The following is a 278,859-nucleotide window of genomic DNA, read 5'->3' on the forward strand; positions in this document are numbered from 1 at the left end:
TTTATAGTTTTTTTTTTTTTTTTTTTCCTCTTATATATAAAATGTTCTTACAACTGGCAGAAAACAGCTTCAACAATCAGAGCTGTGAACTGGTCAACACCAAGCATAAAATATGGTAAGTTTGCCTCATCTGTGTGTGTGGAAACCATGAGAGTATTAAGAAGCGAGAAACGTGCACTACACTAGAGGAAGGAGCTGCATGAAGACATTTTGTGTGAAGCCACACGGGATTTATAGATACGGGCGAAAGAATGAAGAGGCGATGTCAGCCACTCTTTACTATGATATGACACACCTTATCACAGTGGCCCCCAACATCCTTCTGCTGGTATTTGTGCTTTGAAATCATTTGGGTTTTTTCCACTTAGACTGGGTGACTACGGCACAGAATCGGAGGCCGGATCGCGTTTACAGTCTCAATGAATTGGAGTTCTTGCAACACTTGGGGTTGGGGGGTAGGGCTGCAATCCTGCAGGAGTCGTCCTCCACGGGATACAGTTCACAGAGCATAGAAAACATTAAAACCTCAAATCCGATCGCTGCTGCAGGGTAGTACAGTCAGATCCTACTATCCCAATCGTACAAAATGACTTTGAATAGGAAAATTACTAGATCATTGTCAACTTCTCTTGCTTTCGTGCACAATGGCTGTCAGCAAGTGGAAACCAGAGAAATCGGTGCGTCTTTCACTCGTCGCATGACAGACTCGCATGGGGAACACTGCTGGTTAGAGGACACTGAGCAGAGCCTGACTCATTGTTTGGGTGTACAGTCCCAAAGTGTACATGGTAATTGGGACACAGTGATGTCACCAGAAATGAATAAATTAAACAGACGGTGGAACTGCTTTGTATTCAGAGGGAAAAAAAAAAATATTTTTAGAATCCACATTTCTGTAGTTGTCAAAACAATGCCCTAAGGATGCAAAACTATTTCATATTCATGTTGAAAATGAATGCTTTGAGTGAAAGCTGTTTGTATTGAATAAAATGATATTTGGACTAAGGTTGTATAATGAGAACAAAATCATAAACATTTTCACATGCCTTTGGGCAAATACTGCTTCTTGATCTACCTTCCCTCTCTTTGGCTGAACAATAGAGACCAAGAGGTGTCAACAGTGCTGAACGCCATGTGATAGAAAATAATCACCTTTTGTCATCAAGAAGGCTAAAGGCACCGATCGACCACAGCCAGTGTGTCAGGTCTTCCACCGCTGTCGTAATGCGACCAAAGAGCTGCGAGAACACTTCCGCCTAATAGTCATTGCAGACTGGTTTGTCACTATCCATTCCAGGTGGTAGTTCTATGGGTCAGTGCAGGGGAAAAACAAAAAAGTAACAGAATTCAGGACTGTACAGTAAGGTCTTTCACAAGAGGCATTTCAGGACAACTGACTGAGGATATTCCAAAAAAAACCCAAACAGCACTAGCGTCTCACTGAAGTCTGTCATGAGGACAATATTCAATGTTTGTTTTCTTGGAAAACCTTCATCCTGGACATCATGGCTATGTCTTCATATGTGAAGCAAAAAAACACAAGAACAAAAAAAAAAAAAAAAAAAAAGCAGCACAGTCAGTCAGACATGAAGAAAACCTTGGTGCCTTTCTATAGGGAGACTCAAGCTCGCCACAAGGAAAAGCCCTGGTGTGCAGCAACAGGCTATATACCTCTGCACCATCATGTGTGTCCACAAAGGGGTGCTACAGATTGCTGTGTTTGCACCCTTTCTGAGTGAAGCTCAGGGTTTTGCCCCTCCCCCGTCCCATCACGTCACAGAACCCCAGTCTCTCCAATCTAGCTCAAGGTTAAAGAAGAGACCTGCAAAACACTGAGCTGGACCACCAATCTGCTACTTCCTTCCGCCGGCAGCTACAATGAGCTCTTCGCCCTCACAGAGATGAGAAAAACATTAGTGCTCCCAGCGACCATTCCATTCATTCGTCCTGCATTTTGGGTACTTGGAACATGTAAGCGATAACAATGAAACAGAGCTGGCGTAAAGCAATGAATTCCGAGAACAACATTATTTGGTGCAGTCTGACTTTGTGGAGGTTGCTGACCTACGCCGAGACACCGGACGTGTAACCGGGAACGTACAGGAGAGCATGAGGAAGAAAGAGTGTATCGCCCGCGACCGAGCCGCTCCGTTCTCTCCTTACACTCGAAGAATGGGCCTCGCAGCATCGTCTGTGTGCGCGCGTCGGCCACGATTCCACTGTGAGACACACCACCCCGAGCTCTGCACTTACCCCTCCTCTTAAGGCACTCTGCCCCACCTCTCGTCGGCCATTCGCCCTCCCCCCTCCCCCCACCCACACCCTGGCTGGACGATTCCCACCACAGTGGCTTGGCTCATGAACTACAGCAAAAACTGAGACCTAATCACTCAACAAGCAGAATCTGGACAATATGAAGAGAAGTCCGCTTGTGTCCAGTTGTTCCTCCTTCCAGCGCGTCCTCGCAAGGCCGTCCCACTGTGGTCTGAGAGACGGTGGAAAGACCGGTCCATTCAGCACCACGCTCCATCACTCATCTCCTCTGGCTTGAGCAGTGTCTCAGAAAGCGCTAGTACGCTCATCTGCTTACACTCTGAAATGATCTTATTTACATGGTTTTTTCATATATTTATATATCTATATCTATACATCTAGAGTACTCATTATTAGAGATATCTTAGTGCTATCGCAACAGTTTTGTTTAAGGCAGAGTTCTGTTGATGGACAAGCTCCTTCGCGTACTGTATGCTCGTTGATTTCATTACTGCACTTCAGTGATGCAGATGCAGATGTCACGCAAACCCGCTTTCACACTCTGCCTCTTCGGACAAAGATCCTTCATGTAAGCAACCCGAGTGCAAACAAGAGTCGGCAGAATGCCAGCGGTGACCGTCCGAAAGAACGACCCATTCCCAGGGAACTGTCCCACTGAGCTGTCATGTGACAATATTCTGTTTGGATGTAGCACTTCAGCACTAAGACCCCATCATGCTGCAAACATTCAGTTTTTTTTTTTTTTTTAATTTAATTTTTTTTAAAATAGATGTTTCCAGTTTTTAAGGTGGTGGGTGTAATATCGCAAAATAATTTAAAATACAATATAAATTAAAAATTCTCAAAAATGTGGAATAATTCCTCTTGCATCTGGCATCAAGTGGCAGAGTGTGGAGCAGGTCTGTGGAGCCTTGGCCAGGTCTAGCCTGCTTTGGAGCGCTCTGGTCTCATTCCACCCAGTTTGGTCTGGCCTGTCCTGCCCTGTCTTGTTCTGTCCTGCTGAGTGTTAATGGCGTTATCTGCTCACAGTGGATGTCCCGGACCGCAGTGTGCTCGGCAGCTTGTCCGATCCGGGGATCTTCCAGGGCCCTGGTGACACGGTGGCCTTCCTGCCTGCTGCGGTGCCACCACTGTCGGTGCCCTTTGATGTACGGCAGGGATGGCCCTTGCCGGGGACTCTGTCCATGTCCCTGGGGCCGGGCTTCTCTTGCACCGGCTGGTTTGTGCTCCCCCCATTGCTCTGGTTGCCCCCATTCACATTGGAATTTGTGTCCAAGAGCACAGTGTTTTTCAGGGACTGTGGCGATCTCTTCTCCTCTCTGGAGATGGCACCACTCTCTGCTCCTTTCTTCTCTTTGGACCTTCCCCTGGATCCTCTGATAGGTTGGGGCTCCTGAGCCTGCTCACCATGACCTGTCAGGCCCTCGGTGATGCCCTGTTCAGCTGCACCCCTGTGCCGGCACGTGGACCTGCTGCCCTCCTTCTGCTTGCCCCTGGAGCTGGTGCTGGTGCTGTGTCCGGCTAGCCCCCTCCCCAACCCTGCCTGCTCAGTGCTGAGCGGGTCCGCTATGCCGGGGCTCAGTGAGCACTCCGTCTTGCTCTCGCGCGCCGACTCCCGGCCCACCTCCAAGGGGAGCAGGCGATGGGGGTCAGCGGGCGGGGCCGAAAGTGATGAAGGTGATGGCATGGTCAGGGCATCAGGGGGAGGGGCTACTTCCGACAGACTTGGGGAGGCTGCAGGCCGAGCATCCCAGGAGGTGGGACTGTCTACTGGGGAACAAGAGTACGTGATTAGCGGCAGCCAGAAAAATACTAACACAGATACACAAACATGCTGATGGGACGGGGCAGAAAGGAGGGGTAATATGATTCTGGAGCCCAAGGGTGAAACAACAACGGGTCCAATACACCAAATGGTTCATTCTGGGCCACCACATGGTTAGGAAGACCACTGCAGCGTGTCAACCAGGACAATAAATCTGCCGAATTCACGTGTACATTGACTAACCTGTCAACTGCAGGCTACTCTCCATTCCATCTCAGAGCGAGATGTGATCTTATGAAAATGCAACCGTTTCCACCAGCACAGAGACATGCGCTCGTCTTGCATCGCACACGACGGCTCAGTCACACTGCATCCTACAGCTCCTCTCTACCATTCACCATCCCATCTCACAAACACACAGGGTTCCCTTCTACCCATCAACTCCTGCTGCATGTCCCAAAGTGACATGTAGTCATCAGGCATGGACACCGCACCCAGCTGGACCGGCCCTCCAGAGGGCAGTGGTAATCCCTGCTGTGACCACGGCCACTCGTTCAACAGGGACGCCGCACTTGTGCTGGGCGATTCCTCTAATCACAGTGTACAGCTGATGACATCAGCATGGGGTTCTGGGACGCATTGTTTGACCTGATTTGACCCCACCATGGGGGGGCCCTTCACTGCCATGTACAGTTTGGCAAGTCATAATAAAATTAGTTCATTACCACTTTCTTAAACAAAGGGTAGCTAATTAAAATTAACCTACGGTTACCTTTAATACTTCTCTTTCAAAAGGAGAGAACTGTAATGAGCTCAGGAGGGATGTCACCTCATCACGTTTGGACCAATTTCGTTCTCATTTTTTAGTGCTATCAGGGAATCTGCCGCGGTCTGTCAGACTGTGAAAAATCTCGGCGTGTCACCGAAGTGAAGTGTCGGCTCATGAAGACCGAGTGATTTCGCCAGCGAAAGACATCAGTCGTCTGAAGTATTCATTTGCTGCCGAAGCAATCATAGACAACGGTGGAAGGAAAGATTGAAAAACTGATCTGATGACATTTCATCAGTTATTAATTGACGGCAGCGCTTAGGAAGTCCTGATTCTGTCTGCACTACTGGGTCCGATGCTGTCAGCAAGACCCTATCTTGATCCTCGCACACTCATGTTCATCCCAAATAGATGGTCCGCAGCGGTTTGTGTAAACGGCTCGGATGGGCTTATCTGGGCTCAGAGAAATATGAGCGCTCTTGCTGGAACTTTCTCATATTTCACAGGGCTCTCCACTGGACTCAGGCCGCAGAGGCAGAAATCCCCACAAGATCAAATTCATCCTTTTGAAAAATGCCTGCGAATCGTGTAAGAGGCAAAGAGTAAGCTAGAGAAACAGAGAGAAAATGGGCTGCAGGAAGCATTGCGGTTAAGGGCATGCACGGGTTCACAAGCAGCGCCCTGCTGTTTTACATTTGAACAAGGGATTTAAACTGAACGGTGGAAAAACAATATGTGGCTACACCAATAGCTTAGGTACAAAACGATAAATGAGACAATGGCGTACTGCAATAAGGACAGAAAGCATGTCTGTGAAGTTTCGTGTCATTATGGTAACCACAGGAAGCTCTCTGAACACTGCACTCAATGAGGTTTATGAGCTCTAGGTCGGGCATTAACACCTCCTCCTGCCTGTGACCGGAGGGAGTGCCGCTGGCCTACGAGAACAGAATTGCAACCCCAGTCTGCAGCGGGTGCCTTATCGATCATAGGGGGACACAGCTGGTCGATATCCTCCCAGAAACCTAAGGGCTTACAGTTCTGTGATAGGACCAGTGAATAAACTGTTTACTTTCATACTTACCGACAATTCTTTTTTGACACCTCTGAGTTCAGATGCAGTGTCTTTGTCCTCATACGTTTGGCCACAAAATTTAGAAAAAAGAGTTGGGATGTGAATAACTGTAGAAATCCCTTTGTCTTTGCATGGAAAATACACTGGCATGGCAAAGGGTCTTTCGCCCAACTATATGAGCAACTCTGCATTGTGAGGCCCACCCATGAAACCGCCATCCTAGGAGAGTATAAACAAGGGACTTCGGTGCTGTCAACACACGTAACCTGATTGACTTTGTAACCACAAGATCTCAACAGGGCTGTGGAAAGCAATGCAGCCAGAACCCACACAAAACAAAACACACACATCCAAGTAACACACCAGACAAAACAATCGTGTTGGTACCAAGGTGACCAGAGTTATTGTGGAAAGAAGAATGCATGCGGTGTTTTACAAACCGTGTCTTTAGAGTGGCCCATTAGGAAGAAATAGGGGGAGCCATGCTTGTCACCTTTCATGCACATGGAGAGGCTGGGAGGTACCATTCCTAAAGGAAGGGGAGGAACAGCCTAGACCAGTCATTAGAGTTAAACAGGAGGCACAGAGCATTAACTGGTTAGTCAAGAAAAGAGTTACTCTAAATAGTACCAACTAATGACAGGGCACATGTTGTCAGAAAAGGTTAAGACATCTTGTCAATATAATAGGCATGCTACTTTGTTTAATACAGGGGCGTTAGAGAGCACTGTACTATTGATTACTGGAACAGTGTGATTCGGAGCAGAGGAAGACTCACCTGAGGTGCCATAGAGGCAGACTGGCATTAAAATTTTAGACATATGAGCAGAAGGATCACACTGTCATTACAACACATTTCATTCACATCACGCCACACACTCAGCATTCATTTTGTTTAAGTACCATACTAAACAACGTCAGTTCAACACGACTAGCTCCGAATATGTGATCTGACTAGTCTTAAATAAAGTCCATACTGCCCTTATAGCACAGGTTGGAGGTGAGGATCTATACCATATAGCAAGGGGTCAGGTATTAGATCTGTGTCGCTGGCATCTGGATTCATGACCTTGGAACTTTGATTCATGATAAAGCACATCCATTTGATCCCCTCTCATTTAACATAACTAAAACAAAATAAAATACAGTTCACTGGGTTCTCAATTTACAAAAATAATAAATATAGGGCCTGAGATAGAGAATAGTGTGGACGGGATGCTAGTGCATGGCAGGAAATTTATTATCTTCTCCTAACTTGAAACAATCCGTGCAACATTTGTCAGCATCTGGTCACTTTCAGTGTGCTCCATCTATTTAATCAACAAGAGTGCAATAACAGAGACGTAGCTCGTTACATTGGCTGGGTACGTTCTGATATAGTCATAATACAAAATAAGATGTAGTATTACGTTTTCTTTTTTAAATTAACTTGCTTCACTAAAATTATTTTAAAATGACTGAAAATAAAAATAAATTGTCTCCATAAATTCCTATTTCATGCAAAATGTTCACTGATTTATCCCCTAATGGTGCATCCTTTGTGATCTTATTATTGATCACAGAAACTCAAACACATTGTGGAAGAGTTAATAAGTCAATTAGACACTTCTGCTGTGTTTCTATTGTTTGGGTGCTCTTTACGGCCAATAGGATGCGGGAACGCTGGTGGCATTTGCTCCTCAACAAATTTTTGAAAATAAATGATAAAAATGCAATTAAAAATAGATAAACTGAAAAAATGTTCTTATCATCAAACAATCTTAACTTTAATGTGCTTAATGAGGGCCAGGTGTATAATAAAGACACAAAATAATTACAGTTGTGACAAACTTATTTTGCAGAGATTTGTAGAGGTCTTGATCCTATCAGCTACATCAGTTAATAGGTGAAATATAAGCTAAAGTGGCAGGATAGGAATTAAATCATTATTTAGTCTGAAACTTTGCACTCTATGGAAGAAAAAGAGCGTACGCAGGAAGACCCTGAAAGCACCCACCATACTCCGGGACTTGGCCCGTGCCCCTCTTTAGTAGCAGCCGCACTCTGCGCCCACCCGACTTGATAAGCTCAATGGCACGGGTGTGGGTCATGTCCCTGGTGGTCTCACCGTTGATCTCTATAATCTGGTCCCCCACCTGCATAAAATGAAGAAAAGTAAGTTCTGACTCTGGCAGGTCAGTTCCAGCTCCTGCAAAATGTACTCCATTGTTAATACATTTTAAATACAGTACACCGATGCTGAGGTGGGCCAATTTATGATCCTGAACTTTTTTATACTGTTTTTCTGTAAAGACAGGCTTGTCTTTGTGTTAACTGCATGTCAATGATAAATTGTCCTGACACCACACATGCCCCCCCCCCCCAGGCGCACATTTGTGACAAGAAACGACAAAACTGTGCCTTCTCAAGTGCTGCTGTTTGTACACTGTGATCAATGCACCATTTACCATGTAACATAATAACAGCTGATCAGTCAATGAAATTTCCACTTCAGTATAATTGGGATCTGGTCCCTTGAAACAGCGTGATCTCACAATGACTTTGCAAAATCGCCCAGTGGATCGATTGTTCCAGAGGAAATTGCTTCATCTCTCCAGGACTCCCTTACTGATTACATAAACATACAGTTTCACCCATTTGCTGTTTAATACATGACAATAGGATCTCCATTCATTTGGAGGTCACACTATGATCACTCTTCATACTTTTTACCTTTCATATGATCACAAGTCCTAATGAACTATCATTAATGGTATTGATCTATTATACCCAAAAAAGTTATTCAAGTCATAATTAATCTCCATAATTACTATCTATATAGCCATAATTATTAATAGGTTATTATTCTGAGTGCAAAATACTTTGAATAGCTAAAAACGTATTATGTTTAATATAACCTTCAACAATTTTTCATGCCTGTCTCAACAACTCTTAGCACTGATTAAAAGATAATCGTTCCCAAGAGTGTGTCGCTGCAACTTCTGTTTCATGTCATTTTTATGCAGCTGCAGCTGTCGGCTCGCCTAGTCAAGATGAAGAGCAAGCCTTCCTGGGCTCTTTCTACGAAACTTGCTGCTGCTCACTTGCAGCAAGACCAGTCTGAACAACACGGCCTAACGACATCAGCACTTTCGTTGTGCCTTAAGTGGGAATTGAGGGGCTGTTGACTGAAGGGGGATTTTGTGCTATTTTCCAAGCTCTCCAAATGACCTCATTGCTCAATTGAAACAGACAAAATAAATCAATGGCTGCAAAGTTTAAGAAACAAAGACGAAAATACCACGGTGTGACACAAAACATTATCTCTGCAGTGCAAGACTGTAAAAAAGAGTGAAGAAAGCATTCCACTAAGGGTGAGTAAATGGAGGTGCAAGAAATGTGCTACCGGGACTGGTAGGTGCAACTGAAAATTGTTTTAAGTGTGTAACATGACCCCTTAATGGCTGATGAAGTTAGGAGGTGGTGGTGGCAGGAAACGGGGGGAGTTCAGGATCCCGTTACAGGCTGATTTCACTAATGTGTAAAAGACCTGCCATGTGCAAGAGTCAGAAGGAGCCAATTACAATAATAAATGGAACAGCCCCCCCACTAATGGTAGAAGTCATCTCACAGTAAGACTGGTTCTGAGAGTGATGAGAGGTAAGTCATTAAGAGCCTTTGTGATTTCGGCTGAGGTGGGACATTGTGCCCATTAAACCAAAAGCGCTCACAAGAATCATTCAACTTGCCAAGCTTCTACCCCTCAAATGAGTTGTACATCTTGGAGCTATGGCAAAAAAATTTTGGTTCTGTCAACTCGCAAAATATATACAAATGCATTATTTTTGCACTATCACACTGACATAAAATGCCAAATTATCAGCACAAGCCATTTGTACAAGATTTTGTACTTCTGGTTACTGCTTCCACTGACAGTGATGCAACAAACGCACTGAATAAGCAACAACAATCGCTCAGATTAGCTACCACAAAAGCAATCTAATCACATGGAGCCCACAAGGTCATCATCAGATGATTAGCATGCTCTCATAGCAGAGGAAAACATGAATTTGGCTCCTGACTTTAAATGCAAGAGGCAACTCTTTTTGGCAGGCTTTGGGGAACTGATTACAGAGATTATAAATCATTTTAGATACACTGCCGTTGAGAGAGAAGATGAAATTCCACCAAATCTTCATCTTTCTTCTGCTGGCTCTGGTAACCGGCTTGTGGATGTGTATTTACTTCACTGTAGAGGCTGGAGAATAATGTCCCTCAAGGGTATTTACAGGCATTATCTATGACAGGTTCATTACAGATAAAAAATGTCCTGTTCTCCGCCACCATCAAAGAGAAGGGTGACTGGAAGCAATGACTAGAGTAGACCAGCAATGATATGGCCTCTCATACATCCAGAATTCTTGTGTCAGAAAACATTTAAACATCCAGTATTAGCTAGGCAAAAAAAACCAGAGAGCAGTGCACTTAATGGAAAATGCAGAGGTATTTAGACCTTTGGGTTTAATACTGTGACAAGAATGGAATGCTAAGCCCATTTAGTAAATTTTCAGAGGTAATGCCTTGATTCTCAGAGCAAAATAAATCTGTTATTAAATTAGAGGTTGCGCTAAATCCATTTATTTCTTTGTACAGGAGAAAAAAAAAAGGTTTGAGAATCCAAAGTTAACAAGACCGCTTTATCTATCTCGAAAGCACCACCCAAAATAAAGGTCTGTGCTGGGTCAATTCAGATGACTGGCTGCTAACCAAGCTGCAACGGCAGAGAAATAAAGAGTACCTGGGGGGAAATGCATCGACGTGTGGGACTTGGCAGGACACGAGTGCACTAGGGAGTGGGGGGGGGCTCACCCTCATCCTGCCACTGCGGACTGCAGGCCCGTCGTCAGCCAGCCGCAGCACAAACAGGTCCATCTTGTACTCCCTTCCACCACGAATGCTGAAGCCAAAGCCCTTCATACTCTTCTCCAGCTCCACAGTGAAGAAGTCAAAGTCCTGAAACAACATTACCATCGTGTCTCCCAGTCGCTATCGAACTCTGTTTGCATTGTTTATGGACCAAGGCTGAAAAAGTCCTTTTCCTAACACTTGAAAACATGGTACTACTTACCCTGAGCAACTGCAGTGAAATTTGCAACTATATAAACTGATTAAATCTACAAATGCAAAGTTAGCCACTTTCTGGAGGAAAGGATCAGCTAAACATCTGAAATATTTTTCAGTGTGATTATTGATCATCATAAAGAATGAAGTTGACTTTGAGACATGCTGTTAATTTATCTCTACCAAACATATGCAGTATAACCTGTCACTTCTGTACACTGGCAGAGTTAACTGTGACTCCCTCTAAAATGGGATCTAAAACAGTCCTCTTACTAATATATATATAAAATATTAAAGTGTCATGTATGCAGTGGACTAATGGAAAAACTCATTAATGAGGACCAATGTGTCATTTAAATGAATGAAAGAAATGCAGACAATCAAATTTTTACGTTTTTGCTAGGGTGCCTGAGATAGTTTAGGCAATTTTTTAAGCCATTTTGAATGAACAAACAGGAAATACACAAAATTATGCACTGCTGAAAGTATGGATTTACAAACATCTAAAACAATCTGTATACTACAAGAAAATATATGCTCTGTGAAGATGGACATCCTACAATAACAGTCCAAAAATCATTTAATCAGCTACATCTCATTTAATGTGCTCTTATTTATAATCATAACAGCACAGAATATCTTTCCATCCTTAATCTTCTTTTTTTTTTTCCATTTAACAATAAGTTACATTTACTGTAGTGGAGTAAATGTGTTTAGAATGCTTTGTGTACATTATGACAGCACAGTGAATTGTAGCAGCACAAGGCAACAACAAAAAATGTATCACTATAAATGATATGTACCTGTCAACCTCAACAAAGCAACCTTTTCTTTTTTCTTTTGAAAAGTGAGGGCTTTATATTTTCAAGGGTTCTTGCTAGTTCGTTATTAAATTGAATATTGAGGCAGCAAAGAAAAAGCAGAGGTCTATCATTCAGCTGGATCCCCAAAATGGATTGTTGTTCTAACTTTCGAAGTTATGTTCTTATGTATTTTATTGTGTTAAATACCCTGTTTCCTCTCAGTGTTGTACTAGGTTGGGGGTACTTTAATGATGATTTAAAAAACTTCAGGCGCACACTTGAATGTAATGTACGTATGCTGCCATTTCTTTTAGTTGCATGGATTGAGTGGTTCTCTCTCCCATGTATCTGATGAGTCTTTGTCAAAGCTGTGATAATGTTGTGCTTTAACAGTGAGTGCCTATATTTTAGTCTCTCAGTCACTACACTAAGGGTGTACTGTCACTAAGTGAGTCATGCTCTCTCACTCTCCGTGGGTGGGAATCATGTCTACTAATTAGGTTACCTATACAGTATTTCTTCCGGAGCATTTAAAGAGCTATTTCTGTGGTTCACAGGCTGTGATCTCACCTGTGGCTGTCTGTAATCTGGGATTGGGAACTGCCGGGCATCAGGGGAATGTTGCCTGTAGTCCAGCAGGGGCGGATGTCTGTAGTCCAGCGTAGGAGGTTGTCTGTAGTCCACCACAGGAGGGTGTCGGTAATCCACTGGCGGCTGTCGGTAGTCAGTGAACGGGGGCTGCCGGATGTCGGGTTTCACGTCCTGCCTTGCCTTCACCTCTGACCTGTAGCTGCCAACCCACGGTAGTTAACGGCAGACCACACAGAAACCTTTTAGAAGACTGTGAAGGCTAAAATAAAGAAGGGCCACACCTTTCAATAAGAAGGTACGGGTGTTTTGCCACCTGCTTTAAACCCTGGCTGGTGTAATAAAGCACCTGGACTGACTTTTTATGGTGCAGAGCCAGCTTAATTTTCTGCAAGTTAGTTGGATAATAGCACTGGGTACAACAAATTATCTTTCCCTGTCAACAGAGAATAAATAGAAAGCAAAAATACGGCTATTCAAAACGCATAAATTTAAACAGCTGGAAACTCTAAAGGCAAAAATTTTCATATTGCATTAAACATTCCCCCCCAAGCTGAGGCTCATAAATGATTTAATGCCTGCTCATAGGCGTGAAAGAAGTAAATAATTTAGCACTTGGTAAGAGGTAAGATATGTAGCTAACACAACAGAACTGGACAGGACCCTAGATTACTGCACCTTTATCTTAGGTCTGTCAGGTCTTGAATTTACCCAGAAAAAATAAGGGAAAACAATGAACAGGCAAGGCAGCGGTGTGAACTACACCAAAGATTAGTCTTACAATCTACTCTTTCCACTGACACGAACACAGTAGGCTGGTTCAACTGACACTTGTGGAGCAGTGCACCAGAAGCGTGATGGGCAAGCAGGGCTGTCTGGTCTTACCTGCTTTCATGACTGTAGAGCTGGGGTGGAGGGGCAGGCACCTGGGTAACAGGGCTCTGCTGAGCCACAGGACTGGCCTGAGTGGCAGGGCTGGTTTGGGGAGCAGGACTAGGTTGGGGAGCAGGACTGGGCTGGGGAGCAGGACTAGGTTGGGGAGCAGGACTCTGCTGCTGGGCTACAGGACTCTGCTGCTGGGCCATAGGACTTTGCTTCTCCGAGCTGTGTGCCGATGGGGGGCTGTTCATCTCTGAGGCATGCAGGGTGACAAAGTGCAACCATTACACTCCACACCAGACAGAGTGGATATGCCACAGCCCAGAACAAAACTATAATCAAGTGACAATGTACATCCCACAATGGGACCACAAACAATGTACACTTCCACACAGTATCAAAAGGCCGATGTTTTATTCTGTTAACACTGAGACACAGCTGAGGAAAGGCACTACCAATCAGCCTGCCGAAGAAAGTGACACAGTAACTCATTCTGGACAGAGTAGGACAGAGATGCACTGACCTTCCTGTGGCACAATTCGAAGCGTAACACTAAGTCCTGCGTCCTTGATGAGTTTAACGATGTCAGCATGTGGCATATTGATGATGGACTGGTTGTTAACGGCCAGGATGCGGTCGCCCACCTTAAGCTTTCCGCAACGGTCGGCTGGGCTGGCCTCAATGATGCGACCGATCTTGTGGGGCACAGCTGCAGAAACACACAGAGCAAACAAAGTGGAACGTTACATGAAAATACACTACCAAAGACTGAGAATATGTGAGAGCTGTGGAGGAATATATATTATTGAACAGTGCCAAGTAAGAGAAGGAAAAGTATATTTTTTTTAAAAGTAAAAATATCTCACAGCAGTCAGCTTTTAAGTTCATTCCTCTCCCTCTTGAAGTTGGGTAATTCTGACTTTTTCAAAGTGCAAGTTCTATAAAGATGCGTTTGGGAGAAAATGTATGGAAGTACTATGGCATGGTGGTGCAGCGGGTAGCACTGCTGTCTCGCAGTGCCTGGACTACTCGGGTGCAAGTGTGAATCCAACTCAGCCTTTGTGAATTTTGCATGTTCTCCCAAGATCTATGTGGGTTTCCTCTGGGAGGACACTGATCTCAGGTTGACTGGTAACTCTGCCCACAGTGTATGCACATGTGAGAAGACAGAGTGTGTGTGTGATTTTCCTGTGATGGACTGGCATTCCATCCAGGTTAACGATTCTGAACTGACTGGATGGAGGATATGGAAAGAAAGGTTCACAAAGAGTCAAGAAGCATCATTTAACTGGTCAAGTACATCATGGTTTTGAAGCCAGTCCTTTTCAAAGGTTTTTTTCCAGAAAAACTGATGGCTTACTGTAAAGTAACTTGAGGATATAGAGACCGTAGCTCTTGAGGTTTGCACTTTGAAGAAAGGGCCACAAGGAATTCTCAACAGACTGCCAAGTAATGGGGATACTCACTGATAGTCACGCTGGACTCTGGGCGGTTCAGCGAACTGATGATGACAAACCCAAAGCCCTCATTCTCTTTGCGGTGGATAACAACGTCGCTGGTCTGCATGCCCTGGGGTGGGGTAACCTCTGGGGGGTTGGGGCCAGCGCCTGCGGCTGGGGGAGGAGCTGGGCTGCCTCCGCTGCCGCCACCACCGCAGTTGCTGGGAAATGAGCCCGAAGCAAAATCACTCCTTGGAGAGCTGTGCTGTGTCGACACAGAGCCTGGGCTCCGGCCGTTCTCAGGACATGGCTCGCCTGTGGGTGGCGCTGGGGAATCAAAGCCAAACAGAGTGTGGATCAGCGGTCAGGCTGATGTATGGGCGAACCAAGGAGTTTAAATCCCTGTTAGTTACTGTGATTGGTACTCCATGCCATATAAAAATAAAAATGTGAAAATATAATAAAAATCATTCATAAAAACCTACATAACATTTAAATATAAGGGACAACAATATATAAGAGAGATCAGCAAATTATAAGTCTCTGTTTTCCAGAGCTTATTGTAACTGGTATCGATTCTATTGGTAACAAAACGGAGTGACACCACCGAGCACAGGTTTTCCTGATTTCCCAAAACATCTCTTTCAATGAACCAACCAGCAGAGAATCAGGGCATCACAGGGATACAGAGGGGATGAGTCATGTTGGATGACCTCACCTTTGATAAGAGCCAACTTCCATAACAGGAATATCAGGGGCATCAAAGACAGACAGCTGGGGAGCTGACAGGCACTAATGAAGAGACCTGAGAGGGGGTGTGTGTGATAATCTCTTTACGAGGTGAGTTGGCATTCCCACAGCCCTGTGTTTGAGGGAAATAACCTGTTGGGGAGGAGGAAAAGCAGTAGGGGCATGGGGGTGCTGAGAGGAGTGTTCTGGGAGGGCTGAAAAGGACGTGCTGTTTCACAGGATGGTGTTCATTGCTCATTTGCTAGATCCAGCAGTGTTATCAGCAGTGTTCACACGTCACCTCCGCTGGTGAACCGGACAATAAATCTGGAGAAAGCCAGAAGACCATAAAGAACACCTTTGCTGGTGTTTCCGGGGAATTCTTTGCAGTGACGATCTGATCGAGGAAGTCTGAGGATAAACTAGAAAGTTCCAGAAAACAGAATATGTCCAGTGCTCTGAACAAATGTCGAGATGTGATATCTTAGCAGCAGTTGACCTGGGCCTTACAGACATCTTGAGGGACAGGACTGCGACGGCAAACTGCTGAAGAAGGGGGAACAGCAGCTGGAGACATGATATCCAGCAAGGGCCCTTTAAACTATGAAAAGCTGGAAATTAAAACAAACTTCTGAGCGCAAACTGCTCTCACCTGCTCCCTGAACTCTCCTCCGCACGGTCAGGTTGACTTGACCATTACGGGCAGCCCCATGCATCAGGTCAATGACATGTCGGTGTGTCTTCCCTGCCACTGGGATCCCATCTACAAACAGCAGCTCGTCCCCTGGACGAAGCCGCCCATCTCGGTCCGCTGGACTCTTCTCAATGATTGCTCCAATCAGGATCTGTTTACAAGAACCACAAGCAGCATGAGAATCCTAGAAATGTTAAGTATCAAGTCAAAGGTAAAGAATGAAGAATATCTATGCGGATCAGGGAGAAGGAGGTGAAAACAATGGTGTTTACAGTAAACCGAGTAAAGAACAAATGTGAAAATTAAAAGGAAAATATACTGGACATGGAAAGAACTGAATGAAGTACAAGTACCATAGATTAGTGGTTAGTTCATCACACCACTAACTTCTTTGTTAGCTTACACAACACTAATGAAGTAACTGGATGCAGATGCTACCTCCTCCTGTCTCTCAGAAAATCATGCTTCTGGTGCTACCTACTGTTTCCAGGGTGGGGTGGATTAGTCAACAAAAGCGACAGGGTTTTAAGCCCGTCTCATACGAGCCTTGTCACGGGTCTCCGGACTCACAGGCTGTCCTGCCTCATCTCCCCCAAGGATCCGGAACCCGAACCCAGACTTCTGCCGGCGCAGGTGGACATCTATGTCCTGGTAATCTGGCCCTGGTGGATCCGCAGAGCACAGCGGCAGCACTTTCACAAAAAAGCTCACACTACTCATCTCCTTTTGTGTCTCAATGAAAAGGTTTTGCAACTTTGGACAATACAAAGAAGAGTGGGACAGTAGCTGGAGACTTAGGTGCTGGGAGTGACAGACAGCAGGTGTAATTGGTCTGTAGGTTTAACTGATATCTAGGTGTACACGATGCACAGGTGTATGAGGCCTGCAGGTACTTGCCAGCGGAATCCACTCGGAAGGCTGTCCGTGGCAGGCCGGGCTCTGCATCGAGAAAGGGAGGAAACAACCGTTAAAAAGAACAGTTGAACAAGGGATGAAAGTGCTCACACCATAAACTGCACACACAGTCACATCAGGAAGCACTATTTGCTCTTTGGAAGTTTAACAAACACCTGAAATAGAAACTCCATTCACCTCTAATAACTTCTAATGTTAGAATTTCAACACAGGAAGATTCACCGCATATGCAGAAACTTGTTCAGAGAAAGAAAACCAGATTTTATGCTATAAAGAACAAGTGAGGGATTGCACTACAGACATTAGGTAAAGAGAACATGGATATGTGGTTTTTAACAGTCAGCCCATTTATCTTGACTTAAAAGAAAAGGTTCTGCAAGAATTGGTTCAACTTCCAGAATTCATTTGACCAAAGTCAAAGTGTGTAATTCATTTTCATACTTCTCAAGGTTTTGGGATTTTTCTGTTTTTCACTCAAATCATTAATAAACCTTCAAGATTCAGCAAAAAATAATAAGGGCATTTTTTTTTAACCTGCTAGGGACAACATTTACACAGATGGGTGTTCTCACAAAAAAACACCTGATGTTTTACCACAGTACCCACATACAGCACACCACAGCCCCAGTTAACATAGAGAGTCCATTTCCTAAGTGTGACACACACACACATGTCCTTTGTGGTAGGAAGCAGACAGTATGACATCGCTGGCAGGGCACTAACCCAGACCAGCCTGCGCCCGCAGCCAAGGCCCAGCTGAGGCCATTGTGCCACAAAGGACACCCTTAATTGAACACCTGCTTCCCTGAAAGTCAGTTTCTCATCTCTGTCCTCAAAAAGGCAAATGTCAGCTGCATTATAATGACCAACACAGTGTCATGCAGGTGTACTGCACTGCCATTACCCGCTTAATACCAGGGTAAGGAGAATAGCTGCCTGTAGATTACCGCAGTACTAACAGGGGCACCAGCAATGTGAAGTGCGTAACTAGAGCCTTGGACTGCACTGAGCGACATAAATTTTTGTCTTCAACTTGAAATGACATGTCCTACTTATTTCTTTCTTTTTACACAACGTTCTGAGCATGGAGATCTGCTGAAGTGAGATGAAAACATTGCATAAGAAATGGTAAGGAAAAAAAGACTTTCTCTGCTTTGTCAGAGTTCAAGGCAGGCCACGTTACGGCAGAACTGAAGTGCAGCCTGTTGTTCATTACTATGGTAGGAAAGGAGTATTCCTGCACAGCAATGGCAAAACCACTCAGACCATTCCTAAATCCAGTCATGCTGACCTAGGGCTGACCCTGATCCTATCAGAAAGCACCATTTAACACGTTAGGCTGCTGGCTGCAGTAAAGACCGGGACACTAGGAGATGTGTTTGAACGCTGGTGGGGGTGCCGTGGGGGGGACGAGGGCTGCAAATTGCCTGAACCAGAACGCTCCCGACAGACCTGTCGTCCTTCATAAAGGTCACCTTATGTAACAAAGAGGTCCACTCGTCTTGAGCCAGCCTGCCAGTAGAGAACTAGTTTCTTGGAGTTTGTCAGTTGCACGTCTGTCATCCCCCACCAAAACAACACATAGAACAAAGTTGTGGAAAAACCTGAAACAGCAGCAGGAAGTTGGAAAGACGACGGCCTTACATAAAGAACTATAAAGAGAAACACTGATTTGAGATTTAAGGGGGGTGGGGAAATATTCATATTTTGTGGGTGCAAAACATGTAACAGATCTGATAGAAGCCAGTGATGAAAAGGCAACTGCTAGTCTCTAAGTCCAAAAGTCACTGGCTTTAATTTCCAGGTCGGAGAGCGTGAAGAAAGCTGAAGGGACAACCCTGCTGCCTCAGATCCACTCCGAGAAAGGTTTGTACAAACTTTTGGAGAATCAGAAGAGAAAGCAGAGTTTCCAAAGATGGCCTCCACCCATGCGACATCTCAACTGAGGTTTGGAGGCCTTCTTGAGTGCTTGCTTTGTACGCGATACCATTTAGATGCCACAGTATCAGTGGGTAGATGACCGAAATGAGTAAGGGCAGAACCTTGGTGGTATAGGCAACACCTCCACAGCTCCAAGTCTTACAAACAAGAACTCTAAAGAAAGGAGACTGAGGTGACAACACAGTACTGCAAAACTTACTGGCTGAAGGAATTAAGCATTGAGCGATGTGACTGAACAATTACCGACAATGGAAGAGGACTACTGTAAACAAAGCACATTTTTGGACCTTAACACCACCTTTAGACACATTCAACATTTTTCTCTGCCTTCTCTCCATTACTAGGCAACAAATATGAATGCAGATGCACAGAAAACACTGTGCCCTGTTCACAGTGAGGGGGAGTAGAAAAAACTTCAACATAAATGTGAAGTGGTGGGATGGTTGGTTACTTACGCCTACTCTCATAGATAGCCCTGGACTTCTCATAGAGGTCATAGGGGTCAGGCTTGTTCAGGTCAAAGCCCTCGGTAGAGTCAGGGATGGAGGCCCTGTGCAGGTGGTGTGTTGGAAAGGGGACGCTGTGAGGGACCACAGGGGCAGACAGACTGGTCTGCGGGCTGCTCTGGAGGTCCCACTGCTCCAGCACCTGTGAACACATCGGCATTCGTTCAGTGACCATCTTGCATGGTTGCACCCCTGGTCCCAGAGGGGGGCCTCTGCATAGGGTGAGCAGCTGGGAACCTTTACTTGGAATCCTACAGCAGACAGAGAAGGATGTGGGGATGCTTCTACTTAAGCTTAATGCTTTGTGTGCATCATCTCCAGTCTTCATGTCTTCAGAGCAGATCTGTGATGAGTCACCGACCTTCCATGCCCTGTCTGTGTTGACAGCACCAGTTGAAAACATGACTCGTGGCCTGGGCAACGCAAATTCAAAATCCCACCACAACTCAGTTTCCCACAGTTTGGGGCTGCCTTGTGATTCCAGAAAAGTCTTTGTTCCTCTTCCACCAAGGGTCTCTTCGAGAAGCAGGGGTCCTGCTACTTGAGTCGAGAGATCAATGGGTGATGTAAAGGCAAATAAGCTGGCTTGGGCACGATGACTAAAGCCTTCTCCCTGCTGAGAGGAGACCCCAAACGCTGGCTAAAATGGGCTTGTGATTAACAGTCAGGGCAAAAATACAAACCCTAACAACTTGCTGGATTACTGGTGGTCTTGGCAGAGCAATCACATTCAGTACCACAGGAAAACATGAGCACTGCAATAGTTACAGGCAAAAATAGAGATGAAGTAAGAATGGAAAAAGTTTTGAAAGTCCCTCCAGTTTAGTGCGTTAGTGTAGCAAACACAGAAACACTCCATACGCAACTACCTTCTGGTCTTACTGCAAATCCACTTTCTGAAGACCCATTTTTTCACTCATAACCTTGAAAGTATCCAGCATCTACTGTTCTCTGTCACTTTATCATAATTTTCATCATATCTTGCTGTGATCTTAGCTGTATTTTGAAAAGTGTGATTTTGCTACTTTGGCCCAGGCAACTGTGCCCATCTAACCCTCATCTGACCTTGTGTTAACTATGGTACTAGTACTTCATCCTCAATTTGATCTTTATTTTTTCTACCTTTTTCACACTTTTGAACTGTAAAAACAGCATTGTAAGTTGACTCAGACAAAGGTGTCAAATAAATATAATAGTAAGGAGCAAGTCAAACTACAGCATAATGGCAGAAATGGAAAATTTTGGCCCTGCGGATATGTACCCTTGTTTGTTTCCAGTTCCCAGAGGTCTGCTCTGGTGTTCTCTGTGATTGATGTCTTTGTTCAGTTCACTTCTGGACGTTTCTGCCTCTCAGCTCACTGCAGTGATGCGAGCTGTACTCACAGCAGGAGGGAAAACTACCCCAATATGATGGAAGTCTGAAAATCTCTGAAAATACCATGCTATAGCTCAGGCTTGAGCCAAGGGGGAAGGGGGGGAAAAAAAAAAAAAAAAAAACACCTACATCCTTTTTCAACCATGCTTCAGCTTCTACATTAAATTCTCTGGACAGAAGGTCACCCTTTGGGGCAAGGATTTATTCTCAGAGATGCTGATTCCCACTCAGTGGGGCTCCAGACAAAGACTGCAGTCACCTCTGGCCACAGAGAGGAAAAACTGTTCAATGGTCAGATTGTACTGGAATCAACTAGAACAAGATGTGAAGAGAGAAATCAAGGTATTAAGGCTGCATTCAGTCTGACCCATAAACTAGTGGTAACAAAGACCTAACACTAATGGGATGGTGGATACTGGGGTGGATGTGAAATTCAAAAGCCACATGAAAACAAAAGCAGGGGCCAAAATTGGTGTGGTGTGACGGCTTCTCACTGGAAACTTCCGGCAGCGAATGTGGGTTTGCTGGTTGGCATGGGGCATAACACACATCTCGTCCATCCAGCCCCAACTCCTGTTTGGTCCCTAAAGCATAGGAACAGCAGCCTTTCCTAGCAGCTCCCTCTCGATGCAGCTTTGAGGAACTGTGTCGTAGCTCCTCCTTGCCCCCCAGGCTAACTTGCTGCAAAAGACAGAGGATGAAGGAGCATCGGTGACAGGAGGTCCTGGCGGGCCATTGGGCGGCTGCACTTGGGCTCTGTGCTCCAGGCTCCACTTCCTGCCGTCTCAGAAGAGGGGGCTTTGAAATGCTCTGCTTTACATCCTTGCAAACATGCGATTTCCGGCTGCTCCCATTCTGGTTTCACAATGGTTCTTTTTTACTTATTTATAAATAAAAATCAAGGTTGGTATGGAAAGAGGGTCTTGGCTAGGAAAGTGAACCCCAAAAAACCTGCAAAAGTCTCCTGTTCCTCACAGCATCCTCCACAACAGCAAAGGCAGACTGGCATCATTTTCTTATATTTGACAGATGTACATTTTACATCTAGGCTCTGGGGCCTGGCAAACTCATTCAGGGCTTCAATCAAGTTCTAACACACAGTTGAAACAAAGACCTTGGATCTAAACAAAAGTTTGTTATTGAAACCATGTAATAAGAACAAGCAATAGATCAAATCAAAACCCAAAAATGAAATACAAGAAGGCACAAACACACACAGCACTTGCTCAGGTACTCAGGTTTACTCTCAGTATGGTTGAAAGGAGAGAGATTTCAAGAGCACTCCAGTCTGAATGAGCTCCCAGTTCCCTTGGGAACAGAAACGGATGGACTGCTCCAAGCATGCCAAGTAAGCATTGGGTCCATAGATGCAGAATCGCTAGATTGGTTGAAGCAGTCTAGGATGGACAATGTGCAGCACTTCAAACATTCAGTGTATTAACCTACCCCTATAAGCTGCCTTGGACAAAGGCATCAGAGAGACAAATAAAAATAACAGAAGTAATAAAACAAAAAGTTATTGTGTACCTGACATGTAAGGTGTGGAATGAAAATTTGATTCTACAGCTTTGGTATGTCTATATGTTTATGCATTACAACATCTGTCTAATGAAACGGCCTATGCAAGAAAGCGCCACATTCCAGGCAGCAGTCTGGTGCCAGCTTGTCCCTTTCTGTGTCAGCTTGTTCCCATAGGATATCGGGAGGAATACAGAATTCCGTAGTTCCTGTGAGACTGTGCGTATTGAGAGTGATAACACTGGCGACTGTTGGGAGTGTTTTTGTGAAAGGACGGGAGATTGGGGGGCACCTTGACCTGTTTTGGATGATGAAACAAAACATGTATCTCACCCAACCTTGCGAAGAGCCGCCCTAGAATGTGTATAAATATTTGCTTGCTTAACTGCTGGGGTGTGACTCTCTCCAAGAGGCTCACCCATGTGCACGTGAATAAATGAACTTTTCTGCAATCTGAGTGTCTGACCGTCCCGAGTCTTTCTTCCTACCACAAAAGTGAGCAAAATGTGCTGCAACTAAAACAGTCTTCCCTTGCATAATGAGCATTCATATGAGTAAAATTTACACTTACGAGCGAATAATTTAAACCCTACACATTGCATAATGAGCCATCAACGCACGTTTATGAGAAACGCCTAACCAGAAAAGACACTTCAATTCAAACGATGAGTCTTCGTAATGCTGAGCACCACACAGAGTGAACAGCATCCCCCATACGGGGTGTGGCTTCTGTCACACATCTCAGATGTCTTTTGGCAGTGTGCCTGCTGGCAAGCATCTCTCACAGCTCTGACTTTTTTTCATAGCGTAAAACCATTTCATGACATAATAATGAGCCCTAAAGCAAAAAATTTTTAAGAAAACACTAAAAGCTTCACCATCCACTATCAATAACCACTGCACAACACAGGGTCACAGTGGTCTAGAGTCTATTCCAGAAGTACAGGGTGTGAGACTGGCTACCACCTGAACAAAATGCCATGCCATGCCATCACTGGGCAACCCCACACACACACACACACACACACACACACACACTATGGGCAATTTAGAGTTACCAAATCATTTTAAAACACTTGTCTTCTATAGGAGGAAACCGGAGCACCTGAGGAAATCCCATGCAAACACGGCAACAACATGCAAACTATGCACAAAAATTCACGCATATCCAAACTCACGAGCTGTAACGCACCAGTGCTACCCTTTGCACCACCATGCAAGCCTTACCAATCAGTTTAAAACTAAAATTAGTGTCAAAGGCCAAATCTTTAACTTGTGATTGGATTTACTTTTAATTTATTGTAAATTATATGTTATGAACAGCGAGCAGAGAGGGATTAGAGGTGTTACAATTAAAACAATTATTGGAATTATCTTAAGTAGCATTCTGATATTCTGAACACTGCCGTAAATTAGATTTTCTGCTTATTTGGCAGTTATAAAAGGCAGGATTTCTGCATGTTTTGTGGGAAAAATGGTGAAGGTTTTGTGGCTCAGGAATGAATATTTTTTTCCCCCATTTAAATCAATGGTAATTAAGAGTTAATATTTACAACAATTCTCTGCACAAACAGATGAGCTCGTTATACGAGGGAAGCCTGTACTTCTGAACAGACAATTTTGAAGCACTGCAATATAAGAGCACAGAAGTTTTATGAGGTTTACCACAGCCTTCACTGCTTGGGACCAATCTAGAAACGCTGTATCTATTGCCAGGCCATGACCAAGATTCTTGTCCCTTCCCTCCATTGCTAAAAGGGAGAAGGGAACCCAACGACCCACAAAAAATAGGTACTTACAGCAGCTAAAGTGCACCAGTACACTGCAGCTATGGTTAATGTATGAGTCATTGAGGAGTCACAACCACCAATACACTGCAGCTATGGTTAATGCATGAGTCAAAGAGGAGTCAGAAAATGCAGCTAAACACAACCAGCAGCACACTGCAGCTATGGTTAATATATGAGCTGGAGTGAAGTCATACAGAGCAGGAGGACGTGCTCAGGTTTGGAAGACAAGGGTTTTGTTTTATTATTATTTTTTTTTTTTATTTATTTATTTTTATTTATTTATTTTTTTTTTTTTTTTTTACCTGTTTAGGGGTCTTCCAGGGTGAAAAGTGACCTGCAATAGTGAGAAAACAAAAGAATTTAGCCTGCAAAACATTGGACCTATTACAGTACATGGAAAAGTGTCTATCAGCCTTATTGCATTGTACCCAAGATAAGAAGCCCTCCCTATCCTTGGTGGGTGGGCATGTCTAAGTCTACAGAACGCAGTGTAACAGAGGTGGAGGTCATCTGTTTTAAACCTGCTTCGGTGAGAGTCTGCAGCTGACAGCAGCTCCACAAGGTGTGTAGTGACTGAATTGGGGAATGTCAGCATGTGCACCACGGTTCCCAAAGACCAGTAAGCCTCTACGCTAGATGCTCTTCCACCTCCTACTCCCACCCTCATAAAAGATTTCCTTAAAATATGACTTCTGCATTGTTACAGGTTGTCGATTGCTAAGGGAGAAAAGTAGATCAAAGCTAAAAAGCACTTCCAAGCCATGCTAGTAGTCTTAACCGTAGTCTATCCTTCCCATCAAAGCAGAAACTTCTGGGCAAAAATGCTAATGTTACTGACCTCCCATTCTGGAATTAAAATCCCAAAAAATGTTTGGAACTTTTTTTTTTTTTCCCCAACAGTCCAGGTATTTCATCTTCTGTTTGCATTTCGATGGACCTCAATTTGTTCATCCATTGCGACTGTTTTCAACATAATTACATCATTTGCTGCAGGCTCATGGCACATCTTTAACTGAACAGTGTACAGATTTGTCCATGCACAACAAACACAGGCCCTGGTTCACAATCCCAACATCAACAGCCTCAGTAAGCTCAACAGTAAACATTCAAACGCAGTAATGCCCCAAGAAGGCAACGCTATAAATCATTATGTTTATTATTACCATTTCACTACATGGACGATACACACACGTTGTCCGAAATAACTTGTCCCAACAGTTCTATTTAAAATTACAATTTTACACATCTATTCATTTGGATACTTCAGAAAAGAAATTGATTTTAATAATCTTTTTTAGGTGTACAATACCAAGTCAGTTTCCTTAACCAGTAATATGCACTGGCTTTTATGTTCTGTTAGGAAATGACCAAAAAATTTATGGGATTAACGATATGATGTCCATGGAGCACCTTAGAACATTTTATCCGTTTTCCCTGTGGTAACTGAACTGTGGCACAAAAAGTTACTTTTTACAAAAACTACATTTTGGAAAAGAATTGTTTCACTTCACAAAGGACAAAGCTGAACAGCATTACTCGCTCTATGCAAAATAGCAAATCTGGTTCAGAATAACAGTGATGCCAATCTCAAAGACTACCACAATCCCCAGAAACTGTGGAGCTCTAACAAATGTCTCTAAATGCTAAGAAGGAAACTACCCCTAGTGTCTGACTTCAATGGAATGAATCAATTTATGCCAGAGAACTTCAATATCAGTGTTACAAAAAAAAAAAAAAAAAAATCTATTTTTTTCATTTCACTTCCTTCCCCATCTTTCATGCGCTGGCACAAATGCCCTTCGGCACCAAACAAGCGTATGCAAATCAGGGGGGCTGCATTAACAGGAAACTGCATGCGTCATATCCCACTCTTTCGCTGACATGTTCTTAAAGCGTCGATTACACTGCACAATTCTTTCAGTCAACAATGGGTGGGAGGACACAACACTGGTAATAAAAAGAACAATCAGGAACGCATGAAACACACAGTAGCTTTTAGAGTATCTTACCAATTCCAAACAGTGCAGTTCATCACATTTGCAGTGGACAGACTGCACACACTCATGCATGCTTTTGGCAAAAGGCCACCACACAAGGCATAACAAGTGTGAAAAGTGAAAAGAAGAACCCAAATGGTCAAGCTCATCATTCTTACCAAATTAAATCCCAAAGAAGCCACTGACTATAATAGAGTCCATTAGAGTTGTTTTTTAAAAAAAATACACAAATAAAAACAGAATGTAAACACTTCAACAAAGAAACTAGTTATCTGTGACCCTGCTGAAGGTCTGACGACCAAAATTACACAAATGTATTCAGATTTTGTATAATTCTATGAACAGGTTTGCTGTTTCAGGAACAGAAAAAATTGTTGCTTCTTTTGTAAATTTTGTCATGGTGCCTCATGAGCTGTTATGGTACATTTATATTCACATTTATTCATTTAGCAGATGCTTTTCTCCAAAGTGACGTACATCTCCGAGAATACAATTTGTGCAATACATAAGGAGAAAGAGACACATAGTTGCAGATGTGTGATTAAGATAATTTGTTTCTTTCTATTACATGCACCAATGTTCATTGCATGAGTAGCTGCATAAAACTCAATAGACGATTCCTGATTACCTTCTGAAATTTTTTTTTTTTTTTGAGATACACAAACATTTACGAACAATATAGGAGCAGCAGCTGTGTAAAGGCTTATCCGGGCATGATCACAAAGTTATGGTGCATGAACATTTACACCTTTGGTATTGCGATATGTGCCACAGACTGAACCTCTCCATGGTATTGACAGACCACTGCAGCCACAAAGTGTGTGGTAGCAGTAATGATGGTGGCTCTCCATGGTACTAGAGAACCTTGGGAGCCAGTGTGTTGGTGTGCGCTATCCATGGTGCTGGAGGACCACTTGCACTGCAGTGTGAGACAATGACAGCATGTGTTCAAGATACTAGAGAGGTACAACCAGGGACATATTTTGTTCTCTGTATTTATTCAACATAGAAATCCAACAAAGACACCTAACTGACTTCATACCTTTAGAAAATAAAAATAGGAATACGAATACACTACTTAATTTAACATGGTAAAACTAATCCTCGTATGGTGTCCCACCAGCTCCCTCCCCTAATAAGATTTTAATTTTTTTGGCGTTATCAAATCATATTCACTTTAAAGCTGAACCCTGGATGACTGAGGACCGAGGACCTAGAGATACATTACAATATGTATTCTTATCCATACCGAGGTCAGCAGTAGTAACAGAAATGGCATATCTTTCACTCAACCTCGAAAAGCGAACCCTGAAGTGAGTGAAGATCAGGGTATTTCAAAGTCAATCTGCAAAGCTGGGGATGAGAAGATGGTTTATTTAAACATGAATCTGGGTTTGATATTGCTGCTGCTTCCCAGAGAGAGATGACCTATCCATGAGGCTTATGATGAGTAAAATGACAGACCTGCACACAGCTTGAAAATACAGCTCCCTGAATGAGAAGTGATTATTCTGTCCTGTGTTGTATCTGAGAAGAATGAATGTTCAGCTATAAAATGCTACAACATATTTAAACACATCACGACACATTAATTTGTAATATTTGCTTTGTCACTCATATACCAAATCAGCTACAGAGAACAGTTCAGACATAAAGCCAGCAATATCCCGCATCTGTTTTTAGACAAAAAACTATGGTTACAGAAAAACAAGTGATACATCTCACAAACTTTTTCCCATGCTTCTCTTTAGTGTTGGACTTCAAGATGAACTTGGAAAACTGCACAATGGCAGCAGAATCAAGGACTGAGACTTTAGTTTTTAGTATCTGACACAGTTCAGCTAGCAATACTCTGATTCCACTGTACTTAGTCTGTGGAACTCTAAACTGAGAAACTATATCACAGAACTTAAAAGCTGGTGGAAACTAACCCATAACCCCTGTCAAACTGAGGCTGCTACACACCTGCTGAGCTCTGCTGTGGCCTCAGTGGGTGCTGCTTTTGACAACAAAAAGCATTGCGGATGTTGGAAAGAGCTGTGGACCCTAGCACTGTAGGTGGTGCCGAAACAGCCTGCCGCCATCACCAATCTGTTCCCAAATGCCTCGTCACACTTTTGGTCCCAGGTGAAGGACACTGCTTTCTGTGGAGAGGGGCAGGCACACCAGCAGGGCATCACCCTCCAAAACCAATCAAGAGTGCAGAAGTGGTAATGAAAACGTCTTATCATTGCTACTGCAGCAGGACTTAAATAAGAACAGGATGGAGAAATGCAAAAAAGTAAAAAAAAAAAAAAAAAAAAAAAAAGAAGCTGCTCTTCCTAATGTTGTAGAAGTTTACTCTGAAAATGCCTCAACCTGTACATTTCTGTGACACTGAGGGCATACTACGGAAAATAATTGACTACTTTTCACTCTCAGAATGTTGTCAAAACATAAGCACAAATTTTGTATTACGTAACTGTATTGTTCACATAAATGTGATACTATGCACACATTACATTGTGCACTAATGATTGCTAATGCATCAGCAGAGAAGCACAACCATAAAAAATGGGATGTGTTCATGCATCTTCTCTGTTCACCAACAGAAATACATAAGGAGAGATTAGGAAATGGAGAATCTTGCTTCAAATCAAAATTTCCCAGCAGCCTAAGCACTGTGAAATTGCACACTGTCTATTAATGTCTGCTAGTCGCGTTCTCGTCCAGGTCGTCTCATTATTCCGTCTGCCAAGGTTCTCCAGCTCCACCTCCCATAGCACCGGCTAATCGAATCGTCCAGGGTTCCCAACATTCACACCGATGCATTAATCATACACAGGTCGACAACGGACTGCCTGAGCACAGCTGCTCAGCTGTTCCCTTTGCAAGCCAGTGGTCTCTGAAGCAACCCTCTCTCCTGAAGCTGCTCTGCCCGTTGACACAATTTCCTCCTCAGTCACAGAACTCAAAATTCCATTTTTAACATGCATGCCATATGCCAAATGTCAATCAGCAAAAAGAGTTTCTTCCCAGAGTGGACTGAGTGGCAATAAGCGAATCGTACAGCTTGACTTAAACTGTTCCAGTTTCTATACTGTATGTGACTCTTGGTATATGTGCATCTGTGCTTCTTTCACTTTACATGGATGTTAAATGAGAAGTGTTTTATCCCACACAGCTGCGGTCTAAATGTTGATTCAACTCCCAAGATGATGCAATGATACTGTATCGCTGACCAAGGCTCTTAACCACACAGATTTGTAAAAGGCAGAATGCATCAGCTGAAAAAAACTGCATCTCCCCTAGAAAGTGAGCAAATATTGATGCACTCTGTTCCATAGTTAGTGGCAGGCTGCCCTGTGACCATGACAGCTGAGGTAGCTTGGGGATTCCGCTTCTCCTGTTAGCAGTGATGCTAAAGCAATGACATCCATTTAAATCCACTCAGTCCACTAGCGCATGAAATTCCTAGCAAGTGGGAAATGAGATATCGTGACCTATTGAGTAGAGCACCAACGTTCAGTATTTCAAAGTGATTTGAGTAATATAGAGAATTAATGGGAGGACGTAACTCTTATATCCTGTGAATATAGGCTGTGAGCGAAGGCTGCCTGGTTTTGAAGAAATCCAACTGCTGCATAATCATTTCAAACCTCCGCTGCAGCAGCATTAATTCACAGACGATCACTTCCAATACTCATTCATACTTAGTGGCTATAAGAGTAATTCTTAAAAGCTGTGTAATGACTGCATTAGAACTGAGCCCACTGATATGCCCCACATTATGCTTCTGAGTATTACAATGCCCATCAATATGCTCAGGCAGCTCACAGGAAATGTTTATTACAAGTACTACCCATTTACACAGCTGGAATTTCAATTTACTCTTCCAGGGTTAAGCACCACTTCAGGCTTGTGGTGACATTACCTCCACCACAGGGTGCCCCTGCATCCTCCTTACAAAACTTCCACTGTAACCATGGCTACATCATCCTTAGACATACATAGAGAGCCTCACAAACAGCAGACCCTTCATTACCCTCTGCATCCATGCATCACTGACTCAGTGCATTGTGAGGCATCCAGTCCATTCCTAGGTACCTGCCTCCCTGCTTTGGTGTTGCGCAGAGTGCCCAAACACCTCCTAGTTCCGAGCCTCCCTGCCTCAGTGTGATGCAAGTTACGCAGCCCTCTGCTGGCTCCAGCATACAGAACTCCGTTTAGTGGTGCCTCATTCGTGGTTCTGCCAGGAATGGCGGGTATGCAGCGGCAGACTGGAGCAATGCCCGTTCCTGTAAGCGTCGCTCCTAGCCCATGAATGTCGGCCCCTGTCTCGCGCTGCAGTGACTAATCCTCACATTCGCTCCGGCAGTTTGCTGGTTCCAGCACCCGCTCTGTCTCTCCAGGATAATCATCTGTAGTCCTGTCCTCATGAAAGGCACAGTGCCAAAAATCCATGCAGGCTGGAACAAGTGATGCGAGGCCAGGTCCAGCTTGCAATAAAACTGCACTGCACACCATCATCTTACCATAAGACAAATCATTCTCACTGAGAGAAACTGCATCGGTGTGGAAATACAATGAAGCTCACATGCATACAAAAGCATGCATGTTGCAATGATGCTGTCAAAGCTTCTGTATCATATAGAACCAATTACTGCCAAAGAACTCATCGGTCCACAATTATCAGGCAGAAAGTTAATGGTTCAGATATATCTGCTAAGTGTGCACTAATTAGCCCTGACGAGAAATGGAACTGCTGTTTGTCTGGAGGAATAACCTAGGAGTCATCCATATACTTGAGGGATGGAAAATATTATACCCTTGTTGTAATTGTTGTCTCAAAGTGATCACAAATAATTCACCGCTTGTTTTGGTAATGGACGACTTCCCTTCCTAATCTCCGTTTACCACAGTGCCTCAGCTGCCTACTTGAGTTCCTGTCTGGATAAGAGTGTGCTGGGACACATGTGGGTTCCACTGGGGGGGCGCACAGGCCCACACATCACGGACTGCATCAAATGGAACACAGTATCCCTCTGGCAATATTGGCTGAAGAACTGGACCATCCCAATATTACATAAAGAAAGTAAACTCAATCTGCTGGTGGGAGGCAAGTCTCTTGAATACAGACGCAAACCCAAAGAAGCAAGACTTAAACTGGATTCGACGGAGACTGTTTGAGGTTTGCAACATGATCTCGTAGTGTTGAGATGGTCCACTGTATCACCTGTCTAAAGGATCACGTGTGAAATAGGAAGGCGCAACTGTGACAACAAATCTGAGTCACTGGACCCTGATGAGAGTGGTGACGCAGAAATAAACCAGAGGGAACTAGCATGGGGGAAGGAGAGGAAGCTCAGAGATGAAGCTTAAGGAAGAATAGGACGTAGAAATAAAAGCCCCTTGCATTCACACCTGACAATGGCTCCCCGAGATAAGACTTTCCGCTCACATTTAATGATGCACTTGGCTAGGACGGAGACTATCACGGCTTGGCAGCACAGCCTGCGATAATCTGTCATCTCCGGCACTGACTATCAGGGATGGTTGTCATGGAAACATGCAATAGAAGAGCCATGAAAGTGCCGCGAGGCCAGGGAGGATGGGGCTTTAATAAGCCGTCAAACTTCTTTCAGACAAGGGGACTCCACGTCACTACACATGCCCACCCAGTAGCGTCCAGTGGGATTTACCATGAATAAAAAGTGATAGAGCGGTCTAGAGGGTTCTACAAATGATTACCTCAGCTGTTTAGCACCACAGAATCTGAATAATGAGCCTAAATGTGAAGCTTCATTTGCTTGTCTCACACTACATGACAACCAGCAGGTAAGTGACAGGTAAGAGACAATATTACATTATTTAACTCCTCTGCAGACACTCGTGTACAACGCCACGAAGAGAGCGCACATGGTTTGTCAGCTTTGAATTTTAACACTTTACAGTTATCTGACAGTATAATTTGCTGTAACTAACTGATGAATAAGGTACACAAGCACTTTTCTCTCACTCACAAGAAAAGGGCCACTGGCCAGGTTAAACCTACAGCCTTTCTCTGCAAGTCCACCCTCCTCAATCACAATGTGACACAAGTTGTTCTCTAAGGTGAAAAGAATACTCATTAAGAGCAACAGGAAGTTGAATTTCTACTGAATTACAGTTATTGCACAATGGCAACAGAGCGTAGGTCAGGGTGACAGTCACTGTGTGCGGCAGACAAAGGCTGCGGCTCCAACGAAGAGCCGGAGTCGCTCACTTCCTATCTCCAAGAGTCCCACCATGCTGCGCTGCACGCCCTAACAATACGACCGAAAGACAGGTGCCAAGTGTGTCCCCTGGGCATAAATATTGAGACCAGTGCTTTCGTAGGACACATGAGGAGTTGTACAAATGGCACATTTCTAAACGAAAGGGTCCAATGATGATGATTCCTTGTTATTGCAGATCAACTTGCTATTATGGCCATCTAGATGATGATGATACCTTGTCGGCAGAGCAGGGCTCACTACACATCTGCTTTCAGCCTGCAGCACGCTTGAAATAGGTTTAATTGTGTTACGTTCTGACTTTGCATCTAGGTTTGTCAGCTGAGGCAGAAATGCACACTATCCAGATTCTCTGGGAGCAACGGTAGAGCCGATTGCAGCACAATTTGAGCTAATACGACTCAATTGAAAGCAGCTTGCTGCTCGCAAGGCTGTGACGGTATTTGTCTCTCAAGTGCCAGGCCTTAGCCCACATCCTGACAGTTCTCCTCTGGTGGACACCCCTTAACACGTGAGTGGAGGTTGTGCACACCCCCTGCTTCTCAGCCTGGCCGGGAGCCAATTCCTTGTCCTTTTTCTGATTCCATATTAACACCTTGTCACGGAGTCATCTTGTGTACTTTTTTGGGATTTCCTCCATGGCACCTTGAAGGAGCTCAAATCTGTTCTGCGTACACCAAGGGACTCGATCACATTCCATTCCGTCAAACAGCTCCCGTTTCATGCACAAGTGTCCACTGGTCCCTTCACGATTACGTTTCACTAATTTTGACAAATTTGAGAAAATTGGCTCTTCAGTTGGTTTAACACCTCTGCTTCCACATGCTTTTATGCTGGTGACACATTGTACTGACTGCGGTGCAGGATACAGTGAGTAACCGTGATAACACTTTTGACTAATGTGCAGTAAAGGCTGTTAATCTTTTTTGCTATTTACTTTTCTCTAGTTTAGTTGAACAGAAAGCGCATGACCTGCTACGCCCGAGCGTTCTCCAATTCATTATAATGTAACAAGCAGAGTTATTACATCATTTCTGAGAGCCAGACATTGCTAGCTCATGTCACATAGCGTGTGCATATATATATGATCTTAGAGTTTGGCTCTGACCGTTTCAAGGGTGTGTGGTTGAAGGGATCATATCAACCCTCTTTGACAGACAGGTCTACCAGTTTCGTTGAGAGAAGAATATATGCCATCCTTTCGAAGATAAGTTATTTAGCCCCACAGACTGAAACACTATACACTAACACCAGCTTATACTGCACTACTGTCACGACAGCAGGATTAAATTTCACCCCTTAACTGCAGGAAGCTCAGCGAGTGTTTGTGCCATGTCATTAACCTTTACACCTCAGACAGATGTATCCACACTGATGTGTGTGCAGTTAAGTGAATGGGTTTGCACTGCTAAACAATGTCAGACCCTGCAGAGGTGAAGTCTTCTGCCTGGTCGCAAAAAAACAAAAAAAAACCCCCTTACTTTTACAGTAAAAAAATGCCATGGACCTCACATGCATACTTCCAGCTACAACCATTACAAATCAGTACCGAGATCAAAAAGAACAGATATTCCGCTCGAGTTATAACGTACACAACAAAACACACAATATGTACTTCAGTGCAGAACTATGGACAGCCCACACTACATGAAGCTGGCTGCAGAGGTGCTGTGCAATGAAGTCTTTTGATGACAGAAATGCAATGGAATCAGGTGAACGGTGTTTTGTCACCTGCCAGAGCGCAGCATCTATACATGATGATGTATAATAAGCACATCATTCAAGGAGCAATTATATGTGAGAGAATGGGCCTCTGTGACATCACTGGATTTTATCCTCACGAGCACTGGAATGCTTAAGATGCAAAACTATTGTCTTCATAAGCACTAATGCTTACTTATCATTAATATGTATTTTATCTCATTTACTCATTTAGATGACGCTTTTCTCCAAAGCAACTTACAATGTTAAGCTATTTTACAATTGGTTACCCATGTATGCAGCTGGGTAATTTTACTGGAGTAATTTAGGGTAACTTGCTCAAAGGAACTACATTCGGAGGTGGGAATCGAACCTGTAACCTTTGGCTCCAAAGGCAGCAGCTCTAAGCACTATGCTACCAGCTGTCGATCTCACTGAAAGAACTAAAGCAGCTCTTCTGAGTGGCAATCTAAATCCTTGCAACTATTTATAGAACAAGATGAAAAGCAAACTTTCCATAAGAATCAGCAATATCAAGTCCAGAATTTGTACGTTTTGCAGGTGAAACCAGTAGAAACCGACCAAATGTACACAACCTGGAGCTCTTTGGAAAGTGTCAGACTCCATCAGTGTTTCTTTGCTATTACAAACACCGGGTTGCCACAGGAAAAGGCAAAGTTACGCTAATACTTAAGAAAATATCCGACTGCCAGAATAAGCCCTCACTTTCATCAGAGGCAAGGCAATACAGGTCAGGAGAACTCATCAGTCAATCATCATGTTCCTCAGAACCCTTCAGCAAGAACCCCCAGCTCTGAATCAACACACACTAAGTTCCAAATGGGCTTTCTATTAAGTGACCTGAGCACTTTATGCAATGGACATACTCTGGGTAACTGTGTCCAACTTAAACTCAGTGAATGTACTGGGCTGGGACTGTATGATGGGTCGCTGTGGTTACTGGGTCTCAAGATGGAGACAAACCTTCACAGGTACTTGGAATGGACTCACCTGGGCCAGCAGGACATATGTCATGTAACCAGCAAAGGGGAACTGCTTACCTGTTCCTCCACGCTGTATGAAAAGGGTGGCCTCGGCCCCCACAGGACACTCTTTGAGCAGCTCCACAACCTGGGTGTGGCTGAGGCCCTGGGCAGACTGCTGGTTGATCTCCACAATGAGGTCCCCTTCCTGGAGCCCTGGGCAGCCCTGAGGCTCCAATACTTGTTTGACGCGCTGCCCAGTGCTGCTATCCGCAATGGTGAACCCAAACCCATCAGCCCCCTTCACCATGGTGATGGTGAGCAGCTCAGGTGGGGCAGCACCTGATGATGCCATGGAGATGTTATCCTCAAGAGGGGCATCCAGGTGGGTGTCGCCAGGATGTGCCTGTGGAGGATGCTGCTGTTGCAGAGAAGACAGTTGGTCAGGGTGCTCCTGCATGAAGCGTGCCGTCCGCGAGATGTACTCCATGTAGCTGTCATAGCTGCTTCTTCCATTCACCATCAAAGGGCGTTCCATGAGTCCCATGGGGGAGAGCACGCTGCTAGCAGGGTCCTCAGGGTCATAGGGCAAGGGGTACCCGCGGCACAGCACAAGTGTAACACTCTGGCCAATGGGTACTGATTGGAACAGCTTGACCACATCAGCATGGGTGGTTCCCAACACGCAGACATCATTGATGTAAACAATCACGTCACCTGGAGCAAAAACCACAGGAGATTTATCACAGCCGTGAACATGAACTGATTGTTGTGTTACGGAAGAAAGACAGTTGAGGGACAATGTTGTAAGGAAGTGGAACACGAGAAATTAAAACATACAGAAATTCGTGAGTGTCAGCGACTGGCACACTAGAATGTATCCATCATAATCAGTCTTATTTTCCCTCAACAGAACATAATAGCCTAAAAATAAAACCTTAGTCAGGATTAAGTGAAAATAAGCCCTTTCCCTCTATGAAAAGTACATTTCTTTCCAATCTAATTGCATACGGTACATTACTTCTTCCCTCCAGCTAAATTAGGTAGACTGAGAAGGATGCAGTAGGCTAAAAACCCATTAGAGTATTTCTAAACATCCCAAAAGTTTAACAGATAGTAGCCAGACTTTGGCTATTTCAGTGAATAAAGTGTCTGGAGAAAGTTCTCTCAACAAGCAAATGGAATGTAAGCAATCATTCTGACAGCAGTGAGCTGCACAGTGTTCCTCCAAAGGCCTACGTACATCATAGGCAGAGAAGTAATTTTCTCCACAACTTCCATTTAAACCATAAAACAGACTTTGGGGAGAATTTTACTGGTGGTGTTGCAGGTCTAGTACAGGAACAAAATGAGAGCAGCATTAATGTAAATTCAGCCCCGCAAAGTTCTTTGCTGATCGAGATAAAGCAATGGGATTGCAAATGCACTAATGAAAGTACCCCTGTACAGAAAACAAGCAGTAGGCCAAAACTGACAGGAGCAACACAGTTTTTATTGCTGGTTTAGTGCTTAGGAACATTGATTAATCTCTATAAATACTGTAGACAATTGCCTTCAGCCTTCGTGTCCAGATCAATACCCCTCACGCACTCTCAGAAAACAACGATCGCTCTAACTTCTCAATGGCTCTACTGAAGCAGAGTGGTTGTCTAACATCTCTTTGGGGACCCCCAGCTCTTCAGTTTATTTGTAGTATGTCACTACCAGCACACTGGATAAAGCTAACAACGTAATCATCAAGATAAACTGAGACAAACATATAAACAGAGGCAAAAGGGTATAAAGCTAGAGTGAGTGGACAGCCATCCACCGTGCCCACTCAGCTTTCCAATGTAAGAGGAAAATCTCTTGCTTAGTCTTACTATAAGTAAATGAAAAGTCATACACATTGCTCCTGCAGGGTCACTCCTCACTGAAAGGCCAGGCTCTTCAGGAAACTGGAGACACTAAAAGCTTGGGGGAGGGGTGGACTTTAAAGTCCAGAAAATTAAATGTTCTGTCATGACTAAGTCCTTCCTAAAATTATTAATATTGAATATATGCTGCATCTTGAAGAAGTTTAAAATGCAGGCTGTACTTAGCTCTACCTGACATCCAATGATCTAAAACAAAAGCTCTTTCACTCAAGGTTGTCAAGGATGAAACAGCCCAGCATGCTGGTGTGGCCTCAGTGGAAACCACCTTGCCTTTGGTTCAAGCAACAGAAGCTGTGAGACCAGGATGTGTGCACTTCTGTGAATATAGTACAAGCAACGTTTTGTTTTGTCGAATAGGTCTCTTGGTGCACTCCTTGCTGAATGTTTCAGAATTTCTGCCTGCGTCAGTGATGCAACGCCCTGGCCCCTTTTCCCTGAATGCCCAATCGGGCATCATCATGCTCACTGACTAGCACAGTGGTAAATGTGTGAATACAGCCTTGCAGATGACACCAGAACACGAGAAGATAGACACACAAACACATACTCAAGTATGTGCGTGCTGGGCCCAGAGTGACCTTGGCAAGCACATCAAAATACGGAGACAGGCCAAGAGCCACTCCAATTGGGAAGCGTTTACAGAGTGATTGCCCCGAGGAGAAATGGTGTTAATCACTGCAACAACAGCACAGACTGCGTGGCCTGCAAGAGACACCAAAGTGCTGCAGGTGTTACTTGTAACCTTGACGTCTTGAAAGAACTCAACATGTCATTTTCAAGCTGGGCTTCAACATCCCAAGAATAATTACTTAAATCATTCAACCTCCAACACCATTTTGTATCTGGAATTGACAAACTGAGCAAGGACATCAACACAAATGTTGGCAAGAAGCTGCCTAGAGTTATGTGTAACTACCTGGGCCAATGTTGCCTGTGTTTACCTAGTGCAGTGTTAACTGTGCCCACCTGACACAGCATTCATTACCTGTGTCCATCTTTCCATCCTGCGCAGCTGGGCCATCTGGAATGACACTCTTCACCTGCAGGAATTCGTCTGGCTCGTCCCCCCCGATAATGGTGAAGCCAAAGCCCATGTTGCTCTTCTGCAGGGTGGTGGACAGGAAGGTACCCTTCAGCTGGGTGGGGTCTCGCGTGAACAGGGGCTTCTCTGTGAGGGAAGGTGCACACACAAGTGGTTAGTGGGCTCCAGAAGGAAGGAAGCTAGTCAGAGCGTGTGGGGCGGAAGCAGCTTTAATTCAACTGAAAAGGAGCGTTGTTGTCTCAGATGGCAGGATGGAGCCGCAGCTACAGAGGCATCACAGCAAAGCTCCAAAAAAGTCTCTCAATCAAATGAGACAGAAAACATAAGAGAAAAGTCAAACACTTAGACACAGGAAGGGCAGGGAGGTGGTGCATGTGGTTTTTTTTTTTTTTTTTTTTGCTTTAGTCCCAGGTTTACCCAAACCTTTTTTCTGAAACCACATCTTAAAAAAAATGTTCTCCGCTGATTTCTGTTTGTTCCAACTGAGCACACCTGAGGCAGAAGCAAAAAAAAAAAAAAAAAATCAATTATAAATTAGCATACATAACAGCAGCGTGGCATTTGAGTTCACCCAGGGTGAAAAAGCAGGCGTGATATCTAACACTCCGCAGCTGTGTGTCCCATTGGAGAGGCAACTCTGAACTCACTCAGGGTAGACTTTACTACAGTTAAGACCATTTCAAAAAGAAAGGGCGCTTTGCTTGTAATTCGACTTCGGAATCAAACTAGAAATTGAAATTTATCAGCTGTCAACTGACCTTTGGACAGATAGGATTCTCATCTGAGCAATGTTGTCCATCTCTCAATCCCTGTCTGTTTCAGCCCTTTGGTTATCAGTCCAGTACCGATGGCACTGAACAACTCATCTGTTATATCTGTAGCTTTTTCATTTGAGGTGCGCAGCGTCGAAGACGGTCAGATATCGGTAAAGGTGCATTTGCGACAGAAACAATTTCTGCTACACGTGAGCATGCGTAACTGAAACAGCAGGCAAAGGAACAACCCTCTGCTGACAGAAAGAAAATGACAACATACAGGCTGAGTGGGTAGGGGAGGCATGTCAAGGAATCTAATGCTATGAGTACTTATCCCTCCACTCCACTGGGGGGGGCTTGTGTCTCGTGGAGGACGTACCATGCAAGCCGAAAACTCCTGCCCTGCCGTCAGGAAACTCGGACAGGTCGGTGAGGCTGCGGGAACGTTCGGGGGCGGGGCCCAACTGAGCCAGTTTGGGCCTAGGTAATGTTGATGAGGAGGAGCCCTCCTCGACTGTCACAAAGGAGAGAAACCCTCACTGACGGGCTTGCAGCAGTGTCAAAAAGGAGAGAGATCCTTGCTCACTGGCTAACGGCAATGGTCCATGTGTTAGTTAAGCAAAGTGAGGACTGGAACAAACATGCGGTCTTTCTTTCACTCCCCACACGCTCCCTGGGTTTCACTCCAAAGCCCCCCTCTCACTGCCTGATACCATTAGAAACGGAGAACCTGTGTACTGTGACCGAAGTTTCCACATCCAGCACCTATTACCTGGGTGCTGTGTGCGGTATGCAAGCCTCACATATTTAGTCGATTTGGCACAAGCATGCACAGACACGCGCACACACTTCCGAAGATGAGAACGGTATTATAAACTCTAGGAGTCATAGATAGGTGTGAAAGGTTGGAGAGGCTGCATATGAAAGTGAAGGTGGGTAAAGTTCTCGTGCCTCAACATTCCAACCCGGTGCAGGTGCATTTGGTGCGGCCTGGGGACGAAGGTACCTCGGTAGACGGCCGGGAGAGGCAGTGAAGACAGGCCTTGGTTTTGCATCTGCTGCTGCTGGAGCCGTCGCTTCGCCTCCAGGACAGGGTTCTCGAACTGTGTCCTTCGGTTTATGTGGCTGTGATTGGACGTAACAGGGAGGTTGGAAGGGATTGCTGGGCAGCGGAACACGCCACACCGTTTCTGAGTGCCATGATCAAACACAGGTGTCACGACAAAGACCTCTGAAATCTCACAACGTGAACCCAGACAGGAACAGAACTAGCAGCACGAGTCCATGGTCTCAGCCAAGCTCAATGGAATGACTCCATACTTCAGAAACTCTCCATTCAGCTAACCAGCAGTATAATTAATTGTGCACCGACTTTCACAGATGGTTTTTTTTTTTAAAAAAAAAAAAAGATCCTTGAGCTACTGCTTAAACACAGTTCTTGAGTTACTGCTTAAATATCAGTGGTCAGTTATTTAATTTAATTTGGATTTGCAGCAGCCAATAATTACAGATGATTTATGAGTGTGAAATAGGAGGGCATCCACCAGATATGCTTTTAATGAGAAAATAATTCAACAGCAGCCCTGGACGAGCCTATGCCTGTTTATGCAAACCCTACACATTCAAATTTCTATACAGTAAGATAAGACTTGCTCCAGGATGTGAATGGGGGGGCAAGAGGGGCACAACGTACGCTGGTGGAATAATGGGGTTAGGCATTGCAAGGACAAGGGGCCAGTACTCTACAACTGGAGCAAAGCCAAACTGTGTCGCATCCTGGGCTGCGGCTGGCCGGCAATATTCCCCAGCTTCGCTAAAAATAGGCACACCTCTCTGAAATCATTGCATTAGTGAAGAAAGATGGCTACACAAGAAAGAGGCACACTTTTTATTCCCTCGGCAAGAGTGATGGCGCTCCCTCCCCTCCAACAGAAAATAAAAATAGACACGGCATCTACTGGCCCACCGAACAGCAAACCAGAAGAGATGCTGCGATTAATAGCGATAAACTGGGAGAGAAACGGCTATTTATACAAGAGTGCAAAACTTACTCAACATAGTAGCTGCCATATATGGGGTCATCAATCTTCTCCCAGCCGTATGGAAGCTCTGAAAACAATGACAACAACAAATTCATTACTCAGCCACACAGAAAAAGAGAAAAATCAATTCTAAAACAAATCACTTCACAGAAATCAATGGAATTTAATTATTGCCAGATCCATCCTAATATTAGTAGTAATGGCTAAAATCCCTCATTAATCAATAAGACAACAATTCATAATAGTCATCCTATCATTTCTGTACTCCTTGTATGATATTATCATTGCTACAGGTCGTTATCGTGCTTGCGGTACTGGTCTGCTGCATACTTCTCTGTCAGTCTCAGTCTCCTTTGCATTATAATATGTGCTTTTCTGCTATCTATTGTTAGCTAAAGGCTGCCCCTGTCTCTCAAACTCACACACACACTCATCTAAATCAGTTCTCACTCAGTTAATGGTTGTCAGCCATCGTTGGGCAATGGCTATTTGATAACCACAAGTGACACATCAGTGCACAGTAGAGACAGCTATGCATACAGTGGCTGGTCAAGATGACCCTCCCCATATCGATGTAAGTCCTGCCCCTTCCTGGCAAAGTCACAGTAACAGAGCTCTGCTGCTAAAGAATTTTGGCTCAAAACCGGCGAATAACAAGCTCCGAGAAACAGGCCCATGATGCAAGCTACAGGGCACAGCTCTAGTGCCATTATCAATGCAGGGTCTCCTTCGTAGAACTCATGGGCTCAGCACTTTATCGTCATGTTGGACAAGCTTGGTGAATCTGGAATGTAATTCTTGCAAACCCTGCACTTGAGATCCAAACAAAGACATGTGCAAGGATTTCACGAGCTAAAAACAGTTACACTTCTGGCTGGCAGTACCATTCCGCTGCTGTCCCCACACACCCGCAGCGCATAAGCTACGTGCAGGAAACACCGACAGAATTCCCAAAGAGACATGACGGAGCAAGAGCCGCCATGTTAAGCTCTAAACAGCCCTTAGGGCATTGCAGCTGGGCAAAACGCAAATGTCATTTTATCTATTCAGTATCTATTCTACTTTTATTCTCTATTAGTTATTTCCTTTCTATTTTGTTCAACAAAAGTTTTTTTTATTAAAAAAAAAATTCACAGAAACTAACAATTTAGCCAAGCGCCTTCAACCGGTGTAATTCAGATTAAAGGCTTTCCCAGTCACTTGTTTCATCTCACAGTCAGTCTGAGATGAGCTTCTCAGCACCAGCAGACATCAACATCATGACTTGCCATGTAATAGAACCATGGAGGTCCATCCACATCATCACTTTTGTCTAAGGTCCAAGGGTAAGACCAGCAGAATCAGAGAACTAGTTACAAACTTTCCTCTTTAAACCTGTTTTGAGCAAATGCCACACTGAAATCAGAGAATAAGTGACAGTGGCATGCAAAAATAACTAAAATCTACTTAACACTGACTGCACCGTTGCTTTTTTCTTTAAAAAAAAAAAAAATTTCCTTCATGTGTTATTTGACAAGTCAGTGCAGAAATATTTACACTTCCCATTTGAATCTTTATGATGAGATATCCTGAACAATTAAAATAAATGATACTTCATCCAAAGGGCACCTATGACTCCTGAGCATGAATGTCATGAATATGTGAGCCACTTCATAAACCATTAAAGTCACTCTGTTTAGCCATAGTGTAGATGTGTACGGTAAGACTTATCAATAAGTCAATGACACGCAAACTTCAGAGTGAAACAAAGAGAAACAGCTACAGAAGCGTTTCATTCAAAGCCCAGCAAAGCTAACTTAGGATTATGACAAGGGCAAAAGATGCACCATCGATCGTGTCAGGTTTGCAGTGTACTCTCTCCCAGCGGGACACCGGACAGAGTACAAGGTCTGTGCTGGACTGAAGCTCGCTCCCAGAATCCCGTGGGTCTCCTCTGTAACACATTTGAAGGTCTGTGGCGGGACTTGGTGGGAATTCATCAGTTTCTCTCATTTCTTTTATCTGCGCACACAGCCTCCGTGCTGCTCAGCATGTGGGACACCTGCAAAATTCGTTCACCCAGTTTCTTAATTACACCAACCGTGTAATTCTGCTTCGGTGTGGATGTATTCTGTACAGCCCAGCTGGACATGGAAGTGGGTCACAGCACTTTGAAAGTTAGTCATTTCTCTCCCTGACACTTCCAAGTTTGAGCAGCCTGGCTCACTGGGTACTGATGAGCCAGCTGCCATGCAGTTGTCAAACTGTCTGCAGAAGTGGGCTGTAGTGCTGGAAGGAGGTGCGGGTGCTTTGGCACGGTCCATATCTCACTTACTCAGGGTAGCCCCCCTACCCCGCTGCAGGAGTTAGCAACACAACACTGCATGCATCATCAACTCCTTTCTTCCCCTTTGACATGAGCAGAGCGTCAATATGGACTGTGAGTTTGCAGCTCCGGTTTGCTCCTTCAGACTGAAGAAATCATTGTCACGCTTAAACCTGAGAGCTTCGCTGAAAATAGAACATTAAGTCACCACAGTCAAAAGCTCCAGACAGATAAACACTTCACAAAAAGCTAAGGAAAAAAATACTGCCTAGAATGTTCATGCAGTATTAGTGAGAGTTTGCTCTGGATGTAAACCTCTGCCCAGCTGCTCTCTGATCAAGGAGGCTCAGACAGAAAGCAAGGAACTTCTCCAAGCTTTCCATATTTGCTTGGGAACAGCTGTCTTCCACCCTGGTGACCATCTCCGAGTTGCTCCTTTGATCATTATGCGGCGCGCATCTGGCGAGCAGCTTACCTGGTGCCGTGACCCGACGATCCCACTGCATACAGAGGGAGCATGGGCAAAAAGACTACTGAAAAAAGACTGACATGAACAGTACCTCAAACACACACAAGTAGGCGCTCATATGCACACACAAGGAGAGGCGTACTCACACAAATACAGGAGCTTCCAGGCGTGCACAAGTGTCACAAAGCGTGCGAGCAACACGGGCTCAAAGGACTAAGGACATTCGTCTCATGACACATGATGCGGTACCTTTGATTGCCCCCTGCTATTTACTAAAAGCTCACGTCACCTCCGTAAATACGGCAGCGTGTCACGTTCGCACCGCATCACGCAGCAGTTCAGCAAAGCACTGCCATGTGTCTTTGTGTATTGCTCTGCCTGACCAAAACCTACGTCTGCAGGAGCACAAGTGAGGGTACACAAACCCCTCCTCCGTCCTAACGCAACACTAACCAGGGTGCCAGGAGGGGTATGTGCATTTTCTCTTTTCCTATGCCTTGAAGGGAGATTTTTGAAACAGTCATCATGATGTTGCCCCACAAAAACAAAATGCCTTTTTAAACATTAATCGACTTTTTACATAAGGAAAAGTGCAAAAGCTTTCTTTTTCACGTTTCACTGCAGTTAGGAACCATTTATTTCAATAAAGTGGAAAACAATGTGAAGTCAACAAAAGAAAACAGGCAGATGTGTTTTTGTGCCCCACAGCGGTGCCAACACACTTCCCACACAACAGGGGAATGGGGCAGGCAGTCCAGTAGCCACCTTGCTTCTAGCATACACTTGCATGCAGAAAACCCCCAAAAACACACACACACACACACACACAGGCTATGTATACGTAAAAGACAGCTGGTAGCGTTAGAGCTGCTGCCTTTGGACCCAAAGGCCACAGGTTCTCAGAGTCTCACCTCCTGTTGTAGTACCCTTGAGCAAGGTATTTACCCTGAATTGCTCCAGTAAAATTACCGTTGTATAAGTGGGTAACATGGCTTAACATTGTAAGTGGTTTTGAAGAAAAGCACCAGTCACAGTTTCACTCTTGTCCTGAATTAATATAGCCCTTAACGTCCTAATGCATTAATAGGATGTCCACTGCAGGTGAACTCAGTGCTACTACTCCTGTCCCACATTGTTTCAAGCCACCACAGTAAAAAGAACCCATATGAAAAAAAACAGTGGCAGTGACAGCCTGCACTGGTAAGAACAGCTACTGTAAATTGTATGAATGCAATATTTTTGATCAAGTGTTTTATTTGAGGGCCAGCAGGGGGCCTCTCTGCCCCCCCCCCCCCCCCCCCCTCGGTATCCACGTATCTGATTCCCTTCTAACTCTTTCATGCATTTCTCCTTTCCCAGAAGTCCATTTTCCAAGTAGAAATAAAAACACTTCAGTATGCACACTTAAGAACGGGACCTTTTGAAATAAGTTTTAAGCTCAAATCTTCATCAATATTTTAGTCATCTATTTCTAATTTTATCTGGAAAACCACAGTTGGGGGCTGCAGTGGCAGGCCAGTAAAAGGGATTTTCTCAGGTCTCTTTTCCTGTAGAACTCAGCAGGACTGTGTAAAAGTACCCAGGTGGACCACGACAAATTAGGGTGTGTCTTCCCATAGAGTACATCTGGGGTACTTCTGTCCTATAATCAGGGATTGGGCTTTAAGTTAATATTCCTTTCAGAAAGCTCTGAAACAGGGTGCCAGCAGGACAGGGGGTGGGGCTCAGGAGTAGGGCTTCGGTTTCTCACCGAGTTATGGTAGCGTATGGCTGCCAGGCAGAACAGAAATCGATTTACCTCCCAGTGTCTCTCCCTTAAGAGCTATGACCAGGGGCACACGTGCCAACGATACAAGCAATCACAACCTCTCAGCTCTGCTCTCCTCCCATTTTGGGCAGAGCATAAAAAGAGTGGCACCATTAATGTAGCAGAGCAGAATCTTCATCTGTCAGGGGACAAGGCAGATCTTACAGGTTACAGCTCTCTACACAGATGAGTTTTTTTTTTTTTTAAAAAAAGCACAAGGCACCTTAAAACTCTGCAATTTATGCAGCACCACCTTAAATCACGATACCTCCTCTGGTTGCAAAGGGAGACAGTTTCCATGGCAACCTCAGGAGGAAGCCTTTTTGTCTGAACTGAAGGCTCTTTCACATCTCTATATTTCCGCTTGCTAATTGCAAGAAGTTATGCGCTCTCCCTAGATACATATTATGAACCTGAGCCTAAGCAGAATACCAATCTAGTTTATCTGAAATTAGCAGCAGTACTCGTTTTATTAATGCACATGCAATGCAATCTCTGCACAAAGCACACCTTAAGAGTAATATTTAATACAAAATCCATGTTTACTTGGTTACATTTAATTTCACATCCAGCAAAAAAGCCACGAAGACAACGTATCAATAATGATTTTAGTAAAGTGGCTACTGATCACCATGGTGATCTGTTATTGATCTGTGTGACCTGAATGACAGTGACTGACACACAACAGACAATATTTTGCATATTTTTGAACCATATCACATCACAAATTTGGCATCACTATCCATTTCATTTTCAGAAGCAGCACAGGATAGAAAGCACAAGTTGATTATCAAAGTGAGATTGAAGGGTTTCTCTGAACTCAGTAAATGGGGGGAAAAGTAAGTACATTTTAGAGGAGAAACACACGGCGTCATCAATCTTTAACAGCCCCTTGAACGACCCGCGACGTGACTCGGATACCGAAATTCACTCTAGTCCAACGGAGAATGAAACTCTCCACCTTCAAAACCCCAAGCTGCCAGCAGCTGAATGCCAGCCTCCATTCACACTCTTGTCGTCACCTTGCTGCCTGACTGCTCCCCACACATTGCTTCTGCTCCTCCACCTCCAGTTGGGCCCACAGACCACAGTGCTCAAACACGCAGCTCCCTCACAACACAGCCTCCATTTATGGTGTTCATTCCTGAGAGCTTCTTTCTGTCAAAAACACCTACTAATCATTCAGGTGCAAACACAAGCTCCTCCCACCTATTACAGAAATACACACCTCACTGTGGTCAAGGAGGTGGTCAAAGACTTGTCTACTAGTTCACACTTTGGACAGAATTCAGGTCAAATTTCATATCACCAAGTGAAAACCCAAACCACATTAACAGTGTGGTTATGACTAGAGACAACAGCTCTGAGAAACAAAGAAGCAGGTTGTCACTCTTTCCATTTTCCCGTTTGGGAAGCTGCCTTCCTTCGTAAATGCAAACTGGGAGAAACAGAAGGTTGTATGTCAGAGACTGAAATACTTGGCTATGGTAGCAGTAGAAAACCTGGATAAGTAAGTCTGGCACACAGCCTGCGGTGGTGCACTCGCCCCGCAGCAGCAGTTACGGCCAATCACGAGGCAGCAAGCAGTGACAAACAGGGTGGGGAGACTGCTGCCTGGACCTTGTGACACTCGCACTGCCATCCCACAACTTGCTGCTTGTGAGTCTGCGTAGGTGGTGTTTTAAAACCACATGGGGGATATTCATATCAAATATCCCAATACATCTATATTTACTAATGGCACTGATTTAGCAGTAGCAAAATTTGACTTGGATACGGGACTCTGGTAAATTGGAAGGCAGAATGAAGTGCGACACAAATGGCCGATGCAGACAGATGTGTTTTTCCTCAAGCAGAACTGCAGGGTTCTATGTTACCAGATGAGCTTACAAAACATGGAGGCGAGGAAAAAAAATCCTGAAACGGAGCAGTAATCCTCCTTTGGCAAGGCCAAAATGGTAAATATGTGGAAATGGGAAGCGTGCTGGGCTTTGAAAATGAATAAGACGGACGGGAAAGTAATACTTCGCTTAGACTGGGAGACTCTCCCATTGTTTCCCCATCCATCCCGAATGAAAGGTGGCGGCGCAAAACATTATGCAAAAGCGAGAGCGCTCTGGTTGCAGCAAGAACTTGGCGAATTGGTGCTGTTGTGCTTTTGACTGTGAGACTAGCATTCATTCTCTCACACACACACACACACACACACACACACACAGAAGCATGTAAGGAAACTCACAAAAAAAACGCAAGCACAAACACATGGATGCTGACAAAAGGACACGCATATAAACACATACAGAAAGGGGAGGGAAATAGACAATGATCATACAAATAGTAAACAGAGATATTCATAGTCCCTACATGCTCTCTGCCTTCCAGCTGCCAGGTTTGAAGTTGCTGGGAAACGAGACAGACTCCGAGTCTGTTCAGTTGGTCGTCAACAACAACACAGTTGTAACAGATGCTGAGGGATGACACTGTCGAGATGGAAACAAAGCCTTTCTGGCTGCCCAAATGCAATACACAAATATATGTTGTGGTGTGACGCCCTGCGTGTCAGCTTGATCATCTGCGACAGCACCTGCACACTGTGTTTCCCCAACAGGAGCGGTGTTTTCATAGATGCTCATTCAGCTCCCAGATGAAGGTATACCAGGAACAAGCACGCAGCATCAGTCTAGTGGTTGTAAATAAACTAAACTGACTTAGTCAATGTACTGGACAAAACACAACTATATGTTTAATTCTCTTATTTTTCAAACACAATTAATTGTCTCCTAAGTCTCACTTGGACAGTTATTAGTGTATTTCACTGGATGTCATAGCCAAGTGTGATGCTAGATGTGGGTACCCGAGTGTGTGCTCGTGTCTTGTGTATATGGTCCTGTAGCCAGCGTCCATATCCCTTCTCTGAGCCAAGGAACAGACACCACATGCTGAGCAATCCTGTTAGAAGCCATGAAGGCTAAAGCGAAGGCGAAGCCCCAGCTCCAGAGCGCGGACTGGACCCCTTCATTTAGTACTGCCGAGCCAAGCAAATAATGCAGCGCTAAGGGGAACTTAAATTACCAGCGCAGCTGTCCACCAATCCCAGTCAGCCCAGACAGAAACCTGTCAGCAGCAAGCAGGAAGTGAGGTGTGACACTGACTGCTTCTCCTTCGCTTCTGCTCATGTGTAACGATGTTCAGAATGAACAGTTTCACCAGTAATGTCATGATCAAATTTCAAGTGGTGGGCCACCAAAGCTTCCAGCCGCTCATAATTCAAAGTATACATTTATTTGAGCAATTCCCTCCACTCAGGGAACGCACCGTTAAAGAACACGGCACAACAAAGCACGTACATCTTCCCAGAAACGTACTGTTGTTCAGCTTTGACAAGTCAATGAGGATGGTGAACGGCACAGGGCACACAGACCATGCAGAGTGCAGGGGGGGTGAGCTGGATAAAGATGGGTCTGTTCTAGAGAAGCAGCCTCCCACTAATGATTGACGGGGCAACCAGCGAACCCGGCAAAGAACAAACACGGAGAGCCAATCCTAAAAAGAGCAGCTGTGCGAGATCTAGGTGAGCTTCAATGTTTCTGAACTGCTACTAAATCTAAAGCTATTAGACAGCACCTTCACCTGTTTTCTTGCCACTTACCTCAAAAACTAATCTATCAAAGTTGCAACATGTTGACATGAAGATAAAAGAAAACAAAGAGGAAGAAACATTAGCATCAATGGTGCAAGTGTTTCAGAGTGGACCACCGGTAAGTAGCAGACTCACCGTCCTCGCTGCATTCTTCGGGGGGCTTAGCCTTCTTTGCAAGCCGAGGGTCCAGCCACGATGTGGTCTTGGTGTTGTGGCTGAAGGGAGAGAGGGGGGGGGGAGGGAGAGGGAGAGGGAGAGAGAGAGAGAGAGAGAGAGAGAGAGAGAGAGAGATGAGCAGGGTTTCTTAGCAGCATGCACAAAACATTGTTCAACAGGAAGCGGAACAGACCTATCCACATGCCCCACCTATAAGCAGGAAAAAAAAAATTGTTTAACAAAACTGCAAAGGAGACATTTAATTTGCTTACTGCTTCTAATTAGCCCAGGAGAGGTGCATGAGTGACGGAACCCAACAGCTGTGCACTTGGCACATTCCGACTCAGCTACAACTCAGGCAGAAACTGGATCGAGATCAGATAGGAGATGCTGCCAAGAAAACTTCAATGAATCTGTTGAGCTCATCTAAAGCCACAATGCTTTCCCTTCAAGACGATGACAGGGCAGACAGGGTTGGGGGGAGGAGGAGGTGAGGCATTGCTCTACCTTTTCCCTAGAGTGAATTTATGTAAATGGGGCACAACGTATTGCAGTATTCCACAGGAAGTAGACAGCGCATACTTAGAGGCAATACAAACAACACTCCTGCTCTTTGTGAAACTTAAAAACTTCAGCTACACAACAAACCTTGATCAAAACATAAGCAAAACGATCAGTACAATTACTTTAGCAAGAGAAAGCCTCTTTGTTTGCATAAAACCATATGGAGCAGTCTTCAACAGGGAATTCCAGCTCTTTCTCTGTGGAAAAAGACGCAAACTATGCTTGACTGGATCTTGACAAGTACATCTAAATCTCAGTCCCTTTCCACTCTTTGCTGTGGTTGGCTTTGCCAGGAGTACAGTACACAACCTACAGCAAAGTTTTTTTTTTTTTTTTAAAGCATTTCACAAAATCGTACAAATTTTGCACATAAGCCACAAGTGGCTCAATGTCCTCAGTCAGAGAACCTCAGTGTTCTGAAATGAACTGCTAAAAATCCACCGTAACCTCAGCTGTTTGAGAAGAACAGGCATGCTCACAATGCATGAAAGATCTTTCAGTGGCACAAGTGCCACGATGGACACTCCTCGACTAATAGCAGGAATGTAGAAAAGGTCAACCTATGGTACAGAAGTCACTGCATTTAAATTTATCCTGAGCAACCGCCATCAATAATACCTGGCTATCTGTCACAGTGCAGATAATGAGTTAGAGCAGCATCAAAAAAACTAACAAATATGCCATTATATGTTTTATTATCATAAATGTCAAAAACATAAGTCCAACTAAACATGAAATACTCACTCTATGAAATAGACCTCTCCCTTTTCCGTGTATGCCATCTCCCAGTTTTCCGGCAAAGGCCCCAGGTCATCATTCTCCTCTGGCTTGGGCAGCGATTTTGGGGTGTCACCCTGCTCCTTTGGTGTCTCCGAAGAGGTGAAAGTTGCAGGTTCGGCTGAGCAAGGCTGGGGAGCACTGTCTCCAGAGCCATCGGTACTTTTGTCCTCGTGCTCGCTTGATTCTGTGGGGCAGAACGGCAAGTCGAATCAGCCCCGAACTTCCTCACTTGCTCATTTAGCCACCCAAAGCGGGAGAAAGGAACAGGGAAAACAAGGCAGAGAGAGGGAGAGCACGCTCAGAGAGGAACATGGAAAACAGCATTAGATGTGCTTAGAAAATTGTAAGGGCACGAATATTTTAACTACACAACTACACAGACCGCAATTAAATAGAAGTTTGCGGAAATTCGTTTTATTTCCAGTCATTTTAGTTTTCAGGTTAATACAGAATGAAGGTAAGACGTTAAAATTTTAGAGTATTTTTATAACTCTATTCAAGACTTTTACAGAACCTACCTAGTGAATAAATCAAGGTACATATTGATTGAAGCATCTATTGATTGTGTAGGTATTGAAGAAAGTGTAAAACGGAAAGTTGCTGCCAAGCCTTCCAAGTGTTAATGGAATGAATTAGTCAATGAGAGAGAGAGACACCAGTGCTCAATATAGCTGTGCTCATGACCTACAGACAGAGTGATGACAGCAGTAGAGATCTAGGAACCAGAGATATCTGTTAAGATTGTTGTCGACGGCTATCGATCCCACCTGGACACATTGTGCAGAAAACACAAAACACTGGACACAATGACTTGTTTTAAGATTTACAAGCTGATAAATAAATAAATAAAAATACATAAATGAAAGCAGTGGATCACTACAGGCTACCGGCCCACGTGCAAACGATTCATGTACTTCAACTACCTCATCAACTGATCTCTGGTCCACTCAGTGTTCTGCCACCCCAGGCAAAGTGGACACATTCCAAGATTGCCATTCTTCAAACTTTAATTCCTCTGTTCTATGGATTGTCATACCTTCCCTGTTTTTCATTCTGAAGTTCACAACACAACATCAATAGACTGAGCCTTAATTACTTTGACAGACTGACACAGCATTTTCCGATGTGAGCCATCATTTTCTCCCCTCCACTGTCAGATCAGAGAAACCCAACAGGCACTAATTTAGAAAAATGTGTGTAATCTCCATGAAGGATGACGAAATTCCTTTATGATTTAACAATTGATCATGTAAAACAGGACAGTTACTCAAACTAGCATTAGCTCTGTGAAAAGTTCAGATTTTGTACATGCACATTAGGAAAGAGTCTTCCTCACTGTGAAGAGAGTTGAGAGCCACAAAAAGGCAGTAAACCCTGTTTTCTATGTCATACACAGAGATGAATAGAAAAATCAAAACAATTTTCAATTAAAAAAACAAAAATGTATCATCACAAAAAAACCCACAAGAATCAAGCTACTTTGATTTAAATTAGACTTAACACTCTTAACCACCACACACATACGCACGTTGACTGAACCGCTTGCTCCGAGAGGGGTCGTAGCAAGCTGGAGCATAACCCGGCAACACAGGGCGCAGGGCTGGAGGGGGAGGGGACGCACCCCAAGCTGTGCCACCGCACCCCCCATCTTAACCATGAGTAATGTTAAAATCTTCAATATACAGTCTTACCTTATGGAAAAGATTTGAGACATCATACATTTAATTTTAAAAAAAAAAAACAGAATCTGTCACGTTAGCCTAACCAAAAAAGTACAAAATTAAAGTGGACAGTCTGCCAGATATTATTAACCATTATTTATGTAACACCTTTGCACAAGGCAACTTGCAATGTTAGAATTGTATACTAAGCTGCTTCCAATTATTTCTCCATTTATATAGCTGGGTAATTTTTACTGGAGCAGTTCACGATAATTACCTTGATTGGGGTACTACAACAGGGGCAGGACTCAAACTTGTGTCCTTTGAGTGAAAGGCAAAATATTGATGTTTTAATATGGTAACTGCTACACTGTCTGCTGCCCTGGTTATATACTTCAATTGCCATTCAGTTGATACCTGTGAAGTGTAGGTGGATGTGTCGGCAACACACCTTTTGACTTTGAAGGGCTGAACAGTCATTACAGGTCGACTCTACCCGCAACAACCCAGACTTCCGATTGTCATCCCATTAACCTCATTATATTATTTTTGAGTTCTAGTATTTTGTAGTAACATCTAGCGGTGCGTATCCAGTATGCTGTACTATATCTGTGGATCGCAACTCTCCAGCAGCAGTTATAAGCAAACCAAAATTGTTCAAATACTACATTGTGTGGTTAAAAAAACTGTCATACATTTTTCAAGTTCTTTTCAAACCTTTAATTTACTTTTAGCATGTTAGGAACGTTAACATAGTCCATATATAAAAAATTAATACAAGAGGAGCAACTCTAATTACTGAGCTCAACAACAACTGACACACTTAAATCTTAATAAAATTCAGATCTCAAAATATGAAAAAATATTAACATGTTGCAATCAAAGGAGGATGAAACCGGATTGTCAAAGGTGTGACAAAACTCAACACTAGCCTCTGACTGGTCATCACTAAACTAACTGCTCCCACTGAACAGAGAAATGTAAAAACAATCGCATTAAAGTGCCCATGTACTACATTATAGGGACGCATAGGCGATTTATTCCAGTAATATGCGATTGCTAAAGATTCACAGTGAAGCTGACAATGGCCTATGAAATCCACAAAAAGATGTCTGCTGACACTGAGGTATCACCAATATTTATAAGGTGACTTCTAATTTAAGGAGAGAAAGTTAAAATACTAGATGTGAAAAATTCAACAGTGGTGGGAATAGGGTCACAGAAATATAATGGAGCAAAAATAATTGTTTTTTCTTTACAAATGTACTCGTGTATAAGTGAAGAGCGCTTTCCTATTGGCTGTTCTGCCCTTGGGATGTTGTTCTGATGCTGCCCAGAGAGCTGATGTCAAACTGTTGGTCTGTCAGCTCCAATGGTGCTCTCCTGACAGAAGATGTATGGTTCACCACTGCCTTAATTACATGGTTATTTTGTGGTTTTGCTTGGCTTTTGCCGGTGAAGCTTTGGCGGGGATCTGACCTGGGGTTATGGCAACACTGTTGCCGTTGACGACAGGCCTCTCCTCCTCCTCTTCCTCAGGGGGCTCAATTCCAGTCTTCTCCATATTACTGACGGACTTGTTGCGCTTGCGCTTCCCCTGTGAACTGGGTCGGGCGCCCGGCAAGATCTGGTCCGTTACATTCAGGAGCAGGGGTGCGGGTTCGGCTGGGGGCTTGGGAGTGCCGTAATAGTTATCTGCACCAAAACAAATAACAACATAGTGTTTCAAGAATAAGTTCAAAGACCAAAGAGAAACACAGGCCGATTAATATGAGTAGTCAAAATCAATATCAATAAAAGGCCTTCAGATCAGAGCCATTTGTAAATTTGCTATTTCTACACAGACTATTTTTCAAAATATTGCCCTGTATTTTGTTTTACAGAACAATGACTTCTGAATCAAAAATGCAATTTTTCATCTAAATTTGAAGCTGAACACAGATAACACCCCCTGATGAAGACCACAAGAAAACCATCTACAACCCCCACTGAGTGCAATCCATCCTCCTACTCAACAACCTGTCTTACCCTGTGCACAGCCTGCCACTGATCCATCATGCAGTCACCATGTTGAGGAGCATTCAGGAAAGGCCTGTGCTAAGCTGTCTGGGTAAATGCTGAGCAGCCAGCAGTTCTCTGGACACATCGGAGAGTCAGTGCAATCGGAGCGGTCGGCCTGGGGCCTGCTGGCTGACCACCTCATGCTTACACGCCACCCCACCGAAGGACCCTGCAGGCTGTTTCATACCTCACCCCAACCTAAACCCTAAACATCCACAGGCAGGCAGGCAACCACGGCCATAACGCACCCAGCTCAAATCGTAATCGCTGGACACTTAAAACACTCATGGGACAGACCTGTCAGTCATTTTACATCCTTGAGGAGGACTTGGAAAAGGGAACCAGATTACACTTTGGTGGAAACAAAAACGCTCATGTCGAAGTGGAGCATTGAGTGTCGGTGCTTAGGAGGTGGTTCACACCGCGACAGGGTAGAGGTGGTCCCAAGAAGGGTGTGTCATAGTGCATCTTGCTGGCAGAGATGGTGGTGACAGACATCCTCTCCATAAGTGGGTGATCACCACGCAACGGGTTTTCTCCCCTGTGAAAAGCGCTTCCTGATGCCGCAGACAAGGAGATGACTTCAATACTGAGTCTCAGCATGGAAATCTGATCTGTGTCGCTGCGGCACCACAGAAAGCAGTTTGCTCCGACGGCTGGTTTCAGTGAGATCCCACCACACCTACAGCCAACACTGCTGCCCACCTGCAGTGACTGTAGACACTGGAGCTGACTGGCAGGTGGACTTTACAGAAACAACAGGTGGGATGTGAGTGCAAACTTGCCCCACCGGAGAAAGAGTGAGGACCAAATATAAACTATCCCATCACACCTGCTTCAACACACCACACAGCTGAAGCAGACAGTTTATCTGCTTCTAACAGGCCTGTCACAAAAAAGGATCAGGTCTTATTGGTGTGCGGGGGGCCTGCAGAAGGAGGAGTAGAGGCCCGTTGTGTCTCTGCAACAGTTTTTTTTTTTTTTTTTTTTTTTTTTTTAAAAAAAAGAATAGTAGAAGTGAGCTGTCAAAGCTGGCTTTGAGTGCAAGACAAGTCCAGAGATTTGCACAGTTCACAGGCAACATTTCAGAGGCTCTGAAGGTTTGCCGGCTTGTTGACAGACACTGTTGATTCAGGGGGCACCTTCACCCTCCCTATACATCGATCGTTCCACAGATCTCCTCTCTTCTTTATCTCTTCTGATCTGCATCGCAAATTAAATGGGCAAATGATTGGTGAACGGCTAAGGGGAAAGTGGAGCCACGCTCCTCAGGAATCTGTCCGAAGCCGTTGACGCCCAGAGCGAATCGAAGGAAAATCTAACAGCATCTCAGCCAGCCAACCGTTAAATTGACCGTCTGCAATTTACTTTTCAGAAAATGACAGGCGAATGCAGCGCAGGACCCCGCAGGCCAGAGGCATCATTTACATCCTCCCTTTTCTCCCCTCTCTTTGCTTGCTTGTTTTAACCAAGCACAAGTGGATGACAATATGTATGGCAGTGCATTAGAAAAATAATGGGAAAAGCTAAATGGAGGTGGATGAGCCATTAGCTTTGCAGTCTGTTTGCTGTAGAAAGGCATAGAGACCATTGCACCTCAGCAGGGGGAGTCTGGGCAAGAGGTTTACTGCTACCATTACAGCCCTTTGGCTCCATGGAACACATCTCTTTTGAGTTTCCTTCATCCAAAGATGGAGGCTCTCTGAGCCAGGGAGGGCTGTGCTGCTCACTTTGTCCAAGAGCTCTGCAGCCCGGAGGAGGGACAGCAGGCCCCGTTATCAGCATGCTTCAATCCACTTGAGTGTGATCACCAGAAGCACCGCAGCAGAAATTACAGACAGAAGAAAGCAGACGGGTGAATGCAGTTGGTCTTCTAACTTTCATTGCAGTTTTACTGTTGCGCTAGTCAACGCTCAGTGACGTACAGATGTACCAAAACGGTGGCAAACAAGACAAGAAAAAAGCAAAACACAAAGTCTTAAGCTCACCTTCATACGTTCCACTCTCCAGCAAAGCCCCACTTTTCTCCAGTTCCATGAACCGGTCAACGGACACAAAGTTGTAGTCCACCCCCGGGACCTCCCCTTCCTTAGGCTGCCTTGTCGTACCTGATAAACAGGAGTTAATGATAAACAGGAGTTAGTGTCACACATCAGATGACTAGAGTCTTGGATCAAATGGTCAACCAATCCAAATCCAAAATGGGTATCAACTGGGGACAAAATGTGAAATAGATCCCTCCTTTAAAATGACATGAGGCCCACTGCAAAACTGATGAATTTCAGCTACAGTTTAGAAGTCTAAACAAACATCTGCAGTTTTCTTTGGAAAACTGGACATCTTCTGGAGTTGTGCAGGAGATAATGCCACACGTCTTTTGTTTAAAAAAAGACAGCACTCAGTTCAGATTCTGACATACCACAGAAACTGGTTAATTTCAGGTTAATTTCAGGGAATTATCTTTTTGGCTATTCATGTGACAATGTGAGCATCTTTCAGCTTGCACAGTGATGAAGGACACACTGTCCCCCACCCCAAGATGATGCAATCACATAAAGGAGAAAGAAATACATGGGATTCCCAAGGGTTGCAAATGCTCAAGGACAGCAGAACCTCACTCGCTCAGTACTTTTACAGCAGCTCCACTGAATGTAACCTGCACAGTACATGGACGCCTTATTCATGAGTTAATCAAGTACAGCCTGCATCTGTGCTGCAGCAGCTGTTGGCCCACATTTGACGCACTCATCTAAAATGTGTCACGCCGCACCAAAAATTTTTGAAAATTAAAAAATTGAGTCAAAATTTACATAAGTTCGAATTGACCTTACCTTCCCCACAAACTCACACCTCACGGGTTATGTAAACATTTTTAGACGGTAGGGCACGTTTAAAATGTTCCTTATATTAGTCTCTTTCATATGCAACCATGCATTCCATAATTACAATATTAACAGTATACACAACACACATTGTCTGAACTGCTCGTCCCATACGGTATACAGTAGCGCACATTTTTAAATTCAGAATTGTCATTTTAAAATTCAAAATTTAATTTACAGTAACATCAATCTATTACAAGTAAATAAGCACTGAAGCATAGATAAAAAGACGGTACATAAATCCATTTATTTAGCAGACACTTTTATCCAAAGTGATGTACATCTCAGAGAAAACAGAAGTGCATTTCACCAACAGACGGAGAGATACAGATGCAGACATGCAATTCTTTAAACGCAGTAAGCTTGTCTGATGTTACCATTTAAACCAGCACACATCACACAGATGGCTGCATACAGAAATGGTATACATACAGAATTTAATGCATCAATAAATGTTGATTCCTTACAAATCCCCCCCAAGTGAAAATTCACTCAAGCTACAGCTGCAACAGTGCCAAACATTCATGTTTGGGAGGAAAACCACACGAACACGGGGAGAACATGGGCTGAACGGGCAAATTCTGCAAGAAGAGAGCAAAAACTCAAATCATCATGTACAGCGGTTCTACCAACTGACGTTAGTAAAGCAGAGATGGCTGAAGCTGAGGTGTTAACTAGCTTCATAAAGAACTGGGTACACAGCCTATCATCTTCCGAAGGGCCATGTTCTACACATCATTTCACTGCTGAGGTTAGGAGGTACTGGTGGTCCTGTTGATTCAAACCGTAGGACTATAAAGTTCGTATCAGTGGCGCAGCAGGTAGTATAGGTGCCACACAGCGCCTGGCCTGTACGATCCAGTGTAGGTTCTAAAGTACAGAGTTCTTCTGGTGTTCGCATGGCTTCTCTGTGGGTACCGAATTCTCTTAAATGAATAAGTACATAAAACGCTGTCACCTGACTGCTTATTTCATGTCATCATACATGCTACAAGGAGTCAATGGATGCACAGGCTAGTCACGTGTGACTAACACTGCACTGTTTTGCTTGCTGACTGAGGAACGAGCCCTCAATGCGCTGGAGTCAGACCAAGCGCACTTTGTTCGGCCATTCATACTTCTAAGATGACAATGTGTTGAGCAGTTGCTTTTCGCTCAGTGTTGTGACATCAGTGACGGTGAAGCTGGAGAGTAACCAGGTGTACAAGGGCCAGCCCCAAACATCTGTCACGTGCTCCCATAAAGTCACAGCAATGAGGACTCGGTTGTTGATGGCAAAATTAAATCCCTCCACTCGATTCTGCCAAGCATTGTATTTGATGCTCCACACACTTTATGCTGAGCTTTTTTTGGCCACTGTGCCCTTATCTCTGCCTGCCGCTGGCTGTCCAACCATGAAATAATGTAATGAAAAGAAAATGAATCCACTACAACCATTAAATTGCTTGGCAACATTGCCTTAAAGCCCCATTTGTTGATTAATAAGTTCTTAAATGGGAAAAGCAAATTGCTTCACAGAACCTGATCCCCTCGCTGATCTTTGTGTGAGGAACATTTCTGTGCCAAAAGCCACTTTTTGTTGCAGAATTAAACATTATTAGATAGTGTCAATCATTTGAGTCATCGGGGATCAAGTTATCACTTGCTTATGAAAATCCACGCATTCAGCTTTTCAAAGTCCCTCATTTTCCTTGGGCTTTATCGCTACTGAATTTGAGCAAAACCCAAATAAGCAGAACAGAAAATACTGGGTGCCGGACCTGCACTCTGCCTCCCACCTGCCTGCCCCACACATAAACGTTAACCAAGTGGTGGGGGTAAACGAAAAAAGAAAAAGGTTTTGTGAAAAATTTGCGTTTATAAGATGAGACGAAGAGGAGACCTAACGAAGGCCCTGAACGTCCCCTATTCCTACGAGGAAAGGGAATGGAAACTGGAGTTCACAGTTTTAGCCAAAGACCCCACGTCGGATCCCCCATCGCCTAAAAGAGCACATTTCCACACGTGCAGCCTAAAGACTGTGATGCTATATGTGATAAATAGGTCTGAGCGGTGAGATGTGACACAGGAAAAGGATGCAACCAAACATCATCCAGTATTCAGGTGAGCATTCCCTCACCGCATATGTTTGCAGTCTACACTTTAGTGCCAGGATTACATGCTCTGGCAGCACAACATGAATCACGCAAGAGCGCAAAGCTGCTGTCAATGGAGGCATTCCACAATGCTGTGCTATAGTTACTAGCAAGATCCTGTGCTATCTCCTCTGACAGTGACCATGTGCAGCTCTAGAGAAGTATGGTCATATTTAAGACTAATTCCTCTCGGCTTGATTTGCAATTACAATTCAACAAATCTGCCCTATGGAATGGTCTACCATTCATACTTATTACCATACCCATGGCTGATTTACACATTTATTATACAGTTACTGTGCAATTTCAGAGCCAGACTGTTAATTCACACATACTGGCATGTCATTTTTACAACAGCGGTGCAAGACATTTAAACTACACTAAAGGGAAAAACAGCTACTTGTTACATAAAAAAAATGAATTAAGGTTGTACTTCAAAAGACAAACAATTTATCAAAAAGTAGAAATATATACAAGTGTAAAAAGTAGTTCATACATCTCAGGAAGTTAAAGAGAAAAGCTAAAAATATTTCAAGTCCCACTGCCCTCAAATAGCCTCTTGGTTGACATATTGTCAACACTTCGAATGTTCTGTGAAATACCTCAAATGCTCAACAACGTCCTGTTGATTGCTCTTGTTGGTCAAGAAAAACATAAAAACAGAACAATCTGAGGAGGCAGAGTTAGCACATTTACAAGCAAAAGGGGAAGGGAAGAAGGTGGAAAACAATCTGATCCAATACTGGGTGATTTCACAATGTTGATTCCTCCTCCTTACTACAGAGAACAGCAACGACAGAACGTGGTACAAGTGTTCAGCGGACTGGACGTTTCTTGAAAGCTTCCCACCGGTTGGAATTTCACAATAAGACACAATGAACAGCACCCGCACCTGAGCCGCACCCCACCACAAATGGCAGCAGAGATTTCATACTACAAAAAATGTCTACTTACAGTTATTTATTTTGCAGATACTTCTCAAGAGAAGTTTCCAGTGGTAAGCTACTTAGAATGACTCACCCATGTAAACAGCTGGGTAATTCCGGCTGCAGAAATTCAGAGTAAGTAACTTGCTAAAGGGTAAAACTACGAGGACGTGGACAGGAACCTGGGTTTCTCGAGTGGAAGTCAGCAGTTCTAAACACTACGTTTCTTTAACGAAGGTAAACACACCTAACATTTGGGTGTTTGAGTGCGCCAAGATTTTGGTACACAGTGCACATCAAACTACGCTCCATCCACAAAATTAAAAACTGTGCCCGAGTTCACCTCAAGCACAACGAAGTCCACTTTCACCTTTGGGTTTTAGAAATGCAAGGCTGTGTGCTACTTGAAATCTGCATTTATACACAGGTATGAGTTTATGTAGAGGGGAAAGTGCCTCTCAAGGCTGATCCAGAGACACTTTCAGCACCGTTCTTATACTCTCATGTTTCATAGTGTTCTGAATAGAAGTTAGCTGGTGACAGATGCTAAAGAATTACGTCACTGTCCATTCGACATTCTTGTTGAGTCACGTTCTGAACGGGGGTGCTGGGAGTAGGACCAATCACACGCCCAGCTCGTGTATGCGTGATCCCACGTAATCCCACGTTACAACCTCTTCCAGAACAGGTTTGGAGCGATGCCGACATTCTGCCAAAGGACCTCCTAACCCAAGCACAGCACTGAGATTATAAATAAAGACTGCAGGCTACATTTGGCCTTGTGTGCATCTCACTTAACATGCATATGCTTGCCTTCAACTGGCAGCACAGAGACAAACACACCAAAGAGGTGATCTTGTACCAGCCTTAGGCTTACTGTTTCAAATAAAAAATTACACTTCTTGATTACAGTGGTGCTGCTTCAAGTTACAGAAGAACTTTAGAATGGCACAGTCATTAATTGCCTTGTATCCAACTGAAGCCAACATGTGCTGCTTAAAAAAAATACTTTAACTTGAATTCTTTGAGCTCTGAAAATGTGTTATATAATCAGAACTGAAATGTACCTTATCCCTAGATCCACCTTTAGTGAGTATCATGAATGTTCTTAACCTGCATTACTTTATAGAAATATCTGACTGGTTGAAAGGGTTAAATGACTATGGATAACATACTGTGTATATATATCTATATCCATGCATGCAAGCAGTTGGGCAGTTTCCATGAGTGTGAAACATTTTTAAAACCGAACAAATCTAGATGTTAACAAAAGGTCCCCCGCATGGTAGATATTTAGAGGCAATCCCTTACTGCAGTAATCAGAACCAACATGGCCTGGTCGTGTTCTGGACGACATTGTGTGTGTGTGGAGTGTATTTTGTACAACACTAAGCCCCAGTACATCCCCTATGCACCCAGCTGCATGCAAGCTTTCAATCCCATTGTTTACACAAGGGCACACGGCAGCATGGCATCAGCAAGGTACATTTTGCTGATGCTAAGCTAACTCTCAGCCAGTGAGGCCACCACAGTACCCCCTTACACTAGCGTCATACAGCTGGATTAGGACTCCATTCTTTGATGGGGAAGGGTGATATAGGAGGTGGTGTGTGTGTCTGTCTGTTCGTTCATTCAGTAAACTAGTCTGCTGCAGACAAAAACCTGCTTCCATGGCACATTCTGCTCTGGAAACAAAACAAGGCTGCGAATCTGCTAATCTCTTCTTTTTACTGCCATGGACATTTTGTAATAAAAATGTTAATCTGGGTGAGAAAAGGTAGAAAACCTGTAAATCCTCAGAGTTTAAACTCATATTACAATCCACACTCTGTTTCCCAGTCAACTGGGCAACAGTCCCAAATAAATGAAACAAACCACAGATGGAGGGAAAAGAAAAGAAGTGATGTGATGAGGGGTTTGAACTGACCTTTATTCGCCCAAGAATTAGATGTTACACTTTTAACTGATCAGTAAAGCAACAAAACACTTCTTAGGTGCAAAACTGCCAATATCCCGCTGTTCAGTTTTAGCGGCCACCACACAGAGAGTGCTGCAGTGAGTTGCAGTAAGTCAAGTACACGCTCCCCCTCAGCAAACTACAACTGTGATGCAGAACCTGTTTTGGACCGGTGAATTGACTGAGTAATGTCCTGCTGGCATAGCAGTGAGCTTCCCTCGCCCTTCCCAGAATTCATTGCTGTGTACATCAATGCGCACGTGATTAGGCTGCTATATGAAATGCTAGAGCTTCACAGAAGATTACGGGGACAAGTACTGGTGGTCCTGGGGTGTCCACATGCAGAACGCACCCGAATCACGGTGAATAATGCTGACGATCTGCACTGCTAGTGGGATCCAGGGTACAAACTCACCACGCTGAATTCCCCGCCTCAATCTGAGCTAAAGCCATATTGCAGCTAATGACTGTGGAAAATCACTTTGGTAAAATCCTTTCGCTCATGTCTTGCAATATCTAAAAAGCTGTGGTCTCTAACACACACAACCAAAACAAAACACACATTCTTAAGACTACTCTGGTGTGGTTCACCCAACAAAAATTTCAACACAGAAGGGGGGGAAAAAGCCACTACACTGTCTTCAAGCTCGAGGCGTTAAAAACAGAATAACCGAAAAACCAAGCTAAAAATAACAAGCCTTAAATGAGTTTTATTTCAATAGTTTGTTTCCAGAACATGTCTCCATGCACTCAAGGTGCTTTGAGTCTTCATGATGCAGCCCTCGCATGACACAGAGACAATGATGATGTGATCTGTCGCGAGATCCCCTTTGACAGCTCTTTAATTGGCTGCAAAGAAAAGAGGCAATCATCTAAATCCAGCCTTATCCACTGGGGAAAACTCATCAGTCAGAAGTAACCCCCCACAGAAGGACAAAAAAAAAAAAAAAGAGGGGGGGGACTTCTGGCAGATAGCAATCTTATCCAGTGATAGTCTAAAAAAAAAAAAGAGCAGAAGCATCAAAGTTGAGTAATTTCCTTCCGTCTTTTGCACTTGAAACCACGCACCTGGAAGTCGATGACTGGGACATACCTGACAGCTCAGCCAGGACCTCAGTTTGGAATTTCATGTTTCAGTGAAGAAAAGTGTTTACTATTTGAATGGTGGTAGCATAGGCATACGAATAAAACGTGTAAACCAATTTAATCTTCCATATTTTTCCATTAAAATCTTACAAAATATTGAATTCTGCCCATGTCTGTGAAAACAAAAGAGGCCAACTACGTAGCTTTTCTACATCCTTGCAAAAACGATACAAAACCTTAATTAGTAAGGGAAAGCTTATATAGTTCTTAGAAATACTGAGATCAACCAAGGGCTAATTGGCTTGAGTCAGATGAAGGTTTTTTTTTTTTTTGCTTGCTATCTGCAGATTTGGGGAAGTCCTACTTCTAAGGATTCATAACCACAATTCCATTTCATATGAGAAAATTCCTGCAGTAATATAATAGATTTGCAGTGTGCTCCTGAACTGTCATTATCCCCCAGAAAGCCATTTGCAAAACACAGGGTCATCTGTAAGACCACCCTCACAGTGGCAGAGCAGGACATGAGCATACAGACATGACTCCAGCGCGTACGTACCCTTAAACAGGAAACTGATCATGTTTGAAGTCCCGCTATGATAAGCGTCTCGTCTCCCCTCTCCCCTCCAGCTTCGTTAGTTCTCTGTGTCTCTTCTTACTCAATTCAAAAAGTCTCTTTGGTCCTGTTCAAAATCGGAACCATACAAGTATCAAAGTAGTTGGTCATGAAGACGCAAGCCAGGTTTGTAGTCTGTAGAACCCTTGACAGCATGTTCAGAGAGGCATCCCCGCAAGCTGCAATCAAGAGCACGGCCGTCTTTAATCTCACGGATCCTGCAGCGCACCGATGGTCTCTCTTATGGTTCCCGTCTCATCTCACGAGGATGAGGAGCACAGGAGGCCATTCTGCACCCGGCACAGCGAAAGAGAGAGAGAGAGAGAGACAGACACACACGGGCAACAACAGCAGGCTGATGTCATTGGTGTTGATAGCGCAGTTCCGTGGTCCTCAGCTTTGTACGATGTGTCTGCACTGCTTTCAGATATGCGGATGGTGCGAGTGGTTTTGGATGTGCTGTTGTCAGCCTAATCTCCCCCCATTACCACCCGATGACACCATCTGTTGCCTGGAGAGCACCCTTGCTTCACTTATTTACAGCCCCCAGTAAGAGGTAGCTGGCTTAAAACTTTGCAGAGCAGCACTTGCGGTAATTTAAAGCATAGGCACAAACACCATTCGAGCTGCGACCGATTTAGCCACACGTGAGTCTTATCCAAGGGAGTTTCACCGCTTGCGCATAACAGTCTTAACTGTGAGAAACCCAGATCGACAGGCCACCATCATTTCACATTGCTCAAATCACAAGAGACGTTTAGCTATTTTAGAGCCCAAGCAAATCGATTACCATATTTACTAAAAAGAAATTATACAGATTAAGAATTGAACTTCTGTATGGCTTGATACATTAGTGAAGTAATTCCTTTAAAAAAATGCCCATTTCCTTTACCATGCCACCACCTGTTTAATGTCCAGCAAATGACCCACAAGCTGCAGCTTCGCCACCTCCTGTAACTGCTCTCCGTTGCCAACCCATGTGCCTTGACTGACGCATCGATGGAAGCGCTGCGGTCCCGCAGGCCACCGACGCTGATGAAACAAACAGGGAATTCCCACACCTCTTGCAAAGTACCTCATAGCTTGTAAATCAGATCTCATTCTACATGCCATTTTTTTTGTGTAGAGAGCATCCCACCCACCAAAAATACATGCACACTCACATAGGAACATACAAGGCATTCCATCATTCGCTTAACTGGCATTCCCAGCAGAGCCCCAAAACACCAGAGAGACACAAAGAATATGGAGCGGCTCATTCAAAACAGGCGCTCATTAGCTTACAATTGGAAAGCAGGTTGTCTTTTTCTTGCAGAATGTGGCCTCTGCTGCACATCTGTAGTGTTTCTCACTGGCTGCCAAACTGGTACGGCAGTGCGTGTCGTACGTTTGAGATCCAGGTCGCAAAAATAATTGAAGTTATTATTGGTCGTTTGGTCCAAACACTCCCGCAGTGACTGAGAAGTGCAACGGTTAAGAAACTGGGTACAGAAGCACAAGAGCTCTAACACCACAGCCTTGAATGAAATGTGTTACTTGAGTTGCTGTAGCAGAACAGTGAGCTGCATACAGTACATGTCAGGTCTGTTGAGTTATATTATTTACTTGCTTAGTAGACATTTTAATTCTAAACGTTTAAAAAATACATTGAAAAAGATGCGATTCAGGTCATGTAACAGCAGCATGGTTCGTCCCAGTGCTTCAAGCATGGGGGTACCTACCGCCCCGGTCACTCGCATACTATAGCATTTTCTATGGAAGCACATCTCAGACCTTCGGGCTTCACTTTGCTGGCCGACTCTAGACATTGTGCGTCCTAACTCCTCATCTTCAGCTGCCAATAGCCCAACAATGCCCTCCCTTCAATATTACAGGTTAAATCCCAGAATTCAGGGTTCCACGTTATATTCCGTGTGTACATATTAATAAAAAAGCATCAATAATATAGAGACATCTGATAAATTATTCATGTATATATTCTGTCCTCCAAGTTCTTGCTTTCAACTCCTTGCTCTAGGCAAAAAATGTGTTCTTGTAAACCAACTCACTGTGTGGAGTAAATAATTATTTGAGAAAAAAATGTTTATATAAATAGTAATGAGGCAAATGTATTCACGCATTTAGAAAAGAAACTTGGGGATGAGGTAAGGCAGGGAGACCAAAAAGAGATCAGTACATACCCAGGAGGAGAGGTGTCACAGGCTGAGACAACACTGCAGTGGTGTGACGAGTACCACACCCTGCTCCAGTGCCCAAAGAAGCGTTAAATGAGAATGAAAACAAACATTTTGACCTAAGAGATAATATTTCTCCAGAAAGACTTCCGTGATGGATCTTACTGCTTTAACTATTTTGATTCAAATCATAATGTGCACTGATCATATCTATACAACAGAGAAAAAAACTGCAGAAGTGTAAGAATACCCAAAACTACATTTTTATAGGATGCTTCCAATATAATCAGCTCTAACTGCAATGCTTTAGGCTTGTACATGAGTGAAAAGGGCAGAAAGTAGCTGGTTGAGGAGTGCAACGGCAGTTCGGCTCGGGGATTTGTACCAGCAAACATGTGCTTTGCTGACAGGATGCAGAGCAACTGCGGACCCTGGTTGTGAGTTGCTATTCACCACCAGACTCCAGTCCAGCTAACACCCACTCCTTCTTACCCCAGAAAGAACACCACGTACTGCTCATCACATATGCATTACACCCTCTTGAAGACCACTGTCCATGGTGCTGCAACTATTTATGCCACAAATAATCCCAACCCTAACCAGGAAGCCAGCTTGGCAGAAACCATAATTGGATCTTTTAAAGTTGCACACCATGACCACTTCTACCTATGTAATTATTTTTTTTTTAAAATGACTGGGGGGCCCAGGCAGACTGGAAGTGCTCAAAGTCTTCCTCTGAAAGCTAGACCCTTCAGTTTTACACCATGGGTAATCCAATTTCACCCACAAAGAAATCATGAAGTGCTATATATACACTTTTTTTTTCCAGTGGACTCCTTTTATGTAGGACTATAAAATCCGTTCAGTGGCATTCAATATCTAGCCTCATTGATTTCTCTGTTAAAAAAAATAAATAAATAAAAAAGTACATCAGGCAAAATTATACACCAAACGCACTCCGAAGAAACGTAGCCTTTCTGTCATATATGTTTATTGTCTTTAAATTACCCTAGAACTTCTCAGAAAAATGCTAATAAATATTTGTCCAATGACTCATTATGGCCCGTCACAGGAAATGTCAATGGAAAGCCAATCAGGTGACTGACATGTGTATCACCTGTTAAAACGTACAGCACGCGTGGAGTTTGAAGTGGTCAAGGTATCCGTAAACAATGAAATGTCTGTAGATAACAGCAACATGACTCGGCACCAGGCAGCGACATGTGAAAGCAGCATATCCACCTGGTTCCCTATTAGTGACTTGCCGCCACTGGAAATGAAGTTCCTTATGCTCATCATCCTGGAAGCACACTACCGGAGAACATTCCAGGGTTCCCACTCTGCTCAACACTATGCTTGCTACACTCATGCCATGGTGCACTATGGTGTACAGGCAGTGTGCTGTGAATAACAATTGGCCAGAAGCAGTTTCTCAAAGCCACATTGTTGCACCCACCCTGTGAGACCCTTTAAACACTTTCACATGTTTATACTTCAGGGCCAGTGAATTTCACAGCAGTTAGTACTGGAGACATTTTACTTTTATGACTGTGTTACCGATCCCAAAATGCACAGTGAGAGGTGTTGTGCTGTTACGGCTATGCAATAAATCCTACAGTGCACACCACGCAACTACTGCCAGTTCAGAGGATTTATCACATGGCTGAACATGAGTCTCCAACATCTCTAAATTTGCTGACGTTAAATTACTGCGTATGTGTCAAGTCAGAAATCAATAGAACACAAAGCACTAAAACACTCAACTTTTCCTCTACTGAAAAGTTAAACACCCTCAAACGCAATTAGAAATTTGTGTATACTGCTGCAGCAACGTATTCAACATTGTACATCTTAAAAGCAGAAAGAATGGGCACAGAGAAATGTAAATACGCAACTGCATGATACTTGTCTTCTGTCTCTTCATATCTCGGCAGTTTTACTAAAACTCGAAGCTTCGGATACAGACCCTTCACCAGTATTGCAGACAAAAGCTTTTCTAGCTGACTTGTTGAAGCCAAAGTTATTTTAGACAAAAAGGCTAAAAGACAACAAGCATCAGCAGATAGAGCAAGAATGCACAGAAATACACACATAGGAAAACTACTCAGAGATGGAGGATACTCGAGCTGCCTGATGCGAGTGCTTTTGTGAGAAGTGCCATCACTGGTGTAGACAAATCAAGTCGCGTGTCCTCACGTAAGACCTTGTCCGTTACAATAATGTGACAGAGGAGAAAGCTACAGAAACCATTAATGTGCTGATGATATTCTGCAAGGCTGGGTGTGCAGAGAGGATCATGGGAAATCTAGTGAATGGTTATTTCATTTATGAGGTCCACTTATTTTGAACAATTACTGTGGTTGACCAGTTCCCTCCCATTTTTGCAACAGACTCATTTGTCAAAGTCACGATGGCAGCAGCCAGGAGAATAATGAGAGCGGACATCGTTAAGCATGGAAGGGGGAAAGTACTGGAGAACGAGGAAATTTTCACTTCCCTCCACTTTTTGGGCTATACTTCATCACCTCTATTGTTCACAAGTCCAGAACAAATTGCTTCTGTAAAATAGGATTATTAAAAGCCTGGACATATTTTTATTCGTGCCCTGACTTAGGTTGACGAAATTCCTCATTTAAAAGGTGGTCCACCAGACCCTTGCATATACTATACCCAACATTATTGTAATGTGTAACCACACAAATGGCATCAGACAAATCTGTTTGTTTCTCTCCATAACATAAAGAGAGTAACAGTTTCCCCATTGTGGCTAAACTACTAAGGTGCAACCTGACAGCATTCACTACGGCAAACGTAATTACGAGTACAAACTTTGTTTTTACATTTCATATAAGCGGACTATAGAAATGGCAACACACTTAGAAAGAGCAATTAAAAACTAAATTTGACCAAGAAAGGAGAAGAAAACTTTTGCTGGTTTTACTCCAAAACAGTAAGTAGCTAAAACTAATTGATATAACAAATTTTATAGAGGGCATTTGCAGGTCAAAACAAAACAACTCAAGGAATAGCTGGGTTTTCTTCACGGAATATCGCTCATTCATATGGTCATCCCAGAGCGCAGAGGCTATTAGCGACACAGACTGTGGCCATTCGTGAAACACACTGCTAATTCACTCAGACAACAACGTCTATGAGATTTCCTGGAGGGCTTTCAGTAAGATTCATTTTCCAACAGTTTCAATATTGAAGAGGCAGAGGAATTTTTCAAATTAAATAAAAAATTTGGAGCGCAAAGCGGTTTAACAATTACCGGAGGTTGTATCGGACCGTTCTCCGAATGTCCATGACATTTACTGCAGCCCCCTCGTGTTTAATTGGATGTGAAAGAGCGCAGGGCCAACTGCCAGATACACAAACTGAGAGCTCCTCAAGTGATTTCAGTGAGACATCTCCATTTCAGCACACCAACGGTGACATAACCCTATTTCCTTTATTTCATACATCGACACACAGAAAAAATTAAATAACTAAAGAAGTCAAAAATCCCTCAGTCTTGCCATGTTCTCAGTGACCCAATTATCTTCCTCATTAAAAGAAAGAACGTCAAATGTTTTCCCCACAATCAGATGAAGAAAGCAGAGCACTGTTATGGATGTGATGTGCATTTTTCTTTTTTGCATGGCCTGTATTTGCAGAGTGAGGAAAAGGTTTTTTTTTTTTTTTTTTTTTTTTTAAATGGCAGCCAAGATGTCATACAGTACAAATTAGATTATGAAAGGGGAAAACACACCTGCACAGAAGATGAGCTTTGATGCCTCTTGAAAAGGGATGTGGAGCCTTATGTCTGAGAATATGCTGCGCAGGTAGAAACATCACAGCATGGAACAAGACGGTATACACAAACCTTCGTTTGTTGATTTTTGCAAAGAAAAAAAAACTGCCACAGGTTTGGTTTTGCTGAGTAAAACAAGCATAGGAGGAGGGAAAGAGGAGAAATATATTGCATACCAGGCAGTCAGAGACTTTAAGAAGTGATCAAAGGCCATCAGGGTGCTGTTCAGTAACAGCTCTGACAATGCACTCTGGAGTCCAGGGGATTCTTGGAGCCGTTTCCCCACGCACCATCAACGGCATATCCTTCACTGCCACTTCCATTTTAGCTACCAGGAGCAAAAACTAACTAATAATAATAATAATGGAACATGAAACACTTTAAATTTTAGACACACGACTGTTCATCGGTATATCCTATTTCTGCTGTCTGTATCCTTGAGTACAGAGATGCGCACAAGCATCTGTGTGCTATTTCTCAGCAATGTCTGAAAACGTTTTTCTACAGAATAACTTGCATAAGAAAGGATCTGCTTTTGAAGGGCAGCCCTGTGAAAATGTTTTACTTCCCACCATATCCCCCCCGGTGTGGCAAACACCCCCAGACTTAGGTAATACAGCTTAGTATCAGCCCAACAAACAGACCGACACAGTCTTTGCTTCATCAGACTGATACCCCGTTTCCTACTGACATTGCAGCATAGATACTTTCTATACAACACAATTAAACAAATTGTTCATTTATGTTTTATTTACAGCAGTATTTTCAGGAAAAGGAGCTTAAGGGTTTAACTACATGGCTCCTTATGGGACTAAAGCAACCTTCCGGTAACCATCCCATGTTCTTTATCCCTATAAATATGTCCTTAAACGAAGTGCTACTCTATATGAACAACATGCACAACAGAACAAGAGGACAGACAGTCTCATGTCCTCAAGAAGCAGAGACCTGCACTGCACTCATACTGGGACAAAGTGCATCTACGGTGCAGCACATGTAAACGGCCCTTTGACCCACCTGTTAAGTACCAAAGTACCCCTTCAAACAAGAAAAGGTATGATGTGTTCAAACAAAAGGAAAAACACAGGAGGCACATGTGACAGATACATCTCCATTGTTAATGCAGGAAATGACAGCCTTCACTTTACCATGTACTGATAGCGCTATCAACCCATTCATTTTCTTCCAATAGAAAAAGGAGTTGCTGCAGTGAGATGTGACAAACAACTGAAGCCGCACATTTGAAGAGTTATCACCATTACTGACAGCGTTCCTCAATGCGCATTCATTTAGAGTAGCAGATTCAAGAAACATACTCATTTACTTTTCCACACTTTCATACAGCAATTTCTTTTTCATTTCAACTTAAGCACCATATACACAATAATGGTGTCACAACAAGGATTAGCAGAGTGAAATATCTGACATTTAAGAAACACGTTTATTCAAACTAACTCAGAGCGCTCAGTTCTAAGCATTTTACTTATTTATACTGCTGGGTATTTGGATCAGGGAGAAGGGTTCCTTTTTTGCTCACTACCCTACGTTCACAAACATACCCCATGTTTGCTTCATGTGCTAGCATTTGACATCTCTTTTCTCCCTCATCTGTATCCTCAGATTGACATCTCTTTTCTCCCTCATCTGTATCCTCAGACTACAATGGCTGCAATCACTGCCTATATCTGCTCAAGGAGAGACAACTGAGCTGCTAAACAGAGCCCAGAATGGCCAAGAAAATGATGGAGCTTGGGGACACTCTGAGGTCAGGTCATAACTGCTGGGATGGACACTGTCTGGCTTGGGGTCCAGCTGGCTGACGGGAGCTCCGTCTCTTTGAATCTTCCCTTTCGTCCTGCACACCAGAGCCGGCTGGAACGTAATGTCTTCACCAAGTCTTTCTATTGCGGTAGCAGCTAGTAATTTTAGTAAACAAACCAAAACCTGAACTTTGTACAGAGGGAGGTAAACACTGTGCACAGGGTATTTGAAAACTGCACATACAAACACAGAAAGTAATTGCAAGCACTGGACGATTAAAACACCAAGATAGTACCCTTACAACCTAAAGCCATCACAGAAATTTCTTCTGATCTGTCCAACTTGTGCACTTTAAACCCTACACCTTTTAACTGATTTTAGAAGAATTTTGCAAAATATAATACTATATGATGCATCCCAATCTAGCTATGATGGAGGGACCAGAGCCGATATCAATATGTATCATTGGCGTTAGAGGATTCTGGAGCCAGCTGGGCCCAGACTCCAGAGTCCGCTTCAACAAAGCAGCCTGAAGACACACTAAAGCGATTCAAGGACACTCAATGAAGCAGACTGGGGACTCTTGCTCAAACACCCCAAGGACACTGTGTAAAATGGACTGGGGACACTCACCAAAGTAGACCAGGGACACCCAGTGCTCCTAAGGACACTCACTTAAATGACCTGAGGAAACTAACTAAAGCAGTGCGAGGGGCTCTTCCTACAGCCTCAAACACTGTTCCAGGTCTCTTTCAGCATTAACTGCCAGTGCAATTGACCACAGAGAGGAAAATATGAAAGAAAAAGAAGGCCTTTGATGTTCACTGCCCAAGAGCCTTTTCCTGCATGATGACCCACCACTGTCATTGGTACTGAAAGTGTACTCTACCCAAATGAAAATCTAAACTTAAATTGATTTCTTTCCCATCAGGTCCCCCCCCCCCAATTTATAGGTTTGTGTTTAAAAACATACCTCACATATTAGCACTAACGTCAAAAAAAAAGCTTATGTATACCTATATGTGAAAAGCTAATGACTGTACAAACATTGAGCATTACTGTCACCTTGGTGAGATTTACATGTTTTTGGAGGTTGACAAAACAATACAGAACCTCAGATATTACAACTCTTTTCAGAGTAGCGCTTCCAAGGTAACAGTTTTGTAAGTAACATATATAACCATTACAATGCTTCAACATTCTATACAGATGTGTGTGCCCAAGGAATATTTTAAATGATTATGTTGATGTCACAATGAGAATGAAATATGTCCCTTTCCTTCACACAATCATTACTGCCTACCTGCTAACTTCTGCAGGATACTACACTGTTTGTACCACACTCAATAGCACATCAATCTGTCAGGTCCCTGCAGGGCAACCTGCTAAATGACCGTCACACCTGGTATGGCCAGAGGAAGAAATCACACCATGGTGCACCTTTCTTCTACACCTGAACCAAAATACAGCAAGAGCTATGTGAGGAATCTGTACGCCGACTGCAGTCGCAGACCAGCACAGATGTCTTTTTCAAACATCCTCCTTTATTGCCCACTGGAGCAAGTCATGTTTCCCGAACCTCCTAGAAAGCACCATGTTACGGAATGAAAATGGGCCAGGAAACCTCTATCTGGTGTAGACCAAGTGGAGAACGAATGCTAGGAATTCGCCGCCCAAAGTCCAGCGGGTACATTGTTTATTCTTTGACACCAGAGGAGCTGGAAGTCTTCTTTGCTTTGCAGAAAACACAAGAGAGAATAACATTTCTTTTCGTGATGTAAATCCCAGACAATCTACTTGCTTGTCAGCAGTATGACTTGTGACATTAGCCTTCCCGAGGGGTATGTGGTCTAAGAGCAGTAAATAACTTTCTTGCTATTCCTAAAGCAGAATGTACACTGTACAGAGACTATGCTGCATGAGCCGCTCACTACACAGCACTGACGTTACAGTAAACTAAAAGACTAAACCTTCTGTCTGACCAATTAAAGAGGTCCTCACAACATATGGCAGATGCAGCACAGGGTCCAAAGAAAAACTCAGGCATTACCTAATAATGGTATTTAACATTACATTATAGAATGCTTGCAGCTGTGTCGTGAAGCCCAGGGACTGCAACGCCTCGCCTCCATGTGACTTAAGAGCGGCAAAAAACTGTTGCCCATTAAAGCGAATCCTATTCTCTACACATATAGCAAATGAAGAAACGGACTGGCTTCGGTGCATCTCGGTGTGTCGTACCTTGAACTGGTTCTGAAATATTCCATAGTGTCATTCACATATTTCCCCAGAATGTGTTATGTATTGACAACTGTAAAATTGATAAACAACTCCCCACTATGGACATATTTCCTTTGACAGGCTGCTGAACTTTGGAAGAACAGGTTAAAAGTGCAGATGTATAAGCTCTGCAAGTTGGCCTGGATAAAACAAACCAAATAATATAAAAGCAATTTTTTTAATCGTGTCGCATCAGCAGATCACCAGGATTAGACTTCAGTCAAAACCTCAGTGGTGCAAATACAGAGAGATGTCCATGGCAGAGACACCCAGGAGTGAACGCGATTACAGTGGGATTGAGGTGGGTTTAGAAACCTGTGTGGTCAGAAAGATTACAGCATGCCCGATTATAGCGCAGAGTTCTATCTCTGCTCCGTCTATTATTCAAGGTGCACAGCAGCATGTTCTCCTACCTGATAGCCTTTCCCAGGCACAAGAACCCAAAGCACTACAAACACCCCAAGGGACAGCACAGAACGGTTTCCTAACTTGTGATCAGGATCCTTAAGATAAAAGTACACATATGGGGCACTCTTGTACTTTCTCTAAGAGGGTTAGAGTGCTGAGAACAGATGGAAGAAGTTGGCTGGACACCTGGGTAATCTAGGTAAGGCTTTTTTTTTTTTTTTTAAAAACAGGTTCCAAACTCCTGTCCTGGAATTGGCCCAGCTGTTCTGATAATCTCCTGAGGACAAAAACCCACCCAATGATGTGCATCCTTATTTGTATGCATCAGCTGAAGATGGAGAAATGTTGTCTATGTGGGGGGAAAAAAGGCAGCCCAGCAATCAGTTTGCTATTCATTTTAATCATAAATACAAAATTTCTGGGTCTGAACCATGGTCTCTCTGTTCACCCTAGCTGTTGGTATGTCAGGTCCTGCCAAAAATTCAGTGCAAAACAGAGAAAGGCTCACCAAAATACATCTTTACATTCACCATGCATGCCTCTTCACATTACTATGAACTCACAGCCAAGGCTGAGGGCACTTCCACCCTCTGAACAGTGAAGAAGCACTGTAGAGAAGAGCTGGGGGAGAACACTCACAGTAGATGGACAACTTCAGAACATTCTGAGAATGAGCCATTTCCTTTGCCTTACCTGCTCCTCTAGCTTGAGGAGGAGGTGTGACTAACTGTACTTGTTGGTCTTGTATCACATAGCTGCAAAGTTAATGTTATGTTCAGTACGTAGCAGTCACTTGAGCCTTAAGCTATATATTGTTTCCTATTAAATAATTTGCCCCTTTAGACTCTGACTTCATTCTCCAATTAAACAATTTAAATACACTAATTTCTGCTCCCTGAAAGAATACACTGTGTAAAAATGATTTAAGCTAAGAGTTATATGTTTACAGTTCATTTGCTAAAGCACTCCAACGACCAATGTTTTTATCCCATCTCCTGATATAGTGCCTTTTATCAAGATACTCACCCTGAATAGTTCCAGCAAAAATTACCCGGCTATAAAAATGGGCAAGTAAATCTAAGCAACTTAACATTATAGGTTTCTTTGGAGAAAAACATAAGCTAAATGAAATAATAATAATAATAATAATAATAATAATAATAATAATAATGATGAAGATGATGAATCTGCTGTTTCAGTTCTACTAAATTGTAATTAATTGATGGTTGATGTTGGTTAAGATTGCCAGTATGATAGGATGCCGTTTTCTCTTGTTGCTTTATGCTAAGCATAATTAAGTTTCTGTAGATACTTAAATGAATTTGTGTTCTGTAATTTTATGAGATGGTCCTCTGAAGGTTTATTGCATATTTACTTTGTTGCTGTTTTGCGCTGAGTGACTGCTCTGTACCTATAACCAGGAACAGAAGTTGTGTTGCGAGAAACACCTATCTGGAGCTGAGTGTATTTGTGTGTTTGAGTGGATGTCAAGATCAGACAAAGCACTTCTGCTGAAGCAGAATGACTGCATAAGAGGGGAAAAATGCCTCTGTTCTGAAGTTATTAGCTGGCTGCATGAAAAATGGGCATATATTTACACAAGCTTTTACAGTGATCTTTCATTTTTCATTCGACAAGTGTAATACCAGAAAGTCAAATAGTCAGACAGTGTAGGCTGGGTCTTTGCGACATCTCAGTCTGGAGAACGGAAAGGATGGAACACGGAGGGTATTGTCCCCCATAGCTGCACCACCTTGTTACTGGGAAAAAAGTCAGTTGAGAACACAACATCATTCGTCACGGTGGCGTCTGTTTGAAGATTTTGGGGAGATGGCTTCCAATATGCACTTTTCAAAATAAAAAACTACTTGACATTTCCACAGACCTTTATCCGAACATCTCCTTTCACAAAAAGATCTTGGTTTTAAAACTGAATACATGAAAATATTATCATGGGGGAACAATTCCAGGGATTGAATAACCAACTACAATTATCTTTAAGTATAAACAGTATCATGATGAACTCCCCCCTCCATTCATAGCAGGGAAATAATAGCATTTTTGTTAAGTGCCACTCAACTTGAATTTATAAATGTATTAATACAAAAAAAAATGTATCTGAACAGGTTCTTCTGTACAGGATTTTCTTTTTATTGATTTTGGAGTGATTCTTGGACCTCTACACTACAAAATACAGAATTTCCATTAAAAGCAAGAGTTTATATGTTTAGTCAATTGACTGCTTTTTAGCTTCCTTTATAAATTCTTCTGAAAGCCATTTTCCTAATACAGTTCAGCAATAAATATATTTCTTTATCACTACTGTGATAAATATGCTTATTTTTACAGCTTCTGTCCCTGTTTTACAGTTGTTATTGTATAGCATAAAGAACAAAGCATAAATCATCACACTGAGGGATATCAGATTGTCAGGCATGCTTTGTCCTCATAACAAAGCAGGTGACACCAGAAGGCAGAATATGCTTACAACTACAGCAGCAAAACCCCATGACTGCAACAAGACGACACCTGTCTGACAGGAGAAGCCTCATCTGTCTCTGCACACATAATGCTACCCCCTTATCGTTTTAGGCTCTGCGCACTAAAAACACAAGACCCTTATGAGTCTTTGCTAGCAGAACTCATCCTGTACCTCCCCTTTCCTTCCTGAACCAGATGACCAGAGTCAAAGTGTTCCTTTCAAGACTATTGCAAAAGGAAAGCTGAGGTGGTCAAAGGAACAGTCCATTTACCCAGCTGAGCTCCAATAAAAGATGACATCCTCTACCCAATGTCTAACTTAGAGAGGGCTACAAGGAGATAATCCCAATTTACCAAGAAACATCAATATCACATAATACTGCCCCTTTTAAGATACTCAGATTTGTGAACTCTTTGAACCTGGAACCCAAACAAGCTTGTGTTCATGTCCCCTACTATTAGGAGACTGCCAAGCCAAAGGTACTGTACACCAACAGGCCATATAGAGCTCAAAAAGAACACACAAGGATGAGCAAGTGCATGGTTTAGAACATACAGTATAACAGTGATCCGCTGTGTAGGGAACTGCACAGTATGTCAAGGACCTGGCCATTGTTTGGTGCTGCTCTTCAGAAATGTGAAACGCATTAGGAAGAAGAAAAAAAAAAAAAGTCACCCTTGTATTGCAGGTTGATGCTGTGCCACATTACGAGGGAATTATAAAAAGTGTGTTGGAACAGTGGTCAGTGAATGGGTGTTGGCTTGTGGTTACTTCCTAGGACAACCTTGTAAAATGAGAGCAACCCATATACTAAAATCAACCTGGAGGTGCTACAGGTCACTGGATCTTTGTACACTGCTTAACAAGACAAAAAGTGTAAAGACATTTGTGTAGAAGTAATGACAGAATACATACAGTATAATAGTACTGTCTTCCAATTACAGGACTGAATTATGATTTGTCTTGAATGCAGCACTTTGTGTTTTCTGGACAGTTACTTTGATGCAATACAATAGCATTAACGTAATATATGGCTTTGAACTGACGAACATCCCCCCACAGTGGGATCAGTTAAGGAGGAGACTGAATGAACAGGTGTCAGGGGAGAACTGAACCAAACTCTCTCAACCTTGGCAGTGATTTCTTCCACAAGGTCCTGCAGATCTAATGGCATCTGAAGGACAAAAAATGAGGGAATCACTCTGTCAACATCACGAACAATGCTGAATGTTTGAGAACGAAGCAGAAACGAGAAGAAAAACAGCGAGTGTTTGTTGAGGATATCTGACAATACATTCTTTAACTCGACTTTATTGTTTTTGCAAAAAAAAAGTTAATGTTACAAGGGGCAACACCTCTGCTATGGAAGCGTATAGAGAATGTTAAACAAAGAAGCATCTATGACCACACTCAACACCTTGCTGTTCCCACAGAGAGAGGGCAAAGAGAGGGTTAAGGAGCCCAGTCTGAGGAAACATCTTAACCGAAACTGACAGGCCATTCATACACAGACATTAGCCTTTTCGTTAAGCAGCTCCTGGCAAAACAAACAGCTCAACAAAAGATGCTCTTTGCTGAAGACTGTACTTCTTCAGGGAAGACTTAATACTACAGACAAATGTATCAGCACTGAATGGTTTCACAACGTTTTTATGACAACACCAGTTGACTATACCTTCATGTCATTTTCAGTAGGTATGCATGACTTGTAGTTTCTGTTGTTTCCTTAGTAATGACCCATGAAATGAACCTCCTGCATGAAGACCGTAGAAATGAGCTCAATCCAACTATGCAAAACATCTGTAATACACAGAACACTGTTGACTGACACAACTCTTGGAAAACTGTACACAGACCAATCCATTTAAATCATATGCAACAGAGCATACTCAGCCTACATCATTTTCAGCTAACGGTGCTTAAAAGTCAACTTCTACTATAATTTTGCTACTGGAAGCAGAATATACTGTACTGACTCATGACATTAACACCTTCCCAGCATTCCTGTTCAGAGGCTCTGGTGCTTTCTCGTGTTCCCCCTACTGCCAGTTTCTGCTTTTTTTTGCAAGCTTTGTTATATTAAAAAATACAGCATGAGAGTTTACTGAAGAGGGAGTGTGTTTGTATGAACTGAGCACTAAATGGGCAGCTTGGGTCAACTAAGCTGAGAGCCAACTCCTTCCTCCGAAGTACACTATAGGGAAAGAGAAATGGAGGACAACCCAACTGAAAACTATTTGCTTCCTGAATATCCCATTGGCACAAGCGCTGTGACATCAGCCCTAACATCATCATGTCTCCAAAAGCTGCCTTGCATATTCCAAAATCCAGAGCCCCATGGATCAAGTTCAAGTTTCAAATTTATTGTCATAGGTACAAGTACTGTGTACAAGTATCACAAAATTCTTTTGGAATGCTTCTCCACAGACTATGGACAGGACAAACACAATAAAAATACTGCAAACAAAATAAAAAAAATGACGGTGAGTAACGCAATAGCAATAACGATAAATACGGTAACAGTAAAAAGAATAATGCCAATAGACAACCAGGGAACTCAGAACATGAGAATGAGAATGCTTAAAGTGACAAGTGTAATTTACCAATATGCTTGGAAGGAACAGTCCAACTCTATTTACTAAAGGTGGCACATTTCTAAGTGTTGTATATTCTTACAGCACTGGGGTAAAAGCTGCTCCTGTACCTAGCAGTGCGGGTTCAAATAGACCTGAGCTGCTTTGCAGATGGCAGAGAAGAGAAAACTGTCCGTGCGGGTTGACTACGATCTTTCACGATACACATCTTTCATCTTTCTGAGGCAGCATGTGGTGTAGGTGTCCGGGACTGCTGGTAGCTATGTGCCGATGATTTCCTGAGCTGTTTTGACCATCCTCTGTAGGTCTTTCTTGTCCTGTATGGAGCAACTGCCACACCAGGATGTAATACACCCTGTGAGGACGGACTCCACAGCACAGTTACATTCGTCAGTACACAGATCAGTTACATTCATCAGTATTTCTAAACATCTAATATTAATTCCTACAAAATGTATGACTTAATGGATAATTCATCTCTATTTACATTATTCAGCTGCATTGCACACAATTTTGTCCAACACCACTTGGGTGGATTTCAAGAGGTTAAAACAGCAGGACTCCTCTAGAAAACAGAACCAGAAAGTAGGGCCCTTAACAACTACGCCATTTTACTTGCTTCTCATTATGTTTTCATTATATAAATCAGTAAAGACCCATACCCATAAGTGGTTCTGAGCCTGTTTTTAATTGGTCATCCCCCTAGGCCCTGAAGCAAGGCATTACATAACTCCTCTCAATAACACACATCATGATCTGTAAACACTGCTTACAACACCCCTTGAAAGTGATCTTGTATATCCCCTGGTAAGGCTCAGGAATTAATGGAAATAATCACCTCTGTGTCCTATCACTGGTTTCTAAGGATGCAACACATACAAACTGTATTCTAGGTCGTGGACTGTAATGAACTACATTATCCCAAGCTTCTTGTGTATTTCCTCAGTATGATTTTCTGAATGATCTCAGAGGCTTTTTCCTGTGCTCTGCATTACATAAGAACAACACCAGGAGATGTTATGCAATGCTCCAACGGTTATCTGAGTTAAAAGCAGTGAAAACTTTTACAGACTGTTTATTTGAACTTGCCAGACACCAGTATTGATATGTTTGCTTAGCAGGTGAATGTTTTCAAGTGTTACACAGAAACAAACGTTCATGAAATTATTAATTTATGGTGAGGCCAGCTAAGCATATGTGGCCAAAAAGACATGGATTGAAATTCCCAATCAAATGTAGTCGTCATGCTCTTCAGCAACTTGGCCATGTGCTAAATGCATAAATGAAGCTTCAAAGCGATGGAATAATCTTACACTGACAGAGAAAACTTAACCAAAGTCTATAATCTCAACTGAGCAGAAGGAATGGGGTGTGACTGTACTTACCCGTAAGCTTTTATTTATAATTGGAAGTGTTTGTGTGTATGCGGGAGTGTATCAGCCTTTCTGTTCAGTAAGCATAAAGTGTGAAATGCTGACATTTCAATGACTGCCATTTCAGAAACATCACATGGCCTTGCTCCTCATATGTGGTACTTAGAACATAGTACTGGTGCTCCACCCCTGCACTACTTATGTACTGCACCACTGCACACATATGGAAGCAGTGTCCATATGTCCTGGCCCCCAAGCAGGGCCAAGGGGACTGGGACCAGAGAGTAACATGCTTGTCGTCCATTTCTGAGAGCAGCTTGCGAAACAAACACATGGTCAGTGAAGAATGATCAATACCACATCCCAGGAGGAGTTTTTACACCTCCCTGCCAGAGGCTTTGGCCTTCTGTTCTCTGAGCTACACACAGCACTATTATTGAGAAACCCCTTAACTTAAGGCACCACAAACCTCTGCACTGCAAAGCGGGTTGATCAGTAAGAGATGAATACAAAGAGTTGCTGTGAAGGAGTTTTCAAGCAAAAAGGGTTTTAGACAATTTGTTTTTAAATCAATAACAAGACACATAGACATTAGCACATATCCCTGTCTACAAACACACACAATGGACAAATGCCAAGAGACAAATATCCTGCTATAAGGAAAAGTATTTATACCTGTTCTAAGCCAGATTCGACAGCAATGTCATTCTTTGCTAAAAACTGATTTCCACCTCTGACTCACGACTGATTACCTACCTACATCAACATCCACTCCTGCAGAGAGCTGCAGAAGCACAGAGGAAGACAAACATGAATGAGTCATGTTCTATGCCATGCAGCCGAGTCCCCGACCACCTATACCACGCCTTTCACGTCAACCTAATCAGCCTACAGTGACTCACTCATTAGTAAAGGCATGGACATCTTCAAGCTCTAAGTACAGAAGGCCCATTGTTACACTATCATCACTACCCCTTACAAGTGTGGAGATATATTGGTCAATAAACCTGCAGACTGACCAGTTGTGTCATCCAGTGTCTGTCTCCATGGCAATAAGAGCCCAAGTGATCTCTGCTGAATACAGAAGGGCTGCAGGGCCCATCAAGGACTGCTCAAAATACTAACCACCACAACCTCTAAAGGCATCCGTATGCAACAACACTGAAGGCTGCTGATACAAACATCAAAAATAACAACAAAGCAAACATGGTGACATGCAAAGGATGAAAATGTTTTACTAAATGCGTTGCCTTTAGATACTATACTGACCGGCTGTCATGTCTACTGCTTACATGCCACTTCATACTAGCTTGACTTCCATGAGGTCCACTGATGCCACTGTATGGACTTGCAGAAGACACAAGGCAGAGCACCACACACGCACCTCCTCTAAAGTGAGCAGGAAGAAACTAACAGGTCAGAAAAGTTTCTCATTATCTCAGCAAGATGCATTAGACACCACTTACAATTATTCTAATTGTCCCGCTGGGGATGAATTCAATTACTAACACAAAACAATAGTAACAAAGACAGCCTATGAAAAGTTGATGCCTGTTTGTGCAATCAGTGTGGACTGGATGTAGGAACTGCCTCTAGGGGAGAGCTGCAAGCTACAATCCCAGCATGCATCACTAACCCCTTCATGATAACACCAAGAGGTCTAAAATATTAAAAAGGCTGGCACTGAGATACAGGGTTTTAATGATAATTTAAGCTGAGGTTAATTATACAATTTAAATACAAACAAAAGCAAAAACCTGTTTTTATCCATTAGTGAGAAGACCGTTCAGCTGCTCAGATTTACATTGTGGCACTGAAGCGATGCAGGAAAGCTCAAGTTGAAACCAGATGACAGTTCTTATTTTTACCTGCTGTGACCTATTTGCTAGGAAAAGTCACAAGTCTATATATAGAGCACAAAGACTATTTAAAAAATTTTGAGCTCTTGCATTTTTGACATTCTCAAGCAAATTCCCCTTTCAAATTAATTGCTTTTCTGAATACAGGCTGGAGCCAGAATTAGGTAGGGTTACATGTAGCATCCTACATATTAAATTATTGCGAGCAGCGCACTTCTTCAGCTGACATGGCATGCTGTTCAAGGAGACAATCTTGAAATCAAAGTAAATCTTGAATTAATCTCCAGTGTTAATGAAAATGTTACAAGCTCTTTAATGATACGTCTCTTTTTTGTGAAAAGTGGAGGGAGTTTTGGCATGATTTCTCTTAAACCTGAATCCCACTTAGAGACCACAATTCCAGGCTTTACGAAAGATATTTTCAGACTCACACTAGGCAAAATAAACTGGTGAAATAAAACCAAATGACCCTCCCAGTCTTTGAAACAATAACCTTTCTGCCACAAGTCTGGGTCTGTGACCAACACAGGTGAGAAGGAAAGCAAAGGACTTCAGACAGAAAAGACTTGCATGGAAAGAGCAGGGAAGATCCCAGCAGACGGGAGCAGTGAGGCTCCACAGTCTATATAAACTATCAGCAACAGATGTGGCCCCAGGCAGAACATTTGCCCTCACCAACAAACCGCTAGGGTACCTAAATAGAAGAAAGCCCCTCCACGTGTCAACAGAGCAAACAGGTATCCAAGACACAGCATTAAATGCATGTGACAGCACTATTGGTCATGTGCAAATACACAAACAGTGAATGCATAATTCATCCATTAATTTTCAATAACCATTTGTTCTGAGCAGGGTCATGGTTAAATGGAGCCTATCCCAGAATCTGTGGGTGACAGGTTGAGGAAGGCACACCCTGGACAGTTCACCTGTCCATTACAAGGTAGCCACACAAGCGCACACAGTCACGAAATTTACACACTAAGGGCAATTCGCCTGAACTTCATGTTTTTTGGACTGTGGGAAGAAACTGAAGCCCCTGAAAGAAACCCACATAAACACGGGCAAAACATGCAAACTCCACACAGACTGAGTGGGGATCAAACCCACATTTTCTTGTACCACCCAGGCACTGTGAGGTGGCAGCACTACTTGCTGCGCCCCTGTGCCGCCATGAGTGCATACTTCCATATAGAAGATCTGCTGCATTTGAGGGGCATTTCCCTCTGAAATGAGTTTGGTTTCATTCATTCAGTCAAAATTTCCTGCAAAACTGTGTATATGTAACAATGTCCCTCTGCAATAAAAACTGTGGAAAAAAATTTCCATTTGGGTAGAGTGATGTCATTCAAAAGACAACTATACTCCATGACTTAACATGACTGGGCTGTAAGTGATTTTCTTTACACAGGTAGGTCACTTCAAATGCAATCTAGTTTTTATATTATGTCAAAATAAATAACACTATTTCACAGTTTTTTCAACCACCCTTTTCACCAAAATTTGAGAAAGATATTCTATTTTGACTCAATTCTTGTCTGAAAGCCCAGTACAGGTAGTGCCATTAATATATTTCACTCACTACATACAAAGGCTAAGGCTACAGACACAGCAACGCAGAATTTGAAAGCATTAAGTGCACAAGTGCACAAAAGCACTGTGTTTAATACATGAGGATGGCAAACACTGCCTGCTGAAGAATTGTTTTTGTTATGTATGTATCACACACTGAATCCTTGCATGCAGTCATACCTTTAGGGAAAGGGGAGGGGAAGGAAAAAACATTCATTAACAGAAGTATCCGGTGAGTAGACGACATTGTGGTGGATACAAGCCTTTATGTGTTGCAGCTGATTGCATCCTGGGAACAGAAATCATCAATGCTGCTTGCTTCACTCATACACAGCCTCTAAAACAAGCATACAACTTTCACTACATCATACTAAATGACCAGCATGGTGAGCAACTTGCAGACAATCTAATCCCCACCAACCCACTTTGCAAACTATAAAGTCATGGCCATTTCAGACCACCACTAGCTTTTTAGGGAGTGACAGAATGCAGAAATTTAACATGATATCTACTCATCAAGGTGACCGACGTACCATGACAGGTCTGAGGAAAACCAGACTATAATAGGGCCTTGACAGCATAACCAAAAAGCCACCCTGATGCCACAGTGGTACCATTCAAAACTGCCCCAGGACTCAGCCAAAGGTCTCCTTCTAGTCATTTTAAAAATTGAGACCTTATCAATGATGCTTTTTTATAATTATTTACCCACTTAAGGAGGTGGATATGATAAACACCCAGCTAATGCAAAGAACTTTTCTGACGGTAACAACTGCAGTCCTTCTTTAGCCTGTGCAGTACACTCTCTGCTGTCTATTTCAAATAACACAGCATTACATCCAGTCAGTTCAGTTTTAACATAACAATGGTCCATGCCACTGTTCCTCTACAGACCCCTACAAATTAAACCTTAATTGCTTTGTGTGTGCACGCGCAAGTGTATCTTCTCATTTTTCTATAAGTCAGGCAATAACAGCCCCTTGTGTAAGTAAACACTGTAGTAGAATACACCTCAAGCAATGTTACAGTCCAAAGCGTTTAAGTATGCAAGGCAAAAAATACCACAGTACTCAGGACATCATAATACATTAGCTGTATCAAAACTATAAACTATATATTTATAAGATACTCTTATCCAGGGAGAGGGAGATGCACCATGTTTTATATTTCCTCACATTCTGTAACTCGTAAAGGCCAATTTCAACTGGAAAAACTGAAAATGAGGATCTTGCTTTAGGGCAATACAATCGGAACATCCAACCGATGACAGACAGGTCCATGGTCCTGGTGAAACCCACTATACATTTCATTATATTATTTGTTATTGGTTTCTTCTCACAGAATTAAAACAAACAATTTACAGAAAAGGAGTCTATGTCAGCCATGACTGGTAGAAGCATCACGCTGTGTGTCACTGATTTCATCCTTTATTATAAGCCACCAGCGAAATGCTTAACTGTCCAGCAGCAGCTCTTCACAAGGAGACCAAAGTAAGACTTAAGACCAGCTGAAAGGGTAGGACAGCAGTACTAAAACTACATTAACAGCAACACGTTTATCTAGAGCTGGCTTAAAGTGTAGCTTTGCAATTTGACTGGTCAGCTCTCAGATCAAGGCTAAAGGTTAGAACTTTCCTATTAGTGTTGCCATGTTCCTTCCAGTCAAAGCTCAAGAAGCTGTGCAATGTTCTCTGGAAAATGCTCAGTAAAAATAACCCAATGCAGGAAGAGTTCCGCATTATGCAACAGTGCAGAACCTCTCCACCAATGACCCAGTTTCGGAGAGAGCTTGTCCAACAGGGGTCCCGGTGACCTTGGCAGAACACACCCTAAACAGGGCCTCAGCCTGATGTTAACCACAGAACCATATTCACACAGAGCAATACACACAGGCACATGCACGCACATCAATATGTCAGGACCAATTTCCTGTCAGTAATACACCAGGACAGCTTGACCTTTAATGCAGAAAGACAGTGGAATCCTTGGTGGAAACCAACACAGGTAGAACAGGTAGAAACCAAAATATCAAACAGAGAGGTGGAGCCAGATTGGCACCTGCAACCTCAAAGTGGAGAGCTGACCCATCCAATTAATACCACATGCAAACCATTTTTAATGTAAGCCCAACCAAAAAAAAAAAAGTATAAACTGTTGTACCGCTGGTTGTTCCAAGGACAAGAATGTGACAGTGACTGAACTCCTTTCAAGTAGCCATAATCACTGAAAGATATAATAACTCATTGCTGTCTTGATTCCTTTTGCCAGCCTATTGCTGATCATTATATATAGATTCCAACTCAAAGCAATTTCACACAAAGAGAGGCCTGCAGATTATACAGAAATTTGTCTCTCCTTACAGACAAACCACATACACGTGTACCTAGGCTTACGAACGAAATTGGGACCACAAGCCAACCACGACATCAAAAATAAAAAAATTTTACTATAGCTAAATTGTTTAATTTATTCACACATTAGATTGCTAAAAACTAAAATGAATTTGATAAAAGACATAGCAACTTTTCATATATTCTGTTTTCAGAAACAGATCATCCAATGCAGGGTCTCAGTGCACCTCTGCATTGGAAACATAAGGTATGAAACAGGGTACAACGTGGACACGATGCCAGTTTGTGTTTTATTAACATGAAGCAACATTAAAATCTACTTTAAAATGAAATGAAAATAGCTCATCTCCACAACCACCCATTAAGTGGTAGTAAGAAACAGTAGCATCTTTCCTCCATTAGACACCATAGTGGAGAAGAGAAAGGAAAATGAGCTGCACAATAGTCAAGGAGTGCAAAGGAAGAATAAATTAAAAAGCATTTCATCTTAAATACCAACATCTCATCTAAAACTTTAATAAAGCCTGAAAAAGCAGCCAATGCATTACATGAAGATGTTTGTCAGTGTGCGATTAAGTTTTATGTCAAAAATAAAAATATATAAAATAAATGTCAATCTTCCAAAATTCATAACTCCAAGGTTTGTAACACGAAGTACTTTTGCACGGCAAAATTATTTACTGAGGCAGAACCAACAACTTCCAGAATCATGAACATTGCTTTAAAACAAATAGGGTACTTAAGTCAGTTAAAATGAAAATACTTGATTATTTGGGGGGGGGAAAGGTTCAAAAGTTGAACAAATCATCGACACTCAAAGCTATTGCTATTGCTACAACGGCATCTTGAACTTGGTCCAATTAATTACTGCTGGCATTTACAAGTGAAAGTCTAAAGGATGCTGAATACAGTGCATTTGCTGAATTGAGAGTCTAGATCAAGGCATAGAAAAGGGCTGAAGCTCGATAATATCACAATCCAGCTCATCATTCTATTACGGAGGTAGGCGGGAGGCAAGATCGGGCCTTTGCCAAAAATAATCCTTGCCATTGCAAAGGTTATTAAATCACGGTGAGATGGAAATCATACCTGCTAAGGTGCTGATTCATTGTTATATTCAATAACAATCATTTCTTTCCGATAAATATTAATGAGCAAGGCTTTCCATTGTGTAATGTGGTGAAGGCCACAGAAGAGAATGGAAATCTCATGTTGAAACAACTCCCCTCCTCATACCAGTGTATTTTGGCAAAAGCCAGAACACTCGCAGGCTTCCTAGCATCATCCTCGTTTCCCCTAGGGGTGCACTGTCCAAAGGAACACATTACTCCAAATGCAGAGTAATTACTGCAGCAGGCATCCTAAACCAGGGCAGCACGGTGGTGCAGCAAGTAGCACTGGTGCCTCAAAGCAGCTGAGCTGTACATTCGGATGTAGGTTTGCCTCCAGTTCAGTTTACGTAGGGTTTGCATGTTCTCCCTGAGTTCATCTATGTTTCACCTGGGTGATCCGCTTTCCTCCCACAGTCCAAAGGCAGGTTTCAAGTCAATTAGTGACCCTAACTTGCATTTACTGTGTGATTATGTGTGATTGCACTTTGATGACCTGCAATCCCACCCAGTGTGTTCCTTGCCCTGCAAGTTTCTAGGACAAAACACCTAGAGTCACAAATAGAATAAGTGATTGACGAAAATGGGGAAAAAAAATGAAGTATCCTAAATTTTGGGAATACCCTCTTGTTTACACTGTCTCACCACATGTACTCAATTCAGTGGCTAAAGACAGAAAGGCATGACAGTAGTCACACAATCGCCCCTACAATCTCCTCATCCACTTGCCCCACCTGCTCCACACTGGTACTTCTAAAGCCAGAGGGCGGGTGAGCAATCCACTGCTGTGTGGACTGAGGGACTCCCACATGCGATGACAACACATGCAATGGGATGAATCAGGAGTGAATAGACCCCATCGTGTGTGACTAAGGAGGTGATGCAGATTTGGGAATAAGCCAGCCATGTTTGTGTGCGGTGGATGCTCTGTGTGTGTATATATACAGAGTTCTGTTTTCTCTGACTGGGCACTGTTGGTCTTGTGTAAACACTAAGTGCAAACTGATGCTTATAATAGCACCATATAAACTGATCACCAGAATCAGAAGTTTTTGTCCTTTCAGTTACTGTGCACTCCTGCATTCGTGCGCATGTGTGATATCTTTGTATGACCTCTGAGCAGTGTATATGTGTGACTTTGAATGTGCCTGTGGGTAATGTATAAGTATCTGGGTGCCCTGCCTGTGCTCTGGTGTTTGCAGATCCAGCAAAGGTGAATAATGGATGTTCCAAGTGGTTGTTTCCAAGTGAACAGCACTGCTCTGCCTCCTATGAGGAGCATTCACACTAAGAACCATCATTCCCGTTCTCCTACAGTCCATCTATTGCCTTCCTCTCCCGCCCTGAAATCTCACAACCAGCAGTCTTGCAGCTATACAGGACCATAGCCGTGCAGACTTGCAACCCCTCAACCCTACTTACCACAGCCTGCTGCCTCAAAGTCCTGCAGTACCAGTACACAGTCCTGCTGCTCCACACATGAATATTGATGTTTGAGAACAATCTTGGCTCTTTTTGCCCATTGCCCCATGGGCACAGGATCATCTCCATGGAGCTGTTGGTGGTTTCAAAGGCTTATTCAGCCCCTTCTACTTCAGTCCCCAGCTGCCTAACAAGCCAAGCAGGAATAAGGCTCCACTGAAACCACTAATCCAGGAAGTACTACACCCATCCTGTCACTGTACTATCATTGGGCCCAGTTGTTAGTATGACCCAGGTCTCTGAAGTTGCAGGCTGTGCATTTAAAAAAAATTAAAAAAAAAAAAAAAAAACAAGCTATCATCAAGACTCTCAGTTGTACTATGGTTTTCCATTGTTCACTTCTTATATATAATTCAGCATTAAATATTCAGAAAAAAACCTTCTGCTTTCTAAACCAGTTATAAATATAGGACAAAAACTTCTAATACACATTGTACAAAAGTAGGCAGCACAAGTTCAGTACTACAAGCTGACTGAAGCAAAGCACTCAACCTGCGGTCAGTAATCACTGAAATTTGAATTATGAAGAGCTGGTGAAGTTGAACACAGGAGTACTACGGCACACTGAGAACATCCATGGAAAATGAGTGGGTTTTAATTCCAAGAGATTAGCATTTAATTGAGACCTCTTTCCAGTGGCTTGGCTCTATCTTGCACACCAGCTTAATTATACAAGACTTGAAGAACCACACTGGAAGCAAACCCCAGCCTGGCCAGTGGTGAATGTTTGTTTGCCAGAGAACTGAAGTAGTATGAGCAAAGTGGTTTACACAGGCAGAAAGCAACGGACTATGGAAGACAAGGAAGTCCCAATGTCATGCAAATGTTACATTAATAGCTCAACTCTGTGAGATGACAACACACATTCACCTTATAGGACCTGAGACTGCGAGCCCATTCGAGATCCAATGGAACAAAAAAAAAAAATCCACACATGGTGGAAGTAAAGCTAAAATGACAGGATCAGTAGACACAAATCTCCTTATTATAGAATGACAGTACAGAATAAAAAGCAAATACTCCAGTGTAGTTCTGCCATCTTGCACAAGACCTAAAAGCAAAAAAAAAAAAAAAAAAAAAAACAAACGAACAGAAAAAAGGAATTTGCTTTCCATCACCCATGAACTTGGCCTTTGCACATGGGCAATGTGTGTCTGCCATGATAGAAGTGCCCTGTCCTGGCCTGACACACCGCAGCCATCCCCAGTAGCCTTGTGCTGCAGGAGCCCATCTGCTGAGAAGGGCTCAGTTGCATTCCTGCTCCCCAAACACAATTGCTGCATCTGTGTACACCCCTATGCTATCATAGGAAGCATCTCCCTCTGACATCCCCAACAGCAAAGTACATTCTGGAGCAGTTTTCATCACACAGGAACACGGTTTTTACTGAGCTTGTAAGTTTTTCAGGTTGCTTCCTGTTCTTCCTCGACATGCATTTCTTGTACACCTCTTGTGGCTCACGGTAGTGGTGCTGGGGAAGCCTGTTAAGGGATGGTTGTTTGTGGTATTCCTTTAACGTTGGTGGGGAACCTGAATAGTGGTTACCATGTTAAACTCATTTGAACTCAGCCTCAGAGACAGAAAGACTCTGCAAACACTCTGCCCCCATGCAGGGTGGTGGGAATGGGGCAATGGGTGGAAACCAGATTGTGAATCTAGAAGATACATAGATGCTTTTTTCCTCAACACCAATGAAAGAATGTGGGAGGGTTTGATATGGAATATGCAGAAAATCTAAGGCTCTAAGAACAAGATGGTGGCACAACCAAGACATTGACATCTAAACTTCGCTGGGTCCGAGAATTTGACGAAAGGCTTTTTTGTCAAGATGCCCTCGGCACCCATTGGGCCATCATTATCATATTGGGTGGCGCTGATCCAGTACAACTGCCATTAATAAATCAGAATGAGTTGAAGATGATTATCATCAGTGTTGTCATCAATCATCCTGACAGTCACAAACAGTCAAGGGAATTTTAATGGAGAACAGCACTAGTCTCCTGGCAGAGAGAGCAAGAACTGGAGACCTGATACCACTCATGACTGGAAAGCAACCTCCCAACAGTAACACTGTGCACAAGAGCATAGTCAAACTCTCTGCTAATGTGTCACCACTGCACCTCCTTCCCAACAGTACGTGACACATCCCCTGCTACCCCCCTGTTGGGTCACATCATACCATTCACAATAGTGTCTTTCTCTGCAGCTAATAAAACCAGCTATGCATATGGCAGCATTGCTACTACCTATAAGGTGAAGGGGTAACCTCTGGAGCCTGCTTGCACATTCTAAAGTTCTGCAGTGGGGGGGGAAGGACTGACATTGTGGAATGGACAAATCTGGCCCTCCAGTAAATCTCTTCCCTATTATATTCCAACTGTATTGGGGAGGTGCTCTGTGAAACACAGAGTTGCAGGGGGAGGGGGCTAACAGCAATTAGTGTCGCTTCTTGCGAACAGAGCGAATGCTGTGAGCATTCATAACCAGCAGCACTTAACTTGCAGTCAAATACTCATTGACGTTCAGAGAGAGTGATATAGCCATTACAGAACCCTGGAGGTCTGCACATCCCCCAGATTCACTTACACGGCAGGAAATGCTTGCTATCCATGGTGCTGAACAACCATGCATATCATGGAACTTTTAATTGGCAGATGCTTCTTTCTGTTTGCATTCTACAAAGCCCATGCAAAGAGAAAAGCTGGATGAGTCACACAGGTCTGTCACCTCGAGCTATTTGACATGGGGGACACGAGCACTGGGTCAGCTGCACTAAAAATATGCAATGTGCCCAATTTTCAAAGATTCCATTGTGCCACTGGTAACACATAAGATCAACTCTGAGTCCAGTTTAACAGATGAGGTTCATTCACGGGAAAAAGCAAAAACTTTAGAGCTGCCTTAAGGTAGATAAGTGCCCAAAGGCTGTATGGGACTTGGTGTTGGACACCCTAGCTGGGTCCTTTTCACGACATGGAAAGCCAGCTGTTGAGGAATTGCATTAATGGAACAGAAAGATAAGCGTAAATCCCAAAACAACGTAGCACCAAACACAAGCAGAACGAGTGGGGTTCTCATTAACAGTTCTTACAGTTCCAGTAAGCCATCAGACTGTTATTAGCATATCTTTCTGAAACACTCTTACAGCTGTCAGGTGGCAATTACACACAATAATTATTGTTTGCCTTGTCCAGGTCCATGCACTAGGCGTTTGTTTGGAAAATACGAGCTGTTTTCCCCTGCCTCAATACTGACAGGCTACCTCACAGGCTACACAGCGTGGCACACTGGGACGTTTCTAGATGTTGGACCAAGGCCGACACGCGGACCTTGTGAAAGTGCCAGAAAGCTCACACAGCCTGCAGTGAAGCAGCATCATTTAGTCTATCACTTCTCACCAGCTAGCTCCCCCCACCTCTCTTACTACTGTCCCCTGAGCCACCTCTCCCAGAATTCCACTCTTCATACCCGTGCTCCCTGGCTGGCGTCTACAGGGGGCCATGTCCCTTCCCTGTCAACCCATCAACAATCTAATGAATTCCAGTGGTGTGGCACAACAGTTCAAATTTAGGCTGAAACCCAAGAGCCAGTAGGAGATTATAAAGAGATCATTAAACCCTCTAGTTAAGCCATTTCTTCTTTGTACTTCAGCTTCAAACAGCTGCTTGAAGTTCCTCACCAAAAGGACTTCTTTGACAAATAACTCTCTTTTACATCTTTCATTCCCCCATCCAGGGTACAGGAGAAGATACATGTGAAGGATGCATCATTTAATTTGCCTTAAAGAATTTACTTCAATAATGTATACAAGAATGATGTAAAATATTTAGAACCCAGGAGTCTTACACATATGCATGTACTTTCATGATGGACAAGAAAAGTTTGGAAGCAGGAAACCAAAGAAAGGAATATTGTTGAGCACTGATTGTTGCTATGAAACAGAACTTCTGTTCATTTCTTTTTAAAATTAATATATACTTCCATGTCCAGCATTCTTTAGCAAACCAGACGGCCATCATCTACAACCATCATAACACTAGGAAACTCCGATTAAGGAATACCCAAATGTGGTCCAACACGAATGGTGAATAAACTTGAAATAGTGGAAAACCACCCAGGAACTGACTGTTTTTAATCTACACTTTAATTCTGAATGAAGTCCATGGAGTTGGCAATCCACTCCTCTGAAGGTAGCGAGCATTTAACATCGTAGTCAGCCAACTATAAAGCTTTATTTCACACATTATTTCTAGGGCCATCATTTTAAAAGAAATTACCAGGCAAAATGTACCCTTTCACAAACAATTACGGTCATTATGAAGAAAATCTGAAAGAGTGGCAAATGTGGCCAGATATCCATTATCATTTCCTTGTGTTACAGAGGCATGGGGAAAAAAAATATCAGGACAGCAAACAGTACTTCACTGTGCAGCAACGACAAGATATGAAAACAGGTCGCCAGCCGCTCAAGGTTTTTCTTACTCTCACCTTCAAATGTATATGGAGCTGGATGGCACAGTGACTCCAGTACCTCAAAGTGGCTGGACTGTGCAATCGAATGTAGGTTTAGTGCCAATTCAGTCTGTATGGAATTTGAATGATCTCTCCATGTTTGCATGGGTCTCCTTTGGCTTCCTCCAATAGACATCTCTTTTGGGTGAACTGGGGAATCTAAATTGCCCGTAGTGAGCAAACGTGTGCGTGAATATGTGTGAATGGCTACTTGTAAGTGACTGGCATCCAAAGGTTACTTGTGCCTTAGTGTTTGGTTGTACCTTGGAAAGTAATTTTAAATATGTACTGCATTCCAGTAAATATACTTTCTTGAAAGATTATTCTTGCAACTCAAAGTGAAATTAATATGGCCCTTAAGGACTAAAAAGGTTTAGTTTGCACTTTTATATTGCATTTCATTGAAATATGGCACATAAACAATAGAAGTGTTGACTATTATAAAATGAAGGTAATTGTTTCAAGAGGCTTGCCATCCCTCTCCTATATATGTTCTATTGCTGTCTAATAAAACAAGTATTTTTCTTATCCAATTACTTAAATAATCATCAGGATAGTCACTGGAGTACTATATTAAAATAACCCGATAGCTGCAAACATTAAGTGCGTGTTTGAAGCAAGAGCTAAAAATAAGCACAGTCATATAATTTGGAAAGCTAAAATGTTAATTATAACATGGCACACAACTCCCTACAATGATTCAAGCCTACGTACAGCAGACCGATTTAACCCACTCACTCATTCACATACACACTACATTCAATTTAGTGTAACCAATTCCACTGAAACACAACTGTGGAAGGCAATGTGACGTACCTGTTGGAAACCCATGTGAAACAGAGGAGAACGCGCGAACTCCACGAGCCAGATTCAAACGCATGGTTAAATGCGCAGCTCAGGAGCTGAAGCACCTGCGCTTCCGTGCTACCATGCCTCCTGCTAAAACAAGGGAGCCACCACAAACTGAATCTGGGACAGAGGGCCATCTCCGTAACTCCAGGGGTACTCACAGGGAACGGTGCGGAGGTAAAGGTTGTCCCGGATGATCTGCTGAAGCTCGTGGTCCACGGAGCCCTTCTGGAAGCGGAGATTGAGGTAGTGCCGCAGGTCTTTGTCGATGACGCCTCCTGAGGAATCAAAAGAAACCATTTCAGCAGAATGCCGAGCGCTCGGAACCTCTCGTTATCTGCTGCTCATTCGCCCCCCCACGAGACCTGTCCTATGCAGAGACAGCTCTGTGTTCGGCGCAGAAAAGGGTGGCTTCTTCTCCCTCCCGAAAGCAAGAAGGGGCCTTTGTCACAACTGGGGTGGGGGCTGCACACATGTTGACCTTGAAGTTGGGACCAAAGCCATTGGAGCCCCTTAAAGGCCCTCGGTCTGCCCACTGCCCAGGCCACTGCGCCACGCTGCTCCAGAATACCGAGGACCTGTTCCTTCTTCCGCAACGGCGCGTTTAGCGCACACATGGACGCCAGCTCAAGAGCCCCGAAGGGAAGGTGCTCCTCACCCAAGGAGGCACCTAGATTAGAAGAAAGAAGCAGCTTCTGGATTCCAGCGTGGAAACGCTCAAATCACCGAGCAACGCAAGCCACCGCTCGACATGGCAAACGCAGCGGTAAGAGACAAGGTAATGACACAAAAATAAGAGCATTAAAAATTACAAGGTGCAAAATGTGACAGGAGACACGACTGAATATAAACGTCGTGTCCTCACGGGTCTGTCTTCCTCAGACTGAGGCGACACTCTGTGTGTGTCACTCTGGACACGGCAGACCGCGGAAAATCGCTGACAGGTGTGTGTCACAGAAGGCTTTACGATTATTACTGGACGAAACACACACACACACACACAGGTGGAGGAGAGGAGACGAGACAAAACGGCTCCTCTCTGTGCCCACAGAGCTGCTCCGCGGCGCCACGTAATGCGAGGAGCGAAACGCAGCCGCTCCATCAGCCGTGTCTGTCACAGGAAGCTCGCGCTCACCAACGGCCGCGCGCACACTCCGGCACGCCGCCACACTCCCTCTCGCATGATACGCACGCGCGCGCGCACAAACACGTCGAAGACACAAACGGACAGGAACGCGCCTCAGCTGCAGGTACCCATGCGACGCCGCCTCTCCCGCAGCCGCCGCAGGTTGACGAACCACCGCCTGTCCCCGTTTCCTCGGCAGCAGCAGGCGAAACACTCGGCGGACCGCCGCTCGACACCCGTGCCCTGCCCTGCTGCCCTGCCGCGCCCCCGCCGCCTTTCCACGCACGGGTTCACCGCGCGAAAGAGCGCGAAGCCTCCCGCCTCCGTGGACGAACACGTCCGCGGCAGAAGAGGAGCGACGCGGGAAGAGATGGGGCGGCGAGCAGCGTCGGGAGGCAGCGTCGGGAAACGGGTGCTTTGCCCGGGGCGGGGGGCGAGCGCGGAGGTACCCCGTTCCTGATTGGTCGGCGCTCTGTCAAGGTCCTGGAGCTCCCCCTGTCGGAGGCTCTGCGCACGGCGGTGTTTTCGCTTCGCGCGCAGTCCTCGAGCAGGTGCCCTTTGATGAGCGGCGGCACTGCGGACACCTCCGTCTCGCGAGGCCGCGCGTCGCAGGCGTTCGCGAACCCGCGGGAGCGCCCTATGGGCAGAATGTGTGGGCGACGAGGTGGGTAAGGCTTGCGGTGAAGGCAGTGCAATACACGAGAACTCATCTTCGACTTACGCACTCCATAAACAAACAACCAAATAAATAAACACAACTGATTTCCAAAAAAGGTGATCTAGAGCGGCAGGGGTAGGACTTACTGCTCTGCAGCAAAGCAACTGTACCTGTACTTTCACAGCCCATGATTACCTGCTCAAGGAAGAGATGGTAAAACCCAGAGCTCACCTGACATGCACCACGAAGCGAGAAGCACCGGTGAGGTCATCACGGCACCGGCACCATCACCCGCACGGCCGAGTGCTCCGATTGTGGAGCGGCTCCTCTGGCAGACGCCCCGTGCGACCGCGGATCTTCTGTAGTCGGGCGATGCAGTCGAGAGGCACGGATGAGGCCGACACGTGAAACGGGCAGAGCGGTTACGGGCCGAGGCCATCGCGTGACAGCTTATGTGAGATTGGTGGTGGCAGCGACAGGGAAAAGAGTTGCTGTAAACACTCACTCTCCCTCGCTCACACACACACACACACACACACACTCATAAATACAAGAGGCAGATATACCACTGGGAGATGTCATTACATAAGACGCAGGCATTCGAGACATGGATGCACTGTAGAGTTGTCACTGAACATGGAAAGTTTAAAAGAAGCTCTGGCTGCACACGGAACAAACAAACAGAGCATAAATAAACATGTCGCCGTGGAGAAAAGATGTGCAAAACAAGCAGCCGCACTCGCAGGAGATTCTGGGGATCTTTAAACCTGACCTTGCATGTCGGCACATTCAGCGCATCTTTAAACCTGACCTTGTGCACACGGCATCATTAAAGAGGAAGGTGGTGGAAAGTTATCCTTGCGTCTTACGAGAAGACGCACGGAGGAGGAAAAATATGGAATTGTGCCAGGGAAAGAATAAGTTCTGACCAAAAGCTCCACATGTCCAGGACAGCAAAGAACAATCCTGAAGGTTAAACAGTCATTTCCTTTCAAGATTTTGGAGAGCAGGGGAATGATGTTTGTTGCCTGTGAAGTCTGAAACTAACCTGTCATGATGAAGGCAGTCATGGTCACTATGGTACTTGACCGTGATGGTGGGTGTCCCTTCACCAGAACAGCCCCTTCCTTTACACACAAAACGTTCGTTCTGTTTGTTTTATTCTTTTCAGCAGGGGGATTAGAATACAGAAAAACGAATGCGTCGCCAAGCTTTATTTACGCGGAGCGCGGATCCTTAAACCAGCACACATTATTCACGAAACATCAGCCGCTTCATCTGGAGAATGTCAGGACTGACGCAACTCAACGAAACTCGCATTTAAGGAGAATTGAATCATGGCATCTAAACAGGGAATGATTAAGAACGTGCAAAGCCGTTCGCTGAGGTTTAGCGGTGGAGAACCCAAAGTGCAATCATCACCCCTGTCTGGGCCCACCCTCAAACCCACCCCCTACTTGTACATCATGAAGAGCAATCAGACAAGAGAAACCCAAAGGAACGCGCGCGCGCACAGACTATCAATCTACGGTACCGGCTAACCCTGCCCACATGTATTCAGGTTTCGTGCTGGAGTGAAGTCACACAACTGACCAGTGCACCCATATGGCTGTGCAATCAGATGAAGCAGCTGAGTACACGGGACCCCTGGTCATCTGCACAACCCCTCACCCCAACCCCAACCCTCCATCCAGCCCTAGAGCAGGGTAACGCCGCATGCAGTCTGACTTCATTAGGCTTAACATGCTCATTCAACTCAGATGACCTGCAGTTGTGTAAGTACAGTGCAGCTTCTAGAGTTCGAGGGAGCATTTGCGTGTGTGTGCTTGTGTGAATGTACATGTTTGTGAGTGTATGTGTGTGTACACTGTATGAGAGAGAGAGAGAGAGAGAGAGAGAAAATAGAGGCTTGCTGACAGCTGTTTGCCCCTTTGCGCCTTTCTGAGACACCGATGATGGGCAAAAATGGCACCGGCACCAACAGCAGCTACGAAGGTAGAATCTGCCCTGTGCCGGTACACGGGAAGGTTAGCTGTATCACTACAGATCTCGCGACACACCTTTAAAATTCATTCTGCTGTGCAAACCAAGGAATTTATCCAGCTGAACAGCTTGCATCTCTCTCTTGCATGCACACACACACACACACACACACACACACACACACACCCTGCACAGGGCAACAGAGTGCAGGCACATCAAATGGAGTTGGTGCCCTCCTCCCAAGCCAAGTCCATCGCAGCCTGCGCCTGCTGATCACCATGGAAATTGAATCATCGGATGTATTCCCATGGAAGCGGGGAACCCAACTTGGCCAGAATGAAACAATCCTGTTCCGTCTCCCTTCTAATACAAGGACCAGCGGCAGAAGAGGAAATAGAAAGGCAGGTAGCGGGTAGCCTCTCGTCGAACCTTCTGGACTTAGGATTGGAAGGCACCGGGTTTAAAGGCCTGCTGTTGCGCCCTGGAAAAGGACGTGAGCCAAAGCGCTTTGGAAAAATGTCCAGTTATACACATAGAAAAAGGTTTGAAATCGCACAGCGAGCCCAGCGGGCAGCGTGGTGGTGAGAGCACACCCGAAACCTGAGGGCTGCGGGTTCAAGGTACTGTTGCTGCCCCTCGAGTGCAACACTTCAAAAACACTTTGGTAAAATATCAAGCAAATTGTAAACGGCACCATTTGACCCTGGATAGAAAAATGATAAAATATGCAAATGCTGTGAATTTTCTCAAGCGATTCAATGCTCCTCACGGTACCACGGCTTCCAGCGGATCCCCGAGACCCGAGAACGTGTAACTGAACCGCAACCTTTTCCACAAGGTAACGCAACCGAAATGCTGACACGGCATTAGTACGATATGCCGCAACGAGGGTGGTGATAAACAGAAGTTGATATAATGCACCGCAAGCCTGTCAGGAAGACAGACAATCCTCTGGTCAGAAAGTGGCCGTAGTCGACGGAAGAGGTTTGAATGCGCGGCACGTGCCCCATGCGGATAACAGTCCTCTCCGCCGCCTCTCGAGCGCCGGAGTGTGAAATCTTTAGGAAAAGATCCGAATTTTGATGCGAACCGTCCACACGTGGTTCCCCTACAGGGGATGGACTGACGGGAGCTAAGCTTTGAATTTTCGGTGTGCGCTGAAGTACAGACACATTTGTACAAACAGACTGTGGGTGTATTGTAAGCACAAATATATAATATATATATATACACACACACACAAACCAGATTTTTCTCCATGCAGTTTATAAAAACTCAAGTTAGACTCAAAGACCACACACACACACACACACACACACACACACACACACACAGAGCTGTGGGTTAGAGCGTCTTCAACAGACGAAATATCAGTGCAGCGAACTTCAAAAGCAGCCACTGGCCCCGTTAAGCCGTCCAGCGGGATTATGACACAACACACCTTTCCATAAACCCACAGGGTGACCCCTCCCTCCCCCAGCACACTAACATCTATTTGGTGATTCACAACAATGGACGGTTAAAAGACCTGACTGTGTGTGTGTGTGTGTGTGTGTGTGAGAACCAGAGGAGATAAAAACAGGCCAGCTGATGCAGTCGCTGGAGACCGGCACCCATCGCACATCTAAAACGAGTCCCCCCCCTCCCGATCTCACTATCAAAGAGCTGCCGCTTCACATAATACATGTCAATCCAGAGCCATTCATCTGCGGAGACAGAAACAGTCGCAGGATGAAAACACATTTCATTTTCCGTGTCCGGGGGGGGGAGGAAGCGGTCGACATAACAAAACGCCTCCAATGGAATGCACGCAGTTATGGGTCAATGTCGTAGCTCGAGCGCAGCCCTTTCTTAAGCGTCCACCTGACTGGGACAAGATAGCCACGAAGGATGGCGCATCCAACTAAAACTGCAAAGTCAGCCTTGCAACTTGAATGAGGACCTTGAACACAAATAGCATTTCGTGACTCATCTGCATGAACAAGGCCTCATCCCCAGATATTAACAATGTGTGAATTAGGGGTAGCTGTGTGTGTGTGTTTCATGCTGGCTCAGTGATCAGCTCAGAGCTCATTATTATTGTGCCACACCAGGATGCTTCGACAACCGTACAGAGATGTAGAGATCAGGTAGCCTGGAAGTCTGGAAGCACGTGGCCAAAAGGTGGCATGTTGGATCTTCTCAAGTGTGTTACTCTCACACTCTCTTTTCCAATTGCTACAGTAATTTGCCGCAGGCAAAACTGTAATATTCTTTAGTGAGTGAACATGTGTATGCAACAGAAATTTGTAAATTCATTAAAGTAACACTGACATTTGGCAAGTCCCGATGCATTTTCCTCACACACACACACACACACACACACACACACACACACACACACGTTTCTCAGTAATGGCTACAATAATGAGAATTCCAGCTCTTTGCCAAAAACTGCAAACATTACCAATTAAAAAGAGGATTAACATACGTTTACGTAACGCTCGCAAACACAAACATACGCGCAGCACTTCCGTACACATCTCAGTAAATGTGCAGTCATCTCAAAAGATCACGTCCGCTTGTCTTGAATCACCATTTGGCCTAAAGGATTAGAGGCAGAGAGGAGAACAGAGAGCAACAGAAAACAGAGTAAATATCAATTTAAAAAAGATGAGTGGAGCCCAGGTCTGTTTTCACAGCAGGCTTCCACCTCACAGTGGGAAAGATGGTACAAGTACTGACAGATACCTGTTGAACATCTACAATGTTAAATGTCTTTGTACTTAAGCACAAAAACCATCATCTGAGGAACATCCATCCATTGATCCTCTTTGGAGCATCCATCCATCGTCAATGCCAACTCTAGATGCAGGGCTGTGGTGGTCCATGGTCTACTCTGGAAACATAGCGCCTGAGGCAACATACACCCTGGATGTGATTACAGTCCATCACACTCATTTTTTTTTTCCACCATTGCCTCCTAGGTGACAAGAACATTTCTTGGAGTTTCCTGGAGTTCCTCGACTGGAAGAATGGGGTTTATGGGTTCACTCTTGCCGGCAATATTGTACAGCCTACAGCTTTGATTGATTGAGATGTCGGAGGGGGTAGTTGGAAGACATAGGATAGAAAATTAACAGATGACATCTTGATGCTCTCCGTAATTGTGCAGTTGATTAGATATAATTATGACACATATGTATGAATTCATTCCGATGATTGGGTGTGTAGGACTAATAGTGACAAACAGCAGGAAGGATCACGCAACAATTATGTATTCTCGATGGCACTCTTGCATTGGACTTTACCTGATGATAAGTACTTAGCTGCGCCAATTACTCCACTATGACGTCTGATTGACACCAAGCGATTTATTTGTCTTTCCTTGGTGGAATTGTGAAAAAGGTTCAAAGGAGAGATGAAAATTTTCAGATCTGAACAAACATCAGGGACAAGGCTGCTGAGTTTTTCTTATTAGGAGAATACATATTCTCAGCTTTTGTCAACATAATTAGCATACTCTTGTCAACATTAATAATTTTTCTCGCCCAAGTCGGCCATATTTGACACTGATTGCCTCAATTGTGCTTAATAACAGCATCGTGTTGCGTAGGAGCCTTGTTCTTGTGCCCTTGCATTTTACCGTCTTGCTGTCATTAAAGAGGGATGGTGCAGGAAATCGCATGAGCTTCGTCCTCTACGGGGACATACCCGTGGACTCCGTTTGCAAACCCTGCACCAGTGGACACCGAGATGAGCGTCTTCATTTCCTACCAACTCAGGTGAGTTACACTGGTCATGTAGGTGTGTTAGCTGGACACACCATGCATCGATCCCCCCTAGTAGGGCAGCTCTTGTCATCAACTGCCAAAGGCTGCACTTCATGACAGAGTTACTAGTTAGAGCTACTGCCTTTGGATCCAAAGGTTGCAGGTTGGATCCCCACCTCTGGCTGTAGTACCCTTGAGCATGGTACTTACTTTAAATTTCTCCAAGTACATTTATTCACTTAGCAGATGCTTTTTTTCCAAAGCAAATTCCAATGAACTCTATGAAGTGTTATCAGCCAAAACACCTTATTCACTGTGGTGACTTACACTGCTAGATACACTACCTACAACGGGTCACTCATCCATACAGCAGAGGAACACACTCTCTGTCACTCACACGCTATGGGGGAACCTGAACAGCTTGTCTTTGGACTGTGGGAGGAAACCCATGGAGACACAGGGAGAACATGCAAACTCCACACAGACTGAGCAGGGATCGAACCCACGTCCTCTGGCACCATCCAGGCGCTGTGAGACAGCAGCGCTACTTGCTGTACCACCGTGCCGCCCAGTAAAGTTACCCAGCTGTATAAATGGGTAAATATCTGTAAATAGCTTAACACTTTAAGTCGCTTTGGAGAAAAGCATCAGTTGAATGAAGTAATGTAAATGTAAGAAGACTATGCAGAATGTAGAAGCATAAATCAACTGGCCACTTGACTGCACTCTGTGCGCATGTGTACAAGGAGTCAATAATTTTGCTTCAAATTTACGAAGACGATCCCGAACGCAGGAAGAAATCTTGGCCCCGATTCCTTCCACACCCAACCCCAATTCATCAACTCAGCGATATAGCGTTCTGTCGATCCACAAGGACATGGTTCCTCTCTGTGAAGAACAGATACATATCACCTCCCACCTCAGCGCGCGCGCACGCACACACACACACACACACACACACACACACACACACACACACCATTCCCTGACTAATTACAGCTGGATTTATGAGGTCCACTAGGCAGACCTATCTCCCAGTGACGAGAGAGACAGATGTCGCCATGATCAACATACACATTGCATCTGTTTCAGGGACACTCCATGTGCAACCCCACCTACAAGGGCAGCCCCATGTTGCCACCTACCCCCCACGTGAGCAATTAGCCCAAAACAAACGCCCCTATCCGAGACATCATCTCCAACCTGTCCACGAGCTAAAGTGCGCATGAAGGACCCCACGATCATCTGGGCTGCCTGTTTACAAGCCTGACCTGGTTTCTCCGGTGCCTTCGCCAGGTTTACGCACCGAGAATCTCCTCCTCACCTGCTGCAGCTCTGTGGGGCGTCAGCTCTTAGGTGGTAATGACAGAGGAGGGAAAAAAAAGCTAACGAAAATAAAAACACGAGGGAGATCTCACGCCGGTGTGCTCGTGGTTACATTTTCAGGCTTAGAAATTCCTGTCCCGGAGACAGGAGCTTATCCTCGAGCCGACAGGCCCGGCACGGTTTGCGGGATTACTGGCTGTCATCGCAGACTGCGGCGAGGGTCTGGCTCTCTGCGACGGGTCCAATTCCAAACTCCGAAAGTAAAAGGTTCCGTCTTGCAGTGCTGCTGAAGAGACTCAGAACCGCACGAGCCCGTAAACAAGATTTTACATTTTACCATCGCTGCAGGGCCCGGCTGAATAACTAAAATAATCGATAACAACAGAACAAGGAAAGGTGGCCGGAGTAATCAGAAAGGAACCTTAGATACACTACGTCCATCACAAAGTAAAGGACGGCGGGAAGAAAAAGTCATGATCTGAACACAGCAGCAAAAGATTGTGTTTTCAGACTTCATCCATCGCTGGACTTGAGAACTTGAGTCTTCTTTGACCGATACAGTATTTACGTTTATTTATTTAGCTAATACCTTTCCCCAAAGCGAGTTACGATGTCAAGCTTCTACCAATTACTTATATTTACAGGGGAGAGTAATTTTTGCTGGTGCAGTTCAGGGTAAGTGCCTTGCTCAAGGGTTCCACAGAAGGAGATGAGATCTGAACTTGGGTCTTTGTAGCGGCTGCTGCCTTGCACTAGAATACCTGATACCCAAAAAAGCAAAAGGCATTAATGAAAGTATCTGATAAAAGAATTACGATACAGATGGAGCAGAATAGGGAAGGAGGGGAGGGGGGGAAAAAAAAAAAAAAAAAAAAAAACATCTCCGTGTAGTTCGGTGAGGCACCTCATCATTCTCATCCTCCTCCGCAGTCCAGTCTGGGAGTTCTCCAACGCCGAAATAACCCGTCACTCACCTGCGCAGGTAATTGTGCTGCGATTTGGGCTCTCGACGATCCACCTCATCTCCCGGGTCACTCTCTAATTCTCGCGGATCAGTAGCGCGTCATCGGGCGGGTGATTAATGTGCCGGCGGGCTGCGAGCACGCAGACTTTGCCTTTCATTGATATTAATGTGGGATTTGGCCACACTGGGAGTGGCTAACGGCAACTCCTGCAATGCGCTCCGGCAAGATGCTCGTTGACACAGGGCTTTTATTATTGGGGGCGGCGTGCGAACATTATTGCGCTAAGCCAATTTGGGGGGTGGGGGTGTTGGGTTTCTGCAGGGCTGCAGAGCGCCGCGGGGCCGAGACAGAGGCGGGTAGCGGGATATTAAAAACACGGTGGCTTAATCACCTATGACTCGTACTCTCGATATGTCCTTATTGCAGTATGGAATGACGCACACCACGGTAATGCAGCAGAGTTGTTCCCCAGAAGACGCAGAACAACCCGGGGAGCATCCGGCAACTCGCGAAAAGCCCGTTTCAGCCGGAAAACGCCACTTCCGCTCATTACGGGTTTTTAGCAGTTCACCGCCTTCTATCCCGAAAGCGTGCATTGTGTGGAACAGCAGGACAGGTGTACAGAATACTGTGTACAAATCCTTCATTTGTAATCCCGAAGGGTGGGATGTAGAGCCACCCACAGATCAATACGGACACACGCGTCCAGGGCAAAAACACACACACACAAACACACACACACACACACACACACACACACACACACACAAAGCCAGGCCCACCCCAAGGTGTCACAAATCAAGTCCTCCGCTGCCCGATCAGACGTGACGGCCTGCTCCCCTCCGTCCATAACAAGGCATTACCCACAGTTCTCCAGGGGAGACGTTAATTTCTGCTCCTTCGCAACATCCTTCCGGGACGCCTTCCGCGCATAAATCCTGTATCGCAGCCGTGCTGAGAACATCACAAAAAGCTTTTGGCCTGCGTTGGGGTATTCGCACGAGATAAAGACCGAGCAATCGTCACATGGAGTTGCACGCTGAACGCGCTTCAGGTGAAGCGAAACGCGAAGGGATCGTCTCCGACGTCGAAGACAGAGCTACAGGTACCGCGTCTCAATGGTTGGTAACAATCCCAGCCTTTCAGCTCCCTTTGGATAAACACATTAGGTGTTGGAGATACACATACAGATTTGGAAGCAGGGCAGTCACAACCCTAAGAATGACTTTATATATAGGAGAAGGAGAGGACTTCTTGACACGCCTTAGCTCAGCACGCATCCACCAGTAACACAGTAATGATCGCCAAGGCGACGAAAGCACGCGCCCCAAATGAAAAGCTCCAGCACAGTCGCGAGTGCAAATCGCTTTCTTACCAAAGCGCATCTGAGCGCTCGGAGCCTTCGTGCCGGCAGTACCACATGACACCGCATTGATTTTTCTGCAATTGCAGAGAGGTTAATTACAAATTCATCAAGCAGGCAAACACTTCTCATTTGTCTGGAGGTAATTAAGCCGGACAATCCCGCTCTCCGTGATGAATGAGAAGCAGTCTGCCGCAAAGTTTTCTGTGTATCGGGGGAGTCGCACAAGGCGCTACCATTAACGCTGACATTGACCCTGACTAGATGTTGGAGGCTACCAACCAACAAGGAGAGAAATAAAAATCTTATGTGTTGACCAGTTCCGAGGGAGTGCGGCGGAGTAGTGGGTTTGGCCTCTGCCTGCTCTCTGGCGGGTCTGGGGTTTGAGTCCCACTTGGGGTGCCTTGCAACGGACTGGCGTCCCGTCCCGTCCTGGGCGTGTCCCCTCCCCCTCCGGCCTCGCACCCTGTGCTGCCGGGTTAGGCTCCGGCTCCTCGCGACCGCACTTGGGATAAGCCGTTCCAGTCAATGTGTGCATGTGATCAGTTCCGCCCATCAGGAGCCCTCTGGTTCCTACAAGGGCTTTCCTGCACCACCTGTCCAGAAAAGTACATATCACCGAATACCACGTTCACATCGTCCTTGTCTTCAACCCTTTGGTGAGGAGCAAAAACACTCCGGAATTCCAAATGTACATCCTGACCCAGTTTCACCTGGATCCACTTCCACTCATTGTCTCCCTAGTTAGACAGCAAGAGATTCCACTCCGCTCTCAAGGAGAGAATGTGCAGTTCAATGCTGTGGTGTGTGTGCGCGTGTGTGTGTGAGCATATATTGTTTGTTTCTACTGCTGAAGCTTTGGCTTTCAGCCTTCAGATTCACATTCAGCTATGTGAGTGAGTGTGCTTGAGTGTCCTTCTGCCCTTCTGCATAGTATGTTGTGTGTTTGCATGTATGCGTGTGAGCGCATGCAATGGATCCTGTTACTCACTCCTCAGTTTGTGTGTGAGTGGACAAGTGTGTGTGAGTGTACATACACACACACACAGGGCATGAGCCTGGAAAACCCAGCCTGGAGTTTGAGGGGGGTTGAGCTCAACGGAGTCAAGGAGGGACCCCCCCGTCATGTCCCATCATCATCACCCACCCGGAGAAAGTTCAACCCGCTGCGGGCCAGCTGGGACCCAAACTCCGAGAGACAGCTTCAAATGTTAGTCCGGCACCGTAAAGCCCTCATTTACAGGCGTATGTCTATATATCTACGTGTATCTATATATCTACGTATATCCGCTGCGTTTGGCCCAAAAGCCCACGTAGACACCGGAACCCAAATGAGACATTGGGAGGCCCTGAACCAGACGGGGGCAGCGGAACCCAGCACGGGTGTGCAGAAACACCGGTGCCTTTGACCCCTCAACTCTTCACTCCACACTCCTTTGAAATTACCATCAAACCTCCTGCAAACAACACACTGTTGTTGAGTCAACATCTCAAACATCTTCCCGTAGCACAGTTCTCGCAGGTGAAATGCAGGGTAAACGCTGACGAGAACCATGTCGACTTTGAAATTAAGGAGGACGGTCACTATGGAGACCATCGCCATGGAAACGCGGACGCTACGCAGAGCATCCTTCAGTCCCGTACGTGTTAAGCAGTCGCCTTAAGCACCAACCTAAGGCTATACTGCCTTGCAGCAAAGAATGTTCGCATCTCTTCCCTGTTTGTAACGTTGAAGGAACCAAACACTGAAATTACTAACAGTAAACCACTGTTGGCTCCTGCAAACAAGGCTGACATAAAGCTTCTCTACCCCAATAGCTCTCACCTCAAAAGATGGGCTGATGGGAAGTGGGTGGGGGGGCAGCAATTTTGTTTGGGGTAGAGGACCTCATCCACATGCAGTCCAAAAAAATATTCATCATTGTAGCATATTCAGGGGGCACGGTGGCTCAGTGGGTTGGACCGGGTCCTGCTCTCCAGTGGGTCTGGGGTTCAAGTCCCGCTTGGGGTGCCTTGCGACGGACTGGCGTCCTGTCCTGGGTGTGTCCCCCCCCCCCCGGCCTTATGCCTGTGTTGCCGGGTAGGCTCCGGTTCCCCGCAACCCCGTATGGGGCAAGCGGTTCAGAAAAAAAAGAAAAAAAAAAAGTAGCATATTCTTTTTTCCTGTATTCAGATGATGTATCCAAGTACATTTATTCCTTTATCTGATACTTTTCTCCAAAGCAACTTACAATGTTAAGTTACTTACAGTTATTTACCCATTTATACAGCCGAGTGATTTTACCGGAGCAATCTAGGGCAAGTACCTTGCTCAAGGGTACTACAGCCGGAGGTGGCGATCGAAGCTGTGACCTTTGGGTCCAGTAGCTCTAACCACTGTGCTACCAGCTGTCCCCAGGAGGCTGAAGAACAAAAGTATCTCCAGATGATGACAGCGCAGGACAGGAACGACTCATATCTCATATCAGAAATGAGGTAGTTTGGAGCCGCTCAACATGCCGTAATCTTGCTTCCTTGACCATCTCCGTTGGGGGTCTCTACAAGTTGAGCGCAGGTCCTTTTGACTGTGAAAAGCTCGCCGCCTTTGCTTCTGCGCGCCTCATTGAAGGACACGCTCCACAAGTTGAGTCACGTGGCCAAAGAGAGCAGGGCCACGGGGGTCTGAGAAATGGCCAGGGCAGCGGGGCCGGGTCTGTGACCGCTAGGGCGGCCCGGGCGCTCGCAGCTCCCTGCTCTCCTGTCAACCACGCCAGCCTTCGGGCCTGCGGGCCCCTCTCCTATTTTCAGCTCCAGTAGCCATCATCAGTGCATGAGGAGTGACCGGGAAACCGTGGACCAGGAGCAGCGTTTAACCGTCCCTGGGCTCCACGTGAGGCTGTCCAGCTGGACGGAGTTGACGTGTCCCACAGAGCAACCGCACGCAAGGTCACGTAGAACACAGACACGAACCTACCTGGACAACTAAACACAAATGTATGATGTATGGATGAGTGACCCAGTGTAAGTAATGTATCTAGCAGTGTAAGTCACCTTGGTGAATAAGGTGTGTGGGCTGATAACACTACATAAGAGTTCAGTGGAAGTCGCTTTGGAGAAAAGCTTCTGCTAAATACATAAATGTAAACGTAGGTGCGTGTAATTACATGTGCCCACACGCGCGCGGTTGGGGGACTGAGCAACGCCTTGCAAAGACACCAAAGGACACGGCTTGTAACAAGGACACTTCTCAGGATTTGCAGCCCATGTGATCCAAACCCAACCAACCAAACAGCGACACGCTCGAGGCCATTCCTCCAGTCACACACCCCGCTACTGTGCTTTATATTCATGTACAATGTGAGCTGGAATAACAAAAACTTGATTGTTTCATGGACACACAATAAAACATCTCGCTGCACTAACTCTACACACACAGCCCCCTTCCTGTATTTACATGTGGCTGACGCTTTTCTCCAACGCGACTTACAATGTTAAGTTACTTACAATTATTTACCCCATTTATACAGTTGGATGATAATACCGTAGCAATTTAGGGTAAATAACTTGCTCAAGGATACTACAGCCAGAAGTGGGAATCAAACCCGCAACCTTTGGGTTCAAAGGCAACAGCTCTAACAACTACACTAGCAGCTGTCCCATTATTGCACCCTTTCACCGGAAAGGAATCAGCTCAGCCAAAGTCATGGAATACTGCAAAATCAGAATTATGAAACTAATATTATTCTACCACAGTGCGGGGAAATTAAACGTTTATCTTGCATTGCAATAATCGCTCAGCATTTAAGCGATTCTAGCTCAGATTTGCTTTAGAAGTAACACCAAGTACATGATTCTGGGTGAAAAGCAAGCTGATTTGATCTGCTTAGGCTGCAAAGTGAGTGATTAGCAAACACGGCGCCGAGAGACTCGCTGTGCCACAGTGCGGTTACAGCTATTCGTGAAGAGGGAGCACGGTGGGAGAGCTGTAGGGAGAAACACCGAAAATCTAGGCTCAAAAGCGGAGCTGCTTTAGTCGACGCTATTCGGCTCCTTTAAGCGGCAGCCCCTTGTTGTTCTTCTTTACTATACATCCTGTTAAAGAACAGATTGCCTGCGAAACAGAAATATGTTAAATACATTTACACATTTAGCTGATGCTTTTCTCCAAAGAGACTTACAATATTAAGCTACACACACACACACACACCGTCTGAAACCGCTTGTCCTACACGGGGTCGCGGGGAGCCGGAGCCTAACCCGGCAGCACAGGACGCCAGTCCGTCAGAAGGCACCCCAAGCGGGACTCCAACCCCAGACCCACCAGAGAGCAGGACCCGGCCAACCCACCGCACCACCGCACCCCTCAGTCTTGAGCTACCTACAACTATTTACCCATTTTTACAGCTGGGTAATTCTTACTGGAGTAATTTAGGGTAAGAACCTTGCTCAAGGGTACTGCAGCTGGAGGTGAGATCTTAAATTAAACAAAAAAATAAATAAATAAAAATAATAGCACGGGGGGGGGGGGGGGGGTGTGTGGTGGCGCAGCAGGTTTGACCTGGTCCTGCTCTCCAGTGGGTCTGGGGTTCGAGTCCCACTCCCACTCAGGGTGCCTTGTGATGGACTGGCGTCCCGTCCTCGGTGTGTCCCGTCCCCCTCCAGCCTTACTCCCTGTGTTGCTGGGCTAGGCTCCGGTTCACCGCAACCCCGCTCAGGACAAGCAGTTTCAGTCACTGTGTGTATAACAGCACATTTCCAACAATGTGAAAAATAACAGGAAATGGCCATTATTCCAAACACTGCCTCCATGTTTTTTTATGGACAAACTGCTATGACCTTTCCAGACGATATTCCGCTCTGCAAAGAAAAGGTCAGCGCAGGGCAACAAATGCTGCGTGATCATTCATTCAGAGGTAAATATATATTGCACTTTCAATTGTTGTTTAACCTCAGAATTATTCTGTTAATTTTCCATTGCTGGCAGGCAAGAAAAGGGGTTGGAACAAACAAAAATCAAATAAGTACAGACTGGCTCCTTAACGGTTGTGAAAAACCGGAAATATCAACGCCATTCTTTTCAACCATCAAACTAAACATCCAGAAGCAACAGCACTTCAAAGGTGTATTAAATATAACTGAAAAGATCATTTACAAAGAACCGCTGTATCCATAAAAGTAAAAAAGTACATAAATACACATATTTCCAAATCAATCACATATGCGATTAATAAAACAAAGCTGACGTGAAAAAGACCGTCCTCCTCCAGGCAGAATGACCACTCTATCATGGCATCAAAAATAGAGCAGTTGCTCTTTATGGTCTCATCTCGTGCAGGTTCATCTCGTGCTACGGTGACGCATCTCAGTTTTGCACCAGTGCGTCTCAAGGCAAACACCGCAGCTGGTATTAATCCGCTGAGCGAACGAACGCGAACCGATCAAATGCGACGGCTGCGCAAGAGGTTCCGATAACTGCGGCCCGTCGGATTGGCGCAGGAGTCGGAGACGGGCTTCGCGCGGCTGTCGCTGCTCCATCGAGGAGCGCTCACGCAATTCAGCCACGCTTCCACATTTGTTTACTTCCTACCTTTGCTCCTTGCATTTCAAATCATTTCCATGGCAACGCACAATGCGGCTTGTTACCGCCCTCTATGGGAGAAAACATACACCCGGGCATAAATACAAATAGATGCCTTAGCCCGATTGGATCAAAATCTAATTTGTCTTGGATTTACTCAGCTTCCGAGCCAGAGACACTAATCACATTGGCATGTTTGTGCTGCAGAGGGGGCAACGGAACCGCGTTTCGTGTGCACGCGCGCAGAGGAGGACGGGCCCGTCGACACTCCGCAGCCCAGGGACACTCCTCCGGCCCCTACCAGCTTCCACGTCCCCGCCCGCTGAGCCCATTACGGAGACACGGCGCACTTGGGACGGAGTTGCTCCAAAAACCCCTTCTGGTGGGGACAGATGGGATCGGGACCAGCATGCTCAGCTTCTTCCAGGCCAGGCTCTCGCTCCGCCGAGCTCGTGGCAGGCTTCCGCCGCTCTCGGAGGTCTTTGGGGGTTCCGGACGCCTCAGACAACATCCCTGATGCCCAGGCCAACGTGTGTGGATGTGGGTGGAGCTCGCAGCTGAGCGACGTGGAGGAGCCAGGCTGGTAAACCTTCCCAGACACGACACGGCAGCAAGCGAGGAAGGCGGCCACCGGGCAGGCGCCGTGAGCATCTGCAGAGCCGCGGACGCCTTCTGATCATTAGCAGGCACGACAAGGTCACGATTGGAAGTATCTTAAGCCCTGGTCCTTTTCTCAGCGCTGCATTCTGCCCGTTCATCGCTCCTGGGCACATTGGCAACGTGGGGGGCCTCCTCTCTCTAACACACTGAGCTCCCAACACCAGACAGGAGAGGATGTTTCGCCTTTTCCGTCCAAAAAAAAAAATTCTCCTTACTTGGTACAACAACCTTGGCACATGACCTCCATTCCTGTTCCCGTTCCAGCTAAAAATCCCTCGCTGTAACCCCAAGGCACACAGTCATAGATCACTTGCAGAACACTGCAAATTTTTTGGGACACCACCCAAAGATGTGATGTGAATTAATCTGAAACTTTGTCCCAGTAAGGTTGAAAGGTTTGCCTCCCCCAAGCACACAAAAGATACGCCAGTCCCTCCTTCTGCTCCTCCGACGTTTAGCCAATAAAACGAGCGGAAGTGAAGTATCCTTGCGACGACCTGGACTAGAACGCCTTCTGGATTCGTGCGCGTTTGACAGCGAACGATGGGGAAAAGGCATTAGGGTGCGTTACAGGTGGAGATGGGCGACAGGAACCCACGGGCCCCCTTTCTCCCAGACCCCCTTGTTCAGGACTGTGTGGGCGAGCTTCAAAACAACAGCTCCAGGTAAAGTCCTCAAGACCCGCTGTGTGTGTGCGTGTGTCCGTGAGAGAAAGAGAAAGAGAGAGAGAGAGAGAGAGCGTGCAGATCCATCCTGCGGACTGCCTTGTTTTCCTCCTCCAAGCCCAAGGGTGCTCTCATTACAGCTGTCTCTCCGCTAAGACAAATGTCCCAGGGACAGTCATTAAGCCCATTCTAACAACTCCAGCCCAGAGCTGCAGATCACAGGACGCCACCGAGCAGCAGCTATACGACAGTCCGCTCGCTAAACCCCCCCCCCCGGTCACCCTACAGCACTTCTTACTGTGTGCTCTCTAAGGTAAACGACTCCGTTCTCCTTTCCAACACGTTCCGAAAAGACACAAACGCTCCAGTTACACAACGCATATTTAGTTACGCATGATCCCGTACGTTGAAAGCATCATACCGGCGCGTACCACAACTACATGGGATCGAAACTGTTAGTTTCATTTCTCGATCCTTTCGTACGGAACGATGGGAAACGGCCGCGGTCGGTCACCCCCGACAGAAGCGCCGGGCGGCAGCCGTGCGTCCGAGCCCATGACATCATCACCTTGAGACACCCTCAACCGGAGCGCGTGACTCAGCCTCAAAAAGGCCACTTGTGGAAGGCGCCCACAGCCTGCAGCCCACCACACACTTAGTCAGCCGGGGGCCCGGGGGGCTAAACGTGCGGGCGGGTAATTAAAAGGTGGCTGCTTGGGTCCCAGGAGGCAATCGTAAACTAGGGAAAGGTATTTAACCTGAAGGGTTTGAAAAACTGTACAGGAGTACAAATGAGTAACGTGTTCAAAACATAAATGCGAGCTGTGAACCTTTCCTTAAATAAAACACCCAATACGCAACTAAATTCTTTATTATTTTTTTATTTATTTATTTATTTAAATTAAAAAAAAAGGTAGGTAGGTACCGACATCTGTCTCCCTTTGGACAGATTAGCTGATTGGACTGTACAGATATTAAAGGGCTTCTGTTTTTGGACATTAAGGTGCCGATTTTGCCCTTTATTAAAGAAATGCGCTCAGGGGATTGAATAATTCATGAGCGCGGAACAGATCATTCTTTAGGAGTAAAAATGGCCTTGATTTGATTTGCAAAGTCCTTCCCATCGCCAGCATTCTTTGATGTGCTTTTGCTCTTTTTTGCCCAACGGCGAAGCAGATTGAAAACAGAATTTCTAATTGGGTAAAAATAGCTGTTCCGGTGGGCTGCCCTCCCTGCCGCACTTTGCATGTTCACCTTCTGCCTGAACCTCGCGCTGCCTTCTCATGACTCATTAGCCAGCACTCTCGGCGGAGACGTGAAGGTTCGGATTAGAAAAGAAAAACTCGTACCGATAAATAACCTTTTTCTTCCCAGGGTCTAGACTTTCCAAAAAAAAGCTTTTCATCATCCACAGACACTGTGCTTTTCCTGCTCGCTGCCGTTCGCGTAAAGGCCAACGAACCGACGGAGGACTTGAGAACCCCCTGCGAGGAACGCACGCGTGACAGAAGGGGAGCGCTTGGCTTCAGAGCCTCGACTTCCGACCCCCATCGACGGAAGGGCGCGGCTCGGAAAGCGCCTCTGTCCTCCCGCACTTCGACACGCCTAAAAAAAAACGCGCTCTTAAACTTGAGAGCGTCACTGAAGAGGCGGCCGGCGCCAGTCAGCACCACGCCGCAAGTGGGCCATGAGCCTTGCTAAAAATAAAGGCGTTACAGTAGGACAGAGGTTCTGAAACTGCCACTGAACCAGATACGGTGCCAGAAGTTGCAGTTTACTTTAAAAAAAAAAAATAAAATAAAAAAGGACCCTCACTCATATGTGCACGGCGCCCTCGACCTTTGACCCTGCCACAGCCTGTTTAGGTGGCCTATCTCCCGAGAGAAGTCGTCGGTGCGCTCATTGTTGCCCGAGGTCCTGCGCTCCTGCGTCCTTTATGCAAATGGTGTCCTTTTCCCGTCACGTTGGATTTCTCACCGAATAGTGTACGCAACCCTGACGTTACCTTGTCTGCGGAAAGAACACACCGCCCCCGTCCCAACTGTCCTCCTCACACTTACCCGTCGTGATACTGGCCTAGGAGGCACAATAAAGCTGGTAACTAAGGGAAGAACTCGGTGAGATAATGAGAAGGATCTAATGGTGAGCGGAGCACGGAGACACAGATGAGCGACACTCGCTCCCCTCCTACATGAAGGCAGGGAGAAGGATGCGGAAGCACACGGCGTCCCGCTTGCGGACGCTCGAGGGCAGCATCTCAGACGAGGCGCAGCCCTAGTAAGCGGAACACGGACACCGGAGGAGCATTCGCCGTTAGAGACGTGCGAGGGACACTGGGAGATCCTGGTTGGAGGGAGGCGCGTGCCCTCTGCGGTGTCAGCAGCTCAGAATTAGAGGGCTCCACCCCATCTGTCGGCGTCAGCAGACGGACGTCAAATTCTCACCGCGCGGGGACACGGCTTCGAGCCGAGGAAGGCTCCCGCTCGACGCCCTCGAGTTACGGCCGTGCCCATCAATTATTGGGCCCCGCGTGTGTCAGAAGACAGACGGTGCCCGGTGGGGTCGGCGGACTCGCAGTCTGGCTCGGCCAGAAGGGACGTAATCGGCGGCGTCCCACGTGGGTTTACACCCCCCACACACACCGTTTGTCACACCTTTCGGTGCAATACTTTTTGCCTTAGAGCAAACTGCACTTAGAGTTACGAGTACATAACGCATCTCTCGCGTGCCTCCCTTCCTCGTTCAGCTCCTTCGCTGCATTTTGAGTGGGGAACGAATGTGTGAAGAGGAGCGAAAGACACTAAAATAAGGACATTAAGGATGAAGCAGCGATGTGTTGGGAGCGGCATCGTCACAAACAGCTGCGGCAGAAGATGGAAAGAGAAAAGACGCTTAAAATAGATCAATACGTGAATAGGTGGAGCGGACTGTCCGTCACTCCGTTTTCTCCATTTTCCCCCGGACCACGTCCGTTTGGCACGCACGGCCCGCCTCGAACTTAAATGAGCGTTAGACTGGCTTTGACCTCCGTTGCAGAGTCACGGAGTTTCTCGGCAACCTTCCGTCAGCATCGCCACCACAGATCCCTACGGCAGACCCTCTCACCATCCGCTGTAGCGCGAACCTGACCACACCTCCCTCCTTCTGCGACGCCGATTACGCACGAGGACCCGCGCATATATATGATTAAAGGAACGTCACCTGAAATTACTTGCCTTCGTGGTTGTCTCCTGGAGCTGTTGCTATGGCGACGCTTCCGACCCCAGCACAGCCAGCCAGACTCGGCAGAGGGAGCAGCAGCGGCCAAGACCGGAACCGCTCACATGACGCGATGGCGTGTCTACAGGTGAGTTAAGGGTCGGAGAGGGGATTCCGTGTTAAAACAGGCCTCACGCAGCTGGGTGCTCCGCTGCATTGGAACGCGAAGGCAGGGATAAGAGGGCTTGCGGTGTGCGTTGGCTCAGACAAACGCTGCGGCCCAGGCTTTGGCCCTGCCTGTCCTCACCACAGCCACACCTTCCCAGCGGAGAGCGTTTAGCCTCTCCCCGGGTGTGAAAAAAGCCGACGGCCAAAAAGCACAGCACCCCGCGCTTAGTTTACGCCTCCTTGTCTCTCCTTGTCCCCCACTGTTTTCCTTTCCTCTCATCCCATCCATATAATGAGGCTACTATGCCTCTCTTCTGAGCACAGTTTTCAACACCGTCACCAAAACTGTGCAATTTCCCGAACATATCTGGGACTGGCACGTTTAACATCCGCGTCAGCGAACAGAAAGTGAGATGCCTACGAGAATGAAAAATTCCCTTGAAGCTCCCTGTCATTTTGACTAGGCTGCATTAAGCCGAGCGGTTCCGCGTGCGCGAAGGCGCCAACAAATGAGCGCGCACGGTTACACCCGCTGCCAAACGGAGCACAGATTATGAATATTCCAAATTTTTATTACCTTAACACTTTACAGCGTTCACGGTGTAATGCGGGAAGCCCTGAAACGGATCAAAACTGTACGGCCAGGATTGTTATTGTAAGAGGCATAAATAGCAGCGCCCTGCAATAGCGCTCCATGTCCACTAGAGGTCTTTGACCATTTCGCACTCGCTCTCCTTCATAAAAGTTCCATGTCTCACAGCTACAATATTTATGAGAAAACTTTTCTACACAAACTTTGGGCACTTTATTGACTTAAGAGAGAATTAATCCCTTCACATTAAAAAGCAGGAAGCTGCCTTCTGTTCTCCTGGCATCACCCTGACAGGGACAAAAACAAGCTTATTCCTCAGCATTTAATTGCTTTAAGCCAATAATAAAAAAAAAAAGGGCAGAATGGCTTACAGGCTTAGCTCGCAAATAATATGTAAAGACTGTTTCCAGTGTTCACGTCTGTGTTCGGACGCCAGACGACATCCAGGGGAAGCCCTGCTTGAGTACGATTTAATGTGCATGCGAACGACGCGGCGATGACCCTCCTCCGCACACGGACTCGCTGGAGCCCGTTCCTTAACAGTTACTGAAAACACGAACGTTTCGAAACAGAGGGCCTATTCGCTTATATGCCAGTGTTGTGGAAAAGTAGAAATGGAGGTAGACTGTAAATAAAATAAATTTTTTAAAAAAGTACCCTCCCTTGTCATTTTGAGCTTATCCCAGCTGGGTGTTTAATGAGTTTATGGCACGTAACTCCCTGCTGTTCGGAGAGGGCAATAAATCTTTCCCATCAGGGACAGAGGGATAATGCATTATCAGCTGCTCGCAGCTCCGTCACCCCAGCGTTGGGCTGTAAGATCTGGCACGGGCTGGAAGTTTCAACGAATGCACCGGAGCGGTTCCATCATCACACCTTTGTGTGTGTGTGTGTGTGTGTGTGTGTGTGTGTGTGTCTTGGTTCTACCTTTGTCCCGTCCTTACTCCACAGAACCGCCCCACACGGAAGAAGAAATACAGGATCCACTTCAAGTGTCTGAAGGCTCAAATGGTGTTAACAGCCCTACAAGAACAAGCAAAGCATAGAGGACACACTGCTGATAAAGGCATCTTGTGACCAGGGGTTTCATCAGGTGCCCAGAACGGGCGGGGGGGGGGGACGGGGGACGAAAGATGTGAGCAACAGTAGAAATTCGGGGCCTTTACTTAATTTTCTGTTCACAGCAGCTGGCGCTGAAACTAAGGCAATGTGCCACACGCAGCCCCACCGAAGGCCGCATGCGCACAGCTGTAAAAACACTCCGCCCGCTTCCCAATAGGAGCGCTAATCGTGCCAAAGTGCAGCGATGGGCTATGCACTTTTTTTTTTTTTTTTTTTAATTACTGAAAATGTTCAAAGTAGTTCTTGAATAATTTGACCTTTTCCCCGGAGGACTGACTTTGTCCCGTTTGAACGACTCGGGGGAATACCCGCATTGGGCTTTTGCGACTCCACGCGTATTAATGCGGTAATTTGACCGCATGACTGACATGGGCATGTTGGAAATTACAGAAGGCAGCGCTGCACAAATAAGCACCTGATTGCGGAAGACCGTTTTTACATGGAAGACGCAGAGGGGACATGGGAGAAGGCACAGCGATGCTCCGGCAGTGTTGCTTAAATGCAGATCCTGTTGGATTGTCCTCATTAGCAGGAAGACCAAAGCCGTCTGGAGCGGCCCATCTCACCCTGAGCGCAGGCACCCTACTTTTCCGCGCTCGACGGCCGCTTGCTTCTCTGCGACACGCCGCTGTCCTACTTTCAGCTGGGGAGAGGGCTTCTTGGATTAATCTCCTGCTCTGTGCCGTCATCCCCCCCACCTAGTATGTTTGTAAAGGAAGAAGCACACAAACAAATTGCTCAGTAACACTGAAATTTTACTCCACGTGCTGCCATTTCCATAACTCACTTTCGTTTCATTAATCATCCCTTTTTTCTCAGCAGCAATACTGCCGCTTTCATTTTGGTTTTTATTTGTTTTGGCTCAGTTTGAAGTTTGCGTGGTTCCTCAAATTATTTATTTTTAACCCGGAGAAAGAGCAGTGGGGTCGAGGACAGCAGGTCTGCATACGTTAAAGAGTCAAGTTTTCCATAAGGGAAAAACAAAATACGGACATAAAAAAGTCGACGCGACGCGAGGCAACAGCAATCGATACGAACATCGGCCATCGCTCGGTCACGGGATGGTCCTGATCCCTTGCTTCGGTCCTCAAATCCCCGCCAGACCAACTTCTTCAATGTGACAATTGCGAGCAGCCTGCACATGGCGGTCATTTTGCCCGCAGGGCAGCAGCGGCCATTGGGGAGCTGTCCGTCGACTTTAGCTCCGCCCATACAAGCTATTTACAAATGGCTATTTACCCACTAATAAAGCTGTGTATTTTACTGCAAATCACATCAATCCAGGGTCACCGTCTTTCCAGAGGCTATGGCAATGGGAGGAGGGATTCTGACCCGAGACCTTCGATTGCCAGGTAAAGGCTCCAACCGCTACGGTACCCACCCGCTCGACCCATGCTCGTTTACCGCGCTTTTGTGAAAACGTAGTATATGCCGGTACAGCAATTATGGAGAACTCTTCAAATGAGCACACCTTGGCGAGCGAGATCTTGCCGTGTCCCCGAAACACTGCCGCGATGTTGAGACCGGGCCGCCCGCTGCTTCTACACATCCGCAGCACACATGTTCATGCTGCAATCCACAGGAGGAGGTTTGCTCACATTTCACCGAAGCACTTGGCAGCAGCTGTCGCGTTGCACGCCTCCCGCAATACCTGCTGACATCTCTGTTGCCCGTGACAAACAGTGTAAATACAGAACAAGGAGGTGTGCACTTTCTGCCGAGAGTAACCGCAAAAATAAACCTAAATGCAGCTGTACCACTGAGGTTAAGGGTGGCGGTGCAGCCATTTACAGGATTCTGTCATCCAACATCAACAAAAAAGAGCGTCCCAGGGGTTTCGAGGAGAAGAGGCCTGTGGTGCTATGGTGGGGGCAGCTGGTAGCGCAGTGGTTAGAGCTGCTGCCGTTGGACCCAAATGTTGCAGGTTCAATTCCCGCCCTCCAGTTGAGTACCCTTGAGCAAGGTACTCCTCTAAACTGCTCTACTAAAATTACCCAGTTGTATAAATGGGTAAATAACTGAAGTACCTGAACACTAAAAGTTGCTTTGGAGAAACATCAGCTAAATGAATGCATGCAAATGTGATAAGATACAGACCCCAAAAAAAAAAGACAAAAGTTGAACTCTGTTAGGTGGATTAGGGCAGGAGGCATGTGGGGGGTCTTCTGAGTGCATCACCCAGCTGCTGATGAAGAAGAGTGCTCAGTTGTGCTTTCCAAACTGAAGGCCTTCCCCATCTGGTGCCGTTATCTCCAACAAGGGGTTGGTCAGATCCGCTCGTTTGGAAGGAGCTCACGCGGAACTTGCGTCTTGGGTGACATCCCTTCTCATTGAAACCGGCATCCAATTAAACCCCGTGACCCTGAGACACATCAGCTGTGCCATGAGATGGTAAATCCAGCCTCAGCGGAAGAGTGGAGAACTTTCAAAATGGCTGGTGATAAAAAGTAAAGCGGGGCTGATAAAAAGTAACACCAGGCAGCTCGGATTAGGAGAACTATAGATCCAGCTTAATATCCCCTCACTAAAAATATCCTCACCTGCCTTATAGCACTGTCCTTTAATCACTTGCCCAAGGTTACAGTACAATAAATCATCCCTTTAACTACTCCTCACAATTACATTTTCACAGGCTTCATAGATGGTTAATATACAGCAGGTGACATTAAAAGCACAGTTTCCACCGCTGTGAGCAGAATTCCAGTGAGTCGCATTTACAGGCCTGTAGTTATTGAATCGGTGCACATACAGCAATGATCTGACATGATCAGACGGCCCAGGAGGTTTCATTCACATACAGAGTTTCTGTACGCAACGCATGGACGTCTCATTGAAAATTTACACGGTGACCGAAATGTGACGCAGCCACTCTGCAGCCCTCCTCATTCCTTCCTTCAGCTCTGCAGGGCCCTGCAAGGGCTGTAACTTCATTTAATACACTCTACCACACGTGTTTTTACCATTTTCAGGATACCTGTAGGGCGGCACAATGGCACAGCAGGTAGCGCTGCCTCCTTACAGCACCTGGACTGACTGTACGCAGGTTTCGAACCCAACTCAGTCTGTGATGAGTTTCCATGTTCTCCCTGGCTTCCTCCAGGTGCTCTGGTTTCCTCCCGCAGTCCAAACACAGAATTCAGGTAAACTGGACACTCTAAATTGCCTGTGAAGTGTGTGTCTACCTTGCGATGGACTGGTGCCCAATTGAGGGTTTACCCCTCCTTGTCTTGCACCCAGTCACTACAGGATAGGCTCTGGACTGCTGGGACCCTGATAAGGACAAGCAGTTACTGAGAGTTAAGTGTGCATACTAGATCAACACAGACATCATAAAGCCTCCACAGTAAAAATGCTGTACAAATGTGGGCTTATATTAAAAAGAATATCTGGACGTGTGCAAACGGATACAATAAAAGTGTTGGGAAGTTTATTTTCACTGATTCAGCAGATGCTTTTCTCCAAAGGCGTCGAATGTCTCCGAAACCAACAGGTTACATCAACAGAAGGAGAGATCTGGACGCAGACAGGTGATTCTAGAGTACAGTCAATGTGTCACATACCACTGTATAGCAGTGTACATTACAGGAGTGACAACATGCAGGGTAGTTTGTTTCCTATTCGGATCCCACCAATCACTGACTAATATGAAAAAGACACAATGACTTATTGGACTTCACTTTTTTTAATGCAATCTGCTTACGGTCCTTAGGATGCAAGCAGTGCATGCTGGGATAAGCGTCCCCAAACCTGGCTCTCAACAGCAGCTTAATATGAGCTGCACCCCCAAAGATGACTTCCCCACAGAAGCGGCGATGACGGCGGCATCTCCACAAATGCTGAGAGAGGAGGTTTAGCAAAGCATGGCATTCCTGCCCATCGTTCCAATAGCTGCTCCTCCTTTTCCAGCGAAGAAGTGTGTCCACGGTAACGTACGCTGCGTCCGCAGTTCGCAGCGTTATTTTTCCACAGAAAATAACGTCAGGAGACGAGATATCCCGTCTCCTTAAGGGAAACCACTTTGACAGGAGAGCCGTGGTATGTAACATGGTAATACACCCACTGCAGCAGCACCGCTGAGCACGAGGCAGGTAAGCGAGTCACCCGACATGCTCGGAAACGCTGCCGCAACACAGGTTAGAAGTGACTGCGAGCGGAAGACGTGGGATGCTCTCCCGTCTGCAAAAGGAACAAGAGCTAACAGACGGAAACGCAAATTGAACCGCGTAGCTTCAGACCGCCTTCACCGCAACAACACGATCAAAGGCGCCGTCTGAAAGTACCGTCATTTCGCACTTTTAGAGCTTTTCATCAAGAACGGGGAGAAATGATGAAACCCCTTGTTAGGTAAACGCTGCAAGTCAACGACTTTTACTTTTTTAAGAGCAAAGTGTCACGAGTACGCTATGAGCTGAGGTATACACTCCATGGCGGTCCTGCACGACGGCGCATTCCAGAGCGGCGACCCTCTCTGCCATTGAAAACCAGACAGAAAGGGCCCGGCGTTTTGCAATTACGAGAGAACCGCAGGCCGCATTTCACAAAGCAAGAGAGAAAGGCGGATGGAGGGAGCAGAGGGAGAAAAAGAAACGGAATGTGAGGATGGAAAACAGCAAGAGCGGAAGGAAAGAGGCAACAGACAGGAAGCGATGACATAAGTAGCACAAAAAAATGTTGCATAGACAGCGGAGAAAGATGCAGATGGAAAGAGGGATGAACGGATGGGGGGCGGGGGGGCGGCTGCTGAGTGAGCACACTTAGCTTTCCGTTTCTGAAAGAAGCCCATTCAAGTCAGCGGTGGAGACACACTCCCTTGGCCTCTGTCTAATTAGTGCATACCTCCTGTTGTACCACGGTAAGCACACACAAGCAGAGCAGGGAGCGGAGTGGAGGAGAAGGGAGGGAGGGAGGAGAGAAAAAAAAAAAAAAAAATCTCCTCCTCCCACCTCACCAAAACATGACAGAAGGACCTCGGGCCCCTGACCCACCCCGTCTCGGCAGACCCCACTCCATGCCTCGCCTCTCAGCGGTTGTGTGGAAGGTCCTCCATTGTCCAGCACGGTGGACTCTGCTCCTGAGAGCAGCTACTCTTTGGCCTGCAAACAGGAACCGAGCACCACCGGTTACATACTATTATTTCCTATTTATGTCAGGCTCATGAAATCAGCATGTGCTCCAGTTGAAGAGTGATGCATCGGGAGGGAGAAAAAAAAATGTGCTGTTATGCAACAACCAGTGAGACATGTTTGAAAAGAGTGGTGGGTGGCATGCTGACTCTCCTCTGCTTTCAGAGCCACCGTCAGCCTTAAATGCACCTGTTGCAAATCTGATCTACCAGCACAGATGTACAACTTCAGTTCGTGAAATCTGGAAGAATATTAACTTCGCATATTCTCTCGCTCACAAAATATGGGTCTTTTCCAGACTCCAAGTCAGAGACAGAGCAGGAGAGAAGAGGACCTCAGCGGTTTTGCTCACAGAGTAGATGGGCTGTTGGTGATGCCTGGCAACTCACAAATGGGTCCTCATTACCAGCCTGCTACCAGAGACCGATGCCATGTAGCATGGCGTCATGAGCAGCCAACCCACGAGAAACGCTTCAGTGACTCCCGGGGCCTGGAGAGGCCACATCCATCTATTAGAAGCCAGGAGCACCACGTTCACACAAGCAACTTGACTGATAATACGGCCAAGAACATCAGCGAGCTATGCCGGCGGGCAACCCAAACGAGGCCAGCGACGTACGCCAAATGTGAGGTCAACCAGAGAAGGAAACCCCTCCGGGAACTATGGAGCGCCGCGTCTCCAAGGAAGCCCAGAGAACATCCTAACTTCCAGTAGGAGCTCACCCAATAAGCACCATCCTCACGGCACCTTCCATTCCTCCGTTGACCTTTCAGCAGCTCCTCTCGAGCGCACGCTCACACGCATACTCATATTGCGCCCACAGTCCTGTGTTTTTCAGGAGAAATGAATAATGTCTATGGGCAGGGAGGACTGGCATCCCCTCTGCCCTCCCGTTGAATTGATTTAAAGCCTGATGCTATGATACGTCGGCACAGAAAACAAGATGAAACATCAAAAAAGGGTATGGGGGGAAAAGCAGAGAACCGTGAAGACATTCCTCTGGGGCTGAATCATTCTGCTGTACTCCGAGCTACAGCCTCCCTCTGCGCACAGAAATGGAGAGAGAGAATGTGTGTGTGTGTGTGTGTGTGTGTGTGTGTGTGTGTGTGTGTGTGAGAGAGAGAGAGAGAGACAGAGAGAGCAAAACAGATGATGGAAAGCGAGAGAACGAAAAAGTGGAAAGAGGGGCAAGTGGGAGAGTCAGGTCTATCTATGTTCAATTATGCAGATAAGGACGGGCAGTTCAGACGGACTATTGACAGGTTCGAGCAGGCAGCCTCGCAACCCGCAGTAAACACACACCCTGATGCATGGTGATACGGATGCCTAACAAAAGGTAAACACAATAAAATCGCTACGGGTTTAGAGTAGCAAACGGTGGGACAGGCCTTGAGAAGCAAGTGTTCTGCTGTTGCGATATACAATACCGAACGTTTAATCGACGGTATCTCTTCCGGAATGTTCCGTTTTCATCAGAGAAAAACACCTTAAGTTCTGCTGAGAGAGACTACAAACATAAGCTCAGAGCTGGATTTTACCCTATCTCGCCGCCATCCTTCCACATTCACTGCCTGACTCAAATGAATTTTTATCTGCCATTTTCAACTTACCTTGCATTGCTAAATCACTTTACAGCACGTGGAACTGGCTCATATACGAGCAGACACTGCTACGAAAAGAGAACGCGCACAGCGCACCTGCCCAGACTAATTTAAAGAGCCGACAGTGCGGTCCATTGGAGTTCGGGACGCCCGTGTCCCTTATCCCACGCGGCCTCCCATCCCAGTAGGGTTCGTCGCTTTTCAGGGTCACGCAGGTGTACAGACTGGATTCGCTGACCAGACCCTTGAATTAGTGCCTTATCTGTCATGTTTTGGGGGAGGGAGGGGGGGTGTTTTCCTCTTTTTGAATTCATGGAGCATCATTCTATTTCAATGATGAAGATACTATAACGTTTTCACTGAGACATGTCTTGAGTTGTGGGGATGTGTATTTGGGTGAGCTTTTAACAACTTTATTCAATAAAGCTTAGGGGGGTGAATCTTATGTTTTGGGGCACACAGCCCTTATCATGGCACCCTTTGTTGATGTTCAACTTCCAGCTTGACAAGACACCAACACCGCTCCAGGGCAGGGAGACAGCGGACAGTCCGGCGGGACATCACCGTAGATTTTGATGCCTATTGCTCACCAAACATAACACTAATTGAGACTTGTTTACGCGTCGTTGTCCATGATGGTTGACCACGTGTACCGTTACCAAGATGCCACGGCTGTCCTATTCACAGCAGAGCTCGTGGGTCAAAAACCCTTGGCACTGTAACAGTGTGGTAAAAATGTTGGTAAGCTGGATCTACAAAACAGCTGCTCGTCTTGCAATGCGCAAGTGTTGAAATGCAATCTTCCTATAACCTGTGCATATCCTGGCATTGGGGGAAATAATATCCATATAAATTATATGAATCACAGTCTTTTAAATAAGCATGCAGAAATCACATTTGCCAGTCAAGTTCCTGGGAAAGGCTTACAGGTCAGATGGAGGCTGTACAGCTTCTACAGCCCCATCAGCCACACAGCAGAGACAAACCCAAGATATTGACACCCACCGATCACTCCCACCTATTGACATTCCCATCTTACTTCAATTAGAAGGATTCCCTGCTAACTGAGGAGTGTTAGTAAAGTGCCATCAATTTCCCTTTTACCATCATTATCTTCCTTATTTAACCAAAATCTTTCTCCAAAGCTACTCGCAACGATTCAGTGCCTAAAATTCACTCATAGAACTTTGGGCCTTTCAAATGAAGGCTACATGTTCATCTTAATGTAGGATGGTTCTTGATGACGCATCTTGCACTAGCAGTTTCCAGCTTTTCCTGCACATGAGCTCTCTTTTTCTGATGGATCGGTGATGCAAGCTCAAAGGATGCCCAGGACCACCAGCAAATATGGTAGCTGATCACAGGTGACCAGCAAATGTACATCATTAGGTTTGCACCTCACGGCTCTAGTTGCTTTGTTGCGCCGCAGGCTGTTAAATCACTTCCAAAGTGTCCATCTAGGATATTACCATTGTGATTTGTGAATGTTCAGATACCGCTGTTTGGTGCATGTATCACCTATTTCTATCGTTACTCGGGAGTTTGAACGCAGCTTGTGTTGCACTCTTCCTTTCCATATTAATTCCTTTCACTGCAGTAAATGGTGTGACACCACAATATCCACAAACTGTGGAACAAATTTGTGATACCAGCCCACAAGGCCCAAGACGCAGTTCTTTGACATTTGCAGTTGTACAACATTAGGCGGCACAACAATTCTTGGACAGCTTGCATCATTTCTGGGATGTGCGTGATTGCCGCCTCGCACCATGTGTCCCAAGAACCAAGACAACCGACTGAAATTAAATGCAAAACAAACCAACACAGACTGTAAGATAAATGTGATAAAGGTAGAGTCTAGCCCGCTCACTCCCCTAATGCAGTGTGCGCAAGATCACTTGCTTCCCCTCCCAACTGCTCTTGTAATAGCTCCCAAAAAAAAAAAGTACATTTTCTTTCTAGTACCAAGGTTATCTGGGTTAAGTAATCCTATCTCAAAGGCTAGGCTATGCTTTCCACATCTCCATTTGCTGTAGGACTTGTGCCTCCCATTGCGTCGCTAGCAGCAAAAAAAAGAGTGAAAAGCCAAGAGTTTTATAAGATGAACACTCTTTTCATGGCAGGAACATTGTCTGACGATCAACGCCATTTCCTCCCCCCCCCCAGTTATCACACAATTGTGACCAGTATGACTTACAGCGCGGCTTACTGTCTGTCTGCGAGCGTAAACCAGAAGCTGGTTTGTGTCGCTGCCAGGAGGAGGAACTATCAGAGACACTCAGGACAAGTTCACAGGAAGGCTCTTTGCTCGACTCCGGGGATAATACAGACTTTCACTGTGAAGAAAGTAGTCGCAACCTTTTCAGAGGTGTCCGATAAACTTTAATTTTGCCTACTGTATGTGGTCTTGCTTTTATTTTAGTGGACCTGATTTCCAAGGTTTCAATTTAATTCTCATTTTCACCCTCTCCTGACTTCTTCTCATTTTCTCTTGCTCACACTCTCTCTTGGTAAAGTGTCAGGTCCTGTTTTCTTTACTTGTTCACCGTGACACATTAATTCGCCTCCAAGAAGGACCTGCTTTCTTACTCGCGCCATCCTGCACCTCAAGCCTCTGAGCCTTCAAGCTGATCCAGTTTGTGGAATTAAGCGCTCCTGCACAAGGTTCGTCGGTCTTTGTGCTACATTGCCATGGGCTCTTCTACTTTTTAATTCTAATTCTAATCTTAATTGTTTGACTGAAGTCACAACCTGTTGTCTGCCAGGTGTGAATTAGCTGCTAATTCATTGGAATTTGGGAAAACCAGCAGGGCTGCTGTCCTCACCCAGCAGACCAAACAGCTCTGGGCATGCATACAAGTGTGAAGAATCTCTGTCCAAATACAAGTTTCCCTTGAACACTGCTGACATTAACGCTAAAAAAGCGTTGACATTTGATGGAGAGTTGACCTGTGGGCCTTCCTCCTAACCCTGCAGCTGAAAATGAGAGTCCTCAGCCTGTCGGAGTTTCGATGCAGCGTACGTTCCAGCACAATGAGCAGCCGCCGAGAGCCGGTCCTCATTACCTCAACGTTGAGACAGCACCGGAAGACTGACATCCCACATTAATGTGGCCTGTTTACAAAAGGCAAAACCTTGTTTCTTCTCACATGTATTACTGCTGTGGCTGGTACCAGGACCTTGCCATCCTCTTGTGAGCACACATTCACTACTACTCACAAGTGCAACTCAAAAAGTCACATCTTCATGTTGAGGTTTGCTTCCGCAGAGGAAAACACACTGAGTTCTTAAAACACCTTCCAATGTCCACCGAAGCTCTAAAAAAACAATTCAAACAAATTCCTCCCCCAACAAAAGACAAAGTACACAGTCCATTTCTTGGAGTTGAAAAGAGTTTTCCTGTTCGTGACCACAGCTACAAGTACAATTAAGGCACAGGGAACCTATCCCCCAAGAAGAAAGAGGACAAAGCATTCAAACTATGAGCAAAAGGGGCACATTACTTTGAGTGCTGTGCCATTACACACTCGGGACATTCCACACACACACACACACACACACACACACACAACTAAAGTATGCAGCAGGGAGTTTGAGGATATTTAGTCTTTTGTGCATTTCCAGCAGGCATAAGAGAAGATCCATTTGTCATTAGAGGTGGAACAGTAATCATCACGGGGCAAGAGGGTGAGGTTTAAGTGTCCATCTCCAGAGCTTAGCTGGTATGAAGACATGATATAACCGAGAGGCACTAACACTGCAGCAAAGATAATAGTGCTTTCTACCCATGCTGGTCTGCCGGCAACAGGTTTCTCTGCACAAAGTGGCGTTTGGTTTCGTGCCGGTTCTACCCTCAGATCCTTTCTGGTCCCGGCTCCTTTGCAGCAACATCGTTGTCTTCTACCTCTAAAGGCGCGGTTTTGCTGCGGTCAACCGACCACTGGTTCAAGGGTCATTACAGCTCTGGTGATGTTTCTTCCTCATGTGGGTATACTCTGGGTGAGCAAATCACTCATCTTAAAAGATACAACTCACATTAATGCCGATTAAGAGAATGCGAAAGCACCCTAATTGCAAGGTTTTAGCCGATAGGTTTGTCAATTTTTATTATCATCATCTGATATCAGATGAATAATACGCTTAAAAGATCTAGGCCCAATCAACAGTTAATAGGAAAGGAAAAGGAATGCAACAAAAGTCTTACTCCAGCAGTTCAGAGAAATTAAGCAAGAACAACAGAAACTACACACGTCAGCAGAAAATAAGTCGGCAGCAATTTCATTACTCTCATTTTTACACACATGTAATGTTTGCTTTTCTGTTTGGGCATGTTTAACTGAAGCAAACGTGACAAGAGAAGTCACCAGAGTCTGACAGCTTGGTGTGAAGGGAGGGAAGGGGGCGGTACTGATGGGTTTTCTTTTCATTATGTGACGCGCTCATCACTACAGCTGGTTTGTTGTACAAAAATTATCGTTCCCACACTGACCTGACACTAACGGGCTGTCTGCACCCCCACACGTACGGTATCACATGGATCAGCACAAGACGGTGTGCCAGAAAAGCCAAGAAGAATATGGGTCGGGGGGGGGGAGCTGTGATGCTCTTTTACGCTTCCTGTCACCCTTGCCTTTTTATTTATTTCATTCCTCACCCTTAAAACACGGGTCGGTGTTAAACAGTAGAGACCAGAGCAAAGTCATCGTCTTCAGCTTCCAGAACGCTTTATCACCATTTGAAGACGAACTGCTGTGCATCACCGCAATGTTTGAAGCAGGCAGAGATGGTGGAAAACAGGTGAAATATGCTGGACTGGTGCGTTGCAGGGTTTTCATGATTTCTGAATAAGGATAAGAAAGCAAAGTGCAGCAGTTTACCTTATCCATATTGCTCAGAAGGACTGCGTGCCATATGAAACCAACACAGGGAGTCTCCACGTTTGCAGCGCTAACAATAGTGTTAAATGGGAAATAACTGGAAAAAATAAGAACACAGGAGGCAACATGTCAGATCTAAAACCTGTATCAATCAAGCGAACGGTGGAATTCGCTGCCTCGTTTATACCCACACAGAATGCAAGCTGACATTCTCGGGGCGACACAACCCGGCTGAATCACCAGAACACAGACGCAGGAGGATGGCAAATTCCCAGGCGGACAGAGCAAAGTGCTGTGAAAATAGTTCCCTGTCATTAACTCTGACTGGTGGTCTGGGACGAGACAGTCACAGCTGGCTTTAAAAGTAGTGGGCTGTAGCCTTTCTGCACCCCAAAGTGTGTTAACTGTGGCTGCATTTCTGATGGAGGGCGCGCGCGCGCGCACACACACACACTCCGTAAGAGCACAAGATGGTGAGACGGTAGTGTCGCAACAACAGAAGCCTGTCCAGTATCTCACCCAAGCTCACATACCACCACCCTCAAGTCAGCGTCAGGATGATGGAGTGCTGGGGAACAACGATCCCCGAGTGCACACGTTCCGAGGAGTAACCGGGCCGTCTCGTACCTCGGGCAGAGGCAACCGATTTGCTGATCCGACAGAGAGGAAGAGACATTCAATCTTCCTCCGACAAATCAGCCAGAGGGTCCCTTGGGCATCACATGCAAACATGCTTACGTGAACATTCAGCCTCCTCCGTGTGCACAAAACAACACGCAAACACACAATCGTCTCCAAGAGCAGACACTGCACTCATGTTACCCCGCAAGACAAGAAAACAACCCTCCCCACACCTTCAAAAAGAAAGTCATGCAGCAGTACAGGAGACGGCTGACCTGTGATGAACAGCATTTAGTCTTTTAAATGCTCTTCCTCTGTAAAAAATACTTGGGAAAATATCTGCAACAAATATAACGTTTAATGTGCACTAAGTAGGTGTTTAGGTTGATTTTATGCGTATTTTTTTTCTTCCATCCTCCTACAACCCACGCAAAGTCATTTTAGTCCCCCATGGAGACCGTTTCCAGCAGAACAGGATGCGGTACACTCCAAATCCCACCACCTGTGTGTCCAACATCCTGGAGGAGGCCTGGAATTGACATCCCAATTCCGACCACCTGGGTGTCCAACACAAAGGTGGGCTGTCCAGGTTTCAAGGGTCCAGGTCACAACGATGCCAAGAAGGCATGCTTTCCACAGCTATTTTACACTCGGCAGACAACAGGTAGCAACTTCAGTCAAACAATTAAGATTAGAAGTAGAATTTAAAAGTAGCAGAGCCCGCGATGGTTCCCATCAGATGACGCACCATCGCGTGGCAGCTCAATTTTCCTGAGATTTTGGATTCCTAGATAGTGTTTAGCGCACTGTGATCACAGTCTAAGATCTGTTTGCCCCACAGAACAGGAGCATATGCTGCACGCCGAACTAATGAATGCACTAACACACAGATACAGGACACCGCACTTGTCGCCAGCCTGTCCATCATGAGCGTATCTGGGCCCTGGTTTATTTATCCCCGTCCAGTAATATATCGTCCACACCAATCGGGTATTCATACAACGGGAGGGGAGGGGGCACAGTTTGGTGACCTCATTCACACTCTCATCAGGAAAGGAAAATCAGAGCAGTTCTGACGAGCCTAAAACACGTTTTAATTGGCTAATGAAAAGACATGCGTGTGTGTGACACAGGAATTGAGGGGGGACATTACCATCCACCGGCTGTAGTGATTTTATCTTTCAAAGATTCACGCTGGCCTGTGTGAACAAAGAAGCAGCAAAAAAAACAAAAAAAAAAAAAAATAAAAATTACCCTGCAAGCACAGAAAATAATCCAGAAGCAGGGGGCTAATTTCAGATATAACACATCCAGCCCCTCTGATAAAGAGCCCAGCGCTGAAGGCTTCAAGGTTAAACTCCCAGCGGTTGCACGCTGATGGAAGGCGGTATGCGTAGGGCGCTTGGTCTTTAACACAGCGCTGGTCAGGAGGCTGTTTGGATGCACTGTCTGGTCTGACCGTAGTGCACAACGGGGGTGAATTCAACCGCCAGAACAGAGAACACTAACAATACACCAAGGTGGCCATGGGATGTCATGGGTTCCAGAGTCAAACTGTGAGTAATGATCTCATGTCCTGGGGGGGGGGGGGGGGGGGGGTCATACCTGCGTATCAATCTGTCCTGGGCTGCATGAAAGCGAGAGGTTGACCATTCCAAGGAGCTGAGCTTTGACGTAGCCTCCAAACTCCCTGACCCAAACAAGCGTTGCCATTAACAACGATTAACACCATTGTGCGAAGGAAGGAGAAAAAAAAAAAAAGTTAAGCCTTACTTAAACGGGGAAGAACATCCTTTTGCCTATGGCGATCCAACTGAAGAGAAATGTATTCTTTGAATTCTAAATATAAATCCAGCAGAATGCGGTGAAACAGAGCCTTTGTATGAAGACGCCATGAGAGAGCTTAAGGAAACACACAATGTCTGAGCTAAGCCAACATCTGAAGCAAAACGGGGCCCAGGTAGCTCAACTTTCCTATATGTGACCGAAATTAAGTTTATATTTCATTAATATAAGCAAATCCGGGCTAGAAATGAAATTCAGGTTCCAAGCTGCAAAGGACAGGAAGCCTTCTGCGAATTGCGCGTCTTAGGGGTTTCCTAACCAAACACCTTTCAAAAGTCCATACCGGCTGCAGCAGTGTGTTCTCGTCGTCGGCGAGATCACACAAACCGCCGCGTTAAGTCTCGCAGCGCAAACCACAAAGGTAAGTAATTCTGCTGGAAACGTGTTGCTTTTTCCTAGAAAAAAAGAAAAATCACATATACATACTGTGTGCATGCATATATAAGGATTAGTAATAACAGTGGGTTGGCTTCCTAAGAATCAGGAAAAAAACAGACTCAAAAGAATTTTACAGCAGAAAAAGAATTCTAATAAGCACAGCAAAGAATAAGCTTGCTCTGTTTGTAGGTGCAGGGTCATGCCTCCCATCAACCTTACAGCCACGCTCCGGATGACGCAAGTGGGTCACTTTCTTGTCCACCTGCTGTTGGGCTGACCGCTCCCGACCTGTCCGAACGTTGAAATTACACGGCGGGTAACAAATATAATCACAAATGTTAGGAATTATAATAATTTCTGGAATAATTTCATGACCATGGGTATATTTGCGCGGTGTAACTCGGGGAACGTTCCCAAGTCCGGCGGTACTTCCCGTGCGAGACCGCCGTGGCCCCCGTCGAACCGATGCTCGGTGCGCGTGCGTCATTCGTCAGCCGCCTGCAGGCCTTGCCTGCGCTCACACAACTTTGAACAGATCTTGTAACGAAGCGTGACTTGACTGAAAACACCACACCCATTACCCTGGTACGGTCTGCACGACGCTCGCGCCGTGCACTCTGCAGCCCATCTCGCAAGAAGAGGAAGAAGGTGAGATCGCACACACTGCAAATGTGCGTATTGCACGAAGACCGTGGGGCGTACAGGCAGGCAACAGACAAAATAACAGTCGAGCCTTGGAAGGGCCGGGGGTCCGACTTCTTACGAGGCTCAACACACACACACACACACACACACACACACACACAGTGTCTCTGTGTGCCAAGGAACACACTACACATGAAGACACACCCACACACACACACCCACCCAGCCTTCATGGCATCCATCCCGCTCCTTCCTTGCCACCAGCGTACAACTTCTGGAGATGTTGCCAGCTCTGTACCACAGTAACTGCTGTCACACACGTGTACACTCTTGTGTGCGTGGACAGAAACACTTGATACAGCACCTCGGTAAAGTTTTACACCCGCGGGCTCCGGGGCAGCAGCGCGAGTCACAGCCCACACGTGGGATGGAAGGGAGGGGGGAAGGAGTGTGCCCGCAGCAGCAGCACGCGCTCGGCAACACGCTCGCGACCCACGGCGGGCGGGCGGACGCGCGCGCTGCGCTCCTCACCTTGTTTAACGCACTTGAGGCGCAGCGGCTCCTTGCAGTGACGCACCACGGCCAGCACGTCCCGCGTGGTGAGTCCGGCCACGGGCGTGTCGTTCACCTCGAGCAGCAGCTCGTCCTGGGACAGCTTGCCGCTGTGACACTGCGCCCTGCCCGGCGGCGGCTTCAGCTCGCCCACGAACGGGAACTGCCCGTTCTCGGCGCCCCCCTTGAGCTCGAAGCCGAGGTCGCGCTCCGCGCTCCTGCCGAGCACGACCTCGTGCACCCTGCCCGTCCAGTGGCTCCTCTTCTTCAGACTCTTGGACATGGTGGGTTGGGTTGTGGAGTGGAGTGGAGTGAAGTGAAGTGAAGTGGACTGGACTGAAGTGAAGTGGAGCAGTGCCGTCGCTGGGGCCACGCGCGGGGTCCGAGACTCCTGCGGTGAGTTGGCGCTCCTGACGCGGCTCCAGCGCTCCCGTCTTCCCCTCCCTCCCCCCGTCCCGCGCGGCGAGAACGCTCCTCAGGCTCGCCTCGCGTCCGGATCCATGTCAGAGATGCGGAGCTCCCAGGCAGCGCTGCGCGGCTCCTTACTCCTAGCGAGCGCGAGCTGCTCCGCGCACACAGGCGCTCCGAACTGACCCGGATGTGATGCGAGGACGACGACGACGAGGACGAGGAGGAGGAGGAGAAGAGCCGCCTCGCCTCCCAGTCTCTCCGCACAAGTGGAGAGAGAGCGGAGCGCTGCCGTTTCCTCAGCAGCGCAAAGAGAGAAACGCGGGCGGCTGTCGGTCATCTCGGCAACCGCCCCGAAGCCCCGCGGACGTCACTTTCACTAACGCCTCCTCTCCCCCCCCCCAGTCAGCGCGCGCTGGGCAGACCAGACGCGCCGAGCGTTCTCGTGCAGCCAGGAGTTGAGGAATGTGTGCAAATGCGGGTGGGCGGCCGGGCGCGCGCCACATGGTTTCGTCTGGCAAACTCGGCAACTTTTCCTGCGCAAACCTAACCTGTTATCGTTAGAAAAGTCGCGGCGGCACAGTGCTAATAAAAAGTGTTTCCGCGCTGATGAATGTCCTCCGCGAGCCCGTCCATTTATCACGGGGTGAACGTGAGCCCTAGGCTTCGGGGGGGGCAGGAATGGCCCGTTTTGTTCTTATTACTTTTTAATGGACGCTCACGCCGCAGCTTCCAGCGACTCATTCAAAATTAAGCAGGTGCCAAGCGGGATGTTTGAGGCCGTTTGCCTGAGGTGACATGGCGCCGCAGGCCACCCATACACCCCTGTGGAGTAACGGCTACCTGAATACCCCACTGTGGACGGTCACACTGACTAAAAATGTATTAGTGAAGTTCCTAATTCTCCTGGAACAAGGATGCGCGGGGAGTCGGTTTAAGATTCCTGCCGAGCAAATCCCGACACGTTTTATGGAACGGCATCCTTTAGTGGTGAATTATGCAACGGGGCACTTCAGGTTTACGCAGCGAAGAAGCCCATCAACGGCGCAGCTAAATATGCGTATGAACATTACATCTTCACTTTGTCTTCTGTGAATGCCTGTTTCTTCACCCTAAACGCGCAACTTCTTATGTAATCCGCTTAAATGTTTCATTGTTTGCTAGTTTTTAACTTCGGCCTCAGCTGAGAAGCGCCTTTCCGCACTTGAGAGCAGTTCCACGGGGCAAATCCAACAGGTACCGGCTGATATTGATTAGTTGCATAGAGATCATTGAAGCATCTCTTCATATAGCTTGGCGACTAATATACCGACGTTTAGCTCTTACGTGTGTTCCCAGACGGCAGCGCGCAGCCCCGGCATTTCCCGGCTCGGGGACCGTCGGTTCCCGTCCGCTTCGGCCCGTGTCGAATTTGCATCTTCTCCCAGTATTCCTGCAGGCTCGCTATGGGCGCTCCTGTTTCCTCCCTCAGTCCAAAGACACGTGTTTCAGGTGGGTTGGTGAATTTCAATTCGCAAGCAGCAAGATAGCTGGGAGCATAGTGGTTAGTGCTGCTGCCTTTGGATTCAAAGGTTGTAGGTTCAAATCTCACTGCTGGTTGTAGTACCCTTGACCAAGGTACTTATCCTAAGTTGCTCCAGTAAAAGTTAACCAGCTGTATAAATGGGTAAATAACTGTAGGTATATTAACAGTGTAAGCTGATTTAGACAAGTGTCAAATAAATAATGTAAATTGCCTGATTACCCTGCCATGGACTGGTGAGGGTGTTTCCTGCCTTCTGGAATAGTCTCTGGGCCACTGCAAATTATGACTATTATACAGAGAGAGTGTGTTCCACTGATGCATGGATGAGTGACCCAGTGTAAGTAGTGTATCTAGCAGTACAAGTCACTGTGGTGAATAAGGTGTGTGGGCTGATAACACTACATAAGAGTTCAGTGGAAGTTGCTTTGGAGAAAAGCATCTGCTAAATAAATAAATGTAAATTAATGAAAAGAGAAGGAAAAAATGCTCCCAGGTCCCTGAGCAGAGAAGGACAGTTCAAAAGGACTCCTCTTTCTGCTTTCAAAGGATTCAAAGCCTGTTACACAGGTATCTAAACCTGAGGTGTGCACCCATCTTCCTCACTTATTGTGACAATCAGATCAGTATCAAGCCCAGTAATCAGAGATTACCTCTAATGACAAAATACAGATTACATTGGATATGTCTATGCAGATTAGAAAGTAAATATGACAGAGAAATGGATAGTGTTTAATCCCTTGCATTAGGTTGGATTTGAGGATTACCTACTGTAGTGGTGACTAGGACCAGGCACAGGACTGGGGCCAAATACCATCTCAAATTTGTATGTTGCACAGACCAAGATAGGAACAAGTCCTGCTGTCTTCCATTACATGAGGAAATTTATGACCTTGAAGTCTGAGTTGAATTAGGACCATTCTCCCTGGCATGGTCTTGGTGGCTTTCCCGCTAACTCAGTCTCCCAAAAACCCAATCTAATATTTAGATTGAAGGAAATAAACAAAGCCTGCCTTCTAACTCTGAAGATGGAAGTGGTTTAAAGAGTGCTGGATCATTGGTTAAACTGCAAACCCCCAGGTAAAAAGCGGTAAGTATAGTCATTAAGAATTATAATAATGTTCATGCCTGTAAGGTATAAATGTTCATGATCAGGCTTAGATCAGTCCTTTACAGAGCCACTCCTGCAATGTAACGTAAATGTTTATATGTACTGTAGCTCAAAAAAAACACTACTAGGAAGGTGATTAGGAATCGTCGATATTCCGGTAAAGTTTTATGCAGCTACTTGTGTGATGAACGTCGGTGCATATGGTGAAGGAAACTAACTAACTGTACTTAAGAGTCACACATCTGCAGCTATGTTTCTTTCTCTTAATGTAATGCACAAATTGTATTTTCTGTGAGATGGATGTTGCTTTGGAGAAAAGCGTCTGCTAAATGGATAAATGTAAACGTAATTACTGTTGAGTGACTTTAATACAGTTGTTGTAAAAGTCACAGAAATTGTCCCAGTTCAAATTTCAGAATTATATACACCCAAAAGTAGGCACAGTATTCAAAAACAATAACCAAGTAAAAGCACATTGCCAAATAGTTATGGGTAAGAGCAAAAAAGGTCTCTTTTAAAAAAAAAAAAAAATTGCTGCCAATGAAACTAGACTTTGTCAAAAATATTCAAATAAATTGTTTTGCAATTGGTACAGAAGCAGTTTGAGGCAAGAACCTTGAACAAAGGTACTACAGTAAGAGTAACAGTCAAAGTCAAGTCCTTTGATTGCAATGGAACATCTCTACATAACCCACTGTCTTTAGGCTGGATAACACACATGTAACCAGACTACTAGTTATTAAGGGATGTAGTGATGCACCATTAGGATGAAAAGACCTGAATGAGAAGAAGAAAAAAAAAAAAAACTATAAAGCATTACTGTAAAATTTAAGAACATGTTCACGGAATTCAGAAGTTACATTCAATATTAATTTACAATAAACCAAACTGAATTGATTTAAATTTATTTCTGTCAAGTGCTCTTCTCACCAGGGTAAGTGTAATGCTGCTGAACAACATTCCAGGCAGTGGAACAGCAGAGAAGGGAATGGTACAATACAGATATCCACTTACTATGGTGACAGATGTAGAGAGCTATTTGGATCAGCCCGCTGACAACAGTGGGCAGGAAAGCAAAGAACTCCAAAGAGGAGGAGAAAAATAAAACTCCAGGGCTCCAAATACCAGTGGCTGCCCACCCCTCCTGGACTTTCTATTGTGGCGACAGGGGACCAGTGTGCCTTTGTCCAGTATGAAGAGCAGAACGTCTATCGGGCAGAACTATGGTCTAAGGATGTTGAAGCCGTTGTCCAGGCTCATTGTTGCCGATTCGTTTTGTTAGTAATAGGCAGTAACAGTAGCAGCTGATAGTGTAGTGGTTATAGCTGCTGCCTTCGAACCAAAAGGCTGCTGGTTTGAATCCCACATAAAGCTGTAGTAGCCTTGAGCAAGGTACTTACCCCAAAAAATTGCTCCACAAGAATTACACTGCTGAATAAATGGGTAGATAGTTTAACATAGCTTAACATTGTAAGATGCTTTGAAGAAAAAGCATCAGCTAAATTAATAAATGCTGCAATATATATTGCTCCTGACCACAGAACCCAGTGGTTGTTGTTGACTATCATCATGTCCAGGCATTGGGTCACTTGTCCACTGCAAGAGTTGCCAAGGGACTGATGTTCCGAGACACCTCAGGGAAAGAGAGAAAGGGAAGAGAGGACAACAATTAGGATCAGTTACTGAAATACAAGATTGAAGAAATGGGTTTCAAGTCTAGTTTTAAAGGTAGCAACAGATGGACTGTGCCTCAGTGTAGTAGCAGAGCGTTACGCAATTTCAGGGCCCGGTGCCTAAACGCTCTGGCACCGTTTTCACATTGATCTCTGGAGCCATGAGAAAATCGGTCCTGTGAGTGTAGGGCACATCTTGGCTCATAGTGAGGAAATTGACAATATAAGATGGTGCCAGACCTTTGAACACCTTATAGGTAAAATGCAGGTTGCTGGAGCTGCATCTTCATGGGACGAGTAACCAATGATGAGATCAAAGGACTGGGGTAATTTGGCAGTATTTTTCGGAGCTGGTGTCAATCCTGGCTGCAGAATTCTGGATCAATTGGAGGGGCAATCTGTCGGTCATCTGGGTAGCCAGATAACAAGAAGCTGCAGCGGTCAAACCTGCTGGAAGCAGCTTCTCGGTGTCCGATTCAGAGATAGCGCTTTAATTTGAAGATATTCCTCAGTTGCAGGAAGCAGGTCTTTATACGAGTTGATGCGAGGTTTGTAAGACAGCTCTGGGTCAAAGAGCAAATGACAAATAAGTTCACAGAACTAGTCCTCGATGTTTTGTCATAGAGGGGGTGCAGCGGGTTTGACCGGGTCCTGCTATCCGCTGGGTCTGGGGTTTGAGTCCTGCTTAGGGTGCCTTGTGGTGGACTGGCGTCCCATCCTGGGTGCGTCCCCTCCCCCTCCAGCCTTGCGTCGTGTTGCCGGTTTGCCGTGACCCCGCTTGGGATGAGTTGTTTCAGACAGTGAGTGAGTGTGTGTGATTAAATGCAATAAATTCAAACGTAACAGGAAAAGGGTGACAAATGTAAACTGTGCATAAGCAGTAAAAACACATTTTTTCCTTAATTTTTTTTTAACCACCCACCACTGCATACATCCAAATGAACCCTGAAACGTTCGAAACAGAAATAGCGGAGTGGGGTTACAAGTGGAAGTTTTTCCAGTAGTTGGTTCATCAAAGTGATTGAAGGCAAAAAGGCATTTCCATAGATGTTTCCTGTGACACCCAATCAAGCACTTCCTGAGTTCGCCATGTCCCTTAAGTGCCTCCTAAGAAGCAATGAAAACAAAGACGGCGCAGGGTCTCCTCCCAAACCGTCGGGGGCTGCTCTTTCCCGCATTCCGCCAGCGGGAGGAACCACGAATGCGGCCAAGCCGGACGAGGGCTGTTTTCACAAGGGCAGGAATGCCATGAGCGTGGCACAAATCGCACGGAGGTCGCGCGGGACGTCGTCGGTGGTCGCGGGTGGAGCAGGAGGCCCGTGGAACAACATTCTGGGCCCATCGTGTGAGGAGAAATCTAGAATTGGCGCCTCCTCCCTAAGGTCCGTGCAGGTGGACGGGCGGCTTTCAGCCTCGTAGCAACAACCCGTCTTTTCGTCATATTCCGGGAGGATGCCCAGGCATTTTTTCATTTACCTGAAATCGAGTTTGTGGATGTCATTCGCTCACTTGGAACATTTATTTTTTTGAACAGGGAATAAATAATTGTTACTCTGACTGGGAGGCGGTTGCGCCATTCTGAGTACCGTGTCAAACTTGAGTTTGAAATACAGTTTTTCAATCATTTTCTGCCCGTAGCAAGGCTGAAAAGGCAAAAAGTGCCTTTTACTGCCATCAAACCTCTACAGCTGATACATAACGCTGCCGCACAAGTGGTGTTTGACTTGCCAGAACATTCCCATGTATCTCCTCTACTCGTTTCTCTGCACTGGCTTCCTATAGCTGCCCGAATCTAATTCAAGACCCTGGTTATGGCCTACAAATGCATCAATAGGACGGACACACACACACAGAAACCACTGTGAACTTGAATCTAACCTGGCAACACGGTGTAAGGCTGGAGGGGGGGGGGGGACACCCAGGACGGGATGCCAGTCCGTCAGAGGGCACCCCAAGCAGGACTCGAGCCCAGACCCACCAAAGGGCAGGACCTGGCCAAACCCACTGTGCCACTCCGCCCCCCCCGCCCAGAACTGCTCCCAGCTATTTACAAGACTTGATCAACCGCTACACCCCAACCAGACCTCTTTGCTCATCTACTTCTGCTCGCTTGGTGGTCCCGAGCACGAAAAGTAAAGCGCGGAGGTTCTCAGTTCTGGCTCCATTGTGGAGGAATGACCCCCCCCCCCCCCCCCGAACTGCTGAATCTCTGTGTACATTCAAGAAGGGTCAGAAAACTCACCTTTTCCAGACTCACTTCGCCCAAGATCTCTCCAGCTCATGTGTGGTGTAAATGTTCATGCACCGTAACTTCATGAGCACCCCCAGATAAACCTTTATACAGCCGCTACTCCTGTATTGCATGTAAATGCTTGTGTACTTTAAAAAAAGAAAAAAATTTGTAGGAAGGTAATCAGGATTCATCTATCCTGCGTTTTATGCACCTACTTGAGCGATGAGCATCGGTGCATCACGTGGAAAGTAACAAACTAGGTTTACTAAGAATCACACATCTGCAACTATGTCTCTTTCTGCTAAGGTAACGCACACGTATTTTTTACAAGATGTACATCGCTTTGGAGAAAAGCATCTGCTAAACGAATGTAAATAAATGTAAATGTGAAAAGCTTTTAAACTCGTGCAAATAGATTTCCCAACTGACAGCAGTCACACTGATGATATATGGAGCAGCACGTTTCTCTTTCCCCAGCGTACCTCCTGCTGAAAGGTCTCTCTGCCTCTGCACTGCCTTCGTAGTGACGCACTGATTTGGTGTAGCCAAGCAGCAGGTGTGCGACAGACCGTTTTTGGTCGCTCACAAGGGTCGATCACAATTGCACTTTAATTCCCACAATGCCCTTCGCCAGATGGTGGCGAGGCCACCTTCGGGAGCACGGCGCTCCGCGCAGTAGCGCATGGCGCCGCGGGTGACGAGCGGGTCGCGCCGCTACCGTCACACAGAGAGAGGAAACGCAAATCTCCTCGACGACGATGGCGGCGCTTGCACGGTTTCGGTGACATCCTCATTAAAGCTCATAATGTCTGCTCTGTGTCGTAGCTTGAAAAGATGACAATTCCCGTTAATGTGTTTGCAGCTGGACTTGGCGACGTGCTGGAAAAAAGGGGAGAAGAAAACGCACAATCGGCGAACAGGGCGTGTTTGGTCCCAGCTCAAACGAGTTGCCGTAGTAAACTGGCTGTGTACGCGCTGCATTCAGAGTGTTTATTCTGCGCCATCTGCTCCACCTAGCTGTCTGGTAGAGGTTTCCAAATTCTCTAGTTCGCTCCAAGGGTTTCCCAGTCCAAAAACGAAAAAAAGAAAAAAAAAAAGAACACGGCGGAGCAGGAACTTGCCAAAAGTGCAGTTCTTGTCGGAGCAGCAACATCTGCAGTAAGAATGGAGATGTTTGCGTATTGGGGCAAAGTGTGGCAAGACTGCATACTTCCACTGAAAGCATGACAATACATACACACACACACACACACACACACACACACACAGGCTGAGGATCTGTTGGGAACGTTTGGCGGAGGCCCCTGTCAGAGAGGTCTTCAACTCCCACCTCCGACAGAGTTTCAGCCAGGTCCCGAGGGAGGTGGGGGACATTGAGTCTGAATGGACTATGTTCCGCTCCTCCATTGTCGGTGCGGCTGTTCGGAGCTGCGGCCATAAGGTCTCCGGTGCCTGTCGCGGCGGCAATCCCCGAACACGGTGGTGGACACCGGAAGTAAGGGATGCCGTCAAGCTGAAGAAGGAGTTCTATCGGGCCTGGCTGGCTCATGGGACTCCTGAAGCAGCTGACAGGTACCGACGGGCCAAACGGAGCGCGGCTCTGGCAGTCGCCGCGGCAAAAACTCGGGCTTGGGAGGAGTTCGGTGAGGCCATGGAGGAAGACTTTCGGTCGGCCTCAAAGAGATTCTGGCAAACCGTCCGGCGACTCAGAGGGGGGAAGCGGTGTTCCACGAACACTGTTTACAGTGGAAGTGGTGCGCTGCTGACCTCAGCTGAGGATGTTCTCGGGCGGTGGAAGGAGTACTTTGAGGATCTCCTCAATCCCTCCGACACGCCTTCCGTAGAGGAAGCTGAGGCTGGGGACTCGGAGGGGGACTCGTCCATTACCCTGGCTGAAGTTGCTGAGGTAGTCAAAAAACTCCTCGGTGGCAAGGCTCCGGGGGTGGATGAGATCCGCCCCGAGTTTCTCAAGTCTCTGGATGTTGTGGGGCTGTCTTGGCTGACACGCCTCTGCAGCATCGCGTGGAGTTCGGGAACGGTGCCTCTGGACTGGCAGACCGGGGTGGTGGTCCCTCTTTTTAAGAAGGGGGACCGGAGATTGTGTTCCAACTACAGGGGGATCACACTCCTTAGCCTCCCTGGGAAAGTCTATGCCAGGGTACTGGAAAGGAGAATCCGACCGATAGTCGAACCTCGGATTCAGGAGGAGCAATGCGGTTTTCGCCCTGGCCGTGGAACACTGGACCAGCTCTATACCCTCACTAGGGTGTTGGAGGGTTCGTGGGAGTTTGCCCAACCAATCCATATGTGTTTTGTGGACCTGGAGAAGGCATTCGACCGTGTCCCTCGTGGCATCCTGTGGGGGGTGCTTCGGGATTATGGGGTTCGGGGCTCGTTGCTACGGGCTGTTCGTTCCCTGTATGACCGGAGCAGGAGCTTGGTTCGCATTGCCGGCAGTAAGTCAGACCTGTTCCCGGTGCATGTTGGACTCCGCCAGGGCTGCCCTTTGTCACCGATTCTGTTCATTATTTTTATGGACAGAATTTCTAGGCGCAGCCAGGGAACGGAGGGTGTCTGTTTTGGTGGCCGCGAGATCTCGTCTCTGCTTTTTGCGGACGATGTGGTCCTGTTGGCTTCATCAAGTCAAGACTTGCAGCGTGCACTGGGGAGGTTTGCAGCCGAGTGCGAAGCGGCGGGGATGAGAATCAGCACCTCCAAATCCGAGGCCATGGTTCTCAGTCGGAAAAAGGTGGATTGCTCCCTCCGGGTTAGGGGGGAGTTGCTCCCTCAAGTGGAGGAGTTTAAGTATCTTGGGGTCTTGTTCACGAGTGAGGGAAAAATGGAGCGGCAGGTCGACAGACGGATCGGTGCGGCGTCTGCAGTAATGCGGTCATTGTACCGGTCTGTTGTGGTGAAGAGGGAGCTGAGTCGTAAGGCGAAGCTCTCAATTTACCGGTCGATCTACGTTCCTACCCTCACCTATGGTCATGAACTCTGGATCATGACCGAAAGAATGAGATCGCGGATACAAGCGGCAGAAATGAGTTTCCTCCGCAGAGTGGCTGGGCGCACCCTTAGGGATAGGGTGAGGAGCTCAGTCACCCGGGAGGAGCTCGGAGTAGAGCCGCTGCTCCTCCGCATCGAGAGGAGCCAGTTGAGGTGGCTCGGGCATCTGTTCCGGATGCCTCCTGGACGCCTCCCTGGGGAGGTGCTCCGGGCTTGTCCCACTGGGAGGAGGCCTCGGGGCAGACCCAGGACACGTTGGAGAGACTATGTCTCCCGGCTGGCCTGGGAACGCCTTGGGGTTCCCCCAGAGGAACTGGAGGAGGTGTGCGGGGAGAGGGAGGTCTGGAGTACTCTGCTCGGACTGCTGCCCCCGCGACCCGGCCCCGGATAAAAGCGGAGGAAGATGGATGGATGTTAAATTATCTTATTACGAAAACTGGAACGAATCCAGCGCGTGTGCTTACCTCCAGTTACTATAACGCAAGCTGACAAAACAGTTCACGGCCGTCACCCTCTTGCTTTCTCACAAGAGGCCCGCAATCGGTATTTACTGAAGTTTTGCGACAAAATTATGAGCGGAAGCACGAAGAAAAAAGCCCATAATGTATACGATTCTGTCAAATGTAAAATTATATATAAACTAGTTCATTCATCGATAAAACGCATAAAATAAATCCTCTGTGGTCACGTGGCACTGAGTCAGGAGAAAGTCTCGCATTGACGGGAGTTACTTCTACCGCGTCTCCTTCTGGATCACAAAGACACTTAGTGTGGTCGCTCCAAAGTTGCTTGAGCTCCTTGTCTTTTTTTTTTTTCCCACGTCCTGACGGCGTCCTCTTCCGATGGCCGTTTTCGTCGCCTTTCGAGTGTTTCTCGTAGCTGCCGGACAAATACCCCAGACAGCAAACCGGACGTATGGATTTCCGTTCCCCGTAAAAGCGATTCGCTCGTTCGCTCACACCGAGCTCTCATGACCCCAGCGTAGCTGCCACCAAACGCACCACTTTCTATTTGTGTTTTTCCCTTTCCAGTAACGGCGACTCCACGGCAGATCTCCCGTTGCAAATGATGAACTGGGAATGACCCCACCCCCCGCGTGGTGTTTGCCGTTTGTTGTCCAGCAGCGAGCAGAGGATCTATTTAGGGCTTTCGCAGGGAGCGACTCAACTAGGATCACAAGCTCTGTTGGACAGTTTCTCTGGGGAATCTCAGCCCTCGAGACACAAAGGGAGACGCGTTCCTTCCCCCACGCAGGCTGACGAGCGCCTGATCCTCCCTTGGCACGTGTATCCCGCTTGCTTTTTACCCTGCTCCGCTACCCTCTATTACCATTGCAAAGCAGTGTTTTTACTGGGAGTTACCTGAATGCCGCGAACCCCCCAGCTATGACGGATCCCGCCCGTATTTCTCAGCCGCAACACCGCGGTCACAGCCCCTCATACACAGCACCGTGACAGATGGGTTAAAGCGGGTAGCTGTGATTTACCGCGTCTCCGTTGCACAACCCGAGAGGGCTTTCCTTCGGGGCCATGATGTAAAATGTTCCGCTGCAGCAGAAATGAGATTGCTCACATAATGAAGAGATATTCCTTTACCACCTCCCTCTGTACGTTCTAGCAAACACGCCCCCACTTCCCATCGGTCCCCTATAGCAGTGGCCCGTCTGGCAGATTTCCACACAAGTCCAACACTCTTATTCATAAGCAGTTTCACCCATCTGCACATAGTTCCTTTACATGCCACAAAATTTACCGGGGAGTAGAAGACCATCACTGCATAAATATTTCTTCTCGCCCTGTCATGAACCCACGACCTCCCTCTACATGCAAGTGTGGTCTGACTCGGAGGGTTTGAGGAGTGTGAGGTGTTCTCTGCTGTATCAGCAGGATGACGACTGAAACACTTGAGTAAGTGCGATGACCGACGGGCCGAGGGACGTCGTTGGGCGCTTTCTCCGAGAGCCAATGAGGATCCTTCGTGGCGTCGTGGGAGAAAACTTCAGGAGCGGTTCAGGTATGGGAGATTTAATTATAATAATGGATGTCATTCACACTGACACCGCGCTACATTCTTAGCGCAAGCCTGCAGGCTAGATGTAGAGGTAATAAGTTCACATGTGATCTCATAAAGATTACTCTAATGGCGATCGTTGCCCGCCGTTATCGTGGGATTAACCTCTCCATATCTCACTCGATACATCCACACACCTACACGAGTGATTTCAATTACATACTTGTAGACCTCTGGCATGGCTGCAAGTATCAGCTTTGGTTTTTTCCACGTACGGTTTCGGTTCCGGGCCGAAAACTCGTCCGCCGCTCAGCTCAGTCGGTGCCCTCCAACGACCGACTCCCCAACCCTGTCTGAAGCGGCCCACTGATCCACACCGCATCGTTTAAATCTCACCCCCGTGATGGATCGACTCGATCACGGTGACAACATACGCGCCGCTTCCAAATCCAAGGACGCAGGCCGAGGTGGGAACACTGAGGAATCTCTATGCGGTCACCAAGAGCCGACATCGACGTGATGGCACTTCAACAGCGAGCGCTTTGGGTTACTTTAAGTTTTGCGATGAACTATCATCACTTACGCTTAATGGCACCTAACGGGACCCTTCTCTCGCGTCGTCGTTCTCTCGGCATCGCAGTCGGGCTGTGCCATTGCATAAAAGGAAACTTTGTCATATTGTCACCGGAATGTCTGGATCGCGGTGCACACAAAGCCCGTTTGCAGCTTTACCCACAATGCAGCAGCTCAGATCTCTTTAAGAACTTGACTCAGCATCTCTGGATGTCTTCTATCAAGAATAAAAATGCATTAAACTTTAACGGCACCACTCCAATGTGGACTTAACAAAGCCCTTTTCGCTTGCCATTCGTTCCCAAAAGAACGGAAGGTTAAGTGTGCTCTGCGCACTCCGGACTGCCAGCACTTACGCCGCACTTATAGACCGAGAGAGCTTTTACTTTGTTCGCTGCAAGACAAATCTCCTTCGGCTAATAAATATAACTGAAATTAATATGAAATTAACAAAGCCTTTCTCTTATTTCCTAAATGTACACTTGAGGGTATCATGCTGGAGCGCTAAAAATGCGCTTTGTCTTCGTACACAAGGCGTCACACCACTCTCAGTACGGGGGGTTGGGGATGTATCCCTCTAGTATTCACACACACACACACACACACACACACACACACACACACACACACACACACACACACACACACGTTGTCTGAAACCACTTGTTCCAAGCAGGGGTCGCGGTGAACCGGAGCCTAACCCGGCAACACGGGGCGCAAGGCCGGAGGGGGAGGGGACACACCCAGGACGGGACGCCAGTCCATCACAAGGCGCCCCAAGCGGGACTCGAACCCCAGACCCACCAGAGAGCGGGACCCAGCCAAACCCGCCGCGCCCCCCCCCAGTATTCAATCAAGCCTATTTATAATTCCACCGAGCTCTGTTGCTAATATGTCTTGCTCACCAGTAGCTGGGAAGCCGTTACGGCCAGGTCCTCTCTATTCTGTTCATGTTCTCAGAGGCAGAGCACTGACTGATGGGGTAGATATCAGTGTGAACTGCATTTTAAAGACCAGCCCATAGCTTTCCGGATCTCGCTCGTACGGCTGAGATTCCAGCTCGTCCGAGTAGCTGTGTCAATCTTTCCGTTCGCTGTCTGAAAAGATGACGCCCTGCAGGACGGGGTCAGGTCTTGTTGCTATCGAGCTCTGGTTTCAGACTCGCTCAACCCTGTGCGTCGTCAGATAGCGGGATTCTCACCGACCCCCCCCCCCCCCCCCAAACGTTTTCGCCTTTGCGGCTACAAGAACATGTCGCGCGAGTCAGTCACCCCGTTCAATAAATATTTTCCTTGCCAAGATTCAGATGACCCAAATATCAAATTATGTTTTCCTGGCTTGTAGCCCCATGGGAGAGAGAGAGGCTTGATTTGGTTCAACAGCGACCCCTGCCGCTCACCGTGTTCCTGCTAAAGGGGGGGGTGTTGAAGCACAAGGCTGACAGAGGACCTGCCTGCATCACTCTAGACTTTTCTCTACATCTCTGATCATGTCTAACAACACTATCCTCCATACATATGACTCCATCTATTCTCTGTGTAGATCAACACATCTGTGCTCTTTTTACAGTACATGTATTCATTTACCTGATGCTTTTCTCCAAAGAGACTTTTGGAACATAAATCTACATACAGTTATTTATTCATTTATACAGCTGGGTAAATTTTACTGGAGCAATTTAAGATAAGTACCTTACTCAAGGGTACTATAGTTGTAGGTAAAGCTTGACCCTGGAACCTTTGGGTCCAAAGGCAGCAGCTCTAACCACTGTGCTATTTTTTTCCCCGGGAAAGTGGCTCCGAACAGCTCTGTATGTACTGTGCATTTTCTGTGTAAATGAATGTGTGGAACTTTATTCTTCGGGGAAGGGGGGTGCGGCGGTGCAGCGATGCAGCGGCCTTGCCAGGGTCCTGCTCTCTGGTGGGTCTGGGGTTCGAGTCCCGCTTGGGGTGCCTTGTGATGGACTGGCGTCCCGTCCTGGGTGTGCCCTCTGTTGCTGGGTTAGGCTCTGGCTCGCTGCGAGCCCGCTTGGGACAAGTGGCTTCAGCCGGCGTGTGTGTTTATTCTTTGGAAAAATGTACCCAGCTGTGCCATCCTCTCTGTCCTCCCCTCTCACCTTTTCTGCTTCCACCTATCCCGTGTTTCCATAAACAAACGCGTCCGCTTGAAGTAGCTCTCGCGCTTGTGTTCACCGCGACCTTCCATCCTTCAAAGTCATTCATACTTTTTTTTAGAGAAGCTAAATTCTCAGCTCATACGTACCCTTGGATTGCGGGATAGGCTCCAGACCACCGCGACCCTGACCAGTGGTTAATGGAAGTGAGTGAAAGCGTGATATTTATGCAAAACTAAAATAAATAACGAATCAAAGGCAAACGTTCATTTCTTCGATAAGGACTGGACCGTGGATTCGTCTGCCCACCCGTTTCCTCCATACTTACGTCCTCCCGCTTGCGTACATCCGCCTGGACCGGTTGTGTTCCGTGCCCCCGACCGCAGGACCACTTATTGCAGGGCATCGCAAAGCACCCTCAAAGTCAGAACCATCACTCACCTACATAGGAGCCGTCGCCCTTGGCTCTCAGCAGACACATACATCACGCGGCCGTCACCAGCTGTGTCCCGCACCTCAAACAATAATCCTGTCACAAGCAACACGCCCACGTCGGAAGAAAAAACATAATCACAAAATAATTAAAAAACTGAACGGGCAGCAACATAAATCAAGATCAGAAGGAGTCACAGAGGGGACAGGAGGAAGGTCTTTCACGTGACACAACTGTTCATACATTGATGCGGGATAAATGCGTAAGTTGAATCCCTGGGAATGCATTTCTTTCCATAGATAAGAAAAGAAATAGAAAAAAAAATCCAGTGCTTCTTAATATTTTTTTAAAAAAAAAAATCCCAAAGAAAGATGATTTTGAAGGAAACCTGTAGGCTTTATATTTTCGGAGGACACACGGGGCACCTGGTAGCATACTATACAGCTGTTGCCTTTGGATGTAAAGCTCGCAGGTTTGAGCCCCACCTCCGGCTGTGGTACCCTTACCCTCAATTACTCCAGTAAAATTACCCAGCTGTGTGAATGTGTAAATACTTGTAGGTAGATTAACATTGTGAGTCACTTTGGAGAAAAGCGTCAGCTCGGTGAGTAAATGTAAAGGAAGCACGGCGTCTCCGTCATACCTTCAGATCAGATACTTACATTCGTCGATTTAGCAGACGCACGGCTCAGAGGAAGGTTAAATAAAAACTTAATCGAAACACCCCTTTCTCGGTGCGACGTTACGCAGCCGGACTTCACGATGGCTCGGTCGCGGGTGCTCAAGTGGTCTTCTACCTCCGAAAGCCTGAATTCACGCGTCGCCTTGCGTTCTCTGTATCGACGGCATCGTGAAGTTCTCATCCATTCTTTATGCCGCAGCATCGCAAACTATATTAAAAAAAAGAAAAAAAAAAGGATATTTCACTGTTACTTTCAGAAATGCTGCCTATACATTACCATGGCTCTCAGCACTTCACTTCATGAGACTAACAGTGCAGTAAACTGCTGTCCTGCCATCAATACTTTTTGATTGCTTTGGATTTTGCCAAACTTGTTTAAAGTGAAATACAGGGGATCAGAAATTGAATTGCTAGAACGGCATCGTTAAAAAGCAATCGCCGAATCTGTGGGAAAACGGGCGGTTATATAGTAGGTGGGATGAGATGTAACTCCAGTAATTATATTGTTATTAATCCACAATAAAAGCCGCTTTGATTTCACGCCATCAGATAGTGACCGAAAGAGTTTACGTCCGGCCTTTTTCGTATTTTGGTTCCGAACGGATCGATGCGAACTGTTGTCCTGTGTTTTCACCCTCTCTCTCACTGCAGTTACTGCTGTAGCGCCGAATACTGCACAGTCGCACATGTTGTGCTCAGCTGCTGTAATAAAGCAAATACCTGTCCCTAGTACCGCGCTGACCGATCGCTTCCCGCACGGCCCGTGACGGAAAGCCTCCATCACCGAATCCCCAGACGTCAGACTCCGGAGACCGAGTGGAGGAGAGGGCTTCCATCTTAGCTTTCGTTCTCCTGCGGAGGGGGGGGAAGAAAAAAAAAAAAAAAAAAAAAAAATTGAATAATAACAACATGTCCTGGGTTCCCCGCACTCGAGCAGACCAAGGAACGACACGCTGTCGGTACCTTTCCTACTACAGACCGTCACCCGAGAAGGGAGGGAGGAGAAGAGCTTCGGATTCCTGGAAGCTAGAATGCATTTTGCTTGGAAGTTTATACTTTGAAAAGCAACCTTGAGCTGCATCAGTTTCTCTCTCTTTCACCCACACACACACACACACACACACACACACACACACACACACACACACACACACACATTGACTGAAACTGCTTGTCCCAAGCAGGGTTGCAGCAAACCAGAGCCTAACCTGGCAACACAGGCTGCAGGGCTGGAGGGGGATGGGACACCAGTCCATCACAAGGCACCCCAAGCAGGACTCGAACCCCAGATCCACCAGGAGGCAGGACCCGGCCAAACCCGCTGCGCCGCCGCCCCCCCCCTTCGAGGTTTTATTCCAATGGCAAATGATGAAAAATCAAGACAAGCACTGGCCGTCCACGGTTTGTACGGACAGGCACTGGCTCTGACTGTCTTCAGCCGCAGCAGATGGGTTCTTGTGCTGGGTCCGCACGGGGCAGCACAGAACTCACTGGGACCTGAGCTGAGGCATGATGGGACACCTCTCAGCGTTCTGGTGCCGGGGGGGGGGGGAAACACTGCGCTGTTGCGATGGGCAGTAACCATACAAATGCAAACTGCGATGTTTGCGCGAAACCAAGTTGGATGAGGACCACCTCTCGCAGATCGAATCTGTCGCTTGAATAAACGTGAGGCCGAGGTTCGGCGCGCGTCGCGCAATTGCCAGGGAAATAACAGCACCGCAACCCTTTGCCGTTTGCCCGTTGCCGAGGCACACAGCTTGGTTTACATGGAAACCGGCCCATCGGGGACGCGATCCAAGGGCCGGCCGACTGTTTATCCGTCAGACGGTCCCACCACGGCCGCCCAGCGGAGCGCAGACATGCGAGCGGGTGGGGTGGGGGGTTCCGTTCATGTGTCTCGCATTTACAGCGCGATCAATTAAAATCTAATTACTGGCCTGTGGAGGGAGGTCATCCGGGCTGACGGTGTGCCAGACACACACACACACGCGCGCCGAAACATTTCGTTGCGCCACGGAAGCGGCCGACACACAACCACAAAATATCCACGCGGATGCACGCGTGTCCACTCGCTTTCCCGAAGCGACTGAAGCGCGGTAGCAGTGCAGAAGGAGGAGCGGCCAGAGCAGCGCCGCGGTCCGGATTGAGGCCCAGGGCACACGAAGGCACCGCCGTCCTGCCCCTTCGCTCCCACTGACACGAGCGTCCGCGCAGGCCCGAGAGCAACGCTCCCGGCTTCCTCTCCGCCAGCGAGCGTGCGCCCGTTAATATTCATGTGCCTACCAGCCCGGCTCCTCCACACCAACTTATATAACCTCAACGGCGCAACAAAACAAACGACGAGGAAGCGTAATCGTAATTACCAACACTATCTAACGCCCGCTGGGCCGCCGATCCCGAACTCCCGCACGAGACGCTGCAATCAAAGCTGAACGCGCTCGATGGCATCGCGACGGGCGATGCGATTTAAAAGGCCGGCCGCAAATGCGCCGACGTCCGAATCGCCCCGGACGACGGGATGCCGGCACCCGTTTTCCAGGGCATTCGCACCGTGGGGCGCAGAAATGGCTTGGGATGGCTATGAGATTGAGATCGTGACCTACGCGTGCCCTCTCACCTCAGTGTCAGAGGAATCTCATCTCCCAGCTCTCCCCGGCGCGAGTGCCGCGTGGCTCTATTGGGCTCTGCATTATTTACACTCGGTCCTTTCGTCGCAGCCAGTGTAAAGCAGCGGGGGCGCTCATCCAATCAAAGTGCTGCTATTGCGAGGTTGCAAAAAGAATTCGCGTGCCAACGGAACGAGGGGCGTGCCGAACGCACACTGTGAACACATGAAACAAGCTTAAAGCAAACATCCCTCTTTAATTGATGACACGCGGCACTGCAACATTAACCATTAGGGGAGCAGAATGCAACCCGACGGAAAATTGCCCGCCGCACCGGCATGTCGGCGAAAGGCGCGCTGGAAACGCAACGCAGTTGCACGAGGCGCGCATGCATGCAGCGCGTGTAAATGTGTGCGGGGCCGCTGCGAGGAGGCGCTCGGCGCGCCGTCTACGGAGCGCCGCGGCCGTCCGAGGTAACGGTTCGAAAACCCCAGCTGCCGGATTGCACAGTTTTACTTCAGCCTACGTGGTGTTTGGGGCCTGAATACCAATGAGGGGGAATCGCATAAAGGCCCCAGCAAATATCATACTTAAACCGTAGATCACACTTGTGTCATTTGGTCTGCGACGCTCTCGGGGGACTCTGCATAAATGGGCAAAATTATGCGACACGCGGCCGAATCTGAATTGCGAAAGAGATCCGTCGCCGTGAGCCGCTTCTTTAACTCCCTTGCCCTACACGCTCCAACAGGAAGGTTAAACGCGCAGTCTTATCTAGCAAGAGAGTCCATTACCTGGCTCGTTCGCGGGCTGCGGTCAGGTCGGGGGACGAGCGTGATGAACGAGTCCCCACGAGCTACAGGAACCGCGGCTCCACCTGGTGGCTCACGGTACCACCGAGAAACGGGCACCCGATCGACCACGAAATCAAAACCCCACGCGCGTGAAGGTTAACGCCAATAAAACACTGATGGTTCCGTACCTGCGACTCAAGCCATTTGCAGCGGACAAAGGCACGCGGCAAACAAATACAGTATGTCAGTGATGTAAACGATGGGTCGGATCTCCATATAGGAACAGCTGGTACCGTAGCGGTTAGAGCTGCTCCTTTGGTCCAAAAGTTGCAGGTTCAAGCCTTGCCTTCAGGTGTAGTTCCCTTGAGCATGGTACTTATCCTAAAATTACCCAGCTGGATGAATAATAAAGCTTGATGCTTTGGAAAAAAGTGTCAGATAAAAGAGTAACTGTATCCAGGCTGTGTCACATCTCTACACGGATGTGAGCTCTTGATCAATCCTCCCCTTTTGTTGATGCTCGCTGGGACACCTCACTCACTTCACAGAGAACCTCACCTGGTCCCTCAACACCAGCTCCGTAGCCAAGAAAGCCCGGCAGCATCTCTACTTTCCGAGAAGGTTGAGAAAGGCCCATCTCCCACCCTCCCCCGTCCTCAGGACGTTCTACGGAGGGACTATCGAGAGCATCGTGAGCAGCTGCATCACCTCCTGGTTTGGAAATTGCACCGTTTTGGATCGCGAGAACCCGCAGCAGATAGCGGGGACAGCTGAGAAGATCATCTGGGTCTCCCTTCCCTCCATTACAGACATTTACACCACACGCTGCATCCGCAAAGCCACCAGCATTGGGGATGATGCCACACACCCCTCACACCAACTCTTCACGCTCTTGCTGTCTGGAAAAAGGTACCGAAGCATTCGGGCCCCTCGCAGCCAGGCTATGTAACAGTTTCTTCCCCCCAGGACTGACCCCAACACACACACACACACACACACACACACACACACACACACACACACACACACCATTCCACTCCCTTTGCAATTTTTTGCGCTGTTCTACTGCACTGACCAACTGTATTTTTTTGTTTCAAATTAATATATCTGTAGTATTTATTAGATTGTAAGACCTGTTTTCTTACTGTGTTTATTGTTTTTTCTTTTATTTTTTTGCTGTGTGTAGGCAGCTTTGTGTTGTTTTTTTTATGTAGCACCACGGTCCTGGAGGAACGTTTCGTTTCACTGTGTACCGTACCAGCTGTATGTGGTATATGTGACAATAAAGCCACTTTGCCTCTATTTCTCTCTTACTCCTAAGGCACTTTTCATGATCTTTTACTTCTCCGTCCGTCCGTCTCCACAATTCTTTTCTCAGCTGCGCTCTCCTGGTCCCTCCTCTTTTCATGCAGCCATTCATTCGCCTCTTCCTGGGTGGCTTCCAATGTTTCTGGCCCTACCCCACATTCACTCTCTATCTAATTTTGACTGTTTTTTTTTTCCCCCCAGACTAAACCTCCCACGGTTAAGCACTTTACTGAAGAAAACTTGAAGTTGGGATGCAAACCAACAACCCTCGAGTCCAGAATTCAGTTGAATAAAACACACAAATAACACCACAGGCTTCCAAAGAATAATTATTGTAATGATTTTAAAATCCCGCCTTACATTCCAAGCAGGTTCCTCTCTCCCTGCCCCAGCACTTAATCACTTTGCATCATGATGCACAATGATCGCTTGGTACTTATGTGGAACATTAATTTTGCCATGATTATTAATTTTTTGTGGGTGGCAGGATAAAAATACAGACATATTGCATTGAAGGAGAATGAGGTTTAAAAGATGTTGGCGCCCATTAAATTAATGTTGTCATTTACATATTTCCAGGCATGGGGCTTTCAGAGTAAATAAATTAATACCCTCTGGAAGGAGACATTACGTGTTTTTTAAGAAGCAAATGAATGTGATGGATAAGGAGTGGAACAGTCTGAACGATGGTCTCCATTTAGCCGCTGGCCTTCAGCTAGAAGCAGAAGAAGGAAGAGTCTCTTTCAGAAGGTTTTTCTTTCAGTGTGAAGCTCAACTACATTTACATTTATTTAGCTGACGCTTTTGTCCAAAGAGAGGTACAATGTTAAGCTACTTTCAATTATTTACCTGTTTATACAGCCGGGTAATTTTTTTTTTATCGGAGCAATTTAGGATGAGATCCTTGCTAAAGGGTATTACAGAACAAGGCGAGATTCAAAACAGCAACCTATGGATTCAAAGGCAGGAGAACTAACCATACTACCACTATCAGCTGTCGTACCACTTGGAAGCTTCTAGAACATGGATGTAGGATTCTGGGAAGGGTTCACAGGGACCCGGTGCTGTGCGTTATTTCATGTTTTGCATTGCATCCCAGGAGGTGACTGCGTTTCCTCAGCAGCAACCCTGTGATAGAAAACGACATATTTGTGAGCGACTGTGCTGTGTTTACGAGCATCAGATAACAGCCTGGTTTTATTGCCGGAACATCAGCAGATGTACTAGCTTTTCACATGAAGATCAGGGACTCCCAGAATCAGTTACAACTACTGTACCTACTTGAGCCCATAACATGTAAGGCTGGGAGAAAGTCAAAACCTGACCTCAAAGCTGTCCTGCTTGTGGAGCTCCTACTTTGGGGATCTTCTTAGACCGGAGACCAACACTTATAAGAACTTCTCACAAGAATGAAGTGAAAAGGTGCTACTGTGTTCTACATTCCTCTGTCCCGTGGATATTGGTGCCAACTGTCCATCGCTTCACCTGCCTTTCGGTCTGCCATAGAACCTTATTCACCAGGGAGCATCGAGCCCCTTTCCCCATATTCCCAGAATGAAAGAAACATACACATACACACACACAGGCTGAAATCGCTTGTCCTGAGCGGGGTCACGGCAAGCCAGAGCCTAACCCGGCAACACAGGGCGCAAAGCCAGAGGAGGGAGGGGACACACCCAGGACGGGACGCCAGTCCATCGCAAGGCACCCCAAGCAGGACTCGAACCCCAGACCGACCAGAGAGCGGTACGGGCCAAACCCGCCGTGCCCCCGCAAGAAACACCAAGTATGTAATTTTAAGCAATAAGCACTGTCTGGCCTATCTGTTTTATGAGGGGGGAAAAAAAAACATCTGAAATACAAAACTGCATATTTAAGGGGACCCACAGGACAGTGGAAATATCAGAGAATAATCCCAACATTTTTACATCTTGTTTATGCTTTGTTTTCCTAAAGGGGTCTCCCTGCAGAATACAGAACGTTCCAGTTCGGCTTTGCGACAGTTTCCCCGACGTGGTGTATGAAAACTCGATAGGACCGGGTGGCGCGGGCGGTGCCAGGTGGCGGGTGATGCACAGTGCCGCGCCTTTCGGTTCTGGGGGCGTTTCTGTGGATTCCTTATGGACAGGCCTGGTGATGGTCCAGTCGCAGAAGGTCAGAGAACCAATTTCAGAGCAAAACTAGGAAAATGTCGGGAAATTATCAGCGACTGCAAAGGTCACCAATGGCCCAGCTGTATACGGTAGGTGTGACGTGTGGGAACTGAGGCTGGAGAAGATGCTTCTCCATTGGTGCACAAGTAGGAAATTACCAGTTTGACTGGAAATTCTGCCACTGCTTCTAGTCGTCGGGACGCGAGTGGAGGTTTAGGAGGACACAGTGACAGCCATTGGGGTTCCTGAAATAGAAAGACATGTTTTTCCTGAAACTGTAACTCTCACACACACACACACACACGACTGAAGCCACTTGTCCCGAGCGGGGTCACTGCAAGCTGGAGCCTAACCCGGCAACACAGGGCGTAGGGTTGGATGGGGGAGGGGACGCACCCAGGGCAGGATGCCAGTCCGTCGCAAGGCACCCCAAGTGGGACTCGAACCCCAGACCCACTAGAGAGCAGGCACAGGCCAAACCCACTGTGCCACCACAAACCCCCCCCAACTGTGTAACTGGCAAAGGCAAAAATTTTAAAATAATTTTATGGGTTTTCTGCACTTTTCTCGTCATTAACTTCAGAGAAAAACAAAATGACAACAAAGAGACTAAGAAATCTGATAAGATAGGGAGCTCCAGAAGGCATAAGAGTAAATGAAACAGAACAGGAAGGGGGGAATAAAAAAAAACAACACAACACAGCAAAGAACGAGATGTAAGATTCTCAATATTCCGCTAAAGCCAAGATAAAGCATAGTGAAACTTTAATGAGTTGTAAATTGTTGGAGCACAGCCCCTCCCACACACAATACCCCATTCTCCAGAGTTATTACTATAGGACTATGGGTAAAGAGTAATACTGAGGCCTTTGGGTGAGATGAGGGCACACGGGGCAGACAATTACCTCACTGAGGAGTGATATCAATGAGGAGTTACAGATTAGCTCACATCAGCGTAGCGATGCGTGTCGCGATGAAGGCCGCGGTTCACTTTAGCTCATGAAAAATAGCCTTACGGCGGCTCACGCAAGCTAAAGGGAACATTAGTGAAGATGAGCCTCAGGAAAAACACACACGCAGTCTGAAACCGCTTGGCCCGAGCGGGGTCGCGGCGAGTCGGAGCCGAACCCGGCAACACGGCGCAAGGCTGGCGGGGGAGGGGACACACCCAGGACGGGACACCGGTCCATCGCAAGGCATCCCAAGTAGGACTCGAACCCCCGACCTGCCAGAGAGCACGCCACGCTGATGGCCTGAGAGCTGTTTGCCATTCCTGGCCTTATGGGGCGACAAATCACGTTCCCCGATTGTCAGGTCTCTTCTCCCACGTGGTGCTGATAACACGCACAACTAGTTCATTACCTCCCAGTTTCATTGTGAGGCTAAACACTGATTAGTTTTATTGTGCACTTGTGGGAGGACAGTCGTACCGCTAAAATCCATAACCATCAAAAGGGAGGACTGATGTGCGATTCATCTCCGACGCCGTGCCGAAGACTTTTCGACCCTCATGAATACGCGCTGTATTGAGATAAGTCACAGCGCAGAAGAGCAGATGAAGAAAAGGACGGGAAGCAGGACAGCGGAGACACCGAGCGCTCTGCTGTCCGAGAGAGAGGACAAGTGGTGTGAGTTTTCATCTACATCTTCCAGCGGTTCAGGATTACAGTCCATGTGGTGGAGGCTCTGGCCAAGAAGATTCATTGTGCCAAACATCTCTAGCGGCATTTACCATATATGCAACGGATATGTTCAGTACCTACAGTCTGCCTTAATTAATATAGCACTGTCCTCACCCAGGGTGGGGGGATTGAGAGCCATGTAATACTGTACAGTGAAACATGGTACGACCATACTTTTCTTTCGGCTGACAGAGCCGGATTTGGGGTGAGTGGCAGGAAGAGACAACAGCTGGTGTTCAGAACCATCCTGGATGGAAAGCAGAGCGCATTCACGCTATGATATTTATCAGCTTGGCTGTTATTGTGTTTTTGTTACTCGTTTCTGTTTCGTCTAAAATTCCGTAACCCGCAATACTGCATACATTGGAAATACAAATCGATTTTTTTTTTTTTCAAGGTGCAAAAAAGAAAATCAAACCGAAATGAACTGATTTCATTGCACAGCAGCTGAAGATCGTCGATTTAAGCGTGAGGGAGGAACCAACCGAAGGCGCTTACTGGTGAAGAGTACGTGCCGATGCACGCGGCGCCTACACCGGTATTATCGGTCACGAAGGTACAAAAGAAAAGGTGGCTTCTTCTCCAAATCTACTGTCTATGCTTGTCATCGTTCAAACTCCTCGTAATTAGTCTCGACAGAGCTGCCCATTCAGTGCTGGCACAATTAAAATCATGTTAAAGCAGGAGGTTTTCATTTTGAGAACTTCACTAATCACACAAGAGCCGTAAAAGGTAAGCAGATCAGTTTGTGCTCCTTGCGGTGAAGAGCGTGGTGCTCAGTGTCAGGACGGACATGAATGGACCCACTTACCTTGGACAGCGCCTCGGTCCTGTTAGGGAAATGAGGACCAGGTGTTGTCCCAATTAGACACATCCGTTGGCACCTCCCCTGTAAACAGAAGCTGTAAAGAGGTAAAATGATGGAAAAACAACATGGGGGGGAGCGGTGACTGGTTTTGTCCTTTCGCTCTCCAACAAATGTGTATTGAGGGCCAGTGCAGGTGGATCCTCTCCAAGCTGCCCAGATGTTGTTGCTGTGCTGCTCCCTGAACTGATGGCTGATCCTGAATTATTCCTGTTCATACTGCATAAAGAGCACAACAGGATTTGAAACTATGAGTGAAAATCGCCACGTTTCTTACAGGTTCGGCACAAAAGGTTTACCTTGATTCAAGGTAAACTGCTAATAGCCAGTAGATCATTGAAATACAGCTCCTTCCAAGGCCTGAATTGCTGCAACCCTTGTGGTGCCAACCAAGAAAACACCATCTGGGGATTTCCTCACGGGTCCAAGATGAAGAAACTGTCAGGTTTGACCCGCATCTTGTTGGAGCAGCGATACCCTCCACCAGACCGCATTTTCTCTCATGTTGCCCTTGATCACTGTGTAACAACCCTCTCCACACCTTGGAACAGATAGCTCAAGTCCTGGAAAAGACTGCAGTAGCCACAGACTCTATCTTGGTGCCCAGGATGTTGGAAGCCCCGCTAATCCCGAGACAGAACATTGGCACTTCTCAACAGTGTGTTATGACAGGAACACATGGGTAGAGACTACAATCTCGATCACAGACTAAGGACCATCAAGGGAACTGTCCCTCTAGTGCCTACCTGCCGCTATCAGTGCTTCTCATCCCAGAGCTGGAGTCTCATCCAGGGTATGTGATGTGTTGCTGGTGAGGAAAAAAAGTAAAAGTGGGGGCAACAAGTGCAAGAAAGAGTAATCCCACCTCCTGCCGTGGTACTCCTGACCAAAACATTCCCATTTGTTCATTTAACTAATGCTTTTCTCTAAAGCAACTTATATTACTAGCCCGTTTAGATAGTAGGAGAGCTTTTACTGAAACTGCTCGGGATTAGTACCTTGTTCGAAGGTACAACAGCAAAAGTGGGACTTGAACCCGAGTCCTTGGCAGCTTTGGCCACTACACTACCTGTTGTCTCTATGTATACTTACCCTAAACTACTAGAGTAAAAAAAAAAATCACCCTGTCGTAAACATGAATTAATCATTGCAAGCATTGCAATTCTTAGCATTCTAAGTTGCTTCGAAAAAAGTATCAGCTAAATAAATAAATGATCACTCACTCACACACACACACACACACACACACACACACACACACACACACACACACACACACACACACACACACACACACACACAGAGTCTGAAACCACTTGTTCCGAGCAGGGTTGCGGCAAACCGGAGCCTAACCTGGCAACACAGGGTGCAAGGCTGGAGGGGGAGGGGACACACCCAGGATGGGATGCCAGTCCATCACAGGGCACTCCAAGCAGGGGGGCACGATGGTATGGTGGCACAGCGAGTAGCGCTGCTGTCTCACAGCGCCTGGGTGGTGCAAGAGGACATGGGTTTGATCCCCGCTCAGTCTGTGTGGATTTTACATGTTCTCCCCTTGTCTGTATGGGTTTCCTCCGGGTGCTCTGGTTTCCTCCCACAGTCAAAAGACATGCAGTTCAGGTTCACCCATAGTGTGTGTGTTCCACTGATGTATGGATGAGTGACCCAGTGTAAGTAGTGTATCTAGCAGTGTAAGTCTCCTTGGTGAATAAGGTGTGTGGGCTAATAACACTACACAGAGTTCGCTGAAAGTCGCTTTGGAGGAAAGTGTCTGCTAAAATAAATGTAAATGCAAGCAGGACTTGAATCCCAGACCCACCAGAGAGTGGGACCTGTCCAAGCCCAGTGCACCACCATGCCCCCCAAAATGATTATAATATATTCAATAAACATTTGACTGTGCATAGCATCCAGAAGACAATTCCCTGTGGCTTGTTTGTCCTTTTCCGTGTCCATTTACCATCCACAGATTTACACTTTATTTGAGCATTTCAAAGGAACATTAAAGCAAATGAGCCACACATTAGAAAAATGCCAGTTGAACCGGGATTTATCGGTTTTGATATTTTCTATTCATGAGGTGCCTCAAAGCACTACAGGTTCTTGCCGTTGAGCTTTTTTATGCATGCTGACCCTGGGGTCTGCTGGACATCATCAAAGAAGTCTGGGAAATACAACAGAGTCCCCAGTGGACCGTGATTGAGGACACAGAGGACATGAAAGAAAGAACACAGAAAATCAGGTGTCTGGTGTAGGAGCATATGAGGTAAAGCCAGTACTCCTAGCACACCGCTTATAACAGTGCAGTTCTTATACCGTGGTGCAGAAAGTGGGTCCTGTCAGCTCTCTCAATGGGAGACCAAGCTTTTGAATTTGCAGGGCTCCATCTGCCATCTCTGCTGCTGTTTGGACAGCAAGATATAAAATGAATGGGATGAAAGGGATGCTTGACCTGGGAGGACCCAAAGAGTAACACTGAGCCAGCTCCATCATCACCATCATCATCATCATCACCACCACCATCGTGCTCCTGAGCGGCAGACCATATAAACTTTGCGAAGATGTCTGACTGTGCAGCGATATCTCTGGTCTTTACATATATCCCATGACCGTGAACAGGCATTGAATATCTGGGAATGTCTGTGCTTCGCACATTATGAACCCCCGACATGACTACAGGATGCTGAACAGTCCCGCTGGACTCAGACTGAAGACAGCATTTGCTACACTTGTTCTGTTATGAGGTTCTGTTGCTCATGGAGAACCCCTTTCTAATGACTCATACACGAGTGTCCCAGCTCCACCAACAGTTTGGTGCATCATACCAGGATCATGCGGTCATTTGTAGTGACCTCTGGGAGGATTCATTTAGGACACAACCTGAGAGAACTTCTGGAGGGTGGACTTCTGGTAAGGGCCAAGAAGCGTTGTTTTGAGAACTGGGGTGAGAAGAGGAGAACGGAGCACGGAGAATGGAGAAGGAAGAACATCATGGCTTCAACACTGACCAGGGGCTGCTGCAACCTACGAACATTAAATTAAGAGCAGCCTGAAACAGGTTCTGCCCTAAAACAAAACAGGTGAGATCATTCTTGGAATTGATAGGACATATTTTTATATTATTGCTTCTCCTCTTTCTGACCTATTCTGAAGAAGTAGGTGTGGGCAGGAAGGGAAAACACACACACACACTTGTCCCGAGCAAGGTCGCGATGAGCCAAAGCCTAACCCAGCAACCCAGGGTACAAGGCTGGAGGGGGAGGGGATACACCCAGGACAGGACGCCAATCCGCCGCAAGGCACCCCAAGCGAAACTCAAACCCCAGACCGACCAGAGACGAGGCACAGGCCGAACCAGCTGTGCCACCGCACCTCCCAAAGGGAAAACAACATATCTGAAAAGGGGCTGGGAGCTCTTTTGACTGAAATGGAGGTAAGACATACCCCGCCGCCCCACACCCCACTTATCTCCATAACCAAGACGGCACTCTCTGTAAAGCAGGCCCTTCACTAACTATAGCACTACCTGCTTAACCCACCAGTTCCCTCCTCTCTGTTTTGTTTCAAGGTTAAGTATTGATCTACACATCTGCATGAGAATGGCAGTCCAGCGTGGAGTCTCCTCTTGCTGTGTCTGCCCAGGAGGCCACACTCACAGAGGAGCTGTGTGACAACAGAGCAGGGCGGTCTGCCTGCATTTCGTGCCTAAAAACTGTTTCTGCAATCTCAGTCGACAATAAACCATTGTTATTATGTTTCAGCTTATACATTTTATATTAATCATTCATGAATCATTAATCATTCATTCAGTTCAGAACTGAGTTTGTCGTTTCTCAAGTAATAAACATTTCAGTAGCAGAAGTGCACCACCAACTCTATAGATGCAATGTAGCAGGTTGATACGTCCTCACTAATAACTTTCTAACCATAACTTTGGCGCTAGTTCTCAAAAAGAAAAAAAAAAGAAAAAAAAAAGTTCATTATAAAGTGATCTGCCCATTATATAAAGTAATGGTCCGATTCGTGTGATTCGTCCAGAGCAGATTAACGTTTATGTTAATAACTAGTGCAGACTAGTTCAGCATTTAACAGATTTACATTTATTCACTTAGCAGACGCTAGTGTTAGTGCTAAGTTTCTATGTGCACAACTTAAGCTACTCCCATTATACTGACCTTACGGAGTTTATCAAAACACAAAACAAACACTGCAACATCCACACAATAAGAGGTTTCAACCGCAACAACACTTAGTCCACTCGATTCTCGCAGTGCAACAAATCCCGATCAACTGTTACTCCGCTTAAAACTGCGGCTGCTCCGGATCCTCATCTCGAGATCGGGTGCGGACGACGATCCACGATGCGAGTATGGTTAACGCTCCAGCATGCCACGAACATATACTGAGATAAATTCTCATGCTTAGGTATCGGTTGAAGATTTGGACCTTAAACCCCCAGGAGCAGAGCAGCGAGTAATGTTCTGCCTTGACCCAACACCAGGTCCCCAGCATACGGACATGAAGAGCCAAAGAAAAGACAAAGAGAAACTATCCAAAAAATGATTGCAAGCTGAAGAAATAAGGCTATAAACAGGCAGACTAGTTCAGCATTTAACAGATTTACATTTATTCACTTAGCAGACGCTTTTTTCCAAAGTGACTTCCAATGAACTCTACGTAGTGTTATCAGCCCACACACCTTATTCACCAAGGTGACTTACACTGCTAGATACACTACTTACACTGGGTCACTCATCCATACATCAGTGGAACGCACTCTCTCTCTCTGTCACTCGCACGCTATGGGGGAACCTGAACAGCATGACTTTGGACTGTGGGAGGAAACCAGAGCACCCGGGGGAAACCCACGTAGACGCGGGGAGAACATGCAAACTCCACACACTTAGATCATACTTAGTTCTCAGTATCAGACTAATTCATGCATGTGGGTAAATATTTGAGCTTCGACAACCTCATCAAAGCCCTAAAATCTAGAAAGCAGTAAAAGTTAGCCCTCCGAAACGGGGGAACAGCTGGATAGCGCCAGTCAGTGAGAGCGATGTAGTTTCCAAATTGGAATTCTTCTACTTGTATGTTTCATGTTTACCATGCCTAGCAGGCAGGCCGTACTCATTCGATGTTCATTGTGATTGGAGTGCCGCTCCTTTCTCTACTCTGTGAATTTTAAGTGACTCATACATACTAATCAGTGAACTGCAGTGTATCTTCACTCGTTGGATTCCGGATCTCAATTTCATTGTTATCGCACACATACAGACACACACAGAATATGCCTTGTCATACAAAGGTGAATCCTCCCTTTCGAACGCTGTGAATACTTCATCCCATTAAGCGTGAAAACCCGCAGACGGCAAAGAAAGACAAGGGCGGCTGGTTTTATGTAATATTCCTGAAGTAACGGTAAACATAATGAACTGAATTAGATAATTTGTTACGCTATGGGAAACGACAACAACAAAAAAAAAACTCAGAAAACTAATGAGGAGAATGAATTATGTAAATGAAAATGGACTTGGATCAGAAATGTATGCAAATGGTGTTTAATTTTTTTTTTTTTTTTTAAACTAAATTAAGATCTTCCCTCCAGGTGGGTGACTTAATTAGTGTGTCGTCTTCTTTTATTGAGTACTGGAGCTGACCCTCTCCTGAGACAATGGGCCTTAGGCATGATTCCCTGGATGGAGCCACAAGACAGAGTCTCACAAGACGGTCAGGTCCAGGTACAGGAACTTTGCAGCGTACACCTCTTGCATCTAATGAGAGTTCATACCAGTCACATGTTCTGCTTTCTCCACATTCTATCAACCCACAGATCTCAGGTCCTAGGTTTGCTCTTGTATGCACAAGGAGCCTCAGTGATGGGTCACATTGACACAGCTTCATCTCCCAGTCTCCATAGCCAGGGCAGTGGTGGGACAGGAGGAGTAGATGTGTCACTGAAATATCTACCAGGGTTGCGTTTGCATGCTTCACATTGGCCTTTGGCATTTCTGTAGGCCATTGTAGTTCACATCACCATCGAAGAAAAAAAAAAAAAAAAAAAAAAAAAGGCAAAAAACAATAAGGTCCCAGTTTAGAAATGTGCAGGCGTGAGTTTATTACTATGTTCCCACTCATTTACATTTAGATGTGTTCATTTACTAGACGGTTTTCTCTAAACTGATGTACTTTTTTGTTTTCTCTCAGTTGCACATTTCACCAACAAACAAGGAGATGCAGACACGCGATTCTTGGAGTATGGTCAGCTTGCCTGAGGTTACAGTTTAACTACCATACATTACACAGGTGGCTGCATATAGAATTTGCAGTACATTTTTTTTTTAAAACAACAACATCACATGAGTAGCAGCGTACAGAAATGACAGGAAACACAAAGGCAATTGTCACAGATAATCAATGTCATTTTAACCACCGAAATCAAGTTCCCTTCTTATCTACAGTCAGGTTGTGCTGCCTCTTCCAGAGCCAAACTCTTCTCTTTTACTTCTGATTCAGTTCTAAAATGTGTGATAGTCTGCTACACATTTAATTTAATTTTAAGGAAAGGCAGGCTGCGTAACAGACTTCTTACAGCCGCCGGCACTTTCGCACATGAATCATTATGTCCTACAGCCTATGTCACACTTGCTCCAATTCCTCAACTTTTACCTTAACCAATTTGGCTTGCTGGGTTCTGAAACACACACACACACACGCACCCTGCTGAGCTCCAGCACTTGCATGAAAGTCACATATACAAGTCGGCTCCTGCACCTGCGCTGTAACCGCACACTTGATGTAGTCATATGCAAATAAAGAGAACACACCTGAGTTGATTGCCTGAGTCACCTTTCCTACAAAAGCACCTGCCTTGGCACAGGAAATGAGACATGCTGCTCGCCGCCTTGCCTCTGCTGGCCTCCTGCCAGCCTACGTGCCCACAGCTTGTTTTCCACTCGAGGAGGCAAGCGTCTAACGTGGCCTCCTGCAGGACGCGCAGAAGAGTCCGCAGGCGCGTTAACAAGCGTCACCGCTGTCTACGCACGGGCCAGCACACGAGACTCTCTGACAGCTCACAGCTTGGCCACGTAATAGAGTTACTAGACTCCATTTATTGCCCCCCCACCACCCATTTGGCTCTGCACAGAGAGGGACGCAAGCCTTAGGCCCATACTGCCACCTACTGATGAAAACAAGCATGAACTCAGAATCACTGAAAAGCCTCACGTTCCCTCCAGCCTGGCAAACTGCAAACCACCAACTCATCTAACAGCCTAATGTTCACTCATGACTTTCATTGCTCTCAGGCATCTAAAATTCATCAGGTTCACCCTTATTTAATGGTGTGCGAAAGTAGACTCGCATGTGAAGGAAAGTACACTGCGCAACCAGAGATGAAATCTCAATTTATATTTGATCTGAAAATCCAATTATTGGGCCATAAAGGAACAGCAGTTCCATGGAAAAAAAAGCTAAAGACTGATTCAACAGGGACCTTGTTGGGATCTAAACAAACAAAAGCATGAGCAAAATAAACACACAAAGCACCAATCAATGGATTTCTCCACTGACAAGCCTCTCACTAAGAGGGATTGCATTGCACCCCATCTTTGGATCGATGTGCTCAGGAGTATTCTGCTATAAATGGAGGTGGTGGTGGCGGGGGGGGGGCGAGCAGGAGAAGGAAATAAATTGTTAAAGTGTCATGTTGTTTATTCAGCAACAGAAATTGGTGTTGATTGTTTTTAATAACAGGAAACTGATCTGGGCTCTTGCTTCAAAATTTGTAATCCTCGCTGGGAAAACAATATTTGCGCAACTGTCCTGAGGTGCAGAAAGACTAGATAAGAAGGCTGTGCCTGCATGAATCGAAGAAAGCGATGCAAAATGTGACTTCTGGGAGTAGGAGGTTTTTTGTGTCAGTGAAAGATGAAATAGATCATCGGAAGAGCCGAGACGCCACCGCGTTTTCAGCACCGGCTATTGCGAGCTGGGGCTTGAACGGGCTTCAAAAGTGATTGTCATGCAACTCCTGTCTAGGCGCAATGCGTCCATTAGTGCTGCCTTTCCAAAATGCAGCGGGATTTAGGAAAACAGATCAAGAGCCATTTGACTGAAACTAGAATATAACCTTGAAGGACAAATTTACATTTCCCCTGCAATTATTTTTCTCTCTCTTTAGAACCATTTCATTATTTGACTTTCAGCCAGAGCTCATGACATTATCTAACACTCCTCTCCGCAAGTCCTTCCATCAACTCTGGACAGTTAAAACACTCATCACAAAGGACATCATATAAATTAAAAACAATACATCAGGTGTTCCATTTTATAAATACAGTATCCTTAAAGCATTCAGTTAACCACACTGAAGAGCTGTAATAATGTAAAAATGAGTTACAGCACTATGCAAGTTCATCAGTTCACCTGTAGGCAGTTTTATTGCACTGAGTCCAGCAAAGCTTGCATTAAGCCACTATTTAAAAAAGACACCTAAGCATAAAACACTTTTTCCTTTGAATTTACTCTGGCGATTTCCACAAAGCCTTTGGAGAAAAAAAAACAACAAACACAAACACAGAAACGAACCATGACTCTATATAGAACAGCAACCTTTGTCTAAACAATCGAATGGATCACCAAAAAGAAGGACAAGACAGAAAGAGCCATGGAACTCACTGAAGACAACAGGGACAGTCTGAGTGTGCAACACACTGTATCTACACGGTATAAACAGAATTAATTTGCTGCTTTTGTTCTGCAAGGAAATATAAATGACTAGCCCCTCGAGATGCCCACTACCAAGTCCCTTTACACTTACGGATAAACAGAGGCTTAGATCGTCAATACGTCACTGAGAGATGATGCAGCTGGAGTGAAATTCTCCACAGTACCATTTCAGTAACAGACACTTTCATTGCTTTGACAAAACAACGGAATACATTTACCTGATCTTTTTGGAATTTCTTTTTCTTTGTGTTTTGTGGGAATTAGTTCCATTCCTGTTTTTTTTAATTTTTACCAAATTACTGAAGAGGATTTAATGGCAAATTGAGAAACAGATGCATTGCAAAATAAGAGTTCAAAAACATTATTACTGTTCTGGTTCAGTGGAAGTGTAAGCAGGAGCTCCATCTGTAGCCCAAGCATAAACCACAAAGAAAATTACTGAGGAAAGATGCAATGGTTTATAAAAAAAGATCCTTTGTCCAATGTGTTTGTGAAGTGGAATGGAAGCCCAAATTAGATGAGGTAGAAAAGAGGATTGTACTAAAATGACTAAAATAAATGACACAGAGAAAATGCATTTAGAAATCTCCAGCTTTTGAAGTCCATGCTGTCTGCAATAAAAAGACTGAACAAGGAGGTATGAGAAAAACTGACAATTAAACAGAAGAGCAGAGAATAAAACAGTTATAACAAATACGATCCTGCTTAAAAATGTTATTTACCAGATTCTCAGGGAGTCACATGCCAAATGTGTCATTTCAAATAATGTGCAATATAAGGTGAAAAATAATAAACTGGTTCTTTGCAGTTGAAATTATACAATGCTTCAAGTTATGCAATGTTACATAATGTGCAAAAAAATCTTAGGCTTGTTACACTGTAGATCAGAAGCACTGGGTAATTTCAAAAGGAACACTGAAATCACACATTATAGCTGAGAGATAACGATGAAACAAAGCATATGCTATTTTAAAACATAATCTCTGCAATTATAAAGAGTGTCTCTCGGAGGAAATAACTAGGTTAGCATCTAACAATCTTTAATTATTCCCAAGTAAGAGTTTCTGAAGATCAAAATTCAATAATTGCACTTTGTTCAGCAGATTAATCACAGGTAGATGAAATAAACACTTTATCATGGCACAAATATTACATTTTGAGTAATCACAGCATTAAATGCAGATCATACAATAATATTACCCAAGCAAGGAAGAATGCAGAAGAATGCCCTGTTTTTAGTTTTCAACATATGCAACTTTCTTCTTCACTCTATGCAATAATGAAAATGTTCAGTCATACTGATCTCCTCTGACGCAGAGATAATCAGAGTCTGCATGATACACTCGGGAAAAATGAAAATACATTAATAAGTGTAACACCTAGAACAAACTGGAATGATGAACAAAATGCACACAAACTGATCAACCTTAACCAGACTTATAAATATGGATTTTAAATTTTATGGATTCTTTTCTCTCACTGACAGACAATGGCCACAGGCCATAATCAAAATCATAAGTGTAATACAATAGTTTGAACATCTGTAGAGCAACACTGAGCTTTACAACATACAATATGTTTAAATCTCTAAGTATGGTTGTATTTTGACTTGTGACAGCAAGAGCACTTCAGAGCAGTGTGATTATGTTCATCTCATCTATATCATTTCACTTTTTATGATTTTTTAACAGCCTGTATAATCTCACTGTGAAGACCCTATAAAGGTACTTTTTTGTCTAAAAATAAAAGGATGACTCTTGGTTGAATACTGTCTGTCAGTTTAAAGGATTCATATTGGAATGAAAATTGATGGAGAATTACTGGCATATATAAGTCTGTCTAGGCTTTCACTATTTTTATTACACATGGACATCTGCTTACACAGTTGAGACAGCAAGTTTGCTTAACTCAAATTGTAAATCCAAGTACTTCACAGTCAATAAAAGTTTAATTATACAAATGGTCCTCCATTTACTGACAGGATAGGTTCTGCAGAAAACAGACAAAGCTATAATGAATCAAAACTGCTGTAAGACGGTTTCATAAACGGCTCACGGAACGCAGGGTCTCATTGTTCCTCTATACTGGAAATACTGGGGTGAGGCAGGAAACACCTTGGATAGGATTCCAGTCCATTGCAGAACTTTAGTTTTATTATCTTAACTTGAAGAAAATTAAAAGGTTGAGTACAACCTCCTATTCAGCGTGCTGTATTCTGCTTTATGCATGCGAGAGAGTATTTGTTGTTTGTCCGGTGTATTAGGGGACACTGGAGTGTGGGATGGCAATGGGAAAACATTTAGAAAGTGTTTCACCTTAAAAAGGAACTATACATCTCATTTTTGATTGAGGGAACAATAAAACTGACAGCAAGGATTGGGTTCATCACATAAACACGTGAAACATCTGTCAGCATCTGGTCTCTTTCAGTTTATAAGAAAAAAAGTGTAATGATAGAAGACTCTTTTTATTCACTGTGTAATTTCTGTAAGTCATGGACATTGCTATAAGGGTCTGCACAATCTTCCATCTAAAAACTCCATTAAATTCTTGATAAAAATGACTACAAAACACACTGTTATTTCTGCCCTGCCATGAGAAGTCAGAAGGAGACATGTACTCCCATATGATTTAACAAAACCAAGGAAAATTATCTGTTTGCAGACTACAGTCAGTTTTTGGTTTCATTTGACTCTGCAAATAACCATTTTTTTATGAGTCCAATTCTCATACGAATTTAGAGATGAAGCTGATTTTTTAAAATGCTTAATTTTTTTATCAAGTGAAACAATTGTAGAGTTCCACAGTTACAAGTGACAATTCTTGACACACACACACACACACACACATTTTTAATATGTGGGAAGTCTGAATGGGGCTTGAATTGAGCCATTGAAATAAATTTAATTTTTTTCCCCTCTTACAACTGAGAGGGGTTCCTTCTACAGTTTTTCATTCATGTGTGGCTAGACTGAAGTTGCTGGGAGACTACCTCCAGACAAAAGTTGCAAAACAACACTAACAATATGTAAACACAAGAATATTTTGAAACAATCAGCACGGTGGCGCAGCAGGTAGCGCTGCTTACTCACAGCACCTGTGCTGTTTGGATGTAGTCTGGAATCCAGCTCAGTCTAGGTGGCGTTTGCATATTCTCCCATTTCTGCAGGGGTTTCGTCCCCCAATCTAAAGACATGTGTGTCAGGTGGACTGATCACTCTACCTTGCATACTTACTGTATACACATATGAGTAAATATGCTTGTGTGGCTACCCTGTGACAGACTAGCATCCTCTCCAGGGTGTACCCTACTCAGCCTTGTACCCTGCGCAGCCTCCGCACCACTGCAATCCTGACATGGACAATGGATTAGGTGAGAGAATACTTCCTAATAAATACACACACATTGTCTGAAGCCACTTGTCCCAAGTGGGGCTGCGGTGAGCCGGAGCCTAACCCGGCAGCACAGGGCGCAGGGCTGGAGAGGGAGGGGACACAGCCAGGAAGGGACGCCAGTCTATTGCAAGGCACCCCATGCAGGACTCGAACCACAGACCCACCTAAGAGCATGCCCTGGCCAAACCTGCTGCGCCGCTACACCGCCGCACCCCCCCCCTTCCTAATAAAGAATTTTTTTTATAATAATATGTAGGTCATAAGGAAGCAGTAATGTAAAAGCAATCATTTTGAAGAGAGACGATGAAGCCTTCTGTAGGCTAGATCTTCGAGGGAAAGAAAACCCTGAACCCTTATCCCTTAACCTAACCCGTCATGTAATTTAACAAAGTCTAAAGTAAACAACCTTATACGTAAATTAAACAGGGTGGCACAGTGAGTAGCGCTGCTGCCTCATAGCACCTGGGTGGTGCAAGAAGATGTGGATTCAATCCCTGCTCAGTCTGTGTGGAGTGTGCATGTTCTCCCTGTGTCTATGTGGATTTCCTTTGGGTGCTCTGGTTTCCTCCCACAGTCCAAAAACATGCTGTTCAGGTTCACCCATAGTGTGTGAGTGACAGAGAGAGAGAGTGTGTTCCACTGATTTATGGATGAGTGACCCACTGTAAGTAGTCTATCTAGCAGTGTAAGTCACCACAGTGAATAAGGTGTGTGGGCTAGTAACACTACAGAGAGTTCATTGGAAGTTGCTTTGGAGAAAAGTGTATGCTAAATAAATGAATAAACAGTTATGAGACATTATTATATAACATCCCAAAGCTCCTCAGACAGAGGCCATTCCCCCTCCACTCCTAGCTTACGCACTTCACCACCAGACAAGACACATTAAGAAAAGAAAAGAAAAGAAAAGAAAAGAATCCAGCTATCATTAATTTTATTGAGAGAAAAAGCACTTTATGAGCAACCGGCACAGGCCCCGCCACAGCAGCACACGTCAGCAGTGAGTGACATACGATACGACGTACCACACTCACTGAGACAAGTGTCTACGCGGTCAAGTGGACTAAAAAAAAAGTAGTACTTACTGCTCAGAACCCCCGGGGCGACAAGAGGTTAATGCCACCCCGACAACGTACACGTCAAATAGTTCACTTTCGCCCCCTTAAAAGCACAGAGAACACGAATCTAGAACCTTCGTTAGACGCGGGGGCGCCAAATCCGTCCAGTCACGCGACGCCACGCGCCACGTCGACACCCGCGAATTAACGTCTCTCCGCGTTGCGAAGGGAGGAGCGTGAAGGGGAGAATGTGTTCGCCGTAAACATATTTTAATTTCAAGACTGTCGCCCCCCAGCCGATAAGATGACGTTTTTTTCCCCCTAAATTATTGACGCGTTTAGAAATTAACATATTAATACGGATGAATTTTATCCTCCACCTGCACTTCGCTCAGTGACAGTACAATATATATATAATAAATATGGCACCTGGCGGGAATTATCTTCCCTTCATCTCATCCGTGACTACATGTCATAATTAAACTCCCACACGTCATATGCTAATCATATGTTTGGAAAATTCAGAGCAGACGTGGCGTCATCATTTGATCAACGGGCGGGAATACTTTGATACTGAGGTGCTAAGCGGACCTGTTGAATGCGGAGACGCGGCGCGACATTTCGCAATAATTATATCCGCAAATAAATGGCGTCGTGTTAGTCGTTCATTAGCGTTATTACTTCACTTCATCATATCTACAGGACCAGCCATTCGAACCGATTTTACACGGGAGCTAGTGGAGAATCAGCGATGTATTTGAAGCCAGTACTTTTCACCGCAGTCCTCTAATAATATTATCGATAACGTTCACAAACAGAGCGGTGCGAAAACAGCGAAGCGTTACCCTCGACACACACCGACCGACCCCGGACATTTTCGTCAGTCTGAGCCAAAAAGTACCGTTCGTTTCTTGCACGCTGCTGCCTCCGAACGCGAGGGGGCGCCATCGTTCAGCTGCTGGAAATCGGGCGGCAAACAGGTGTGCTTTTCCACTGAGGATCATTTTAATTATCGTCGTGTACTTAACCTGAACATGTGGCGCCCTCGGATTATGAGCTGTGTTACCCAACAACTGGTGACAAATAACCCACCGAATAGCGGTACAACCTTTGGCTCGTGTTCGAACCCCGGACCCCCAGTCGGAGCAGAAACGGCAGCCTGGTCCCTCTAGATCGCCGTTAATTTAGCTCACGAATGGCTCCCGCGCTCTGCCTTCCGAGCCTTTTGAGGCCGTGGGGAAAGCCTTCAGGAATAACCGTTTCATAAAAACACTTCACGCCACGGCCTGGCTCGGTGCCTTTCAATAACCGCTTATTAAGATTAGACATAATGGATGATTGCACCTCCGACCTGTTCGCGTTAATGATCGATTTCTTTTCCGCTGCCTGTTTAATGAGAATGGATTCTCCGTGATGCAAATGCGCATCTGCATGCGGCAAAACGTTGATTTATGCCTTGAGTAGAGACCGGTGTGTTGTGTGCCGTGTCGGTACCGGTCACGCACCGCTTGTTTTCATATGTGGTGTTTTGTCAAAAAGGCTCTGCTTCACCATGGCTCCATTATTCAGTATTCTGCCCGCAAGGACACGGAGCCCCCATCCTCTTCCTTCCCACGAGCGCTGGCGTGATGCCCTCTCCTTCTTATGTATGTCCCATCAGAGGAATTTAGGGAAGCGCTTCGCTCAGACGCCTCCGAACGCTGCCTAATGACACGTGTAACGAGCGGCCCGGCGCCAGGGCCTCGTTCACCGTCACCCCGGTTCAAAAGCGTTCAGGGGGCTGGTGAACCTCATCGCGGTTCGCGGGCTGCGCTTAAATTGCTCTCCATCGACACCGGTTCTCAGTCGGGCTGTGCGGTGGCACAGCGGGTAGCACCGGCGCCTGGCAGATCTTTGTCGTGAACGGGGCTCGGTCAGCAGCAAGCACGTACATTCTCTCTGTGTTTGCATGGCTTTCCTCTCACCATCCAAAGCCATGTTTCGGGTGAATTGGCGACCAAACTGGCCATAGTGCACGTTTGTGAGATTGCTCTGTGATACACTGGCATGTATGTGAGAGCAAACATGAGCAATGGTCTTGTGTTCCATCCAGTATAGACCCTGCCTCACATCCCCACTTTGGGATAGGCTCTGGACCATCATGATCCTCTCCTGGACATGTGGTCAGTCAGTGTGAAGTCCCAACATCCCCTGCTCTGATTCAGGCTGTGTGCTTACATTTATTCATTTAGCTGACACGTTCCTCCAAAGCAACTTACAATGTTAAGGTCACAATTATTACATGCTTATAATCATTTACCAATTTATACAGCTGGGTAATTTTACTGGAGCAATTTAGGGTAAGTACCTTGCTCAAGAGTACTACAGTCAGAGGTAGGGATCAAACCATGCAACCTTTGGAGGCCAAAGGCAGTAGCGCTAACCACTATGCTACCAGCTGTCCCTGTGTTACCTGCCTTCCCCTTGATGGCACAGCTGTGTAAAACCATGGTGTCACAGCAGCCAGTCTTTGGTACCATGTGAAAATACGCTGACCAGGTGTGGCGGGGTGGCAGGAGGTCACGGTGTTTTTAACCTCCCCACACCAATGTTCAAGGGCATTTCAAAGTCATCTTTATTCTGAATGTAACTGCCTTTCATAACAGAAGTGGCGTTAGCTCCTTTAAATGCTTAATGTGTGTTTACTAGTTGAACTACAATCAGCGTATTTATTTCCCCTGAGGACAGAATGATTTTTCTCAGATGCCGAATATCGCCGAGTTCCGTCACTGTCCCGTACACAGAAATAGCAGGGGCTATTTATAAAATCCATCCACGAGCTGGAGGCATTGCCAGTCGACAGGAATTTCACTCTGTTGCCATGGCGCCTGGAATTGATAGCATCGTAAGGGGAAAGCGAAGCTGGAGAGAGAATCCAGGGGACTAATCTGGGCACTTGGCTGAGCAGGCCAGCCTGTCCAGGTAAGACACAGGTGTGGGGACGGCCTGGTAGCCACTCGCACACAAAATGTTCAAGTTCCCGTTGGTTACATTTAATAAATAAGCCAGACTCATGGCAGGGTTATTTCCCCTTTTGCATATGATGTCAGCTATAGTGTAATGATACACTGGCAGTGGGCCATATGTGAGTCATATCATGGTAAACTGTGGCAGACTGTGGGTGCTACACCAGCCATCTGAATGCAGTTGTGTGCTCAGGGTGTGTGAAACCAGCAGGCCGTCCGCACTTGCATGTCTGAACACAGCCAGATGTGCATGTGGGTCTGGGTGTGCGCGTTTGTACGTTGCTGGCAGCGTGAAGCAGACCTCTCCCTTCAGAGCTGCTGCGGCACTGATAAGGCATTATCCCTGCTCTGGAGGCTCAGCGCTGGGACACACACTACATCTGCAATAACAATGAAATAAGGTCCCACTGTGTCCACAGAACATGTCCTACATGCCAGCACTAGATGTGCGCTATCAGCAGGGCTGCCGTCGCCCTCTGGGGTGTAATCGTGGCTACTCCCCTTCCCGCTCTCAGCACTATTGTCCTCTGTTTATACAGCGTGCTTTAAATTGGCCTCTCATTTATGTCCTGTGGATGGGTTTAAAGTCCCCCTGGGGCCCTGCTTAACACACTCAAAGCAAACTGTCCACCCTGAGCCTGTGCGCGTCAGAGACTGGATGCCGGCCTGGCGTTTGCGGACAAAGGCGCAGTTAAGCGGTCCATCTCCCACATTCAGCACCACCAGCAGACACTGTACCGTAGGCGAAACACACACCCCTGGTCAGTCTATATCATGGCAGCACAGGGGTCACATGTACACAGGACAAACCGAGCTGACAAACACACCAAGTAGCTCTGCTGCACTACTGTAGCTCACAAGACCTCTTTCCCCACATGTCAGATATACAGCTCACAATTTTAGACTTCACCCACTTACACTAGGATATATTTAACTGAACAATTCAGGTTAGGTATCATTCTCAAGGGTATAGCCAGCACACCTTGAGCTGGAAGCACTTTGATTATGAGTGCAGGTGGTTAACTGTTATGCCCCCTGCCACCAACTTGTGCTTATTGTCACTAGGAAAGGCTGTACTGTGCAGCAGTTGGGTCACTGACACCCTATACATGAACAACAAATCCAGCTTTTAGGTCAATGAAGCAACTGATTGATGTGCAAGTTACTAAAGGGGAAGAAACACAGGAATATAAATGATTGGTTGTCTGAACGTGTGCTGGAATGTTTGTGTAGGAACGTGGGGAAAAAAGGAAAAAAAAAAAAAAAAAAAATCTATCAGCACTTGTGAATGTCTGGCCCCGATACACAATGGTGGCACTGACAATTTGTTTTTGCCTTCTGGGCAGTCTATAGCTCGACAAACTCATTATGGATTATCTTCCATCCGAAGACTCGCCTTCACTTCACACATGAAGGAAACACAAACACACAAAACGATCCACTGTGTTGTGGCTGGAAAACGGGATGTTGATACTGGTGCGACAATGTCAAACACATTCATCTGTAGCAATAACAGTAGTGCTGTGAAATGTGCGAATGAAAAACACTTGTTCTCATGAGTACGCTACAAGGGCAAACACGGGATTTCTGTAGCATGTTTTTCCAATTTATCTCATCTGGAATGCACAATATTACCTGTAAATTAATGAATGGAAGCAAGCTTACTTGAGCAAGGGGACTTCTACAGGAAACAAAGGAATCCCCCCCCCTTTCCATCTTCTTTAAGACTCCACTGACACACCAGAGCTTTGGATTGTTAATGGTCTTTTATTAGCAAAATAAGGGACATGAGTCTACAAGAGTTCCCCACTCACAGAGAGCACAGCTAGAGAGTTGTGGCAGTTTCTCTTGGTTACATAAAATAACCGTGTTTCCCCACATTTGTTAACCTTACTTAGAAACGGTCCCTAAAAGCATTGCAGTATTTTACACTACTGAAGCCCTCTTTCTCTTCTATACACCAAACATTTCTCCAAGTCAATTTAATTCAAAATATACAGTAACTGAACCCTCCTCTTTCACAACATTGTATAAGTAGAAACAATTTCCTCCCGACTTAACTGCCATTTTCTTCCACTTTTTTAAAAAAAAAAAAAAAAAAAAAAAAAAAAAAAAAAGGCAGAAAATAAAGACACCACATCATCTTCAAAAGATTCCCTTTTCACGACCCACTTCCAACCTGCTTTCGCGCCATATTGTGTTGCACATCTCGGGTTGTTGTGGCAACCCGGCAGTCGTAACCATGTGCACGGAGTGCCATTTCATCCAGCGAACTCTGGTCGATTTCCACGCAGGTCCCATGGTGACGGGCACACGTCGGTGGAGGAGGCGGCGGACAACTGAACATCAAACTTCACAGCGAATGGTGGGACAACGAAGCAGGCCGAGACGACGCACCGAACAAGGACTCAAAAGGCATGCGAAGGCACAAGTACCTACATAGAGGACTCAAAGAATCCTACCGTTTCCCTGCCCACACCCCACAAGACAAACCTTTCTAAAAGGGGCAGAAAATGGAAGAGAGCAAAATGAAAACATCTTTAAAAAGGAAAGGTTGGAAAGTGGCTGCAACAGTTACAATAGTACAAAAATCCTACACATGTTTTCTATAACTATTTTAAAATAATCCAAGACAAAAAACATAAATAAAAGCTGCTAAAACTGGCATATGGTACATTACTGGTGCATTCTTGATTTTCCCCTCAAGTATTCTTCTCCGTTAAATGCTAGTGGCAGTCTATAAAAACAAAGAGAACACAATCAGTTCAAAGATTATTTTACAGAAAGACTGCAAGAGTGAAACTAAAATTCTGAGCCATTTGATTTTACTGGGAGTCCAATGTTTTAAAATAAATCAGATTAACCAAAGTATTCATGAAAGAAAGAAAAGGGGGGGGAAAAAAAAAAAAAAAAAAAAAACACGGGCTTTTCAGGCTCCTGTGAAACAAGCAACAACTGATTACTGATGAGCAGGGCATTTGTACAAGGGAAGTTTGGTCATTTGTTCATAATGTTCAAGTGTGGCTCCTACACTTGCAATATGCTAACAGCACAATGTCACAACAGCTGAGCTAGCAAGGCACATTTTGTGTCTGTCTCTGTCTGTCACTCGTTCACACTCACACCTCCGTTCACACAGCGCACCGGTGGGTCCCCCTCACCAAAAAAGAGCCCTGCCCTAGAAGAGGCCGCAATCCTTCAGGTTGTTCTTGATGATGACGTCAGTAACAGCATCAAAGACAAACTGCACGTTCTTGGTGTCGGTGGCGCAGGTGAAGTGGGTATAGATCTCCTTGGTGTCTTTCCTCTTGTTCAGGTCCTCAAACTGGCACTGGATGTAGGCTGCTGCCTCCTCGTAAGTGTTGGAGCCTGAATGTGGGAGCATTTTGCACCAATCACAAAAGCCATCTTGCACGTCACAGGAATATTAAGCCTAGTCACTACAATTTGCTTTGGAAACAAAAGCAAAATACACCACCTAACGCTGCGAGGACCTCACAAAACACCCACCTTTGCTCTGACTTGGCAATACATGCTACATGGTGCAGCCACTGTGTTAAACAGAGGGGTTTCGCTTGTACAGCCTTCATCAGAGCACCGCTCTGATCACGAGCGCCCTGCCCTAGACGGCACTCAGCGTCTCTTCCAAGGATGAAACAGCGACGGCAGCATGTTGCCATGGCAACAGAAAGTGTGTTTCGAGGTAATAGGAATGGAGGAAAGCTGGAGCTCTGACACTGATGGAGTGTTGAATAAATAACAGTTGGCAGCAGCTACATTTGCTGTCCTCTTTCCACAGGACTGTGAAAGACACTACTGTCCTGCTTTTAAAAGACATTCTGTGTGGCACTAGACAGAAGCTAGAAGTTAAAGCCTGCTGAATACGCAAGCGATGCGAGTTTGAGCCACAGCAGCCTCAAGATCGATCGTGCCGAGAGAGAAGGCAAATGCTGCACACATGTGCAAGTCCATTTTAATGGACCTGCCGAAGAACACAGCGCTGCAACTGAATTAGGAAAAGCACTCTGCCTCACTATATCAGGCCTCCGGGATGTGGCATCCTGCTAGGCAAATCCTAAACAAATCCAGACACGCAGCATTTCCACAGCGCACCTGAGGCACCGCAGGTGCGCAGCAATGAGCCGTACCTGCGTATTCTGGGTAGCAGATTGTGAGGGGGCTCTTCTTGATCTTCTCCTCAAACAGGTCCTTCTTATTGAGGAACAGGATGATGGAGGTGTCCGTAAACCACTTGTTGTTGCAGATGCTGTCGAACAGTTTCATGCTTTCATGCATCCGGTTCTGAGGACCAAAGAGGAGGTACGGTTACAACGTGTCAAGTTGTAGTGTCACCTCTCTGTGGCAAATGTCACAACAAAGAACCCAGTTTACTGTGGACAAGCGGAATTCACAACACAGACACCAAAACCGGCTATTCAATGTTATTGTCAACTGTGCTGGTAAAAAAGCCTTTTTTTTTTTTTAAAAATAATGTAATTATTTTCAGAGGATGGGGCTTCACATATAGTGTACCTGGGATGCAAAACCATAAAAATGGATTACACACAAAGATCATCCAGAGGTGTATTGTATTTTTATAGAAGAGACATAACCCACCATCTCTTCATCTTCAGCCAGGACCAGGTCATAGTCACTCAGTGCCACACAGAAAATGATTGCTGTAACCCCTTCAAAGCAGTGTATCCACTTCTTGCGTTCTGATCTCTGACCTCCCACATCAAACATTCTGGGGTAGCACAAACACATATAATTCAGTCTCATTCTCAGACATCTGTGTCTCTCTCTCTCACACACACACACACACACACACACACACAATCCTCATTGTCTTATTTAAATTAACTTTTGCCTGATGGCCAGTCAAGTGATCTCACTTGAAGTGCAGGTCTTTGAAGGTGAAGTGGGTCTCAACGATGCCTGTAGTTTTGACCCTGGTCCGCAGAACATCCTGCTGGGTGGGGATGTAAGTGTTGTGGGCTATCCTGTCCAGGTCATTCAGGTAACTGGGGAGAGGAGTTGAGAGTGGTAACATACTCAATGGCTTGGGAAAGTGGAGCAAGACACCGAAGAGAGTCTTCAGTCTGTTTGGAGACAGGCAGGCTGGCTCCAACCCCTCATTCAACAACCAAGCGTTTCAACAGTTCCTCCAAAATAAAATGAGCAATGTCGTAAGTGGAAAGCAAGGTACTAAGGCTTGCTCTGGAGACAGCTAAGCTATTGGATCAATTCACTGCAGTGATTTATAAAACATTGCCATTTTAACACATGTTCTTAAATCAAAAGGTTCCAACAAATATTCCATCTCTCTGATTACAGACCTAGGGGAGGCCCAATCTGACTTTTCCCCAAAACAAGAACTCTGGAAAAGCAGTGGAGAAAGGACCTAGAAACAACCTCTGAGCTCAAGATAAACAGCCGCGTCCCTTCAATCTGCTATAATCCCTTCATGAAGAAACAATAGAGCACTGTTTCTCTACAGAATGCTCTGGCACTGACCATCGCCACCATAACTTGTGTCTCACTATTAGCGTTCCACGAAACGTGGAAAATGTATTTGTTCTTTTAAGTGTTTACCAGGAAAGTGTGCAGGATTTGTGGGTGTAATGCAGTTTAGAAAAATCCATGTTGAGCATTAGCTGGAAACATGATGAACGGAAACGTTCAGGGTCCAGAATGACTGCATGAACACTCGATGCCATTTGACATCTTCTCAGACTACAGGAGTCTCTTGTGAAGGGAAATGGGTTTGTGAAGCGACACTAACATCTGCTACCACGTATGGTACTCTTCAGGTTAATGCCAAAGTGTTGCAAAAAACATGTCAAATGAAAGTCATACTGGGTATACACTAGAAAAACTACTCAAATGTCTGTGTTTTAAGTAAACACCACTTTCCTGATTGTATTAAAACATTGCCCTCTGGCAACTTGTTTAAACACCGTCAAGGGCAACATCTGACTCTAATCAAGTTGCTCAAGAGAGTTCCCACACAAAGGGAAACTCACACACTCAACACCTGCTCTTGGCACCTTGCTGCACGCTAATTTTTAAGATTCTGCAAAGCGTGTGCATTTGACTACGGTGTGTAACTAAGAGGTTATCAGCCTTTTCTCTACCTACACTCCTGTTTCTCAGGAGAAAACGAGACGGACTCGTGTCTCTCTGAATGGCTAGACAGTCTGTGAAGCAGAACAACAGCCACGACGGACACTCACTATGCAGCAGAATCATTGAGCTGGTACTCCCGTGAGCGGCTGAAGCAGGCCTGCACGCCAGCGTCCTTCCACAGCCGCTTGATGACCCCCGCCAGCTCTGCTGTCATGAAGCCCTCCTCCGCAGAGCCCGCCAGCACAAACAGCTGCCTTGCGTCATCCTAAAAGAGGTCCGCCAGTAGGATCAAGAATTATTTCATCATAATGATCAAGAATCATCGATGACTAGGTTCATCAGTGTTTATAATGACTACCATCAGTGTCAACATCACCAACACCATAAATGTCTGCTGAGACACCACTTCTGTTGTGTCCAAGCAAAGAGAACCATAGTTCACTCAAATTGTCTATCTTCCACTTACCGCCCGGGCGGGGTCCCCAAAGTCTATCTTCAGGCGGCCCATGGCGCGGATGATGGCGATAATAGACTGGATTGTGTTGCTGTAAACCACGGCTTTGTACTGCTTACACTCCTCCTCCGAGTAGCCAGCCTCATGGATGATCCTGAGGAGGCAAGGAGAAATCAACATGAGAAACGCCCATATGACCCCCTGCTAGCACATTGACATCTTTGGTGCAGGGACAGAGCTTATTGTGCCCACATACCTACATCCATGGCTGAACTTTCTCCCAAAAACACACCACTGAACATTTAGACTGGAAAAGGACTACTTGGGATCATGAAGATTCATGCCAGAACTATAAAGGCATTTACTATTTACAGGTGGTCCCTGATTTACGACTGTTCGGCTTACGATTTTTTCGTCTAAGATGGTGAGCTGGCAATAGACATTCAGAAGAAAATGTACTTCGAATTTAGATTTTTTTTCCCCCGGAGCAAGCGATATGCGGAGTGAAACTCTCTCACGATGCTGGGCAGCAGCAGCGATCCACATCTCCCCATCTGTCACGCAGAGGTGTTTATTAGGTGTATTAAATGCATTTTCAACTTCCGATGGGTTTTGCAGAACATAACCCCATCATAAATCAGGGACCACATGTATAGAGAGGCCTCTATCCGCAGCCATGAATGAGCTACTGCTCATTCAGAGATATTATAGAACTACACCACAGGTATAACTCTGGGTAAACAAAGGCAACAGATAATTTAAAATGCATTGTTATGGTCTTTCAAGGTGACCACTAGAAATCTGACAACATAACTCCTTGTATTACAACAGTAACTTGGGGGCAGGGGGTATAGCTAAAGAGAACAATGTGAGGACTTTGTTTCACTTCCAAGCTGCATTTGGTACTTACTTCATCTGTTTGACGATTGTGCTCTTCCCTGACTCCCCAGCACCTGGGGGATGGGAGGGAGAGAGAGAGAGGGGGAGTCAGCACCATATGTCTTATACTCATGTCAAGAGGACCTCAGGGAGCAGAACATCTCTGCTATCCGGAGGAAAATGGACACTCGCTAGTAAAATGGGCTGCACAGCCCATGTGATGATATAAACACGATGTGCCACCTCCCCTCCTGACTATGTTCTTAGCCACAAGCAATTTGGGGACCTAACTGACACACTAACCTGCTTTGACAGTGTTCACAGACACATGCTATTTGGCAAACTATCCAACATTCAACTGCAGCAGTCTAACTTGAATGGTAGCCAATCTGAGTCCGTAGCGGGAACCACAAGCATCACCCAACACCAAGTGTTGCTGCATGAAACACCTCAAATTCTGCTTCTACATCCCACGTGTCCCCAGTAGATTTGGGATGTTCTGTGGTCATTTTGATGATTGACATCCTGCTTGTGACAAGAACACAGAGCACAGCGTTGTGAATTCAGGAGTGTTTACACCACAGGTTAAAAATCACAGCCATGATCACATCACCACAGCTAATAACTTTTGGGGTTGTGGCCTTTTGCTGCATGTAGCGGGCTGATGCCCTGTAAAGGGCAGCACCTCATGTCAGCATTGGCGTCATCATTGTTTCGGCCGATGCGGCGAACAGTATGCTTGAGGGATATTTGAGTTCGGGACAATGAAAACTTGCAGAACCAACATTCCTTGAACAAATTTGGCCACCCCCTGCCATGTAATAGAGCTTAACAAGCTGCTTCAGATTTAAGTTACTCAAGCAAAAACAGTGTGCAAGAGGCAAGGAGACCATAAAAAAGTGGAAGATCCTATTAAAAAAAAAAAAAAAAAAAAAAAAAGACATGGACAAACACACACCGAGGCAGTAAATGTGGCGGGGGGGAAGAGGAGGCTTCAGCAGGATATGAGAACATAAATACGAACAGCAAGGCTCATTCTTAAAAAGGCGTCTGCCATCGGCACCAGTGTCACCAACAGCAGATGGCTACAAGACAGCCAGGAGATTACAGGAGAGCAGGAAAGCCGGTTGAAAAGCAAGTGGAAAAAGCCCCTGTGTAAATTTAGTTTGGGCAGTGTTGATTTATTTGATGACACAAATATACATTTTGCTGGGAAGTACCGACTGTCACTCAGGATGCTGCTAATGTAAGGGCCTGAGCGAGGAACAACTTTGCGACATCACTCTCCTACTGTTCCTGCCACCACGCCAGCTACTCAGAATCAAAGTGATCACAGCTTCCTCTTCCTCTGCAACCATGCCCAAGCCCACTGTCCCAGATGGCCCTTCCTGTCACAACAACCACATCACAAATAGAGCAAGACAGTGGGCATAACCCTCCTGGAGATACCATCACCGTGACGACACGTTATGAAACACAAGAAGAGAGCTGCACGTCGAGACCTGCACCAGTGACAGCAAACATGAGGACTGACTGACTGACTGACTGACTGACTGACTGACTGACTGACTGACAACAGCTCACTAGGGAACATCAGAATCCTGGGCGCTAGCCGACTGCTGGTGGCCCCACCTCTGCTATGCTGCCATGGCAACCAGGCTCAGTTATGCGTACAGGGTAGAAGCTCCACCCACCACAGGAACACAGCTCTTGACAGCAGAGATGTACCAGAGCTTGTGGCAAAACAGAAAACAACCTGGTTAAGCAACTCAACTCAAGCCACCAAGACTGTGCTCTTGAGGGTAACGCCCATGAGACGAACCACAGCAACACAAGACCTCCTCATGCCAAACGCGACTAGATATTTACACTATTTCAGCAGGCACGACATTGCAACCTGAAGGTCACTGAAAGAGAAGGAAGACAATGTTTCAGTTCTCTTTTGAAAGACACGCTGAACACGTCCATCATGCAAGGAGCAGGAACAGGGAAGTAGATGGATCTTGCGCAGTCCTCCACCTGGGACTTGCAGAACTTCCTGCCATGAACCAGACCTCAGTCAACTCATCAGCACAAACGTCAGCCATGCGCTGTGCTCACGCAATGGAGCTATGTTGAAAACGAGTGACCCTCCAGCGAACACAGCACAAATCTCACCACACTTGTCGATGGCTCAAAGACTACATCCTCAAACAAATGCCTAAAACAAGATTCAAGACATGGACATTCATAATTCATGTTAATGTAGCTTGTTAAATTCCTTGATGAAGGGCTCCAGCAGGCATTGGCAACATCAACCCCAGCTTCCCTATGAAACATCCAGCTGCGCAAACAGATTTGGGGAAAAAAAAACCCTAACAATAAAAACAAGACAACAAAAACTGGCCTAGTTACAAATTAATAATAAAAGAACAAGCGTTCTGCTGTGCTTGTGGAACAGGAGAGATCCAAGGAAGCTCAAGGGGGGGGGAACAGCACTCTGTGGGGAGGCAGTCTTCAGCAGGGGCCTGTAATTGGGAGCATTTCACCTGGCTGCTCTGTGCTTTAATTACACGCCCCTTGCCGTGTGCTGGGCATCCCACGAGGCGGTCCACAGGTCGGCAAACAAACGCCGCTAAACGGCCCCTTGGGTGGCGATGTGCCAAGCGCTGCTGGAGAGGAAGGTTAGTTTCCCAGAAGAGCACCAATTGATACCATTCCGAGTGCCACCTTGCCTGGTGCTGCTCTTTTCTCCTTTGAGAGCAGCATTTCATCCCCGATCTCACTGGACCGCTGACTTACCGATGCCCTCAGTTCCTGAGAGTACCATGCTCTGTACAGACCTGGAGGCAACCTCATTTAGCAATGCATCAAACACCTCTGAGCACAGAACAAACCCCCTTGTAAGCCCAGCAATGGAGCTGAAATACTCTGTCCTTCAGCAGAGATGTCCTCTCTGCATGTGACTTCAGCAGTTTATACCATATCTTTGTTTGATTTTAAAAAGATCAAAAGTTACTGAAGATTACAGCTGTGACATCATGAAACTCAAAACATATCTGCTGAGGCCAACTGGGAGTGATGGCATTCTTGGCTCGATTAAAGCAACTTCTCATCGAGCTCAACCTCCCTTTTTCCATCTCCTCACGGAACATGGAGAGCATTTGAACCCAAACCTGGGCCTATGTCCATCTCTCTCAGAGTGGAGCACCAACACCTGCAAACTAGGCCTTTTCTGACAACCAGTTTCCGTTTGGGACCAGAAAAAGCACCTCAAGCAGACTCATAATGCTGTAATAATAGCCCTTTGACAGGCCTCTGGGCATCATTTCTGACAGCTACAGCCCAGGAAAGGGGACCCTGCCACATCACAACCACAGCATGCTTGCTGGAGGTCTGCCCGCACTGATGGACATTTTGCAGCTCAGCTTAAACCCAGTTACCCGTGACAAGGTGAGACCACGCCTGTGATCCACCCCCCTCAGCGTGGAAGGAGTAGCCAAATAGAAACTGCCAGCCAGAAACGATACCGCATCCGCCCTTAGCACAGCCTGTATTCCAAAGGCCTGTTAAGAGGATGAGGAGGGGGCTGGGCAGAGAGCAAAGTACACAATGCAGTGAACAACATCAGTGTCACCACATTAGATCCTTGAGCTGGCAGCACCCCTCCAAGAAACACTCGCGAGCATGTGAGTCACATGCACAGGGAAAAACTGCACACCGCAATCCTCTGGTCCGGCAAGAATTCGGCACACAGATGGAAAGCAGAACAACATTTACGCCTCTGTTTGCAGGGTTTGCAAAACATTTGACAACATGTGCAACAATTACTTCAGGGCAGGTGTTCTGCAGCAGAACAGCCCCACTTAGAACCCCAGTGTGTGGATCATAGCTTCAAGAACTGGATGTGTCTAACTGATTATATTAACAATCAGCCTGAAAAATACGCCAGCTTGTACACTTAACTGTAAATTTTAAAAAATTGAAAAATACATCAAAATCAAATGAACTCCCCATCCATATGACTGTTCCCATAGTAAAAAACACTGCATGTGCTCAGCCATTATAGTCCCAGCAGCCCATGTGCAGTACCAAATACCTACAGCACCATTTAAAGCGTAGCTGTCACTTCCCACTTTAGACACTTTCACAACAAGAATACTGGCACAGTGCCTGCACCGCTCAGTAATCACCCCCCACACACATTCACACAGTCAAACTGCTGGCACAGCTTCTCTGTGCACAAAGAAATATGGCCAGAAGGTTCCAAGTGATCTCACTGTGACGCTCCTTTCGCAATGTTCGAACAAGTATGAAATATGCGAAAATTACAGAATACGGAAGAATCCGCACAATTGCATAAAAGCTACAGGAGAAGTTACTGATTTCAGGCACAACTGCATGCGTGCAAACAATTAAAAACAGGTTTTTTGGCCTCCGTTTCCTCAGCCGCAGGTTTGCAGACATTAGCTGAAGAGACACCACCGATTGTCTAGTCTTCGTTCATATATAAAATGCGGAAATTTTTCACCTTCATTATGAAGGCAAGTACAGATAAACTGCAAAAAATATCTAGAAACCCAAGAGATCAAAACAAATACTGAGTTTATGGTCTAATGTATAAAACGGTGACAGTAAAATGGTGATATTACAGTGACACAAACGTGAACAGGCCTGCAAGAACCAGCCCACTGCACAGGAGGTGACACAGAGGCGTACGTGTTGGCACGGCAACCATGCACCGGCAGGTTAGCCAATTAAAGGAAGCTTAATCTCAGCAGCTAAGGAGACCCGAACAAAACCAATCAATGGGCACCAATACACACAGGGCCGTGGCTCCCCAACCCTGGAATTCTAGGGTCGCAGACACGTCACCTTATGACCCCTGAGATAATGAGCAGGAGGTGGGCTAACATATGTGCAGAACAGAAACAGCTCTAAAATGTTAAATCTGCACATGGACATTGATAGCGCTCTACACAAATGCAGAGACCAGCTATGAAAAACATATGATGCCATTCATGCGGCTCTGCTAGAACCGCCAATTTTACAAGTGATGTGATCTTAGGAGAGGGATTAATACACGCCTGTCCATAAGCTCGCAGGCCAACCGCCAGCGGGGATACGGCTCCTCCTCAATTTTTAATGCACCCAGTATGGGCACATTTGGCTTAGTGTTTCTGTTTCTTCCCCCTGCTATGGCACAGTACTGTCAATGAAAGCGGTAATTTGAACAGGCTATCTGCGTTACCTGGTAACCGCCGATGCCTCGGACACAAGGCAACAAAGACTGCAACCTGTTCAAAGGGAGATTCACAAACAAGAAAACCAACATACAACCTTAGTTTAAAAAAAAAAAAAGGGGGGGGGGGGGGGGGGGGGGGGGAGACAAAACACAAACTTTTGGCAAATTACAGCTATAAAGTTATTTTCCTGCACAGACCAAGAAACCTGCAAAGATCATGGAACTGTAAAGCAAAAATACATCAGAGAAAAAAAAAAGTTTAAAAAATTACCAGAGGGTGTTTGGGTTCAGTCCAAGCAGAACACCTCTGGGCAATTCTTTAATAAAAGTGCTAGCTGAGAAAACAGTGTGCAATAAAAACAGTTTTAAGCATCTGTGAACCACCTAAAACTTTTGACAGCTTGCACAACAGAGAGCTATTTTTGAGAACATGGGTGGGGCAATTTAAAAGAAATAAGGGAATTCAAAGGGACATTGACATGAACACTTCCAGTCCTCATACAGACAATACCAGCAAGGAAATGGGATCAAAAGTTTATACCAATTCTCCTTAAAGAGCAACTACGCTCACGTGGTGCTCTCTAAATCAGAAAGCTGTAGGTTTGGTTTTAGCTGATATACCCTTGAAAACGGTCCTTTAAGCAAATTGCTCCAAAACAGCATGCACATGGATAAAGTGACAATTTAAGTGACTTAAGTTGCCCTAAATGACAGCATCTGCTGTCCAGCTGGAAAATGTGAAACTAACCACATATGCACAACTATTTTATGCTTTACAGCAGATATGATCAATGCATGCAATAAAAGTATTTTCCTGCCCTCAGCTAAAGTACACTGAACTTTTCCAGAATTTGAAGCCAGTCTACATTCTGGACAAACAAGAGACAAAGCCACAAAAACATTTTTCCATTAGTTCACCAGATACGGCCAGTGCATTTAAAGGAGGTGGTGGAAGAGAAACAGGGCCTAATGATTTGTGGGTAACCGATGCGTTTTCTGTAGATATTTGTTTTTCCACATTCACCATGACACTGGAGGTTTCTAGCACGATACCACGGCAGCACACGAAACGGATTCCTTTGCTTTTGCTAAATCTCCATGCCATGAACAAAAGCATAGTCTAGAAAGCTACAAAAAGCAACAATAGCACAACTCTTCGAGACGCTGAGAACCAGCCCTCGGTTGCAACATGAACAAAGCAACACTGTACACCATCTGACTGTCACTCGCTACATTTACATCACACTAGCAGCAATATCCTCTGCTTGTGTGTTGGTCATATGTGGCATTTACTCATTTAGCTGACACTTTTCTCCAAAGCCACTTACAATGTTAGGTACTTACAATTGTTTTACCCATTTATACAGCTGGGTCATTTTTACTGGAGCAATTAGGGTAGGTACCGGGTACTACAGCTAGTGGGATTCGAACCTGCAACCTACAGGTTCGAAGGCAGTAGCTCTAACCACTGCCTTACCAGCCATCCTCCTGATTAAGAGTAATTAACCCAATACCTCGACCTGGTAATACATACATGCACATACACAAATACTAAACTTGTGTGTCAATACTGAATATACTTGTTCTGTTGCTGCAGCACAATTAATTCCACCCTGGATCGATATAATCTTGTGGTTACCTTTGGATCACTTTTGTACTGTAAACACCCTTGTATTGTAAATCGCCTCGGACTAACGTGTCAGATTAAACATTATTATTGAAAATGTGAATGGGTGGGCTTTGACGCTCGTCTGTGGGCCCCGAAGCCACGATGACGACGAGTCAGGAAACAGCTGCGGTGCAATCACAAATTTAAAAACGAGGAAAAGAAAAAAAGAAAGAAAAAAAAAAAAGGCCACACACATGAACTGCAAAACGGCAGCACACGGACGCTCCGGCCCCCACGTTGGCCGAATCAACAGGTCGGTCCGCGGGCTGAGTGGCGCCGCCGACCCGGAGCAGCGGCAGGAAGCGCGAGGGTCGCGCCACGCGGGGGACCAACACACTTTCTCACATCTGCGGGCCTTTTAAAAAATGCACTTCCGCCTCTTTCAGCCCCCGAACGGGCAGCGGCGAGGCTACAACGAGCACGTTCAGTAAGTGCATTATTATTAGTTAGCAGAACCGCTGCCTTTTGTTCCACTAATCCGCCCGCCAACAGCAGCCATCAACCAGACTCGGTTCGTGGGAGAAAACGGGCCCGTTTTTTTTTTTTTTTTTAAAAAAAAAAAAAAAAAAAAAAGCAGGCTAGTAGTATCTGGAGTTTTCCGCGGACATTTGAAAAGCCTAAAATTGCCATAAATTCGCCATTTTTCCCCCCGTTTCTGCCCGGCTCAGGGCAGGGACGCTCTCCGCGCAGCCAGCCCCCCCACCCCCGCCCACTGTTCGTTCCCCGCGGGGCCCCAGCGCCCTCCTCACCGAGCAGCAGCAGCTTCACCTCCCGGGCCGCCTTCTCGCCATCGTCCCGCAGATTCCTGTCGATCATCTTACTGCGCTCCACGGCCGCCTTGTCCTCCGTGCTTAAGGTGCACCCCATCCTTAAGCGAGTTCTCCAAACGAGGTCGAAGAAAAAGTATTCACACCGTGTGCAGTATCAACATGCAAGACTTCTTTTCTTGAGGAATCACTCCCTGGAACCCCCCCCCACACACACACACACACACGCCCTTTTGTCTGTGGGACTCGGGCGGAGAAAACGGATCACTCGGTCGGACACGACGAAGAGTAAAGAGTCTCTCGTTCGGTAACAAAAGTAATAACAAAAAAAAAAAGGTCAGAATTCGCGTGTGAGATGTCGCCTGTTACAATTTCATCCGTTACAATCGGTGGAAAGGAAAACGGACAGCGCGAGCGCGGAGAGAAATCTTACTGCCAGCTCGCGCAGCTCGGCACTCCACACGCTCGAGAGGAGAGGCGAAGCAGCTTCCTGTCTGCTCGGCGACGCGCGGGGCCGCGCACGCGTTTTAGCTCGCGAGTGCGCGCGGGCGCGCGCGCGCCCCCCGCTTCTCCGCAGTCATTTGAGGAGCTTGTGCCGTCTCGCTCGCCGGTGGCTGCCGCGCGCTCGGCCGTCACTGCAGTTAATGACGAAAGGCCGCGCGCTTTGCGAAGTGCTGGTCCGGGGATAATTGGGCTTTTCGAAAGGCTGCGGCATCACAGGCGTGATAAAGGAGACGGTGTTTTACAGCAACCCGTGTGTCACTCTTTCAGCGCCGTTGCTCTTGTTTTCGTTCCCCGTTATACTCGACAAGTTGCTCCGGGACAAAATTATCGTCAGGCTGTTAAGTTTGTTACACTACGTCGAGGCCAAAAGCGACATGTTGAAAAACTGCAGCTGTACCGGTGCCTCAGCCGTAGTACTAAATTCGAAACATTTCTGCTAACGTGGAAGAAAAAGAAAAAAAAAAAAAAAACATTGACATTCTCAATAAAAACTTTACTCTCTGCCCACACATCCTGTATACAACTGTATACTTGACTGTAAACACCAAGTCTTTTCATTGTATTATTATTCAGTGCACTACACTGATCATTAAAAGTTACCACAGAAATAGGTGAACACATAATAAATGCCATTCAGATAAACAGCACTGATTAATAATAATAATAATAATAATAATAATCCTGCATGTTGGTGCAGCAGCAGCCCTGATGCCTCACAGCTATCTTTGTGGGTTTCCTCTGTAATCCCTCCCATGGTGCAAAGGTGTGTGTTTAAGGTGAATTGGAGACCCTCAATTGCTCTCTGTGTGTGTGTGTGTGTGTGTGTGTGTGTGTGTGTGTGTGTGTGTGTGTGTGTGAGAAAGAGCGTACAAGTGAATGTCCTACAGTGCTCTGGCAACCCATCCACAGTGCAGCCTGCCTAGAGGCTTCTGTTTCCAGTATAGGCCCTTCACCACCATGACCCTGTACTGGACAAGAGGTAGATAAAAATGAGCAGATTATCATAATTAACAGCCTTTATTTAACTCATTCCTTTGTCCAGTGTGAGGATGTACCCACACACACACACACACACGTTTTCAGAGCCGCTTGTCCCATACAGGGTCACGGGGAACTGGAGCCAACCCAGTAACACAGGGCGTAAGGCCAGAGGGGGAGGGGACACACCCAGGACGGGACGCCAGTCCGTCGCAAGGCACCCCAAGCAGGACTCGAACCCTAGACCCACCGGAGAGCAGGACTGTGGTCCAACCCACTGCGCCACCGCACCCCCTACGATGTACCCCGGTTTACTAATTTATACAGCAGAATATCTATTAGAAATGGTGGAGAAGCTTGATGGTGCTGGTAGCTCGGGTTGTTGATCCAGATCTAGACTCCATCTGGAATATCTATACTGTATCACTTTGTGGTTCTTCAGGGGCACTGCAGCGGGAGTGGGATTCAAACCTGTAACCTTCACACTGTGAAATGTGATCCCTAACTGCTGCCCCAATGCTTAGTCTCTACATATTTATTTATTGGGTTTTGCATCCACTGTCACAGAACGCAAGCAAACGAAATAAGTGTTCGGCCTGAGTTCATATCGACCCCGACAGCTGAGCCCCAACTGTTGCGTAACGCTGAAAACGTCCAGGTTGAGATGGCTCGTGTTTTTCTGGAAGACTGATCATATCATTTGTTTAAACGGGATGGATCGGGATGCATTTGTGTGTTTGCCCTAACCACACGTACAAAACTTAATAGTGACATTTTAAGTTGCAAATAATATTTTTATGGAGAAAAGGAGTTAACTCCTATTCTGGTCATATTCCAGTGCGAAAAACTGGCCTACAAAATTATTTTTTTTTATGAAGGCATGTTGATTATATCTTCTATAGACTTATTTAGAAAATTTAAGAAGTCATTTTGTTATATAATCATATGTCAACTGTTCAGTCCATTTCCAAGCTACCATGATGGCCATCTAGTCGAGAGGGACACCATGCAGTGGGCTCACATTCAGACATCCTCTTTAAAAAGGCCCTCTCCAATACGGGGATGTTATGTGTTTTGGCAGCGTCGGTTTCCCGACCGAAGGAGACTTTCTTTTGACCTTCTGCTCATGTCGAAGTAAGGACTGCAGGATCTTGGGTCTCTTGTTTCACAGTCATTATCATCGTCTCCATGGAGACCGCTCAGCCGCTCTGTTTGCCGTCCTTCCCAAGCCCATGTTTACAATTGGCGCACTTAAAGAGCCAGCAACACCTGGTTACGTTCCCTTTTCTCGATTTTATCAGCAGAAGATATTCCTGGCCACCACCTCCGAGCACGTATTTTTCTGTGTCACGTTTCTGCGCAGAAAAATAGGGATCGAGGGTGGACTTCACCTCTTCGAAGGGCAACAACTTTCTGTATGACGCATGCCAGCTGGATTGTGTAGCAACAGCTGGTATAAGAATGCAGGGCTGTACAATGTATTCAGAGGAAAAGTGGCCTAAGATATGAGGAAGCAAATAAAAGATTCAGGGTTCAAGTCTCTTTGGTAAAGAGTGACGTGTAAAATATAAGCTGCGTAAGTACGTACATGCGTGAAACCGTACCAAACAAAGGTATAATGTAATACGCGGATTTCATACGTAAGAAATAATAATAAGTGTTGGAACTGGTAGGGAGGGACCTATAGCACGAGACTGACCTCATTCAACAGAAATTTGAATACACCGCTGGGATGTGTGCTGCTACAGCGGTTGGTGTCACAGTGAACTGGAAGGTAAAATCTTGGTACACGTACAGGTCGCACGCAGCAACAAAAGCACGAAAGAAATGCCACACTTGTCATCTTCGGTGACAAGTTTAAATGATGCTTTTTTGGTGTCACTCTCTGAAACAGTGGCCAGCTGGCTTGTCTAAATCTTCTCTTTACCTTCGGAGCCAAAGATGACAGCCGTCGGCTTGGTTCTCTCCTTGCCATCACACATTCGAGTTTTTTTGTATTTCTTCACGTTATTATTTAATTATAGGGGCAGCTGGTAGTGTTGTGGTTAGAGCTGCTGCCTTTGGACCCAAAGGTCCCAGGTTTGAATCTCATCTCCAGCTGTATTACCTGTGAGCAAGGTACTTAGCCAAAAATTACCCAGCTTTATAAATGGGTAAATGTAAGTAGACTAACATCACGAGTTGCTTTGGAGAAGAGTGTCAGCTAAATAAATAAATGTAATTAAATAAGTATGATACATTACAGCTTTTAGTAATCATAAACCTATCATTGTCATCTTTTGCATGTCCTGCACGCCCCTTCTTCCCGGGCGAGTGTGACGCACCGTCCGTCTTCTCGCTCAGCTAAGGCCCGCATTTCAAAGGTCGGCGTTGCACGTCCATTTGAATACGGTCATCCCCCTCGCGAGCTCGGCTGGCCTCTCCCTGCGAAAGCCTCCCGGGGGGGGGATGGGGTGTGTGGCCGGTCAAGGATTTGCATGTGACATGACTCATCTAGTTTAAATAGCCTAAAAGCACAGGATCAATACTGTTTACGCAAGCCGAAACATGGAAGATCTGGGAGCCTGCGCTGGATGTCACTGCCCTCCGGAAGCCAAGTTTATCACTCTCTCGGGCCCTTAATCGCTCACACCGCTTTTGCTTGCTTTTTGCTAATGATCATATCGCACACATCGAGCGTTGCTAAGCAGATGATTGTAACAAAGAAAGATAAGCAGTCGCAAAGGCTATTTCAGCAGCTGCCTGTATTGCTGGAGGTATTGTGGCTGAGTGCCAGTGGGACCTCTCCTGGGGTTCGACGCTTTGCATACCAAACCGCTGGACTTCCAGCATTCCCTCGCCTTAGCGATGCTGTCCGTCCACCGTAATTCATAGTAACGACCTGTGCCGAGTGGCGTGGCTCGTTGCGCCCTAAAGAAATTGAGGGAATTCGAAAAAGGTAGTTCGCCGCACGTGTATAGGCTCTTGCGGAAATGAGGGGCCAAGGGTAGGACAAGCTGAATGCTGGAATTTAAAAACAGAATACCTTTCTCCTCCAGACATCCGTAGCAAGATCGGACTTGTTGGGCGGTGCCATTTCTTGCCGCTTCATGTCAAAGATGCGCCGGCAACCCGGGAGGTTGAAAACACCGTTAACGGTGAGGTCATCGGGTCACTGTGTGCAATGTAAATTGGCACTGCGCTCGCCCGTTACTGTCGGCGTAAATCAGCTGACGGCTACGCCGAGTCAAATACAGTGACAAATTAGCTGAAGGCCGCGCGTTTGTTAGGGAGAATTTATGTTGCGAACGACCGCTTAACGCCATGATCATTTCTCTCAGCGAAAAAAACGCTGATAAAACACACAGCTCTGTACTACATGGGCTCTATTAGAACTGCTGAATAGGTTATGAAGGCTAAATGTTACTCATGCTTTACACTGTTTCAGGTTAGATGATCTACCGTGGAAAAAAACATTTTGAAATTTTAAAAAAAAAAAAAAAAAAAAAAAAACCCATCTTTGTCCTTTAGCAATCACTATTGTTAAAAGTCCCATTTGTAATAATTGTGGTCTTTGTCACAGCAGCTGATATAATGACAGGGCTGGAGCAAAGTGTGCGAAATGGGGAAAATTGTAATTTCTGGAATTGTCACAATATCTCAGCAGGGAGGAGAAACACACGTCACCCCCCCTCTCTGGGGTAAAGAACCTGCTTTTCAGGTTTCCCTGCTCTAAGATAAGAGAGGGTGGAGAATAAGCCGGAAAAAGAGCCAACGTTTCCCAGATGAACCGAAACGCATTCTAAAACATTTAATTCTCCAGGAAAACCCAAAATTATATTAGGTCTGGTATTTCTGGTAATGCCTGAGGGCTGTTATTTTGCATGAGACCTGTGCTCGGTGCCTAAGGAGAGTCCGTCAGTACCGCTCTGGTGAATATGAATATTAATATGAATATGAATATGCCCGCAAGGGTACTTCCATATTCTAAATTGCTCCTTGAGGTAAGGCCTCCTGCGCAGGGATGGTTTTACATACCCTGTCTCCATTACAGGGGTGTGCAGACATATGCAGAATGTCAGAAGCACAATAAATCTGAAATCAGTCACATTTTCCATTTAATGCCTTTGCATAATATTTCCATCCCCGATGGGGACGACAGGTGGGTTATGCAAAATGTATTCAAGGGCATGATTTTCCTGCGCGGCCACACGCTCTCCAGGTGTGGGACAAAAGGCTTTGTTGACCACCTTGGGCCGGGCAGTCACCGGGCATGACCATCACACCAACCGGGGGGTGTGGGGTGCCATGATCATGCTGATGTGTTGCACATGGCACTCAGGAAATACAGGATGCTGAGGTCAGTCAGGGCAAAACAAGAACTGAAACAGGTACAGCTGGTAGTCTAGTGGTTAGTGTTCCTGCTTTTGGACCCGAAGGTCGCAGGTTTCATTCCCACCTCCGGCTGCAGTACCCTTGAGCAAAGTACTTACCTGAAATTGCTCTGGTAAAACTACCCAGCTGTATAAATGGGTAAAATAATTGTAAGTAGATCAACATCGTAAGTCACTTTGGAGAAAAGCATGAGCTAAATCAATAAAGGTAAATGAGCTGTTGGGTTAATATAACAAGCACTTGGACAGCGTGTTTAATACAAATTAATGTTACGGAACGGAGCTGAATTTGCGCACGGGTGGACTAAACCATCCTGATCAATTCAAATTAAGTGAACAGCAGCATCCAATGTGGTCACAAACTGCGCTCTGGTGCTGCGCTTGTGCTTTTCCCGAAACCCTCCGCTTGAAAGGGAACGCTGTCATATTCATCGGAATTAGGGCGTCACGACACCTCAGTGCTGCTGAGAGGTGGTCGCGTCGCGATCACCGCTGCTCTAAACGCGAGCAGCTCCACACTCCGGCGCATTGTTGTCCACGGCTGGGCCTTGGATACCTGCGCCGCGTTACTCCACCAGGAGCTCCTTAAGGACCGAAGCTCACTGGGGCCATAACAAACTGCTTCGCTTGGCACCCCTGGGTTGTTCCGGTGAGGGGTCCTGCACAGGGAGCTGCGGGAAACACTGTCCTCTGGAGGCTGAAGAGGGTCACCTTAAAGCTCCTCACATTTACCTTCATCTATCACACAGTGATTGTCCTCAGTTGACACCTTTGACCAAGGCAGCTTACCCTGCCAGGTACTCTACACTAAACACCCTAAAATGATCCACCCATTTATAGCGAAGAGCAGTCCCACACACACACTCACACACTAAGAGCGAGCTAAGGTTGTCAGTTCAGCAGAAACACCTGTCTTTGGACTGTGGGAGGAAACAGGAGCGCCCGGAGGGAACTCGCATGCCACGTACCTAACACTGGGAGAATGTGTGAACTCCACTCTGACCCGCAGGTGCTGTGAGGCGCCAGCGCTACTTGCTGTGCTGCTGATCCGCCTCCTCGTGGCCACAAAAGCGTCGCTGCGCTGTCTCTCTCCAAGGCTCTCTTGCTCCCCAGGTGCGGGATGGTTTTACAGCAGTGAAACGGAGGGCAGAGCATGAATGAAAGGTCCAGCATGGATGCAGAACCAGTGAACCGAAATTCTGAAATGAGGGTCATTAGTTCAGCGTCCTTCCTAGACCGTTTGCAAAAGCAAGGCCTGGACTACGAAGTCCGAGAGCAACAGCTCATATAATAAATCTGCGAAGAACCACAGCAGAAGGTCAATCTGACCTGAAGAAGTTCAAACTTCTCTCATTTCCGAAGCTTTGTAGCTGCGATAGTTTTTTTTCCCCCCCCACAAACTAAACAAAAAATGCCAGTTTATTACAGAGCAATGCTACTGAAACGGTAGAAGAGAACCAGAACGTTTTATAGTCGTGTCTCTTCGTAGACTCTGCCAGTAACGGTAGAGGATGACACCCGAAGGCCAGTCCATTGATTACGAGATCAAGGCTCTATTTGCCACAGTGTAAGAGCGTTTGTGTTAATAAAACTGCTCATTTCATTTTAATAAGTGAGTCAACACTTATTTCAGTTTATTTCTAAAAGTTTGTAATAACAGTGCAAAGGGGTATAAATTCTGAGTATAAATTCTGAGGCTTGGCACCTGTACGCCACCAGGGGGCGACAGTGACTCAGCTGTCACATTGAGCAATGTTTTACCCAGGGGAAGACCATAATTAAATGTCTATTTTAATGACTCAATCCCCTTCCTCCACACAAAGACACATACATGAAAGGATCTCCAATTAGAGCTGTCAGTTGTCTTTCCTCTAAATCTATCTTGTCTTCAGTGAGTAAAGCAAGTTTTGGGAAACGGGGTGCTGTGCGTGTTCGAGGCTACACAGTGTGCACTCACACATGTGAAATGTGGGATTTTGTTTTTGCCCTAAAAGATGGAAAATCTGGAATGATTTTAGTGCTCTTTGTGTAAACATACACTGGCTGGTACACATGAGCGAGTACTGGTCCATGTATGATTCCCGGTGCACGTGTCCACATGTCGGTGCGAGAGAACAAAGACACCGCTGTTTGTCTGCTTTATGAGAGTCATTCGGCACGGCAGCGTGGAGCCTTCAACTTAATGTACTTTATGTAACAATGTATTTCATAACACTGCACCATCAAAGATGTCCTTTGATAAAACAAATCCCGAGCCAACGCTGTGACGCATGCTGGTCGCTCTGGTGTTTATCAGCACTTTTTTTTTTTGGTAATTTGCATCTTCATTCTGACCACCTGAACCTCTGCGTTCCTCTAGATTACACTCACCGTCCTATGACCAGAGGAATGGGTACCTCATTGCACAGAGATCAGAACCTCCAAAAAAGAATGCGGTGTCAGGATTGGCAGCGGGAGAGTTAACAGAACAGCGGCGAGGAAATTACCACGGTATGCCTGAAAGCTTAGGATCGCTATCCAGCAACCACTGGACACTGAGTTAGTTCACACGCACACTGTCTGAAACCACTTGTCCCAAGTGGGGTCACAGCAAACCAGATCCTAACCCAGCAACACAGGGCATAAGGCTGGAAGGAGACGGGACACACCCAGGACAGAACACTAGTGCGTCACAAGGCACCCCAAGCAGGACTCGAACCCCAGACCCACCACAGAGCAGGCCCTGGCCAAACTCGCTGCACCACTGCGCCCCCGAACTAGTTCAGCACCATGTTAAAATTACCGACCACATATGAAGAAACGTACATCTGAAGTGTCAAAACTCACATATACACACGTAGCCCCACCAGCTTTCGAGAAAAGACCCCAGTAATACAAACAATACTACATGTAGAAGTATGTAATACAATAGGTGTTACAGTATTATTATACTATATTATTCACCCGACGCATTTGTTCAAGTGATGCAGAATTTTTATTACTTAACATAGCCGGATGTTTTTGTGGAACAGTTCGGGTCCAACGCTTTCCTCGAGGGCGTTGTAGCAGGGCTCTTCCCAAGACTCGAACCAACAGCCATACTGGCTCCTCGTGGATCATTACCCAGCTGTAGTGTATTAGCTGTTGTCGTCCCACTGTGCTGAGAGGTTATAAGGCCACGTCGATGCTCATCGGTCCCTTATCTCTGTTGCCATTTATGACTTGCTCTTCAGCCGCACCGCTGGCTTATCGCTCGTGGGCGTCCCCGAGGCGCCTCGGTGCCTTTGCCCCTGGAACACGGCTGTGCGGCTCTCACTGCTGCCGGGGGACGCCGACATGGCCTGTTGTAACACTCGGAATGGGCTCATCGCTGGGGCCGTGCTGGGGGCTCTGCTGGCCGTGCTGGGAGGCATCCTCATCCCAGTGGGCGACTCCATCATCACCAGCACTGTCAGCAAGGTAGGTATGCAGGCGTCACGTCACCTTGCCGGAACGTTCAGTCCGCTGGAAAGACCCAAATTCCTTGTAATGCAAGTTATGCAATCTATATGTGCAGTGGAGTGAATGTTGGTTTGTGGAGATAATAATAATAATAATAATAGCAATAATAATAGCAGCAAATGTTTATTATTATTATTATTATTATTATTATTATTATTATTATGGGGGGTGCAATGGTGCAGCGGGTTTGGCCGGGTCCTGCTCTCTGGTGGGTCTGGGGTTCGAATCCTGCTTAGGGTGCCTTTTGACGGACTGGCGTCCCGTCCTGGGTGTGCCCCCTCCCCCTCCAGCCCTGAGCCCTGTTTTACCAGGTTAGGCTCTGGCTTGCCGTGACCCCACTCGGGACAAGTGGCCTCAGCCAGCGTGTGTGTGTTGTTATTAATAATAATAATAATAATAATAATAATAATAATATCATCATCATCATCATCACTTACTACTCGATGGAGATCTGTGAAGAGACCTGTTGAAAAGTTCTTCTCTTCGCTGCTTTGGTCTCGACAGGAGGCAGTCTTAGAAAACGGAACCACTGCTTATGAAAACTGGATCTCCACAGCAGTACCCGTTTACCGCCAGTTCTGGATTTTTGAAGTGAAAAACCCAGTGCAAGTTGTAGAAAATGGTTCCATACCTCAAGTGACAGAGAAGGGACCCTATACTTACAGGTAAAGCGCAGCAGATTTTTTTCTTCTATAAATTTAGATATTTTAGTTTTACACACAAAAACTAATTGGAATACTAAAAAAATACAACTATGTGCAGTTTGACGGCATTTAATGTTACGGTTTGTACTTATAGAACTGCCCTGTTACATAATTCCAGTTGTTTCAGATATCACTTTCATGGTTCAAGGGTCAAAGTTCAAAATCGAAAGTGTCTCGGGCGACTATAAACTATATCGCCTGAAGCCGTACGCATAAAATCTTCTTCCCCATTCCCTCGGTTTTCCCACAGGATTCGGTACCTGCCCAAAGAGAATGTCACCGAACACAGCAACAACACCATTGCCTTCCTGCTCCCCGCCGGAGCCATATTTGAACCGTTGCTGAGCGTGGGCCTAGAGGAGGACAGCGTCACCATTCTCAACCTGGCTGTGGCGGTATGTCAGCGGGACGTCACCTGAACCACGACCGACATTAAAATGATCAGTCGCGGCCCTACCGTGCCTATACACCACGAGTTCTCAAGCTTAAATCACAGCTCTCCACTGCATCCTGGATACACGTTAGGGTCACGTCAGCGAACTTCAGCGTGTCTGAAAGCCAGTGTCATCTCTCACTTTGAATGTGGTTAACAGCCTCTCGGTCTCACTTTTACACGCTCTTGTTAAACATTCTGGCCTCCAGTGCGACTCCTTAATAGCTCTATTTTTCCCCATGTCTTCAGTTTTCAAATTAAAAAAAAAAAAAATTCCGAATGTGGAGACACGGTTATTCCTAGTATGTCTGCGCTAGATCGGAAGTGAAAGAATGGCGTAAAGGATATTTTACGCGCCGGGCTTTTGAAGGGTCCCGGTCACAGTTCTGTGCTCCTTGTGGGACAATGTAGGGTCATCTCCATTCATCATCTCCATCATGCATGCCTGCACTCACCCATACATCAGTGGAACGCACTCTCTCTGTCACTCGCACACTATGGGGGAACATGAACAGCATGTCTTTGGAGTGTGGGAGGAAACCAGAGCACCGGGGGAAACCCAGGCAGACACAGGGAGAACATGCAAACTCCACACAGACTGAGTGGGGTTCAAACCCATGTCCTCTCGCACCACCCAGGCGCTGTGAGACAGTAACGTTATTTGCTGTACCACTGAAACTCCCCATATAGTTACAGACATATACATACATGCATACACACATATAGTCAAACTCACAGTTGTGTGTAGTACAAAGGCTTTTATGCAGCAGATTTCACCGTAGTTCCGAGGAGCTGAAATGAAGGTAACCTTGTTGTATTACTTTTCAGGGTGCCTACAGCATGTTCCCCGAACGGCTTCATCCCATTCTGAATTTCTTGATAAAACAGAACAACGCCTCACTCTTCCAGACCCGCAGCGTAAAAGAAATCCTCTGGGGTTATCGTGACCCCATAGTGAATCAGGAGGTCGGCCTGTTTTTCCCTGTAAGTTACCACGGATGATCAGTACACCTCTCGTTGGTTCACATTGGTTGTTTTTGCTCTACTGTCCGCGAGGGCCTGCTGCTGTGCAAAAGCAAAAACGTGTAGTCGTGTAGAAGTTAGAAGAAAAAAAGCCTGTTTCGCTAACGTGCATCTTCGGAAATGCCGCGATGAAAAAAGCCGAAGAGAGAACCGTTGAACAGTCTTCTTCGTTTCTCTTCTGGGAGAGGTAAAATCTGCGTCTTTCTGCGCTTTGTGCAGTACAACGGCACGTACGATGGGTATTACAATGTTTTCACGGGGAAGGACGACATCTCAAAAGTCGCACTCATCGACCGGTGGCAGGGAGAGCAGTGAGTGACCTTTCACCTTGACGTTTCGTGCAGCGTGCAGCCCATCATCTAAATCGTAATGGGCAAGATGTAGTGCAGGCAGTCCCCGGATTACGAACGAGTTCCGTTCCTCAGTCTGTCTTTAAGTCAAATTTTTGTGGAAGTCGGAACGGTTGGGTACGGTTCGTATCGAATGTCGGTTAGTCAAATGTTTGTCTCAGTATATCGTATACGGTATACCTTTCTATGCATAAAAAAAGAATAAAGAAACACTTCCAGATGCACTAAAACATCTTTAGCATAATCATGTTTATAATTGCTATTCTTATTACTGCATAACTTCAGTATTTATAATAGAGAGAGAGGAGGAGAGAGAATGTGTGTGTGTGTGTAAAGAAACACTTCTTAAATGGTTTAGATAGAAAGAAAAGCGAACGATTATAATGATAACGGGGGGCGCGGTGGTGCAGCGAGGCCCGCTGTGTGGCGGGTCTGGGGTTCGAGTCCCGCTTGGGGGGCCTTGCTATGGACTGGCGTCCCGTCCTGGGTGTGTCCCCTCCCCCTCCAGCCTTGCACCATGTGTTGCCAGGTTAGGCTCCTGTTCTCCACGACCCCACGTGGGATTAACTCCACGTAACTCAAATTTTTAATACAATAGGCTTTACCGGGCTCGGTTCGTAATTACAGGTCGTACGCAACTCGGATGTTCGTAACCCGGGGACTGCCCGTATCTATTTACAACTACACCTTTTTGAGTTTTAGAGTTAGAGTGATCCTTTCAACGTATGATGGATGTGCTCAGCAGCTAATTCTGCCACCTTGCAGGAACTTGTCCTTCTGGAATGATTCATACTGCGACATGATCAACGGCACAGGTGAGTCCAGCCAGGGTCTCATGTCCGTCGAATACGAGAACGTTGTGGAGATAAACATGTTTAAAACAATATATTGTGGCTGACCGAAGGTGAAGACATCTACAAGGAGAGAACATCAAACTGTACTCTAAATATTGTCTGCGTGTTGGTACAATACCTTGAGAACTGATTTAAAGACAGCCCTGTGCTTCTTGTTTTAATATATTGTATTGTCTGCATTTTATAATTCAACAGATGCTTCCTCGTTTCCTCCTTCTTTGGATAAGGATAAGTCTTTGTTTTTCTTCTCTTCGGACATTTGCAGGTAAAACAGCTCATCGTGCAACATGAAAAATAACGCGGTAGCACAGCTTAACGTTTATTCTACCATCATTATAGTTCAGCTTTCACAGTAAAACCAGTCGCCGATAATGCTTTTGGAATTTTTTTCCAGCTTTGTACAATATAATTATTACATTTACATTTATTTATTTAGCAGACACTTTTGTCCATAGTGACTTCCAATGAACTCTATGTAGTGTTATGAGTCCACACACTTTATTCACCAAGGTGACTTACACTGCTAGATACACTACTTACTTACACTGGGTCACTCATCCATACATCAGTGGAACACACTCTCTCTGCAACTCACACTTTCATTATTATTAGAATGGATTTTTCAAGCAGACTACAGTATGTTATGTGTGAAATTATTTAATAAAAATTAAATACTCTATTACATGCGGCCACAGTGCCATAAAGCAGGTCAGGCCATGCCAGACAATGCACGCTTGAGGTGGCGGAGGCAGCTGACAGGGGTCACGGGAAAACAACAGTAAAGGCTACGGTAAACTAATAGATCGACTCTTTACAGGTCTGTGTCAGCGGAATTCACCGGCACCGTGAACCTGAAAGGGATCAAAATGTACCACTACATGCTGCCAGAATTACTGCTGGCTGCTCCCTCCGTCAACCCGGACAATAAGTGCTACTGCAAAAACATGGACGTTACCAGAAACTGTACTCTAGGCGGTGTGCTGGACATCAGCTCCTGTAGAGGTGGTGAGTATCAGTTGGGTGGAGGGATAACTCTAAAGTCCTTTTTTATGATGTGGAGCAAACATTCATTTATTCATTCATTCATACTTTATATATAAAACCAATGGCCCAGTGTTGGGTTGTAGAGGTCCAGAGCCCATCCCAAAAGCATAGGGCATAAATAGGTAGGGTGCACCTTGGATAGGATGTCAGTTTAGCACAAGGCATCTACATGTACACTTTCACTCACACATGCAATGTAGCGTCACCAGTTCACTTGAAACACGTCTTAGGACGGTGGGAGGAAACTGGATCATATGGAGGAGAGAACATGCAAACTCCACTCAGGGTGAGCAGGAACTGAACCTACGTCCAACTGCCCAGCCCTGAAAGTCACCCACACTAGACGCTGAACCACGATGCTGTCCTGGAGTTAACATGCACGTTTAGATTCACATTTTCTTCTTTAGCTGATGTAGGTCACTTTGGAGAAAAGTGACCTACAACTTCAAGTTACCTCCAGTGGTTGACCAATTTATGCAGTTCGGTAATTTTTACTGGAGCATTTCAGGGTAAGTATCTTGCTCAAGGGTTTTACACTGGGAGGTGGTATGCAAATGCGAGTCTTCAGAATACAGGGCAGCAGCTCGAACCTCTACACAACCTGGTGCCCTTGTGTACATATAGCATTTTTTGGGGCAAACAACTCCATGCAGAGTTACGCAATGTAAGTGAAGCTCATGGATACGTATGGAATATCGAATAACATAATATTACAGACACTCGCGAGCATCTTCAGATTTTTTAGGATGAGATCTGGAGTTGTGAATTCCATAGCTGTGGAATTACTGGAAAGCGGAGTCTGCTCTGCTTTCACTGTGGACAAATGTGGGCCAGGGTATGTTGCAGGTCCCACCAACAATCATGAACACAGTTCAGTAATGGTTTTCGCCCTACAGGGATGCCAATCTACATCTCTTTGCCTCACTTCTTCCATGGCAGCGAGGAACTGAGGGACCTGGTGTCGGGACTCAGCCCCAGCGAGGAGCATCACAGCACATACCTGGATGTGGAACCCGTGAGTACTTTGTGACCTTTGACCACAGTGGAATGACAGACTGTGCCATGCAGGCTAGATTCTGTGTTATTAAGCACATGCGGCACCTGTAGAGTGCCATATCCTTATTTTGACCTGGACTGGACTAATCCTCAATTACTCACCTGGTTTTTTCAGATTACTGGCTTTACGATGAGTTTTGCAAAGAGACTCCAGATCAACATGATGTATGGACCCTCAAAGACTATCACGTACGTTGAAAAGCCCTCTGTCAAGACTTTTGTATATCTCAATTAGCACTATGCCCCATCGGACCCTGATACTTCGTACTTTTCCGCTCCCCCCAGAGTCTTGAACCAGATTAAGGAGTACACATTACTTCCTGTGGTGTGGTTAAACGAGGTAAGTTTCTGTAGGCGCAAACATCAATCGCGCAGCGAAAAATCAAGGCCTCTTGGAACGTTGGCATGGCCTTCACATCACTGTAAGGCTGTAGTATCTCAGAATCCGTGCCTACCTGTTTACCAGTCCATTCTGTGAAGAGCTGCTGTCTTGTTGGTCCACAATCAAAGATGGCTCAAGTTATTTTCATTTGAGATGCAAAGATTAACATTGGTTTCTTCTCCATGCGCGCAAGACTGCAATTCTAGACGATGAGACGGCAGACATGTTCAAGGCGGAGGTCACCTCTCGCATCCGGATGTTGGAGGCCGTGCGGATTACTTTGATGTCCATCGGCTCCGTCCTCTTTGTGGCCTGTGCTGTAGCTGCCTTCGTTGTACACAGGAAACAAGAGAATGGCAAAGTGGTGTGATGAAGAGCGCTCCCGGCATGCCCATCGCCCCAAAGATACAGTGACATATCGTTTACTTTACGTCACTGCTGTAAAGAAAACCCACAATTGCTGTAAAATATACGCACTCTGGACACAAACTGCCCTCTGACAATGCTCAACACAATAGTTAATCTGCTGTTATTGACAATGTAGGTTTAAAATATAAGCACTTTGATTAACAGTATTATTGCCTTAAAAATATATAATTGTTTTTGTTTTCTGCATACAGACAAAATGCCTATTAAATGCAACGTTCAGCACTTTCTAAAGTATCAGACGATAGGATCGCTGCGTCCTCGGTTCGTTTTGAATGACGTCTTTCATATTCTCTGCGTTTTGCCTGAAGACATTTTAAGCGTTGTGCTGTTTGCGAAGGGTGCTGTGTCACTAGGTCTATCCTTTTGCAATGAGCAGTTGGTAAGGATATGTTTTTGGTATATTTTTCTTTAGACTAGTGCATTTACTAAATTAATCTGTTCCTGAAAACGGTACGGATATTTACATTTTGGATACCAAAAGCTTATTTCCCATTACTGTAAATGGGGAAAAATAATAACACATTCCAGCCCATAAAAAAAAAAAAAAAAATCACAAACCAATTGTCCCAAAAATCACAACAGTGGAAAAACACCAGTATAACATTTCAACACAACATGAAACAGCTACGTTTGCATTTACACCTGTTCATTTATCAGAGATTTTTCTCCAAAGCAATGTCCAAAGTGACGTACATCTCACTCAGAAAGTAGAAGTGGTTACCTTTGCTGTCCTACTTCAGGGCCGAGCTCAGAAAGTCTGGGCAGTTTTCTGTCTCCACTGAAAACTCCAATGCTGGAGTTATTTCACCACTGCTGTTAAAATGCACATACACACCTGAAAAACCATCAGCGAAACTTTTCCTGCTAATTGCTCTGCTGCCTCTGCAAATCATTCAATTAAATAGCACATGCAGTATGGCCGACAAAATTTCCTACATTTCCCACAATTCCCCGCTCTCTTAAAGCAACACTCTCACATTCTGAACACATGAGCAGACAGAGAGATCTGTACGCAGATGTGCCAGCATTACTGAACTTCAACTTCACTCATGTGTCGTGTGACTTTCAAATTTTTTGACACGGTTTAATTGCATTATACAGATTTTTTGTAACGCAAATTGAAAATTGAGTATCAAATGAATCTTGAATCTTGAAATGCCAAGGACCATAATACGGAAATTTTGGACATTTACATTTTACATTAATTCATTTAGCAGATGCTTTTCTCCAAAGTGACGCACATCTTAGGGACTATAAAGTGTGCATTACATTAGGAGAAAGAGAGACATAGTTGCAGAAATGTGATTCTTAAGTACAGTTTATTTCTTTCCACCTTATGCACTAATGAGACACATGACACAAAGACATAAATTGAGTGATGCCTGTATATTATAATGATAAATATGACATTCATAGACTTTATTGAGAACAATAAAAATGATTGCAGAAGAAGTAGAAAAATTAGCAGGAAAAGTTTAGCTTTTAGCCATTTAGCTTTGGTTTTTTGGGTATGTATGCACAGTTTAGCAGCAGTAATTTGTGATAATTTGAGAGATCTTGTCAAAGTCAAAGATTTTTCAACTCTCTGTGTCTGTTAAACTCTCCAAACCACACCAGGAGGTGCTTTTATGTACCACTTGAGTTTAACATTTCATGCTGCCTTTAAGACAAAGTCTCTCTGTTTTTCATCTCCACCATGCATGTCTGGATGAAATGTAAAGTGTAGCTGAATTATTGCCTTGCGGTCACCGCGATGTTTGTTCAGAGAGAGAGCGCCCTCCATGGTGTCATTTGATCCCGGCAACTTTCTGGGTCCATCTTCACCACAGACAAGGGGAAGCACTAGAATTGGAAAGAACTTACTGGAATGGCCTGAGGCCCTTGCGTCCAGAATCAGACCACACTGGTGGGTTCTCAGAGATTTCTGTGCGGTTGCATTGATGGTGACACACAGTTTTATTCATTTGTAGAGCAGAATACTTTGCTGGGGTTATTCGGGATGAATACCTTGATCAAGCACAGTACAGCAGGGCCCTTCCTGAGTGAGCCTTGACCTGCCAATGTTCAGGTCGCAAAGCTGTGACCTTCAACACTATGCCACCTGCTGCCTCTGTGTTTTTGCACAAGAGGAAAAACATCTCTTTTGGAAGCAACTCTCAACAATGTTTGTATTACCAAGGAATGCCAATCCTGAGCATTACTATCAAACAGTGTGCGCTTTACTGAGGAACTCTGCGAACGGTTAGAACAAACTGTCTTTTTATTTGATGTTCATATACAGAACGGCATCGATGGGGAACACAAAGGCCGGTTTTCAAACGGGATGAAATTCATGCTTCTCTTTTCAATGCACCTTGTCAGGCTTTCAGTATGTTTACATCATAAATAAGAACACATTGTGAGCGTTTAACTTACCATAACTTAAAAATACACACCAACAAACATTCATATGACGGCGTCGTCGTTTTTTTTTCTTTTAATGCATACATTTTTGTATAATGTTAAGAAATTATTCCTACTTTTCCTACGTACAGGGAAATCTGTTCTGTGTTTAGAAATGAAAATGACAGAGAAGGAACCTAAAAAATAAGAAAAAATACATTGCCAAAAAACAAAACATTTCACCTCTGCAATCTGCAGATCTGGTCTAGCTTTTTATGTACACTATCGTAACAAATATTACAACATGAACTCTTACAAACTGACATACATTATATTGTTACGTTTAACAGCCAGAACGAAAAGATAGACAAACATTTCACACTAATCTGAGAACCAAACGGGACAGGGCTTATAACATTATAAGTCATAAAAGCATAATAGCAAAAGTAATAATTTAAAAAGCAGCACCTGACATTTCTTCTCAACACAATGTCTAGAATGATGATGGAAATCTAGCATCAGACATAAGACATCAAACAATTATGGCATAATGACACATGTTATGAAAGCAGTAACTACGGTATAAGCTTCAGCTAGTATTTGCCAAAGTGAAACTACTTTGTGCAAAATCTTCAAACTACTTTGTGCAAAGTCCGACGGGAAACTGACACAAAAGTGACCTTTTTAAAATAATGAATGCCTCTTCTATTGCTTACATACTTTAAATACAGAAGGTGTAGTGGCGCAGTGGGTTTGGCCTGCGCCCACTTTCTGGTGGGTCTGGGGTTCGAGTCTTGCTTGGGGTGCCTTGCGATGGCCTGGCATCCCATCTTGGGCGCGTCCCCTCCAGCTCTACGCCCTGTGTTACTGAGTTAGGCTCCGGTTCGCCGGGACAAGCGGTTTCAGACGATGTGTGTATTTTAAATGTTCCACCAGCTGCGATCAGGTTGTAATAAACACGCAACTGCACCACGAAGGACATCGCCAGCAGAGCCCATCATCCCACGTTCTACTTACGCGAGGCTCTAAGTGTCTTCACATGTTCCAGTTTAGATACACCTTGAATAAAATGGGTTCCCCAATACTGTGTATCTGCAGAGAAAGCAGCTCAAGACATTCCTATTAACTTTCAACAAATTCCCTATCACTATGGATATATGTAATCATACCTTCCTGACCGTATAAGCAAATATACGTGTGGACATATAGTGCTGAGCCAAAAGTATTCTTTGGCTTGCTTTGCATGTGATGACATTTTTATTCACGGTGCTTAGTTTATTAGCTCGCACTTTCTACTGGCGTGTTCTACGTGACATGCATCACTGTACTGTGTCGAGCAGGAATCCTTTCATTTTGCTCTACAAAGAATCTTTTCGTTTATCTGAAGGTATAGGTACATTATGCATAAAGAAATGTTTCATTCTCATTTTAAAAAGCCCTTTTGCCAAAAAAAAGGTATCAATATATGTACTGAAAGTGTATTATAAAGAGATTTGATATTTTTTTAGCATAAAGGCATATCTGTTTTTTACACGACAGATCCTAAAATGCCTTCATGTTTACTGTAAAAAAAAAAAATGCGCCCATTTTTTTTAACACGTGAACCAAAAGTCTGAATTCCATACATAGCTCCTCCCGCGTTTCCATATCACTTCTCACAAACACTCCTTCTATCAGGGACCTTCATGTTCAACCGTCCTACATCTCGGCCGCACGCATTAAATCCACGTGGAACCGAGGTTCATCCTAGGCAGTACCATCCAGCCACACAACAACCTGTGGTTCTGTCTCTCACTTGCGTCTCACACATAGGATATGTGGCGCTAATATTACCACGCTTACTCTGTGAGGTGAAAAGGGGTTAGTCCACTGATGAAAACCACACTCCTCCTTTACCTCGACTTCCTTTTTCCCACACCGTCACGTGAAATGATGGGGTGAAATGAGGTGTGTGTATGTCTGTGTGCGTGTGTGTCTCACAGTTGTCCGGTCAGGGTAACTCATGCAAATAAGACAACAGGGAGGACAGGAAGCTTTTCAATCCTCCCCCCTTTCGAACCGGTGCATTTGGGACAGCGTTGAGATGGCAGCAGTCGTGTTCTCGTTCTTCTCTGTCCTGCCCCACCCCATCCCTTCCTCATTCTGCTCTCCCCTTCCCTCCCCTCCCGTTCCTACCCCGCCATCCCCCTGGCCTTCCCTATTCTTACGTCTCCGGTAGATGGTTCCTGCGGTTGCGGCTCTTGCTGCGTTCCAGCAGCGGTTTGAGCTTGGCCAAGTCGCCCCGCAGCGGCCGAGGCTTCTCGCGTTGCCGCTGGTCTTTGCAGTACTGCTGCATGGCCAGTACATCGCTGGGCCCTACCGCTGAAGCCAGGGCCTTGGGGTGCAGCGCGCTCGCCCAACCCCAAGCAGAGCGACGCTTGTCCGTCAGGGCGCCAACCTGCGAGTCGCTCAGCACCTTCATCCGGATCTTGGCCACCGTTCTCTTGAAGCCGTTCTCTGTTGCGAGGCAGTAGTAGAGGCCCTGGTCCGACAATTGGACTGAGCGGATGAGCAGACCCTGGTCTGTGGAGACCACACGGTCACTCACCTTCACCTGCATGGACACAGCAACCACTTTCCGTGACGTAAACATCATTACATGCTCACCTCCAGTGACACTGGGGCACAGCTGAAGGCAGTGTAAATTCCTGTAAACCCACTGGTTGTAAAACGGTGTACATGGGCAAGTAACGGAAGTATCTGGCAAGCAAAAACTTTCATTCACTTTCTCCAAAGCAACTTCTGATGATTTTCCCAATTATACAAGCGGGTATTTTTCACTAGAGCAATTTAGGGTTAGCACCTACTGCAGGAGGATTTGAGGCAACAACCTACACGCCCGAAGCTCTAACCGTTATGCTACCCACAGCCCCATACGTGAATCCATGTTTGGAAAAAACTTAAGGGACATATTTTGTGAGATTAAGCAAACATGCGAGGATCAAACAGCTTCGAAAAGTTTATCTACAACTGTCCCTGCCTCAGAGAACCTCGGAAAGAGGGTGTCTGTGTAGCTCTGTACTCCAACACAGAGCAGAAGTTGAACATCTCTAGAGATTCGTGACTCATGCTTTGAGCTTAGTATGTGACGCATTGCTTTGATTACTCTCCGCATTTCTTCTCCTTGGAGTTGACTCAGAATCTTTCTTTATTCCATATGCATATATTTGTAATTGAATAATACTCTTATCACCACCTGGAGAAAAAAAAAAAAATCTGGCGATAAAACACTTTAAATTTAATCGGTGAAGCATTTCCTGTCAGGATCAAGTTTGAGATTTAATTTCTCTGCTATGAGCATCTTAAAGCGATAAGCCTCAGAGTATCTTTAAATAAATATTTGAGAAATGATTGTATCTTCATTCCATAAGAATTAAATACCAAGCAATAACGATACCATATGGCGATTAGTGCTGGGCGCAAGCCCAGAATGCACTACACTTCAAGTTTTACCTCACCTCCTTCCTCCTGTCATTGTCCCTCTGGATGAGCCAGCGGATGGAAGCTTGCGGGGACGTGGGTGGGCACTCGAGGAAGGTTGCGTTGTTCTTGACCCCATACTGCACTACCTCGGCTGCATTCCTATATGCTGGAAATCACACAGCAGTCTCTTACTCTACCGCCCCGTTACGCACGACCAATAAAAGTCTCCAACATCCTTAAGATAATGCTTTGTAATGTAACAGTAACACATTGACCCCATCCTCCTGATATGTTTTTAGGGAGAATCCATTTCCAGAAACAACCTTGAGGGACCATCCGGTGCCTTTTAGGAACCTTTGCACAACTCATTCAATTCTGTGTCCTAGAAGAAGCTGGGGTGTAAACACACCGGTACTTTGTCAAGAAGAATATCTGAAACTGGACATGAAAACTTTGTTGCTTTCCTCTGCTGATGAAAACTTTATATCTTCAATGGATATACTGCAATGTGAACAATTTTTCACAATGGCCTTGTTGATTTAGTGTGACTAAGAACATTAGCAGGACTGTTGATCTCCAAGCTCAGTAACAACCTCCCGCCCGCCAGCAACTGAGGTTTCTGCTGTCAGTAGTGATTCATCTTCCTCCCCAGCACAGCATGCCAGATCCAGGCTGCTGCAGAGATGGATGCTCCGAAGACCCTCGATCATGATGTCATTGGGGTTCCGTGGGGAATAAACATCAGTGCCTTGGCGATGGCGCTGTGCCCCAGCTGACACCAGGGAGTGGGGATGGGAAGAAGGAAGGGGAGTGCTGTTTTGTGGTTCTGCTGATGTCACAGCAGACATAGCTACTTGGGGTGGCAGTGTTGTCGTTCACAACACTTGAACCTTGAATCGTCTGAAGGAAGAAACGATCGGACATTATCCGTTGACATATACGCAATTGTATCAATGCCCACCTTTCAGGTTAAACCCTCTGCACTGTGTCAGTGGGTTACCGTGCATGATGTCCTGCCTTCTGCTTCTCCTGCATGAAAGCAAACACAAAGACACACAGAGACGCACATGGACGCTGGAGTTAATTTCAAACAGCATTCCATGAGCAAGACCTGTGCTACCAGCAAGGTCACCTCTTCTATTTTTCTTGCTCCATGCTGTGTCAAAACTCCCGACTTTTGTGTTTTATTTGATATTGCATATATTAATGTGTAAGGAGGTATTCCGTTTCCCCAAGTTCAGTAGATGTTATTTCAAGGTTCCTTCCCAAATGCAAAGCAGATTAAGTCAATAATAACACAAAGGAACACTTAGTCCTGAACACATTCAACCCATTTTGCACTGTATGGTGTGGCCAAGAGGCCAAAAACTACAAAGACGTCTTTTGAGAAGCACTGAGATCGCACTTCTGCACAAATTAAACCAAAATGAACTGGAACCCTTGGATGTCTAAAATGAGCATAACATAACAAAACAGTAAGTGAGTGGAAATGAACATCACTCATATTCAAAACAAGAAACTTAAAATTTCCTTAATTTTGAGCCGTTTAATCCCATAAATAAGCCCATTGCTCAGATCAAATGATGCTTATGGTTTAGTCTTCCTTCGACGGAGTATTTCAGTTTGTACCTGGTTTGTTAACTGGAAACAACTGATGTTACAAAGGTACATGTTTATTTAGCTGCTGTCTTCATTAACACTACCCATTTATGCAATAAGTCCAGTTATTGGGGGTATGCTACCTGTTGCTCAAAGAACTGATGGATGGACACATAAGGAACAAATAGGGCCATATAGGTAAAACCGCCTAATGGGCAGCAGTGGAGAAATGAGGGCAGGGGCAGGTACCGTTTGCCTGTGGGGTAGAACCGGGAGCAGCTCAGTCCATCCCAGGCACAGTATGGGTCTCTGGCAAGGCAGCAGTCGGCACAGGCCGAACCATAGGCATGACAACGGTGCAGGGAGACCTGGGAGACACCGTATTCGGAGCTCACGTACAGCTGTTGCTGAAACACAGAGAGTTCACATGTCACTCCTGTGCAGCCTTTCGGGAGAATGAGCAACAAAGGAATTCATGTTTTCAGTTTGAAATTTTCTCTGCACGCATGCCTGCACTACACCAGTTCTTTCCATCAATACCAAAGTTCATCTTGGACATCTGTCTATTATGTCACCCTCTGTCGCACAAAAAAAAAGGTGTTAGGGTGTGTCAACGTAGCTCATATTTGTAGATTAAATGTACTGCACTTACTTTTTTGGAAGAAATTCTCAAGTTAGTCACTGGGGATGGAGTCTGGAACAAAGAATTACTCAATCAATGTTTTGCTCATCTGTAAGAGCATGAAAAATATGAATAGTTTAGTGAAATTATGATTACTCTGTCACTCATCATTTCCATGCATTTATATTTACATTTATTCATTTAGCTTTTTTCCAAAGCAACATCCATCTCATAGAAAATACAATGTGTACATTACATAAGGAGAAAGAGACATAGCTGGAGATGTGTGACTCTTAAGTACAGTTACTTTGTTTCCTTCACCAGAGGCACCAACGTTCGTCACGCAAGTAGCTGCATAAAACTTTCCCAGAATATCGCCGATTCCTAATCGCCTTCCTAGTAGTGTTTTGTTTTTTTTGAGATACATATAAAGATTTACGTGACATTGCAGGAGTAGCTGTGTAGAGGATTGATCCGAGCACGATCGTGAACATTTATACCTTACATGAACTTAAGAGATCATGGGCGAAGTGAGTCTGGAAGAACTGAGTTTTAAGACCTTTTTTAAATAGAATGTCACTGTGTGTTTAAATGTTCAGATGTTACTCTGATTTATATAAATTTAAATCACAACATTTCCTCGTAAATCAGTGAAACGACAAACTTGTGATTTGACGTTTTATGAAGATAGCAGAAGTCACCAAAATATTTTCCATTTAGAAATCAGCACTCAGATTAAAAGAGTTTTTTTTAAATGTTTTGAAAACAAAAAGATTAATGAGTTGAAGCTGACACTGGTATAATGAGTCTGTTATTCTTTCTGGTTTATGATCATCATAAGTGCCTTGTGCCATACTTAGTACACCATAGAAGGGAATATTAACAGTCTGGCATGCACACTATGGACCTCAAAATATTTAGCATGTGTTGCAAATGTTAAGAATATGGTATACTTCGAACATTATGTTGAATAGCCATTCTCCTCGGAACAGTCCGTAGACCAGTTCCCTTTGTGCCGAAGCCAATAACTTTATTTGAGAGGCTTTGATCTGTTATCCAAGTGAGGCAGGATATAAGAGTCCACCCCAGAAGCCCTTAGCATGGCACTTTTGATCTAAAACAAGTATGGTGTGTGTGTGTGGTATTGTGGGGGTTGAATGAGGTGAGACACCCACCTTAAACACTTCCAGCTCCTCCAGGATCAGATCATCATTCACAGAGCGGTTGCTTGGTAGGGCAATCACCTTCTGTACCGTTCCCTTGTCTGAAGAATAAATGAACCATTCAGCCAGTTAACCAGACAACTAACCAACCAGTTATTCAGCAAAGCAAGAAAAAAAAAAAAAATTAAAACCAGCCAAACAGCAAACTGGCCAATCAAAAAAGTGCATATCTGAAATCCATTTGACCATAATACATTCTGACATGTCTTTCCAAGAGGGAAAGGAGAACTTATACAAACCTTCTGATTCACAGCACTTTCCAGCATTACAGAATCCTAATAGTATGAACAGATATGACACAAATGCATGGAGTCCAGGATGTAAATGTCTTGTGTGCTGGGCTGCGTTAGATAGTAAGCCAGGATTTTCTGAAATCCAAAAGCTTAATAACCAGATATGTATCTAATGTGTGAGCTAAATTCCAATTGACCTATATGATGGTGTGCATTAGCACTAAGTATAACAAAAACAGAAAGACGGCAGAAGGAAAAAGGGAAAAGTTCGCGCTCTGATGATCGTCTTTACACAAACGGTGTTATTGTCTCGGAAACATCCTGACGGATCTTGTCTGTAGCAGCTTCCACAGACAACAGCTGTGGAAAGAGTCTGTAAATACGTTGAGCGGCAGAGAGCATGGCTGCTGCGCAGAGGTCCCGCAGAAAAAAGAAATGAAACAAGCGTTCGGAAATCCCCAATAAGAAAAATCCTCACGCTACCCAAACAAATCTTCAGCCACGATGCCAGAGCCTCACATTGCTGGCGCCCATTCAGGAATCTGGAAGAAGCAGGAGGCTGATAAATGCTAACAGCTGTGGGGCCGGTGTGCCTGCAAGCCAGGGCCCTGGACTCCATGTGCCCTCTGAGCCCCAGGCTGACCCTGATCCACCAACCCTGGATTCCCTGTGCGCCCCGTGCCCTCCGAGCATCAGGCTGACCCTGCTCCACAGGTTTCAAACTCTCCCTAAAGTGCCAGTGCTGGAATCCATCGAGCTCCAATAATGGTCGTGGCACCTTCTGGTGAAACATCTGTATCACTATGGGACAAATATTTTGAGCTGCAAACAATTTTGGGAAGTGTCCCTTTAATAACTTTCCTGTAAAACACTGGCTGATTTAGAAGTAAAACAGATTTCCAATTGACACTTATTCAGAGATACCCCAGTATCAGCTACTTATTTTGTCAGGGAATCATACGCAACATGTACAGGGATTCCTGTGTAGCTGCTGTTTTTTTTGAAGGGTCAACAAAAAAAACCTATTTCTGTATAAATAAACAAAGGAGGATGTTACTAAAATAACGAAAAGAGTTCAGAATTTAAAGAATGTAGTAAAGACTGCGGTAGAGATTATTGTGGTAAACTTCTTGTTTTCCACCTAGTGCTGATCCAGATAAGATTCTGAAAGAGAACTTTAGAACAAAGGAGCTGGTTGATTTCCTACCTGTGCCCAGGAACAGCACTTGGTACTGGCCATCAGCAGCGGTCACCTGGTCCACAGCAACAGCGGTGTACTTATAGTCGACGTTGGTACGCACCACCAGTGGCTTCCTGCCCATGGGGTAGATGGGGTTGAACATGAGGGGGTGGTTCCGGATGAAGTTCACCACATCGTCTGGTAGTTCTTTCGTTGTCTGGACGTTAGGGGTAAAGGCTCCACCAGGACACTGTTTTTTGGAGGGGAGGATTGGTCGGAAAAGAAAAAACAGGGTGCTCCTATAAACTGTTTGAGGTTAAGGTTAGTCCATGTCTATGATGTCGTCCCAGTCAGAATCTCTTCACCGTGGAACTCACCGTGCCAGGCCGGGGGTAGGGAATCCTACCCTGATATGCCACCCACTGGTAGTTGGGGCCATCCCTGTGAGCAAAGGGGCCGTTGAAGACGGTCAAGATGTCCGCCATGTTGTAGACGCAAACGGCCGAGCCCCTGAACACAGAGCTGAAGGGATGCAAGGGACACATGTGAACCACAAAAACAGTGAAACTCCATTCTTAGAATGTTAAAAAAAATGAATATGGTATTTTTGGAATCACTAAATTACAGATCCCATAGGATTTTCCATTGAGTGCCTCCAAGGGACAGCACGTTTCCTAAAAGGGTCTTGTGGCTTGGCAAGACGAGAAACCAAGACACTGTGACAGTAAAACTTTGTTCGTCAGGAGGGTATAGAATTCTGAAATGGGCAGGGAAGGGTTCATGTCGTACGCATAATAATAATAACACGGAACACCGCAAAGCCGTCCCCTGTTTACTTTGGCCTAAAGACGGCATACCTCACAGAAAATCTCTCCGGATGGCTTTATATGGCAACGAGAGTGAAAAGATTTTCTAGAGGACCTGGGCAAGAGACCACAGAGAACAGAAGCTCAGCTGGAATGACTCTGTTGAACTGTGATTTTAGGGCGCATTCCTGCCATAACAACCTGCTGTTATCGTAATTACCCTTGTAATGGCAAGAGTGCACTGTGAGGTTCACCACCACTAGTGATACTGCGTGGCTTAAAGTGCATCCAAGAAGTTGCTAACTAGCAAGATGCATCTACCGATTGTCCTTGAGGGATACTGTTTCCCTATTTGATTATCACTTCGCAGTCCAGCATAATTATGTTACCTTGCATACCCTCCTTTTCATACTCAAAACACGCACTTTAAAGTGAACCCCAGGTAATAACCGGACAAGAAGCTACAGAGAAGCAACGAATCATTGTGAATGAGATGTTAACTCTTGTAAACAGCTTCTCTTTAGGGTTCCACCAAAGCATATTGATTTCAGGAGAACATTTTCTAATAGATGTACAATATTGCTGTTGGCTTACCTTGTGGATGTGAATATGGCGAACACCAAAAGGGTTTTGGGGTGGTCCGTTTCCAGCAAAAATATACTTTCTGGAAGGAAAGGCAAAAGTATGGTTTCGGTCTACGACTGTCATTGAGCATTAAACTTTATATGGATTAAAATGCAGAATTGACATTCTATCATATATGAAGAAATAGAGGTTCAGAAACTGGAAGCTGAGAGAAATCTGGAATCTGACAGACAATCTTGCTTGTCAAAAGTATTTTGACTGTTTCATACCACACCTGTTCATGCAAGTCCAGAAACTTTTCCACAGGTGCAACGGAACTGGGCTGACTAGCACCTTCAACCTCGGGGCGCAAGCCTAACCGAAACTTTAACCACACTTATCTCTTATAGCTAAGTCAAGGTTGAGCATTTCCTCACCGAGATCATCAAAATGCGTCTCCGTTCCGTCCTCCTCCACGACTGAGCACACCATCCGTGCCTTCAGAAAGGTGGTCCATTTGTTCACTAGGCTGCGCTGGCCTCCAATGTCATTCTGGGACCACAATGACAAAGGTAAGGAGGGCGGTATGTGTGTACATGTTCACAAGCAACGGAAGCAACACGTTTTCCGCTCAAACATGGCTTGAAGCGGACACCCGAGGAGGATCGTCTCTTATTTTTGACCTCTTCTTAAATTTACTTCCACATATTTTTTCTTTGATTATGTTGTCTGTGGGTTCAAAAGCCCTTATCCAATGCGCAGACATTTATTGACATATCCACACGCGCTCACCGGACACACTCTGGCCACCATTGTGTGGATGTGCTTAGTGTTTCCGCTGTTATCTGTCAGTCTTTCGCGGAAGAAGAAGTACAGCTTGGCATCGTTGGGATCTGACCCATCAGGGAGCAGCTGGGCATCGATGAAAATAGGTTCTGTGAGAAAAAGAGCGCCAACATCCAGTAGGTCCGACCAAGGTCTATACCTTTCTTACCGAATTCATCTGAGTCCATGTCCAACTCCAGTGCATCACAAGGTACAGACAACATCAAAGTGCTCATACAAATCATTGGGGCATTCGGAGAATACTTTGCTGTATTCCAGTAGCCTCCTCTAGGCTTCCGTTTAGACATTATTGGCAAACACTACGTCTACATACACTACATACCAGTGCCCCCCTGGGAATTGTAATGAAACTTCATCAGAACCTTAGTATCTCTCACCACTCAGCCATTTGGAGTTGTGCTGGTCTGTCCTCACAGCGTTCCTGCGGGTCAGACTTCTGAAGATGGCAGCATCTGTCCCCATGAAGTCGATATACATTCCAGAGAACAGCTCCTGGTCTGGACACAGGATTGGGGGTGTTGTGAGAGAATAGCACCATGACGCAGCTGAGCAAAGTCTCGGCCGTCCCGCTGCTGAGCAATGTCTTCTAAACACCTGCCCAAACAAAAAACCTTCCTCCACAACTCTGTTTCCATTGTCTTGTCCAGCTTCAAGTCCTCACCCACTGAGAGACTGGTCCACGATGACCAAGTCAAATATTTCTTATGGTCCATGAAAAAAGAAACACCTCAGTCAACTGGTCTTTTTGGAACGTTTTGGCTCAAAGCCAATTACTGAACCCCATCCATGGAAAGTTTTCAGCTCTGTTGCAGGGGATCAAGGCTGCGTTGGTCTAAACAGTAACTGCCACAGTAGTACTTGATTTATTGCTGCTCTGCTTCTTCGTGCTGTGTTTTGCCAGTGATCCTGTGCTGTGGCTTCTCCTAGCCATTTTCACTGGGTTTGAATTACGACTTCCACTTCTCATCATTCCATCTCGCATCACTCTAACATTTCTTTCCGCGATCTGCTACTACTGGTCTGGCCACGGAGTCCTGCTTCAAGGCCTTGATGAGAAAATTCTGCTTCCAGTTTCCCTTGCGCAAAAGGCACCTATGATAGGTTCTAAGAAATCTGAGAAAACCTGAATTGTATTAAATCCCACCACTGCCATGTGTCATACAGTATAGAACAGCGTGATCCTAAAAGCAATTTTTTAAAATCCACATGGAGAAAACAAAACAATGACTTGGAAACTAAACTCAGGGAAACTTACTGATTGATTGGATATGCCAGGGAAACCGTAACCAAGCCTTTAAGAACAGCTGTAAAACAACATTTAACACGAGGAAATATTTGCCAAAATCATTCCCCACAGAAATAATAATTATTCATCCTTAATACTGCCAAACATTCCAGCTGCACATTGGTTCAGCGGTGATGCTCAGCACCGTGACTTGTGTGTTCTGGCGTAGATTTGAATCCAGCCCAGGGCGTACAGAGTAGCACGTTCTCTCGGTGTTTGCAATCCGTAGACATTTGCAGGAGAAGGCAGTGGTAAACCACTTCTGTACCCTCCCTTACTCTGAAAGCCGCATCAGTGGGTGCCATGAGTCAAATTCGACTTAAGGGCACTTACCTTGCCTTACCCTAATATTGCATCACTGATTGCAGAGGCAACCTGAGGTATGTGCACCTGACAAAGCTTGCCGCAGAGGCACGGCCTGAACAAAACGACTGGCTGCCATGCCTGTCGGTGGCTGGGGGTTGGAACTCCATTGACAGCTACGCTAACCATGCAACGGTGGCATGTGGTGGAGGCTGAGAGTCTGCAAACTGAGCCGCGTGCGCAGTGCGGTGTGCCAGCCGTGTCAACAGCAATCGGACACCGGTGGACCAGCTGGAGATCAAAAAGCCACTGCTGAACAACTGCGACAGCCGGATGTGCAAAAAATACTGAGGGTGGGAGGGATGGCAGAATGAAACTAAATTGAATCAGCAGATCTGATCCCGCAGGCCAGAAATTAAGCTGTGTTCGGACAACTTACTGAGCATGACAGAGACGGTGTTGACTAGGGGGTTGAAGGAGCACCTCCCCTTTCCTGACTCCGCCCGTGAGTCAACGTAGAACACTCGGTCCTGTGGAGGAAGAAAGGCTCAGTGTTGCAATAAATGGGTTTCACATCCAAGATCTGTAAGGTCGAGGTCCACCAACCCAGTAGTCGTAGCGAATGACACAGAATTCCGGATGTATGTCAGGAAGACGGCCAGCTCTGATGGCCCCTTTACAGCTCTCTAGTGAAACATTAAATGTAAACTTTACTTGGGGAGGGCAGGAATGGAAGTTTGCAGTTCCACCTCACTGCACCAGGTCTTTCCCCAGCCCCAGTCCCTCCAGTAAGAGAGATCAAGCTCTGGATTTACAGGTTATGTGACTGTGAGCAACTGCCCCCCCATTCTTCTACTGGGAGGGACAACTCACTCTTGGAAAATCCACTGGGTAACTCCACTAATGTGTAAAGTACTCACGGCAGTCCTATTCAGCTCGGCACGATGGCAGACCGTGCTGTTCGTGGCAGCTCCATCATGAATGTTAACGTGCCTGGCTATCCATACGCTCCCTTCGCTCACAGCTAAACAGTCATCACGCCTGGGTGATTCAGAAGAGTCATAAAGAAAATGAAAACTGAAAGTAAAGAAACGTGGTATTCTCATTTTCAGGCCGACACAGGCAGCGTGGAACGGAAAAAGAGAATAATCTGGCTCTCGAATGAACCCGTGATGAGAGAAACAAACCCCTCTGGAATCGGACTGAATTAGGACAATGCGTTTATTAGGGCCTGGCTGAATTTGGTAGCCACGAGTGAGGCTGACACATCCCTCCTGGACAGGCAGACTGCTTTCAACTCCAGAACCACAGGCCACAGGGCAGAGACGGGGCAGGACTGCACTCCACAGAGCGTAACTCAAGGCTCCTTCCTCCCTCTGACAAAAACGAACTCACAATGGGATGCTTGTATTGGCTGCTTTTTCATTTTTATTCCTCCACCTTACTGGCGCACTTCAGTCTTCTTGAATTCCATCACGTCTATCATAAGCTCAGTCCTCACTTTGTGAAACAGTGGAAATTCTACCATGCAGCTGTCTCACAGTTGGGGGATGACACATCATGCTCAAATACTGTATAAAAATCATCCTAAACTGGGGATGAAGACTTCTGGCTTCCGCTTGCGTGATGCGTTCGTACGGAGTATTAACTGCGCATTGAGATATCGTGTACAAGATAGATGCAGCAAAGTAGGAAAAAAGACACTGGAATAGATATATACAACATTGAGATTAATGTAAAAGTGTGAAAATACAGTAAATAAGAGGTAGAACTTACAGCTCAGTACCACTGGTACAATAAGAGATCAGTACCACATCGAATAATGACATGGATTGCAACTTGTTACTGGACAGTTGGTAGAGTAGTGGTTAGAGCTACCTCCTTTAGACCCAAAGCTTGCAGGTTTGATTCCTCATCTCTGGCTGTATTACCCTTGAACAAGGTACTTACCCTGAATTACTCTAGTAAAGTTACCTGGCTCTACAAATGGGTAAATAATTGTAGATTCCAAATTGCTTTGGAGAAAAGTGTCAGCTAAATGTATTATGGAGTTTAATGGCTGTTGGCAGGAATGATCTAGACCAGGCTGAAGGTGCTCCTCTGTTTAGCCAGGGTGGCACAGTGTGAGAGTCAGTTTTCCACGATGGAAAATACTTTGTTCATGAGAACGACTCTTTTCCCCTGCATGCTGCCCTGGCTAGAATTAGATTTAGGCTGGAGGCGCAACAGTAAATGGTGAACACGTTATATGTAAGACACATATGAGATATACATTAGGTATATATTAGGGTGAGGAGCTCAGTCACCCGGGAGGAGCTCGGAGTAGAGCCGCTGCTCCTCCCCATCGAAAGGAGCCAGTTGAGGTGGCTCGGGCATCTGTTCCGGATGCCTCCTGGACGCCTCCCTGGGGAGGTGTTCCGGGCTTGTCCCACTGGGAGGAGGCCTCGGGGCAGACCCATGACACGTTGGAGAGACTACGTCTCCCAGCTGGCCTGGGAACGCCTTGGGGTTCCCCCAGAGGAGCTGGAGGAGGTTTGCGGGGAGAGGGAAGTCTGGGGGGCTCTGCTTAGACTACTGCCCCCATGACCCGGTCCCGGATAAGTGGAGGAAGATGGATGGATGGATGGATGGATGGATGGATGGATGGATGGATGGATGAGATATACAGTAAAATCAGTGTATAAAAAATGTGCTTCCTACAGTAGCAGGCTACTGACAACGTATTGACACTGACCTCTGGCCTTCGACCCCTGTTGATGTAGGCGCACACGGGGCTGAATGCTCCACTGCCGCAGATGAACAGGTGAGTTCGGTTGAAGGGCTGCACCACCCGGAGGAAGTTCCCACAGCCGTGCTGCCGAGAGTGCGACGGAGCAAGTGTATCAGCCAATCGAACTGCTAAAATAACAACCCCATTACTTATTTAACTGGAGTGCAAAGGCACTGCTTCGCAGCAGACGAAAACATGGAAAAGCCGGACTCCCTGCGTAGCAGATCTGAGCTAAATTACTCCATATTTCCATTTGTTCCAACTCGGCAGAGAGGAAATTAAAATGGAAATAAGATAATGGAAATGACTGCAGTTTCGAATATCAAAGGAGAAAGCAACAGCCAGCACAGGTGAGTGATGAGTGTCTGGAAAGTTGTGATCCAGTTACGGGGGTGACTTCCTGGACAACTGCTGCGCTGATGATGCGGGAGGGATAGCTGAGTGAGGTGGAAGGCAGGGGGTCGTGGAGGCGACCGCGGGCCTGGGTGGGAGACAGCGAGGGAGTCCTTAGGAACTTGGCCCATGCTGTCGGAATAGCAGCTGCAGGCACTCGGTGACTGCGTAACACACGGCCCGAAAGGAATCCCTCCCGAAAAAACGGCCGCGCCTCCAACTGGATACACCTCTCTCCTTCCTCTGCCGTTCCATCAGCTGTGGTCACCCCCTCCCGCACGTGTTTATCATACCCATATTCGTTATCGCGACCCACCACGCGCTGCCCAGTCACGGCACACGTCTAATGATTCTTATCAAAATAGATACTGCACAATAAAAAACCGAGAAGGTAGAAGTTCACAACATGGTCATGGGTGGAGAGACAGATGATTCTAAGAAAAAGCAAACAAAAGGCATCTCTGCTCTTATGACTAACAACCCACATCACATGCAGACCCAGGCTGGAGGATAGGAAAGTAACTGAATATACATGCACGGAAAGCCGCGATCACAAACCAACAAAGGTTTCCCTACACCCCCCACCTCCCCATCTGCCGACAGGAATGTGCAGTACAAACCACATTACCACAACATTAGGGTAAGATGCGAAGAGCAACAGCAGACCATAATAGTGATTGAGGATTAAACAGGAGTTTGAGGAGGACAGAGGGCGCCAAGAGGCTGGCTCCAAACGCAGCTTCGTCGCACAAATATTTGTAGGAGCCCCTCCGCAGTTTTTGGACAGCGACTCAAAGCGACATAAATCATCCAGTGACTGGAAACAGCCCCCTCCCTGTTTACTGCACACGGTCCGGACTCTTAGCCGCAGCTGCTGTTCCAATGTAAAATCCCCCCAAATTACGAAAACAAGAAACCCTCCGAAGGTAGCATCCAAAGTGTTGATTCTCTGTGATGAAATCGTATCTGGAAGCACGAAAAAGTTTACTGAAACCAGTCAAAGTCCCACATCTCTCATCCGCACCAAATTAAACAAAATCAAGTATAATTACACATAGTACAGTACTTGTAGTAACATACTAAGCATCCTAATTATATTGCATATCTATAAAGCGGTTACTGTGAACATGTGTCATTTTGTTTGACACTCTCAGCTGCGGCAGCTTTCTGCATCCTATTTTACGTCTTCTTAAATTTGCGTTTCAGATGTACCCTGAGCATGTCGGATTCTTCTTGTACTGGGGGCACCACAAGTCATTCGCCTGGCATGCAGGGGGTAAAAGAGCACATGTAAAACAAGGGGGTAAACTTTGTGCTGACTGGGTCTGCTAATTCATGAATGACAATAGGCTTCCTCTTACCGTGGGATCTTTGCCAGCCATTTGACACTCTTCGATCTTGCTGTGGGATGCTGGCCAAAATACCTGGAGGGAAAATCCGAAGAAGAGGGCATTCTGGGGTCAAGACATCCTAAAAACATGAAGCTGAAGGACTGGTATGTTGTGAGATTGCCGCATAAAGATGAGCCGCAGCCCTGCCAAGGCTTATTGGACAACAGGTGTAGAAAGAACTCGAGTCGTGTGGTAACCCTGGTTGGGGTGGGGGGGTTAAATCACAACAAGACAACAAATTGTCAACAAGAGTGTTAGAGTAATGATTCATCTCTGTAATTAGACAACCCCTCAGCCGCGAGCCCTAAAGCGGTATGAAAATGAGCCATCAAAAGTTGCTCGGGTCTGATAATTATTCTGCAAATGGACAGACATCCACCCACCGAGTATTTTAATTGGAGTGATTGCCTGAGCGTTCCTCGCACGGCTGTCGATCTGCACGCTATGCCTTACCGATGCCGTGTGAAACACCTCCAATAACAAATAAACATCTGAACCCCTTCAAAAGTCACTCAAAGTCAGCTGCAATCATGCAGCTCTGTTTAAGCAGGATAATGGCTCAAACCATTTTAAGGCCTCTAATAAAAGCAGTGCAATTACTACCATTAAACTGAACATTATCTCACCAGAACTGACCTTCAGAGCCATACGTCGACATTAGGTTTGATTCATAATGGAGGAAAGAGATACAGAGAATCCAGGAGCGACACCCTAGAATTGCTGAGCTCAAAATAATGCTGTTAGAGGGTGTCATATAAAATACAGCTAGCACTCATCCTGATTAGATAGGGATGTTGTTAAACTTTGGTTCCAACACAGGGTTGTCCTACAAAAAACTAATGAAACTCATTGTTGATGAAAGAGATGTGGCTGTAGATGCTCAGCTGTATCCTGACCTTCAAGCACATGGACATGTGTTTTCAACCACTGGTCTGCTGCTCAATGATGTCCTTACCTTGAGGGTCCCATGGGTGATATTGTTGATGTTCATGGAAAGAACATGGTCCTTGCAGCCCACATACATGCGGTCCTGGTCCTCATCCATCAACAGGATCCTGTAGTCCATGGGCTTTTCAGATAGGCTGTAGTGTTCAAATGACTCGGATGCTTTTAGGTCTGGGACAAAGACAATCACACACAAGGCTGCTTCTTATTTCTCTGTGCACATTGTTTCTGCAATGAATGGACCAGACTGATGCCTGTTAAACTGAGATCTATTGTCCCAAACTAGTTTTTACAAGCTGCAATTTATCATTGCCGACATTTGTACAAAGGTGCTATTTAATTTGATTCAGTCAGTGATTTTTCCCAAAATACTGAATCACGTTGCATCTGTAGTGTGTGTACTACTGCGTGTATGTGTGTGTTTCTGTGTTTGTGTGTGGAAGGGAGGCCACATACATTTCTTTGGCAGAGAAATGTCAAAATTCTTAAGGCAAATAAGGCTGTGGATACCAAATGGGAGTATGGAAACACTCCAGTCAAAAACCCAGCATAAAGACCATAATTGTATACTGCACTTTCTAAGAATGTATCTGTTTGCGATATTAGTATTTCCCACCAGAAACTGCATCTTCCAAAACCACATATAGGGAAATAGATTGAATTGCGCTTGGAGGAAAATAAACATAAGTGAATGGTAAAAACCAGAAAATGAAAAATGCCAGAGTAAGGAGATGAAAATATCTTTAAGAAAGCTCATTTGTTGAGTGCATAAGTGTAGAATAAAGTATTTATTTAAAGAAGGGAAAAAAGTTTACTGCAAACCATTTATAAGTCCATAAAAAACCAAATTTACCCAATTTAGCCTGAACTGAAACTATTGCCGCCAGGCAACTGGACCAAAAAAATGCTTCAGTGATAGACATTCATGTATATTAACATTTAATAAATGTGTGCTTATTGTTTATTGGAAACAGAGGCAGAATGCAAGCTAGTCCTTGTTTTCCTCCGTTAAACTACGCCCAAGCTGCTCACTTCTCCATGCTCCTCAGGGCAACAATTCCATAGTTGTTCTTTTATTCATTATATCCTTTTTGCTTTCCTTCCTTTCTCTTGTTTACTGGCAACAGACACACACTGTATTTCACTGTACACTTTTTCTAATCTCCATAGCCATTTTACCCAAACATCCATTTATGGTCCGAGTCTGGCCGTTTCCTTCAGGCTCATCTGAGCCGTGCTCTCAAGTAGAGAAGAACGTTATTTGTAACTTTTGCAAATGCTGTACTGTCTTAAGCTGTGTGGCTTAGCGCCTCTGCATTTTGTACAAGCTCTCTTAGTAACCCAGTCATGGGTCTCAAAGGTCCTCCAGATCACAGCAAGATGAATAATAATATGAGTTTTACGAGCAGAACTTCAGTCAACGTAATCAAGTCATCTTGGCCTGTAAGGCAACTCAGATGTATCATGCACATGAAACCCCGATGGCTGTTGTGAACTTCTGACGCTTCCTGCCAGCTTCGTGTGGCAGTGCTATGGAGAAGTGTACCACTAAGCCTGGCGGTGGCCTAAAACAATGGATGCTGATTAAGCCAACCTCAGCAAACAGACGCTGTTTCTGTGTCTCCTCTGGACCAGCATAGAGTTTCAAAGACTTGACTGTCTGTTCTTTGACCCTGAAGGACCATGATTCCCACTTCTGTGATGTGTCTCTGAGGCCGTACAACTGTGGTTCTTCCAAAGAGAACTGGGGGTGATGGCTGTGATTTCCTTTTTTACCCTCTCAGAAATGTTCACTTAGTATGGTGACACTAAAGCGCAGTTTGCAGCTTTGTTAAGTGGGGAATTTTGGCACTGTCAGGGGCGTGGCTGGTAGGGGACACCGCATGCTCAGCCACATTTTTATATCCAGCATACACCCAGCCTCCCAACCCCCCCACTGACAAATCATTAGTCACCTGAACTTCAGAGTTTACATCAGTAGGTCCATATGGGCTCCACAGGGAAAAAAAGAAAACATGAGAGATAAAGGCATTTCATATGTTATAGGTGGAGAAAAAACTGCAAATTCTACTATACCATGTCCAAACAATCTCCAGTATGGGTGACAGTGATTTCATTTCACTTAATGTCCAAATAATAAATTGATATGTAATACAGAGCTGTCGTCACCCTTGGTTAAATGTCCAGTGAGAGCTGGAAAGGCTATTTAATCTCAAGATTCCCTTTGGGAAAAGCACAGTACAACCCCCAAATTAATATATGTCATGCAAGAGTCTCTGCACACGGGAGGAGGACGTTATATCGTCATCATCCTACCCAGCGGCCGAGGATCAGTTACAGGAAAGGAGTGTGCTCAAGGTCTAGCTTACCTTTCATCTGCGCAACAGATTAAATCCCCTATGAACTGTCTAGAGAGGGACGTGAGTAAGTTTGCTTTGCTTTACCATTTCTTTAATACTGTTGACAGGAAAAGTCTAAGGCCATCGCGCTGAGAAGCATCTTCTAATAGCAGAGAAGTGAAATGTAACCAGATGTTAGGCCACTATAAAGCTGTGTGAACAATTCCTTACACCAGTACATGAGACATTGCCTTAAGAGTCAAATCCATGCTTTAAATTTGACCAGTGAATCTGTCATTGTAAGCCTATACAGAAATGTAAGCCCTTCTTTTCTCTTATAATTAATAAATCCGTGAGGTTGTAATGTCCCATAACCACATGTGCTGTATTAGTCAAGGGTTTGGATCACATTCCTCCTCAGTGAAATCACATGAAGTGGAAATTCTCATTTAAATGACACATCTTTCAAACCCTTAAAGTGTTTCTCACTATTGTGGGTGGCGCTGTTTTCATTGCTTATTCTTTTAATCAGATGAAGCTTGAAAAATGTGAACAATACAACCGAACGTCACTTATGCCAAAGGCCCAGGTGATGATACGGATTTAAAGGATAACATTACATTCTGCGCTACAATGAACTATTTGGCAGGAAAAAAATATTCCCAGATAGTGGGAAATGCTGCACTGCTCAACAAACTAACAATGTCAGGTTATGAACAAACTAGATGAAGTATGTGAAGTTGAAAATTGTACAGTATGTCAATCCATTAATAATGATCTAGTGAAAATGTAAGGTTTTCATGCATTAATAAAAGGAGATGAGAAATGGTACTGCGTAGAGAAGGAGCAGTGGAGGGCACAGGATGACCCAAGGGCCTTTCATTATTCAAAGGACCAGGTGGCCATTGCATTTGTCTGAATGCTGCCCTGTGGCAGGTCTTTGGTGCAGGCATTGATCATGAGCCATAATCCACTGGGTTGGGCCAAACTGGTGGTTATACCGGTTCTGAGCGGTCAATCATGCTGTCACTTTTGGGGTCCACTTGTGCGGTCACCCAGGATATGGCTGGGAACAGGCTTTTTTAGGGGTCACTACTAGCCACGAAGAGCTTTTATTTCATCTGAAGTGCGTTTTCATTTGAGGGTCGGTCAAGCGGCAAGGCAACATGCCAGCCACTGAATTCGTTCATTATTGAGGACCAACGGGGGCTGGGGGTCTCATGCGTGGCCGTGCAAGCCCAAAAAAAGAACAGCAGATGTTTCCCAGAGTGAATCGAAGCGAGCACTCAGCGCAGGTTTTTACCTGCGGGCAAGCTCATCTTTAATAATTGAAAGGCACAGGTAACTCAAAGAGCACAAAGCTGTGATCGGGAAATGTACAGATGAAAAAAATACCGTGCTATAGATGAACACCTATTTATATTTCATTCTGGTGACATAATTAAAATCACTGGAATGAAGTTGTTGGTGCAGATTCACATTGTCATGTTATTTTTTTAGTGATCAGGCTCATGTTCAGGAGCATTCTGCTAAGTCGCAGAGGGAAGGGAATCGCTGCCCTCAAACTTTATTAAATGACAGATGGAAATTCCTCAATAGACAGACAGACACGCACACACACACACACTGGCTGAAGCCACCCATCCTGAGTGGGGTCGCGGTGAGCCGGAGCCTAACCTGGAAACACAGGGCAAAAGGCTGAAGGGGGAGGGGACACACCCAGGACGGGACGCCAGTCCATCGCAAGGCACCCCAAGCGGGACTCGAACCCCAGACCCACCGGAGAGAAGGACCCGGCCAAACCCACTGCCCCACCGCACCCCCTCCTCAATAGACAAGACATGGACACTTAATTAAGAACACACATCAGAAGGGGATAATGGTGACATCTTGGATAGCAGACACTCAAGAAGCAAAAGGGACGTATTAGGTGTTGCTGTTATTCCGCTCACACGTGGTCGGAGAGAGGAGCTCAACTGTTTAGGAAGGGCTGCACTTCAACACTCGACAACAACCCCGCTCTCCAGAGATTTTGCTAAATTTGAACGGCGAAGCTGGCCGTTCTTCACCGTAAACAGCACAGACATGTTTTAGTTCGGCACACCTTACAAGGAGTTTTTTTTTCACATTACGAGATCGTTAAACATGAGTTACAACTGCTGGACGCCCTGGGCAGTAATGAGTCTTGCACATGCTGGCTGCTGTGAGCTGGGTTAAGGGCCACAAAGCCCAGCCTGGTGCCATTGCTCTGGCACGATGACCACCCCCCCAGCCACCCCCAGCCTGCCTTGGTGTCAGCTGTTGAGCGATGACACCCCTCGAGTGGTGTCAGGAAACAGCATGTCTGCATAGTGAGGAGGGAGGTGAGATGGGAAACTTGGTTGAAGGATCTAAAAAGGGTGAAAAGGGACCAGACAGACTAGAGGAAGGGCACAAGAGATGAGCCAGGATTATACGTTCGCAGAGGATTCAAGAAAAACCAACGGGAGCAATCGACAATGGTGATAAGGTAGCGGTTAAAGATGTAGTCCTCAAACAACGAGGAAATCTCTGAGGGCTTTCCATATATTCCAGCTGCTCTGCTGGACTCCCAGCGCAATGTGGGCTTCCAAGCCTGTGATTAACTGCTACCCCCTGAGTAGGGCCACCTCCTGGAATCTCTGCGAATACATTAACCACATGCAAATGAAGATGGAACTTCTTTTACGTGTTTAGAACCTGTTTCATTGTTGTCAGGGGCAACCTGGAGGTGGACCTCATTCTTGCCTCAATGAATATTTAAACAACAAGTCTACTGTGAGAATTCTGAGAGGGATTAGAGATAAAAAACCTGACTTCTGCTGCGCGGAGGCGCTAGATAATGGTGAGTTGTAGGCCAGTTTTGGTTGATTAAGTTTTGCATCGCTGAATCCAAATACTGCCCTCAGTTATTACATTCACGCTACTGCACAAGCCAGTGCGCTCATCTAGGCAACCAGAACCATCCATCTCGAAAGCTAACAAAGGAACCTGCCCCCCTGCCTTTTAACCCAGACGGACATTCTCCGCTCGCTCACGGAGTAACGACGCAACTTCAGATTGACGGCTCATCGTTTGTTTCTCTCGGATGAACCATTCCGATGTCCTATCCGATGGAACGGCCTTGTCCCGGCGATGTGTGTTGGGGCAGTGGGGCCACCCGGGGTGCCAATTGGCCGCAGACTTGTCCGGGTGCACGTGTGCCCCTGGCAAACCCTACATTGTTGTTCAGGCTATAGAGTCGATGAAGAACCCCTGTACCCTGGTTTAACCACACATTTCCATTATCCTAATGTCTGTGTCTGGGTCAAGATCCTCTTCCCTCGTGCCTGATTTTTTAGGTATTAAAGCTAATGGAGGAAAGCATACCAGGAAAAACACAGGGGCGCTAACCTAGGTCCTTCGTTAGCGTGCTCTTTTCACGTGTGAACAGCGGCAAGGAGGCCGGGTTACAGGGGCGACTCCTGTGGTGCTGTCTAAGTTTTCCCAAGGAGATGCAATCTGAGAACCTCCAGGATGATTGCTGTGTCACCGGTTAGCACCTGGCCTCCTCTTCACCTGTCACAGCCTTCACCGGCTCCCTCCCATCCTGCAGCGAACTCTGACCTCTGCATGAGGGCCTCCTGCAACCTTTGACCCAAGCGGCAGTAATCCACACACATACTTACTCTCAGAGTTGCAGCCAGCATAATTAGACACTGGGCACTTGTAAGGGTGGTGCAATTAATACGTTTCTCAGCTAATAATAAACCTGGTGACACAAGTTAAGAGATTATAACTGTATCCTATATATATATGTCAGGAGGCACAGTGGTGCACCGGGTTTGGCTGGGTCCTGCTCTCTGGCAGTTCTGGGGTTCGAGTCCCGCTTGGGGTGCCTTGCGATGGACTGGCATCCCGTCCTGGGTGTGTCCCCTCCCCCTCCGGCCTTATGCCCTGTGTTGCTGGGTTAGGCTCTGGTTTGCCGCGACCCTGCTCGGAACAAGCAGCTTCAGCCTGTGTGTGTGTGTATATACCTACTACTAGGTAATGTATAGTCTTCATTATGGTTTGATACATACTATACCAACACTATATTTAGGTTCAGTCTAGTGTCCTGTATTTTCAGAATTACAGTCACAACTGAGAACAATTTTCAAAATACTAAGAGATGGCAAGTGAGTCTCTCACAGTGCTCTGCATTAGCAGTGGGGTTAGTCTAAATTTTCCAGAACACTGAATTTTCCTCTTGTTTCTTCAAAAATGATGTTTATCAAAATCTGATGTCACCATCCTACGTACAGCGGAATGCTCAAACTTCTTAGGACACTGAGTTAATCTGTCACACACACACACACACACAGTCTGAAACCGCTTGTCCCATACAGGGTCGCAGGGAGCCAGAGCCTAACCCAGCAACACGGGGTGCAAGGCTGGAGGGGGAGGGGGACACACCCAGGGCGGGAAGCCAGTCCATCGCAAGGCACCCCAAACGGGACTCGAACCCCAGACCCGCAGGAGAGCATGACCCGGTCAAGCCTACCGCACCACCCCCCCAAGTTAATCTGTGCATCTAAAAAAAAAAAAAAATCCTTTATATTTCTTTAGGTGTCCAGCAATGTCTGTTTGATCAGCTTTGTTCCATGCTCAGATCTCTAGACTTTGAGAAGGAAAAGCACTTACTCATGAAGGCGGCATAAGATTAGCTGAAAAGCCATCCAGCAGCAGGGTAATTGTGGTCTGGTGCTTAAGACACAATGGAAATTTTTTCTGCACCACATTTGACCACCGCCATTGAAATGCATGTCGGGAAAGCTTGACAATCCTTGAACTACAATTAGATGAAATGAATAATGAACCGATTAACTGATCACTGGTGATAACATAATAAAGACTAGACTGGCGGTAAGTGATCCAGTGGCCACATGGACTGCAGAATCAGCAACTAGATGTTTATAACGTGGAGGAAGTAGAAGATTCACAGAGAGCGCTCACAAGCAGGCCCTGGCATTCAGTTTGCGAAGAAACAAACTCGAGCATCTTAGTGAGCAGAGACACGGATAGAAAAAATTTGCACGATTTGTCCGTGAGAGAATTGCTGGGTTTCAATCGTTACAAGCCTTTCGGCAAAACAAACCCCTAATGAAAAATACCAAAATATGTCTGGACTTGATGGTAAAATTCAGACACATTTACTAATAAATAAAAGAAAATGAAAAGGCTAAACCACACTTGGTTAATTAAATACATGCTCCTTTTAGTATGCATTCACTTTGAAGTAGAGGTCTGACCCCAGCCCAGTTAGCTACCACCTGACCTTTGACCTTTGACCAAGGTATGCCTAGCACTCCATCTACCTTTTCACCCATATAACTGTTGAGTAGACTTGAAAGAATAACATGAGGTCAAAGGACACCTATTAAATTGATTTTTTTAAAAAATAACCAAGGAAATACAGTGCAAGTCTAACATATGGGATACATTTAACTGACTACTGAATTTTTGTCACTGACCTGTCCATTTGATTTATGCCATAGACGTTACCTTACTGGAGATGAATGTATCATTGGCGTTGTGAAGCATATTTACACTGATCTCCTTCCAAAGGAATTTAGGAAATTTATTTTGGCCCGGTTTCAGCTTTAGAAATTTTGAACTCCGTTTTAAATACTCAGGGCTATTAAAGAGATTAAATCTGAAGATTTCAGTCCAAGAATCCCGAAATTTTGCAGCTAATGTTTTAGCGGCCTAGTTCATGTGTAGTTTAATAATTAGTTGCTGTGTAATCTAATAATGAGTGGTTTTCTAACCTTTAACTCTTCAGTGCTACTTAAAAGCCTTTTCTGCTAATTTTTCAGAGCTATCAAATTGGTTTGGCCTTTTAAGAGCTCCAGGTCAATGGACCTGCCGATAACAAACCACTCTCATCACGCAAATGGAATCGGCGATAGTGTTCAAGCAAATCTATTGCTCGTAATGAAAACGCATTGTACGAAACCAGAAAAACACAAATGCACACCCACTCAGGCAGCTTGTTATGCATTAAAATAATTAGCTAAAAGTTTGACGGATGTCGGATTTCTAGGAAAGGTGGCGCTATGGAATACGGCGAAGCGGACGTTTAATTTCACTGAGCCTCTAAATGACTTTCTAACACTGGGCTGGGCATCAACACACTGTACTCGATTCAACATGAGCATTTCTAGCACTTCTAATAGGATCTATGAGCAAACGCAACAATAAACAAAATGTATACAACGTGCCACTTACGAGAGAGAGCGAGCGGTTTTGAATGATTCGCTTCGCTGAACTTAATGAGAGTATGTGTCAATAGAATAATAAACAGCGCACAATTTGAAAAAATGGCATTTGAAAATCATGCATACCCAGACAAGAATTATGACATTGGATTTGAACACTGGCATTAATGTCTTGAGAGTTATTTTCATGCTTGGACCTTCTTGAAAAAGTGGCAATCCCTTTCCGGACAGGGGGGGTGATGCTCTGCAGAAGACCGATATTAGCAATCTGCATCCCAGCAGCTTGCCCAAAAACACTTTTAGGAAGACACACAGACACAGCTTAGGCCCTGGGTGTACGAAACCATGATGGAGGATGGATACAGCCCTAGGCTTGACCACAGGGTATACTAGAAGATCACAGATGAAGCACAAACACACTACAGTTACAAGGGCTCTGTCAAAGTGGCAAGGCATCAGGAACTCTCGTAGAAGAGCTAAAACGAGATGTTTGTTGTTTGAATGTTTTAGGGAGATATTTTTTAAAAGCTTAATATTTCAGAAACTGCAAAATGATGAGAATCACATATATTAGAGAATCCCTAACATGTATTTAACTGTAGGGCTCAAAATTTTCGCCTTTTATCGAAACTTTGCAAAATGGGCAAAAGCCCAACATTTTTGTGATTCCTCACACAGTAACAGAATCAAAAAATATGTCCTAGAAAGCGAACCGACGCCATTCTGTTTTCAAAGAGACCACTAAGGTCATTTCAAGAACTCCTCTATATGAGGCTTCTCATCGCTTCACACATAACTGATCCAAAAGTCAGCCTAGCTCTTGGAACTTGAGATGAAATATGACTGAACTTGGCCAGTGCAGGACCATATCCATTTGTTTTGAGTAAATATATCGTAGAGGTGCAGGTTTGTTTGACTAACATTAAACACAGGCTTAGATTACAGCAGGTCTGCACCCAGATGCTGGCTAACACTTCCAACACTGAACAAAAATAAACTTTTTCGCAAGTCTCATCACTGACAATTGAAGCATAACTATTCCTAACTTGTCAGTGCACTTTACAGCAGTCACAGTCTGTGCACTACTGTCCCATGCAGAACCCTGAAATGATACTGCCGTAAATTCTCCTTCGCGATGCAGAAGAGTGACTGCTTGTTGAGCGCAACCCAACACCGCTGCCTTGTTTGGCGATGTTTACCGTCCCATTTCTCTGGCTCCTATGCAGATTCCACCATTCTAAGAAAAAATTAATTATTTAGAGGAATGTCTGAAGCAGCAGCTTGGTATCCTGGAAGCAGAAGCGTCTTCTTTTGCTCAGGTGGTCCTATGCCCTCGGGGGGTCTACATTTACAGGAGCGAAGCCCCGAGCGCCAAGGTTAAGCTGTTTCTATCTTGGTTTTCTTTACTTCAAGATGATTGTCTAAAACTCACGCTCTCTGTAGCTCCTTTAAGGACAACGGAAAGAGGTCTTGGAGCCCGTTCCTTCCCCATGCAACTGCTGGCCACCTGTTTCCCCTCGTGCACATGGTAGCACCCACTGGAGGTGAATCACTCACCACTAGGGCTGGTGGGCTGTTACAGCCTGGAGCTCCTACCAATGGAAGGGGGTCATGTAGGGAATCCTGTCCCCACAGGACTTCTCACACACCCCCCAAACACAAATCACTTGTCTTATTGCTACATCCTGCTAACATCTTCCATATGTCCCAGGGGCATCAAGAATTGTAAAGCTTATTTGAAACCACACCGAAAAAACAAATACGAAATGTCCGATGCGCTATTTACTCCTGGAAAATCATATTTTTTCACTCCACCAATAACAATATTTTATTCTGCACTCTTGCCTCTGGATACGAGACAGACAGAGCGCGTTTAGAGCGGCGCGGTACAAGAGACAGCCACGCGCGGCATGTGAGCGCAGCGTCTGACAAGCCTTTAAACCCGGTTAATTGTGGTTTCCAGAGCGAGGTCTACACTCCGAACACAGGGAGAGAAACGACGAGGCCGATCCTTTAAAGCTCCGAAATACCCGAGGACACGAGAGCGGTTCCACATGAGCCGAGTTTTCCGAGACGCCACGCATTGCCGGGCGCGCCGTCCAACTTGGCCGTTGTCGAGTGTTTGTGTTCCTGTCAGACAGCTGTGCGGCGCAGTTCAGGCACAGCGGGGCGACGCATCGAGAAACAGACGGAGGGAGGGAACGAGAAAGAGAGGCAATGTTCCCTCAGCACGGCGAACACGAAGTTCACTCGTTCACCCTGCGAGATAGCCCTCTTTGGCAAGGTCTCCCGTGACCGTCTCACCAACTGGAGCTCAAACTTTTCCCCTGGGAACTCAGACGAAAATGACCGATAAGGCGGTGAAGGTAAGCAGAACACTGATTCCTAGGTCTGAAGCCAGAGCAGAGGAAGTGTGCAAGCCGATGGAAATGGCATGTGTCCCCATAACAGCACAGTTTACTGCGTTATGAGATTATTGCGGCAGACGGGACGCGAGCGTTCGGTGCCAGGATCCGGCCTTGCAATGCCCGGACAGCTCAGTCATGACCTCCGAGGAATGCGGTGTGGTCAATGCAAGGTCAGTACAGCCAGTGAAGCCCTTCGGTGAAGACTGGTGCATTCACACACGCCGAGAAGTGTCTCTGTCACATGTATCCCGAGGTCTGGTTGTGAATATTTCATGCAGATTCCTGGGTCAATGAAAAAACAAGACTAACCCACCACTAGGCATCCAAAACACTGACTGCGAATTAAAGTTTAACTACAGCCGGCCTTCCCGGAGCTCGCATTATTATCACAGCGAGACAGCGGCCGCCCTCCTCACGGATTAAAAGGCTCGTTGGCGGGAAGTAAAGAGGGCTTCTGATGGAGCCCGGCGGGGGACGTCTATGAGCACGGCGGGCATTGCCAAGGAAACCCGCCGAGCCGAGTCGCGGCGGGGGTGAGAGATCCTTGTTATCGACACGGCTTACCTAAGCAAATTAAAGGTCATCATCTAACCGACCGAGAACTGAAACAAAAGTTCGCTCCTAATCACCAGTGCGACACCAGCAGCCTACTCAGTGACGGAGCCCATACGAAATAAAACCGAACGAAAGAAATTAAGAGAACGAAACGTAAGAATTTTGAGACGCTCCGGTGCCAGCTGCGAACCCTGTAGAACTAATTTCCTGTATGTTTCAAACTGATGCAATGCAGTCACAGCCATCCGAGCGAAGCAGAACAGAACGCAGCTGACGCTTTCCACATAGTCCGCGGGAGGCCAGAGGAAGCGTCCTCGCTCCCTCGTGATGGACGGGCGGGAGACGCTCGTACGCAGAAAGCCAGTCCTTCATTACCTTCAAAGGGAAGAAACACCCTTGGCAGCGGCTGGGTGATGCTGGACTCGCCCTGGGAGAGCAGCAAGAGGATCAGCAGAGGGAGGAGGAGCAGGCGTCGCTGTTTTCGTGTCCGCGTCGGTCCCCACGCCGGCCGCAGCACGCCTCTCTCCGGCCGACCCATGATTGCCCTCGCCTCAGCTCCCAAACCCGGTCCACAGGGCCTGCAGCGAAGATGGAAGAAGGAGTAAGAGAGGGATACACTCATGCCGCAGCTCAGATCGGGCCACGATTCCAGGAAGCGAATCATCTCAATCCATGATTTATCAGAAAGCGCTCCTCCAGCTGACGGATGCACTGGTCGAGAACCTGTCCCGGAAGCACAGGGTTTAAAGAAGGTTACACCCTGGACTGGACACAGATCCATTGCGGGGCAGTCACAAACACTGATTCGTACACTACGAGCGATTCAGAGTCACCAGTTCGCGTGAAGCGCAAGACTTCGGACTGCAGGAGGAAAGCGGCGCAAACACGGCGAGGGCACGAAACCTCTGCGCCGACCGAAGAGCCACCTGCACCGCCACCAACCCGCATTTAGGTAATTAATAATAACAGTGCTTTAATATTAAAAGCATTTTCTCTCACCCTTGGATTACGGTATGAGTGATAGGAAAAGCCGGTCAGATCAGTAATTAATGCTTTTACCGTTTCTGCCAGCTGTCCTCACAGCCCCTAATTTCGGATCATTCAGAAAATGCAGCGCAATGCCTTTTTCTGGTGGTGCGGCAATGCTAAGTGGGATGCGAGCGGGAACACAATGAGCAGTGTGTTCCAAAAAGGTCCGCTCGGCGATGAATTCGGGTGAGCGTTACGGGTGATGTTTGTGCTTTAATCACGGAATGGCAGAACAGCTGCCAGCAACAGACCGTTGGCATCCTCCTCACATTCCTCCGGCACAATCGGTGTTTTTATTCTGCATGGAGAGGGGCTCGGTGATGGCGGACGGGTTCGATACGCCCACGCGACACACCGGGTCTCACTGGGGTTTCAGAGCCACCTGTACCGATTTTGGAGGAAAATAAAAACCACGGCGAGAAAAAGACCCGAGTTTTACTCGTGTGCCACAAGGCCACACGTATTTCGCAATCGCGCACTTTACATATTTTGTGCATCACAAGAGCATTCCAGAGAAGCGGATCACTAGCTCCTCTAACCACAACTGAGTCGAATGGAGATGGTCACAGATCTCCCAGCAGGCCACAGTAAACAATGAGTAACCTGAGTGGTTACGGCACAGTTAATTATATGACATCATGAAACAAGGAATGCGGTAAACTTCAGAAAAACGAGAGTATTATATCACAGAAATTTGCTTTAGCGCTGTCTCTGGCTTTCTTCTCGTGTTTTGTTTTTTTTGATTTGGTCCTTCGCTTGTTCATTTCATTATAGTTCTTTTTAAAACAACCTCAGCAAAAGGTTGCTTTAACAAGAACTATAATCCTGGAGCCACTGTCTTGTAGGCGGTTTTGATTAATGCATGGTTGTGGACCACCCCTCAATGCAATGCAAAACACAAGATGTTTAGAACGGGTTCATCTATATTTACCCCTAGTCCACACTAATCCATCTATTTAGATAATTTTATTTATACTTGAAAACAACTCTTTGGAATTACAGGTTACGTTCCACGAAACCCATCATGAGTCGAAAATGTATTTAATACACCTAAATGCACACCTGTGCGTGACAGACCGGGAGATGCGAATCACTGCACTGCCCAGCATCGGAGTAGCGCACCACGTATCGCTTGCCCGGGAAAACAATCTAAATTAAAAATGCGAAGTACGGTTTCTACTGAATGTCTATCGCCAGCTCACCATCGTAAAGTCGAAAAAATCGTAAGTCGAACCATCGTAAATTGGGGCCCGCCTGTAATTGGGATTTCTCCTGTTTCATGGGTACTCCTTTTGCTATGAATTTGAGCGCTAGGGGTGGAATTTGAAGTCACATCATTTAGGATGGGGAGCTCATAGGTGTCATTTTAAATGACTGATTGACTTTCATCAACGAGGGCATTTATGCATGAATCCTTCTTACTTTTGGCGGGCAAAATTATTGTGGGTTTGTTGTTTTGTTTCCTCCCTGGATGTTATCCAAAGCCCACACCAGGGACCTGATGTCCTGCTGTCTGCTGGAAGCATAACCTGCATCCAGGTTCATGCCTTATACATGTTGGTTTTGAAACATTAATAGGATGAGTAGAACAACCCAGCCACTGAAAATCTGTTAAACCTTCATCTGAAGATGCAGCTGCAGACAAGAGCAGGAAGTAGTAGAGCGGACAGCAGGATTTACAGGACTCTTTGGAATGCTACAAATAAAGAACTCGGGATTAGGAGGTGAAGGATAAAAGATTAGTGGTCCGAAGGGGGGCGACATATGGAAAAATGAGGCAAAGCGAAACCTTTCTGGCAGCATCTATACATCTGCAGCGGGAGCAGGTACTGGTGCTGTGGTCCAGAGGCATATCCCTCAAGAAGACCCTTATGAAGTTGTGTAGATGTGAGCCACACAGCTGCTAAAGTGATCGCAGTAGTTTAGGCACATAGGGACTGCAAGAGTTGATACCTTGAGATAAGACCCACCCTTCCTACAGCGCAGCAGGGAATGGGGAACATACTTTTCATTGCTTCCTTCAAATGAGCTCTACTTTGGAATGCTGTTCCATGACATGACAGCGAACTTCAGCTGTGAAACACTCTACTGTCTCCCAGCATGCCATCCGGTATCAAAACCATCCAGTAGGGAAATCCACGGAACTATGGACCACGTGGCCCCAATTCATCTGACCCAACAGGACCAGCTGAAAAATGAAAAATCCTGCCAGGAATTTCTGACTAACCAAAAACCTGCTGCTGACAACCTGACAAAAATGTCCTGGACAAAACTCAAAGAGCAAAGCCGGCTGTGCCGAACCGTAACACGCCATCATTAAGAACCGACCGTCCGCCTTCGCAGTTCCGAGCGTCTTCGATCTCTAATCTCTGCGTACGGACTGCTAGTGCAGGTGAAGGGTAGGGGACCGCTTACCCGCAGCAGATTTCTCTAGGGCACGTCAGCATCGAGCAGCGTGCTGATCTGCAGAAACTTTTGCTGCGTGGCCATTGTGCAAAAACTACCCAGCTGTATAAATAGGTAAATAATGGTAAGTAGCTTAGTACAACCCTCACGTCGTAAGTCAAGTCGGTCAAAGGCGTCAGCTAAACGCATACATGTAAATATGTATGAGCAATTGTTTGCTCAGTCCAGTTAACTACTATTCCCATGCACCTGTATTGAAGCTGGAGCATTAACAGATTACACGTCTGAGTAACGGATCATATAAATAGACACTTGTCGAATTTTCGCAAGTGTCCATCATAGAAAAGGTGAATCATAGCGTACGCAGACAGAGAGCGGCATTATTCAGTCAGAGGGCTCGGGTGGAGGGAACGGGGAGCAGCCACGAGTGTTGAAACCACACCCTGCTGCTCACGAGTCAGCGGCTCGGAGTCGTATTTATCTTTCGTTTTCACAACATTGCGCATAATTACAATAAGAAATCACAGCGTCACAATCCAAATTGACTCGTAGGTGTGATATCGCCGATACCAGCCAGAGGCACAGTTAGAAACTATGTTTCGAGTCCCCTTCAGTTCATCTACCGCCACTGGATGAGAGAACTAATAAGCATTTGACATGTTTTAAAAAATACTGAGTGCAAATGAGAGAAGACCGAGGCGTCAGTCTTTACTAAAACAGTTAAAATGACCATATGAAAATGTAATTCTTTATTCATTTCGAAGATTTTTTTTGGCAGAACACCCCGTTAAATTCATCTGAAATTTGAAGATGAGCCAGTTTTGGTTACTGCAACTATTTTTCCAAATTCTGCGACTGAGAACATCTGAGCATAGTTTATGTGAGCTCGAAAACATGGAAAAGCGAAGAAAATCAGCTTAAGATTCCGTTCCCTTTAAACAGCTTTTTGCTTGTCACTTCAAAGCTCATGTTGAATTTTAAGAACGATATTTCCACGCTTATCGTTTTCCACCGTGGGGCTGTGCACCTGTTAAAGTGCGTGTTTCAGCCCCTGCTCCCGTCCCGCCGCAGCCCTCTCTCCGTCACCGTATATGACGGCGTACGATGCCCGCTCCGCGGACTTGGTACCCACCTCGACAGGCTTCCTGTGTTCTATCCCGGATCCGGGTTTGAGGTCCCACGGGCTGTCCCGCTCTTCTGTGGGTGCGCCGGCCCTTCCGCTCAGACGCTGCGCAGTTTGCCCCTCGTGACTTCGCCAAGAAACGGTCTCAGCGGCAAATGCTCGGAGCCTGCGGGGTCTGTTGGGTGGACAGGCAGGAGCGAGTGAGGGAGGGAGGGAGGGAGGGAGGAGGGAGAGGGAGAGGGGGAGGTCTGGTTTCCTATTACAGTCCTCTCTAGTCAGCTCAGCCTCCTTCCCTTTTCAACGCCCCCCCCCCCCCCCTCGCTCTCTCTGCCACCCCCACCCTCACACAAACTCATTCTCCCCTGCTAATGAGACAGCAGGCCGATCATCTTCCGAAAACAAAGTTCGCTCCGGCGAGGGAATCCTACACCATATTTAGAAGGGAACAGTTACACGGAAAACCAAAGGAGGACTGCAATAGCAGACTCTAAATTAGGACCCACATTTTAAATACTTCATCTGAAGTGGCTTTCCTCTAATTTCCTCGAATTCACACAACCGGATCACTAAAGGAACGGGATTTCCTTCGGATATCGGCATAAGAACTGACACTCGGTCTGAACGACGGATTCTGAACATGGGCGGACAGCCTTTTTTCCACGACCAGTCGGTACCAGAGTCTTTCTGCCCTTAAAGGCCAACATGTGTTGTTGTTTGTACTGAAAGTTCTGTTGGCGCTCAGGGATCTCCGGAAACGGAGCAGGTTGCCGGGGCGCCCTCCTTTCCCTCTGCGTGATTCACCCGTCCTGCTCATGAGGGAACAGTCATATTCAGGCCCGCCTTGAGGCCACAAGAGAGACGAGTTCAGAGCTGGCGTTGATGAGATGGGGTGTAGGGGGTAAGCATCAAGGCATCCCACTAAGACCCACGCATGATAAGGAGGTCCCGAGGAGCTCCATGCGAGCGTGGGCATAAACACTGGGCGAATTCTTGTGGGGCTCTGCTTGCCGATGACCACCCCGCTCTCCTAAAATCCAGCCAAACAAAAAGAATTAACTCTGAGCTATTTGAGCTGGCATCAAATCAAACTTTTCCATGCCTTCCCGACACACAGCAAGCCGCAAACCAAGATTGGTAGTGTAGCCAAGCCTGATAATGAGCGTGCAAAATCCAGGGCCTAGTTTCCGGCAGGCAGTGCGAGCGACACGATTTGCTGAATAATGGGCAAAAAACAGGGTCGTTTTTATTTAAACAAGTATAAATGAACTGCACAATTACATTGCTGGAAGAAGATGGAAGCAAAAACTTGCGCACGTGGAACGGAGGGTGACAGCGGTGACGTGATGGGTGCGCGCTGCCATCACCCGCTGCGGGACGTTCAGTCCCGAAGCTCTCGTGTTGGTGTTCACGTTCCGGTGACAATGAGGGCGTCTTCATTTCTCTTCGGCGGTGAGTACAGCCGCTGTGATTTATCACGAGCCGCTAAGTGCACCGCCTGCCCTTTCTCCTGGGCTCGCGCTCCCTGGCCGTCGATGAATCAGCCCCCCCCCCCCCCCCCCCCGTGTTCACCCCAGTCCTCCGAAGCCTCTTTGAAGCGTGGGGGGGAGAGCACCGAAACACAGGGAAATAATTACCCCCGCGGTGACGGATTGACTGATTTACACGGCGCCAATTAAACTGTCACAATTCTGCACCAGTCGGAGGATTGTTTCACTGGACCGCAATCCCACGTGCATGTGGCAAAGGGAATACGGGGTGAAAACAGGCCCCCGCCCCCGCCCCCGCCCCCACCCCCACCCCCTGCTTGTTCCTGCCGTGGGCAATAGCTTCTGTAACGGAGCTAACAGCTTCACGGACACGGGCAGGACGAGCCACGGTTCCAGGATTACCCGTTCTCTGCACGTTCCCATCCAACAAGAAAGTATTCAGTGCAGACTGATTGCCACTCCTACAGATGAACTTTTGCAATTAAAGACCCTAAAATGAAAAACAAATTTCGCACGAGAAGCCTCGGCCTGAAAAATCGCTCCTTGGCATTGCCTCTAATGACAAACTCCTGACCTGGGACCGGTGCCACCGGGTTCCGTCACATTGTTAGCGAGCCAGCAAGATAAGCCTGACTGCACTTTTAGATGCACACTTGCTTTTATTAAAAATCCATTTTAAAACTGAATAATGGACTTTTATTTTAGAATTTATGAAAGTTGGACAGTAATGTTTCTGCACACTAGGTAATTTAGATAATGTACTGGAGCTTGAAAAAGGAAATTAACCTAATTTGTTTCAGAAATACACATCTTGAGTAATTTTTCACCTATATAGTGTTTAAAACTGTAAATCATGTACTCCACTATGGATAACAGTGTTTGCTGAGCAAAAAATGTAATGCTTCATCTGTCCTTACTTCACCTCCTTTCTCTGCTTCCCCCCCGGCTAGTAACACATGGCCTGTGTGCGTGGGAGGGACACATCCCTTGCCATAGAACCTCGCAGATGTGCCCGTGCCAGTGACACTTGCGAGACACCTGTTGTGAGAGTACAGTTGAGGAATCCAGGGTCCGAGGTCATTTTACAAGCAGTCGCTCCGTCCTCATAATGTGATTATTGTGCGTTTCTTGTAGGGTCATTCTCTCAGAAGCTGCCCCCCGCATGAGAGCATTAATCAGTCGACAAAAGTTGACAACCCCTAATGACACAAGGTCTTGCTTCTAGAAACTTCGGGAGAGAATGCGGCAGAAATGCAACAGCTGTTTAAGGGTATGGCAAATGCATCAGTGCTGGGATTGCAGCCTGTGACCTCTTGGTCGTAGGTTCAGTATGCTGGAGACCACCAAGCCCTTCGTGTGGGTGAGCAACTCAGCTTGAGAGAGGTCTTCAAAATTCAAAACTCAAAATTCACTCAGATGGTAGATCTAGGCTGACCCAACGGACCCGACGGAATGCGCAAGGTACCCAAAGTAGGAACGAATCGTACAAGAACCCTCTTACGGTTGATGCGTCGTCACGTTCATCAGTGAGACCTTTCTCTCCCATGGATTCATCTGTTTCATTTTGTGCGTCTCTCTCCCAGATCATTAAAATCATGCTTCTGGCTGCATCAGGGCACCATGAAAAGCTAGAAGTGAATCACGCAGTGCTAATAAATGCCATGTCCAGTGCAGAAGGTGGGACGAATAAACTCATGCCGAAGGCCTCTTCCCAGCTGTCAGCTAATTCAGAAAAAAAGTGGTGTTTAGAAACCCTGAAAGAAGTGATAAGGATCAGTAGCTGGGCATAAATATTTAAGGAAAAAACTTCAAGGGAGGTCTCTCTGTCTTTTTTTGGACGTAAACCGAATTACATCACTGACAAACGTTCCTGCCACGGACAGCAGAGAAACCTCAACTTAAAAGGCTGCCGATGCAGATCTTCTGCTGGGCAGTGCTGCCGCACCCTCGAGAAAGGCAGTTCTCCTCAATCTCTGTCACAGATGCGGACGGCAGACAGGAGGTAAAGTTTGGACCCAAATGCGGGTTCGGTTATTTCGGGACGGGACACGGGAACAGAGAGGAATCGAGGTTATGGGTGGACGTGGGTCTTCTGAGGCGCGAACGTGTTTTCGAAGGACAAGGCAAGTATCAAAATCGGCTGGACGGGCAGGAGGTCGACAGCCAGGAAATCCAAGAACGAGGGGCAAGGGATGTAGAGGAGACGTCGAGATGAAATCGTGCCGAATCACAAACCGAGCAGGTGCGCTCTCTAAGACTCCACAACCCGGTAAGTTGAAGGAGCATCTTTTATACCTGGCCAGTCTGATCTGCGGCAGGTGCGGTCGCTTGGCTCGATGGCGTGGGCGTGACAATCGCTTTGCTTAGACACCTTCCGGCGTAAAATTGCACGTTCTAGGAACTGCTTTAGAAGTTTCCAAGAAGAAATGGTCTAGGCAGTTCTATATTTAATGCCTTTAGAAGAGTTAAAAATATATTTAGGCTCAATTGTGAGCAGAGGAGCCCAAAAACAGATGAGCGTAGCTGCTCTTTTCTAATGGTATTAGACAAGCATGACTTAAGCCAACATGAAGGTAGAGGTTTCTTAGTCACGTAAGAGTCTTTTCTTCTGCATCGTGTTTCTTGCAATGAAGACCAGCGTTACATTTCATTCCATCGATGACGATTTGACGAGTCGTTCGTGCCAAACCATTTTCACAGCACCGGTGATCCGAAGGTCGGTTTAAGGTCTGACCTGAACTGATGTTTACCGATCTGTTTCCGAAAAAATAAGGAGCACTTATCAAGGAAAGACTATATTTAAACGCATCTCAAAACCCCACACTCTGCTCTTCATGTCAGGACAGATGTAGCCAGTATGAAAAATATATAGAGGGGCTCCGTAAAAAGCACTGCATTGCCCTTCTGCCTGTTCTCTGACATCAGTTTAGTGCCTGCTCCTAACATGCGCTTTTCTTTGTGCGCTCGTACTGGTGGATGCTCTCGGTGCAACGGCAGTGAAACTGGAAAGAGTCGGGTTGCGATCCACGGGCCACCAGGTCCTAATGATGGGAGGGTCCAGTCTGGTCTGCTATCGACTGCTGCGGAGCCTCATGTCAGCCTTCAGGAGTTTGCATTTACATTTATTTAGCAGACACTTTCCTCCAAAGCTACTTCCAATGAACTTTACGTAGTGTTATCAGCCGTCACACACCTTATTCACCGCGGTGACTTACACTCCTAGATACACTACTTACACTGGGTCACTCATCCACACATCAGTGGAACACACACACACACTCTCTCACACACTATGGGTGAACCGGAACAGTATGTTTTTGGACTGTGGGAGGAAACCTGAGCACCCAGTGGAAACCCACACAGAAAGAACACGCAAACTCCACACAGATTGAGTGGGGATCGAACCCATGTCCTCTCACACCACCCAGGCGCTGTAAGACAGCAGCCCTACTGGCTGTGCCACCCAAAAGACAAAGAGTTCAAGAAGGTCACCTACATTTGGAAAAGTGGGTCAGTCGCTGGCGTCACACTGCCCACCCTCCGGCCCTCTGAAGAGCTGTATCATTAAACTTTAATTTGCCTTTGTTTGTCTGCACAATCAGAGAAAGAATTTCCATGCAAGTAGAATTCCAGCTTGGTTCCTGCTTAGTGTTTGCAGCAGAGTGTCCCATCTCCTGGCGCATTTCCTAACAGAGGGGTTTAGCGTGGACAGTCATGCTCCAGTGAGGAAGGAGACTTCCTTCTCCTGGGACAATATGTTCTTAATTTAATTTTCTGTTTGAAGCAATAGCTTCTGTGGAAAAAGCACGGTTTGTTTTCTGTCAAGCCGGCAGACGCAGCTCTTGTCCCGTTTCCTGAAGTTTAAAAGGTCACCCCACGCTCGTCGGCCGCCGTCTGCGATGTGGGATGGGGGTCGACCTAAATTGCGAGATGCGCCTTTCTCGGAGTTCAGGTGAAATTGGGGTAAAAAGCCAGGGGTGTGGGAGAAACGCCCCCCCAACTAAAGTATTCTACGTCCACTAAACTTGGTTATCGGATGCAACCTTAATGGATTCTTATGTGTCAAATTTAGCAATCTTAAATGCAGATGTGTGCTCTCCAGACAGCCCATATTGAAAATAAATTTTGAAAACAGTCGCCCCCGAAGAGACATATTGCTATTTACTGTATTTAGAACTGGAACACGATAACAGATCCTTCCTTTTGGAATTTCCACCGTTTCATTTTCAGTGAAGCTGGTAAAGACATTAAAAGAAATTAAGGGGCTTTTACAAGCAGATAGGGGGGGCGCAGCGGTGCAGCGAGTTTAGCCTGTGCCTGCTCTCTGGTGGGTCTGGGGTTCGAGTCCCGCTTGGGGTGCCCCGTGATGGAGCGGTGTCCTGTCCTGGGTGTGTCCCCTCCCCCTTACGCCCTGTCTTGCCAGGTTAGGCTCCGGCTCGCCGCAACACTGCTTGGGACAAGCGGCTTCAGCCAATGTGCATGTGTGTACGATCGGAGACCGGGATACACTTAAAGTTATTGCTTTTTTACATTGTCGTGCGATGGCTGCAGAAGCGTCGTCACGGATAAGAGCGTCAGTTGAGCATTGGGTTTGGAGCAGCGCTGAAAGCCATATAAGAGCACCCAGCCAGGAGACCTGTGGTGAGACAGGAGAGGTCAACATCACACTCTGTGGTTCAGACACTCAGTAGCAAGGTTAACCCATGCCAGAGCTGGCACTTTGTGGTCTTCTATGCTGTCACCATACCGCAACTTCAATGTTTGCTCAATAAATTTAGTATATAGGAACCTTGTGCTTTTCAAGCTTTCACTTTTTCCTGTAAAGTTTTTCACATACTTATATCATAATTCTGCTGGGTTACCTAGCGACGTGGAAATGGACAGATCTATTATGCTGGTTGTGGGGTGGAAGCGGCCTCTTGGGGAAGATCTGCCGTAGGTGCCGAACAGCAGGGTTCTTCCTTGAAGAAATATTTCATTTGAAAACCAAAATGGGGTCCTTTTAATACAAACTAAACAGATGTGCGCTCCATCAACCAGAGACAACAACAAAAGAACAGAAAAAAAAAAAAAAAAACCCTGCCAGCATATCGGCAAGTCTGGCATTCCCCTGAAAGCCCTCAAGTTCCCATTGACTTTCCCCAAAGTCCTCAGACCAGCTGCTTAAAAAGTCATTCGCAGTTGGTAGCAGCTGGTTCTCATCTGTCCATTTGGACGCCGAGGCAGGGGCAGGTCCCTGGAAGCCGTCCATTAGGAAGATCCTGCTTCCTGCCCTCGGCCTGTCACAGTCAAGTGACTACATGTTCCAGTGTGACCCAGCTGTCCTCCACAGTTCAAGGAGCCCCCTTCTCCTGGGAGCACATGTCTCCATAGCATGAGTCACGGAGCACCATTAATGGCTCAGCAAGCTATGCAACTGAGTTGGTGGCAGGAAGAGAGGAAGGACAATACAGCATAACTGCCCTGAGTGTGTCCTGGAGTCAGGCGTTTTTCAGTGCTGCGGAATCATCACGGTTTCCATGGCAACCGTGTGAAATCATGGAGGAGGCATGGGGTAAAGATGGTGTAAAAGAATTCGAGAGAGAAAAAAACTGAGGTCTCAACTGAAAAAGCATGTTAGACTCAACTGCACCTGCACTGAGCATCAAGCAGAATGAAAACCACTAGGTAGCTTCCAAAAAACTAGCATCAATAATGGGAAAAAGCTGCCAGGATCACAATAAAAGCATACCATATGTGCAAATGCACTTCACAGAGAGACTATTTATATTACCCTATTTCCTATAACAGATGTCCTCATAGCAGCAGTGTAGATGCGGGAGATGGGGAGAAAAGAGTTGCCCTCACCAAGAAGGCTCTGGACAGCAGAAAACCCCCAGGAAAATGAAAAATCTTGGGAAAGAATCAAGACAACTTGCTTTCGCGAAGCAGCTTCGAATGAAGGAGGGCAGCGCGAAGCAACAGGCCTCCGTCAGGCCGAACACTGAGGATTCCTGCTGCACCCCAGATGCACCCAACGTACAAGAGAACACCTTGATTTTCATAGTAGAAATTAAGATTTTTAAAAATAAACTCTTCTTTTAAATGTCACCATGCTCCACAAATGAAAACGTAAAACTACAGTTTGATTTCTACTGCATCCAAATTTATACATCGTTTAGCACATTCTTTCCGTGCGTGTTTTTTTTGCTCCTCCCTGATGATCTTATGAGTCGATGCAGAAAAGTTTTAGTTTACTCTTCAAGCACGGGACTTTTTGTCTGGGTCTGCAGGTCTTTGGATCTGAACCGCCGCAATGTCTTTCCAACATTCGACCCATCAAATTACCGGTTCTTCCACTGCAGCTTCTCATTTATTTTCCTCGTGCGGTGGATTCAGGTCACAAATATTGTTTCAACATTAGACGAAAAAACAGCCGATAGAGTACTTGTGGTACCTTGTTACTAAATATCCAAGGATGGAATATAACACTGTATGGATTTCAGCTTCTGGACAATCCTTCCATCTTCAAAAAATAGGGCTTTATATATTTATACAGCACATTTATATAGCCTCGTTCATTAAAAAAGAGTGTGATAGCACCCTGGTGCACTGACTCATTTAAGCAGTGAAATCAGAAGGGAATGAAGTCGGGTATTGGTCAGAATTTTCATGTGCGAAATGAAATTTTCCTTTTTGGGGCTCATTGAATCTTTAATTCGCTTTGAGTTCTTTCACAGCTTTAGCTTAAATGCACAACCGATGGTCTTTTCTTGGCAAATCGGAACTGTCCGCACTCAGAAGGGATCGTTTTCCGTAATCCTCATTCGTGATTATTCCTAATGCTCACAATTAAGACGCAGCAGAATGACAGTAATGAGGAATAAATTGCTTTCATTGACTCGTGACCCGGTAATGCTCCCTATCTAGAGCGCGGTGCAGCGACTGTCATCGTGTAGCGCTGGTGGGGCCTTCGCCTGATCCCACAACGTCTCCGAGCGAATTTTAATCCGTTAACGATGATGCAAACTCTCGGTGGACATTCTTTCTCAGCCAGGTCATGTCAGTGTCCTGGCTCCAAATTCCCTTCTTCTCAACGGCCAGCGTCGCTGGAAACAGTCCAATGCCTTTCTTCTCCTTTCGGCTCACGCCGCTGTCTACTGCTCTCAATGGCCATTCTTCCCCGTGGAGTCCTGGCCTGACAGGTCGGGGGTCACCTCGTTCACCGCACTCAGTCTGACATGGGGTCATGAGCATGCTGGTCAGCTAAGGCTTCCTGGATTCCAAAGCATTAGCAAGGCCTGTGATGTCAAGCGAGTGAAAAAGTAGGACCAACATATCATAACACTACGAGGATTATGTTAAGAAGAATTATGATATATTAGAACTGCTGTGTGATTGTAAAGGACCGCCCTTCATGGAAAAGGAACATTCATTACATGCAAGAACACAACAATTAGATCCTTCAAAGTGTAAGGAGTAACAGCTGGTAGCATAGTGGTTAGAGCTGCTGCCCTTAGACCCAAAGGTCACAGGTTCAAATCTCACCTCTGGCTGTTGTATCCTTGAGTATAGTACTTACCTTAAATTATTCCAGTACAATTACCCAGCTGTATAAATGGGTAAATAATTGTAAATAGGTTAACATTATGAGTTGCTTTGGAGAAAAGTGTCAAGTAAATGAGGTGTTCCTGTGGCTGAAAACATATCCCAGTGTTCCAGAGTGGGTGGGGGAAAAAAAGAGAAATGACAAAAACCCAAAGCAGAGAAGTTCAAACAACAAGAGTATTGTTTCAAATGTCAAAAACATGACGTAAGACTTCAACTAGCTTGATGCCTGAGACTTTGACTTCTATGGCCTTTGCAACTTACCTGGATAAGCAGATGCTGATGAGGGTGGGAATTCGGTCAGGTAACCTAAGGCCTTACAAGGGCAAGCTGATGAGGGTCTGGATGCTCTGCCAAATACCATATATCAAAATCACTTTAAGGGCCAAAGACAGAATTTTCCTGCTAAGAAATTCCACACTTTACCTGCCGCTTCACAGATGTGCAAAGAAGTCATTGACTGCTGAACGCACCATGTGTGATGAATGGCTGAATTTTCCGGGGAAGTCAGAGGTCAAGAAGTATCCCTTTACCGGACTGACAATAAATGCGGGCGCAGGTTGCGGTTCCCCTTGCTCCGGCTGACCACGACAGAGCCCGAGACCAGAGGAACGTTCCCAGCGGGACCACGGTGATATATTTCCGCATCGTTACCCCTCTGGCGCCTTTTGACCCTGTCAGGGCACTCGCTCATCTGCGACTGCCGAGCCTCCCCCCGAAGCCCATCCTGGAGGCAAAAATAAGATCTCGGTAAAAAAACAACGGATTCCACGTGTTCCGAGGTTATTTCCTAATCTCTTCTGTGGAACCCCTTGATGTAAACAGTTTTAGTCTGAGCGGCTTGCGTTGCGCGCGCTTAGCAACCGGTGCAGAAAAATCATTCGCTACTGGGGATCGTGCTCTATAAATTCACTGGATAATTGTTAGTTTTCTCGTACCACTTTTCCTTCGGAAACAAATCTAGGCGCAATTTTAAATCGGGCCTTCCTGCCAATCCCCCCGCCCCGCAACACATGTACATTTCGGAAATGATTTTCCACTTCACGGTGATCCCTGCCACTGCATTTAAAAAAAAGAAAGGAAGAAAAAGTGCTTTTTAGTGTTTGTCCAGGACATTCATTTGTTGCGTGTGTGTGTTAAAATCAGAGGAAAAATAGGCTCATTTCACGTCATCTTAACCAAATCCCTTCCTTTCAGTCTGTCATTTGCCCTTCTTCTTGTGCTGCAAGGTCAAGTCAGACAAGGCCTGACCGGTCACCAGTCCCAGGAACGATCACGAGACGCCTGTGTTGCCGACACAGTTCAGTTCCCTTCAATGTATTTTCGTGAACGCGAGGCATCGAGTTCATATAAAATTCACCGCTTCCACCTGCAAGAAGCAGCAACAAAGCAGTGCGTGAGAAAACTAAAAAAAAACAAGCAAGAGGACAGGAGTTCTGCTCTGAAATCAGAATCAAGGTGAAATTAATTCCCCTTTTGAAGTGCACCGAGAGCCCATTAGTTATTCGAACGAAGAGTTCAATCTGTGCTCCCCTAAGACCTGACCAGTCGGCACGGCGCTGATACGCCCACTGAACTACCAAACCCTTAATCGATACGTGCGGCTCCAGGGGGTGAAAGGTCTCCCTGGCTTCAGTCGCACATTTAAATTTCATCTGCGTTTGGTTACGCGGCCCAGTTGAGCTCGGCGCGGCGAACGGACATTTGAACGGCGCCCAGCGAAATGATTTATCGTGAAGTTCTGTCTCCTGTTCCGTTCGGCGACGACAGAGATGTATTAGTTCTCGCCTGTTCCACGCAAAGCTTGTACTCGTTTTGGCCTTTTGCTGCCTTACTGTACGTTTCAGGTCGAAAAGTTCCACTGGTCTCCCTGCTCTGGGGTTTCGTGATGAGACGCTCGATGATGGGACCAGAGCGCCACAGTCCCCAAGTCGCACACAGCTTCTCTTAACTGCTAGAGCTCAGTTCTTTTCTCCCGCTCATAAAACCCATCTAGCACTCAAGACTTCTAATGAAGACCTGGGCAGCTTGGGCAACACACACACACTTTCAGAACCGCTTGTCCCATATGGGGCCACGGGGAACCGGAGCCTAACTCGGCAACACAGGGCGTAAGGCCGGAGGGGACACACCCAGGACAGGACGCCAGTCCGCCGCAAGGCACCCCAAGCGGGATTCGAACCCCAGACCCACTGGAGAGCAGGACTGTGGCCCAACCCACTGCGCCACCGCGTTGGGCAACACAGTGAGTAATATTTTTATAGCCCTTGCACAAAAGCCATACAGGTGGCTACTATGGGTCAGGTTTGACTCAATGGCGTCAACAGCAACAGCCTTACTTAAGGGTACTACAGCTATGGGTGAGAGTCAAACCTGCAACCTTTGGGTCCAAAGGAAGCAGCTCTAACTACTACACTACCAGCTGTCCCTGCATCCATGGGCAATAGTTACTGTAGCACCTTTGGGGCAAAATAGAAGCCCATCTGATCCAAGGTCTTACATTACATTTGTTTTTTTTTAAGCAGACACTGCCATCCAAAGCAACTTCCAATGAACTCTACGTAGTGTTATCAGCCACACACCTTATTCACCGTGGTGACTTACACTGCTAGATACACTACTTACACTGGGTCACTCATCCATACAGCAGTGGAACGCACACTCTCTCTCTCACTCATACGCTATGGGGGAACCTGAACAGCATGTCTTTGGAGTATGGGAGGAAACCAGAGCACCCGCAGGAAACCCACACAGACACAGGGGAGAACATGCAAACTCCACACAGACTGAGCAGGAACTCAAACCCACATACTCTCACACCACCCAGATGCTGTGAGACAGCAGCCCTAATCGCTGTGCCACTGTGCTCCACCACCCATGTCACAGGACCCTGCGTTATGCAAACACTCTTTTTCAGAGATTTCGTTGATCCGAAAGTCGGCAGTCGCGCGAATTGTACAAAATGACAAAGAAACCGCAGCAGCTCCACACCCCACACCGCACTGTATGGGACTCCATCAATCAGTTCACGTGAGAGAGAGGTGAAGGAATGAGATGGAACAATTCAATTTTCATCCGCAGAGACGAGTCCCTGTCCAGTCATTCCATCAAATTAACAGAGGTGACCTCAGAAAAAAGAAGAAAAAAAAAAAAAAAAATCAATGGAAGCAACATGGGAGGCCACCATGGAGAGGACCACCACACTGAGTCATGTTTCCATTCCATTATCTGCGGACAAGCAGAAAGTTGGACCTGCTCTTAATCAGAGCGCCTTCATTAGCCAAAAACCAGCCCGGCGTTTACATGTGCTGAGGGAGCACTTAGAGCAGATGGATGAGGCTTATCAGGTAAGAGCAGGATGTGGAGCACGGTTACGTAATCCCATCGAGAGTGTCATCGATCCCCGCGTTCCACAGTACGATTTCCCAGCGTGCCACACCGCCCGGGCTGCTACATCTCCTCTTCCCCAATCACAGGGCGTACGCCTCTGCCTCGCTGCGTTTAACCACAGAGCATCGCATCGCCGTGTTAAAACATCAAAACCGGAGTAGAGCAAACAGTTATGCTTCTCATTATGAAATTAACATCATCCCCTCCCAACTTTTCAGTCAGAGCCAGTAACTTATCTTTCATGAAGCTGCCAAAATCCCCAGAATTATTTATGACCTTGTCAGCTGATAGATTATATCGCTGAGAGGAGCTCCGCAATGAGCGCAGACTCCAGTCCGCAAAGTCACATGTGCCCAGAATACGGAAATACAAAGAGAAATGTTACTGCTAATTCCATAGTTTATATGTGTATATAATTTGATGATTATTATATTGATTGCTACACTATTCATTATTATTGTTGTCATTATTATTATTATTATTATTATTATGTTTCCAGGTTTACTGGCATTTTCTACTTAGAATGCAGAAGGCACATTCTACCGACAGGTTTAATAATGAACTGTCACTGTTTGCTACGGCGAGGTATTTCATAAAGAGCACGTTTAGAAATGGCGGTTTTATTACTTCCGACACGAGGCTTGACGGCGTGCTTCGATTCTGGCGTCTCCGCGCAACGCAGATGACCACGCGTGTGGAATCGAGGCGCACGCTGACCTCCGCGCCGCCGTTTACCGCGCCAACCTGCGCCGCGCAGCCCTGCCTGAGAGGCACAGGCGTGATGAAATAATTTGCCGCATATCAGCCGCGCGCACGATTCCGCAATCAGTTATTCACAGAGATGAGTTCTCCAGGAGAACTCCACCTCTGGGGTAATGAGCCCTCCCTCGCACTCTTCGTGGCACTTTGAGTCCATGAGGGCCAAACTTACCTGCTATGCTGTTTCCGTGCCAATGGACAGGAGCAACTCTGAAGTGCATCAGGTAAAGAGGACACGTGGTAAAGAGGACGCCCGGGTCCACGCTGCGACTGCTCGCCGCGCCCTCCCTCGTCCTCCTCAGCAGCCGCGCATCATCGCAGCAGCCATGCAATTCGCACCCAGGACCAGAGGCAGCTGTTGTCCTGCTTGGACACATAATAAACATCTGTTCTCTCTTGAGTTTAACATCCATGTGAAAGTAAGACAACAACGCAGGAAGAAACAAAGAGCCAAATGTTCTTTCCATTCACACTCGCTGCCCACTCGCTGCGACGCGCAAATGCAAAACCGCCCAATTAATTTGTTTTTTTATTCCATTATGAAAAATATTATAAAGAGGGCGTGAGGGAACGGATGCTTTGCATACTCACCTTTTGCATACGTTCAGCCCTCACGCACATTCACCTTACACACACACTGGGGGGGGGGACAGCTGGTACTGTAGTGGTTAGCGCTACTAACTTTGCATCCAAGGGTTGCAGGTTTGATCCCCGTGTTTGGCCGTAATACCCTTGAGTAAAGGTACTTACCCTCAGTCGCTCCAGTAAAGTTACCCAGCTATAGAAATGGGTAAATAATTCGTACGCTTGCAATAACTGTAACATTATAAGTCGCTTTGGAGGAAAGCATCAGCTAAATATATAAATGCGTTATCCGCCCCCACAGGTACCCCATGCACCCCGCGGTGCCTTTCGGTTCCGAACTTCATTCTCCTGTTTTGCCGACTCACGCAGATTGAGCTATTCAGACGCAGCCACCCACTGCAGTCAGTGGAATTACAATAAAACGAACCTCCAGGGATGTAGTTTAGTTGCCTTGAAGTTGAATAGCGCTTATTAAAACACTCTAGTTTTGAACTTGTGTGCGTGTGTGAGGACAGTCTGAGAGAAACACACACAAGTTCAACGCTGGTCCCCGCGGTACCGGTGCCTTTTCGTATCAGTCTCCAGCGGTGCGTGTAGCCAGTCTGTGTAACAGCTCCCCCAAAACCTCGGGCACTGCTGACCAGTCTCGGGGTGGTGTGAGCAACAGTGATTGAGTCAGTTCCTCATTGCACACACACACACACACACAGAGAAAAATATGGTAAGGTAAGCAAACATGAATTCCCAGACTGTCAGAGCTAAATGCCAATGGCTCTCCTGTGTGTGTGTGTGTGTGTGTGTGTTCATAGTATAGTAAAAATCACACCCAGTATTGTGGAAGAAGTTGGCCTTGTAGAAGGAACACACGAAAGCAGGAGAGGTTGACGGCATGGTGGTGTGTTATCTGCAAGTCTACGTGATTAAAACTGTTCGAACGTGTTGCAGGGATTTGAGCCAAAGCTCGCTGGTCGCACTCATGGTCAAGTGTTTGAATAAACCCCCAGCTTCCCCTTCAGTAACTGATCTTTCAGTCAACACATCGGAGTAACGCAAGTTGCAGTGATTTATTCCGGTGTGCAGCTGCTCCTGTTTCATTTCTCTTAATGTGGTTTGGAGCAGCAAAAATGGCACAAAAGCAAAGCAGCCACTAAGACGCTCAATGATTCACCACAGTCAATATTATTCCACATCAAGGGCATCTAACTGAAACAGAACAAAGGACCTATAGGCTTCAGAACCACAAAGCTGCACGAGCTTCTTCTGGTAATCTGGTGTTATCTGAGCACTTTACCTCTATTAACATTTTATTGGAATATTATTTATCTTTATTTCTTTGCCAAAATAGCAACAATAAGCCAGCTTGTCGATGGACCTTGATCTAAGCTCCAGACACGGCTGTAAAACTACTGGCAACTGAAGTCTTTCTAGGACTCTGCACCAGGTGGAGTTAGGAAGTCAAACCAAACTTTTGCCATCGCAGGTCCAGTTTCATGCCACCTTACAGGGATAAGAAGGACATTGCAGCTTGTGAGCACTCAACGGTGTCCAGCACAGTCGCAAGAGGCGAAACGTCTTGTGCGTACTATGCACTGGAACTCCTTTCCGAACCAGGAACTAGACGCTGCAGTGATCTGCGAGAACCATCCCTGAGTTCCCGTTAGGAACCCCCAGGGTGCTGCCATGCGTGGGGACAACCCTTGGTTGACCACATGCTCACAACAGGAGTCCCCATCTCAATAGGTCTTAGTCGTGGACCAACGTTGAGTCAGGAACCCCACGGAGACCCCCCACCAACACACCTGGAATTCATTGCCAAATCACATTGCCCTTCTTCTTTATTCTCCTCCTTTCAGCTGATTCAGTCGTGGGCAACTCCATTTTTATTATTGGCTTCATGAACAAAGGCGAGACACTTTAGCCGAAGGTTTGTAATCGTTGGCCTTCAACGGGCATCTTCATTGGTGTGGGATGAGCGGTCGTCTTCCAGCGTTCATAGCGAAGTGTGTGAGGTTCTAAGAACTCCACGGTGAAGCGTGTGCTTTCGCAACACGAAGGACGTGAGCTGTGTCTGGAGTTCCCCACTCACGTACATCCACAAGAAGCAGCTACGTGTGGCTGTTGGTTTTTCGACTCTGACGCCTCGCATACCAACACTTGTTAATTAACAATTTTAATTAGCACATGTTGAATGATCCTTCCTATTTCAAACTATCTCCTCAAACGGTTTACGTGACATTCGGCATGCCGATGCTGACAAGGTACAAAAAAATAAAGCATGAGGATGTTACTTCCCGCTACGTTATAGGGTTAAAAGGGGGGTTAGGTCTGGGCCAGACGTCCCGCTCACATAGGGAAAGTGCACACGCAATACATCACCTCTCCTCCCTGGTGTAGGGATCCCCACATGGCCACTGTCTGGCTCACCAGGCAGGAGGTCACTGCAAATGGCCTCTTCTACACTATTGCGTCCATAGCAACACCTTCTTGTCGTTTCCCCGCTGTTTCCACAGAACTTGCAACATCATGGTGCGACCGAGCGTCCAGCGGCATAACTGGATGGGTAGGTCGGACTCATTAGCCTCGGTTGGCAGCCAGCCTAAGAGAAGGACAACTCTGACTCCAAACCCGGGAAGATGGAGCGCGTTAGCCCTGTCAGGCCATCCATCTAGGAGAAGGACACTCCGATATACCATGTACGACCAGGGGACCTCGCTGTCACCGTTCCAGCTCGCTAGGCCATGGCAGATGAATCCCAGGTGTAAAGGGTGCGGCCAGTACTGCGCACACTGCACTCCGCCTAAAAACTCCACGGCCCAAGTTCGAAGGGCACGTCCACATCTATGAGCAACATCATCATCAAGCCCTGCAGCGATGGGAAAGGGGCGAACGGCAGGCGGAAGATGACGCTGGAAGCCGCAGCTCCGATTCCGCATACAGGCAGGTGTAAGGGTCATCTGACGTTGACCCCGGAGATGACGACATCATTCGGCAGCGCCCCGAACGACCAAGCAGCCTTCTCTAGGGACAGTACGGCTTGCTCCGCACGAAGAGGGGCCTAGAAAAGGTGGCTTAACCAAACCTCGTTCAATGTCCTTTTGTTCACGTTTTCGAAACGCTAATATAAACGTGCTGTACCGCGGCAGAATCCAAGTGAAACATTACGGAGGGCCGAACCGTCGTCCTCTTTGTTTAATTGGAGAGTAAGGAAGAACCTTGCTCTGCAACGGAAATGGCGGCGCTGAAATAGTCATGAATTTCCGAGAATATTTATTTGCCCTAAAATCGGGATACGTAAAGTCAGCAGGGGTGAGAGGCATGAAGAGCGGTCACGAACTGCTGCCTTATGCAGCCTTTAACCGGCCGGATGCCAGTGACCGAGGCGAAGATCTTCCAGGACGCTTAGCGAGCGCTCGCTGTGCCGAACCTGCGGCCACGTTGTACTTCGCTTGGGTCTATAGTCGGAGCCCACGCAAACCGCGGAACGGACGAACCCGAACCCCGAACCCCACCCCGGGAGCCTGTCACGCATCAGAGATTTGCACTCGGTCGGTCTCACAAACCCGGGACCCGATGAGTAAGCAAAGTTCCGGAGGAAGTCGAGCGCTCAGCCGCCGTTGCCAGCGTTTTGTTTCCGTCTCCCTCCCGTCGGGGAACTCGCTCTTCTGCTGGATTTGTCTCGCACGTCCCCCTCGACAAGTCGCCCACCAGGTTGAAGTTGGCTGAACACCTGTAGCGAGTGTAAGTGCTGCTCTGCGTCACCCGTCACTTTGTTTCCTTCACCGTTTTGAAGAAGAAACAATGCAAGGACACATTAGATTCTGGTCATTTTGCCAGCATGCCTACAAGAATATAAAAATTAAATTATTTTTACAGGGCTGGAAATGGGCAAAGCGGCCCATTTGAAGCGCACTCTGACCTTGTCAATGACTGTAACCATCTGCGAGACACATCCGTGTATCCGATTGCCCGAGAGCGACGAGCGCCTTCCCGAATCACTTTCGGACACTCGCCTCGCTGGAAAACATTTATTTATTTTGAGAGCGTGACAGGCTGGTTGCCAAGCTCGGGACATCTGTCCGTAGGAAGGAGCAGATGGAGGAAATGGGTGATGACCTCGGAGAGAGTGCGGAGAGATACCCTTCCTGGAAGTGTTACCCCCACATCTGTGATCGGCAGTTGGGCAGCAGATGCTACATGTAAAGTCACCAGGTGAGCTGGAGACGGTCAGAGATCAATGAGCCTAGAGAGCCGGATGGGACAGTAGTGGGACAGTAGCGGTCAGAGTGGGCAGGAACCGGAGCTTCGCTGATCAACACAGGGGATAAACTAGAGCTTTGCGTGAGGATGACGACTGACGAAAGGTTGTTCGGCTCCCAGGTGATCTCACCCGAAATTGGAGACTAAAGAAAGGTTCTTCCAGCCAAGAGAGCAGTGATCTAGTGGCTCCGGTATGGCTCTCTGGTGCAGCACACACAACTCGCAACCCAATCACCCAGATGGTGACCGAAAAGCTCACCCGCAGAGTCCACTTCTCCCCTAAATCACAGCTCAAGTGCACACAGTCTTTCTCCTTGCAGGAGGCAAGCGGTGATTGTATGGAAATGCAGTGTTCGGAACCTGTGGGGATTTACACACACACACACACACACACACACACACACACACATTTTCAGAACCGCTTATCCCATACAAGGTCGCAGGGGAACCGGAGCCTACCCGGCAACACAGGGCGTAAGGCCGGAGGGGGAGGGGACACACCCAGGACAGGACGCCAGTCCATCGCAAGGCACCCCAAGCAGGACTCAAACCCCAGACCCACCGGAGAGCAGGACTGTGGTCCAACCCACTGCACCACCGCACCCCCTATGGATTTACACACACAATCCGAAATTGCTTGTCCCAAGCGGGGTCACGGCGAGCCAGAGCCGAACCCGGCAACACACGGCGCAAGGCTGGAGGGGACACACCCAGGGCAGGACGCCAGTCCATCGCAAGGCTCCCCAAGCAGGACTTGAACCCCAGCCCCACCGGAGAGCGGGACCCGACCAAACCCGCTGTGCCACCACATCTGGGGATTTAAGATGACTCATTCTCGACAAACAATAATAAATGCTTCCAAGCGATGCGGCACCTGAGCTCTGCCTGTCAGCAAGCGAAGCATCTACAGATACCCGGTGTTCAAACGCAAGCCTTCGCATTCAGACAAACCTTTACCCTCCTCCTAGTTTACAGATACGGAAAACTGATTATGAAACGTATTTTCCATTTTTACGCTTTTTTTTTTCTACGTCTCGCCCTTAAATCTCCAAAGATTTTCTTTGATGGGACTTCCAAAGGGCAGAATTACACCCAGATGCTCTTCCTTGCAGCTGCCCGAGGAATGCGGTTCGAGGCGAGCGACGCTTTTGTGCACGTTGGGTCCGCGCCGGACCGTTTGATACGAAGCACGCGACAGCGCACCAACAACCGGAGAGGAAGGGTCACGGCAGGTTGTGGGTGTGGGACCCCTTTGCTGCGTCGGGGGCGAGCGAACGGCTGGTTACGGGAACGCTGCGCCGCGGCGGAGAGGTTTGCGGTAAGGGTGTGTGGAGGACAGCCGGCGGAGGGAAGGAGGGCGGTCCGCACCCGTCGGTCGCGCTCTCACGCGCAGCTGATTTCAATAATGTGGGCCTTCTGCTGAAAGGGAGCGGAACTGAGAACAGGCCGTCTCCGGGCCGCCCGCGTGAAAGCGAACGGGGGGGATTTAGAGGTCTCCGCCGTCAGGGACGAGACGGAGGGTTCGCCGCATTTCAATCATTTCACACAACCGGTCATGTTGTTCGCAGCCACTATCTCATCAAGGAGCTGAAGATGGACGGTCCGCGATCGGTCGACCGCTCGGTCCCGTACACCCTGTGCTCGACGACGCTCGCTCCGAGTGACGCCCGCCTCCCTAAAGCGATCCGGGTTAATTTTTTGAGTAGCAGACACTCACTTACAGAACCCACTGTGACGGACTCTACGACTGCAGGGTTCTGACCTCCTTCCATGATGAGGGGAAAAAAAAAATTGTTAAAGTTGAATAAAAGTGAAGACTTGGCTATGTAACAGTGACATCTAGTGTTTTCGGCGGAACGGTCCGGAAAACCAGACGACGTTTCTCACTTTAATCAAGTGAGGTTATGGACCGCATCCGCTTGCGGTGCCATTGAACCATCACCTCCGCATTCCTACCGCATGTTAGAAAAAGGGAGTTTTCCTAGAATTAAAAAAAAAAAAAAAAAAAAAAAACTACAAACTACAATTTGCTAAACATCTTTGTGACTGGAATCAGTTTATTGAGAGTTTATTTCACTGCGAGATACAATCATGTTAAGATACACCAAGCGACCTCTATATTTAGCCCGATGAACACACAAACACATTAAGTTGCCCTGCTGGACGCCTTTGCGAGGCTCTATCCAGGTGACCGCAATCTATCGTTCATTTTTTTGAGAAACAAAATAAAAAGCGATTTCTTCTCACCGCGACCGCGAGGCGCCCGGCCTTCCCTGGACGGGTCGAGTTCGCGTTCTCGCTCAAGTGCAATACCATCGCTTCCCTTTGCCGGGAAACCTGCCGTCGTCACCATACGTGATCTAATAACGCAACGTGTATTTATATTTATTCATTTAGCCGGCACTTTTCGCCAAAGCGACTTACAATGTCAACTCATTTACCCATTTATACAGCTGGGTAATTTTACTGGGGTAATTTAGGGTAAGCACCTTCTTGCTCAACGGTACTCGAGCTGGAGGAAAGATTCGAACCTGCATCCTCTGGGTTCAAAGGCAGCGGCTCTAACCTAGATTTCATAAGATCCTAAGGATTTCCTAGAGCCATTAGGTTTCATAAAAAGAGTCCCGCGCAGAGCGGCAGTAAGAGGTGTCGAGGCACAATAATTTCACACGGACCTCCTCCCGGGACACGCAGGGAGGAGGGACTCGCGTCGGCGTCCTACTGTCCGACAGAGTTTCAATAATCAATAGGTCACATTATAATCTCGATGTTTCCAAAGGCCGCCTCCGGTGGGCTCGCTGTCCGGGTTGGATTCTAGGGGCCCGCACCTGGAGAGGGCCCACAGATTTATTTTATTTAAAGGGGAAGCAGGGCACAGCAATATTTTTCCAGGGGGCCCAGAATTCCTAGCTACGCCCCCGCCCGCCGCCCTGTTCACAAAGGCCCGGGTGCGAGGTCCTTCTTGACGCTTTCGTACAAGTCGACGAAGGATTCGGCCCAGGCGTCTCTCTGGTGGGCCGTGCTGTTGGCCATCCTGTGCGCCGCGTACACCATCGTCAGCACGACGCGCTCAAAATCCTCCCGGCGCAAGGGCCTCGGGAGCCCGGACAGGTCGGAGGTCAAGCGTCGGATGTCCGTCAGCTTCCTGGGCAGGACGTCCTCGCATATGACGGCGAGCTTCTGGGTCTGTCGCATGGAGGCGAGTTCCTCGTCCTGCACACAGAAGGAGGCGCTCTCATCCACAATCGGCGTCCCTGCCAGCAAGATCTGCGGGGGGGCGAGCGTAAACACACACTTATCCGTTTAGCCGATGCTTTTCTCCAAAGTGATGTACAATGTTAATCTACTTACAGTTATTTACCCGTTTATACAGCTGGGGAATTTTACTGGAGTAATTTAGGGTACGTACCTCGCTCAAGGCTACTACACCTGGAAATGGGATTCAAACCTGAGCTTTTGGGTGCAAAGGCAGAGCTCTAACTTACGCTACCAGCTGTGGACGCAGGACAGAATGCGGCCACGGGAGGAGGCGGCGCCCCAATCCAACATTCTGTTCCGTGGTTGATTTCGTAGATTTAGGGGCGGCTGGGAGAATGAAAAAAGTGAGCTCAGCTCTTCTGACGGGAGAGCAGAACGAGGGAAGCGTTTCTGGCGCGAAGCGCGGCCTTTAGGACGGAGCGCAGGGCGGACGCCCGACCCGAACCTCGACCCCGAGGCTCGATACGAACGCCAGCGAAGAGCCTCCCTGCACGGCTGGATGCTGTGTTTTGTTAGGGGACCGAAAACGAAGTGACAAGTTCCCTCAAACCAAGCGGATGTGAAGACACACTGCTGGATATTAAACTGGGGAAACACACACGTACGTTGCACCCCTTCCCGGACCGACTCTGTCACTGGAGATACACTTTGTACGCTGCAAAGACTAAAGTGACGCCGAGAAAGAGATGATCTAATAAAAAGTACAAGTTTAAGCTTGTGTTAAGAACCTTAAAGACATTTTACACGTGAACTGATTCCAAAATTGGACAAATATGCACAAATGATGATTCTAGTCTGAAATAATACATTCGCTAAAACAGCACAAGTACGGATTTACTGATTCCTCTTCGAGATTTGTGGGGGCAGCATGTTGTCTTGCAGTTCAAAGGTTCTGGGTTCGAATCCCACTCCACCTGTGTTGCCATCGGTCACAGTATTTACCCTGAATTGAGACACTCTGAATTTCCTGCTCAGTGTAAAGTTCATGATGTAACAGTGTAAATCACTGTGAACAAAGCTGCTGTGAAAGAGCTGCTGCCTTTGGACCCAAAGGTTGCAGGTTCAAATCTTGCCTTTAACTGTAGTAGCCTTGAGCAAAGTACTTACCCTAAATTGCTGCAGTACAATTACCCATCTGTACAAATGGGTAAATAATTGTATGTTGATTACCGTTGTAAGTTGGTTTGGAGAAAAGTGTCATGTACATGTAAACGAATAATGGAGAGCCTCACAACATAACCAGTAGGGGGCACAAGTAACCAATGTTTCCAGATCCTTCCGCAAGGCCGAACCTGTAGTCTGAGGTGGCTGGATATACCCTTGTGTTGAAACGCAAGTATTTTTCTCCCTTTTTTAAACCTTGGCTTATAATTTCAATTCAGAACATTAAATTACTTTTCTGTGTTTTGTGATTTTTTTTTTTTTTTCTGGCAATTTCCGCCTGGCTGCTTTCGTTATGAGTACTGCTTGTAACACTTTCCCTGCCCATTGTGTCCTGGTTTTTCTGTTTACGAGTGTGAAGCACAGTGTGCAGGGCTGATGCCCAACAGCAGAGCTCTCGGATTCCTTGAATTATACAGAACGTGAGACTGCGGCAACATCTCACATAGCAGGAGAGGGTTGAAAAGGAAGAGCGAGCGGCATTTTCATTACCGTAGGCAAAACTGTCTGAGTTCCCACCGGAGACCGGCGAGTCTGGACTCCACTTTTACTTGTTTCGGAAAGGAACCCGAATCCACCGAAAAACAACTTACATTTGCATGTATTCATGTAGCTGATGCTTTTCTCCAAAGCAACTTACAATGTTAAGGTAGTTACAATTATTCTATATATTTATACAGATGGGTAAATCTGCGAGAGCAATTTAGGGTAAGTACCTTGCTCAAGGGTACTACAGCTGGAGGTGGGACTCAAACCTGCAACCATTAGGTCCAAGGGCAGTAACCCGAATCCCTACACTACCATAGAACCTGTAGCTACTTTAGAGGAGGAATAATTCTTCAAAACATATTTTCTGGTGTCCTTTACTGTTAAGGTACTGTCTTGGGTAGATGCTGTATTTGGGAATCATCCAATATGTACAGTACAGATGATCCTCGGTTTGTGATTTTTTTTTGCCTTTACAATGGTGAGCTGGCGATAGACATTCAGTAGAAACCGTACTTCGAATTTTGATTATTTTTTTTTTCCAGGCAAGCGATACGCGGAGCAATACTCTCTCACGGTCCGCATCTCCCAGTCTGTCACGCGGTTGTGTTCTGTGCATCCATAATGTCACAGAAACGCCCATCTGTGTCTCCTGCTGCTGGTAGAAGGAAGAAGAGGAGGGCGATTACTGTAGAGGAGAGAGTTAAGGTAATTGGCCAGCATGAAGGCGGCAAGCCTGTAATGGCCATCGCGCGTACGCAAGGATATGATGTTCGGTAGGGTAGCTGTATTAAATGCATTTTTGACTTATGACACAACACCGTCGTAAGTCGGGAACGACCCGTATATGAATATTTTGGTGCTTTTTCCTTGGGGAGAAACAGTGACACCTGGTGGCCACTCTTCAAGCTACACTTCTCAGCGCAGCAGTGGCAGCAAATTATTGTTCGAAATCCTTGCAGAAGAGCTCATAGAAACAGTCAACCTGTACGTTTCACAGAAGGTTGGTGCTAGAAGCTCTCCTTCAAAAACTGCCCTGGGATATGAATGCAGCAAGGCCAGTTTAAGCACACTTTGGACTGCCGTGGCTGTGAAGGGGCAGCGCAAGAAATCATAAATCAAGCTTCTCTGACAACAAACAAAAGCACGATAACTGCGTTTTCGATATCCGGTGATTTATGTGTTACGTGCTGATCAAACACGTCACAGAGCGGGAGTAAGAAGAGATAATACCGAACACTGTAATACAGCAACAATGACCCTGGTGAAATTACACTCAGTTTAAATGGATCCTTCCCATGTCCCAGAAGATCTGCGTATAACGGCAATACCACCGACATGGTGAACCGATGGCTTCTTCTGCCGCAAGGAGATGTTTACCATGAGCACAGTGTTTACCATGTACCAGTGGGACACAGCTGCTCATTCGGAGCACAATAAACTATTGATGACGGAGGGGTTTGGTTAAGGCACTGCAGAGCATGTTCTGATTTCATAATGCTGACAGTGTGCAGGATTGCATCATCAGCCCCTCTCAACTAGGTTTGCATGAACAGATTTATGGCTGCTTTCTTTCCATACTTGATCTGTAAAATAAATTAATTTGATTCCCCACCCTGACAAATAGCTCCCCAGCGGTCTTATGATGGTGAGCAGTCCTCTGTAGCCCATCTGACTATGCAACGATGACGGGGACTTAGCGATGCAGTGTTTCGCACTGATCGAACAACCATCATCCGTTATTAAATAATGGCTAGAGATACTGCGTTACACACTTCTAGGGAGGTTTGATAGCTGTGATGATTTTATGCGATATCATTCTGATGCTGAATGATGTAGAGATGTGCACCACTGACTGACTGGGCAATGGTACAAAAAATTCAATTCAGTCTTTCGCGCAAATGTTGACAGCTCATTTCTACCAACTTGACAGGACAAGTTTAGATCTTTTTCAAGGCAAAACGCTGTAGTTGGTATGCAGCCGGCTTTCTGCTAGTAGAACCTCACCTCAAAGAGGAGGTTAGTGTCCTCAATGGAGTTCTGTAAGATGGGGTTCACCATCGCTGGTAGGCCTCTCTTCACTCTGTGAGCTGCTGGGAAAAGACCTAAGGGGGGAGAGGGGGGTCATTCAGTAAGATTTTAAACCATCAAAGTCCATCACATTTTTTTTTGGCTTTATTTTAACTGAACAATAAAACGCCATCAGTGAAACCATCAGTACATGTACACGAGCAGGTGTTACGGAGAAACCAGTATGGAGGTGGAGGGAGGTCATTTCTACACTCATTCAGCTGCACAGAGGTGTCTTCTGGTTACGGTAAACGTGGATCTGTTGGCAGCACGATTAGTCTGAGCCTGGATCGCTCTCTCTCTCTCTCTCTCTCTCTCTCTCTCTCTCTCTCTCTCTCTCTCTCTCTCTCTCTCTCTCTCTCTCACACACACACACACACACACACACACACACACACACACACACACACACGCACGCACAGTGGGAGGTCAGACCCGAAAAGGCCCAGCTGCAGCAGGGAGCTCGATTCACAGGAGACTAAGAGAGAAGCCCCCGTTCACCCCAGACAGGACGGAAGGCGTTCATTTCTCTCGCTGTTTACAGAACTGGACACGCGATCAAAATACCGCGCTGAAGTTCCGGGAGCGGGTGTGTGGCCGTATCCCTGTGGAGCCGGAGCCGTAAATTAACAAGTAAAATACACATCTGTGGACCGAACATTAACAAAATAGGGCTATGAAAGGGTTTATTTGACATCTCTGCTAATTCCTGGAGGTAGGACTATTTGCTGAGCTGCTGGACGGGAGCAGTAGGACGCAGCTGACGGAGCGGAGCGCCGACGCCGAACGGGGTGCTTCATTAAACTGCTGGGCGCGGGGGCCCTGGCCGGTGCCGACTACCAGGCCTCCGAGGCTAATTACCGGACTAATTTGAGCCAAATAAAACACCGGCGCCGTGGTTTAATTAACTCCCGAGTTTGAACAGTCACGATAAAGTCCACAAAATGACCTCCCCGTGGCCCAACCTCTCCGGCTCCCGCTTTCATATTTTCACGAGGATATCGAGTGACGGCAAAATACTGGGTCAGTGAAAAGTTTTACAGCAGGCGTGAGGCAGCCCGGGGAAGGCGGGGGACACGTAGCAGCCACCGGTGCCTTCCTCCCCTCCTCGTCCGCTGGAGCCCCACTCTGAGCGGCAGCCCTGGACTCGGCTCGAACCCGGCACCCGAGCCGGACAGATATCGGTGCGGATTCAATTCCCGGCGCGGTCAGTTTGCCTACTACTTCCGATCAACTGGCATACAGCATCAAAAGATGCATGTGGAAGTGGTAGAGAGTACGTGCGGCGGAAATTTATGGAGTAGACCGAAAATAGGGAGAGAAGCGGGAGGGAATAGGGAGAGAATGTTTAAAGGGATTCAGCAGTTCTGAGGGACAGATGGCGATTGCTTTAGAGCCAGAGCTAGAACTGAGAACCTTTGGGCTTTTTACGTTGGGCCTCTTGTGTGTGGGACCACCAAGAAGCCAGAGGTGGAGGTGAGCACAAGTTTGGCAGTGAGGTACTGAGTGTCCTGAAGGTATCATGAGGCAGAGTCTTCGATTGCCTTGTAGGCCATAACCGGAATGTTGAACTTCATACGGGAAGCTACAGGAAGCCCGTGGAGAAAGACGAAGGAGCGGAGATACACGGGAACGCTTTGGGAGATCAAAAACGACTTCTGCAGCAGTATTCTGGATCGGCTGGAGGGGTTCCGCAACTTAATATTGAGAATTACATCCGAGTTACTTTCGGTGAAGTAATATCCTTTTAACTGTAGCAGAAAGAGCGATCGAGTCCCATTGAAAAAGAGCTGTACCGAGGGCCACGAAACACGCCAAAGCTCGTCTACAATCAAAATCAAAAAGCATAAGAAATCAAAATAATTTGCTCATTTGTGACTCTAGGCTATTTTTGCTTGGAGAGACGACTTGCGAAAAGCCGGAGGAGAGAGATTTCTGCGGGGGCGAAAGTGACCTCTCCAGCTAGAGGCTCCCTGGAGCTGGCAGCCCGACAGCCGGAGCGGCGCGGAGCTCCAGGAGCCCAAAGCCAGATAAACAGGCGGCTGGAGAGGCAGCCGGAGAGGCAGCCAATCGGAGGGCTGGGCGACCGGGGAGAATGCGAACCCTGGGCTGATCCCCGGGCTGAGACCGAGCGAACGGCGACAAAAACACACTCCCTCCAAGTTCTCTCCGTGAAACAGCCACCGCATTCCTGTTGATCCTCGAGCGAACGCTGGCAGGGCGCTCTTCTGCGGGACACTTTCGTAACCGGGGCTCCGTTTCCACCGCTTTCGCCAGAACTGATCAGGAGCTGCCTGCCAGACCGAGTGCCTGGAAGAACCCAGATGCGACACGCATCTGGAGGAGCAAGGAGACGGGCCAAAACACAGACCCGCAGGCACCTCGGTGCCTATGATACTTCAGACTCAAAGGTTTAAGGTTCCAATCCCAGAACAAAGGCTGCCGATTCTCTATGTCGTTCTAATACGCTTACATTCGTTCGTTTGACTCACACTTTCCGCCGCTTAGAACTCAGGTTAAACAAAAGCACGTTTCGCCGACGAACGAAGAGGGGGGGCTGCCTGTAGATGCGAGTCTGGCAGGTAAACAACGGTGACGTAGATGATGGCGTCAAGCAAAGTTGCAGAGTAATTAGGAGATCAGGAGAGAAGTGGTCCGAAAGGGAGGTGTTTTGAGATCCTTCTTTAAAGTGATTCAGCAGTTCTGAGGAACAGAGGGGTCCATTCCACCACACCGGGGCCCAAACGGAGGACCTGCCAACTTCAACACTTAATGTCAGCCTCGTTACTAAATGTATTCCCGTACGAAAGTGTGAACTTGACTTAAATGGCAGCATCTGCTTAGAAAGTTCCAGACAGTAACAGCCCCTGCTTCTGTTTGGCAACAGAGGAAGGTGGGCGGCAGCCCAAGGAACGGAGATCCCACCAGGCCAGAGCGCACGCGCTCCACGTTTCGTCGCTTTTCCTTGCGAAACTCAGAAACTCAGCACCACGGCTCTCTTTCGCCTACAGGTGCCCTCGCGCGTTGCGTTCTCGATCATACGGAGACGCGACGGCCGCTATTTTTTTTGGAAAGGGGACAGACAGACATTCGCAGAAAATGTAAGTTCGGGAGCAGATGAATAAGACAAGCTCAGTACCGAGGGCAGGTTGTAAATTCCGACGACAGCGGAGCTATAAGGCGAGAGTTTAAGAGACGAATCAAACCATCTATATCTTTCAGACGGCCGGTGGGGGTGTAGGGGGATCCGGGAGCCGCGTGGATCTCATTTAGAGGTGTCAGTCACACCACGGGAACATGAGCCAAAGAGCAGTCCATTCCCACATTCATCTCATTTTCCAGCAGCAACACACCCAGCAGCAATACTGCAGATCTGGAGTGTAAACAGAGCAAAATGCATTATGAGTTATGCCTGTATGCATTACGAGTTATGTTTGTGCTAATTGCTATTATTATTTATAGTTCCACTGCTTTACTTACGATGGCTAAAAGCCATTGGGTGTTACAATTAAAAGCCGTGCTGTGCAGATGGAGGTGGCACAGTGGGCTGGACCAGGTCCTACTCTCCAGTAGGTCGGGGGTTCGAGTCCCGCTTAGGGTGCCTTCCGATGGACTGGCACCCCACTGGGTGTGTCCCCTCTAGCCTTTTGTCCCGTGTTGCTGGGTTAGGCTCCGGGTTCCCGCGACCCCATAGGGGACAAGCAGATTCAGATGATGTGCGTGTGTGTGTGTTGTTCAGATATATTGTGGGCAAACTGCACTGAGAGCCAACCGACCCCCCCCATCTATAAGAGGCAATAAAATGGGTCAGCTGATCAATTTCTTTTCTTTTTCACCAAGCTGGGGATGGTGGAGGCTCTCTGATGTTAAAATTCTGTAGGACCCCCCGCATGCTTCTTCCAGTATAAACCTCCCCTGCTGGCAGTGAGGGAGGCACCACATCTTCAGCACTGACGCTGGTAAATCAGATTTGCAGTGACAAAGTTATCGGTATTGTCGCCATCATTTCCGATGTCTGGAAACACGCGTGCAAATGAAAGCTGGAAACAGACAAACAGCCCTCAGAATAATAGCGATGGGCGCACGAAGACATTTTCAGCGTAACATTCAGCAGAACTTACATCAGCCGAGAACCCCTCGGGTTCCTCCTCCTCTTCGCTGTTAAGTTGCCGCCATCACGCGTGTAAGACTAGAGCCGTCGGATCGTCCACCTCCACTTCAGCTGTGATTTGTTTTCCCCGGCGGAGGGCCGCGCCGTGATTTCATGCAATACTGCAAATGCAACGTCGGCGGTGGCCCGGGGGCCCCGAATGACCGTGCGACTTTGAAATTCTGTAATGCACGACTCCTCGCCGGTGCTGCCTTGCTAAGTGCGCACTTCATTTGAATGCAAATCGAAAATACAGGGAAAATCGCAGCTGAAGGTGAGAGGCAATCTGCCCGGGCGGAGACGGCGGTCTGCGTCCCAGCTGGGGGAAGCGGAAAGAAAGCAGCCACGAAGCCCCCGTCACGATGGAACCGTTACATTCTCTGATGGTGGCTGCTTTCGGCAGCAGAACCACCGTCACGCTCCTCGGTCCCGAGACCTCCGCGCCTCAGCAGCCGCCAAAGCTGGTGAACCCTTGCACAATCTCTCACGCGCACACACACACACACACACACACACACACACACACACACACACAGCCTATACCTCCGGACAAAGTGTTCGGTCTGCTCTTTGCTAACCACAAATGACGGCTGAAACGGATCCACGTTCTCGGGCGGAAAGGAGCGATTTCGTGTAACTGAGCGAACGAGAATCACGGCACGCGAACCCTTCGATTCCCTTCGCCAGCTCCGCGTGCGGAGCAGGTTCGCTTTACGTGCCGCTCCCAAGTCTCCCCGCGCCTCCTTGCGCTAATTAGCCGGGTCTGTCTTCTCCCTCCTCGTCATCCGCTCTTCCGCCACTATCCTCCGCAGCGCATCCTCTTCCCCCCTCTGCCGCGATCTGGCCGCTCTCCGTATTCTCAAGCCCCTGCTGTTCCCAAGGAGAGCGTCCGTTTACCCCTTGAGCGGCGGCGACGAGCCCTGCGAGGAATTCCGGCCCGAAGCCATCCCGAGTGCGCGAAAGGTGCCGCTCGAGGGCTGCGAGAACATCTGCTAAGGCCCGCATGCTCTGCTCGAAGCTCTGCGGGTCCTTATGGGCCAATAAATGGGCCAGAGCCTTGATGTCTTCACCCGCTTTTCATTTATTCAGTTTAGCAGTTGTCCCGCGAACTTCATCGAGCGGTCTTTTCATCCGCGCTGAAACACGTGTAGAAGGATGATGACGATAAAAACTATTTTGACTTTTTGCCCCGAAGGGTCGGTTTCTCCTCTGTGGCCGTGAACAAGGATGAGGGGTCCCGCGCTTACAGCACTCGTCGCCGTTCACGCTGTTTCTGTTGAAAAATACCCTTCGTTAACGTTTGGCAAAGAAAACAGGCAGGAGTCAGAGGCAGGCACACACACACACACACACAGAGGCCAGTCAGCCACTTGCAGAGCACCAACCCTTCCGCTCAGCAGCACGTGCTCCTCGCCTACACCAGAGACTCCCAGCGCTGAAGAACAAACATGTTTTTCAAAGGAAGCGATGAGACATGTTCATGAGACTGACTCAGGTCCTGCCAAGAAGCTGGAGTCAAAGTGCATTATCTCCAAAACGCACCGCTGCTGGGAAAAGGGAATGCGTTAAGCAGACGTCTTGGCCCCAGCTGGGCTGCGGAGAGCTACTTTACCTTCGTGACTTCTTCATTCAGGGATCCACTGACATTCCAATGAGAAAAAGGGCCCTGATGACTTTAGTTTCCTTAAACCTCGGTGATCCTTGGTAAACAACGGTGTCTTGGGAGGCTGTGATATACCTCAGTTCAAAGGACTGGTTTTCAGTTGCCCTACAACAGGTGTGCCAAAGTGGAGATTCTACACACACACACCATCTGAAACTACTTGTCCCAAGCAGGGTCGCAGCAAACCAGAGCCCAACCTGGCAACGCAGGACCCAAGGCTGGAGTGGGATGGAACACACCCAGGACAGGACACCAGTCCATCGCAAGGCACCCCAAGCAGGACTTGAACCCCAAACCCATCGGAGAGCAGGACGCTGGTCAAACCCGCTGCACCACTGCACCGCATAGAGAGTTTAAACAGACCCAGTAAGATACCAATTTACTTCCAGACAAAAACATGCCCTTTTACACGGGCATCAATGAGACTGAAGGAAGAGACAGAGCTGGACACACGACGCTTAATAAACCCGATTGCTCTTTGCATGAGCCGTAACGCGCAGATTAATTTATGCCTCGCTTCACTGAAAAGGCATTAAACGAATGTTTCCACTCTTTCTTAAGGGACAAGCGCCAGTGACCTGAACTGTTGATGTTTTCGTTGGAAAAACGTAGCAGGTTTCCGGAACATCCGTAAGAAACAAGGCCCCTCAAAGCGTTTTTGTCCCTAGATGAACTCTGCAGCGGAGGCTTAGCTTCGGGTGAGTAACTTCGATGGATAAATGGACCCGAGACACGTACGGCTGTGAGAGTATCAACATCGTCGGTCCTCTCAGAACTGCATCCTCCTATATTCATTCCGATGTTGTGAGAACAGGATTTTGTTTATTAATACCAACGGAGCGCAGCTGAAATCAGCACGTCAAGTTTGAACACTGAATTCTACGCCCTTGTCTGAAGGGTATCTAAAAGAAAGCACCCAACTTCTGGGGAAACGGGCGATGTAGTGGTCACTGCCTTTGCCTTACAGGTCAAGTCAAGTCAAGTGGGTTTTTATTCTCTTGTATAAAGTGGAACGAGATGTCGTTTCTCCGGGACCACGATGCAACGAGTAACAGTCCGCAAGACCACGTAAAGCGCAAATACACAACAGCGTAAGACAAGTGCAGGACAATAAATCCACGGTACATGGCCTTTAATGACACTCATTGGAGCGTCACTGGAGGTACTCGAAGAACCCAGGTTCAAATGTCACTTTGTACTGTAGCACCCCCGAGCAAGATCCTTAGCCAGAATTAATAAAGTCAAAATCACCCAGCTGTATAAATGGGTAAATCACTGTAAGATGCTAGGAGGAAAGCATCACCTAAATAAAAAAATGCTGCCGTTATGCGCTATATTTTCTCTGGATGCCACATTATTTCAAGAATGGACAGTTATGTTCTTATCAGTCTACATAACTATAGTTTATCATACTCTGCAGAGCCTCTCTATACTCCATGCCAGATTATATCCTGCATCTGGGTAACCGGCGTCTATTTTGGCGTAACGCACTAATACAGCAGGAAAAGTGTCAAAGTGGCTGCTTGCAAGCGTGACATTGCAGGCCAAATTTCGGGAGGTAAACACTTTTTTCACCTTGAGCAAAAGTGGAGAAATAGAAAGCTGTGCGAACGGAAGAGTTTGATGCTGTGAGCTTCGATTGGATACGGGGTGGGAGCGGCAGCGGCAGCGGCAGGTGCGAGCAGCTCGCCTCGACGGACATGCACGTGCCAGCGTCTTACCTCTGCTCCGAAGCTGAGCTGTACGCACACAGAAACTACAGTAGATGACAGAGAGGACCAGCACCTTCCAGCACGCCATGGCGACCGCTTGGGTCCCCGCCGCCGGCCGCATGCTCCGCTCTCTCCGAGGCTTTCCGAGCAACCGCGAAGTTGCCGCGGCCGGTTAACTGCGCCTCCCGCTCCCCTCCTCGTTCCTCTTGTACGCCCCGCGGACCCGCCCCGGCTGGCCCGGCCCTCGCGAGCTCCATCTGGAAGTCATCAGGGCCCCGGCCGCGTTTGGCGCCTGCCGCATCGGCTCGGAGATCCGCACCTCCTCGACCCCCTCGACCCCCTCGCGTACCCGGCGTCGCCGTCGGCGTCGTTCGCGACACGGCATTAGCGGAAGCACGAGCAGCGGGAGCCTCCCGCACACCTTCTGCCTTTTAAATAGCCTTTTCTGTGATTGCACTTTTCCTCCCTGTTGTTACATCAAGCCTATTGAAATTCGGGGGTATTTCCACTTGCCCTGCTCTCTCAGAGCGAAACCCAACTTTTTTCGCTCTCGAGATACGGTCCGGAAACACGTGAAAACGGCGCGTTAGTCTGTGCTCGGAATTCATTTTATAATCATTCCAAGGAAGAACAGGCACTCTCTGTTCTCGGAAATGTGGGAAAAACAACTGGAATGGGGTTCATTCCGCCGTCGCTGCTGAGCTGCCGAATTCCTGACGACGACACCGCGGACCTCTGCCAGAGGGGACTTTAACCCAGAGAGGAATTTAGCAGCAAGAGGAATCAACCAGGACAACAGCCACGCGTTGCATCCCGGAGCAGCTGCCGTTTAAATCGCTGAAAAGCGAAGCGCATCCTGCAAGGGGATCCGGTCAGGCCGCGGTTGGGACGCAGCAACGCTGCTAATGGGCCGTTCGCTTCGAATATCATGAAAGTAACCGTGAGCCGTGGTGTAAGAACTGAGTATTTCCCCCAAAGCTTCGACATCACCAAGCATGCGCTCACTCGGCCGGACGCTGCGTTTCGAGCGCGGCAAAGACCGAGCGAGGGTCCTTAGAGTAGCGCGTGAGGCGTCCGCCAGCCGAGCGAGCGGAACCGGGTCATCGCGCCGGGAACCTCCCGGGCCCCTTGACGCTGCGGTCCAAGCTGCGCGGAGGCGGTTCACCAGGAAGTATAACATACCTCGAATACGATTTCCTGAAGGCTGTCCTTTGTCTCGACATTTGCGTCAATCGTTCAAACAACCATTCGTGTCAGCTATCGAGTTAGCATCGGTAAGCGTGATTGCGCGACTCTTTTGCCCCAGCCTATTTATGTATGTAAAACAACTAAATGTTACATGCAGTGTTTTTTCAGGGTGGGGACACACAGCTGGGCTCTGATGTGTGTAGCTCATGTGTTGGTCACTATCCCACTATGTGCGTTGGGTGGCACAGCGAGTAGCGCTGCTGTCTCACAGCGCCTGGGTGATGTGAGAGGATGTGGGTTCAATCCCTGCTCAGTTTGTGTGGAGTTTGCATGTTCTCCCCCTGTCTGCATGGGTTTCCTCTGGGTGCTCTGGTTTCCTCTCACAGTCCAAAGACATGCATGTTTGCCCATAGTGTGTGAGTGACAGAGAGAGTGTGCGTGTGTGTTCCACTGATGTATGGATGAGTGACCCACTGTAAGTAGTCTATTTAGCAGTGTAAGTCACCATGGTAAATAAGGTGTGTGGGCTCATAACACTGTATAGAGTTCATTGGAAGTCTCTTTGGAGAAAAGTCTCTGCTAAATATGTAGATGTATTCCAGTGTGACAATGCTTCCAGAGCAGTTGGGCCTAGTTAGTGCTATGTTGGTTATTCATTCAGGTGTCTCCACAGCACATCTCAGTCTGTTCAGATACCCAGTCTGGTCCAGCACCGATGAAGACGTGTGCATTTTTCGTTGTTCACAAGGCTGCCATAAACCGCGCTTGGCGCTAGAGGGCCACGGACAGCCAGTACGTGGAACGGTGAACCGCGCTTCGCCTGGCCACGCTGCGGGAATCCGGAGGGGAGGAGCAACAAATCTTCTAGGTCGAAACACAATGAGTTTACCACATGGCTTTTTTTTTTCTACTGTGAGGATGGAGCACATGTGGACTGTGTCTCGCTGCTGAACGCCAGTTAAAACAATAACATTCCCTCGCATTTTCTTGCAGAGTCACACTGATCCGGGGAGGGGGGGGTGGCTCTTTTTCAAAGAATTTCTCAGGAAAAAGCTTTTCGAACAGCCAAATACCGGCAATAACAATTTCACTGGGAAAAAAAAAGACATTAACAGAGTCAATGGGCAAGCGGTCATCTTTAAGCGTAAGTGATGATCGAAAGCTACTGCGCGGCAGGTAAAGTTCTTCAGTTCTGTGCGCTCAGTTGTCACTATTGTGAATTATGTTTTGCTCACATTTGCTTGTCAAAACACTGTCTTTTCTACATGTCCAAGTACCTCATCCTCCTGTAAAGCTCTTCGAGTAGCGGGCAGCCTGCATGCGCAGATGGAATCATAAGTTAAAGTCCAGACCTGTAACCCAAGGCTTGGTGGAGGTTGCAATAAAGCTTGAGCAAGGGGTACAATCTCCACGCTTGCAATTTCACCACATGTCGAAGTGAACGAAGCGCTAAGGCGCAACTCTGCTAGGCTCGACCACCGATTCGACGTACGTCGAAAAAGAATGAACGCTTGTTCATCTCCGTCGTTCATACTTTCGCTCGCAACAGATGTTTGTCAGTAGTTCGTCTCAGTAACCATATGGGCCTCCAAGTCTCGATGCCTTTAAAGCCTGCGCTGTGGAACTCGCATTTATCTTTATTTACAGATGAAGTCTTAAAAAAAAAAGAAATCTCAGCAGGGCATACCTGCAGCTGTCATCACAGAAACAGCTAATATGCAAGGAGACAGAAGAGAGCAGTAGCTCTTTTATTTGACGGGCACCCCTGGGTTTCCGACGCATCGCGAAGGAGAAGTAGAGCTGGGCAGCGCTGCCGCGCTCAGAAGATCTGAGGATAGCATTTAACCCCAGCCCCTCTGGAGTGAGACCGCTGCCCAAGCTTACATGCTCTTTTTTAAAGAGTTACAGCCCAGCGCGGCGAACTTCGTCTCACGAGGAGAACCGTGAAAGACCGCAGACATGATGGGGAACAACATAAAATGTGATAAGGTCACGACATGCTGTCAACACGCTGACGGCGAACACTGGTAAGGGGAGAATCGGGAGATTGAAAAAAGGAGCAGCAGGATGGGAGTGATGTAGTTAGAGGGGAAAAAAGTCAGGGTACAAGAATAAAACAGGGGAACGAACAGGTCTGAGCTCAGGCAACTTGTCCTCATATATTCAAATTATACTTGAATCCGTGAGCGAGGGTCTGTCTCTGACAGCGCAATCCTATCGGGGTGGGCGTTAGCAGACACCACAGGACACTGCTCTTGGACACCCGAGCAAAGCGTCACTTGCACAGAGAACGTGGACGTCACAATGGACAAACGGGTGACGCGTTAACCGTGGTTTGACCGAGATCAGAGGGTACGCTAAAATAAACTGACGGATGCACCGGAACCTACCGGCTCCTTTAACCTGAAGAGGGCAGTGTGAGCATACGATTGCTTCGGGGTGCGTTTGAGATTGACACGCTTGTTTAAGGATGGGATCAGCAACATGATTATGAAACACAAGCTCCTTTACAGAAACTTTACGTGGGAGAGCGCAAGGCTTCGTGGGACTGACTGGGCGAACAGGGGAAGACCTGTGAAAAAGCCCTGATCCAGTGGCCATCAACACGCACGACTCTGGTCCCATCCTGTCCCTACAAGTCCAACACCGCAGCGTCGATGTCTATACACTGTTTGCCGGCGTGACATTTCTGCTTATGTCAATAGGCCAATTTACTCATTTACTCATCTCCAGCGGACTGAGTCCTTGATGATACGCTGTATTCGGACAACTGGGTTTGGTGATTTTTGCTTCTGCTTTGGAAAAGTTTCTGCCCAGGACTTTGACGTTTCACCCATTTGTTGAGCTAAATAAGGTAAGTGTGCGTTATTCAAGTAAATGTAACCAATTTCCATGCTGGTTTAAACCATCATTGTATTAAACCCCGAAGAAGAGGACGAGCAAGAGGAAGAACCCATTCCCTGCTGGTAGATCTGGCAAGAAGCCAAGGAAGACAGCTTCTTATGTATTCAAATATAAAATGTCAATTAATAAAGCTGGTTTATAAATAAAAAAAAAAAAGGTAATCGTGATAGAAATTGAGTACGATAAGAAAATGTTATGCAGGTATACGACTTCTCCGTGCCATGCTAACCTTAATGCCAACAAGGTATCTATGGACCGTCATCCCGGCCAGGGTGTATCCCTCCTAGCTTAGTGCCCAGTGATTCTGCGATAGGCCCCTTACCACTGCGACCCTCACAAGGAAAAAACGGTTACAAGTAAGTGACACACCCACCTCCTGTCTGGTCAACGGTTACCAAGTCACACCTTCGCAAAAAACATCCCAGAATTCCGTTCTGCCCTCCGATGAGCGGATTGTGCCGTGCCGCAGAAAGAGCAAAATTAATGAACTAGAACAAATTGCAACAAAGCAATTAGTCATAATTAGTGAAACATTACAAGGCTTTGTTTGTAAAGCTCTAATGAGGAGCACCAGCGGGCCGCGTTCTGTTGGCTGAGCGTGTCCACTGTGACCCTGAGCAGAGCCGCAATTGAACAACCCATTAATTGGTTTCTGTTCGTTAGCATCCCCAAATCCTTCCATTCAGATAACTGAGCCCTCAAGCAAAAAAAAAAGAG

The 278,859-nt window shown here is 46.3% G+C and overlaps 5 protein-coding genes across 18 annotated transcripts; 1 reads left to right on the forward strand and 4 right to left on the reverse strand.

The window, feature by feature from the left end:
- Nucleotides 1–1,573: 1,573 nt before the first annotated feature.
- On the reverse strand, nucleotides 1,574–133,843 carry magi2a (membrane associated guanylate kinase, WW and PDZ domain containing 2a). 13 transcript variants are annotated; one of them, XM_029247214.1, is made up of 24 exons: nucleotides 133,248–133,843; nucleotides 94,652–94,768; nucleotides 56,282–56,401; nucleotides 53,712–53,927; nucleotides 50,536–50,755; nucleotides 49,207–49,286; nucleotides 40,860–40,917; nucleotides 39,815–39,933; nucleotides 39,188–39,322; nucleotides 37,997–38,179; nucleotides 35,174–35,812; nucleotides 24,463–24,494; nucleotides 19,427–19,619; nucleotides 17,013–17,054; nucleotides 16,662–16,777; nucleotides 16,074–16,266; nucleotides 14,720–15,019; nucleotides 13,777–13,962; nucleotides 13,260–13,506; nucleotides 12,357–12,570; nucleotides 10,732–10,875; nucleotides 7,880–8,018; nucleotides 6,324–6,412; nucleotides 3,908–4,041 (listed from the first exon to the last, which is right to left on the reverse strand). In XM_029247214.1, the coding sequence occupies exons 1-24, from the start codon at nucleotides 133,549–133,551 to the stop codon at nucleotides 3,985–3,987; spliced, it is 4,143 nt and encodes a 1,380-aa protein (XP_029103047.1). In that variant the 5' UTR covers nucleotides 133,552–133,843; the 3' UTR covers nucleotides 3,908–3,984. The 13 variants fall into 13 exon arrangements, with proteins under 13 accessions (XP_029103040.1, XP_029103039.1, XP_029103038.1 ...); XM_029247213.1 differs by having other exon boundaries at nucleotides 12,357–12,576; XM_029247216.1 differs by having other exon boundaries at nucleotides 3,978–4,044; nucleotides 12,357–12,576; nucleotides 16,686–16,777.
- Nucleotides 133,844–176,386: 42,543 nt separating this feature from the next.
- Nucleotides 176,387–190,275, reverse strand: gnai1 (guanine nucleotide binding protein (G protein), alpha inhibiting activity polypeptide 1). 2 transcript variants are annotated; one of them, XM_018730116.2, is made up of 9 exons: nucleotides 189,737–190,275; nucleotides 182,126–182,168; nucleotides 181,228–181,369; nucleotides 180,869–181,026; nucleotides 179,528–179,656; nucleotides 179,250–179,379; nucleotides 178,781–178,934; nucleotides 177,795–178,001; nucleotides 176,387–177,372 (listed from the first exon to the last, which is right to left on the reverse strand). In XM_018730116.2, exons 1-8 carry the CDS (start codon nucleotides 189,852–189,854, stop codon nucleotides 177,811–177,813), a joined length of 1,065 nt encoding a protein of 354 aa, XP_018585632.1. In that variant the 5' UTR covers nucleotides 189,855–190,275; the 3' UTR covers nucleotides 176,387–177,372; nucleotides 177,795–177,810. The 2 variants fall into 2 exon arrangements, with proteins under 2 accessions (XP_018585632.1, XP_018585631.1); XM_018730115.2 differs by having other exon boundaries at nucleotides 176,387–177,369; nucleotides 177,794–178,001.
- Nucleotides 190,276–198,924: 8,649 nt separating this feature from the next.
- Nucleotides 198,925–205,305, forward strand: cd36 (CD36 molecule (CD36 blood group)). Its single transcript, XM_018729849.1, has 12 exons — nucleotides 198,925–199,047; nucleotides 199,594–199,754; nucleotides 200,044–200,188; nucleotides 201,055–201,210; nucleotides 201,469–201,560; nucleotides 202,365–202,414; nucleotides 202,649–202,718; nucleotides 203,271–203,458; nucleotides 204,394–204,512; nucleotides 204,669–204,742; nucleotides 204,839–204,893; nucleotides 205,129–205,305. The coding sequence occupies exons 1-12, from the start codon at nucleotides 198,925–198,927 to the stop codon at nucleotides 205,303–205,305; spliced, it is 1,410 nt and encodes a 469-aa protein (XP_018585365.1).
- Nucleotides 205,306–209,060: 3,755 nt separating this feature from the next.
- Nucleotides 209,061–241,660, reverse strand: sema3c (sema domain, immunoglobulin domain (Ig), short basic domain, secreted, (semaphorin) 3C). Its single transcript, XM_018730009.2, has 18 exons — nucleotides 241,495–241,660; nucleotides 237,303–237,505; nucleotides 225,379–225,539; nucleotides 224,394–224,456; nucleotides 222,604–222,723; nucleotides 220,309–220,399; nucleotides 218,659–218,778; nucleotides 218,228–218,370; nucleotides 217,873–217,987; nucleotides 217,466–217,535; nucleotides 216,443–216,587; nucleotides 216,093–216,315; nucleotides 214,605–214,693; nucleotides 213,460–213,501; nucleotides 213,057–213,214; nucleotides 212,170–212,237; nucleotides 211,244–211,374; nucleotides 209,061–210,339 (listed from the first exon to the last, which is right to left on the reverse strand). The coding sequence occupies exons 2-18, from the start codon at nucleotides 237,463–237,465 to the stop codon at nucleotides 209,950–209,952; spliced, it is 2,292 nt and encodes a 763-aa protein (XP_018585525.1). The 5' UTR covers nucleotides 237,466–237,505; nucleotides 241,495–241,660; the 3' UTR covers nucleotides 209,061–209,949.
- A 20,392-nt stretch (nucleotides 241,661–262,052) lies between these two features.
- Nucleotides 262,053–274,233, reverse strand: fam180a (family with sequence similarity 180 member A). Its single transcript, XM_018729765.2, has 3 exons — nucleotides 274,060–274,233; nucleotides 266,463–266,560; nucleotides 262,053–262,817 (listed from the first exon to the last, which is right to left on the reverse strand). The coding sequence occupies exons 1-3, from the start codon at nucleotides 274,169–274,171 to the stop codon at nucleotides 262,485–262,487; spliced, it is 543 nt and encodes a 180-aa protein (XP_018585281.1). The 5' UTR covers nucleotides 274,172–274,233; the 3' UTR covers nucleotides 262,053–262,484.
- Between the last annotated feature and the right edge of the window lie 4,626 nt (nucleotides 274,234–278,859).

This window comes from Scleropages formosus, chromosome 21, assembly GCF_900964775.1.
Source record: "Scleropages formosus chromosome 21, fSclFor1.1, whole genome shotgun sequence".
Classification (NCBI taxonomy): Eukaryota; Metazoa; Chordata; class Actinopteri; order Osteoglossiformes; family Osteoglossidae; genus Scleropages; species Scleropages formosus.

What these genes read in the sequence shown, in the direction of transcription:
- gnai1 (XM_018730116.2), bottom strand. Translation starts at nt 189,854, where the DNA reads ATGGGGTGCACCTTAAGCACGGAGGACAAGGCGGCCGTGGAGCGCAGT. An exon ending in GGTGAAGCTGCTGCTGCTCG is followed by an intron (nt 182,169 to 189,736) that starts GTGAGGAGGGCG and finishes CCCATCCCCCAG; the next exon opens with GTGCTGGGGAGTCAGGGAAG. An exon ending in CTCAATGATTCTGCTGCATA is followed by an intron (nt 179,657 to 180,868) that starts GTGAGTGTCCGT and finishes TCCTCTCCCCAG; the next exon opens with TTACCTGAATGACCTGGACA.
- sema3c (XM_018730009.2), bottom strand. Translation starts at nt 237,465, where the DNA reads ATGGGTCGGCCGGAGAGAGGCGTGCTGCGGCCGGCGTGGGGACCGACG. An exon ending in TGGTGGCCAGAGTGTGTCCG is followed by an intron (nt 217,988 to 218,227) that starts GTGAGCGCGTGT and finishes TTGTGGTCCCAG; the next exon opens with AATGACATTGGAGGCCAGCG. An exon ending in AGTGCTGTTCCTGGGCACAG is followed by an intron (nt 214,694 to 216,092) that starts GTAGGAAATCAA and finishes TTTATTCTTCAG; the next exon opens with ACAAGGGAACGGTACAGAAG.
- cd36 (XM_018729849.1), top strand. Translation starts at nt 198,925, where the DNA reads ATGGCCTGTTGTAACACTCGGAATGGGCTCATCGCTGGGGCCGTGCTG. An exon ending in AAGGGACCCTATACTTACAG is followed by an intron (nt 199,755 to 200,043) that starts GTAAAGCGCAGC and finishes GTTTTCCCACAG; the next exon opens with GATTCGGTACCTGCCCAAAG. An exon ending in GACCGGTGGCAGGGAGAGCA is followed by an intron (nt 201,561 to 202,364) that starts GTGAGTGACCTT and finishes GCCACCTTGCAG; the next exon opens with GAACTTGTCCTTCTGGAATG.
- magi2a (XM_029247205.1), bottom strand. Translation starts at nt 133,551, where the DNA reads ATGTCCAAGAGTCTGAAGAAGAGGAGCCACTGGACGGGCAGGGTGCAC. An exon ending in CGAAGAATGCAGCGAGGACG is followed by an intron (nt 40,918 to 49,206) that starts GTGAGTCTGCTA and finishes CATTGTTTTCAG; the next exon opens with AGCTTCCATACGGCTGGGAG. An exon ending in CTTCCGAGTGGATTCCGCTG is followed by an intron (nt 16,778 to 17,012) that starts GCAAGTACCTGC and finishes CGGATCCACCAG; the next exon opens with GGCCAGATTACCAGGACATA.
- fam180a (XM_018729765.2), bottom strand. Translation starts at nt 274,171, where the DNA reads ATGCGGCCGGCGGCGGGGACCCAAGCGGTCGCCATGGCGTGCTGGAAG. An exon ending in AGCTCAGCTTCGGAGCAGAG is followed by an intron (nt 266,561 to 274,059) that starts GTAAGACGCTGG and finishes CTCCCCCCTTAG; the next exon opens with GTCTTTTCCCAGCAGCTCAC. An exon ending in ACACTAACCTCCTCTTTGAG is followed by an intron (nt 262,818 to 266,462) that starts GTGAGGTTCTAC and finishes GCCCCCCCGCAG; the next exon opens with ATCTTGCTGGCAGGGACGCC.